Raw genomic sequence first — 262,234 nt, 5'->3', positions numbered from 1 at the left:
CTCTCTTAATAATAAATTCACAGTTGCAGTTAAATCACAGACTGAACGGGGTGCATAAAACCTAGTTATGCAATCACCTTTAAAGCGCGTCAGACTTCGACTTATTGTATAAATTTAAATCCGAGCAGAGACCGCATTCGTGGGAAGTGGAGTTAACGTAAGCTTTTGATACGGTCGAAGATGGTCGTTTCCAGAAACAGAGATCAAGATTCGTCGCGGCGCGTTTCTTCTATCCGTCTGCAGAAAATAACGAACGATTCGCGGAACGTCGCCCGTTGATCGCAAGTCGCGGATAAAAAGTCCCAATCTCGTGGGGTAAAACACTAAACTCACAAAACTCAAGTGGGTGGACAGGAGAGAGAGAGAGAGAGGGAGAGAGGAGTGTATAACATTTCCCTGATTTCTTCAAACAATCGATGTCATTTTCGACTTTGGGAGGGGAAAGAAGCCGACCGTCACGTCCACCGTAACCACAGATTTGATTATAAACCGCTGGTGGGATTTAAAAGAAAAAACTAGACTTCCTCGCCAAGAGTAAGCAGCAGTTCTACCTCAACCGTTTTTCCTTCCCAAATGTTTACACAATTTTTATTAACATTTAAACCGCGACAAACTGGTCATCGGCCCTGTCCTGGCGTCCTTGGATGCGAACAAGAAGCTGGAAACGTCGGCAAGAAAAAATGAAAGAAAAACATATCACGGGTTAAGCGATCTTGTTAAATCACCGATTAACCCGTTCCCGAACAAACGAGGCGTGGAACATGAAAGTAGCGTTGCACATGGTCACCCGTTGCAGATCTTGCACTTTTGTGCAGGCATGATAGTTTCTTGCGCCGAAGAAAAAATGCCGGATCGTGGGCACGTTATCTGCATACGAGAGGTAAGTAGGCTTGAAGTGTCTCGTTATCGAGGTGCGTATTTTTTTTCCCAGCTCCGAGGTCCAGGAGGGACCATCCTCGACACGTAGCTCTACTTTGCAAGGAAACTGCATCGACTGCAGGCCACGCCGAGTCGGTTGAGCAGAATCCTGTCGCGCGCCTTTTTGAACGTCCACAACCCCTTCCGTGGGTTTGACCAACTGGCCAGCAGGACTATAAGAGGTCTGATGACCGAGCAAGTGGTATCAGTTCTTAGCTGCCTCCCAGAGCCAAGGCAGCTCTAATTCCCACCTCAGTCAACACTGCGGTAACCCGTAAGTATGCGACCCGCCGACGTCGACGACGTCTTCGACGGTTTCGACGGTGCTGCGAGTGGTCGCGTCTCTTCCTAAATCTCTTCCCACCTGAAATCCCTCGACTTTCGAGATGGGAAGCGCGGAACTCCTGTCAAGCATCGTTAATCGGCCGGAATCTGGAATTGCGGAACGCCACTGGAGCAATGCTCCCAGGAATTGCCAGTTTTTTACGGTTTTTCGGCGCCCCTTCGATTTCCATCGGATTGATCTGTCGCTTTTTCGATAATCATCCGTCCTGATTTTTTTTTTTAAGACTTCGAAGAATTTTTCTCGAGTTTCTACGTCTTCTCCGGTTTTTCTTTTCTTTTTCATCATTTTCCTCCGCTGCTTCAAAATCGGGACTTCGAGCTTGGGAAATAAATTTCAGGCACTTTCTTGGATTTCTTGGATGTCTATTTCCATTGGGATGGATTTCTTTAAAAATATAAAGCAACAATATAATAAATTCGTCATGAAATTAATTCGTCTCCGACATCTCCATATCTCTACAATTTATTCTACCGCGCTTTTATAGCGGATGTTTTAATAAATAAACCTCTGGAGTAATTTTTCAAAGATCGTATTTCAAAGTCGACCGATTGTTGGCGGATCGCTTTTGTTACCTCTACATTCGTTTGGATTCCGCCTCGTAAATCCTTCCCAACGCCAGCGGAAATTGGCACGCACGCGTTTCCGGATTCTGGCCGCGAGTTCCGGTAGAATGGGATTGCAAATCTGGATTTGAGCGATCAAAGGAGGTGAATTTTTTATTTTACCGCGAACCGCCTTCTCGAGCGAGCTGCACCCAGTGGGTTCCCTTCACTCGAGGAGACCGTAGGATCGTTTTGTAAAACTAATTCGAAAGGGTGGTGGATTAAGGAGTACTTGTATATGCGCTCGGTGCACGTGCACATGCCCGACGGCCACGAGTGCTGCTCTCATTATACCGAATGTATGCTAATATTGTTACCAAGCGATCGAACCACTCGAGCGACGCGAATTTTTCAAAGAACGAATTCCGACTTCGATAGTTTACCGACCGCGTCGGAATAATCGATTAAAATGATTAATTCCCGGAATTACCAAGGGTCATTATCGATCATTAGAAAATCTTGAGACGTTAAATCTCGACGTAACGAAAGACACGATACTTCCTCCTTCTTTGTCAAGTTATAATATTTAATTCAACCACTTTCGGTAATTGCAGAGTGGCATTACGCTTTTCCATAGATGCAAGAGTTTCCTCTTTTCCGAAGCTTCCGGCAGGAAGTATCGTTCCGCCGTTCCTTCTTTTCCGCCGAAACTACTTCCTCCCTGGGAATAATGGCAACTTGAATTTGATCATTGAGGTTTGTTACGTAACCAATTGTTAAACTCGGCGTTACGACGAAAAACCGATACTCGGGTTCCAGGTGCAAGCTTCGAGGGGACAGGAAAGATAATTAGTATCGAGCTTTTTTTTTTCTCCTCGATGCAAGGATGTATCGACCCGCGACTTCGATACGTGCAACACGCTCCGTTAAATGAAAAAAAAAATAATAATATAAATAAAATCCGTTCTTCCAGTTCCTCGAAGTAATGGTCGAAAATTACGACTGGTTAACTATGGGCGGTAATAACCGATCGAAATCGTAATGTGTAGTCTCGAGCGATTTTCCGCGAGAGAACGGAACTTGCATAGACCCCCCGCGAAAGGGAATAACAGAAATGACCAGAAATCGCAGTAATTCTAAAACACATTAAGTCTTTATGCGAGCAACTCCCGTGCTCTTTGGCGATCTCTCCAACGAAACGGTTCAATTTCCAGGGGGCGTGATAAAAAAGCCGCGATAAGGCAAAAGACATACTCTCGTGGAGTACTTACGGCTCCTGTAATCGTTACGTTCCCCGGTAATTCCCGCAATTTTCCGCCGTCATGCAAATCGTTTTTACACGTAATTAAATTCGGTTTCCAGTGCGGAAACTGCACGGGGCATTTTTGCGGCTCGTAAAAAATTCTGGAATCCCGAGGGATCCGCTTCCGTTCCCCCGTTTTTCCTACGACTCGGTGACTTCCGGCGATCTTCCCGCGGGATCGAAAAATTTGGAAAAGACGTTAAGGCGTTACATCTCGCCGAGACGTCATCGATAATCGATGCCGATCGGTGTCGAGGGCCGTTTCTTTCGGCGGCGAATCGATTCGGAACACGTTCAGCGCGGCCGAGCGTCCAACCGTGCGCGGAGCGAGACGGACTCAGAGAAATTGTCGAGAGAGTCGAGAAGAAAAGTTGAAATAAAAAGGAATTGTGTAATCCTGTAGCGTAAGTGCTGGGCTGAAACGCGCCGCTGCCCCGCCGTCGCCTCCGTCGGTCTTTCGTCGATGTTTTCTAGGCAGACCCCCGGTGCACTTCCACCGGCCGCCTTTTAGCTCAGTCATCGACTTCTTTCGGAGGTGCTGCAAGTTCCCCGACAAGAACCCGACATTTTATCGCTCTTCTTCACGAATTCCGATTTTACTTCCGTCACCCCGCAGAGATGGGTCCGAAATGACGGACGTTACGACGCACGTCGTATGCACTTCTACAACGGAAGTGGCGTCGAAGGGCGACGTGCGTCGGTCCTTCTTTCGCGTAACATCCGAGCACGAAAAATCCCTCCTGCGCTTTCTACGATCAGTTTTCAATTTTTTTTCTCTATTTTTTTTTTAGGTACTCTAGGAACTCGCAAGGTCGATTTTCACGAATTTCACTATTTTCACGATTTTCACGATTTTCAGACTTCCCACTTCTGACACCTCGAAAGATGGACGATTGTCGCGGCCGTTTAATTTTTCCAGGGCGATGGGCAAAGTATTCCTTGAAATCCGCTCGAGTTCTTAATTTCACGTCGGGCAGAGAAGAAAAAAAAAAGAATCTCATCGCGGTGGACTTTCGCGTCCCCTCAAAGTCACTCCACTTTCGAGACCACTTAACATCGAGAGAAAGGTCGGTCGTTTGATCTTGCGGAGTTTAAAAGTCAAGTTGAGCAAGAACCTCGGGCAAAGTTGACTCGGAAATGTCGGCATTTCCGTTGACTCGACCCGGTCGAGCTTCACCGAGCGCGATTCCGAGGTCGAGGCTTTTTTCGCGTTTCCGAGTGATCTCGATATTTTTTTCCTTTACCTCGGATTCCCACCAGAGGCCAGATAAAAAATATGGTAAAAGTGCTCGAGCGGATTTTTCGAAGGGATTTGAAAAACGGGACCAAATTGTCATCCGCTTTTCTCCAGAAACGAGTAGCCTAATCGGGTGCCGGCAACGGTCGTCGTTCCTCGGTCCATATTTCCCGGCTTGACAATCGTAATCGTCGGTCTGCCCTGGCCGATAAATCGTCTTTACGAGCGTCTTTTTTCGGCCGATCGTTAGATTTTCTCTGTCGCTGTACCATGACCGATCCATGCCGGGCCACCGGGTGCCACCGCGCGAAAGTCCGCGTGCCGATCTTGCCGGTTTCCGGCATCGTCGACATCCGAACGCCTTCGCTCGTACGCGTAGGAAAAAGTACAAACGACCGATTACAAAATCCAATATCGATCGCGACAAAAATCGCACGACTTCCGAGGGCGAGATTTAAGGTCTTCCCGGACATCCGCAAGTGGTAGGAAATACAACTAATAAAATTTCCGAAACGAGACGTTCCATATTAAATTCTCTGCAATCGAATCTTCGGATACCTCGCGGGTCACTCATCGTAAGGGTAACGATAAGACCCCCCCAGTTGCAGAGAATTGAATACGGGATAGAAATTAATATTCATTTGCGAGAAGCATTTGCAGAGAATGGAACGTGGGATAAAAATGAACATTTCTGCGTCCCGTGGACGTAGGACCGCGTAGATCGGTACAGCCGAAAAATTTCGATCGCTTCCTCAGCCCAGCCTCCGAGAACCGTGGACCGGCGTTCGCCGCGATGAAGGTCCTCGTCGCCCTGGTCGCGTGTCTGGGTCTATCCTTGGGCGCGCCGAGCAGCAACAAGCAGCACGTGCCGGAGGAGGAGCTGGAGGCCTTCGACTACGAGTACGTCAACCAGCCGTTGACGGCCCAGTACGTGGACTCGTCGCCCTCGGCGACCCAGAGTCACGGAGGCCACGGCAACGGGCACACCCCCGGGAAGGTCGGCTACAGCGCGGGCGGAGGGCTGGTGAGTGAAGAGTTCCAACCGCAACATACCGCATAAAACTCGGCAAATCCTAAAAATTCTCTTTAGAGAGATTTTTACACAGTCTACCTAGAATGTACAATTCCACCTTGAGAAAGAAATCCCATTGAACCGAAGAGATATTTTTTTACGCATTGGATTAAGAAAATATCTCCTCGGTTCGACGCATTTATTTTTTATTCTCAGGGTTACCTCCCTTCCCGAGCATCGGAGAGGGTTATCCTTAACACGTTCCCTGCCAGACCGTTTTTTGAAGACTTTCCGTTCAGGCCGCGTGGAGCGTATACGCCCCACGATCAAATGAGCGCATCAGCAATAGTATTAAGATGCCCATAATTGACTGCATAATGAATTTTTAAAAAATTCTTCATTTTACAATGATAATACCAAATGGCTTGAACGGAAAGTTCAGCGCGGGGCGCATACGCCCCACGCGGCAGGGAACGTGTTAATTCGAGTCTTGGGTTCCTAGGTGAGCATCGCTCAGGGCGCGGCCGAGCAGGCGCACACGGCCATCTTGAACCAGCACACGGCGGCCGGTCAGGCGGCGTACCAGGCGAAGAACACGCTTGCGCAGTCGGCGGCGCAGTCGGCGGCGACCGCGGCGGCCGCGCTGGCCGGGAAGCAGATCATCGTGATGGGCCTGGAGCAGCAGTCGCGGGACGCGCACCTGGCGGTGGACGGGGAGAAGATGCAGCTGCAGCAGGCGCAGAGGGCCGCGACGGCGTCGCAGAACACGGCGCAGCAGGCCATGCACCAGGTGCAGGTGATCACGGCCGCGCTCAACGCGGCGCAGGCGACGGCCGACCACGCGGCCCAGGCTGCGGCCGAGGCGGCCGCCGAGCTGGCCGCTCAGACGACCATGGTCGGCCAGGCGAAGGCGCGCGCGGAGACCATCGACGACCAGCTGGCAGTGTCGAGGATCGACTTCGAGGCGACCCAGGCGGCGGCCAACAAGGCGGCCGCGGCCGCGCAGACGGCGCAGAACAACGCGGCCGCGGCCGCCGCGCACGCGGCCAGCGCAGCGGCCGCGGTGGCGTCCGGCCACCACCCCGCCAGCCTCCACCACTCTCCGCCTCCCGCGCCGCACTCGGCCGAGACCTACGAGTACAAGTCCGGCTACCTTCGCTACTAGGCTCCTTCGGCCATCTTCGCGCGAGCTCGGCAAATTTCGGCGCGAGGCCGCTTCCCGCGGAACGGCTGGCGACGCGACGGCGCGATCCACTGGGGTCGCACCACCCGCGTCGGAATTTCATTGGAACCCCCATAGAAGGTTTATGAATTACTAGAATCGAACGAAAAGAGGGCTTACACCGAGAACGAAATTTAATTGAACCTAAGAAATATTTCATTTGGAAAATTCAAGGAACGATCATTTAACGCGGATGCAACGTTCCTTCGGAATTGTGACGATTTACTTCGGTTCTAGTCAAATGATGATTCCTCGAATGAAAAAAATATTTCTTTGACTCGGTGAATTTTTTTTTTTCCTCTATGTAGGGGTTACGTGGGTTTAAAATGGGGATGGAATTTCGACTCGGGGGAAAGGAATTTTTTTGCGACGCATGGAAGGGCTTGTCCCGTTAGGGTGACCCCGACGCACTCGGGGCGGCGCTATTTGGCGTGGAACCGCGAGGCCAGTCGTTTAATCGGAAGCCGCCAAGCGATTTGGGATTTGTGCGATCGGCACCCATCTCCGGCAGATTTGGACACGCGTCCATTCGGAATCCATTCGCGGAAGTAATTGGCCAACCGCTTCCAGAAAAATTCTCGTCGCTCGATCATCTGGTTACCTTCAACCGGGTGATCGAACGCGATTTCGGGCGTGCTCATCTCTGCCCAGGTCGCCGTTAACCTATGTCTAGTTTGTTATGCCGTTTTATACTAGCGTAAGGCCTCTTCCCCCACGTATCGATCCCCGTCCCAGTCATCGTTCGTTGATTCGAGCCAGGATCGTCGGATTTTTTACAGCTTAGCGTCCTCCCTTCGCTCATCCCTTCTTTGAATTTTTTTTATCGAAGTGCGTCCAGTCGGCAATCAAATTCGGGGCTGGACATTGTTGTCGGGAAATGGCGTTGCGCAATCGTATCGCCGTCTCGCCCGGAAACGTGTACAAATCGGCGAAACGGCGGATCTGGGAAGGCGGGAATAAAGAAAATGGCAGGACGATTATCCGACTTCCTTCCTCGTCAAGAAATGCCGGAACGATTATCCGACTTCCCGTTTCCTCGATGAAACTGTCCAGCCTTGGGGATTTTAATCCTACGTTTCGCTGTCGCGTTCGATGCGTTGTACCTTGCTCGACATTTTGTTATCTAAAAAATCTAATCCATTTTTCCTCCTCGTTCTGGCGTTCTAAACGTGGCCGTCTTCGGCGCTTCTTTGTTCCTCGTCTTTCCACTTCTGTTCATCGCCTCATTCGCTCCTTAGTTATTCTTTTTTTTCCCCTAAACTCACGCGCCGTGACGCGGCGTACAATAAAGCGTTGTTGTCATTTGACCACGTGTCTGCCATTTTCCTCCTTTTTTTATGTAAATTTAACAACGAACCTCTCAGTAAAGTTTCACCTTACATGACGCGGGTAGGATATTCCGGAACGGTGAGCTGTAATAAATAATGACATTTTCATAAAAGTGGAAATTTATAAGTTACAGAATTTTTCGCGTGCCAACGATGTGCAGGTATCTCCACCTTATCGCTAAGGTTTCGGAAAGAAGTGCTTATCTGTTACTCCCGTTTCAACGTTGAACAGAAATCCTGAAAACCCGATACCACGTCGAGGTAACGAGTGTCGATAAATATTTATCACAAAATCGTTTAACTATTCGTTACTGTAACGACGTAGAAGGTATTCAACGGAGAGGTACGTACAGGGTAGTAAACGCAGCGTCAACGCAGTTTGTATGAAAAATTAACAATTCAACAAGACGTATCAACTATTTACAAAGTGACCTCGACAAAGGTAGTTCAAAGCGACAGCTTATCGTCCCGTGTCCCGAAAGATTACATACTTCTTTTCGTATAAAACTTAAATCCCCTTTTAATCACGCCACGAACGTCGCATATTTCCCGTCTGGATTTAAAAAATTATTAATACACGACGTGCCATGCATATTCGTTATTTCTATTTCTGATTCTACCGCACCAATCATGCCGAACGTCGCAAACCTTTGCAATACCTTTGTCAATATTTTTAATCAACCTCTAGAAGGTATTCGACGTAACTTAAAATCTATTTAAATAAATATATGTACACTCTTACGTTTAAGGCAAGGCCCTGAGCGGGGTCTTATGATAAACTAGATCTTTTTAAGCATCGCCGTAACTCGTGAGACTGTCACTAATTATTCTTTAGCGATAGTACCACAGGTGCGAAAACCTCGTTTTGATTAGATACCGGGTTAATTGGAGATCGAATCGCCGTTTCTACGAGCGATTCGCACCTTCGAACCCGGTGAGCAAAACTTGCTCAAGTACTTTTCTCTTACATCGTCGGAAACCAAAGGGCGTCCTACCGCCATTCGAGGTTTCTTAACAGAAAACATAATCCGACATGAAACCTTCCCTGGGACTAAAATCTCGTCAAGGAACCTTCTACATCTTTCCGACTTTCAAGATTTGTCGCTTTTGGTCGCCTCGGCGGTTCCATTGTCGTGATTTTTGTACGCCGAGAAGAACGCCAACGCCTTCATGAGCTGATAACTCTTGCTGATAGGAATGTTGCTGTCGTACAGTGACTTTGAAGTCTTGCAATCGACGTAGAACCACCAATTGCACTTCAAGATAGTTTGATCAAAGAGAGTAGACTCTGGGCATAGAAAACTCTTCATGATCAGTCCATCGTCCGTCAGAGCGCACACGTGGAAAACCTGTGAAAAAAGAAAAAATGAGTACACGGTATAAATATCTAGATAAAAAAGAAAAACGCCATTACCATGCATCCCAGATCCTCGTCGGCATAAAGACCAGGGAAGTGTTTCTGATCGCCGCAATAAAAGCTCGTTTCAGGAAGGTCGACCCGACTGGCAAAGTTGTCGTCGAAATTCTTGTCATACCCCACAGGATAATACTCCCGAGGCGCGTTCATGACTTTGGTCGCCCCCGCGTAATTGTTCTTGCTGGGAAATGATCAGAGTCCAAAACTAGGTTGCTTAAGATTAGGAATATCTCGGAGAAAAAATCATATCAACACTGAATACCTCTTAATAGGAGCATGGGTGGTCGTGGTGGTTGTGGTGGTGGTCGTCGTGGGTCCCTGTTGCTTCTGCATCAGCTGTTGCTGCCTCAACAAAATGGCAGTTTCAAGGGCCTCCAAAGTGATGTTGCTGGCGTCTGCTAGAGCTTTCAAGGACGTCTCCATGCCATGAATAGGTTCAAGAGAGGGAAGGGATGGGATCGCGGGCTGCAGCTTTTGAAATTGTTGCTGGGAGACTTGTTGCTGAATCGACTGGATGGACTGAAGGGAATTGGCCATTGGTTGAACGGAACGAAGCGTCAGCTGATTGACGGTGGACACTGCCTCGTCCGATGGCATGAGTGACTGAAAAAAAGTGCCAAACATGTTCAGCAATTAATGCACCCGAATTTATATCCTCTAGATATTTCTCGACGATGTTCCTAATTACCGAATAAAAATTCAACGACATCTTACCTGAGACGAGTCGTCCTTTGGTACTTCGTTCACCGAGTCTTCCAACAAAGTCGGACTGTTGCTGATTCTGTCGGTAAGTTGAGCGGAGGACTTCGGCATCGCTACGAAAGGAGGTAAGCCATTTTCCCCGGCGACGACTCCGGACCCCGGTTTTGGGACTTGAGCAACGACATTTTGAGCAACCGCGTTGTTTCCAGGTCCAACAGCCATGATGATGTTCGGAAGCCTTCCGGAAGTCGCCGGCGCCAAGCCCTGGGATAAAATCAAGAGAGATATTTAATAATCTGCACAAGAAATGTGCCCGTAAAACTAGGATGGAAAGTAGTTATATGTAAAGTACGACAAAAAGCCGACTTCCTCGCTTGAGAATTTTCCAACCGCATTCCTGGTATCAGATGCGGTTACTCTCTCGTCACCGCCCTCGAAAGAAAACGGGCAATACCCTTTCAACAATTCGTCGCGGTAATACCTCCAAATTAGGTATAGAAAATATTTATCCACCTCCGACGATCGGGCATAAAGTATAAAATAAAAAGAAACCCAGCGCCGCCAAAGTCCCATTCAATGCGGAGAAAGTTGAACAAACGTGTCATTGTGCTCGACGTAGTGCCCATTGACGGTGTACATATCAATGGCACTCGATTCAAAGAGGAAATTATGCGCGACGAAACTCGGATGCATTCAACGATTTCCAATTTTATACGCCACAAAGGCTAACTTATTAACTCGGCAACGGAACGCTCTTTCTGAAGAGGATTCTCTCCTCATCTAAAACCGGAACACGTCTCGGTCGTTCTGCCAATACCGACAGAGGCGTCTTTACGTTTTCAAGGAAGGCACCTCACCCGAGTAATGCACCGCTAGGCGTTCCACCTTTATTTGCAAAACGCGAAGGATAATAGCGAAAAGCTCTTCCAGTAAAGTAGGTTTTCCGGATGCAGGAACATGCCTCGCAGTAATTTGCAAACCGTTAGGTTGCACTCCCGTAGGTATGCACCGCGTTACCGAGTCCACCTGTGCACTTATTCCCGTTGCCAGGTGAATTTTAGTAACAACCTAAATAAATCCAGCAATCACCTGCACCCTCATAGCAGCCTGCTGTTGCTGGGCGAGTTTCTGCATTTGCTGTTGCCGCATGGCCTCTTGCTGCTGCATTTGCTGTTGCTTCAGCACCTGCATGGCCAGCGCCTCCTGCTGCAGCCTCTGCTGTTGCTGCTGCTGTAACTGCTGCTGCTGGATCTGTTGGTGTTGCAACAGCTGATGTTGCTGCTGCAACTGCTGATGCTGCTGGAGCCGCATCTTCTCCTCCTGCTGCAGTCGCTGATGCTGCCTGAAAGCCTCCTCTTGCATCGCTACCAAGGAAGGTGCAGGCATCGTCTTCAGGGCAGTCAGATTTTGTTGCACCACCAATCGCTGACGTTCCGGTTGCTGGGCCATGGGACGAGCTGCACCCGGTGGCAAAGGCTTGAAAGGTGGAACCACTCGGGTGCTCTGTGGAATCTGTCGGGGATCATTCCGGTTTGCGACCTGGAAATTCATTTTAACGTTAACACCTAATTTAAGAGACCTCCAACTCAACAAGTCTCGATATGACGTTCCTATTTCTGGATTGCGGAATCAACCCAAAGGCCGATTTTAATCGCGATTCTTAGCTCCTCGGGATTTAGGACGGCAGGAACGTTAAGGTAATCGACGGCTTTCTAAATTTTGACGCCGTGTCCCGAAGCCATCGGGGAATCCATATTACATCTGACCTTCTTACGTAAAATCCTCCAACGTGGGATGGTACCGCCTCGAATTTACGAAATGACCTTTTTTTTTCTCTCGTTCTTTTTTTCCACCTTTTTTTTTTTTTTTCTTCGAAACGATACTTCTTCTCTCCGTCGAAAGTACAGAAACTTTAAAGGCTGACCTTAAGAACCTGATTTCAAGGAACCGAGAGTTAGCGAACCTCCGCGAATTGTCTCATGTGCGACGCCATGACGTGTCCTTTGCGGCCAGTGCCATTTTGCGAATAAGTCAAGAGGTGTTATATCGATGACATCTACTTAAGTAACCGGCTCTCGAGAAAGAATCGAGGCGTTCGGCAATGACAAAGAGCCCGACTATTCGAGCTGTTCTCTATATTATGCAAGCGGAATTAAATAATTCCAGAAAGTAAGAAACGAGTCACCTAGTCAGGTTTGCCGTGTCAACGCGATAGTTCCTCTCACCGTAAACGGCCGCGTGCGAACGGCGTCCTTGTGAATTTTTACGAGGCCAAAAAATCGTCCCCCGTGCACTTTAATCGACACCGTTGCGTAATTACGACCCCAGATCGGCGTAAAAACCGGCGATTAATTATCCGAATGTCCTCGGAAATTCGGCAAAAATCCGCGAGAAGGACCTCTCGGCGGCGTCGCGTTTAACGCGTCTAAATCCAAGGTGACAACCCGGAGGGTAATGGCGCTCGGTAATGACAGAAAGTAAGCCACGTGCAGGTGCAAATTGCCCCCCGCGGATACACTTTCAAGCTAGTATTTAATTCGGGGAATTGTCCGGGGTATTTTGCAAACCGCTGCTCCCATTCGCGAGATTTGAGTTCGCGTAGAGAGACGTCGACCTCGCCGGGGCTCAGTGGACAATTATATTCGTGATAACTATCACTTGTCGGTAATGCGACACCGAGGAAGAATCCCGGACTCTTCCTTTGGGCTGGGATTTTCCATTTTCGCCCGGAGTAAGGCCGTGGATGCGTTTCTGCCCGAGCTGCTGCAGAAATGCATCGTCCACGCCGCCTTGCACGGCGTGACTGCCGGATGAGTTCTTTCATTCCTTTTCTCGTGGCAGACACATTATGAAACGAAAGTAGTCCAGCCTTGCGATATTCGATTAGCGGCGGCAACGACCGGCTCCTTGTAAAGCAGCGTCCACAATGAAACGGCCACTCTGGAGCAAAGTCCGGAGGCTCGGGCTAAAAAGCGATCTCTCGGTGTCGTGAATAATCGCGAATATCCTCAAGAGAGAGAAATCGTCTTTCCCCGGACGTAAATAAATACACAAAGAACCTCGTTTTCCCCCGACAGCGAACCCTGGGGAATTATTAAGGGGGATTTTTACATTTTTATGGTCTACATTCAAGGGAATATCTCCTATTTCGAAGTCGGCTTCGCGGAGATGGGAAAACGCACACCGCTCGCTGTGCCGATCGCGGGAAAATCCAAGGAATTGCAAGTATCACAAGGACGAGCTGAAAGTGGATCGAACTATTTGAATGTTCGTGCTCCTTGTGTATCGACGAAGACGGAATGGTGCATCCTCCTGGACAAAGGAGCAAAAAATCCCGGCCTCCCTGGGGAGGGACGGGACTCCGAAAAGGAAAAGCGAGGCGATTAATTGCAAGCCACGGTCGGTGAAATCCATCCACGAAATCGCTACCGAGGTCAGGGAGTCGCTTCGAGGCGGAAAAAGAGCGAAAAGAAAACGGAGGGTCGTAATATTCCGGGCCGGCTTCGCAGTGAAACGATCTCTACGCGTTCGATCTTTCCGACTGCGAACTCGAGACTTTCCTTGAACCGATCGGATCCGAGCTCCGAGGAAACGTCGTATCCTTACGAAAATACGCAAAAGATTGCCCTCGACACGCTCCATTAACTCTCGGCTAGTGCCCGGTATCTGCATGAAATTTCTGCATGAAATTTCTGCATGAAATTTCTGCATGAAATTTCTCCATAAAATTTCTGCATGAAATTTCTCCATGAAATTTCTGCATGAAATTTCTGCATGAAATTTCTGCATGAAATTTCTCCATAAAATTTCTGCATGAAATTTCTGCATGAAATTTCTCCATGAAATTTCTCCATGAAATTTCTCCATGAAATTTCTCCATGAAATTTCTCCGTGAAATTTCTCCATGAAATTTCTCCATGAAATGGAAATTCCGTCACTCACTATGGGAGATCCTACGGGAACCGCGTTCCCTCTTCCCACTTGGACGCTCCTCCTCTTGCTGCTCTCTAGGTTGGACAAGGAGTCTCGGAATCCCAGCTCATCCCCGATGGAGAATCCTGAAACGTGAGAGAAAATCAGCGGCTACGTTATCACCTTAATGGATAAATAAATAATTACGATAGGGAGTTAAATCTAGCCACGTGGACTCCCGTGCGGACCTTCCACATAAACCGACAGGCTGGATTTCTTTTTACAGGGGAGGGTGCGTACTCCAATTATTTTCTATTTATCGCCGTCACAAATTGCCGCCCTCGGGGCCTCTTAAAAAAAATCGCGAAACATGTTCGCCGAACCAGTGCCGAGTAATTACCCTTCGCGAGAGAACCGTGTAAACGCAATCCCATGATTAATATCATATAACGCCGACTTAGGGTGATATCCAAGTTATATACGTATGTACATTTTTTTTTTTAACCTAGTACCATTCCCACCGAATATTAAATTTCTCCTTATTTACGCAAGTTAATTATCTGGATAGATAATGATGCCGCGATTAAATGCGAAATATATCCCTTGAGCGGGTCTTTTTCTTTGCGTACTTTCCATGCTCGGGTTGCGTACTTTCCGGTACGTAGGAACGGGAAGTACGATTTTCGTCCGGGACTTTTAAACGCGATCCACTTTGTCCTGGTCCACGATGCATGGCACGACCAACTGGCATGTAACTACCCGATGCACCCGATTCGACCAATGCAATTGCGACGTAATCCCGGAATAATCGTACAATTATTCTGAAAAATGTCGAAATTCCAGAAGAGGGCTTCCCTCGACATAATTCGTTCACCATGAGAAGGACAGGAGAAAAATGGAAGAAAGCGATAAAAATCAGAATTCCCCTCGAAAGGGGAAAATTAAATCTACGAGAAGGTAGGTAAGCGAAGTAACGAGATTCCGCGATTGCTCATTGAAAATAAAAAAAATCGAGCACAGGTGGAGGAACGCCTTCAGCTTGGAGACGATCGAGGGCATCGCACGTATCTCGATCGAGACACTTTTTCCAGCGATCTAAGCTAGGTCGAGACGATGAATAAATCATGATGGACGTTTAAAATAATCCTTTTTTAGGTCGACGTGAATACTTGGGTTAGAACAAGGGGCAAGGCGTGTCGCAAGTCGACTCTCCCAGACTTTGATCCTGTACATGCCCTGAGGATAAAATTGCGCGACGATTGCTTCGATACGACAGGAAGGTGCGAATGATTAATGAAATCATCGACGATCGCTTGGAAACGACCCGAGGAAATTCTCTGATAAGACGAAGGAACAATTGAATTCATCGATACCGAGTCTCGCCTCGAGTAGACGCGACCAGATCGGTAGCCAGCTTAAGGAGTAGCCATTCGACGTAATCGTGCCATTTTTTTTCCCGAACCCACGATACGATAAATGCCGGCATTACGGTAATTATATTCCTTCAAGGTAAACGTGCGAGCGTGGCGGGGAAATTTTCCCTAAGAGATGCTGAAAGAGCTATTGCACTCCCGTGTTCCTCCGACTGGCTCTCAAGGGTCAGCCATTATGAACAAATTTCTCCCTTCCTCGATTAACTACGAAGAGGGACTCCTAACGAATCCCGTCGTTATTAAAGAGGGCAGGGTGCATCGTTTACAACTTTTGCGCAATTAGGCGCGCACGTTAACTGCAACCGACTGTCCATACGTCGCAACGGTGACACTTTGCACCTGTCACTTTTTACACCTGACATATCTTTCTAACCCCGACTTTCTACGCGGATCGTCGTCGCGCTCCGATAGGCTCGATAATTTATGACGTATTAACCATCCCACTCGGATGTCATTTTTTGAGGCCCCCTGCACGTACGCGCTTATTATCTTTCCCCTTAAAAATCGAAAAATCGAGAGAGACCTAATTACCCGTACACCGTACGGGATAAAACAAACCTAAGTGGCCGTTAATCGGGAATACTCTTTTGCGTTGATTGCATTTCCCTTGTTTTACGGCGTCTACCTTTACGGGGCAATTAATGCTAACGCGTTACGAGGTCGGTTTTTCGCCTTTTATCGACGGATCAAGGCGAGGAGATAGAAATCTGATTGCAACTAAGCCTAGCTCGTTTGCCGTAGATCCGAACGAGAAAACCTCTATATGTGTAATTAAAAATAACCGTGCGCGATGAACAATATTTATAACGGTTCATGCAGAATCGATACAACAAACCACTCGCCCTATCGCGTAGGGAATTACTCGGAGGCCACATTTGCATCACAGGTCGGATATTTAACGAAGACCTGGAGCATTTCGAAACCGATCGGTATTGCTCACAGTTGAACACACTATAATTTTTAAGACGTTGCCCTTGGACATTGCACAACGTGCGGCCTTTTACTCGCGGATGAATTCGTAATGATCGGAGAGCTCTCCATCGATTCGACGTGCTTTACGGAGTCGATCCGCGACATTTGTAGACCGACGAGGATGAAGAGCATTTTTTTTTCCCCCAAGACGTGATCTATTATTTTTTATGCATTTTTTTTCTCGAATTTCCCTTCAATCGTATTAACCCGTCGGTTTTTGGTAATAAACAAAATCGGTCTCGGTCCGGGTCTTACAAAAAATACAAAACTAAGGCCTAGATGTGGACCGACGAAAATGAAGAACCTCTCAACCCATCGTATTTTTCGAATCCCTTTGATATTATTAATTGTTGTATTAATTAATAGCTGAAGAAACCTTAACGTAACGATTAGACTATGGTCGCGCTACTTTCGCATCGGTTTCAAGGTCACGCGTTCGACAAGAGCTTCCCCCTAAGTATTTCAAGGCCACGCGAAGAAGTCGTGCTTTTGCCCTGAGAATTTCAAGGTCACGCGTTCTAGCCGTGATTTTTATTTTTTAAGGTCGCTCGAATTAATCGCACCATCGGGGGAAAATGACCATTGTGTTACGAATAGGTTCGATTGGGAGGGTGATATTTCTTTTTTTTTTTTTTCAATTTGAAGCTTTTTTGAGCTCATCTTCAAGTCGGCGGACACTCACCGAGGCCGACGTAGCCTTTGACGCCCCCGAGGTTTCGAACTCGGAAGAGGCCGGATTTTTTGAAGGCGCAGTTAAGCATGAAACCAAAATCCGATTCCAGGACACAAGTGCCTACAGTCTCCCGCCATGTGCACCCTAGAAGCAAACCGGAAACACCATCTTTTAGGGGCTGTTCAGCGCCATTTTGCCGGGTACACCTATACTCCCCTCGTGAAAAAACCTCGGCCGTGGAAATGGACGCCCTCGGGCTCGAAAAGCGAATTTCATATCTTTCCTCGATTTCGAGTCGATTTTCGAATTCGAGCTCGTCCCATAACCTTCGATCATGGCCGAGGCTTTGACGAGGGCTGTGCTATGGATCCTCGCGTCCGTAACGTCTCGCGTCTCGTGTGGTCTTTGTATAAATACTCGATTTAAATGTTTCCAGGTCTCACAGGAGGTGGAATTACATGGGTGAAGTGAGACTTTCAATGGCTTTCGAGGGGGGCGTAATGTGACATTATTAGGGGTACTTCGCCGATCGGGCGGAGGAGGAGAAAACTCGACGGTGGGTCAGCTGACCCGGATTTTTCCTCACCATCTCGTTTACGGTAAATCAATCATAATGTTGAACGAGTGATCCCCCCGTAAATAAATATCCCGTCCCTGGGTAATTGCGGCAAGAAAGCCTGATTTCGCTGTTACGCTTTCCCCCGCGTTGGATGGATTTTAGGCATCGATCCTGGTATCGGAAGATCCTTTCTAAAATCGACCCCTAGGTAATTTCCCGCGGGAATTGCCCCGATCTCCACGATACGCTTTTTCCCAAGTTACAGCCGATATCGATCTCGATCCCGATTTTCGAACGTTGGATCGCCTTCTCCATACCGTGACGATCGCGGCCGCGGATGAACGATCCCTAGGAATATTCCTGGCCATTTGCGGAGAAGTAAGAACGGCCTCTCCGTACCATCGCGAAACTTCTCGCTCTCCCTGTCAGCCTCTAAAATCGCGATCTCGACTCCCATCTCTGTACGAGCGATAAATATTGCAAGCGAAGGCAAAAGTAGTTTCACGATCGGCGTCCAGCACATGGCTGCTCCACATTTCCACATCCTGCAGCCTATGAGCACTTCGCGATTCGGGCCTTCCTACTTTCCGCGGAGTGAAAAAATATTTATAACCCGTCCAGACATCTCGATCTCCGATTCCGATATCTACCGAGACGCCTCCTGGAAATTCAGGTGTCTCGATCCGGTACAGTCGTTCGCGAGAAATCCGTGAAATCCGTGAAATTGGTAATATCCGTAAAGTTAACGAAAAAAAAAAAAAAATGCCAAAAATCCCGGTAACGAAATCCAGCACACCGATCGGTTCAAGATCCTCGTCTCTACGTTATCTCGATTAAAACGATTAATAATTGTTCGCCGATTGCGACGGAGCCTTCGAAATTTTAGCCGCTCTCCTGCCCTCCGAGCATAACGGCACTTCCCCCAGAAACCAGATTAATTTTTTTATTCCATCCTGGAGAAAGTGCTCGCGATGAACGCGAGGGAACGCACGTTCGATATTCTCTTTCGGGTCGGCGGATCCGAGAAAGAAACCCTCGATAGTCGATTCGAGGAAGCGCAAAGTTGTTCGAAAAAGAGAGGTCGTCGAATCGGTAAAGTCGGAGACGAGTCAGCGGGCCATAGCCCAGTAACCCACTTCAAACCTGAATCCTATAATATCCAGGAAAAATGACTTTCTCGAATCCGCATCGCTAAACACCTTAATACCCCTCGCGACGTGGCTTTTTAAAAATCTTCAATTTTTTAAATTTTATCCGAACATCTCGATGCCACTGTCAAAGTTCCTACCCAGTAGTGTTAATTCCTCTGGGCATAAATTCTATAACCCAGGAGAAATGACTATCATAATTTGACATGATTCTAAAAAATTGCACATTTTTATCTCGCTATTCGGAAGTATTGATTGTCGCTCATTTTTTAACGACTCCGGGCGATTTGCAAACATTCACAATCAGAGTGGCGTTTACGCCTCTGGGAATTACCGCGGTTACCCCGCCCCGTTGTGTAATCATCATAGTTTTCCACGAGCGCAATTGTACTTGTCGAGGGTACTAAAAGTGCACCGTGACTTTTTCCACTAACTAGGAGGGTAATGTCGTAGCCCGTGGGAGAAAATCACGCGCCTCTCGTTTCATTGTCCCATGGTCGATGTGTCTTTCGTTATTTCCCGAAATAAAGAAAAATTTAACGAGGTAATTAAACACATCCTAATTCGACGACTCGGCCCGATTCATTGTTCATTCTTCGAGGCTCGTACTTAGGATGGAACCGTGTCACTGCTTTCAAATGTCCGCCTAACTCGATTGCTCCAAGAATTGTCGGGTGCGAAGAGCTAAGCAAACCGAAGGATAAGGTCGAAATCGTTACCGTGAACGTCCGCGTTAAGCAACGAACGTAAGAATTCGGGTCATTGGAAACGAAAACGACTATTTCGAGTCATTACGGTTGCCTCGTAGGGGAAAAATCTCCGCTAAAGCCTCGCTTTGGCGCTCTTTTGAAATAAACGAAAGGATGGGCTCCGTGACCGGAGCAATCGAGGCTAGAAAGTGTCCACCTTCGAAAAATCTCAACACACTTCGACCGGCCCGATTCCCTGAATACCTGATCGACGAAGATACAAGAAAACAGTGTGTGGGACCTTTTGCTCGTGAATAAAACATTTATTCCAACCTGCGGTCTGATCGACCGACATTTTCCGAATTTCCGAGTTATTAAAAGAGAAAAAAAAAAATCAAGGTCCCTAGAAATCCATTCGAGATATTTTACGGACATCAATTTAACGTCGACACGACTCGCTGGATATTTGGTCCACCGAAAAAAAGGGAGTTTCGTGTAATCCCCTCGGCAAAACGTTAATCCGCTGAACGAGAACTACTGGGGGGCCCTCTTCTTGTCCGCGACTATTTAGTCGTTCAACTACCATGACATAAGAGAGTGATATCTTATGAAATATTCCGGTAACTCGGAGACTATCGACCACGCCAAGTCACGAGAAGAAATCCTCCTCGTCATAGTCTCGTCCTCGAAATGAGATATTAATATGTATGCCCCACTAACTCAACCCCTGGAATATTGCTTGGAAATAGGAAACGACATAAACCCCGTTGCAAGAATTTTATGAAGAATAGTTAAGTACGTTAGTATTGCGGTGGAAAGTCACTTGCAGGATTCCGTAATTATTTCGACTTTTTATTTTTTTTTTCCTTCTTACCGACGCGTAAGTACCGTGACGTAAGAAAGAGCCGACTGACGTGCACTTGCTACTATGTTCAATTTACACCGCGGATGTCCAGGCGGTAAAGAAATCTTCTTGAGAAAAAATTCAGCATATAAATCAAATTCCACCGCGAAGCGAAAGTATGACTTTTACTGGCAATGTGTTAGCTGTATACTAATGAAAGATCTCCCTATAAGAATCTGAATCGCCAAGAAACTTTTCCCAGGATTTGCGATAATTATTTTTGCATTTTCACCCCGTTAAGATATTTTTAAGATCCACAGATTTTTGATACGCTTTTTTTTTTTAACAATGCAGGATTAACGGGGACACTTTCCGAAAGTTCAACGATGTCCCGCGATCGATTTCATTAGCTGGAATATATGGAATGTCCATTTTCCTCCCCAACTAAACGCCCCCTTATCATTTCTGCTTTTCTCTCTTTTCACCGTCTTTCTAATATCCGTACAATTACAGACTCTCGATACCAGCTCGGCCCAATTTTCTAACGACCCCATTATTCTTGCTCGATGTACCGGAAACCATAATTTCTACACATTTCACTAGTCTCGACGTACGTCTTCATTTTTTTCCCCTCGCGATTACAAAATTAGAATCACGTTCCTCGTGACCGCTAGAATTAATTACACTCTGTACGTTGACATTACACGGGGGTGCGAAAAAGCAGGAAGTACCGGTACACCGGAAATTTCGGGGATGTAATATCGGAATGCTATGTACAATACTTGGGGGAAAAAAAAAAAAAAAAACTGTCTACCGAAATTAGTTAGTGGAATGAGAACTGAAGTCATAGATTAATGAGAGATGACAGAGTGGTAATAGTCAGTCGAGAAGTCAGGAGTCAATAGCACAGAGAGAATTAAGTGTTTATAATACAAGATATAATACAGGTTATAATACAGCGGATAATATAAAATATATCGATAACGTGCTCAAAATCGATGTCCATTTTTCCACTCTCATTACAGACTTGTCTAACATTCACGGACAGTTAATTAAATTTAATTGCTCGGCGCGAGTAAAACGCTCCGTAATTATCATTGATCGCGATCAAATGTAATTGTAAAGAACGACAGTGGAAAATAGAAATTGATCTTAAGCGATTAAAACAAGTCCGTGGTTCAAGTCCACTTGGCCGTAAAAGCCACATCCTTGTTCCGTCCGACCCAATACCGTTTTTGCAGCAAAGTGGACTTGCACTAATTGCGGACAAAGTCCGCAGACGTTACTTTTAAACCGACCCATTGTCCGTCACTGACCAGCCCAACGATTAAACCGAAGATAAAGTAAAATCAAAGCGACCCCTCATTGTGTGATAATTCCCGCTCGGTCGCGACCTCGCATTAATTTTTCCCACGAATTAAATCCCTCGTCCAGAAAATCTGAAGAGTCCATTTTCCAAAAATTCCCACGTCCCATCATATTGTTATCAGGGAATAAAACGACTGATACGGCGAAATCGAGATCAGCAGACCGGCAGCTTTTCATTTCCACGGTAAATCACGAAAAGAACCGGTAACTAATTAGAATCACGTTTCGCGGTCATTCCTGGAGATTAAAACCACATCCGTTATCATTTATTAGCATTTACAAACTGCCGAGAAATTCAGAGGTAGGTAATAAGCGAATCCGGTTCCTCTCTCGAGACGACCCGGAGCAAACCAGGCCGCGCACCAAAAACGCACACGGTAAGCACGTAAAAATAATTTCAATCCTTTAACGCCCCCATACGCATGTCCATCTCGCGCGAATACATTAATCCTACATACACCCGCATGCGTATGTCCATCTCGCGCAAATACACATTTGCCTTAAATCCTCGAATAATTAGCACCGTGCATACCGTATGCATCCATGGTGTGGACAAGTAAGGGGGGAAAAAGATTTAGGCCAACGTACCGACCACCACGAGGAGAAACAAGGTCGTAGGGATCTTCATGGGTGCTGGTCCGGGCGTCGGTCGTCAGGGGGAAATCTTGCCGCCTGGCTCCGACTTTCGGAGCCGAATTTAAAACCCGAGAGAACTCTCGAGTCCGCGCGACAGGTGCCTCGTGCTCGCGGTCACTGATATCGAGCTTATGCCCGAGGAAGGAAACCACTTGGCCTTAGTCGGAGTACTTTCAGAGCGTCGAGCCTCCCCCCTCTCGAAGCGACCCCACCGCGCGCGCGGGCCCGACTGGTCCCGCGTGTACGGCACCGACGCGTTTCCATGTACACATAACTTACCGAGAGGTGCCGTCGATGCCGCTGACCCACTCGGACGAAACGATAACGGTACTCGCCCTGGTGCGCCGGCGCGAGAAAACCGAGCCGAGTGCCTAATCTCGGCGGCCGACTGGACCGCCGAAAGGCGGGGAAAGTCCTCGAGGTCAAGGAAATTCTAATCTGGATTGGAACGGATCTTCCATGAGATAACTTCCGCGAGGACGTCACACCTTGACTGTGCGCTTTACCCGAACAGGTCCGCGCAGCATCCCCTCCTTAACCCTTGATATTAAATTCAATAAATATAAATATAGAAAAGAAATGTCTCGTTAAAACGTATATTTCCGTATCGCGTTCTCGGTTGTTATTTAACCCCTTGGATAAATTAACTTGCGCGAAATCCAGGCAAAAGTCTGACTCGGGATGTTCATGTTCGAGGATTGTTATCAATTGTAATCACCTGAGTTAGAGGGTGGTACGGTACTAGATTATGTATAGTATGTGCAGATTTATTATGCGACGAGATCGGGATGGGATTTATTATTTTCGATTGTCGGACCTTATGCCGGTATCTGGATTAAGCCCGAAAGGAAAGCGGTTGTTTCGATTCCGGAAGACCGTACGTGCACTTGGCTACTCGGAAGGCTGCAGTAGGTCAAGGCTCGGTAGGTATGAACACCAGGACGCGTTCAAATGTACAGTTGGGATTTAACTGCGTGCAGTTAACGCACTGCACGTCGAGGAATATTTCGCGATGCTTGGGAAGGAACGCGGTCGGCGACTGCGTTGACTCTTCGTTCTAGCGTAATGGCGGAAGGAAGGAATAAACGTCCTGCGTACTCGGGTACGTGACCGAGGACTTTCGTTTACTCGCAACGTCAAGGTTGTTCGTCAAAAGCCTATAAACCTAGATTTAAGGAGGTTTAAAATCTTGTCGCTTCCAAGTTCATAAAATGCCCCTAATTGGGATACTTGCCGGCTAATAATCGTTTATGGAAAGCGAGAGAGCTCGCGATTAAAATGTGCTCGACGGGAGACGAAGGGGTTGTGGAAGAAACAAACCCCGCAATAATGCCGGACCTTTCCAAGCGTCAGCTGTTTTATTTCTCCTCGTTTTCCTAACATTACTCTTTTTTGTACAGATCACAGTTAAGATAAAATTATTCATATTATCGGAATTGCTGACCGTATACAATATCCCTTTCGAATGAAACACATGTCGTGCTGTATGACAATTCGCACGGTTGTTCAAGGAAATAACTTATACTGGAAAATGACGAGCGAGGACCCAGCTTCTAAAAAGGGACGTTTCAATATCCCCAGCTATGGTTAACAGATTTAACGTTAATTGTATTAGTTTCATCGGACAGAAACTGAGAGAAACGAAAACTGGGGTCAGCGAGGATTAAAGTCCGGGGAGGGCTAACTCTGCCTTTTATCGATCATTTTTATAAACCGCAATGTTATGACTATGTAAGGTGAACAATAAATATATTATCTGACGTAATTTACGTGGATTGATTTTATGGATGAATTCTTCGTAACGAGTCATGGATGCAAAAATGTAAAAATCGTTCGTGTGGAAATACGTTGATATGGTATCTCAATGGATTCTATCATATTTCTGAAAATGTACCCTAAGCTCTTTTACCAAGAACAATCTGTTACGTTACAATGATCCTCTCTTCTACCTCGTTTATTTTATACGCGGCACGTAAAGAAATATTTTCTTAATACTTTCAGAAGATGCACGATAAATACAATTTGGCAACTAATTCTTTTTCAATTCACTTGGTATTCAGAATTCCCTTCAATCATGTCGTAAAAATTGATGTTTGTTTATTCACCTAGCAAATCTTTTCTTTGTAGACATTTGAACACTTAATACATTGTAAGATTTACAACAGTTATTATTCAGCGATTAAAAGTAATGAAATATTATTAATATGCAATCCTCTGTGAACAAATAATAAAAATAATAGTAATATTCACAACACACATTCCTAGGAAATTCATTACTCAATGGCTACATCAGAAAACGGATTGTTAATGATATGAATTCTTTATAAACCTTCCTTTGTAAAATCACTCGGACGAATGAAGACCATCGAAACCCAACTCTAAAGCTTTGAACGATGCTGCAACCTGAATTGATTATGTCTGATCATCGTCAAAAATGCAATGGCAAATCACAGGCCAGAATTATGTATACACTAACAAAACTCTTGTTAATGAAATAAATATTGTTCCGATAGAGAACAGTCTTACGCTCTGACACAACCAGAAATACTCTTTGATCGAATACATTTTTTTTCATTGTAACGTATGAACCAATCCCACTGTCTTATATAAAAAAAGATATTGCTTTCAATGGAAGTAAAATTTTCTTCGGTGTGCACAATTCTTGCTAATAATTCAAATATAGAGAATAATTAATAAAAAGCAGAACGCTAACTATAGTAGGCAGTATCAGTGTCGGCATGAACTTACAAGTACATTGTCAACTAGTACAACCGTAAAGGTAACCGTTTAAACTAATGTGTGCTTCATCATAATGATATAGAACGTAACAAATCCAAACTGTAAAATTAATTGTGTTGCATATTATATTCATGAAAATTGTTTATTGTAGGCGTTGTAACTCTATAGATACCCCGAAGATCATTAAAAGTACTATTCCCGGCTGTAGGTACCACACAAAGGAAAAATTACTGAGGATAAGTTCTCCACGAACGTATTATATTTACTTAAATCAATCAAAATAAAGAGCCAAGAAATATACCTGACTGTTATGTCATGACGTGTTAACCAATCGAATGCTAATTAAGTTATCCATAATAAAAAGACGTACAAGATTTTCCAACATTAACTTACCGACTAGTGATTAATTAAAAGATGAAACTCATTGGAAACCACAAAGTGCAATTATGATGGATTCGTCTGACATTCGTGCGAGTGCGAGGCACATAAAATCATCATCTATAATGTATTTGTATCTATAACAGTAAGAATGATAGCCCAATGTGTTGTAAAATAAATACATTTTCCTTGGTTTTTAAGTGTGTAAGTAATAATTGATGGACTTTTGATTTGTGTGGCTATGAAGATCCCGTTACAATAATTTTACGTTCCTCCATAACATTTTTAAATCCAAGGGCTTTATTTCATTTCTTCTTTTTCTTTCCATCCTGGAAAAAAAGATATAGCTAATAATGATCAATAATCATAAGACGTATATATGGAAAATTAATTTTGCAAGATTTTACCTTTCCTTTCTTAGCTGGTCCTGGACTGCTGGGTTTACTGTTAGTGCAGTTCTCAGTTTTACCTGCAACTCCTGCTGGTTCTTGTTCTTCTCTTACAGCAGATCCTGATGCCGCCATGAGTTTTTCAACTAGATTTTTTGAATCCTGATCAATAACTTTTTTCATTTCTTCAGAAAGGCAACCCTGTATATGTTCTATCTCTTCTGTTAACTGTTGACAGTCTTTTGTGAGATCATCAACTTGCTGAATATCTTCTTCCGTTGTAGCCTGTTCTATGCCATCTTTCATTTGTTCAAAGTCTTTCGAGAGATCATGGGTTGGTTTAATCGTAATTACATTTTCCTCCGTTGAAGCCTCCTTGGGTAATTCAGATCCAGTATTTGTCATTTTTTCACCTAACTGTATTAAAAGGGACGTTCTCTCCCGTTGGAGTGCTCTACATAATTCTTGTAAGAAGACTAACTTTTTACTAAGAGACGCTAACTCTGTATCTTTCATTCGTTTATCCGCTACCATTTCAAGGAGAGCTGCGTGACTATTTTCCCATCGCTGCTTCCACAATGTAGTTTCTTCTTCTAATTTTAGTATCTTCTTTGACATCTAAGAAGCAGGAAAAAGTAACATGTTAAAATTTCTTCCAAAAAAACTGTTCCCTTTTCAGATTTTTAATAAATTTCTCACCTTCTCCATCTCTTCATTAAAACCACCATAAACTTCATTACTCCTGGTTAACGCATTTTGAAATTCATCATATTTATCTGTATAAATACTAATTTGACTTCTTAGGTCTACTTCCGTTGCTTGAAGTTCTCGTATTCGAACTTGATATTCCGTTAGGTTCTGAAACAATAGACAAGTCTAATTAAGGAATGCTATTAGATTTTATATAAAGAAGATAACCACAGAAATATTTTATTTCTAATATAAGCTCCATACTGCCCTTACCAATAAAAGGCGTTGTTTCTCTTTTAAAAGGGCCTCCTTTTCTTCTGCCATTTCCATTTTAATTTTTGCGTATCCTGCTTCTGCGAGCTGCGTCTGAAACTGCATTTGTTGCAACATTTTTGTGACTTGCTGTTCTCTAAGTGCAAACTGTTCTCCAATGGATTTGAATTTTTTACTGAGCTCCAAATTATCTTCATACATTTTAATATTCTTTTCATTGCTCTCCCGAAGGAGGGCAGTAATTTCTCCAACGGTACTTTGAAATTTTGCAGAAACCTCTTTCCGTTTCTCTTCCTCTTCCCTGACCTTCAATAAACCTTCTTCCTTTACAGCTTTATTTTGTTTTTGTAATTCACGGCACAAATTTTCTAACCGACTTCTTGTCAAAATAGCTTTACTACGTTCTGTTTGTAACTGTTCCTTCTCCCTTTGGATCATAATAATTTTCTTTTCGGATTGTTTTAATGACACCTGCAACTTTCGGTATTCATCGACAACCTCGGCATACTTTTTACACATTGCCGCCAGTTTCTCCTCAGGCTTCTCGATATTGCTTAAACTCTTTAAAACATATTCCACACTTTTGTCATCTTTCTTCCTCGCTCTCTCCTCCTTTGAATATTTTTTGTCCTTTACATGCTCGATAGGTTTAATCTGAAACATAAGGAATGTATGCATGTAAACGACAATGAAAATACTAAAATATTACTTTTTCAATTCACAAGATTGCCTTCGTCCTTTGTATCTCTTTGGATCGTTGGACAGATAGTAGTGACTCGATTCGATCGATCGGAAGGCTCAAGAGCTGAGTAGACAGTGTCTCTCCAGTAAAGCTGTAAATCTTCAAACTCCGTCAAAGGATGATACAAATACAATGTACGTGTGCATTTTCAATATGATAGTTATTCTCTCATGCAAAGTGATCAGATAAAAACAATATACATGTGAACTCCAGATGCATTTCTTAGGACACCAGAATGCCCCTTAAATAAACAATTTTTCAGTATCTAATCGTATGTCGATTCAAACAGGAAGATGCGATTCATCGCTAACAGCCCGCGGTTATTACAAAATCAGAGGTCGGAAATGTGCCCGCGCGCAGTTGAGGTTATGAATGCCTGCGATTTGTACACACACGACACTAACCTCGTTTTTCTTCTTCTCGGTAGCCTCCGTCTCGATATTTTCGGAGGTCTCGGTATCCATTATCTACAAGTCTGTAAAATACAGGTGATGTTAAACAATTTCGTAATCTATATTAGAATTTAACGATCAAACTCCAGTGAAATTAACACAGTTCCGCCATTGAAAACAAATGGCCGCGGAAGTGCGCCCGAGGTGAACTAGAGCGCCGGATATATCCTTTAGAAAATCCTATACAAATTCCAAGTAGTTACAAAGGTTACAAATAAACCTAATCGCATTTACCATCGTGCGCAGAATATCAATTAAAACAAACACTTCGCTCTAGATCCGATTGTAAAAAGTAGTATTTCCGAAAAGCAAGCCGCTTATATTCGGATACTTCTGAAGTTTCTATTGCACGAGTTTCTATTTCTGCCTCGGATCATTTTTGGAGTTACGGAACATCGCGGTATTGTTGAGAATGCCCAAAGTATTTCCACTGGAATTACACGACATAATTCTTCGAAGGATCTTTTATTTTATATTTCTGAGCATCCGATCCCGGCCAAAAATATGCATTTCGTGTTTCCTGAATCTTACGTCTCAAAGACATGCACTCTTTGGTGCTTTATAAATATCTAGGACATATTTGAAACATTTCGGGTATTTTTGGGCTTTCAGTCATTGCGCAAACATATACGTACACTCGATACTCTTTCAACCACGCGGTACTTGAGCAGTAACACCGAATTCAGCGTCTATTTCCTTAGCCACGCGTTACACGAATTCTTCCTTTACATCACCATCTAACTCACGACTCAAAACTGAGAATGATAGAACAATATCGTCGACCTTCATCGAGTGCTATTAATTCTTGCCTAATGACGGTTTGGTAGTGCCAAGTATTCGAAACCGTAACGGATTCGGCACAACGTTCGCTTCGAGCTACACACTTTCAGCCGGTGTTCTCATTACAGTTTAGCGACTACTACACGTAATAATTAAACCTATAGCGAGTTACGATGGAAGATATTTACCAGATTAATTAGCGCTAAGTTCCAAGGGTAAGCAAGTGGCAGTGAAAACGAAGAAATTGGAAAAAGTCGGCAAACGGTGGCCGCGAGTTGTACGGCGCGAGGAAAGGCGGTCGAACACCGGGTTTATTTTCAGATTATTTCTATAATTAGACCCGTGGGAGCTGAAACGAAGTAGTTGACGGGGGACATGTTCAGCAATCAGCGGTCAGTGTTACTGACAGAACGCGAATGATGGTTTACTTTGAGTAGACGAGCAAGCGAAATCGAGAACGCGCTGACGTTTGATCTGTTTGCCCCTTAATGAAAATTACATCCTGGGAGTTTGATAACGGAGACAGGGTCGCGATAGTACATAATCTGATTCCTGGCGACTTATGTTCGATCCTCTGTATTTTATACATTTTTTTCTACACTAGAACGAAGGAATGATATATAAGTTTCCGTAAAGGTGTGTTTAAGCGTAAAGAATATTCTACTTATGTAAATAGATTTACGAGTTAAAGGTAATAACGTGGGAGCGGCTCGTTATTTATCCGCTTCTTGTCAAACCTTTATGTTGGATGGAAAATGCCAACCGGAAATAATATGAGCGCGTTTTTTATTGTGTGTAAGTGCGGCATCCACTCGATCCCCGAAAATGGTTTGATGTATTATAAATGGAACGATTCTTATGCAAGTACTTCCCTCGACTCGATTAAATTATTTAAATGGAATTCCTCGTCATTTTCGACGCTGCCCATTGTATGCTTATAATGAGCCATTCAGAGATCAGATGGGAATACTTAAGTACAAAACGACAATCCGTTCTCTCTCTTTTTCTCCCCCTCTCTTGGTGCGTTTCGGTGTTCATCGACATATTAAAACCCTAAAATATTATATTAGCAATGAATATTAAGAATAAACTATTCGTCAATATAATGTCCTTCCGTCAATTTATCCCATATTCCGAGCAGCGTGCGTTATGTCAAGGCGAGAGCAGCAAGAGAATTATCATAAGTGACCTAATTTGTTCCGCAACGATAGGTCAGTAATTGAAAAGCTCGTTCCCCATTCGATGACACAGTTTACAATCATCCCCAGATGCAGAAGCGCATAAGGACCTCCTTGCGTTGACGTTTCACGATGCACCACAATCGCTATTTGTATTTTGTGCCATGATCAAAGTAAACAAGCCAATAATCCAATCGACAGCCCGCCGTGCAAATTATGTTATTTGCATTGGCAGGCGCCGTGTTGCATTTTCATAAGACATGCAAGGCTGTAGATGCTCGTACGTTAGCTGCATAACTTGCATGTGTCGCCCCGACGAATGGGGCGCCAAAGAACTTTGCAAAGTGCATCCTCGCCTCGTGCCGAGATACGTCCACCTAAAAGCTAAATATTAATTCTCACTCCTCGTTGGTAAACTGGATGAATTCCCTTTTCTTTAATCCGAGTACCTTACTCAGCCGATTGCGCCACCCTTCCCTTGGTGTATGAATATCCATAATCAATTTATTGGGAAGGGTCTTTTTTTCGAAATTGCCTCCATGAAGGATGATGAAAATTGCACACTCTCCAAGTTGATGAGCATTTGTCGTCGCGGACCATTACGCACGCTCGCCTCGCAAAGTCGCTGTCTACAAAGTGGAGCAGACACGTACTTCCCAAGTAGCCCTTTGACCTGTAAATCGGGAATTTCTTTAGAAGACTGGTGATTTCATATTTTGAAAGGTGTCGATACTCTGGGAATGCGATGACAAAAAAAAATACAGGGAGCATATAAAGTGTCGAAGACACGTGCTTCGAGGCGCCGCGGCATTTCATTCAGTGGGGCAAAACGTGCATGCGCGGGGGCGGATGCGCAGTGTCCGCCGGCGCGCGGGACGCTGTAAACAAAACTCGTAGTAACCGCATGGTTTTGGTCAGTGAGGCGGCGACTCCGTGTGGGGCACGTTGGTTCTTTATCGCCAGCTGTCGCAGTCACATATTCCCGGAAGAATCGAGTCCCTAGATCTACGAAATCAAAGAAACCCCTGTGTAAAAAAAATTAAGAAAAAGAACGGAGACGTTAAAAAACAGAGCTTCGATTTTCGATACTTATCTCGACGGCAATAATGAGGTCGATTCGGCAAAACGTCACGCGAGTTGAGTTTTCTTTTTTCGGTTAAATTGGTTATGAGAATACTTTATGCGCCATGGAGTAATTCCAGGGGAGAGTTTTAAGACGCGAGGGGGGGTACTTATCGGTTCTCGAAGTTTCTTGGAGAAGTCGTTAGGGGGGCTTCGGGAGTTTCTGGGTTTTCAAATATTCCGAAAAAAAATTCTTGGAGGTCCAAGCCCCAGCTCTCGAGGTTTCCGAAATTCGAGCCAGTGCATACCACGAGGACTTTCTCGTCGATACATCACGTCTCGACGTAGGGCCCGCAGGTAGAGACTGGAAAAGGGACTTTTCCGGCGTTGTCAAGTGTCCGAGAGAAGGCCGAACGGCAACGGCGCACAAAAATCCAGACCAAAACATCTCTAGTCCCCTTTGCGACACCGCGCTGCGAGTTGCGCTCGAAAGTGCGCAGGGAGTTGAAAAGAAAGAAAAAGTTATCTTCCAGAAAATGTTAAGTATATAGTAACTTCGTGTCAATTTACCAGAGATTGTAGAGCACCGAGTGAATGGGACAGAGTACAGATTAAAAGTACACGGATAAGAAGGGGCAGCGATAAGGTCGAAGGAGTCGAAGAAGTCGGGGGAAGAACTAGTCGCCGAAAAGGCGCGAGGTTGGCCACTTCGTTTCATTGTTTGTACATTTTTATCGTTTAATAAAGGGGCATTATTTTATTACGAAGTAGGAAACGGGAGGTACGGGAATAGCGTTTCACCTCTAAGGAATATTTCCTTATGTACCGCGAGGCAGAATTTTGAAACCGCTCCGATAAATCGTACTTCGAGGAAGGAGATAAGGCAGAGAAGATAACTCGGAAAGGGGTAAGAAGAAAGGTTGGAAATTATTTTTCGAGTCCCGGCCAAGTGGATGTCGAGCGCTGGTGAAGAGGACGCGATCGTTGCCGAATAATTCGACGAGTCGAAGAAATCGAAGGGCGGAAGTCGGCTGGGAAGAATCGATATCTCGAGGTCGTCTTTGAAAATCCGACCATGGGATCGGCTTTAGGAGAGGGATGGAACGACACCTTTACTACATGGGAAATGAGCTCCACGATGACGACTCCTGGTATAATACACGCAATACAGTCAGGAATAGTCCCGAAAAGGCACGTGACCTTTGCCTCGCAAATGGTCCTCACCCTGGTCTATATAACCGGGGTCATCGGTAACATATCGGCGCTGGTCATCCTCTTCCACCGAGATAAGGTCAGTTCGAGGAACGAAGAGTACCTTTGTGCTCGAATTCTAATTCTTCTACCAGAAGTCTATTATCATAAATAGCAAGAAATATTTTCCTTAATTTCTGCTTTCAGAGAAGAAACAGGAAACACTTGTTGATGCTGCGTTGCTTGGCAGTCAACGATTTGGTGGCATTGCTGGGCATGTTGGTACAGATGTACGTGACCATTTACGTTGGACAAGTCAGCTCCACCAGGGCGTTTTGTTCTCTTCGGGTCGTGTGGCGCCTCTTCGGCCTCTTCAGCGGCTGCGTCGCCATCGTCATGGCTGGTGAAAGATGGTTGGCTCTGACCAGACCCTTCGTTTATCAGAAGGTAGGTCTAAATCATGGCTAACTACTATCCTCTAACAGGGGCCTCCACCATCCGAGTCCAACTTCACCCTTCGTCTTTTATCCTTTCGGCCAGGATCTCCTGCAAACCGCATGGGGGTCGTGGCGCAAAAAAAAAATGAATTCCGAAAGGATTCTGTAAGGAATTCCCAACCTGGGCGCGTGACTTTGCTGTAGAATCGAGGGAAACATTTGTGACCAGAATTCAGAACTGCAGGCTCGCAAGGCGTCAAGATGCGTCGATTTGCGCAAGAACGTGGAATCGAATTGACGGTGGAGGAATTATTGAGCGATATGAGACGATGCATCACATTGCACCTGGTGTCCTTTACGTCGGCTCTGATGCTGGGGGTATCAAGAAGGTCCTGTTAATTCGATCTTATCAGAAGTCGCCCGAGCTTAATTCGGTCGCGGGACAAAGCGACGTGTGACACGGCTGCAAATCTCTCGAATCCGTGATGCGAATCGTCAAGTGGCGTCCGGAATGGAAATGAACCAAGAAGCGCGCGTTTGCTTGGGATTATGTTGGGCATAAAAAACAGCCGGTGAGAGAATTGTCGAGCAATAGTCATGCCGATAGCGTAGGGCCAGCAGCCATTGCCCGAAGTACTTGTTTACGGAACGGCGAGATGGATGGTCCGAAACCGACTTTGTTATCCGGAGTAATATACCGGTCTTGCGAGGAAACCGGAACGGTTTTGCGGGAAAGGAGAAAGTTTAGAATTCCTTTTAGACACAGCGCGCAATTGCAATACGACACACGAGTAAATGTCGCGGAATGGGCACTGACAAAGAGGTATTAGAAATATTATGCGCGGTGATAATCGCCTTATCGGGAGTCCAGGGCCTGAGCAATGTTTACTTGGCAAATTTCCAAATTACTCCGACTTTCGCGAGGCTAACCCCTTAGACGACGATTAGTCACTGACGGGGGAATATACGTGAAATAATGAAGTTTCCCTTTTGCAAGACGGCTTGAATGTCGAGCAACTAATGGAGGAGGTGGGAACGCTGCGTCACATTTGTTAAACTTGATCCGAAGGAGGCGATTAATACTTGTCGGATAATCGGAAGGACGGGGTGATGTATATACTCGCGCTCGGCCGGAAAAATATGCGCGAACGGGGTTGCTCTTATTTTGAATCGCGTCGCCCTTGAATATAATATTAAAGATAGCTTGAAATTTTCCAATAGTTTTTCGGCGTCCCTGTAGAAGGCGTCCCGACATCGGAGGTAACATCAAATCGTTGCGCGGTACAGCCGAGGCTGTAAAATGTGCATGCCAAATGTGCATCGAGCATTGAACCGGCCGCCCGATGCATTGTCACATTTTTTCAAAGAAGTGCAACCACGTGCTCGCACTTTCCCGGAGTGTGCGTTGTCGGAGATGAATATGAAGACACGCCTGACGTACGCATTAAGGTCAATTCACCCTATCCATGATCCGACCGTTCCATTTCAATTTCGACATTACTTCCATCTCAACGAGACCGTTCACACTTGTCGGGACGAATCCGCACGTTTTGCCGGTTGCAGAATTTTGTCTGAACCGACACGTGTCGGATATGGTGAATCGACCTCTTTATGTACGTATCCACATGGATGTCGTCTCCCCGAGTGCACGGTTTTCGACGTTTATTTATCACTCCTCGTGACCTACTATCGTATCGGTAAAGTTGTTCCTCGGTGATGTCAAGGAAATGTCGCGATTATTTCTCCATGTATATCGATTCCGAGCCGAATGGGCTTTCGTGGGTTTTCAACCCCTGAAATTCCAACCCCTGACCATCCGAGGTAAGAAGCTGCAACGTGCGAGCTCGGCATTCACAAATGACCGCGGAAATGTACCGTGATATCTTTTCGGCCTTGGACCTCCCTTTAGGACATCTCACCCTTAGGACGAAAAACAGCTTCTACGTGACCACTGAAAGGACGTACTTTGACACCCCGACCTATATACCATCAACGATGGCGTTTCGGAGCCAATTTCGATTCAAGGCTCCTAACGTTGATGTCAAAAAAATGACTAGGGGTCTCCCCTTAAAAAAAAAAATTTTTTCTTCTACCGGTTTCTTCGAGCTGCATCTTGGAGATGCATCCAGCGCCGTATCTAAAGCGGATCTGGAGCATTTCGATTTGTTGCGGAGTTCTCATTCAAATCCCATGCTCGAAGTCGTGTATTATTGCATGAATTACCCTAATCTCCGATACAGCTGGTCGGATTTATCGAAGAGGGCAGGAGTAGATTCTAATCTTCGTGAAAGCCACATGTAGGTTCCAGACAACCTTCTTCCGTTATATTTTTCTTCGATATAGGCGCTCGAGTAAAGGTTAGCATCATTCGAGGGGAAATTATTCGAGGGAGAGTTTCGAATTGAAATTCAGATTGGATCTAGCGAATCATTTCCAGCGGATCTGGGAAAAAGAAAAGAGATGAGGAATGAGATATAGAATAGCCTTAAGCAGTATCGCTATCAAAATGTATCTTAGACCGGAATAGTAAATATCGATAAGTTGATTAAATTCTAAGCTATCGTCGATAGCGATCGCCCGGCGAGGACAGCTTCTGGATCATCTTGAAATTCCAAATATTCGAAATAGTACATCTCTTCTCGGTCGATTAACTAATCAGTGCCAGATGAACAATTTGTATGTACCTATGCGAGTACTGAGCCTGCCCTATACTCGAGCAGAATTATTTGACGTTGAACAAATAACCGCATGACTATTTTGCTCCTGTAGGTCCCTACATCTGTGAAAACTTGGAGAACCATTTCCAGCTGTCAGGATTCGATTTCGAGTTATCGATTTTTGGTCGAATCGCGGATCTACTATAGAACTGCCGGTAGGGTTCTTATAGTTTGTCGAATGATCGCAACACGTTGGAAGTAGTTATTTCGAGGAAACGCATATTGAATCCTCTTGGAAGAGGTTCTCTGACAGGCTTAGATGACAGGTAATGACGGTCGATCACTAAAAGACGCTTTGGAAAGGCTCCAAGTGTTCAAGGCCCCTTCATGGGAGAGGCAGAAGGTCCGAAAAGTTGCACAAATTCTGGTTATCTCAAGGCGCTGGGAATTCAATTAAAAAGGTCCTTGTCGGTCCCTTTTTCTTCTAGAAACTCGGGTCAAATATCTAGCCAGGGCTTCCAGATTTTGGCATGTTACCAAATCGGACCGATGACGGCACGAGTATCGGTCGGCTGTTAAGACGTCACGAATTTGAACATCGTCAGCTCGTAGCTGCCATTTTTCAGGCCTGCTAATAATAATTTCTGCTCGCGCGAAGCACTTCGGCCATAAACGCCCTCCGAATAATTCTTGCTCGTGGCAAAGACGTTACGAGTCCCATTTACAGGCTAGAACAATAAATCCCGATGCTCTGCCAAAGTCAGCTCATAATCGGAAGTACATTACCGGAGTCGATATTCCCGGATGTCGAGAGCTTCTCTAAATACCGAGAGGTCGATTGAAAGGGAGCCTCTCGATCGGAGAAATCTCATGGGGCGTGGGTGCCCCTTGGAAAATAAAAAACACTTCCCGGAATTAGTAAATAAGTCGACTGATTTACTTAGTTAATTCTTGAAGTGAAGCCAATTCGGCGGTCCGGTGGTTTTAAGAATACCTCTCAGGTCTTCCCATTCGATTGATCGGTCCTCGATCGAACTCCTAGCAGCTGTTTCCTCTTAAAGAAAATTCATTAATTATCGCTTAATTACTCTCCACGCCTTCTCTCAAAGCGATTGATCGGACGAATCGAAGATCGAATGACGTCCCTTAGGGAGTCTTCTCGGAAGCGTAATAATCGTTCGTCGTTGATGTATCTACCGAAATAGTAACGCAATAGACCCTGCACCGTGGGCGTTTATTTCCGCTTTTTATCTCGAGACTACACCTCTTATGCCACGGTAGTATGAAAAAAAGAAAAAAAAAACATCTCCAATGAAAGCACGTATTTTATTTTATATTTTCACGGTTCGTTATTTATTTACCACTTTTGTCCACCCAGCGCGCGTAGAGGTCGACACCCTTATTATTAATTTTTTTTATTTCTTTCTTTACAAGTATCCCCTTTTAGAAGACGAATGGACACGCGACCGGCAACACGTGGTGAAGGTTTAGCTCCACTTATTTGTAATACTTCCAGTTTATTGGGTGCGTTGACCCCTTTAATTGAGCCTCGGGGTGCAATAAGAGCGTCCATCCATCCATTGTCCCGCTTATTGGCTCAATATATATTAATAATATTGCCTTAAAAAATCGACCGACTGCCCACAGAAATCGCCGGGTAAAAACGCGCCCGGCTCGTTGCTAAAAAGAACGTCCTATCATCGATCCGTTAACAACGCCTGGTTCCTGTATTAGCCCGGCAATAATGCCAGTAATAGGGCTGTTAAAGTACATCAAGCAGTACGACCCGACATGGCGCTGTGACGTTAATGGACACATTAGGTGAACCCGAACACGTGCTCCGATGGTCGATCGACGACTTTAACAAATTCGAATTTCTATTTTCTACATCTCGTCCGTAAAAACCGCGGTGGATCCATTCGATTTGCGGCAGGTCGTAATAGCGATCCGTAACAATGGCGACAGTTTTTCGGGAACCGTGCCAATAAACGTCATCGAAAAAAAAAAAAAGATAGTCCGGCGATTTTCACAAAGTAGACGGATAAACAATACGTGCCTCTCGTATCTTCTATACCCTGGCAGGTGTGTATCTACGTAATTGCGGGTAAACGTATTAAGGAGATATCGAAAACCTCGCACGGATATATCCAATAACGAAGACGAGCAATCGGTGGAGATAAACGTGACGTGGTCTCCGGCAAGATTTTCGGCTATTTATTTTTTATCTTATTTTTTTTTCTGACGTCCTTATCACGAGGAGATGACTTTACGGAGTGTAGATACACAATCGCCCGGTTGTCGAGGAAGGGGGGGCTTTCGGGAAAGGTCACTGGAGCAGATACAGCCAGTGGTTTGAATTCGTAGAAAAATATGCATGCGTGACCCTTGACACGTTCTTTTAGCAGTAACGTGATTTTTCACCAGCGAACATGGGCGGCGTTTTTAATAGCGAAGGAAGCTCGTTAATCAGGGAGAATAATTACGTCGCGTGTTACCGATTACCATTGCCCACAATTATTCCCTAAACGAGCAGAGTAGGCGGTATTTAGTGACCTTCGCCCCTCGCCTTTGTAAATGTTTCACCGTCCCCTCGATTGTCGGCCGATCTGGTTCCGTACACGAGGTAAATAGACTCTTATCGATGTCGAGGGCCCTGAGAAAATTTCCACTCGATACTTGTACCCGGCCGTATACGGAAACTCGAATTTCTATGACGTCATTGCCCATTTTGGAGTAACCCTTTCGCCTTTAACGTCGACTATAGTCGACTATAGTCGACGTTAAGGGCGAAACGATCTCCAATGACGAATGCCGGCTGCAACCGGCATCTATAATACAAGACAATGCCTTAGCGAAGCGAACCACCGTAACGAAAGGGTTAAATATGATCGTCTTGTCGCTGACATGTTTGCAAGAGCGAGGACAATCTTGCTCGTCGCTATACGAAGCGCCAACCTGATAGTGGCAGATGGGGACTGGGATCGGATAGGACATTTTTTTTTTCCTTTTTTCTTTTTCTTCAGATGTGGTAACCGATGCAGAATTTAATCGGGCTCTTCGGATTAAGGATGTCGGGGTGGTATCAATTTTAGATACGGTCCTCGTTAGTATTCCCCGTTCGTCCCGCTTCAATGGCACCGAGCTAAGTTCGCTCTCCTCGGCGTCGAGTCGATGACCATTATTTCCTCTGGTCGAATGCCGATCGATGATCGGAATTCCAGGCGTTCATTTTTGCCGGCCCGAGCGAAGCCCCTCTCTCGCATAAATCTCGAAGGAGCGGCTCGAGTGTCTTCCGGAAGTGGGTGTTCCACTCCCCTTACAGTATCCTGTACGGCGATTCGCGTCTCTCCTCAAATGAGCCTTTTGTTATTGGCGTCCGACTACGCTCCAAAAGGCGGATTTTTCTTAGCCGATTCTTTGTCAAGTTGTCGCAACGTCGACCGAGATGACTCGAGCACGTAAAACGAGATGCGGCCTTCGGACCTACCCCTGATAGAGGATCCGTCGAGAGTCACTCGTAAAGGAAGTCACACCCCCTCGAGGGTAGTTTTTCATGGGATAGAAATAGGAATTACTCGGGAAAGGGAAAGTCGACCCCAGGCCAGAAAATGACTAGACTAACGAGAAACTAGATACAAGTAAATTCAGCGGAATGGAAAGAAAAAAAAAATAATAATAAAATCACCTCAGGATATTTTACATTTATTTTGAAATTTATTACAATCGTTCGCTTCACCCTTGCGGCGTCGAATTTATTATCTTGCAATAATCTTATATCAAAGTGCGGGAATTTCATGAATACTTTGACGGGTGTCGGGGGGAATTTTTTGCGATATTCCGGAGCTTAGATCAGAAAACATGGAGACGTCTCATCGGGGCCGAACTCGAAGTCCCTCCCCGAGGCCGAAACCTTAACCCGTGACACGCGCATCCTTTTTCCAGCAGGTGACGTATCCTGTAATCGTGCGATGTATGCTGGCATTGTGGTTGGCAGCCTTGGCTTTGAGCAGCTTACCCCTCCTGGGCTTCGGGCTGTACTTCAAGGGCGACAAGTGCGTCCGTTACAGGGAGGCCATGGAACCAGGGGATGTGGCCTACGCCTACGTCTCCTTCTTCTTCGGTGAGGGCTTCCAAGTTTTACCTAACGTCTGGAAATCCTACCTAGACGTCGGTAATGATACCTTTTACCGAGAAGTTAATTAAACTCGATATCTTTCCGATAATCAGGGACCGTTCTCTGCCTCTGCATCGTCTGGTGTAATCTGGCGGTCTCGAGAGCCCTGGGCAGACTGGGTCGCCGGGGTGGAGGAGAGATCAGAAGGATCTCAAGGGCCTCTTCGAGGGCGAAACCTCTTCTTACCCTGGCTGGACCGCCACCGGAAGTCGTGGCCACTGCCGAGGAACGCGCCTTTGCCAGACTGATGGCGGTCTTGTCGATCTCCTTCGTGGTCTGCTGGATGCCGCAAATGGTGGGTAAAGCATTCGTCTATAAATCGATCCTTACGATAATTTACCTCTGGAATATTTTCTTTTCTAGTTACGTATTCACAGGGAATGCCGAAAATGCCGGATAAAGTATCGATCTATAAATTGATTTCCACCGATGTCTAGCTCTGAAACCTTTTTCTCTGGGTAATACTGTTTCACGAATGCCGCATACGGTGGGTAAGGCGTTCAATCGATGATCGATCTAGACTCAAATCCAGCTGCGGAGTGTTTCCTTCTCCTGGTTACATCTATATCGGGGGAGCGCGGGGGACCGAAGCTATTAGGGCGATCTTTTGCCGATTTGGTCGTAATCAAGACAGTAGATTCAGGACATTCTGGTCCAAGGTTGGGAGAATGGCACTTCTCGCCAGTGGATCAGAGAAACGTCACGTTCCTCGGGAGGGTGGAAAGCAGTTTTTTTCCTCGAGGGAGAGATTCCTCCCGACTCCGCGCAGCCAATCCTTGGCCTTGAAAGTATTTCCACGTTGCTGCAAGCTGGTGCCTTCTTTGGAACTCGTTTCACTCCTTCGGCTTATTCTTTTATATATGAAAAAAAAAAATGCAGAAAAAAAATCCCCGGGGACGTTCACGCGAAAAAAAAAGATCTCAGAGGGGTGAGAAAATAAACCCGTGTATTCGCTTCGAGAAACGAACACTCGGTTTGCGATCGGAAATCAAGTATGTACGGACTGATGAACATTTCTGGGGGTGACAAATATATCGAAAACGTTTGTCCATGCATTGGGAACGGAATAAATTGCGCAGGAGAAGGCGCGGAAATTGTTCCGTTCGGAATGCGAAATGCGGATGTTATTCTCCCCCGCGGGAATAATTTCTTCGAACAATGCGCACGCGCGACGGCGATGGAATACTTGCGATAATAGACATTGTAAATAGATGCAGAATTCAGGGGTACCTTACATGTGCACGCGCATCATTGTTCGGCGACGATGCGAGCATTCGAAAATTCGTGACATCCTTAAGTCTCGTCATTTCCCTGTTGCGCGATTCAATGCCTAGCGTCGTATTTCTTTTTTCATAATTTTTTTTAATATTTACCCCGCTTCCTATCTCGATATTTTTAGCAGGCATTCGCGAGAGGGGCTACTTTTGGACGTGAAAAGACCGACGGAAGACGAATGCTACTGGTTATTGAAAGGAAAGGTATAAATAGGACAGCCTTGAACTCCTTCGAAGTGTCGAATTCACGTGTTACTCCTCAACATCGCAACTAGACCGTCATGGGACTTCCTATTCGGAGTTCTTCAGGAACCTTGACAGGTCGCACGATTCGGTAGACGTCGTTTCCCCTTTTTCGGTAACTTTCCAGTGAACGGGGATGCTTTGAATGATTTATGTCCCTCGGGTGGAGGTATCGGATCTCGCGGAAATGCAGCCTCAGGATTTTATATCGGTTCCTCTCGACTCGTCCTTAGTTCTCGGCCGAACGAATAACGTGCACATTTATGAAAAATTATGAAAAAAAAAAACATTTGAGAAATAATCGATAATTAATTAGCGACTCTACATTATTTTCACTCTTTGCAGATCTCGATCCCATTGGCCCAGTACTCGATTAGGTTGCCGGAAACGGCGACCTTAGCTCGGCGATGCATCCGGGTGTTTCACGTGGCTGCCGATATCCTGCTGTGCATACACTTTACTCTTGATCCTTACATTTACGTACTTCTTCGCATGCCTCGGCCCAGATTTCCTCTGTTGAAGTACCTCTGTCGGATCTGCTGGCCCGTCCGAAGCCGCGCCAGCTCCTTCACCGGCGAAACAGGTGAGAAGCCTCATTTTAATGAGACATGTAGACATTAAATGGAATTTATTTTCTAAAGGTACGACGGACCATCCCTGCAGCAGTGCAGATCCCCCTACACCGATTACGGAGGCGCCCTCCACCCCTGTCAGTGAGGAAAACGAGCCACCCTTGATCTCCGTGTCCGTCTGACAATGCACCCTAAAAATGGGCAAGATTGTTCAGAGAACAAGGAAGGAACGACAAAGACGCGACACTGGCAGGACCATAGGATAGGTGTGACAAATCGTCAAGATGTCATTGCGTACACGACTATCGATGACACTTATCGACACCTGTCCCTCTAAGTGGTTGGAAACCCGCGACAATACGAAGATCATGCTTATGCTGGCCATGCTTTAACACATAATTGGCCCTTTCACAAATTCGAGCCTCAGATCAAAACGTTATACGGCGTAATAAGTTTCGTTTCGTCCTGAAGAAGCTTCAGATTTTATACGATATTTTTATAGTACTATCGAAAGAGATCGCGAGCACGATTGGAAGCATAATTGAGGATAACTATCGCTAAGTGACTCGTGTTCGAGATCGAGATCAGTAATCGTTAAAAAAATCACTTATCCCCATTTTTCCCTAAATTTGAGATGCTTCTCATGGGATGTTGATGTTGAAATTTTCTGGATTATGCATTCCATTTTGATGGCAATTGACCACTTTGACGAAACGGATCTTTTGATTTAGTACAAGAGAGTTATTTTGCAGGATAATATGATTTGCCTTATACTCCGGTTAAAATCCTTGGACGAGAAGACTCCAGTCGTTTGTCGTATGCAAATGATGGTGACGTTAGGAATTGGGTCGGAGGATTTTTTAAACAATTTTCTTTATCCGTTAGTTTAAAAGATGTATAGGTATGTTGGCACTAGAACGTTTGCGCGTGTAAAAATGATGCAGCAACTGCATAGGTTAAAGTATAGTAACAGTCTATGTGTAAGATGAAATTATGTACGTATACTTCTAGTCAGTAAATTTTATGTGCGATGTGTGTATAAGAGAACAAGTAATTAGCGACATACAATGCCAAAGCATAGGAAACACCATCATGCACGCTATGTAACAATATGTACGATTATTAGAAACATATCCCACAGAGTATATATATATATATATCTGGAGTAAACAAGTAGAAATTTGGTCGTTTTATCATCCAAGTAAATAATATTTCCGGATGTTTAAAAAAAAAATCTGAATTATATTCAGAGATGACCCTGCAGGAGTGATTGTGATAACGATTGTGTATACCGCGCTTTTATACAGATCTATATTTGTATATATTTTTTAATTCGGGTACACTTAAAAGTCGTACTGCACGAGAGGCGTTGAGACTTTATTTTCAGTCCATAAGAGTAATCACAGGCATTCCAGTTTCACAGTGAAAAATGTATTACTACTCCCTATGCCACTTTCTTTGAAACTTTTTCTACGGCGGTACGAAGTGAGACTACGGTACACAACATCAAGGGAGTCTCGAATTTCGTAATACTTTCCTTCCCCGTGACTAAATCTTGTACGCGATCACGATTAACACATTGTTAACTTTACTCGTCCGATATACTTTTAAACGCGCGTGGAGTGTAATATTAAAATAAAAACGGTGTCATGCACTAATCCGTAAGATGCTCCCGGTAAGAAAATTCGACGGAATATTTTCTTATAGTAACCATCTAAGGATAGAAAAAAAAGTAATTAAACTACACGCGTATATGTATCCATGCATAAGCATAAACGAATGTTAATACCCGTTGTACCAGAAATGTATGTACGTGTACTGTAACCCACGTGACGCATCCGGCACCTCTCGCGGTAACAATAAATGTTCAAAGAATTCCAAAACTTCGGCTGGCGTCCTTTTCGTTAATTTCCTCGTTTTAATCACTCCCGTCGACGTCCACTCGTTAATAAGAGGCGGAATGAAATGAGAGCCGAGTTAATTAAAATGTATGTATATACAATACAAATATATTTAGTCGAGACTAACACTTCATCTCTAGACACTTACATCGCTCCGAGTAACTTAAGATACAATCGTTACCGAAGACACGTTATCCATTACATAACGATACCAACGTCGCACCTACGTGCAAACTTTTTACGTTATTACGACGACACGCAACATACCATAATAAATACTTCTCAAATAATTCACCCGCCCTCGATATGATCGCTCGTACTCGAATCGTACACGTACATCGGCTGAGGGTCGCGTATTCTTTACGCAGATACGAATATTTCTCCTGACGAGTGATTCCTTATCGCAAGGTCCTTTATCTCGTTCCCTTATACTTATGAAAGACGAGTAACAAACTTGCGTCGCTTCTCCTCGCGTTGCTTTTACCACGCTACGCTCTACGGAAATAAGTTATTTATATTAATCTACGGTCTCCGATGCGAAAGGTATTTATCTCCTACCGATAGACAAAATATATGTAGATATATATCTCCTCTTGTATTTTATTTATATACATATATCTGTATATATATGTTTGCGGTAATATATAAGTAGAAGGTAGGCAGCGCACAATGGAAAGTGAATACTGCACTTGCACACATCCGTATACGTTCCTCGTTCGGAGCTTTTAATCATTCCTGCCAACCACCGTCGACACCACGAACGAGATTACTATGATAAATCCGATGATTGAACTGAGCCCGTCGGATGCTACGTAGACGACAAAAACGTCAACTGTTCGTTTCCCGGGTCGTTTCAACGTAAAAGGAGCTTAGAGCGCTGAAAGACCGAAGGCTCCTCAATCGTATGGCCTTCGGTAGAAAGTACGTTTGGCCAATTCACCTGGTTCGCTCGATAGTATCTTATCACCTAATACGACACGGCGAATTCTAAACTCGTACCACACTCGATTACAGACACCGCTGTTGACATTTAGATACAAAGGATTTTAATTTTGTACTCGACGTTTCCCGCAAGTGCGGTCCCCGAGCCCTCGCGTTGTTCCTCGAGAGCTTCCCCAAAGACGGTATGCAAAGTATTCCAGCAATTGTCACAACAACGTTACATTTTCTCTAAAGTATCCGAGGACATTGACGCTCCGCTGTGCGATCGTCGAGTAATATTCTAGTCTCGCATTTTCTTAAAAAAAAAAAAAATAAATAAAAAATGCTGCACTAACGGTAGTACACGAATGAAATTCCCAAATACAAATAATTGGATCTTACACGTAGCGACACCTCTTCTGGAAAAATGTATCATACGGTCCGTATGATAGTCTCAGAATGTCTTGTGCGCTATATCTAGAAGATTTGAAATGTCACTCCCCTCGCCGATTAAAAGTAGGAGAAAGAAATTCTCGTTACCTCGACGACTACTATACCCATGATTTTCACACGTACTCCTTGGTAATTGAAAAAAAAAATCGTATCGAAAGGTCGGATGAATTTTTTAAAAATCGGACTACTCTCCTAGATACTCTCGTCGCCTATCCCTCTCCAGAGAAGTTTCCGAAATTGTCTTGAGCTAGGTTCGAACCGCGTGATTAATTAAAGGGTGTTAATTTCTCCTACTATCCCCGCTTACGTCTGGTGGGATCGATATGTTCCTAGACAACCCAACGAACTGAACGTACTCGGTTTTGGCACTTCGACGTACTAATATAAATTAGACTGACTCCGACTCTACTATTTAGGCCTATTTATCGAATACACGAAGACTTATCCGGTTTTCTCAACCTACTATATAAGCTCGACATGATCGACTCCTTCCAGGTACTGTGATTCATATTCAATTGCAATTCCTTGAGTTCCTGCATAAGATACATAATCTACATACACGCGTGTACCTCTGCATCCCGTTCGGCATATAAACCGACGAATTTCGTGGAGGCGCCCCGAATGCGCGGTCGACCCGAAATAGGAAAGAAATCATCCCCTCCGATGATAAAACGAGCTGATCGAACAATCGGTCTTGCTTTGCAAGGTACATTCGAACGAATGGGAAAAAGACTGCAGATTACTGCCTCGTGACCTAGCCCTCGCGACCAACTCTCTGGCAACAATTCAGCTAATACTCATTGTCAGTCGGGCGTCGAAGATCGAGTCAATCACCCCGATGGTTCGCAGTTGGCACCCGAATCAGGAAAACGATCGACGCGGTACCGATCCACTCCCTCACCGAGAGTAATTACGAGTAACAATGGAATTTCTCAGAGAGCGATCACTGCCGCGATGCCGACGCTTCCCTTGATCCTAAGATTTACGCTAGTTATTGTCTGGAATGCGCACTTTCACGTAGCGCTCGATGCAGCCGCGTTCTACGATGATCATCCATTGAGGGTCTCGTCGATAGACTAGATGACAAGGTTAAAATTTGCCCGTACGTATCGCGTCGTCGCCGGATGAACTACTTAAAAGTCAGCCTTGCCTAAATCCTGTCGACTCGTCCCAAAGGTTCCTCTAAACATCCATCGGGGATTTTCTCCTGGTCTAAAGCATCTCGCGCGATCGAAACGCAGCCCCTCTAAGAAAGCTCCGCCCTATCTCCTTAAAAAACATCCACGCCGCATTCCCGAACCTCCTTAACTCGTTCAGAACCTGCCCCGAACAGCGTGCGGATAAAACGCCACCAAGACCAGGGACCGCGTCGACGCTCCCAGCTCGTGACCAAACATGGTCGCGCTAATGGCAAGCGTTCTGGCTTTTTCCTCCTCGAGGACAATCCCGGCTCATTCCGCGGCTCTCCCTAATAGTCCTACGCGAGACCGTCCTTTCTAGTTCCAGCCTGGTTCGAACATGCTCTACGATCGGAACAGCGCCCCGTGTCGAAGGAACCGGTTCCCAGCCAAACATGGGTGCGCTAATGGCGAGCGTTCTAGCCCTTCGTCCTCTTGCCCTGGCCGGCGACCGACCACAATGCCTTCCCCTTGTCTCGAGCATCCTGGCTTTGAGCAACCGTGGCCCGACGACACTTATTGGCGTCATTGTACAACGATTCCCTCGGCGTACCGCGCCAGCTTGCGTTCACCGTGGCCCATCCCTGAGGCCATTTCAAGGGACATCAAACCTTCCACAGTAGCAAGTGGTTCGTCGAGTCTTCCCTCCCAGCCTGCAGCTCGGCGGATGCCTGGGGCCCCCTGAAGTCCTCGTATCCATCTCCCCCCGATATTACCAGGAGCTTGCTGCGACTGATGTTGTTCTGCTGCGCCTTGTTCGGCTTGAAGGAGTATCGGTTGATCTTCGGACAGGGATCCGGCTTGGCCGGCGCCGTGGTCTCCACGCAAGTCAGGAACCGCACGTGTCCCGTGTGGCCGTGTGGAATTCCTGAATGATTCGAACGTTCAAGATCGATGGATGCCTCGCTTAGGGAGATTAATATCGGACTGAGGCAACGAGTAAGCGAGAGTGGTTACCGGTTACTGCGGGAGCCTGGGACATCCTCTGGGTGGACGGCTTTATGTGCGGTATCGGTACCGTCAGGAGGACCCCTGCACTGGTGCCGATCCAGAGCAGGTCGTTGCAGGCCAAAAGCGCGGTTACCCTCAGGCAGGCAGCTTTGTGCTGGCGAATGATGTCATCGCAACCTGCAACAGGTTTAATGTTTCCGTTAAAATAAAGCTCAGGTTGCGATAGGCTCTCGTCGAGGTACAAGGCCTGGGTGGCTACGCGATCTGAATCGGAATTTAATACCCCGAGGCCTCTCTAAAAGACTTGATACTTACTGGCAAGCATCTTCGTGACCGCGGGGGCGATATTTATATCCGTTAAGCCCTCGTAGGTGGTCGCGTGGTACAGCTTCAGAACTGCACTGTTGTGCAGCGAGACCCAGACTCCTAAACCTCCCGAGCTCGCCATGCAGGAAACCGATCTACCGGTGTCGTTGCTAACGGTGAACGTATGTTCGATGCTAAGCGGAAAAGTGTTTAACACCCTAATCATATTGTGGCAGCCGCACCAAAGTTTCCCGCCGATGAAAATCATTTTCACGACCGGGGATGCCACGGTCCCCACGGTGATGACCGCAGGGTCGCTGGTGTTCCATCCACCGTCTGTAAGAGGGTAATTAACGGTTTTACGGACGTCCCCGGGATTTTTAAATGATGTACTTTACACGATTCTAAGCCTTACTTACAGGGATCTCGGGAGTAGACCGTGATGTCTCCATTGGCGAGGGATACGAAAACCTTATTGTCCAAGTATCTGAAAATGAAAGAAGAACTTACAGTTCCCGGGAGCGTTTCCAGGCTGTGGCTAAACATCAGGTGGAAAATACTCACATGATACAGTGCACGCTACTCCCGTGCTGGATCTTAACCTTGTTCTTTTTAATCCTAATATTGTCGCTGCAGTTGTACACGTGGATGCAACCGTCCTCGGTGCCCAGCCACATCGTGGGCTGGTTGAGGTCCTCTTCGACCACGGCTCCGTCCCTGCTGGACACATCTCCACCGAGAGAAGTGCTGGCCGTGTCCGCGCATGGAATGTCGTCTGAATCCGAATCGTCCGAGCTGGAGCTGCTGCGCAAAAAAGAAAAGAAAAAAATTAATAAACCATCCCCGTGCTCAAAAGTCCAGATTTTCCGTGGCCACGTGGAAACTAGCCGTCGATGGCGTACCTATCCAGCTGAATATTTCCGCCAGTCGCGTCTGTATCCTGAACGGATATACTGATGCCGCTCTTGCTGCTGGCGAAGGGACTATTGCTGGAGATGCAGGAGTTTGACCTGAAACGACGATGACGATTAATCGAAAGGACTTTCCCTGACCCGGGGTAATTAGGAATCGCTAGGGCAATCGTCATGCTTTCGGTTCACAAGAAGCGAGCGCAAAGATCGAAAGATGCCCAACCCTGGGGTGCATGCCGGGATTCCAGCGACGCAGAGAATCCTGGCATTGCAAACGCCATTGCAGGAGGTGACTTGCGGTGGTTCCGGGGTCAAGCTCAGGACGCAAACCTGACCGACGTATCCGTCGCTGTTACAAACCCAGACGTCGCGGGTCCCCTCGCCGTTGGCCAGAGTCGGGGCGGCGCAGGTGAACTGAAGCCCAGCCCTAGTTTTCCGGATCGGCAAGGGCCCTACGAATTCCGGGCAGGGCCTCCTGTCGGCGGACAAGGCTGAAATTTCCAATCGACTGAATAGTCGGGTCGTCGTTCGCGATCGATGCCGGGGCCATTGCGACATTCTTCGTAAACGCGCTCTCTCGAGGAGAGACGCACACTCACCCAGCTTCTGCTTGGCTTCGTTGAAGCTCTCCTCCCAGCTCGCTCTCTTGTCCGGCTTGGTAAACATCACGGAGATGTTTTCCATCCCGGCTCTGAAAGGAGATCCAAGCGTACGGGGGCGTTAGGAATATTATTGCCTTCAGGAAAAATTCATTTCCAGGGAATCGCTGACCCAGCTAAAGAGACATGGGGTGGTTGTCGATTCGTTTTTCTACCGCACCGGTTGTTTACGTTCGGGATTTTAAACGTGAAAAAAATTGAGATGCTGGGTGATATGGATTCCCATTGACGGGTCGACTTACTGAGTATTGAGAGTGAGTTCCAGGCACGCCAGCTGAGAATGGGCGGCATTTCTCTCGGCGAGCTGCCGCTGTGCCTGGCCCAGGAGTTCCTTGATCAGGTCCTCGAGCTGCTGCTTAGCACCGTGCAGAGTCGCCGCGAGCTCCTGGAGTTGATTCAAGGTGGCGCAGTCTTCCCTGAGGTGGTCGACCTCGCGCGCCATTCGCCGTAGATTTTCGTCTTTGGCTGTAATCCAAATTCCTTAGCGGTTTCCGATCCGTGGCCGGTCAGCCGAGCGACTTCGATCGGAGATCGCTTTGAGCGCGTCGTGCCTCGTCTTAGACCCGAATCAAGCTAGCCAGTACCTTTCATCACCTCTAGGTCGTCCAGCGGTATCCGCATCAGCATCTTGTACTTGTTCGCCTCCAGCAAGCCGACCAAACTGTTCGGACACGAGCTCCTGAAACGAATTGCAGGGTTCGTAATCAGTGCTCGCCTTGCGTTATGCAACCTGGCAAGCGGGGACACCGTGTCTGCAATTTCTCTCGCAGATAACGAACCGCACCCTCGAGGCGAGTTAACGGCGTAAGGAGGCTCGATATAAAAAAATGTTCCGTACGAAATTTACTCCACATACTACCCCGAATAAATTTTATAGGAACGAGATTTTCGTCCCAAGCTCGGGGGAGGCGGGATATCGGATTGAAGTCGTTATCTCGAGGTGAGATTACTTCGCGGCGTGATATACGTCGCAGGACTTACGTCGACGGTTTTCTTATCGTGCCGCTTCTTCTCTTAATGCTGGTTATTACCAAGAGGTCCGAGAACAGGAAAAGAGCCCGCTCTTTTCGAGTTCCCTGGTTCGATGCGATGGTAACCAGATCGTGGCGGATGAACGACCTGAAACCGACAGACTTGGGTCTGAAGATGCGAGCGAGATGAAGCGCCGCCGAAAATACCGATCGAAAATGCATATCCAGAACAATGATTCACCTGTCGTTCGTAACGATTCCGGCGAGTCCTTCCACTAGCGATTGTACCTCCCTAAGGGTCGTCTGTTGTTGCTCCCACTCGAGCGATTCTCGTTCCGTGCAATTGATCTTAACCACCAGCTCGTGGACTTCTTTCAGCGCCGCCGAGAGAAGCTCATAATCCGGGTGCGAGGTCTCGGTGTGTTTGAGCAGCCTTTGTATCAGCAACTCGTACCGAGGGATCTTTTGTACGGGTTTGATGAGCAGCTGGTCCAGTCCCAGTTTCCCCTTGTGCTCTCGCTCCATTGCCTGTCGATAAGGATTAATATCAATAAAATATCACCAAACTTTCGGCGCTCCACCTCGAGGCGCGCGGGTTGAGATCGGCCCTCGGATCGCGGTTGAATCGAGGCGGATAAAAATGTCGAAAGATAAAAACAGGCAAGGGGGGAAAAAAAAGCAACGAGGTGGAAAGAAGGGAAGGGAATAAAGGCGCCTACCTCGAGGAACCTCGCGAAGGCCGGTTTCGCTTGACATGTCGTCTTGATGGCCTTCTTTGCCGACTTCCAGTTGTCGAGGAAGAGCGTGTACGTCTCCAGGACGACGGGCTTCGTGAACTGGAAGTTAAGGATGTTATTTTTAACTCGGTATGTAGGGATACTTTTCATCGGGTTCGCGTCCTCGTTGAAGCTGGTTCAACCAAACGGGAAACTAACCACGTCGAGAAAGACATCCCCGATCGTCTGTCGTAGTTCCCACATCTCGAGCCTCTTGCGCAGCTCCTCGAGGAAGACTTCATGGTGACTCAGGATGGCCGGGACCTGAAATTCGTGATAACGGCATTGAGCATTAATCGCAAAGAGAAAAAAATTATAGTGGCAAAATTCTGGAAATTTTTACGGAAGGCCTATCCTGACTATTTCTTCCTTTCGCGTTAAATCATTGCGGATGTTATGCAATTACGTAGGTTGCGCAAGACCCCGTACGCTGTGCAGGCGAAGTCGTACTTTAACCATCGTTCCTTCAGTCTTGGAAAATCAATACCATCTCAGGTCTGACCAATGAAACCATGGACGGCAACCGGGAGCTTTTTAATTTCCCTTCCTTTTCTCTGGGGGGGCACGCGCTTCCGATAAATCAAATAATGAAACCTCTCCTCCTTGTTTACCTGTTAATGCTCTTTGGCGCTACGCAGAAGCAGCCGAGGGGTGCGTGGAATCGTTCGGAGGAGAAATGCGAAATCGAGTTAACCCCCCCGAGAAAGTGGGAAGGAAAATAAGAAGGCAAAAGTCGGCGTCGGGACACCATGAAAGAGAAACGCGGGAACAACGATACCTGATAGAATATTTCATCCACCGTCACGGAATCCACTAGCCCGGCATTCTCTGGACTCTTCAGGGGTTGCAGATATTTCTGAAAAATAAGAAACAAACCCTCCGGTTAATCCGCCATCTCCGTTCCCTTTCTTCGAGCGTAGTCTCGCCGACGACAGAGGTCGACAATTAATTATAAATACAACTTGGCTAATTGAGACGATCTAAATTTATCTCAAGGAATCGCCGTTCCCGTACGGCAGGTAATCCGAAGAAATAGGATTAACTCGTAATGAGAATAAATTGAACTTCGAGTACAAGAGTTACTCACGAGCCAGCCCTCCGTAGCAGTTATACATCGGTAAAGCCTATTTCTAAGGCGGGAAATCGTGGAAATAATAACGAACTGCCCTCGCAGATATTGCGGGCCTTCCAAATTTAAACAGCCCGGCAACCGTCAACTCGTATCTCAGGCTTAACGACCCCCCTTCCGGCTAATTACAATATTAACGTAATTTAAGAGTCATAAGTCCGACCGGCCGACGTCTCGCGGTCAATAAATTGCTCGATAAATCCTTCGAGGCGATATTTCTCGAATTCCTCGAGGACCGAGAGGAGGAATCCCGTCATTCGACGACCGCCAGAAAGCCCGGCCATCGATTTTCCATTCTGGATTAGACTCGAGAGGATTAATTAAAATTTTCTCCTCTACAATGTTTCACGATTCCGGGGGCGATCCGACGTAAACGGCTCCTTCGTTCCTTCCCTCGGGGATTAATGGAAACTTTACACGTACGCAATGATGGAGAGCCACCTCAGAATGCGTTTTTGAAAGACGCGTATATATCCCCGGCATTAAACATCTCGGGACAGGTAATCATCGTCGCGCACCTCGTAAGTGAGACGTGCTACGTGCGAACCAACCGAGACGCGGGGTGGAAATAAATTTTCATCCTGGCCAGGAACAAAAGGAGCAAAGCTTGCCGAGAGATGCGCCGAGCGAGTACGTGGGTCGAAACGAGTACAGTTTTATTCCTTCCCCCGAGTAGCCCGCAGTAACCGCGCATTAAACGTTGCGCGTCTTTTGTCGCGCGCTAAGCCGCTGAAAATGGCGACGAGAACGACGAAAACGCGGAAAGCGTCCTTAGCATTTCGTCTCAACATTTTCTCCGTACGATTGTTCCTACCGATCCTCCCCAACGTCGCATTTGGCTAGATCCAACAAAAGGTCGAATTCCTTCCCCCAGAAAAAAAAAAATGGCGGATAAAAAGGAAGGCCCGAGTCGTCGAGTAAATTCCCGATTCTTCAAATGTTTAGCGTATTAAATCTCGCCTGTTTTGAACGGGCCGACGCGTATTGATGATGTTTACGTCCTTGAACGCGATGCACCAATCTCGATGCACCTCTCCCGGGCGAATTCCCTCGCGGAAGCCCCGCGGAAGCTTTTCGAGGTCTACCCGGGTTTTCGCTCGACGACCGAAAGGAGGAAATATTTTGCGGCCGACCTGGCGGGACCGATCGCAGGTGGAGGCGCTCCTCGGCATCGAAAAGCCTGCCAATGGACGCGAGGAGCTGCGCAGAAGTTATTTCTGATTTTCTCTCCGGTTGACGGTCCGTCCGCCTCGAGTTTTATCCTAGCACGAGTCGGCTTCGAGAGGAGATCGCGTGTCGGGCCTAAGGAGTGCTTAAAATAAAAAGTGGCCCGAAATTCGATTAAACGGAAACGACCGACGAGAGGCTCAAAGAGACTTCAGAATGGAAGAGGAAAATCATTTCTTTCAAATATCCAAGAATGGCCGAATTACAAAGGGTTTCCTGATATTATATATTCCCAGGTCGTCATTTATCGTACTCGGAGTAGTCGCGTTAGCCAAGATGGAGATTATCGGAAATTAAAGCCCAAGCTTCCCTTTGGGCCGCGGGTCCTCGAGACGGAGCCCGAAGACGCGAGCGCGTAAACGTCCATAAGGTCCGTAATGTACCCTATGTACATAATATACATAATGTACATAAAACGCGTGCCATAGGAAGAGGAGTCCCCTCGAGCGGAATAGTCGTTCGATCGTCGCAAATAAGCGAGAGAAGCTCGTTTGCCGGGGCAAAGGAGGCGAGGGGACCCGGAGGGAGAAAGATGACGCGCAGCCTTCGCGGTTACCGGAGCTTGCAGCTCGCCACGAGACCCCGGAGAGCTTGCGACCAGCCAAGGGGTCCCGATCGAACAAGAACCGCCGACTCTCTTTCCAGCGATCAAAGCAAAGGGGCAGCGGCGGAAACGCCCGTCGCCGCGGACGTCCGAAAGCTCGCGCGGCCTTCTGCCGCGGAAGGCGCCAAAGCGGAGGCGCGACCTCGCGACTTCCTTTATGCCGGCGCAAGCTCGCCCCTCCGCAAAGACGCTCGAGCCTCCACCGGCTTTTGTTCCCGGCGAGCTGGCCCGTGGGCGGAAGCGGGAGAGCTTTTTGCGGCCCTCCCGGATCCGAGCCGTCGTTGCAAATCAACTTTTACGCGCCGGCGAAGATCCTTCCCGGAAACGAATCGCTTCCGTTTCCGTCGTCGGGGGCGAAAAACGCATCGAAATCCGAAACGGGTGCTTCGACCCCGCGACGCGGAAAAGCGAGCCGAGAACTTGGCTCTCGGGGACGCGGAAAACGCCGCCAACCAAAGCGGCTCTCCCTTCCGGATTATCTTTCGCTGCTTCTCGAAAGCTCTTTGCCGGTCGGCGCGAGGAACGACGCGGAACCAGGAAACGCCACGGCGAGGTATCTCTCCGGGGTTTCAAAGACCGGCGAGCAAACCGTAGCAACGACCTCGCCGAAAGCGCTCGTCCCCGCCTAGGAAGGAAAGCTCAAAGCCGGACGTCGAATCTTCCCTCGACTCGACGACTCCTCGATTTCTCGCACTCACATTGACTAGTATCTGCAACGCCTCCACGTACGACCTCTCCGTGTCGTAAAGTTCCACAACGACGTGGGTCCTCGTATCCTGCAACAGTAAAATATTCACAGTCTGAGTAAAATGGGGACTTTCTCGACGAGATCGGTGCCGGACTTAAAAGGAGAAAAAAAATTAAAAAAAAAACACGCGCGCGAGTCGCTTAAAAAAAAAAATGAAAAATGACATACAATACTACAAACTATATCCCCGCAACGCGGGGCATCGCACGAGGACGCAGCATCGGATCAAGGATATCGTTATCAGGAATTCCGTAGATCGACCGACGTTCGTTAAAGTCGACGTTGACGATGCAATCGCGATTTCACGGGTCTCGTTAAATCAACTTTGGTCGATTTTCGCCGTTTTTGTCTTCTTTCCGCCTCGTGGAAATTTCGGAGATCGAGACCGCCGATGACAATATGCGCCGACCGGCGTCGGAAAATCCGCGCGGAATCCTACGACGTACACCTAAATATATCCGCCGCATGCGGCGACGCGTCCACCTCGGTAGCGAACACCGGCTTTGCATTCGAGTGTTCCCGATAATGTTGATCGAAGGCATCTCGACCGATGTGCATTCCTCGGGTGGACGCATTGTTGGATTCCGTCGGATTCGTCGCAAGAACCGGAGCCGCGTTCAGCGGCCTCCACGTCTCGGGGAAAAATTGCCGATCGTATCCCAAAGGTTCCCTCGTTCTCAAACGTCCTTAAAAAATAAAAAGGAAAAAAAAGAAAAAGAAAAAGTAAAAAAGATAACCGCGAAAAATTCCCGTTCGCGCTGATTAATATCCCGACATGGCTGGCCGAGTTCCCGCGCAAAGGGAAGAGTCGCGAAAAAATCGATTCGTCTCGACGTGGCTACTTTGAAAGGGCAAAGGATGCCTTCCGCGTCCTTTTGTCCTCCCCTTGAGGGCGGCCATCGGACGATTTCCCATAATTTCCCCCAAGTCCTCGAAACAACGGCCTCGTGGCCGTCGTTACACGTGCGCGAGAGCTCCGCCACGTTGCGAGCCTCGCACGCGGCCGTTTTCCGCGCCCCGCAACGTCTTCCGGAACTCCCGCCCCGATCGACGGGTATTGCGCGGCATGGTCCTCGTTAACATTAACCGCACTAAGAACTGAAAAGAAAAAAAAAAAGGAGATAATGCTCCTTTAGCAACCGAATAGCGTGGAAACTCACCACCGATTTGACATCGAACTCCTGATCGCCCTCGTCGCTGTCGACGGAAGGTCGACCTACCAACCGATTTTCCGCGTTCATCGCAGCGTTTACATTTCCTCACCCCGATCCTTTCTACTATCTTATTTCTTTTTTTCCCAAGTGAAACTTCTTATCTCAGGGTCACTCGCCAAGGGTATTCATTTTTTAGACACGTCAATATCGAGACAATCCGCGGATAGGAATTCATTTGCGCGTCGTTCCGAGTTAATCACTGAAATTTAATGAGAAAATCGAAAAAAATGGAGGAGTTTAACTTCCGGGGGAATATCTCTTTTTTTTCCTTCTTATACCATGTGACCCTCCTCGAGAGGAGGCTGCGATCTTTTTTGGAATCCGCGAGCAGAAATACGCTTCGAGGAGAGACGAGGGCTCGTCGCTCGAGAAGGGATCTCAAGGTCGCGGGGGAGTTCCTTGCTCTTCCGGCATCCCGAGGGGAGCGAGCTTGCGAAACTCCCGATTTCGTAAGGCCTCGACCCCGAGTACCCGCCGAGGGAGAGTCGGCTTAGAAGAATGCGGCTGTACAAACAAATATGGCGGGCCGAGTCCGGCGGGATTTCGGACGTTCCGGCACCGCGAAGGATACCAAGGAAACGAGGGAAACCGTCGGAGCGAGCTTTCGGCTCGCACGGCTCGGATGGAACTGCTCGACCTGGGGAAGCTTCCGATCGGGGTGCCGGGAGTTTCCTTGCGCGCGGCCCTCGAGCGTTGATATGGCCGGCGGCTCCTCTTAAGGCGACACGAAACTGTCATACATACACCAAAACGTCAAAATGTTAATAAAACTTTTCTCCAACCAAGGTGCACCGAATATCTTGAAGCTCCACTATGCGATTATAGAGGCCCTAAGGAAGAACACGACACTCGTGAAATTTCATTTTTCAAACAGAAATTTTTTTATATATATCCCGGACCAAGGACATATATTTTTCTTTGGGGAATAAAATTTCATGAGCATCGGATTCTTCCTTGGGGTCTCCATAATCACGTGTTAAGGGGTCAAATGAATCGGTGCACCCTGTTTGGAGAGAGGTTTTATATTTTCACGTTTTGTATATATACGTAGAATGACCCTTTCATATCGCCTTAAAGCTCGGGAACGTTCGACGTTTCGACGGCCTACCGGGCCTTTCATATTTCCCGGCGTGCGCGTCGCCCGTGTATATTTAGCCGAGGTGACTAAGGCGCTCCGCAACCTGCGCTTGCAGCCACGCTCCCGACACTTTCCTCGTTCCAAGGAGCGAAGTGCCGAGAGAAACCGATCGCCTCGATCGGTCCGACCTCGCGAGTTCTACGAGGGATGCGACGAGTCTTTATATCGGACAACTCACCGCGGACGCGTTCTTCCTTGCTTCGAGTCGTCGATTCGAGTGGGAGAAAAATTCTCAAATTCGAATACCGGAAACATTCAAAAGATTTCATTGAACCGAAAAAAAAATATTCCATTCATTCGACGAATTATTATATCACTCAAATAAACGGGAATAAATTGGATGCAAATATGTCCTCGGAAAGATGACAATTTATTCGAGTCGAATAATTATCCCTTAAATTAACGAAATATTTCCTTGCTACGATTCAAAGGAACATTTCTCTGGTCCGATGAATTCTTTTTTTTTTTTTTTTCTCGGATACTCGAGTCCAGAATTCGAATTGGAAGTATCGTCGAGTTCGAGTACGTCGAATCAATGAAATATCCAACAGGACGCGAGGTTATTCGAGTCTGGATAAAGAGGGAGATAGTCAACGAGACCTATTCACGATCCCCCGAAACCCGTGGAACTTTATTTTCGCGAAAAAAAAAATAAAAAAAGAAGAAAAACAACGGCCTCCGTTAGCGTCTCGCCTTTGAGATAGCGGATATTAAAAATGGCCACTTTTAAAAACGTTCAGGTGCCCTCGGTATCTCCAAATTACAGGCCTAGCGTTCATCTCGCATCGTCTCGAGTCGCTTCGAGTAATCGTCCCCGTTAATCCGGTTTCATCTCGAGTCACTTCGAGTAATCCTTTAAGGTGTCCACTCGGTTCGAATTCCCTGTCGCCATTATTGATCCATTCGGTTTCATAGCACGGCTTGGAAAGGTCATCGGTAATCCCTCGTCGAACCAATTATTCCTACAATGAAATTACAGTAGTGCGATTACGGTAACATCGCCGGTACACGGAATGCCCCCGCGCAATCGGAAAAAAAAGAAAAAAAAATACAACAGGGAGATAAGGGTCCCGCTTGAGCACCTATACGTCCAAATTATCAGAAGTCCCAGGTGCGTCTCAAAATTCCCGAAAAATGTCCAACGACCGGAAGGAGAAGCAAAACCGAGGTCACCGTCATTACGCAAGTGCTGCTCTCCTCGTTGCAGAAGTGCATCCTCCCACGCGAGGCGCGAGATAAATCTCCGTCCTTACGTCCGTTGCGGTACACAATGGACCAGAGAACGAAATACCAAGAGAAAAGAAACGACGAATAAATTACTCGTTACATTGAAATTTCCTCTCAGTAATTCAGGTACTCGAAAGTGATTCGACCCGCGGCGCAAATTTCCCATCAAGCAGGAAAATTTCCCGGGCTCGGGGACGGGGTTTAATTGTCCCATAGTGAACTATTCTTCGCGAATTGTTCCTCGTTCTTTGTCATCCCGTTCATTTCCATTGCGCAACGGGTATTACTCGTGTTCGCGCTTACGTGACGACCGCTCGCAACATGGAACCCCCCCCCCGCGTTTTTACCCCATCGAACACGGTTCCGCCTCTACCAAATCATCGACGAAAATCGACGAATCTCCCCAGCCGTACTTTAGAAACGCACGTACTTGGCGCGGGACTCTGCCGAGTTCCTCGACAACCGAGGGCGATACGCCGAACCGTGAATAATATCGAGGGAAAGAACGCTCGACGTTATTTCCTTCCCGCACGTGTTCCTCCCCGTCTCGCACCCCACGCACTCACGCATCCACCCACCCACGCATCATGTAAGGTATACCTACGTTCTTACTCATGTGATCTCGGCGCTCACGTGACAACCCGGCGACGTGTCGGAACCACTCGAGGAAGGGTCCGCCTTTACCGACGGAGTCCGCGAAGACCGTCGCGAGGGAACCGACCGCAGGGTCGACCAAAAGGGCCAAAGATCGACGCCGACCGCAGAATCGAGTAGACCGGCCTCGACTGGATCGCCAAGCGTCAAGAAATTTCCCGGGGGGTCGTCGTTGGTCCCAGCGACCAGCGGGCTTTTGAGGTTAGGGGACAAGGGCTCCGCGGCTCTCGGAGCGGTCAGGCGCGGCGTCCGAACTAGCGTCGGGACGCCTCGGCCGGGCCGGCTGATCGATGCTTCGGCGCAGGAGAGCCCCCGGCCGGGGCGCGCCGGCGTCGCGACGCCGGCTGCCTTGAAATTCGAAATCTGCGCGCGGCCGGCACGTGCGCGCCAACTCCGACGAGGCCGCGCCGTAATTCCAGGGTAATTCAAGGTCGCCCCCCCTGGTGATGCGTCGAGTCGAACGCTTCTTCGACCCTAGTCGCTTAGATTTGGAAGAATTTGCATTTTGGATCCGGATAAGAGTGGACAACTTGAGGAAGGAAGGCGTCCATGGGGGAGGAATGGCGTCCATAGCAACCGCGAAGGAAGGACCTGGACGGCGGATCGGCTCGAGTGACTTGACTCGAATATACGCTCGATTCGAGATAAACGAGTGGAACGTTCGATTGGTCGCGTCTCGAGCAGAGGAAGCTCGAGGAGGACGCCGGAGGACGCTTCCTCCTCGACGAGCCTCAGGGTCGCCTAAGCACCGGTCGCGCTCAAGTGCAATTTATGAGCCTTGATACGCATCCAAGGACACCTCCCGATCGCGGGACGTTCTATTCGGGGAAAAACGGCCCAACAAGTTGGACAAATTCACGGTCGCGAGAGTCAAGGCATCTCGGCGAGTCTTTCGCCAGGGCCGCCACCGAGATCCAACTCTCGGGACGAGGTGGGAAGGGTGGACGAATCCGAGGGGGCTCGAATCGAGGTTAACGATCGTTCGATCCTCGTAATCTAACACTCCTAGGTGCTATAAATCGGAATCCATCGCCGAAGAAAATGTATAAGTATCGAATCGTGGCGTCTCTGGGAGATCCTCGGATTTATCCCCCGAGAGGCGTCCCCTTGGGACGTTTTGGAGGGGTTCCCGAAGGCCACCTATATGCCGCGACGAGTGCCCGTCTCCTCGATTTTTCTCTTTCTTTTTCTTCTCCTATACCACTGGATTAGATTTTATATTTAGAAGACCCGCCACCGGAGTAGCTCGATTCATTTTTGAAACCCCGGTATTGTGCAACCGCCTCCGACGTCCAAGCCTTCCACTTGGATGTAGTGCCTCGACATTTCCCGCGGAGTGGCCGCCATCTTTGTTCGCGTCTTCGGCCCTCCGGTGGCTCGTCGAAAGAAAGCGCGAGTCCGTCTTTTAAATTAAACGTTATTGCCCGGCAGGACGAGGGAGCTAAAGCCCACGATCAAAGGAAACGTGGCGTCGATAAATAACGCGAGTTTCAGAGGGCCGTTTATCGCCCCCCATTGACGACGCGCAACAAGATGTAAGATTTACTCAAACAACCCCCTCGGTCGTAACGAGGACTCCGGGACAAAGGCATGAATTTCCCCAAGGCCGGGCGGATACTCCCGGCAATTAAAAGACTCCGCGAATACGGCGTCGATGTCCGCGAGTGAATTGCTTTATTAAATTAGGAGATCTTAAAGACGCGCCACGAGATGCCGACCATAGACCGGGTCGTTAACGTCCCGCGAGGCACATCTTCGAGACAAACGACGTCCTTAAAGTGTCGCGGCAAAATCAAAACAAAGCGACATTTTTATGCAGCGATATCTTTCGCGGCCCAGGAGAGACGCAAGGAATCCGACGCCACTGACGTCACTTCTGGCAAAAAGAGCGAGACCGAGGGTCTCGACGTAAGCGAGCTCCTCCTCTCGTCGCTCTTTCTTCCCTGTTCCGACTCGCTGCGAATAGAAAATTCGTCAAAAGGCGGTGGACGCCGCGTAAAAAAGAAAAAGACGAAAAAAAAAAGGCAGCAACATCTTGAAATTATCTCGCGTCTCGCGAAGACAGGGCGAGATTTTCAAGAGTCGAGTCGTGGGCAAGATGGCGGCCTCTCGCGATCACCTCTGACAGGCCAGGGTCCATTCATTCGCCTCGGAAGACGTTTTCTCCGCGCGTGGGGGTCCGAGGAAACCGGGGAGGGTAAAGTGCGTGCAAAGTCGGACGTTCTAAAATTAAACGGCCGAGTGTAGGAGGAGATTATGACGCGGCCACCTGGTGGGCGACGCCGGAAGCTCACACCTGCGTCAATCTCGACCAGGAACTCTTGCTCCATTTTTGGCCCGCCGAGGGGCGCCATTTTCCCGAGACCGTTGTCTCCGATTCCGTCAAACTCTCCGTTTCACGTTGAATCCGCTTTCAAGGTCTTTCCCTTGAATATTCCAAGCGAAATATATCCCCGTAGGACGCGACAGACTCGATAAATCGGACGTTGAAAAGTTTTCTCTTCGTCCGCGGCCGCGACTCCGAGCGACGCGTCACCCCCGCGGTCGGTAGCATAATTCAAGATGGCGGCCGCTCGCCCGTGCATTCCAGAAGCGTCTATATAGGGTTCAGTGTCGAGGCCAGACGAGGACGAGTGACCAGCCCCAGCGCGGAAAGAGCCGGTAACTCTTCCGTGGAAATTCAAACGCGCCTCGGACACGGCGAAACGACTTCGGGAGACATTTACCGCGTCGGAGGAGGCGCGCCGCCGCCGCCATCTTCCTTTTTCAGGGACCGCCGCGCGTCGCGGAATGCGTCGCTGAATAATCCGACGAAGGGCCGTTCTTCCGAATAATTGCGCCGGGGCAGTCGCTTGTTTAGTCTGGAGGTACATCGGCGAGACTTATCCCGAGGAATTCCCGAATTAACGTTACAGCACAGTGATGTCTCAAAATCCCAAGACATTAATTGCGGACTTCCCGGTAGAAAATCGGCGTGGTCACCCGACGTCGGTTAGCGAGGTGTCCGACTGCGGGCAGTCCTCGATAACTGCGAAAACGGGCAATCTCATCGATCGAACCCCGGCCCAATAAATTATTGCCACGGTGGGACGAGCGACCGGCAATCGAGCTCTCCCTCCGCGCTCGTGGAAACCACTCGAGAATTAATTCCCTCGGCCGGTTAGCCGCGCGTCTTACGTTGCACTTTTCTCCGTCATGTCGAGTGCGCGGCGCGGCGCAACGAATGTCAGTGCATTCCAGAAATGTCACGTACCGCCTTAAAGTAGGTCGACGCGTTTCGTCCGGATCGCCCGTCCCACGCCGAGAGCATCTCGTGTCGCCGAGTAGCGAAGAAAAGGGAAATATAAAAACATGGCGACCGATCTTCCGGACTCGCGATGACCTAATCCTCCCTAGACTGGTCCCAATTCTCGAGGCTCTAAACCTCGAAACACGGATACCGCGTACACGGGGCATGCATTATGCAGGGATCCATAATCTATCGCCGATCGACTCTTCCCCGATCGCGAATCGCCGGCTCGAGCTCCCTCGCGGCGAGTATAGGTAATCTATGAATAACCTAAGTGCATCGAGAAAATTGCAAGCCGCGCGTCATCGTCTCCGAGTTATTTAAATATTTAATGCACTAGGCGCACGAGCTATTTGGTTTGTAGATGCGGGGAATTTATTCCGAAGTTTCTCTAGACCAGGGAGCCGGCCGTGAGAATGCGCGACCGGCGAATGAATTCGCAACGGTGTCCGGATTTCCGCGATCCGATTTTTCTTTTTTTTTTTTCCTTTTTTTTTCCGCACAAGGGAAAACAGACGTAGCTCCAAGAAACCGGCGCGTCCCTTCTCAGCAGCTCCACCTTTATTTTCATCCGTCGACCTCTCGTCCACGTGGAGCCTAGACACGAGGCGCGGCTCTTCCCTTTAAATTACACGCGACGTGCAATAAAAACTCGCGCCAAATGACGATACAAAGTCGAAAAGGACGACCGGGGGACGTGCGGTATTTAAAGCTCGAAACTCGCGAATCGGGATTCGCCTGACTCGCTGCCAGGACGAGTTTCCTTGCGGCCGAGATCGGCGTTTAATAATTAACCGGGATTCCCGTCGACTGGTAGAAAAATCGGGGCGAGAAAGTATCAAGTGCAAGAAACGAGAATTGTCGACGGATAGAGACCGGATGGAGTCTCGCGCCAAGAGCACACGGTCCAACCCCCGGGACACCGGCGCATCTTTACGCCCAGCCGTGTCAAAGCCGAAGTCGTTTAATTCGGAAGATACGACCGGTATTTGTCGTTCGTTAGCGACATCAGAAACGCGAGTGGACGTTGCGCAAGGTCGCGAGGATGTGTCAAAACCGTGGCACCGGTTCGCATCTTGGAGGCTAGTCGGCCAGGTGCACCCTAAGGCCAGGAATATCCGGCGTCGCCCCCGCCCGCCGTTGGTTCTCGGGGAAGAGAGAGGATGCCTACTAACCCCGAGATCGGCCGGCCAACGGTCATCCAAGAAATATGGCCGAATATTATTAGATTAACTTCGGTCGCTCCGCGCCACATGGCCGATCGTCTCGCCCTGGCCCGGGGATACCTTCTTGCGAAGTCAAGGTGCCGCCACCACGTCCACCGCTTCCCTCGCGAGAGATTCGACAAGCAAAACCGTCAACACGGGGGTCGAAACTCACGTTTCGATGAGCAGGTGCTCGCGCCACTCGCTCGGAGGATCCCCTGAGAAGTTCGGCCAGTAATTCGGGGCTGGGACCAGGTAGACCCTCCAGTTTGCTGGGACTGGAGGTGGTCCTATGATGGCAGGGCGTGGGAGGTTCCGAGCTGCTGTTGGCGTTGGAGTTGTACGAGAGGTTGGCCGACACCTTCCTCCTGGGGCGAAGACCCTCCTCCAGGGCGATATCGGTCGTCCTCGGCTTGGCCATCTCCGCCTCCAGCATCTGTCCATAAGGTCCACGAAGAGGCCTCTTGCTGTACCTACGGAACGAGAACAGGGTCTCCTCTATCTGGATATCTCCTCGTCGACGCGGTTGATAATCCCCCCGCGGAAGCATCGAATGATGTCTTATCGAGTCTTCCTAACGGATCGCAGAGTACCGTTGATGGCTCATTTTTCATCCGTGTATATCATCAACGAAACCTGGCGATTACCCTAACGAATTATGAGAATTCACAGCGTGGGTTAGCGTACCTCCTAGGGGTCTGTCCCTCGCAGTCGGACAAGTCGCTGGGCGTAGCCGGGGGCTCGTCCCTCTCCTCGCTACTCTGGGCCGCGAGTTTGTTCCTGTCGATCTCGGAAGGTTCCGGCCACTGAGTGATGTAGACGCCCTTCCTCCTCTTGCTGGTGTCGCCGCGATACCTCCTCGTCTTCCCCGAGGGAGAGGAAGCTTCCGAGGGCGTCTCGCTGGGAGCCTCGCTCCCCTCGCTGGCTTGACTCAATCTAGGCTCTTCAGGGGGCGGCGTAATGATGACCTCGTGAGGTTCAACCTTCAGCTCTGCAGGAAAAAAAAATGAAAAGAGGTCCAACTCCAAGGTTCGGCCCCAGCCATTCCCCGCAGACTCGTCCCGCTGGCAACTGACCTCTCTGGACGGTATCCTCGGCCTTGGCATCGGACGTCCGGTCGGTCGTCTCGGAGGCTGGCTGCGCGACGGAGACCTCCGGCCGCCCCAGGTCCACCCTGGGTTCCCGAGTGTCCGGAGCCAAAGGTTCCGGGCTGGTCAGGGCACTGGAGGTGGCCAGGCTATCGGACCCGTCGCTCCTGGGTCTGACCTCTTCGGGCCCGGTTTGGGGCCCGCCGAGGCCCTCCGCCGAGCCGACGGCACTGTCGACGCTCGGCGTAGACGCCCTCGGGCTCTGTCGACCGGGACTGTTCCGCGGCGTCGAGACGGCGGGACTGACGTCCCCCCGGCGTCTCGGCAGCGTGCTGGCCCGGACGTCCTTCCCCTCGAGGCATTCCGTGCCGGAGACCGGCAGCGTCTTCTGTCGGTTACCTGGATCCAAAGAGCGGTGAGTAAAATCGGTCTAGGTCACGCCTAACCCCAATTCCCGACCACGTTTCCAAAACGAAGAGGGACCAAGACCAAGACCGACTTTCCTCATCGGCACGATCGATTCCCCTTACCCCAATGTTCCAAACTTCCGGCCCCTTTCCGAAATATCGGGCTTGCCTTCGACCGCGATCCGCGTCGCGGCGGTTTGTTTGTTATTATTGGAACGTCCCGGCCCCGAAAACGTTGCCAAACTCCCGCGAGACGGCCCGGGGTAATTAGGACTTCCTCCTCGATCTCGCCTCGCCGAGGAGAGAACTCTTCCGAGTTATTATTAAGCGGTTCTCACCTTGATCGAAGTCGACCTGGCCGAAGGAGGCGCTGCGGAAGGGGGCGCCCGGTCGATGGTACGCCAGGAGGGGGCCCCTGGACCCCAGCCTCGGGAGGGCGTCCGTCGCCTCGGCCTCGTGGTCCTCGGGCGCCGCGGCGCTCCGAGGTTCGGCCGCACTCTTGGCACCGTCCACCACCGAGTCACTGTACTGCCGGAGGTGGCCAGCCCCGGGCGCGACCTCGACCGGGCCCCGGGTCCCGTCGCCGAGGTCGGCCCTCCCCCCGTCCTTCGTCCCCCTCCCGCCCGCCACCCCCGCCGGCCACTCTTCACCGACACTGTCACTTCTGTGATAAGTCCTCTGATGATGAGGCTGCCCGCCGTTGCCGTTGCCGCTGCCCTCGCTGTAGGTGTAGCTCCGGTAGGAAGGTCGCCCCTCGGCGGCGCAGCGTCCGCAGCCCTGGAGCCCCGCTGCCTGGCCTGCCTTCGGAGACCACGTCCGGGGTTGATAAAAATCATCGTTTCATTCGAAGGATCAAAAATCCCGAACTTTTTTAAATCACTATCAAAGTCTCGATTTTTTTTCCCTTTAATATCTTAATTATTTAAATTGTAATTATAACGATAAAATAATAACAATAACAATGATTTAAAAAAAAACTGAAAATCGATGGATTTTAATGGAATTATTTAAAGCGGACCAACCGCGATCGAGTCGATCGGTTCAAATCGATCCAAGCGATCGGACTGTACGTACCTGCTGGGGCGTCGGCGACGCGGCGCCGCAGCCCGATGGCGGCGGCGGCGACGACGACGAGGTCTGGACGCGCGACGGCCTCCTCGGCGGCGGGGTCGGCGCGGGGCCCTTCAATTTCTCGGTCAGCTCGCGCAGCCGCTCGCCGCGGGGGCCGGAAGAGGACTTCTTGCCGCTTCCTCCTCCGCCCCCGCTCCACCGGAACCTGTGCAGCCGGTCCACCGCTGTCACCGCTGGTTCCTGTCGACGGAATCGAGACTCTCCTGATCCGACCTCTCCGCGTAGACGAAAAAAAAAAATCATCCCCGCGAAACCGGGACCGACCATGGTGCCCGTCAACGGACGCTCCCGCACCTCTCGAGGAGGATGGCGAACGAATCCGGAGGGCGGGCGAATTCCTTTCGACTCCGAAGAATCGGGAGCCTGTCCCTCGACGGTTCGTCCTCCACCCTGAACCCGAAAAGTGCGATCGAGAGGGCGCGAGGGTCCCGCGACCTCCTCGACGAACGAGGGCGCCAAAAGTCGACCGGGGAAAAAGAAGCATCGACCACTGGGACGGGGTCGCGAGGAGCAACAACTGGCCGGAACCGATCCTCGATTGGCCATCGAACGAGTTGCCACCGGGTGGAGAGCAATCGTCCGGGGAGAGGACCGGGCGAACCTTGACTGCCAGGTCGAGGTCACCGAGGCAGGCCGCTCGACCCAATTCCGCGTCGACTCGAACTCCACTCCGGGACCTCTCGTCCCGCCGCCACGTGACGGCGGCGGATCCCTCGCAACCCCGGCGAGGTACCTCGAAATCGAGTCTCGGCCACCAGGGCGAAACTCTCCACTCCGCACTCTGCGTTACCGCGTCCCGGGTCGGACCTCCCGTCGCAGGGGGGGCCCGCGACGCCGTCGGCGTCCCGAGCCCCTGACCCGGCCGCGACCTCGAGGACCGACGCCCGCGTACCTGCAGCTTCAGAGTCTGGTGTTTGGTCCACTGGGCGAGCTGTCGCGGCACCGAGACCGAGTGGGCCACTGAGGCCGCGGATGATGCCGTAGATGATTGCGGCTGCGATCCGTGGCTCCCCATTTGCAGCACCCCGCGGTTATTATTAGCGTTTGAGTTTGGCGGCGGTTGCGCTGCCTCCGCGCTGCCGGCCCTGGCGGGGGCCGGGGTGGAGGGGGCGGAGGGGGTGGGAGGCGATCCCGCGGCGCTCGTGGCGGCGCCCGTCCCGGCGCCCGTCGCGGAGCGCGGCAGAGGCAGCCGCGACCGCGGCCCGATGCAGCAGCAGTCGGCCACGCTCGCCGCCAGGTCGATCGAGACCGGCTTCTCCGAGGGCCGCTCCGTCAGTCGCTCCCGGGAGTCGCCGTCGCGCGAGTTCCTCCGCTTCCGTCGCTCCTGGAAGTCCTCCCGCGAGCCCTGCGGCGGCAGGCTCTCCTGCGAACCCGGGACAAAAGAAGGCCTGGCGTTAGTTCGCTCCCCTGGACACCTCGCCGTCCGCGGTACCGAGGAGGTACACCGTATGCCCCGAGAAAGAAAAAAAAAAAGGAAGAAATTGCATCGAACCAATGAAATGATTTTTTTTTTTAATCCCAGGAACAATTATTTCACTCTAAGAAACTGGAATAAATTGAATGCAGCATTTAGTTAGGATTATGACAATTCCAGGTCGAGTCAAGTAATTATATTCTTTGGAAAATCAAAATGTTTCTATGGTTCGGTGAATTTTTTTTTATTCTCGGAGTTGCGCCGCAAAAAAAACCGTAATACGTCGACGCGCGGACTCGTTTCCGTAACGAGACTATTCGAAGGGACCGGAGGCGTCGTCGCGTCCACGCGGAGGAGGCGTCAAGGAAAAAGGGCGAAACCGTCCTACGCGACGCGGTGGTCGCGGTAAGGCGACCCCGCGTCTTCCCCCGACCTCCTCGGAAAGAAACTACCCTGAAATAGATCCCGTCGAAGGAGAGTTTCCCGAAAGCTCCTATTTTCCGGCGCGTCCCGGCCGGCGGGGTCCGCCGAGTCCGGAAGGGCCGCGAATCGAGGTCGACCGGTACCGTTCCCCTTTCCGCCTCGTTACGGCCGCGGCGGAAGAGCGGCGGCGAACCTGTTGCGCGCCCGGAGGTTCCGCGCGGTCGCGCCGCAGGAAGAAGGAAGCTAGGTGTCCGCGCCGCGGCGGAGGCGCCCGCGTCTCGGGTTCCGCGTGCGCGTCGCGGCCGCTGACGTCAAGCCGGATATTATTCCGAGGGGAAACTAGGTGCGGGAATCGAGTCGGGCCGGTGACTGGCAGTGGACCGTCCATTTGCGAGATCGCTTCCAAGTTTAGGCCTTAAGGTGTTATCAAAGAGTGTCACATATACGCATATATCAAAAAGTAAAAATATTTATCAAAATTATCTGGGTGGACCGAATAATTTGAAACTTCACCCCGTGATTACGGAACTCCTAATCGAGGTCTTGAATCTCGCGAGATTTCATTTTTTATCAATATTTTCACATTTCGATATATATAGAATGACCCTTTCGTATCACCTTAAGACGCGATCCGACCGGGCCGCGTCGAGCGTCGCACCTAGCGCGGCGCGTCGAGGACAAAGAGACGGATAAAAACCGAATTTCTCTCCGCGCGTCACTTCCGTCGCACTTCTCGCCGAAATTTGTCATCCGCGATCCACCGACGCGTCGCGCCTCGCGTGACGCCCGACGCCCGTTTTTATCCCCCCGGAATAAATTTTTCCATCCGTCTCTTATTTCGCTCGCGGATTTTTCTCCTTCGGCGAATCAAGCGCGATAGGAAGATACGTACCTGAGAGAGTCGCAATCCGTATCTGGTGCCACCCAGGACCACGTATCCACCTCCACCGCCTCCTGTCATGGCCCTCGCGGCGCCTCCCAGCCACCCACCGAAACCACCTCCTCCCGACTTCTCGCTCGCACCCCCGCCGCCTCCTTCCCCGCCGACGCGGGGCATTCTTCATCCTTCCCTCACCCTGGAAAAAAGCAAACATCCGTATCAATTCCCCGATCCGATAAAAAAAAAAAAAAGAAACGCCTCTATTGAAAGTCCAGGTGCCCTGCACACCTATACTCATTAAAACGACGAATTACCCGCGGAACCCGATTTACCGGATATCCGGCGCAATCGCACGATACTCCATCTGAAAATCGCTGCGGATTCTTGAAGTGATAATCCAAGGAATTGGCGGCTGCAATCAAAAGGCGGAAACTAACGAGCTAAACCTCGGCAAATCGATCGCCCCGATGGTTCGCGTTATCCGACGACCCTGAAATTACAATTAGCCGCAAAAAAAAAATAATATAAATGACAAACGACGGTGGTAAAAGAAATAATTCTCCGGAACCCGATTTACCGGATATCCGGCGCAATCGGACGATACTCCATCTGAAAATCGCTGCAGATTCTTGAAGTGATAATCCAAGGAATCGGCGGCTGCAATCAAAAGGCGGAAACTAACGAGCTGATGGTTCGCGTTATCCGACGACCCTGAAATTACAATTAGCCGCAAAAAAAAAATTTAAAAAAATGACAAACGACGGTGGTAAAAGAAATAATTCCCCGAGCCTAATGCGCCGAGACAACGGCGCTAATCTCGAAATACTCGAGGTAGCGAAAGATTGCCGCGACCGGCCATAATCGTCGACCACAAGGAAGGATAATTCCGTAATCGGCGCGTTCGCGATCGTTACACTTTTTTTTTTTCCCCCGGCAGTTTTACTCGTTCATTAGGCACGCTTTCCCGGAGAGCTTTTCCCCGTACGCTGCCGTCGTTCCTTCTCTCGCGACCGGCGCCTCCGCTAAATGACGCTAAACGTCGGGTTTACGCGCGCGGCGTTTATAAGTTCCCGGGCCATGCGGCGTAATTAAGGGTTTACGTAACCCCCGCCGTTTCGGAATTTCCGCCGCGGCGGAAATTCATTCACCGGAGCTAGAATCGCGCGTACAAATAAATCCCGCCGACAGTTATCGGGGGGAGGACGCGCCTACGTTCGCGCGTTTCCGCGGATCCTCCGCAGCGCGACCTTGCCCGAGCGGCCGGATTTATCGTTCTCGTAAAAATTTCGGAACGCTTTGACCGCGACTTCTCTCTTTTTCTCCCCCCCGCGGCTCGATTTAGAGCGCGGGATAACCGCAAAAGTTCGCGCCGGAAGTCCCGCCGTCGTTACCCGGACCGTTCGTTTCCGGCCGCGGAATCGGCGCATTCCTCCCGTTCAATTTTTCTTTATTCATTAATTTCCCTTTATCCTCCTCTGGAGATCGACAAAGGAAAAGCGCGACTGCCGGTTCAGTGGCAACGGGTCGGACACACACAATTCCGCGGAGTCCTTTATCGCGCGCTTGGTTAACACGTTCCCTGCCGCGTGGGGCGTATGCGCCCCACGCTGCACTTTCCGTTCAAGCCATTTGGTAATATCATTGTAAAATAAAGAATTTTTTGAAAATTCATTATGCAGTCAATTATGGGCATATTAATACTATTTCTGATGCGCTCATTTGATCGTGGGGTGTATTCGCCCCACGCGGCCTGAACGGAAAGTCTTCAAAAAACGGTCTGGCAGGGAACGTTGAACTTTCCGTTCAAGCCATTTTGTAATATCATTGTAAAATAAAGAATTTTTTAAAAATTCATTATGCAGTCAATTATGGGCATCATAATACTATTGCTGATGCGCTCATTTGATCGTGGGGCGTATTCGCCCCACGCGGCCTGAACGGAAAGTCTTCAAAAAAACGGTCTGGCAGGGAACGTGTTAAACGACGAGAAGGGTTTTCCGGGTGCTCTGTCCCTGACATTTCCGCGGGTAATCGCAATCCCGGGGAATCTGCATACAATAAGCACACCGTGCCTGCGTTTCCGTTAGCGCGGCGCAGCCTGCACCGAGGTCGCCGTATGCGAATCGGGCTCGATCCCGATCGCTTATTAAAAATGATAAATTAGCCGATAAGCCCCGATAGGATCCCCTTTGTGCCCTTGCGCGTAATGGATACATATGCGCCTATCTCCTCCGGCCTCTCTTTCTCTCTGTACATCCGTGTACATACAATTCCAGGTAATCGAGGCTCCGCGCCTTTGATTGCTCTCCTCGGATCCGCCGATCGGATTAAGAGCAATGGCCGTTCGCGATTGTCGTGCGGTTTAATCGATGCCACCGAGGCGGAATAGTGCCAAGTTCAGCCGGGGATGCGACTCGCGGACGCGCCTAATTACCGGGTTAATCATCGCGAGCCCCGAGTGCCGGCTTTTATCAAAAAGTTAACCGAACGGCGAGAGCGATGCGTTACACGTCCTCCAATAAACAATCGAACGTTATCGCTCGGCCCGAAATAAGTGGGAGGAAAGATACGCTCCGGAATTCCGGAGAGACATTCCCGAGGTTCGAGTCGCCCCGTACTTTTCGCGAGGGAGAGAAAAAGGGGCGGAAATGTTTTGGCTTAGCAAATTCCGGGGAATATCGCCGGTCACCGGGACGGCTCGCGCGAGTGTCGTCTTCGGCGTTCCTCGAGCTTGCGAAATTCCCGAGGCGGCCGCGGAATTCCTTCCCGAGTCGATATTTTCGTTTTTCCCCCGCGACCCGCGGACCCGGTAAAAATATTCGGCGCCTCGGAATGCCGAGATCTTGTTTGGAAAGCGATAAAGAGGAGGCCCTCGCATCCGAGACTGCCATTCGCCAGGAGATAAGGAGCTTTCTTCCCGCTCCGCGAAATTAACGCGCCTCGCGTCGGAATATTTTCAGAGGATCTTCCGCGAAATTCCATCCCGGGATTTCGCACACCAGGGTAAAATCTCGCGACCGAAATCGACCTCGTCGCTCGCGACCGGATAACGCGCGTTATCTAACGAGGAAATTGTTTACGGGCCCCGGCTTATGGGTGTAACAGAAAAATTCCCTGATTCCGTGCCAACTGCGATCAATTGTCAATTAACATCGGTTGATGTCAAGTCGGATCATCGGATGGATTCGCGATTATAAACAAACACTGGTTTGACGTAAGCTCCTCGACGCGTCGATATCGAGCGTCGGGGACTCCAGATTTTGTAGGCAAGAAAAAAAAATAAAAATGAAATATTTCAAGATCCGCGTTATCGGTCTCATGAGAATATTATTACGGATCCCGGTCGACGTCGCAAGAGTCAATTATACTCGTTAGCGTATAAAAGGAGGGAAAGCACGACTTGGGCTCGAGCCAAGAAAAATGTCCACATCCGCTCGAATTCCCGGCCGCGGGATAAGACGCGACGAGATTCTCAATTTTGGATTTGGACCGCTCGGACGGCTTTCGGGGGTCATTTCCAAATAATAATGAATCATCCCGAAGCGGCCCTGTCGCAACGGCGATGGACTCACTAGTTATTTTAAACCGGGGATTCTGGGATCGAGGAGGAATCTCGCGGACAGGGAGGACCCTCGTGCCGATCAAAGAAAAATCGCGGATCGATTGACCGGAAAAAAGAAAAAATAAATTCAAACTCAGATCCGAAGATATAACCTCGCGTGAAATTAATGGGACATTATCGCGCAGTAAATCCACCGAGTAAAAGTACCCACCCGAGCAGAAACGAAAAGCCGACATGATGTCGGTGATCTTCCGGCAACCGGGGTAAAAATCAACCGCGTATGAAAATTTAAAAAAAAAACCGCAAACGGTTCGATTCGAGCGAGGAAGAATTTCGACCGAGCTCCCGTTATCTTCGCGACGTATTATCGGCAAATCGGCTCGAGTGCTCGACTCGACAAAGGAGGCACAACACCCCTCTCTTGAATTTATATTTCCATTATCCGGCGAGGCAAGTGATCGTCGAAATACCAAGAGGTGCCTCCAAAGTCGGGAAATTCACCATCGCCGTTATCAATACGTACCTCCCGTTATCAATACGTATATCCCGTCCTCCACGGTCCAGCTAAATAGTTGCACCGCGCATTACCTGACAACCGTTCCACGGGGCATAAATAAAAATAAGCCAAGCAAGACCCGAGGTTGTTGGCAGGGCACCGACAGTGATTGGCACTCGGCGGTAAGAAAGGCATTAGCCGGCGATAGAAAGGGACAGATAGAGACGGATAGAGAGAGAAAGAGATACGCAAAGTCGCCTCCACGGCCGATACATGAGCATTTCGTCTCGTTAAAGTGCCAATCATCTCATCTCCCGGCGTCACGCGCATTTATCTCACTTTGCACCGAACGTCCCGAATCCCTTTCGCCGGAACGGCCAATAAAGCCACCATTTTATCCCAATCATTTATTCCGCCACCGATCGGGCCAGTTTCCCGCGAATCTCGCGTCCCGATCGTCGAGGAAACGCTAAATTTACCCCGAACGGCCATTAAAACGACACCGCATGCCTCGACTCGGGCAAACACCGGTTTACCATTTTTTACAGCGACGTCCTATCTGCCGGGTTAAGTGCCGCCAGGCGCCATAAAGCGGCGTCTTTTTCACCGAGGCAAATTCAACATCACCTCGGATTGACTTTCCCTCCCAAATTACGTGCCGTTCGAGCGAAACGTAAGCATTACGTAGGATACGCCCTGGATAAAGTCGCGACTCCTCGATGCTGGAAATGGAACCGCGACTCTTAAGGTCGTTCCCCTCGATTATCGGGCCACGGTCATGTCCGCCGAACCGCTCAAGAGCGATCCCTCGGAACGTGGCAAAAATCGGTTGGAAAAATTCCACGGTCCCATACATGTGCCCATAATTATGAAAGTGGTCTAAGTCATATATCTTTTGTTTCGAAATTACATTGAATTAATTTCCTTTGAAATAATATGGCGTGAAATAACTGATACTCATTTTTTTTTCAATTTCGACTTAGACCACTTTCATAATTATGGGCACATATAAGATCGTTCCCCAAATGCCTAGACATCGATCGACTCTAAAAGCCTAATTCCTTTCTCCCGAGCTAATGAAGCCACGCATTAGTTCGGATAATATCATTATACTTTCTGACTTTAATATTAAGTCAAGTGTCTCGAGAAAAAGAAAAAGTACCGCGCCAGGTAGGTGGCTCGTCTCATCTCTCTAGCCCGTCCCTTCCTCGAGTCGCCGAATCACCTGGGGATCGCATGGCGTCCAGAGTCGCCGAAGACGGTCCGGGCCCGACCTCTCGACATCGGGGACGCTCCTTGGTCGAAACTCGCGACACTCGGGGAGATACACTCGCGCGCGGTGCGACTTTTCCCGCGGGACGGCCGAACCGCGACTCGCGGCCCGCTCGGAGAGGGAGGGCCTCGTCGCCGAGGAGAAAGCCGAGAAGAAGCTCCTGGGGCCGCTCGGCGAAGGATTTTCTAAATAGCGCAGCCTCCGACCGCGAGAGCACGCCTCGGTTCGCCTTCGTCGCGCGACTCACTCGGCGAACCGAGTAGGACGGCTCGCATGATATTTATACGTCGTCGTCGGGCACCCGGTGTTGCCGGGCGGAGAGGAGGAATCTCGACGGAGAATCTCGCGAGACGGCGACGTCCCTTCCTAACGACCGCGGCCCAATTTTTATGCGAGCCGTGCGAAAAGAACGAGCCGAGAGAAATCGCGAGAACTCTCCTCCGGGTTTAGTTTATCTCCGCTCGGGAGCTATCGGATGCGATAGTCGCTCGAACCGCGGCCACTCCTTCGGGCGGAAGGAACAAAGAAAAAAAAAAAAATAATCCCACGGCTCGGCAAAGCCGCTTAAAACGTAATTAACTCGAAGATTTTCTTCCCAATCTGGTAATAACGGCTTCGGGCTGCAATTCGCCAAGTAACAATTATCAGCCGAGCGTTTCGCGCTACCCGTGCACTTGGCGCGGAACTCTGCCGAGGGTCCCGATACCAAAATGCCCGGTACCTTATTTCGCGTTTACGCCTCGGTCGAGACGTCATGGAGTAAAATATTTTCCAAAGAGTCTCCTACTTTTCCCGGATAACGACCGGGCGTTTCGCCCTGACCAGTGCACTTGGTGCGGGACTCTGCCGAGTTTCTCGATACGGGATCGCCGGGCCCCTTACGTCACGTATTTACGCGGCGGCGTGTCGCCTCGAGGTGCGCGCCTTGAAAAAGGAGAATTACACCGCGGAATTAAATCGACGGTTAAATACTGGGCAAAAGTGTCGCCGGCGTAATTGAAAGTGAATAAAAGGAAAATTCACGGGGCTACGCGCGAGTGGGGAAATATCAACGATCGAGGGGGCGTATTAAATTTTATTCGGGACCCTCCGTTATCGAGATATCGTCTCCCGACTTCGGCGTATGAAACGAAGCCCTCGGTCGAGTGAAAATCACGAGGACGATTCTCCGATCGAGCGCTCCGAGAATCGGATGCGATTGTCCTCTCGGCGAGGCCACTCCTCGGCGCCCCGAGAGGAAAGATCGCGCCGGCTCGGCAAAATCGACACGAGCGGGTATAATTAAACCCGTTAATACCTTTCTCGAGGTAAAAAAAGCCCTGGAACAAAATGTCAGAGCGATCCGTCTGGCGACGACTCGCAATCGAGACGACCGGATGCACTCGACGCCCTCGTCGCGATATTCAGAAAAAATCCCGCCGACTCGACAAAATCCACGGTTCGCAGCTAGCGGATCGAAATTCCTAGCAATGCTTGCGAAATTTCTTAAAGCGTCCTTAAAAGCGTCGAATAACCTCGCAATCGTTTGCACCTAACCAAAGAATTAATTTTTTTTTCCATGCCGAATGCGTTCCCGAATTAAAATCATCGACCTAATTACCCTCTAAATCCTCTGGATTTCAAAACTTCTGCTCATCATTTATCTCGCTCGGCGACATAAATTTTATCTTACAATTTGAACGTTATAATCGAAATCCGAAAGTCATTAGGTTTATACGAGGTGAAGATTTTCTATTCGGGTCCTTAAAAGCGTCGAATAACCTTGCGATCGTTTGCACCTAACCAAAGAATTAATTTTTTTTTCCATGCCGAATGCGTTCCCGAATTAAAATCATCGACCCAATTACCCTCTAAATCCTCTGGATTTCAAAATTTCTGATCTCGCTCGGCGACATAAATCTTATCTTACAATTTAAACGTTACAATCGAAATCCGAAAGTCATTAGGTTTACACGAGGTGAAGATTTTCTATTCGGGTTTTCGCGCCGTCCGGGAGGAATCTTCCGGTCGGGCCGATCGAAAAACTCGGCGTCGCCTTTTCCAGACGATTAAGAGTCAACGGGACAGCCGGACCCTCCGAGAATCTCAATCGGCTCCGTTTCCCTTTGTTCCCCGGAGGCCGATCGGCCCGATTCCGGAGCGGCGCTCCAAGTGTGGAAGTAAAAGTGGAAACGGACGTACCGATCCGGCCGGACCGGTGAACGACCGGATCGGATAAGCTCTCGAATGCCTAACGAGTGTACCGATCGAGGACAAACGTCACGCCGCGAAGAGAAGGATTACGTTGACTCGCCGAGAGGGTTCTTAGAGTATTTTTAACTCCTTTCTCGGCGCGAATCGTTTGTTTACGACGCGTCGAGGAGAACGAGGAGAAACTCCATCGCTCTTTCGGAGACGGCTCGTCGTAAAAATTCGTGGATCTTCGCGAATAACTCGGCCGAATAATTCTGACGGACGACTCGTCGTCGATTTCGGAGAAAATATCGACGACGCGAGGAAAACGCCGGGACGCGTTCCGCTTCGGCCGGGCGTCCTACTTACTCGCGAGAGGACTCTCGAGACGCGCGCTCCTTGCAACGCTAATTCCTTCGCGGCGTAAGTATAGCTTTCCGGAATTATCCGGGGATCGGAGCAAATTTCGACTTTCACCGATCGAGCTCTCGAGGGAGCCCAGGTCGCGGGAGTAATCCGAGTCGCGGACTTCCGCGTGGTCGGGCCTCGCGTTCGCGGAAAAACCGCCGCCTTGTTACGAGAAGGGCGCGACTCGTAAACACGAGTCGGGAGTCGAGGGTCGACGTCTCAAATTCGGAATTTTATACGGCGGGAGCGAAATTAACGATGAATCCCCTCGTCCAAGGTTCCAACCGCGGGTTACTCGTTTACTTAAGGTGGCGCGAAAGTGGCGTCAAAAAGTTCTCCTTTATGAAACTTTTCTCCGAACCGGGTGTACCGAATCCTCTAAAACTTTATAACGTGAACGTGGAGACTCTAAGATAGATCCTAACTCCCATGAAATTTCAATTATTAACAAAATTTATTCCTAGGTATTCTTAACATATTTTATAAACGGAGAAATTCCAGGAGGGTCAGGACCTTCCTTCGAGCCTCGATATTTACGTTGTGAAAATTCAAACGATTCGATACCCTCAATTTGGAGAAAAGTTTCATGAACGATTGACTCTTCGGATGTCGCTTTCACGTCCCCTTAAGTCGTTGTTCGAGTCGAGTTCTTCGCCAACGAAGTCATGGACTCCACTCGCCGCGGCGAACGTCCTCGAACGCGTTCCCTCTTCCCCGAGACGAGTCTCGACTCTCCAGGGCAACGTTTTCTGATGTTCAAACCCGAGGAGAGATTCCTGGATTTGATTAAATATTCGCCGCCAGTAAAGTATCTGGACTTACTTCCTAGGTGACTGGAAAGGGCATCGGGCGCCATTGTCCGCTCAGCCCTCCGGGTTGCAGCGTCTCCTTTTAGCCCGCGGAGTCATCCTCGCGAAATGCAGCCTCGACGACGCGCGTATTACCGGCACGTATGCACATGTCCCCCCGAGAACCTCGGGTGCCTGGCCCGAACCCACCGGAGCACCCCGGGCGACACCGCTCCCGATTTCCCGGGTTCTTTCCACTTTCTCGCACCGAGAGAAACCGCACGGGCCGGGCGACGCTTCTTCCAGCCGAGCGCGACCGAGAGGAGCGACCGCGTGGAGCGAGCGTCGCGAGTAACGCGATGCACGCGGCGCAGCATCCTATTTCGCCGGCAGCCGGCGGCCGCGTCCCCGTCTCCCCTCGGGCCCGGCGCCTCCTCCTCCTCCGACCTTCGCGCGCGAGCTGGATCCGCGAATCGCGACCGCGCGGCCGACTCGCGCAGACTCGCGAGCCACGCGCACTCGGCGAGGTGCGCGCGCGTCCGCGCTTCGGCCGCGCTCGGCGGGGCCTCCGAAGTCGCCCGAGCGCCGATCGCCGGGCGACGGCCGGCGCGCGCACGCGCCGCGCGGCCCCGATCGCCACGCCGCAGTCGGAGCCCGGACGCCGCCGAAGACCGATGGTCACCCCCAACCAGGTCGGCGCTCGCCAATTCTCCGAATTGTCCAAACACAGGAGGAGTCGTTTGCTCGTTAAGAGATTTTCGAAGCTTTCGCGGGCCTTGTGGACAGAGCCATGTTTGTCCGCTTTAGACCGCGCTAATGGTATTGCGTAAATGGAGGTAAGCGGAGGACCCAGGAGGTATAAGTCTGGTTTATGCTTCCGTCCTGACCTTGATTTAATTGTTTACACTCTGCTCGGCTTAGTCCTAATCCTTGGCGTAAACTCTCCCCGTGAACTCCTTACTGTGAACAATTAAGTAGGGTTAAGTTAGGATTTGGGCGGAAGTGGAAACCAGGCCACACCTCGCCGTCTCCCGAGCCCTCGATATTTCTTGACTCCGGATTTTGCGCTCGATTCAAAATGAAAGAGGAAAGAGCTAGGTGGAAACGAGACATCTCGGTTTACGTTTTCGATCGACGTCGGCACGTGGCCAGTCAAAATTCCTTTGTCCGTCGAACGGGTGTAGGAAATGCTCGCAGCGGCATAAACAGATATCCCAGATCGAGATACGATTTCCGCCGTCGAAAGGCGGCATTATTCTCAATTAATGAAAAAAATAACCACGTCGAATTGAAATCGAGAGTCGGGCAACGATCGAGCCGAGCTCGGCTCCGGAAGAAACAATGCATTTTCTTGGTATCATTTTCACCCAGGGTCCTCGGCTGTAAACACGAAGCTGCCCGTGACTCGGTTCAAGGAGACTCCATTGTCCGCATATTATGAAAATTTCGACAATAAACGAGAGAAATCTTATCCGCAAAGGTTCGCTGTCCCCCGAGGTCGCGTTCGTTCGATTCCGAGATATCGAGTCGCGATTGCAGCAAGATTCGTGTGTCGGGCCCGCAATAACGAATGTATCCGTAGATTTATCTCTGCGTTTCTGCCGCACCGATCGGTGCACCGGCGATAGCGCTTTAGATTGTCCGCAAGTCGGTCGCAGTTTCGGTGGAGGTTCCTAACGCGAGGAAATGTTCGAACGCCCTCGGATATCCCCGACTTGTTTTACGTAACGGCCAAGGAATAGCGGTTAAACGACGATGTACCGCGCCGCGTCGATCTGTGTAAAACATAAATCAACATCGCGTCCCACCGAGTCGTACATCGAGGAACATCGCGACGTCGACGAAGGACAGAACCTCCACCGCGTCACGCGATGTAAGAGCGAGTCCCACTGAGCGCGGCGGAAGTAAAAGTGAATAAAAAAAACCAGCGGGAATTTCGCTCGATTTGAATGGTCTTCTAAGTGAAACTTCTTAAGGGTATTAATATTTTAATTCTTTAACTTCGGAGTTCCACTTCCAGGGACCGATTTTTAATCTTTGACGCGCCGCGCTCAGTTGGACCCCGACGCTGTACAGTTTGGGGGGAAATCGGCGTTTCGCGGCACCGAGGAATGGCAGGCAGGTTCGACTCGCGTGCATCGGCGACGCCACCGGCAGTCTGCGTCTGGCGGGAGGGGGGTTACGTCAGCGCGGTCGGGCCGGTCCGGTCGGGTCGGACCCCGCGCCAACTGGTCACCGCTGGGCGAAACGGCGCGTTACCCTTAGGACCCGACCATGACTGGCGCGTAGTTTGAAACGGTTCGAAAGTTCTCGGTAAAAAGGACGTGAGAAAATGGTATACAGGTATCATCGCAGGTTCTCAACGGGAAATTCTTTCCCGAGTATTTATCTCCATTTAATTAGGTATCGACATTTATGCGTTCTCGTGAATTCCAGAGGAAAAGGTGGTAAGAGGAGATACCGGCAATTTCCCGGTGTTTAATCATCAGGACGCGGCGTCGTATTTGGAACTGGGAATTAAGCCCGTGGCGAGCCGCAGGGATTAATTGGCCCACCCGCTCAATTGGCTCCCCTGTTCCTGGAGGAGAGATAACTTTTTAGCGGAGGGTAATTTTGTAGAAGGGGAGATCCTCGCCGGTGGACGTGCACTCAGGAGGTAAGCGCAAAGCAGCCCTTGGCGCTTGAAAGTTTTGAGCCGGGATATTGGGGGCGATCGTTAAGTGGTCATACCCCAGGAAAGGTGAGAAACGCGGAGTACCTTCAAAGGCGTTACCTATTTCAGGCGAGAAACGTGGAACCGCGGTCCGCCACCCGGGGACCGTCATCGCCGAGGACCACCGTCGACCGGATGACTCTTCGCCGACCTCCTGGGAAGCGACTGGACGGGACGAAGCGGAGGGATGCGGAGCATCGCCGGCGCGAAAGGGCGCCGAGGACCTCGAAGAAAGCTCCCCGGTAGGCCGGGGCCACACGAGCGAACTTTCGACGTCCGTCGAAATTTACCCCTGTGTCGATGAACCACTTACCGTACGTCGGGCGACGTACGGTGGCCTCGACGAGCCTTTGTGCGGCGCAATGTTCGTCGCGACGCGCCTCGTTCTCGACGCCCGTGTGGCCCCAGCCTTAGACTTCCGCGCGCGCCGCTCGCGCTAATGTCACCCACTGGCCGGTCCGGTCCGATGTTTCGAGGCCGCGCCTCCGCTCCGAACTGGCCCGACCTCTCGCCGAGGGACCGCATCCGGGGCCCTCGCGCCGAGTCGAGTGCTCTTTCTGTCTCGACTGTACCGAAGCGAGTCGTCTTTTCTTCGTTCTTTATTTTCCATGCGACGCCCCGTGGCCGGCGCACTCGGCGCGCGGCGCACTGCGGCTCGGCGACTCCACCTTAGCGCGGCGACGTTCCGCTGGGTCTTGTTTAGATGCCCTAAAGGACGCAGTCGAGGGTCTAGAATTGCGAGGAGGATCGTTCTATGGACAGAGGCATTCGGTATTTTAGAATCAAGGGAAAGTGTACTTTGATTTATGGCTCTCTCGCGGATTGGCTTAAAGATATATCCAATGAGAGACGGATTTAAGGCGACGGCTAGGGAAGTGGGAAAAAATTGGGAATGGTTGGAAACGGTGGTACTCGGCGAATCGATCGTTTACCGAGCTGTCCTATAATAGGACCAGTGCATATTTTAAGGCGGATCCCAGCTGAGAACCTTTGCGCGCTTCCTCGCGCTCCAAACTCGGAGGGCCCTTTATAGGTGCCCCATGCCGAGAACGCGGCGAAACCAATATGGCGGGAGACGATCTTAGAAAATAGCGGCGAAGAAGCGGACGAACTTATTTATAGATTTTCCACCGGCGAGGATTCGTCGCTCCTCGGCCGGTCCGACGAGACGTCGGAAACGGGAAGAGCGGCCGATAATTGTGAAAGTTGGCTCCCCTTGCCGAAGGATTTATTTTGGCACGGAAGGAATTCGAGTTACGTATCGGAAATGCTGTCGATGCTTTGTGTACCTGCTGGGTGCATCGTCGCCGATGCGGCTAAAAGTTGCACAATCGTTTTAACGGGCGCAACGTGCGTCAAGGAGGGCTGCCTTCGGGAAGCCCTGGGCTCTCGCGTTTGTATTTGTATTTGACGCACATTATCGGCGGTCAAACTTATCCAGTTTCACAAGGCTTATTTTCCTCTGCGGTACCAAAATGGCCGCGCGCTACGGAAACCGCAATCGGGAAACGCGAAACCGTTGAACTACATTTTCCAAGGGTTAATCACCGGCGAAGTACGGAGGTATAACGTATTACCGTGGGACTGTAATTGCGATATAATAAAGGGCGGACCGAGATAACCACAAGGGGCGATTTTATGCGGCAGGGGAACCAGGGCAAGCGGATTTCAAAAAGGCCTCACCTGCCGAATCGATAGAATTTATTAACCGCGGATGCTACTCGTTTCTATGTTTTTCTATTTATTAAAATTATCGATAGGAACGTATAAACTGTAAACGACTCGAGGAGGACCTCTTAGTTCCCGTGGCCTCTGTACGTTTTTTTATTAGACATTTGGCAAAAACAACATTTTCACGTGCATCGACGGCAATGACCAGTGACGTCACCGACGCTTCGGGTGTCTCCAGTTCGGTCGACGAATTTTGAGATTTAGTTGCTTTGCCATCTCAGAAATAGCGCACGCGGCGAACTATTATAAACCTCCGAAAAATGTAAGGTCACAGGCGTCCACTGCTTTTATTAGTAACGTTTCGGGTTTCAATCGTCCCTTAGATCCCGATTTAAACGCAAAGTGGCATCCTGCGGAGTGTTCCTTCGGAGTCTGGTTGTCGGCTCCGATTCGCGACGCTTTGAATTCGAGTCGCCCTTTTAAGAAGGTTAGGGCCGAAACTTTCCTCGATTCTTAATGATCCGATAAGTCGAGTAGACGGAGACCGCGCGTGCAATCGCTTCTATTTACGTTCGGTAAACCGACTTAACCTTGCACTCGAATTATTAATAGACGCTACCGGCATATATTGTCAGACAGGTGGTAAAGTTACATAAAATCCCGCCAACCGATCATTATGAAAAACAGCTGGCGCCCACGTTTCCTACTTTCCTGTCATTTCTGACACTACGGCGCTTAGGGACGATTTTACCCTTCCCGGTACTCGATTAAGGTTGAAATTGCATGACAAATTAGGACCATGAAAATCGCTACGCCGACATCGACTTCGATCGATCCTTTCCTCGGCTGGAAATTAATTCATACGGATTTAATTTCGGAACGAAAAATTATTAACTACCAAAAAAGGTGCCCTGCGATTTTTTTTTTTTTAACTGCAGAGCGCGTCAGTAATTTCTTATTCATGTGCAACTGGGAACATGCAAGGGCAAGGTGGTGCCATCCTACAATTACGCGCCGAACTGATATGTAAATCGTAACGCGATCGCATCGTGTGCTGCCCTCTGGTTTCGTACGTTAGCTTTCACCGTTTTTTGCCCCCAAGGGCGGTGCAACGAATTTCTGGTAGGGGCTCGCGCACTCGCGATGGCTGTGCCATCTACCAGTTGCCGTTGGCGGCTCACGCATTCGTGATGGTAATACTATGCGGCAGGTGACGGTGGTGGCTTACCATTACAGCAATCTTCAAACTCATCTCTGCCAAATCAGAGATGAGTTGAGAGATTGACGGGAAGGCAAAAACGTTACCGCCTTTGCCGACACCAACGACTATGTAGTTCGAAGTCCGTTCGTTAGATGGCAGTGCTCGTTGCTCCTTAGTGATCGTTGATACTTGGAAATGAGAAAATGACAGAGTTAGCAAAAAATAAAGAGAGTTCATCGAATAGAGATCATTAAAAGACAAGGTAAATCACATGACCGAGATACTGGTTAAAACGGGTGTTTTATTGCCATACTAGAGAACCAGTTTTATTTTATCTGTAGTAGCGAACACATCGAGTTACACAAATATATATTATCCTGTACATTGAATATCCTTTGTTAGTGGGTAATAATATTTACTTCGTAGTCGTTAGTTTATTTTTTGTTTTTAACATTAGGTAGCTGTTTTACTCTATTGTTATAGACCCCGTTACTTTTGTACGATAAGTTCATGAGCTAGCGTGTTCCGAGCGCAAACCTCGGCGTTTCAAATGATCGGACGTAAAAAAAAAAAAAGGATCGAGATGGCAGTATTTGGTCTAATTTAAAGTTCACAGGTTACCACGACCGTTCCGCAAAGATCGACACCAAATCAAAATGCTAAATCTACGTACTGGAAGGACAACTCTATTTCACAGGGTTACACATCGTCTCCATTAAATTATTTTTACACTAACTTTTGCCAGTACGTCGACCGCGAAACCTTTCGAAGGTACATATAAATGCAGGTATCGCACCGTGGTGAATAATATGACAGTTAAATCAATGTGCCCGAAGTCTAACGGAAGAAAAAAAAAAAGCTTAACGAAAGAAAAGAAGGAACCTCTAACTGCGTCGCCTCGACAATCTTTTTATTCAAGTTCCATGCGCACCGCTGAGACATTTTAAACGTCAAAAGAGTGTTGACCCCACGAAACGAGAAATAAAAAAAAAAGGAAAAGTAAATAAAAGTAAAGTAAAATAAATTAAAGCAATCGAGTCGCTCGAAAGTTGTCCCCCTCGAGGAGCGAAAATTCCGTCAAGTAACCTAAATCGAAACATACGCCCGACACTGTGCACAATCTTGAACGAAAGGATTGTCAGATGCCAAGAAGTGTAACGTTAAAAGGCATGGATGTCCGCGGTGTTTCCAAGCAAAGAGGTTCACACAGGGGCCATTGTTGCACCAATGGTGGTCCCCTTTTCTCTTCCTTTCTCCCCTTTATTCTCTCTCTCGCGCGCGCGTGCAGGGTCGAAATCGTATAAATAGTATGCCTTAAACAGTTGTCACGTTAATTACAACGGGTTTGCCAAATTGTGTCGCAGGAATGTATTTTAGCTCACAGAAAAATAAGTTCTCTTTTGCCTCTGATATCGCAAGTTCGTCTATCTTTCGTCGCATTCGTACCAAGGGGGGGGCCCAGCCTAGTGGGAGCAGCCGAGCATCTCGGAACGGCGCTCTCTCTCTCACCTCCAGCACCGCGTGCTCCTCCCCCGAGGTACGAATACAGTATATCTAACATTACTCCTATTAGTCCTTAATTTAAAAATATAACAGTAGGTAAACGTGTGCGCGGGTTGCGTGTGTGTAGGTGTACGTGTCTCTGTCGCGCGCACGTCGTCGCGCGGACTTTCGCGGTGACAAGATATTGTTTCTAAGTAGAACGCTAATGAAAACGGCAACCGAATCGGTACGGTCCCCGACTTGCGAGTCGCAGCGAACAAACGCGCTCGCACTCTCGACGCGAAGAGACGCAACGGTTAAACAATATCAGAGTTTTGCCATCGACACTTCGTCCCTTTTGTGACGGCACACAGGTGATTATGTAGTATCATGTCGTTAACGCATAGATCTCGAAACTGTGTCTATCGGTTGGGTCTGTGAACAGCGAGAACGAGATAATATTAGGCCTTAGCTTCCGCGTCACCGTTGCTCTCCGCTTCCACGGGCTTCTCCTCGAGCTTCGCCTTCTTCTCGGGACTTGCCCCGTCCGCGGACGTGTCCGCCGCCACCTCCAGACCGGCCGCCGATTTTCTCTTTATACAGCCGGCGTCTACGGCGGGAGTCTCTGCAAATTATTCGCAATGGTGCCGTTACTCTACGGGCGTCCGAGCACCTCCGAAGGCGTCGCGGCGCCTCGGGAATACCCCCCGTACATGATCCACGACGAGGACAATCAAACGATAAGCGCACCAGGGCTCCTATTCTCGAGTTCATGTGGATCTTTTATAGCATACAGAGATAACGAAGTTTGCACCGTTGCGACGTCGTTGGTCAACGTTTGAAAAACTGGTGAATTTGGCACGCGAAAGTCGATCGGATGAACACTCGAGAATCGGAACCCAGGGTGATCCTCGCCGCGCGGAGGGTCTTCCTCCGAGGATAACCGAACTCGGGAGAGACCATTGAAGCTTGGATCCGACCAGAAATAAGGAATCAATTCCCGGGGTGCGATAAATCCAAGATACAATGGTTACTCCCGCCCCCCCATGGAGACTATTTCCGGAGGTGGGAAAATGACGTCCACCCTGGAGGAGCCACCGATTGTTTCAGGAAGGTTTCTTTCGTTACCGGTCGAGTCGCCGTTCTCGGTGGACTCTGCCTCCTTCTCCTCTACGTCCTTCTCCTCCACGGAGCCGTTTTCCTTCGCCTCCTTGACGTCGCCATTCTCCGACGTCTTCGAGTCCTCGTCGACCTCCTCTACGACCTTCTTCTCCTCCTCCACGACTTTCTTCTCCGGCGTGGAGGCGATCTTGGTTTCCCTGTTGGGAGAAAACGTAGGGATTACTCTTCGTCCTCCTCGTGCGCAGGAAATAATCCGTTTAACGAACTAAATTATCACCTCTCGGGTTCGCGTGCGAGCCGAACGTATCATCGCAAATCCCTTCTAATCCGGATAATTTCCAAGGACGAGCGAGCTCGACGGTCCTTGTACGGAATATAAATATTAATAAGCCAAGTAGGATTCATCCCGGGGACGGATCCTCGGGTAGAGCACGCGTTTGCAATTATAAGGCAATTGCCGGAATTTAAATCGGAGTAAAAAGCCATTTTTAATGCAGAACGCGGGGAGTTCTTCGATAGAGTACGAGGGAAGATACGAGGGGAACCTCGAAAACATGTATGTACATGTATACATGGGAAGAAAGAGAAAGAGAGAGGGATTATGGTGGTAGACCGAGAGATAAGAGAGAATCGATACCGACATTAGGCGCGTTGCCAAGCGCATTTATAATCGATCATTCCGATCGCAATTTAATCTCCGGGAAATTGGTCAGTCCCTTCGATCGATTCCCCAGAGGCGAAACGGGGGAAATTTTGTTTTCTGGAGTCCTCGCTACCGTGAAATATAAAAATTATAACTGCGATGCCGTTCCCGCTAACCGTTGGATATAAGTTAATAAAGGGTCAGCATGAATATTGCGAACTAAGGACGAATGCCGACAAGTGAGCGGTAAAAGAAAATTAAATTCAACGGAGCCGCGTAACTATCAGTCGTTCCGCGATAAAAGGGGCTTAAAAACCGCTGCGGGTACCGTGATTGGCACGGGAGATGTTATCAACCGATATGGAGTATAAACTACGTGAAAGTGCCGTTAAACGGCGCTCCCGCGAAAACCGTATATGCGACGTAAGAGAAAAAAAGATAGACGAAAGAAAAATATTGCAACGCGACAACCCAGTGCCTCGTCTGGTTCAACGATATTCACTTGACCCCACCTATCGGGGTGCACGTGAATGCGCCCTCGATATTTATTAACTTAAAAAATTCTATACCGTGGAGGAAACGGAGGGTCTTTTTCTCTTTTCGTCAGGTTATAAAACCGAAGCGTGAACAGGGAGTCGCAGAGCCGGGGGACGCGTTCCACCGGAAAGAAACCGTCGCGACTTCCGAAGATGGGAGGAGACAGTCGAGATCGGCGTCATGTCATTGGCAGGACTCTGGGAAGTTTCGCAAAGCCTCGCGGAGAAAACGACGCGCTCGCGAAGAGGTAGGGGCCGGGTCGGGAAGGTGGGCATCCGCGTTTTTCGGTACAGTTCCGTACAGCGAAAGCGCGGCAACGCCGAAAGACGGGACGATGCCCTGTTGGTAGGTGCGAGCGAGACAGGAGGGACGCCCGCAGCAGCGACACAGCGCGGAGAAGGAGCGAAACACCGGATCGCGTCCAGCGCGGCAAACCTCGGAGTCGCCGGCGGGCCCGCCTCATGCGCTACCCCCACCCCGCGCGCCGAGAGACCGGTCCCTCTCTCTCGCGCCCGCATGGGCAATAAGTGCGAGGAAGACGCCGCTAGGCTGCGAAACGTGGAGGTCTCTCGGCGACCCGCCCCCTCCCCCTGCCGCCGGTCCGCAAAGAGGCGGGCCGAATCCGGCGAAACACGCGCGTCACCCACACCGCAACAGCGACTCGCATACCCCAGCGAGGTCGAGCGCCGCGTGCGCGCGACGCTATCCCGCCGCCGCGCGGCATCGATTCGCAATCCTCCTCCCTCGGTTCGATTTCGCGCACGAAATGCCCTCCTCGAGAGGACGTATCACGCCCGAACCCGCCGACCGAGAGCGCGGCGCGGAGGACGCGACGCCGCTCCCGGTGCGGCCTAATCGGCAAAAGGAGAACGCCGATCGATAAGCCGGCCGCTCTCTTTCGGAAAGGACGCGCGCGTACAGTCCGGCGCAAAACGGCGCACCGAGATAAACACTGGGCCCGATCTCTCTCCCCGATTCCCCGGCGACGTCCTCGTCCCACCTCGCGGCGGCGCTCTCGCCCCGAAAATACACCCTCGAGGCGCACAGCCATCCCGCGCTCCAAATTCGCGGCGAATTGGCGGCCGACCAAGCGCGATCGCCTCCGCTTAGGTCTCGGGGCCCGACGTCGACGAGTCCTGGAGTGAGACAGGACGCGGCGTCCGGCACACGTGGTGCGCGCGCGCGGAAATCGGGCCCAGGGGCGCCGATCGCTGTCCGGAATGCTCGATCGTTCCCGTGTTTACGGTTAGCCGGAGAAAATGCCGCGCCGCTCGGCGTGCCCCCTCCCCCGCGGCCCGTGCACCGACGCGGACGCATCGCGAGGCCGCGATTCCTTTCGCGCGGTTTTTTTCCTCCCCAGAAACCGTCGCGGCGGGGTCCGCTCGCGTCCAGGAACGACCGCGCGGGAGTCTCCGCAGGCCTGGACGCGGAAACCACGCCGGCAACGCAGGCGGAGGCGGCGCGTCGGACGCCCGCCACCATGAGGCCGCGCGCGGCCGGCGCGCGCGCCTCGGTTTTCCCTCGGAAATCTCGATCGAAAATCGACACACCGGCTCGCCACTTACTTGGGCTCGGTATCGGCCATCGCGTTTCGAGCTCGCTGGACTTCTCGGGGACACTCGGCTGGGAAATACACCGGAGGTGGCTCGCGGGACGCACGGACTGCGGGACGCACTGGGAAACCGGGCAACACTACTGCCGCGTACCGAAGCGCAAATGGCAGAGGGACTCGCTCACTGATTCGCCCGAGTCCCTAGGCTCTGCCCGGCCGGCGGGCCGGCGGCCTTTAAACGGTTTTCTTTCCCGCTCGTTTGCAGATGGCGCCACCGACCGGCGGCCGAGGCCAACGTTACGCGGGCCTGCGCCGACGACTCGGAGGAAACTTTTCTAGATAGATCCCCCGTACCTTCGATTTTTATGCCCGGAACCTCGTTATACCCGAAGGAAGAAGTCTACCGAGAGATTCTGGGTCGCTTTCCGCGGAAATATCGCCTTTTGATCCGCAAACGAAGGCGATGCGAGCCACGCGTTCCGGTATCAGGCCTGTCGTCGCGTCGGCCTCGGCTCGACCACCTTGTCTTTCCCCCTCCACGATGACTTCGACCAATCGGAGGCCGCCTCCCGGCGGGCAACCGTAATCTCCGTTTCCGGCGCTCGCCGCGAATCATTTGAACAACTAACGTTTCTCCGTTTACCGCATTCGGTCGGGATTCGGACGGAAAGGCCGGGGAAAAAATGACTGGAGCCTGTTGCTGGAAATCGCCGAGCCGCGCCGCCGACGGCGCGCGCATCGCCGCCGGAAGCGGGAGGCCGGAAAGTTCTAGAAGTTTCGCGCACGGCCTCGTTTCCGGCGTGTATTAAAAGGTGCGCGGGGCTACGAGGTCGCCGCCGAGTGGCCTCATCCACTTTTACGTCCATGTTACAAGATGCTTCCCGACGCGGGACGATTAACGTCCCGACGTTCGTTCGCTCGCACGTGAACGGTGATTATTCGCGGGAGGGAAAACGGGATACCGCCACGGCGAGTCCACGTAATCCGCACCTAGTCCACCTATTCCATCTATTCCACCTACTGACCGTCTAGGAAGACTCGACCCTCGGCGCCATTAAAACCGCTCCGCTCGACCGAGATCGTTCTTACGTTTCCCTCCTTTGACGACTTAATATTTTGGCACGGCCTGTTTTACGTAACTAGAGCGATTATGCCAATCTTTTTCGAAAATGGAAAGTAGCGGAAGAACGACCCGACCGTTCGCGCGAACTGAGTCGCGCGAAGACGCATGCGCCGCTCGAACGGTTATAGATCGATCCCACCGCACGCGATAAGATTAATTAAACGAAACAAACCGCACGTGCTACGATCGCATGGAACTCCTGATAATAAATACGTATCCCTATCGCTGTAGATGCCTCGGCGGTTAATTAGGAGCGTGTCAAAGGAGATAAAACCGCTATATTTGGGCCGGTCGAGATGCCGATTGCAGTTCCGTGGGCCGCCATCTTGGTTCTTCGCGGCCCTTCTTAAAGGTGCTAATGGGTATCCCTCGTCGTTCGAAGACGTACTCCGGATAAAGAGGCCGACTCAAAGGACTTTCTACGTGTTATTATGGGAAATGGGATGCAGGCAATTGCGCTGAAACACCTATTTGTAATTTCCATTCGTCCCGCCTCGGTCGGCGGCGACGCGTATTTATCTTTTCTCTTTTAATTTCGATCCGACTGACCTGCATCCGATGTCCAATAATATCCACCGGTACGCTGTCTGCGGAGGCGCAAATAAACGAAAGATCGCAGCTACGGTTTGGAACGGTTTCAGAGATCTTTCCGAGAACCAGTTTATGAAAAATAGTCCTATCGGTGTGTGTTCGTTACTCGATGTAACGCGTTACGGTAACACACATCGGGCCGGGGAGACACTTTCTTGGGTTATTAGTGCACATACTGATATCCCAACGACCGAGACTCCGATTTAACGAGTTAAGAGTATCTCCGTCATTTTTTAAGAACGCCTTGCCATCTTAATATAGAACCGTCATCTCTTGGTTCTGCGTGTCGCGCTTGAAATAGAGAATGGCGATTCGAGGAATCTCGCTAGATGAAATTATGATCTCTAATAAAACTCATGCAATGCAACCCCCTCTCCCTTCGACCCTACTGGACCCGTTACAAATGCACGGGTAAACGGACCTTTACAATTTTATTTTCCAACGAGTTAAACCCTCGAGAAGGAAGGAAGTAACGAATAACTCTTTACTCGGCGTGACACGTGCTACGTCTCGAGTGTACCCTTAAAGGGTGAAATTCACCCACGACTGTCGGTGCCATTTTCTTTCGTGGTTAATATCGAGAGCGGCGAAAGGCACCTGAAAGGGATAGCAAAATCGACGAGGAACGCGAGGATGTCGCTTCCGCTTAAGAATCGGCCTCCGACCTGGCTTCTCCGTACAAGAAACATCCTCCAGTCTTTGTTTTCAAATTTTGAACCGACTGACCTGCATCCGACGTGCAGTAAAACCCGGCGGAACGGTCGCGCGCCGCTCGGGCGGACTCGGCCGTCTTCGGGCGCGCTCGGCGGTGACGCGCGCGCCTATTTATGCTGAAGCGGCGCGACAGTGGAAACCGGGACCGGATTTCACATGAGCGATAGAGCAGTGCCGCTCAATAATAAGCAACAGGAATACAATCACGTATCTAACACACGGGAGACACGGTAACGTCGTTTCTTTTCCTTCTCGTCGAGAAAGTGACATCCCGAGTAATAACGACAGGTGCACCGTTCAAAATTTTCCGAAAACCCACACTTGGTACACAAGGTTACAATTGCCGTCCTTTTTTAACGGTATGGCCACACGAGTAACGATAAGTCGCGATTAGTAATCCGTGCGGTTAAATCGAGTTCCTCTGTCGGTTAATTCCGGGCGCATCGGCTCGCACGGATTTATCGCGACGATTTATCGTTACGTGTGCGGCCATCTTAGAGTATGAAAAAACTACCAGCTACCGAAAACCTCGGTTTGAATATCTGACCATTTCCCGGGATATCGCGATCGACGGAAACCTCGCATCGAAGTATTAGCTGGGATTTTAGTCAACTTTGATTGACGGTAAGATTTTCAACCCCCAAAGGGACGCGAACTGGGGCAAAAGTTTCTCGAAGAATCCCCCCCATTTTCTTCCCCGCGTAACTCGTCCCTACCCATTTGGGAAAGTTACTTAATATTGCTCTCACGTTCTCTGGAATATCTCTAAAGCACTTCACTTTGCGTAATACCCCGTGTACGCGGGGCTGGCGTAATGAATTCGATGAAATGTCGCCAGGGTTTTGAAAACAAGTGTGATGCAAGGAACGGTACGCCGGGACACGTGGCATATACGTAACGTGCACCTTGCCGCTCCAGGGATGTTTATTAAATTTATTAGTATCAGGAAAATCCGTTTCCTAGCGAGATCGGGGGAATCGCCCGTGACTCTCTCGAAATTGGGTTTATTTGACGTCTTAAGTTACTCGGTAGTGCCGAAATAAACGCCTGAGTCATGCGAAACTTCGACTCGAGTCTGCGAGATTTCACGAGTCGCCCGAAAATGAGGAAAAGTGGGGCTTCTTATTTTTTTCTTTCTCTCTCTTTTTTTTTTTTTGATCGCCTCGCGTGAATTGGTCGATCAATTCCCGAGGGCGACGAGGATCGAAATCTCCCCTTGCGTTTCATATCTCCAGGTAATCGAAGCAGTGCTTGGTTTTATCCGGGCATCGGTGCGTTCTACATGGTTCCCTCGGTTAGATTTCGGTCCTCCTGACCTCAGCCACGTGCCAGCAGTCGGAGTAAACGCGAGAAAGATAATTCGAGGGGAAACAGCTGCCGGTGGCGGCGCAGGTGAAGGCTCGCAAGGCAGATGTCCTTTTTTCCTTTTTCTTTTTTATCGCCGGCACGAGCCTCGCTGCGAAATCATCGCGAGATCGCTTCCCTCTCGTGCCCGCCCGCTTTTTCTGATGGCTGCCATCGGATCCCCGGCATCTTGTTTTTTTTTTTTATCCCACAGCTTATCGACGTAGGAATGAATTATTTTACAATGGGATTATGTAGCCTTAAGTTACTAGAAAGGAAAGCTAATTATTGGTGTTTCAGGAAATACGGCTAATTTGTCTTCATTCTTATGATCTGTCGGATCGCCGTTTTAACGCTGCGATGGGCCGGCAATGATCCGTCGATTAAAGGCCCTGGGATGGATTTTAGTAAGCGACTTATGGATCCCTCGATGAAATGAAATCGCGAGCGAGGTTTTTTGCGCAACCATTTTAATTCGGTTACGAACTGCAAACGAATCGTACGCGAATTTCTCACGTAACGTCGCGAGACGGCGCTTTCGCAAGTGCACAAATAACGGACCAAATGCTGCGAGTCGCTCTACACCTGGGTGAAACGACAAATAATGAACAAGTAGGGCAAATATTCAAGCGCAAAGCGCTATCTTTAGTTTGATACCTGTCAGCTTCTGAAAATATAGGTTACGCCGCCTTCATAGAAATAGCACCCGGCCAAGTGTATATCTATACGTTCGCGTCGATGCAACACTTGCAGCCTGCTGTGACTAAATCAAATTTTACAGTCCGCGGTACTTACGAGATATTTATTTATAATTATTCGCCGATGTCAACGAGAGGCACCCATCGATTCCTGGAAAATTAAACGCCGAAAGGATAACGCTCTAGTCGATTCCACGTGAAATCGTATGTCAATATCGAGAGGACAGAAATGTTACAAAGCAAACAAATCTCCCGTGGCTCGCCATTAATTATAATCTCGAAATTGCAGGGTAACCGAAGGACCGACAGGGTGACATTTAAATGCCATACATTTTATCGGCGTTTGATATCAACATTTGCTCCCATCTCTTGTTTATTGGCATCCGATCCGGGGAAGCTCGATCGGGAAACGGACTTTGTCGATCCATTTTTAATGCGACGAGTCGAGGACGTCATTTGTAATGGATTATTGATCCGTGACATGGACGTCGATGTAGAGGGTTCTGCGGGGTAACAGGTATTGATTTAATGCGTTTGTAATTGGATATCATGCACTGGGCATTCTAATGCAATACATAGTTTTAACCGGCTCATTAGTCGGCTTGCTGCGATTACATGTATTACACGACCGATGGGACACGATCAACGATCGAGGTCGATTTTGAGATTGAGCATACGGGATCCTTTATTTAAGGCCCATTCTCTCGGTGCACCATGCATTTTACATGCGCCTACGATACTTCCTCCCTCGGTGGCCTCATACATTATTGCCGTGTAATTGCACGGGTATGTACATTTCGAGAGATATTAAGGATTACCCCGTGCGTGCACGCGATCGCATGTGGATAACTGCAACGTAGAGGGCATTTTCTGAGACCTCCCCATGGAGTTTTGAACTCTGGGATCCGAGAGCTTGCGGAAAAAAAAATTGATCCTTGAACGCGTATGACCCCGACCTCTCGCACTTCTAAACGGCTGGAACGAAAATTAATAATATTCGTAGAATAACCGCGAGATCCAATGTCAGTTATACGAAACGGCCTCGCAGAGGCTATAGGATAAAATAGCTCATACCATTATCGTTGGCTTTAATATTCGTGAAATTTTTCCAGAACGGTCCACGAGTACTCCGGAGTACCCACACAAGAGAGGTCCTTTATGAAGTTATGCTCCAACTCGGGTACACGTAAATACGCATTATACCGAGATAACACGTAGGTAAACCCACACGTGCCAGAGTTTACAATGTCTTGCTGGCATGCAGCGAATTAACTCGATTTTCCGAGTTACGCTAAATCCTCCAACAGAATGTGACGTCAACGCGAATACTACCTTTCGACCCCACCGAGGACTTCGGGCTCGTTAATGGCAGACAACGTCGACCTTAACTTCGTTGGATGGCCGAGATGGAACCGAATCCGTTTTAGGTGACGCAGATGACGTCAATTTATTTTCCAGCTATGACCATTAGCACCGATGTGATCTTCGGCGCTTCTCCCATCAGTGTTTTCTGAATATCTCGTTGTCTCTTTATTTACTTACTTGCGGTACATTATTCGCAATCCGAGTCGATTTAAAAAGGGTCGGGACGTAAAACAAGGGCAAAAAAATCCATTCATCGGTACATTCAACTAGTGATCGTCCCGTTATCTCTCTATCTTCATTAACGCTCGTCCTCGTTACCGCTGCACGTGCGATCGAGGTTTACCTGAAAAAGAGATTATTTTTTTACTCCGAGGGATGAAAATTCCAAAAGTACCGGGCGGATGTTCGTCAATTAATTACAGGCATATTCGAACTCATACTCTCGACTATTTTCCATATGCATCGGGTAACCGTGGTGCTGCTTTACTTAGCTTTACGTACCGAGACATCGGAGTAGCCTTCCGCGCCAACCGGAAGTGCGCTCCGCTTCGCTGACGTAGAGTTCTTTGGCCCTTTCCCGGTCTTTCCGAATGACGAAACTCGTCCACGACGTTCCGACTTCGACGGCGAAGTGACTTTGACTATATTACCAGTCTAGATAGATAAGTTTCGTTTTTTACCCTTTCCCGACAGCGGCAATGAGGTGACGTAGACTGTACTACCACTCCGGAGAGATAAGTTATCGTCGAAATATCCCACCGTGCAATTGAACTTCCACATCCCTTCCGGAAGAACTCCCTGGCTCGAAAATCGCGGGAGAGAAGCGCTGCAAGAAATATACATATAAAATGCCGGATAAATATTCCGAGAAAGTATTGCATACATATCGGATCCTCGTTTGAGCCTGGACAGTCTTTTACGAGTGTTCCTCGTACGTATACACGGTCCACTTGGTTGATATGAATAACGCATATGTGAATATATATTCATGGGGCATTTCCTGAAATAAATATTTATCCTACGCGGAAGACTCGGTTATACGTGGATAATATGTGTAATGTATTCGGGAATGCCTTTTTGCGTAGCTTTCCGTTTTGCCCGTTTAGAGACGAGTCGTGGGCACGAGGATGCCGTTCCGCTCGATCTCGACTCGAAATCTTGAATTTCGTTTTCGGTGAAAGCGGTGCAACACTCGCGAAAATCTCTCCTCGAGCAGCTCCACGCCGACGAATAATCTGCGTCTTGGCGGATTGCAAAATCTTTCGAAGGAACGGCGAAACGATAAGATATCGCCTGGTCGTCGAGTTGCAAAACTACCTCCGACGTGGGTTTTCGGCCCAGTTTTATTTTCGGGGATTCTCGAGGGCTACTTTTCGCCGCCTTTGTTTCGAATCCGAAATAACTGTCATTTCTTAGTGCGAGGGGCACGCCGGTATGACGTTCAATTATTCGTGCCAAGTTAAAGGACGATCCGCCGAGAGGTTGCGAGGAAGGTTTCGAAACGCGTACTCGAAGCGAAACCTTGAAACTGGTACGCGACGCCGCCGTCCAGGCGGCGCCACGAGACGTTTCGCGGTCTCTCGTCGAACAACAGGTCTGACAACAACCGCCGATTTTCGGGGTTTGTACCGACTCCACTTTCGAGGCTGCTTTCCGTAGTTCCCTTCCCGACCACGTGGATCGCCGTGATCTAGGTGTACTCGAAATTCCTGATAAAAACCGTGCACCCGTTGTCGATATTTCTTTTTCTCAACTATCGACATTTCTAGCGGACATTTCTTTCTTCCGAGTTTGACATCTAAAAATAGCTTCACTAATGGTGTCATCCTTGTACGATAGCCTGTAGATGAAGAAACACTTATCGATTTTCGATGCTGCGACTGACTCCGTTATCGAGGCCCTTTTTCAACGTTTGCAATATCGTAACCTGCATCACGGCGAAAAATTTCAGAGCTCCGTGATACCGTCCCCGATCTCGTCTCGTTTTTCGAAAAATGCGCGGAAACCTCGATATTCGACGTGAAGCCGAAAGGGGAATTACACCTTTCGCGATGGACGAGTGATCCTCGTCGACTCCGAGGGTTTTTCACGTCAGACTTTTGCAAGACCGATAATTCCCATTAGTTGACCACATAGTAGTTCCGGCTTCGTAAACCGCCGATGTACCGTCGAGGTTTTCCGTTAACTGGTTTCCCTCTCGAAATTCAATTAAACCAATCAGCCTGTCCCGTTTCAATTTGTAACAACTCTCGTCGGGGGTTTTTGCCTCCACAGGGAAGCAATGAAAAAAAAAAATTCCACACGATCGGAACCGCACATTTTTTGTCCAATATCGGTTCCTATAAAATTCCCCATTACCGTCGTCGCCAACCCTGTAATCGTCATTTTCCCCGATACTTATCACTGATAGGATAATTCGATCGGATCACTCCGGTGTCCGGTGTCCGAGCCCTGAGGTACGGGCAAACTAAAAAAAGGAATCATAAAGTGGAGCTCTCAGGCAGTCTAGAGGATGCGTACAGAAATAGCGGCGTAACTTTCCATTAGACCAGAAGAAGAAGGTCGACCGACGAATGCGATGACCGCAAAAAGATCTCCCCGCGATCTAGCCCTACCCCCAGGGTAATCTAATTCTACCCCGCGGGCGAAATTGTCCCTCGAAATGAAATGTGCGTCGGTACTTCCGGCCGGGTTGCGCCGACGCCGGGGTCGAAGAAGACGCCGCACTTGCGCGAGAAACTTCTTTGAACAAATCGGTCCGCGGTGCTCGAGTAGGTGCGAATCGATATACCGCGGAGTCGCGCGCATCGACGTCAGAGATTCTTCTCGGTGGAGGTAGCCCAAAGCGAGTTATCCCCATCTCGCAAGCCCCGGCCGATAAGGTACCGCGAGGCCCTCGGAACATCCGGAAAATAATAAACCTTGCGAGTAGGAAAGACCCAAAGCTAAGGTGGAGATGCTCGGGTGCACCCAATAGCCCTTGGGGGCGAAACGAGGCAGGAATTCGGTCCTGGACAGCAGTGATATCCAGTTTTGCTCCGGAGGCGGTGGCGCGGACCGACACCTATAGTCGTATCTGGCGGTACCGACGTATGTACGTTGCTCCGCAACAATGGTGTCCAATAATTGCTTGCCGACACCGTTGCTTGCAAGCAGGAGGGTTCGGCGAGAGGCCATTTTTAGCTCCATTGTTGCGGTATCCTATTCCGGAGCGAATAAAAAAAACTTACCACCGATACACCCGGCATACATCCCGTCATTACGTAACGTCGTCCACCGCAACGCGAAATGAACTGCATTAAACGGATAGATCCGGGTTTCTTAGCTCGGTTAAGCTCGGAGAAGCCCCTCGAGTACCGAGTCAACGAAAATGCCCATTCAATGGCGCGGATGCCTATCCGCCCCCGGGAGAATGGAAAAAAAATATCCGGTGTTTTAGGGGAGTCGATTGAGCGTGTCAATGGATTTTTGGAGCCCTCTCTGCCTCGGCATTCTCCCTGCGCGGTGATCGGAGGAAATTTAACATGGACTTCGGGTTATCCAAAATAATGGCCGCGTTTTCGTTTTCGTCATTGGATAAAGTCCCGGAGAAAGTGGAAGGGTTTCGCCGATCAGGGAATCTCTCGGTGATCGGATGAAATTCAATACGGAGTTCGGGTTATCTATAATACTGGTCGCGTTATCGAGATGAGGAAATTCCCAGAGAAAGTGGAGGGGCTTTGCCGCTCGAGGACTCTCTCTGCGATCGGAGGTAATTCGATATGGATTTCGGGTTATCCGAAATACCGGACGCGTTATCGGGATGGATAAACTCCCAGAGAAAGTGGCGGGGTTTCCGGTCGTCCGGTCGGCTCGAGTCGGTACTCCGCGACCCTTTCTAACTCGATGATAACCGGTCCGACCCGTCTCGCTCTTTCCCCATAGAGGAGACTCTTTCTTTCCGGCGGTCTCGCTTTTGCCAGCCCAGCCGACAGGTAGGCTAAACTCCGGCCGACCATCGACGGACACTAATCGGCAAAGGATTATCCCGCGCCAGCGAATGTCCGGTCTTCCGTGTGCCCGTGTACTCTCGGTCCGACCGTCCTTCCCGTTCGGTTCTCTCCTCGACTCGTAAGCGCCCTAGAAATAGCCCCGGTCGCGGTCTTTTCAACTAAATAAAGAGTCCACCGGAGAATCAATCGAGGCAGCGAGGGGAGAACCGACTCCCTCGACGGTTTTCGAGTCTCTTAGCGATCGTAGTTTATTTCGTCGTCGTAGCAACGAACGCCGTGAATAATGTAACTCCCGTTACGTAGCAACGTACCAGCGAGTAAAGTAACCGAACGTTGACGCTATCGAGTCGTTGTCATGGCGACGAATACGGGACGCGTTTCCCACTTGTTACTCATAATAAAGGCCGTCCTAACTACTCGCGACTCTTTCCGCTCGAGTCGGCCGTGGACGCTGAATACACCTGATGAATCCGGAACAAAATTTGCTCTAGCTTCGGGACCAGCCGGCGCTTTTATGCGAAATGGCTTTCCGGCACCGAGAAAGGGACCGAGCGTTGCCTTTCGCCCTCTGAAAGGATCCCTCCCTCTCCGTTTTCATCTAAGGAGAATTAAGTGAAGAGTTTTCAGGCGGTTAATTATGCCGCGATCCGAGGTGTCGCCGGGGTCATCCTTTCTGTCTCGAGGTGGAAATACAATCAATTGAAAGCGGTTTCCGCTCCAAAGCCTTGCCGTTTCTTGATTGGTTTCGTTAAGTGTCCTTATAAGCGACCGACGATCGAATTCGTTATCGAGTTATCGCTCGAGTAAGAAGTCCTGTAATTTGAAACGGCTTTGTCTTCAAAGGCTGGTCCGTTCTGTCTGGTTTCCTGCAATTCCGAGCAACCGGCGACCGGTTTTGTTATCGGGTTATCGCTCAAAGAACCGAGGGATAGCTGGCCCTGTCGGCTCGACTCGCGTGGACAGGACGTACCGATATTAGAGCCAGTTTCAAATTTCTGGCTTAAACTTACTCGTAATCGAAGGAATAATACGTTTCGTTGGTTATTTCTTCCTGCGTCTATTCATTCGGGTGCAGCTATCGGGGCTACTGTTGGAGGACACCATCCTATCGCGCCAGACTACCATGAAACCACCATTAGACCGTTTCTGGAATTAATTCACGTTCCAATTTTTAACATGCCCCGGGATGAATACATGAATACCGATTGCGGAGATATTACATCTTTTATGTATTTTTTAAAAAATCCGCGCGGTCGGTATCACCGCCACAGAAGTCATAGAAGTTCGGGCACGCTTCCGTTTGGCGGCAGCACCGAGCGACGAAGCTATTCGGAAGTTCGCCGATAATTTCTATAGACGGTGAAACGACTATCGTAGTTTCACGGCCACTTCGTAAATGCATTGAATTATTTCACTGGAATTCTGGCAAGGGTAACGAGGCGAAAGGTTTTAATTGCAAGAAGTCGGAGCGGTGTTTCCGCGAGCTATCGAAGCGATCCCGCGACCTCGGCTTCTCGCGGCGCGACGGTGGCGCCACCCGGCGGCTACCGCGCGAACCCGGTAGCCAAAGGTATCGACCCGCAGACGGCGCGCGACACGCGAGAGGCGCGAGTCTCGGATCTCGGAGCTCGGCAGGAGTCGTTCTCGCGGTTCCTCGAAATCCGGATCGAACCCGGTCGCCATCTTGGGAGCACCTCCGGCGACGGCATCGGCGGCAGGTTGGGCGACAGGTTAAACGGAGCTCGGGCGGACTTTGGACGGAGTTTGGACGGAGTTGGAACGGAGTTGAAACAGAGTTGGAATAGAGTTGGAACAGAGTTTGGACAGAGTTTGGACAGAGTTTGGACGGTGCAGGAGTCGACGGTCGTCGGCGACTGCGAGTCTCGGGCCGCGGGGGCCCCGGGTGTCCTGGCGACTGGCCGCCGGGGCGGTGCGCGCGGGCTTGCGCGCGCGGGTGGACCGCGCGCCGCCCGACGCTGTCGCCGCCGGGCGAGAACCGCGACGCGGCGACCCGGGGCACAGTCGGGCCGCAGTCGGGCACTGTCGCGGTCGGCGGTCGCGGTCGCAGTCGCAGTCGCAGTGGCAGTGGCGCGCGCGCGGAACGGCTGAGCGTCGCGACGGCCGCGGAGCGTTGACCCGTCCGGACGGAGCCGCAGGAAAGCCAACTCGGCGCAGGGACTCGGACGCGAGAGGGAAGATGGCGCGGCCCGCGGAGGTGGAGCGTTGACCCAGTTCTCGCGTCGCAGCGCGCCCCAGCGCGACCGGCGCGGCCCCAGGTGCCCGGTCCGAGGCGACTCGGCCCCGTTTCCGTCCGGCAGCCGCGCTCGCGCAACCCGCCAGCATTCTGAAGAGATTCGACTTCAGGGGGGCCCTGGCAGGCTCCAGCGGGGCCGGCAAGATGGGCAACAACGCCGCCACCGCCAACAAGAAGGTCGACGCCGCAGAGAGCGTCAAGGAGTTTCTCGAACAGGCCAAGGAAGAGTTCGAGGAGAAATGGAAGAAAAACCCGACCAACACGGCCAGCCTGGAGGACTTCGAGAGGATCAAGACCTTGGGCACGGGCTCCTTTGGTCGGGTCATGATAGTCCAGCACAAGCCGACCAAGGAGTACTACGCCATGAAGATCCTGGACAAGCAGAAAGTGGTCAAGCTCAAGCAAGTCGAGCACACCCTCAATGAGAAGCGGATCCTCCAGGCGATCCAGTTCCCCTTCCTGGTTTCGTTGCGTTTTCACTTTAAGGACTATTCCAATCTCTACATGGTACTGGAATATGTGCCTGGCGGTGAGATGTTCAGTCACCTGAGGAAGGTCGGCCGGTTCTCCGAGCCCCACTCGCGCTTCTACGCGGCGCAGATCGTCCTGGCGTTCGAGTATCTACACTATCTCGACTTGATTTACAGGGACCTCAAGCCGGAGAATCTGCTGATCGATTCACAGGGCTACCTCAAGGTGACGGACTTTGGTTTCGCCAAGAAAGTCAAGGGTAGAACGTGGACCCTGTGCGGCACGCCGGAGTACTTGGCCCCCGAGATTATCCTGAGCAAGGGCTACAACAAAGCGGTCGATTGGTGGGCCCTCGGAGTGCTGGTGTACGAAATGGCAGCCGGTTATCCGCCCTTCTTTGCCGAACAGCCCATTCAGATCTACGAGAAGATCGTCGGAGGGAAGGTCCGCTTCCCCTCGCACTTTGGCTCGGAGCTGAAAGACCTGCTTCGCAACCTGCTCCAGGTGGACTTGACCAAGAGGTACGGCAATCTCAAGGCCGGAGTCAACGACATCAAGGGGCACAAGTGGTTCGCCAGCACCGACTGGATAGCCGTCTTCCAGAAGAGGATCGAGGCACCGTTTATCCCCGTTTGCAAGGGGCCCGGTGACACCAGTAACTTTGACGATTACGAGGAGGAACCGCTAAGAATCTCATCCACCGAGAAGTGCGCCAAAGAGTTCGCCGAGTTTTGAACGCACGGTCGAGTCGCGCACGACGTTCGACTTGACCTCGGTGAGCCGTCGCAGCGTCTCGAGGGGCAACGGCGCGCTTCGGCCGCCCTCACTCCGGGAGTCGCCGCGCCGCGACCCGGCCTGGCGAGCCTTCCAAGGGACGAGACGCGGGTCGACGCCGCGCGACCTAATTTGGTCGTCGTGTACAAAGGCTATTACTTTTTACTAGGAGAAACCTTTTTTTTAGTCGTCGCATCGACGATCGTTTCCTGGATCGACGTTCCCAGAAAGAGAAAGAAAGAGAGAGCGCGTGAAAGGAGGAGAGAATGCGAGTGAGAGTGAGAGAGAGAAAGAAAAAAAAAAGATATTTATCGGACGCACGCCAAGATCGGTTGCATCGACTACGGGTATCGACCTCGCGAACGCTGCTTTCGAAACCAGGGTGTACGCATCGTGCTGCCCCTCCGTTGCAGTGGTTTTCCAAGAGAGATCTGCCTTCGCTCATCGCGTACAAACGTTAAAAGAATTAAACTTAGCCGTTGAATTATCCTTTAGAAGCTCGTCGTCGCTGCTCTCCTAGAGTGATAATCGTTAATGCTCTTCTCGTAGTGTAAAAAATCAAAGAGGACAGTGAATGTCTACCGTGTCGTTACGAACTGCCCTTCGAGAGTAAACAACCGAAGAGGAATCGCAAGATACTTCTACGAGACCATGGTTTTACCAGTGCTTTACCAGTGGAATTCCAGTCCTAACGTACTCTACGGTCTGTTATCCGTTAACTCCGCTACGAATCCAAGTTTCTTCAAAGGTCGGATCTACGATTCGTCTCTAACCTTCGTCAAGTTCCTCTGGAAACGAAGAATGCTCCTGTACGATTTTTTGATGTCTGGAATATCTCGTGGTGTTCACTGGACATTGAACATCGACTCCGAGCAACCTCCCATAGGACGTACCGACTTACCAGGCAACGCCAGTGCTCGACCTAACCCTGAGTTTGTGATCTAAGTACGTGGATAGCTCGAGGTGGAACTCGTTGCTTGTTGTAGGAAGTAGTGTGGTGTTAACTAATTTTAGTACAGCCCCGTCGGCGCCGCACCGCGAGGAGGAGGTGTGCCAGGTCGATCGACATCGGGCAACTAGATGCCCGATGCCTACGACGAATGCCAAAATTTTGATATTGACCTCGCCGTCCTCCGATTCAATGCGGACACCTTAGCTTGGCGGTGCGACGTGAACAGCATGTATCGTGTAGTTGCAGTTTGCTTGATATAACCTAAAAATATGTCGAGAGCGACACAATAGGGCCTCCGAAGGTGACATGCCTGCTGCTTCGGAGGACCCTCTATATGTTCTTTCGTATACTCGGGACTGTTCGTGTCACTTTTTCACCGTTTTGTCAATAGTACCCTTGTAATACAGTAAATGCACCAACTCTAGTTCTCGGTGTAAGGCTCGTAAGGCCCAGTAACATGAGAGAGGCTTACCTCCGAGTCGAAACTCTTGGCACTCCTCTCGACGCGTTAGGACCGCTCCACGAATATCTTCATCCGATGATTATTTCTGGCATTTCCGTGGGCAGAGCGGTCAGGTACGGTGTTTTAAGAATACTGTACGCGGGAGCGTAAAACTCCCTCTTTCCTGTCTAGAATCGAGTCTCGGTCGGGAAGAGCGCTTCTCGGGTAAAATTAGGCCTCGCCTCGAGTTCGCGTTGGGCAATCGTAAGAGAATACCTCTTTCAGGGTAAATTCAGACCTCGGAACCTCTTGCGACCTGGTTGAGCCGCGGTTACTGAGAAGGATAAAAAGAAAAAGAAACGGATATTCATGGATAGCTAGACCTCGCAGATTCTCCTTGAGCCAGGATCTAACCGCCAAGGAAGAATAGCTTTTTCGGAGACTCGCTCACTTTTTCTAGACACCCGACAAGAAATAGGATTTAGGTCAGGCGTGGAAGGTTTTATTAATAGCGAAGGGACTCGATACGTGCGAGACTGGCGGAAAATGGGTATTTATCCGAGATTGCTCCAACGTGGGCCACGGAAAATGCCGCGGGCATGTAAAGGGCTCGACGTCCGATGGGGTCTTCGCCGTAGCTCGTGCTTGGAAAACTTTCAGACACGAGTCCTTTGTCAGCTCTCGCTTATCCTCCAGTAGAGAGTGGAACGGGGGTAGTTAAATGGTATTTGACATTAAAATTGAACTTACTTATCTCCAGTGAGTGCAAACACACGGTCATTAATTTCAATTGCGAGAGAGTCCCAGAGACGCTGCTCATGGGCACGAGGAAAGAGCCAAGTCACGTCGGACGTTGCGCGAGTCCTGGCCGATTCGATTTGAGAAACTTTGCGATAACAATACCGCGGGCAATCGATCAATGTATAAACCGATATACTTCCCGTGGCCCTGGTCCGCCGATTGGCGAGTAATCGGTGCAAAGCCTCCCCTGAAACGGAAAACCCTTCGGCATCCGTTTCCCCCCAAAAAACGAAATAACGAGTCGCGAGTTCCGAGACACTAATACCATTGCCCTTTATATTCCGTCAAAGGATTATTTCCAATGGCCTCACCTCGGCGTCGAATAATTCAATATCCCTGGGAGGGATCAAGCCGGGTGCCAGAATTCTAGAAAGAAAAAATAATGACGCTAACGTTTCATTCTGGATTTTTCTCTCTATAATTATTCCGAAAGTGAGGAGATAATTTTCATCTTTAAGGCGAACGTTTTTGCGCGAATCTCGAGTCGAGGGATGATTTTAGGGAATTTTTGGGTAACGCTCGAAATGTCGTTATTGTTTTAATTTCCATGCATCTCGCGTACGCGAGATAGCGCGCGTTATCGCGGGAGCCTCGATATCGCGAAAACGATGCCGGTCGATAAGGCACGACCGATAACCGCGACCTTGAAATCCCGATTACTCGAGCGGACGATCGAGCCGAAAGCCGACCTCCTTTCGAATTTCTTTCCGCACTTTGCTCCGCGTTTTCATCCCTCTATCACCGGCAGCGTTAAGAATTCCCGGGGAGTCGCGGCATAAACGGCGATAACAGAGGGCACGATAAGCCACGAGTCCGACAAGGACTGTGGGGCAAATTTTTGGAAGTACCCTCCAAACCGGGAATACCTTGATTGGGGCTTCATGAAATTTCTCGTTATCACCTAAACTCACTTTGTCATAGTTGGAGGTTCATAGTATACCGAATGGACGAAGAGGTGACGCGAAACGATTTAAAGAGATTTTTCTTGCCGAACGCGGAAGAGTACGACGGATAACGCAAATTTTTGGAAGTACCCTCCAAACCGGGAATACCTTGATTGGGGCTTCATGAAATTTCTCGTTATCATCTAAACTCACTTTGTCATAGTTGGTGGTTGATAGTATACCAAATGGACGAAGACGTGATGCGAAACGGTTTAAAGAGATTTTCTCTTGCCGAACGCGGAAGAGCACGACGGATAACGCAAATTTTTGGAAGTACCCTCCAAACCGGGAATACCTTGATTGGGGCTTCATGAAATTTCTCGTTATCACCTAAACTCACTTTGTCATAATTAGTGGTTGATAGTGTACCAAATGGACGAAGAGGTGACGCGAAACGGTTTAAAGAGATTTTTCTTGCCGAACGCGGAAGAGCACGACGGATAACGCTGACACGAGGCGTTGGTATCGACCGATCGCCTTCGTCGTTAAGATACGGAAGACGAAGTGCATATTGGAAGTGCATATTCATTACCGCGCGTCCTCGTCGGGAACCTCTTTGAACGTTTCTAAAAGTCCTTGCGGCCGTCTCGAATCCGGAGGCCGAGACTTTTGCTCTCGCCATTCCGCCAGGCACGAATAGTCGAATTAATTGCGAAAAGGAACGGCTCCATAATCGAACCTTGGTTAGGCTCGAACGAATCGATCGTCGCCGGATCACGTCGCGCCGCGTTCGCCGGAATATCTATCGGTTCTTGTCGAAGTATCGAGGTCGTTCGAGCCTAATACGAATGGAAGGTCCTAACAGTGGCGATTTTCGAATCGTTGCCTACCCGACCACCATTGCGATAAAATCGAATATAATATCGAGATTCCATAACCTCGCGGACCAGTATATAAATTATAAAAAATTACTTTCCGCAACGAACCGACTACTTGCCAATCGTCAACGTATTCTCCGTCACCCTTGGTCACCTTTCCTGGTGCAATTGTCTCCGAAGCTAAAATTCGTTGCGAAAAAAAATTCCCAAATGTGTATTTTTGAGAACTACCTCAAAGGGTTCTATGGAGAAGAGACCTAAAAATACCCTCGATACCGCGTACGCGTCCTTTATCTAATCAAAATCTAATAATTCCACTCGAGATATCATCGCTCCGGCCTCAAAATGCGCATTCATTCATGCCTGGATTAGCCTCTGATAAGCCTGTAAACAAATCTTATAGACACTTATAGACACTAGCGGACGCGCTAATTTTACCCACCGACTATAGGAGTCTCGCCTGGTACTTTCCTTGGGAATCCTTCATTCGCGGTGTAAGAATATCCTAAGTATTTTATTTTATTGTTCTTTTTTTTTTCCTTTCCTATTTTCAACGCATAAACCTTCCCTCCGGGCGCGGACTATCGTCCACGTTATCGCTGCGGATTATTCTTCGACACGACAAATGGCTTAACCTGCACTCCGTTACGCAATAATCTCCCTTTAAGCTCGTTTCCCATCGATCGGTCAAACTCGGAGTTACAGGAGCGGCCTTTCGTTCGAGTTTCGCTTTGATCAGCCGACGTGTATCACCTGGGGGGTCACTAGAAAAATTCGAAATCCGAGTCCTCGACGCATCTCCGGTTTTCGTTCGCGCCCTCGAGTCGAGGTCGATCGCTCGTCGACCGGTCGTCAGGGTCGAATTCGGGTTTCGTCCGAGGAGCCTTTCGAAAGCCTACCACGTAGGTTGGCTAATCGCGGAATTTCGTCCCCCGCGACCGTGACCCTAAAATCTGGAAATCAGCCGAGGCCGAGGCCGATTCCTCGAGGCGTACCAAAGAGTTTCACGATCTCGAGGAGCCAGCTGCGCCGGTCTCGGGAGATACCCTGACTCGGTGGGTCCTTCCGACGAATCGCCAGGCGGGCTGCCGAGTAATTGGATCGAGTACTTTCGAAATTGAGAGTGGCGGCCCGGTCGACGTCGCCGGTGGTCGTTGCGCAACGCTCGTCGCGCGATACTCGGACGAGGGTAGACTTGGTGTTTTTAGACGGGCACGTTTACGTATCTTTTGGACGTGCACATTTGCGTATATCGGACGTACACGCGCGCATGTTTTGGATGGGCACATTTGGGTATTTTGAACGTAGAAATGTCCGTTCGGGACGTAAATGCCCCCGCGTCTAGGAAGTACCCCGGAATTGCGGCGGGAGATACCATGCGAGAGGATTTTGATACCATTCGATATGATTTGATACCCCGTAAGTGCCCTCGATTCGATATTTCCATGGGGAATTTCGAGACTCCCCGCGACGGAGGAAACGCGGCTCATCCGGTTAGTCGCGACTCGAGATATTAGAGGGCCGACCTAGAACCGCGTCAGGAGGTGCACCGAAGCCTCGGCAACGCCGAAGGACTGGGTCTCTCCCGTTGCCGATAATGGATTACGTAATCAGCGCTTCCGGGTTTAATTGATCGAGAGAGACGGATGGCGAGGCGGGGTTAAGGGCGCCGGGAAGGGATAAAATCGTTAACGCGAAACGCGCCGTTTGCCGACCGACTCGACTCGGGATTGTCCCTCGAGGACCGTTGCGGTCCGAAACCGCGACTCGCGTGCGTTGTCCCGCTTTTATTAGAGAAATTGAAACGCCGAGCGGCCATTCTGAAATTCGATTAACGACAGTCCCTGCCTGGACGCGGCCTAGACGCGGAAGTTGCCTGCAATCTAGGGGGTGGCGAGGAAAGCCCTTTTTAACAATGGCCAGGGTCTTTCTTTTAATATTTTTTAAATCACCATTTGGAACCTTTGCGGGAGTCAAAGATTAATGATTAAGAATATTAATCACCGCGAACCGAAGTGGCGCGTCCACCAGGGGGTCCGGACGTCGACGTCAGTTCATGAGCTGGCGAGGAGAACATTTTCTAAGAATGGCCAGGGCCTTCCCTGAAATGTTTTTAAATAATCATTTGGGACCTGTTAATGTTTTATATCCTCAATTTCCACCGATGAATGTAGCGGCGCTTTTTCGCCGCGGTTTCCGATACGGAGCTATCCGACCACCCGATATGGTTGCATATAAACGTGCACCTCTCCCCCGTGCTTAATACCTTTATATGGAATTGATCTCCGAAAAGGCGTCGACCATTTTAATCTAATCCTCGCCGATGACCCCTCCCTGCTGGAGGGAGAACGCCACTCGTTGCTTTTCCCATTTTATCCTCGATACCATCGATTGCTTTTCACGGAGTCGATTATGGATTCCTTCTCGAGCGAGAAATTTGCCTTCCTATTGAGGACTCGATTAACGTTATTTGCAGGAGGCACCGATTCACCGAGTAGTCCTCACTCTACATTTATCCTCGAAAACCGAGATCTGAGCCCCTTAATGTAATATCGTTATTGTATATTTTTTTTTTTTTTAGGAATTTTTATCGACTTTTGCCATAGGGTCTTTCACTTTCCTAGTCAAGGGTAGGCGATGTTCCTCCTCGGATCGAGTAGGCAAAAATTCCAGATGGATTTGAGAAATGGAAGTGGAGGTTCGATTAATCCATCCAAGCGTGGAAAATCGAGGAGGAGAATTTAATTGAATTCCGGAAATGATCCGCGAGCGTTGCGCGCGATAATCTACGTACACGTACCGCCGGTACCGACGTTGACGTAACGTCGATATCGCGCAAGGCGAGGGGCGCGGATCGATTATCGAATTTCCGTCGATCTCTTGGGCTTCCTTGGCAAGGAACGCCGGAACTGCGAAACCTCGTACGTGTGCGGGCACCCCTGCGAGACGCCGGATTTAGAACTCTCGACGTAAGGGCGAAATTCCCGAGCCCGGGCAGGCGATATTGGACCGAACCGCGGACAGGGACGGTCCCTCCTCACCGCGATTGGACCATCGCACGGATTACGGATCGCTACGATTTATCGAGTCCATCTTTGGTCACGCTCGTCGCGACTATTCGAACGATCGTTGTATTTTTTAAAAAATTTTTTTTTATCTCCCGAGATCAAGGATCGTTCCGAGGGAACTTTTTAATCCGAGCGCGTACGCTCGTCGGAAACGGCGAATCTCTCGGAGCGGGGCTTCGGGTGTCTCCTCGCGTCCGAGAATAGTCCCGATGCACGCACGCGTGCACGTAATCGCATCTCGAGGACCATCTGTCCGACACTCGGCCGTAAGTGGAGGACGTCAAACGTCACGGCGCGTGACGCGCACTCGGAGACGACGGCTTCCACTCGGTACCGACCGGGTCGGAAAATTCCGCCGAAAAGTCCACTGCTTGGGGTGATAGTAAAAAATGTGATTTTTAATTAAAACATTACTATGTTCTATCGGGGTCTCGAGAGACATCCGTAAATCAGCTAGAAAAAAAGAAATATATATATAAGCGTCTCTCGACAGGATAATCAGTCGCTGCAGAACCGTGAAAAGGAGAGGTACAATGTCCATGGGAGTGCCTCTATCCGTGGAACTGGGGTTTTTTAAAAATATCGAAAGGACCCAGTTTTCTGCCCCAGAGGGCGAGGAGTCCCGGTGGAAATTCCTTCCGGTGGTACGGACGCGAAACGTGGCCCCGTCGAGAGTTCCCCCGTTTCGTTCGGATCGATCGTAGCAGTGCGGCTCTCGTTTCGAATCCACTTGTTCCCTCGTCGCGTTGGCCGTTTCCTAAGGCGCTCGGTTCGGGTACTTTCCGCCTTGGCGGACTAATTGGCTCCCGGCCTATCGTAAATCGAGAACTCGTAATGCCGGCCGCGGCAGGATTTCAAATTAAGTATTTCGGGGAGGGGAAAAAGAAATTCCTGAAATTAAAATTACTGCCGTGAAAATTTGGACCGCCGGTGGATGGAGAGGAGAAGGCATTCGCGCCCGTCGTTGGAGTCGGGCGTTAATTCTAGCACCGTGGGCGACGATCGGAAAGACGCGATTCGCCTAACCGGGTTTCTCGAAGTCCATTAAACCTTGGTTATTAACGGGTCCGAATGCGCCATTGTTCCCTCGGTATTAATATTAATGCTCTCGTGGAGCTCCGAGATTCGCGGATCGATCCCGCGAAACGGAGGTGCCATTAGGCAGCGCCCCGACGTACTATTTCTAGAGCGAAGTTCGCACGATCGATCCTTCCTTCCGCCGCTTCCTCGGGCCCGAAGTGCGCGTTCGACATCTGCCGGTTCGCACGCTTCGAAATTGAAGAGCCTACGCCGGAACAGCCGCGAGTCCCTCCGCGCGGTAAGGGCCATATTCCCGCGACCGGTCGCGGGAACTTCACCCTTATCGACGGTCGGGGAGCGATCGCTGCTCGATTTACGACAGCCTCGCCCCGACTTTCCCCTAATTATCCGAACCTCCGGAATTAATTCGCGCGCCTAACGAGATCGCGAGTGGAACGGTAAAACTTGGTTAATGGAAAGTCACTTTTACGGTCGAAAGTTTCATTCTCTCGAAGAGTCGGCAAATAGAGGTCCCGGGTAAGAGGGAAGCTTTTAATTCTCTAACTGGAGTTTAATCCGACGATATTATGCCCCTGGACGAGTTATACGCAAAGTGGGGACCAAGTTCCGCGATCTCGCGATTACGGTGCAATTATTTGTCGCGATTTATAATTCCGTCTGGCCTCTCGTTAACGGTACACCGGGGAAGGTAGGAAAAAAAAAAAGAGCGAGGCAGAAAAGAATCTCGAACGACGCACGCGAGGGATTCCAGAAAATTGGGAATCGATTTGCTTAATTCCTGCGACAAGTCCCTCGTAACCAGGCTAAAAGGGGGACAAGTACGCTCGCGCATGTATACGATCCCGTGAAAGTACTAAAAGTCCGAATTATTTTTACGGCCCGTTTCTCACCGTGCACTCACGCCGAGGTTTAAGGTACACCGTAAAAAAAAAAAAAGAGAAAGAAAAAAAAACTCGGCGCAGTAAACTCGACGTTGCGGGCATATTTACATGCACCGGGTGGTGTTAATTACGACGACTTAATAACACTCGGGGCAAACACGGATTTGCGGGCTCTCTTGCCGTAATCTCGAACTATCTCGCTGATGTGTCGTTTTATCGGGTGATACGCGAATCTCTTTAAAAAAAATTATTTTACTATTACCGCATTTAAGGAGAAAGTACCTGTACGGTTGCGATGGATACGCCATATCGCCTAGGAGAGATTTATCTCTTCTTCGTCCCGCGTTGAGGGCAATCTCGACGTTTTCGACGCGACTTTTATAAAATAGAGGAAATTTCAAAATGGCGTCGATTTCATGATTTCGCAGCTACAGCTCGGCGCACCGGGCTTCGGCAAAGCCGTCTTCACTCGGCTCGAAACTCGCGGTTGAATGGAAACGGATCCGGGTGGAGTGTCGTTATTTCGAGCCGTGTTTGGTCAATGTGACGGGGCTATAAAGGAGTGAAAGCAGAGAAATTTCCGCGGCGTTGCTCGCGATTCGCATCGCCGAGCCGCCATTGTCGCGGCCTCTAATCGATGCACGATGCCGCCTCTTGTTACGATTCGCTTACAATTGCGGAAAAAAAAAAAAGAAAAGAAAAGGAAACCGACCGAATGGCATAAACACCCTCCGGCTGGCTCTTTTTTCGTCTTCACCCCCGAGAGTCGGTACCTTCCTCGCATTTTCCCCGATTTTCCTAATTCCACCAATTGTCATCCTGGAATCGCCCATACAATTCATAAATATCGGAGGAGTTAATTTTCCGGAATTTTCCCGAGGCTGAGGAGGACTCGGAGAATCTGCGGGGATATCACCGGATATCGATTAATTATGGTCTCGCGTGATTAATCGATATGAAGGAATAAATTCGGTCCTTCCGGGCGGTGGAAACGACGTTTTATATGGTAGACCCCGTTTCTTCTTTTTTTTTTTGTTTTTTCCCCTTGGTAGTTAAAATCGTGATATATATGTTTATGAAAATTTGGACGCGTTTTTAACTCGCGGCCATTGGAAAGCGAGCGGATTCATTCGACTCGATTTGAGAGTCTCGTATGAAGAGCGCGCGATATGTGATCGGGTCGTGTTCCGGTTTACACCGACATAGACGCGACGCACGTCGTAGGTGTTTATACGGATCCTCTGTACACGATGGGTCTATGTATTTATACGGAATACCCGCAATCGAACGTATGTACGTAGTGCCCGATGCGAGTCGGTACAAAGTGCCGGGGCATCGAGGGCACGGTGTAAACTAGTCTTGTAGATTGTACCTCGTTACTCGCCCTATAAGCTATTGTATCTCCCGGAGATACAAATATAAATAGACATATATCCGGTGCATGTACGTGTACATACGTCTATTAGTCGTTTGTATCCCTCCCGAAGGGTATCTGACTTAGAACGAATTATGATTTGTCGACTCACCAATCTCGTTACTCTTTTCCTTTCTTTTTTTTTGTAAATATTAATTTAAATAAATCCTGTTATCGACATTGTATTATTTACTCTACCGTCTCCCCTTATTTCGTTCTCGCCCTACCCTGACCACCATCCTTGTTATTTTTCAGTTTGCAGCAGAGTTTCTGGATTTTCTCCTCGGGCTCCGGAATTAAGCGCAAAGTGGACACGTTACGAAGATGACGGATCGCGTTGAGGGTACTGCAATAATTATTAGGATGCACACCTTTCACGGCTTGGAATTGAAATCTCATGGTTACGCCGGGTGGAGGGTCGAATTATGGGAATATAAAGCCTTTGAGGGAAAACATTGCGAAATACTTTACACCGCTCTCGCCGTACCGGTTATGAATTATTAATGCCACTAAATCTGGGGTATTAAAGGATGCAATTTGGCCGGGCTGCGGGATCGGTTTTTTACTTTAGACTGCATCGCTCATTCCCTTTGATGCTTTACGCTCAAGTTCCATAATCCGCTACAACGTTTCTCCTGTACTCGACGTGAAAATCCCGAGGTGGGCACTTTCAGCTCCCGGTTTATATCGCGAGTACGCGTGCATGGAAGGTACAACTCGGTGCACCTCCGTACAATTTCGTGCGTATCAAGGATCAATGGAATTCAATTACCGGAAAGGTCGGGTTGCTCGATCGAACGGTCGAGCGTGCGGTAACCACCGGTGCTATTTTTTTTTTCTATTTTTTTTTTCAGCGCTCCGCACCTACTAAAATCGGAATTAAACATAGAAAAAGGACTCAACCCTTTCGCTACGATATATTTTAATACATGCCACGCGTGATAGGAAGTAGACCTACAATCGCGATCTTCACCGTGGATTCGATTAGAGGGAGTTTGTGTTTTTTTTTTTTTGCAGAATTTTTTAGAGGCCTTCAACGACCAGAATAACGCGAGGACGGATCGAAGTTGACTCCATTCGTGCATCTAATGCTTCGATTCATTTACGGCCGAATGTCGCGTGGAGGAAATAAAGCCAACCTGATTTTTGCGGCTTATTTCGATCCCCCTGCAGCGCGCTCTCGTTATCGCGAGTTTATCGACTGAAGTATTATAAGCACCCTCTCCGATGTACCGTATGCAGAGTACATAGGTGCCGGGAAAATTGCACGGTAATTACTGCGAAACGAATCCGAGAATAGTCGTCGCCAAGGGAAAGACTTTCGTGGCATTCGTCATGGTATATCGATCCTGAGTAATTCTTTTTCCCAAGTAGGGCCTAATTAAGTAACTACACTTCTTGCGAATTCCTATTACATGACCGGAATTTGTGGACCGTTTGTATGACCACTCACGACATGGTGCGTGCGAGTATGAAACTTCGACCGATAATTAAGCAGTAACCTCAACGGTCGATATTGCAAAAAAAAAAAATTAACTCCACTTCCTTCAATTAAATATCGAATTTCGGGTTTATAAGTAACCTCAACGGTCGATACTGCAAAAAAAATTAACTCCACTTCCTTCAATGAAATATCGAATTTCGGGTTTATAAGTAACCTCAACGGTCGATACTGCAAAAAAAAATTAACTCCACTTCCTTCAATGAAATATCGAATTTCGGATTTATAATTGCAATCGACGGTTTTCCTGGACGCAGGATACGAGTCTCACGACTCGATGCGTAGATGAAACCTTGATCTCGCAGACACGGGAGATCCTCTACGACTCAAAAGGGATCGGAGCAAGCGTCGACAAAGGTATCGCAAGTCCCGGACTCGAGATGAAATCTCGCAAGTAAAAGGAATCTTTGATAGAGTAATCTTCTCTGCAGAGAGGGGTTCGTATGCATCGGAAGAATCTATTTCCGGGACCGGCGTCTCGGAGTCTCTCGCTGCGACGATTTCTACGATTTCCAGGATTTCACCTCGAGGACTCGGTCGTTAGATTTTCATCGGACAATGCTGCGGGAAAATCGATGCGAGGGAAAGTTCGATGTATCCACGTGTAAGCGCATCCAAGAATAGGGGCAAAATTATACCCGGACGTCGCCTCGTTTCCTCCTTGATTTGCATACATCCCTCGTGGGCTCCGCGATTACGGTTCCCTATTAGATCGTTATTACAACCACCTCCTCGTCGCCCGAGGCTCCGTCACCGTTATTTCCGTTCAATAGTCCTTTGCGACAGAAGCTCCGTGAGAACCGTAGACGAAATTCGCTACGTCGAGTACCTCTAATCCTGACTTCTGACGATCCCGAAAACCCAATACCGAGGAAAATAATGACCTAACTTAATTCCTTAATTAAAAAGGAACGTCGATTTAATAACCATTTTATAATGATTTTATAACGAGGGCCTATCGCTCTCGATATTGAATCGTGTGATTTCGATCTCCGGTTAGATCTTTATCGAGATAAGGGGTTTTATCGGGCTTATGGGGACGAGATTATACGAATCGATCTCGAGAAAATGAGAATCTGGCCAGGGAGATCGAAGTTCAGATTCTCGACGTGTTTCCCCGGGATATTTCCGGCATTGAGAGGGGATCGAGAAGATCAAGGACCACGATCGAGATGGCCGTGGCCTTTCGTGAATTATAGGCTATCGTCGAGGAGCGAGCGACGAGGAAAAATATTCTTCTCCATTTTTTATTCCAACGGCTTCGACTTCGGTGGCCATTCCCCGGGAAGAAAAAGTTGTCCGGCCGCTTGGTACCCGTCGTTTCGTCTCCAACGAGAGTATTTACATCTCTCATCGTTACTTGCAATTCCATTCCTTCGACCGGGCCCCACGATCGGTGCAGGTTCCTCTCTCGGTCGAGATTCGGAGCCGACGACGGCGCCGGGGCCGACAAAGTGGAAATTGGTTTTTGCACTCTCGAGCGAAATCCTCGGGCTGGCACCGGGCCGATAATTTCATTCGGGACGTTTCCGCGCAGGAGCTACGGCGATCGTCCCCGTAATAGATTTTCTACCCCACAAAGAAGCCGGGGATGCGGCTCAAAGTGGGGAAGGGATCGGCGAAAGGCGGCGGGGATGGAAGTCGGAAGGTGTCCGCGAGTCTCGGTACTCGGTACTCGGCATTCCGCCCTCGGTACTAAATATACCCACCTATATACCCGTTCCTCCAATAAAGGTGGTCTTATTAAATTCTTAGCCGGCCGTTCGCGCGACAATTTCCTCGCCGACTTTGTCTAAGCTTCGACGACTCCCTCCGGCCTTTGGTACTTATTTCTTTTTTTTTTTCTCGGCTTTTTCTCTTCCTCTTTTTACGACCGACTATTTAGCGAGCCGATGTAAATAGGCGGCAGGAGGAACGAGGACGTTATTAATGCAACAGGTCGAGTGGTTATCCTTTGGCTCAGTTTAGTATCGATTTTTCATTTAGATGCGAATCCTTGGCGCTCGGATTAACCGTTCTAGTGGTCTTCCCCGTGCATTTCTGATTAAGCTGAAATAATTGACCCGCGCGAATTGATTTCCCCGATTAGCGAGGAAGTTGGAGCAATTAATCCGGGGAATTAAGGGGCCGCGGGTTTTTGAGATGCTTCCCACGAGTCTCCGGGAAAATCTCTTCGAGGGCGGTGTTCTTATTAAATTCCTCGCGAGCGACTTCTCGCTTTGGGTGATCGCGATTTTATCGTTTACTTTTTCTTATTCTCTTTGACCGGTCATTTTTCACCCCACGGGTAATCGACGACGTTCGAATCCGATTCCACGGTGACGGATGCTTCTTTGACGTGGCCGCGTCCTCGTATAATCGAGTCGCGTGTCTCGATTAAAAGTTTAAATTGAAATCGTTGACCGGCATGTTAAGGGTTTCGAGATACGCGGAAAGTGCTTCCCGTGGAGAAGACTTTTCCTCCGGCTCGAAACACGCTCCGAAAGTCGGGGCTTTATCAACGGCAAAGGGAGCTCTTGAAAGTGCCCGTAGTCAAGTCAGAGACGCCTCTAAAAGGGTTAAAAGGACTCCCTTTTGCCCGGTTATTTCTGATGCCCCGACAGCACTTTGTCGTCAAACGCTCACGTAAGGCTCGAACTTTGGCGGAATTACTGAATCGCGGAAACTAAACGAACCACGCCTTCGCTTTGTCCTCGCGACGGTGCACTTCGGGTCCCAGAAGTGCAGCCTTTTTCTACTTGGGATTTTAAACTTTCCTTACTTTCGAGCGCTCCTCGTGACTTGTACATCGATTATCCGACTCGTGGGGAACTCGAATTTAATAAAGAGCCCGCTCGGGTCATTACTTATCGAGCCATCGAAGACGACCGAGCTCTTTGCGGAATGGGTAATCGGTAATCGGCGGGTCCGATAGCACACGCTCGACTTTGCCTTTCTCTAAAATTACTCCCTTTGGATCGAACGATCGCGACCCCGAAGGCCGACTATTTCTGCACGTGAAATATATCAGGTCTTAAGAATATATCGGTTCTCGAATCTGCAAGATAAAATAATATCGACGATATATACGATTTATATACTCCCGTTGATATATTTAGGGACAGTGCCTCTCGATTGCACGAGGAGCCTAAGGTAGGTCCTGAAACTCGTGAAATTTCATTTTTCATATGAAATTTGGAAAAGGTCTATAGAGAAATATTTAAAGAATTCAAATGTTATGGGTGTCGGGATTTTCTTTATAGCTTCCACATTCACATTGTCAATTTTGAAACGATCCTGAGCTCGGGGAAAAGTTTCATAATCGAGACCTCTTCTCGTCACTTTCACATCACCGCTGGACCGCGAATATTCTTTATTAATTCGTTCCTGGCGAAATTCAGGAAATTTCATCGAGTCTCAAAATAATTGGGGGCGTACTTTACGTCGGTACATCGTCTGAGAAAATCTCCGAGAGTTCTGCGCAGACCCAAAGTGCGGCAATATTTTTTGGCACGAAGCGCGCACGTGCGCACCATCGACGGATCGATTCGAGGGCGGAACGGGCTTTGGCTTACTTCGCTTTCCCGATTTCCATTCTGCCTTCCCCCTTTACCGTGTGCTTCCGTCTTCGGTTCCTTCTTTTCGCGTTCCCCAGGAAGCAGATTCAAGAAGGACCGTTCGTTAATTCGCCCGGCTTCGCCCTTTGACCGAGCGAATTCCAATTTCCAGGGAATTCCCCGGGATAAATCCCAGGTTTAATAAAAGTCCCCCCGGTTTTTCGAAACGCGTAGAAGGAAAACAATTTACGTTCAACTGGGTAACAAAGTGCGCGCAGATTAAATAAACCCCGAGCCGTAATCGGTGCCTCACCTCGTACCGCGGCGTTAAAGTGGAAAAACGTCGGAGATTACCATTGCTTCCAATAAAACAGATATCTATACGGCCGTTCCATAAAAAGATACTGCCCTTTCTATTGCGGGCTTTATTCGAAAATATACTCGGCATTGAGCGAGCCGGAACGGCCATCGATTCCTGCGATTGGATTCGCAAGGACACCGAGTCGCCTCTCCTTTTTCTTGAAGGAAACGCTCGCCAGGACGAGTCTAGCCATATTTCGCTAATTCCTCCGATCTGGCGAATTTAGAAAATTTTTGAAAATTTGGAAAATTTGGAAAATTTGGAAAATTTGGAAAATTTGGAAAATTTCTAAATGGTCCTTAATATCGACTAAAGGCCGCTTTTTGCTTTCTGTTTCAGGGATCCTCGGCGGCGGACTCTCCGCGATGATCGCTCATCATTTCCCGGTCCTCTGTCTGACACGTCGAGGAAGAAGTATTCGATTTCGGGCTTTCGGAAACTTTTTTTCCCTCCGATATCCCTAGGGATCCGAGACATCCGACGTGTCGTCGCACTTGTCACCGTTTAATCCAGTATAGCACGTGGCATTAAGTGCTTCCGGAGATTTCACATTTGAAGGATCTTCTTCTCGCCTCTCCTCCTCGCTTCCTAGCGACGACAAAATAAAACAACGATTCGAGTACTCCTTCGAAATAGGCACTTTCGACGACGATCATTTTCGGGATGACTTTCTTATTCGTCCTATTTCCTGCGCGGAATGCTATTCTTGCTCGGCACTAAAAAATGGAAACCCGTGGCACGCGGAACGGGAGGAGGAAAAAGATGAATATTTTCCGACTATTTTTGGGAGAAAATCGATGCATGGAGAGAGAGAGAGAAAGGTAGAGAAGGAGGTCATTCTCATTTGACCGATGCAAATTCTCGCTCGAGGTCGATCAGATTTCCCGGCCGAATTTACCCGGCAATTGCGAGCGCATTATTGATCTGTAGCGGGCTACGTAAGTGCTAATGTATACATTACCGATTTACAGCAGGACCAATGGACACGGCTCAAAAGTGCCCGCAATTGTAGTCGACTTGTACGGAGCGGATAGAGCGGTTACTCCTAAGATTTATCTACCGGGGTATCTCCTCTCGGTCGGAAAAGAAAGGAAGGAATAACGAAACGGGAAACAAGGAATCTCTTCGAGCAGAGTTATGAGAGAATTCTCTCCGGAAGCGGAATGAAAATCTCGGATGGAAGTAATTCTTTTTTCCTCCCCTCTTTTAATAATAAACGACCGGGAGGTGAACCGAGGCGTAAGGCATTTTTAAGAATAACGAAGGAATTTCTCCCGCGAGATCGCTGGTCCAATTTCTCCTGCAGAAATATCTCCTACCCGTGCAGGTTGGACGCGTTAACGCAATTAACGTTTATTTCGTCCTAGGTTGACGTCGACGATCCTGCGGTTCTCTTTTCTCGTGGAAATTGGCCCTCCGATGTCTTTTGGCCGGCTCGAGAGTCATGGACTAAGATTTCTTTTCTTTCCTCGTCGAACGATGGGAGAGCGACTGCGGATGGATGGTATTTTTCGATTAAAATGGAGATGAGTATTTTAATTCCCGACCCCCGTGTCGTCCCCTTCGAGATCGAGAGGACAACCCTTTACCCTTTGTCAACTGTAATCTCGTAACCTCGTTACATCGTTCCGAAACGAATCATCGAAGTCCTTGTTAGCATCCGAACGACTTTCGCTTCGCATTGGGTGAAAGCATTGTCAAATTTCGCACGCGGTGACTAATTACTAATTACCGATATGTACTCCTTATCGGCGCTCGTTGCGTCGCGTCATGAGCGAAGTCAGGTCGTACTCGAGGTTTAGTAAGTACGGCCGGATTACGGTCTACTTCGAGTACACGTAAGGACTTTCTCGGCCCCGTGTACTCGGGAGGGAAGAAGTCATACCCGCCCCAAGTGAGGTTTCGATTCTCGTGAAATATGTCCCCGATGAGTTCTCGATAGTGGTTATCAATTTCCGTTGCACCGGGTCGAAGCCTCCCTCGGGGCCGAAATTTCCTCCTGGGCATTTCGTAATGTCAAGTAACGTTGGACGAATCTCTCGATACGAGCGGGAAGGGAGGCGAACGGTACGCCCGAAAGCAGCGTCCGGGAAATTACGTGTATAAATGAAATGCGTATGTATACATGTACACACTTAGCTGTTAATTTTGCGCTAGGAAGCCAAGGACGAGACCACGCGAAACCGGAACTAAAAGGATCAAGCTTTTCCGTAACATCGCGGTGTAACGTCGTAGGATGTCCACGTACACTGTAAGAAGAATATTAAGAAACAAACCCAAAAAAAAAATAATATGAGAAAGAGAAAATCCAAGAAACAATTAACAGATGTCGTGTAAAATTACTAAAGGTATCGATGGTAATCAACAGAACCTAGAATAACTTGGGTAATTTTACCTAGGATCGTGCAAAGTGTAATTAACCCTCTCGTTGTTGAAATCAAGATGGCGGGGCAACGCCGTAGGACGTAGCCCGAAGTAGTTTCCAATATCGCTGTAAGGATATTTTCCGGTGGCTCGATTTTTGCCCTCCTATTTTCCTCGGGAGAAAAAGGAGCCCTTGAATTTCCGAAAAGGCGGTCCGCGGTGAAGTTTCGAATCCGCCTCGAATTTTCGGCAAACTCGGGGAAAATGAAACCATCGGTGCGGGGAGTATATAGAATCGGAACGATTTAACGTAACCCTCGGTGAAAGGTGACGTCGCCTTTCTTTTAGCGAGAAATAAATTCAGTAAAATAGGAAATCCATCGCGATGCGAGTCATGTCGTAGTTTCCAATAGGGAATTTCCGTTGGCCGTCTTTTCTCTCGCGAGAAAAATGAAAACGTCGAGTTTCTCGGATCGCATCCTGCGGTGGAGTTTGGAAACTGACTTTGGCCGAGATTCGCTCTCGAATCGTCGGATCCTCGGCGCGACTCTTGGAAGCGAGAGAGAAACTCGTATGCTCGGCATGTGTGACAGAAAGAGAGGGACGGAGGGCTCCAAGTAGGACTGGAGAACGAGAGCGAGTACTCCTCTTGCCGAGTAGTACTCAAAGGGAAATCAAATCGTCGGTTCGAGTATTACGTAAGTGGTTGTAAAATCTCGCATATAATACACACGAATCTAATGTATGCATGTGACAGGGAGAAAGAGAAAGGGGAAAAAAGGATGAGACGAATCGTGCACGGAGAAGAATCAATCGGAAGGCTCGCACGCCCCGACGATTTCGATGATAACGGCGATAACGATGTCGCGACGATTTCGCAATTACTTTCTAGGAGAATTGAAAGTACCGAGACGCGGATAGCCGTTTCCACCTTGAACGATGCAGTTTCGAGGGGAACCTTCCGAGTGATCGTTCCACGGGCAATTGATAACGCCTTTTACGGGTGATATACTTTTTCCCGTATATGTAATACTGGTACATCGCCGACAGGAGGTACGCCAATGAGATCGGCTTCGGAAAGTAACGATACTTGGTATTACATATATACTTTTTCCGCGCATATCCTTCTGCCTCCTCCATCGTGCCGTTATATTAACGAATTGTAAACGAATCCCCCCAATTAAATAAAGGTACGGACCACTGATGCAGCAATACGTACGTAATATGTAACTCTTGTGCGCAATCGCTCACGCTTTAACGACGCATATGTATGTATATGTACATGTATAATCGTGTAAGCCGAGGACGCGAGGACCTTTGGTACGCCAGTTTTTCATGTTTCGATCTTTTTCTACGGCGGTACGGAAGAGCGTGTCGCTTCAAGGAAAGCAATCGTTTCGTCGTTACGTCAGGATCTAAATTACCTTTATTATCCGAATTTCGAGCGTCTCGAGTACAAGTACCGAGAACGCGAAACGATTCGGCTGGTCTCCCGATTTTCGCCAATTTATTTCCTTCGGCGAGGTAAATTTCATCCTGTCGGGACGATGACAGATTTTTTTTTTACTGGGCCGGAAACGACAGCTCACCGAAAGGTGTACCGTACCTGTACGGAGGGTGTACAGAGGGTGAACAAACGCAACGCGAGATGTGTACGAGCTTCATTGAAACGCTAGGCAGCGTATGATTTCATTCCGCGTTAATTTTCTGTAAAATCCGGATTTTGGTCACCCACGGAGTCAGTGTCGATTTAATTATTAATTTCGCGCGCAGTAATTAACGGGTGCCGATCAAACCGGACGTTGCGATTTCATTTCCGTTCCCGTCAGGCTCCAGCCTCGCCGAAAAGCGGAAACGGTGCCGATTTCAATTCTCCACCGGAAGGGAGGTCTCGAAACTCGGAGAGGAAAGTCCTAAAATTCGTTTCCTCCTCGCTGGGGGTCTCCGATTCTCGAAGTGCCTCTTCGGGTTCCTTTTAGAGGGAGAGGCACTTTTCTCATCCCGGAGGTCGCCGGGATGGGAGAAAGTCCGTACATCTTTTACGTCCGAACAAACGGTCCCCGATACACCTAGAACGGTAAATCGGGTCTCTAAGTGCAGCCTGGAAACCGCGGCAATTACGCGGCTTGCGGGTAAAACGCGTCCTCGTAAAGTGGGAAAGTGGAATTCCGATAGGCAACATTAATTGCGTCACAAACCGGAGCGGTCACATTTCCGAGGCACTCGTTCGATCCCGACGGGAAAAGAAATAAAATCCACCTTACGTCTCTGTACGCGAATCGTTATTAAATATCCAACACGCATCGCACAGCGGAAAAGAGTTCTCAACCCCTCGTAGAGCCAATAATTTCCTGCTAATAATTACCTCGTATCTAAACGTCGGGAAATTAAACATCGCCGCGCGAAGGATTTAATTAATCCTAGTTTCTTTGGACCTGGGGATTATTCCCTCGCCGAGAGAGAGAGAGACATCCAGGGCGGTAATCGTCGAAGGGGTTTTTCGCGAGTACTCTCATCTCGTCGAAGCCAGGACAAAAGTGCAAAACCGAGGAGGACGAAGTGGCTCTCTATCTCTAGGAGAATCATCGGGAAATTCATGGAAAATTCATCGGGGTCGCTGAAAGATTTATCGGGATCTCTCCGAGCTTCCCAGAGGACCTTTCCGACTTAATGTCGACTTCCTTTGAGGCTGCCCTTTTATTTCTTATATCTCGCTTGTTCGGATCGGGTAACTAAATCCGTTGGACCGGTCGGAGATCTCGGTGCAGTCGGGAGACATTTGAAAATTGGTATCGCAGGTGGAATTCACTCTAGACCCGATTTCCCGGGTTTCTCGTCTAGGAGGAATCGCTTCTTACGGGAATTGCGAGCGCAGCTTCCGTAGGGAGCATTTTTCTGTGGCTCGAACCGTGGGAAAATTCGCGGGGTAATGGGGTATTCGAAAAAATGGGATTACCGGAAAAGCAGGTTTCCCGTCCCGTTTTCCGGGCACGGGTCAGCTCGTGACACTCGATGCGACATCGTGCGTGCGACCGCGGAAAAGCGATCGACTTTGGGGGAGAATCGCGAGCCGGGGCGTCGTTCACATCGGCGCTGTAAATACGTTCGGATGTAGGTACACCTGTAAAACGACAAGATTCGGTGTCGAGCGTGCGATCCGAGGCTACCTGAATCGGTCGTACCTATAGAGATGTTTAGTCGCGTGACTAAGTTCGTCTGTGAATATAATCTTAATCGTACGAAGATGTGTCTTAGGCTATTTGTATTTAAACGTTTTATTATTTACGTATTACGTAGTACTTACAAGTGATTATACGATGCATATTCTAAATAAATTATTAAATAGTTATTACATGGCCTCCTCCGTCTTGTGGTTCTGGAATTGCCCCCCTTTCCGGCATCGCGCGAAAAAATTCTCGAATTCTCGAATGAAAGTCTGGATTTTCGGGGATAATCAGGGAAGGTGATAAAAAGAAAGGTCCTGGGAACTATCGGGAGAATTCGAGGTAGGCTTGCCTCGGGATAATTTTCCCATCTTTGCCGGACCGTCGGGGGCGTCTCTCCAGGAGTGATATTTTCCCCCGATTTCACCTTTTCTAGATGGAAACACGTTCTCGGGAGGTATCTCGGAGGATTAGCCGTGCCGCAGGATCTGCAGGACGCGCAGCATCCAGTAGCAGCCTCAAAAGCGAGACTCGAAGTCCTTTGAGCCACTTTCCACCCCGAGGCGACGTCTTTCGAAACTCGAGTCCTGGATCTCTTCCACGCAAACCGGGTCGCGGACCCGTAATTACGCCATTACCTTCGGCCAGGTATTTACTTGCACACGGTCTTCCCGCCCTCGATAACATACGTGGATGCATTTTTATGTAATCCGAGAACCTCTTGGAATTGCGTAAAAGTCGTTCGAGGACTCCTTAAAATGCGCCCGGGAGCATCAAAAGCGAACCCCCGTCCGTAAACTAATTCTCCAATTAAGCCACTTTCCTCATCGAGGCTACGAAAGGGAATAACTGCCGACTGCCATTTCGACTGAACTCGGACGAGATGAGGATCGCGTCATCGGGTCGTTGATTTTTTTAAAGACAGAGGCGTCGAATTTGGTCTCGCCGAGGCCACCTCTTGGGTGACGCGTCTCTCGGGTCCAGGACGATCCTAAATGGCCAGCAGCCTTCCCGAGGACGAAATCTCACGAAATTATTTACCTTCCCACCCAGGGACACCCCGGAAGAGGACACCTCGCAATTTTTGAAATGGTTTTACCGCCCGCGGAGCCGGGCACAAAAACGCCCCTTGATAAATGACGAATTACCTCGAGATTTGATTTTTCCTCAACGGCCGTGGTTTATACGGTTAGCCCGACCCTGCTCACCGAGACGGATTCGCATTAGGAGCTAATTTCTGGTGAGGGCAGATTTCTTAGCCATTTCGCGGGAACGGGAATTTCCAGCGCGCCTTCGGTGACTCCGGGTCTCGCTCTAGTCGCTTATCGGTGCGCAGACGTACACCCCTGATAATAAAGCCTACACAATTCCCGGGCGGATGCCTCGGGAAGCCGTTTACAGCCGGATGATTCATGATCGCTAAGCCTGCCGGCATTACGAGGGGATGCACGTTTAATCGAATTCACGCAAGCCGAATCCCAGCCCATCCCGCCCGGGGGTTTGGCCTTTGAGAACGTCGCTGTCGGAAATTCAATTTAAGTCGAAATTTTAGTCGAAATCGGGTTAACCGGTGAACACGCTGGATCATAGGAGTACGGGCTGACACTTCGGACAGTGGCAGCTATTTCGAAGCGGTCGACTCCGGTTAACTGCAGTTGCATACGGATTTAGCTGCCACCGGGCAGGACCGTCATGATTGAATGATGCCAACGCTGGTAATCGCATTCGTAATCGCGACATATCTAGCCAAGTTCCTGGCAGGCATTGGCTCGACTCGAGAATCGGTCCCCTCTCGTGGATCGCGATATAGAGATCACCTTATGGCATCATTGTTTTGCCAGTTTTTCAAGTACAAGTACCCAGGGTTTTGGGGTAACTCCCCAGCTGACCCCTCGTTGCCTTAATTCCCGGTGCAGCAAAAAATCACTTACCATCGAGGGGGACATGATCGAACGATGCCAAGACCCTCGATCGCGACATATCTAGCCAAGTTTCTGGCAGGAATTGGCCCGACCCGAGAATCGATCCCCTCCCACCGATCGAGATATATCGCTCGATGGCATCACGAGTCGCGTTACACCTGTTTTTCAAGTACACCGAGTACCCAGGATTTTGGGATCGTGGCTTTTAATTCCTTGTGGAATAAAAAGTCACTTATCATCGGGGGCGTCATCGCGGGGGGCATTTCCAGCACCTCGGGCACGTCGGTGTTCCACTTAGTTGCGGAACTCCCAGATAGTCGTAACTCCCTCGAATCGAACGGTCGGTGGTTAAGTTGCAGCGGAATCGCGACCTGCAACATGGAAGACCCGAGGAAGCGAGTAGCCGAGGGTGGGTGGGTGGGCGGTGGGAGGAGACGGAGGGTGGGAAAGGATGGCAAAGGGAAGTAGAGGGTGGAACCAGGTGGCAGAGTATCGACCAGGGGGGAAGTGGGGCACGGAAGGTGCCAGAGGGCTGCGGAGTGCGAAAGGGGGGCCGAGGGTGGTCGAGGTGGAAAAGGGGCAGAGGGCGAGCGAGAAAGGGGGTGCGGTGGAGCTACCTCGAGAATTTCTCGAATTTCGAGAGTTTGCAGAATTTGCAGAATTTCCCGAATTTCGAGATATTCTCGAATTTGCCCGCTCGACCCTTCGTCGCGTCCTGCGCCCGATCTCGAGTTAAATTAATTTAACGCCCCCTCGAATTCGTTGCACCGGCTCGTCTTGAGTAACGACGTAACGCTACGCGACGAGCTAAGTCGTTTCGTGTTATCTAAGCGCACCGTAGATGGAGTGCCGAGGGATCGATCGTCGACTCCTGGAACGCGAGATGCCGGTAAGGACGTACCGGAAGGAGTAAAACGATACGCAGCCGTCTTGGCGACGAGGCTGACCCGGATTTATGAAATTTATAGGCCGGTCGAAGAAAGACGGCGCTATCTTTCGGAGGAATCGAGTCGTATCGGCCTGTCTACCGATGAAGGGAAAATCGACGGATCTCGCCGTCCTAACTTTAACTCCGGGTGTTCGACTATCGAGGACCCGGACGATCGGCGTGGGTTAAGTCGATTGATCCACCGATATCCAGTCCGCGCAGCCTTTTATGTAACGTTACATGTGTACGTAATTAGTCGTCCCTGCACAAGGTGGAGGTATAAATAAATCATGACTCGATTCCTTCCCCCGGTATTTGGCGACGTCGCGCGCGGAGGGGCTTCCGCGGTTTACTTCTGCTAACCCACAAGTGCGAGGATTCCAATCGCCCTAGCGGCCATCCTACAACCTTACGAGGTGGGGTTTCTTCGTTTACCTTGTCACCTGTGCTCCCTTTATTCGGCGAAATTCCGAACTCGCGTGATTTAGAGTCCTGGGCGCGACAGTAATATATTAAGGGCATAACGGCAAGACTGGTGGGTGAAATGCAGAAATTCAAAATGGCGTCTCGCGTTCGGACATTCGACCGGCCAGTTATTATCCTCGAGGGCCTTCGTCTTCGAGTCGGATACGTAAAAACGTGTCCGCGATTCGAATCGTCCCTCCATGAGACGGCGAGTGGCGACGAGTGCACCGCGGAAGACTCGGCTCGCGCTTATTTTAGTCGAGCTCGAGATCTTCCCTCCTTTCCTTTCCCACTTTGCGCCATTACGTCCCTCCACCTAATAACCGCTAATAATACCCAGGCGGTCGGCGCGCGTGCCCGAGAAGTCGCGCGGATGCTCCTTTCGAATCGTATTTTCTTCTTTCCCTTCCTCCCGTCGAGACTTTCGATAGAAAAGGCTCCGGAAATGTCCTCCTTCCTCTCGAGTCGCCTCTTCCTCGAGTAGACGCCATCTTGGAATATCTCGCGTATTCGCGAGCGCAAATCCGCCACTAAGAACCACCGCTATAAATTAAATCATTTCATACGCCTTTCGATAATACTTCGATTTATTCAAAGTGTGCAAATCGTCATTGAACCAAGGAAATATTACGGTAGTTCAAAGGATAATTACTTGACACGAATAAACTGGAATAAATTGGATGGGACTTTTATTCGGGATTGACAATTAATTTCGGTTGAAAGATATTTCTTCGGTACCGTTCGATGGAAATATCTCCTTGGTTCGATTCTCAGGGTGGCCAGGAGTTCCGTTACACCCTGTATAGTTGTTTGCGCCAATGCGGGAAGGAAAATTGGCGGCGGAACGGTTGTCGCGTCGCGACGTCGCGCGCCAACCGAGCGAGTGCCAATTTTTTCGCGGCGGCGGCCGTTTTGTTTTATCGCCACGTGACGCCAGAGGAGCGCCGGTGACGTCACTGGATCCACTCAGCCCGCGGACGGGAGGCGGCGGAGCGATAAATGTATTTATTAAGGGCGCTAAGAGGGCCTTTGCCGCGGCGCGAAACGTTATCGCGCTATTTATTCGCCGGCGCCTCCACTCTCGCTCGAGTCGAGCCGAATCGGCGCGATCCTCGCGAATCGCCCGAAAGAAATAGGATTTTAATTAAAGGGACCCTCGCTAAGACGAGGTGTCAAGGAACTCGGCCGAGGTCCTCGCCAAGCGCCCTCCGATCGAGGATCTTAACCTAACCTAGCTGTCGGATCGCTAATGCATACTTTCATTACGAGGTAAATAATTGTACCCGAATCGCCAGGGAAAAAATACAATTTTAATTAATGAACCAAGATCGTTAACTCGGTCGAGGCTCGCGCCAAGCGCATTCGCGTCGCAACGTCGACCGAGTATCTTAACTTGAGATTAAGTGAACCCCCCCTCAAATCAGTCGATTCGAACAAGACACTTTTTTTTTTTAAGGGTATTGGACAGAACTGTCCGAAACTTTGACACATGACTCGTGAGCACCTAGGAATTATCACCACTTCGCTTTAATATTCAATTTAACATTTAACCTAACCGGCGCGTTGGATCGCGATAATTAGTAATTTCACGAGTTAACTCGTCCTCGGTTGGCGGGTTAATTTGTTAAGTATGCGTCGGATCGCGAATGCATATACTTTCGCGTCGAGTTAATGGGTTAACGAATATCGTTAAGCCTTAATCGAACTCCACCCCGGGCGCGGTGTTTTCGGAGCTACCGGGAAATTTCGGAAGTTTTTATCAATTCTAAACTCCTAACTGAAACGCCGGTTTCACCTCGCATCTCCTAAATACCCGAGGCCCATCCAGCGATCCATGGGAATCTAATTTCACCCTCGGCTACCCTGGCACCGGCTAAACCGGGGGGCAGAGGATAACCGGGAGGTGAACCCGGAGATAAACAGGAGGAAACCAGGAGATAACCGAAGGAGGACCGATGGGAAGAAGGAACGGACGACGCCTACGGCAAAGACTAATTGCTAAATAGAATTTCGACGAGACGGAAACGCGTTTCCTTGGGGGGCGTTCTTGCCTTCGATTAATCGGCCTCGGCGCCGATCGATACGTCAGGGACACCCATCGGCCACCTCGATCGGTTATGCGTGATGCCGGTTAACCGGAGAATCTCGACCTGACCCAAACCCTGAGAAAAAATATTAGTCGTCCGATACAAATATATATATACCACTGCCTAAATAACAATCGTTTCGTTACATCGTCGATTTAAAAAAATTTTATTTACTCTTCCTGACATTTCTTTTGGTCAAGCGATTTTTTTTTCTCGGTACGTGTTTTGCCAAAAATTCAATCGTTCACCTCGATCGGTTATGCGCGATGCCGGTTAACCGGAGAATCTCGACCTGACCCAAACCCTGAGAAAAAATATTAATCGTCCGATACAAATATATATATACCACTGCCTAAATAACATACAATTGTAAGGAGCAATCGTTTCGTTACATCGTCGATTTAAACCAATTTTATTTACACTTCCTGACATTTCTTTTAGTCAAGCAATTTTTTTTTCTCGGTACGTGTTTTGCCAAAAATTCAAACCCGAGGCCGATTTGTCCCATCGCTGGAATATCGACGCATTGATGTTTCGTCGTAAAGAACCAGTACTATAAAAAATTATCTCGTGCATACAGAGGGAAATGGGTTACAATATTTATTCGCGAGAGTTCGAACACTCCCCTGCACTAATCTTGGATGAAATTGCGAAAGTGCAACGTCGGTGGTGCAGCATCGCGGAAAGTAGGGTTTTATCCTTTCCCGCGTTCGGGCGGTATCTGGTAAAAAATTCCCTTGGATCCTGGAGGATTATAGATCTCGACACACTCGCACGGGGATATATAACGAACGTACGTGGCATTGGTTATTTATAGGCTCGGCTGTAACAGGCGATGCTTCCTCCATCGGGCTTCGCCTCTGCATTACCTGCCGGCAGCCCCGACGCGTTCGACGACGCTCGATCGAACGGCCATTGATTATATGCTCGGTATGTCGATTGGAACGAACGAGGTTACCCTGCGTTTATGGATAGGAAAATACAGGTCAATGCTGTACACCTAGCCGGTTTTCTTCTACCGTGACGCTCGGAAACTCCGCTATTTCCCGCCGCGGTACACTATGCGGTGTGCTCTTAATCACGGAATAAAAGCCATCGATTAAAAATCATTTCTATTCACCGCATGCTGGATTAAAATCCGGCACGTCGCGAGGTCGATTTAAATTTAGGATGCAGAAATTCACGGTGGACGTCGCGAAAGAAACCTCATGAGACACGTTTTGGAGAGTAACCTCGACGAGAGATTATTCGCTCAGGAAATGATGGAATTTAATCCTCGAAATCCCGATCAGAAATCCTTGTTTATTATATGAATATCAAAAGCAATCCGTTCTCAAAGTAGGAAATCGTTTTCGCTGATTTCCGAGGGAATAGCCTCTTGCATGCCGTTTAGCGAAATAATCGGCGATCTAAAAAGGTGGATCTACGCTTGTCGGAAGAGGGCACGTTGCGTAAAGGTACGTCGAGTCCCGAAAGCAAAAACAAACCCGAAAGGGATTTAATATTCGCCCCCTTGGATATTCCAGGAGCCCCTCGTCGACGCGTGGCAAATCACCCGGTCGCCGAGACTCTTTTCCCCGCCTTTCCTCGGGATTTCCTCAACGATCGGGTAAAAGTAGACCGGTTTTTCGGGGAAAGGATCAGCGAGCCATAAAGGACATCTCAGGCGAGCGTTTGTGTTGCAGATGGTGCGAGAGGTCCCGGGCTTGGGAAATCAATACCGTCAAAACGTCCCCTGGTCCTCCGTTTCTCGCCGCCCTAGCCAGGGTCGCTCGTGCCCGTTTATGGACTGTTTTATCCATCGTTACGTGTGTACAAAGGGGCACGGCCGATTGCACCTTTATGCGGCTACGAAGAGCCGACGAGGAGGCAAAACCTCCGAGAAGACCGAAGGATGCGCAAGGAGGAGACAAGCGCGATGTACTTGGCGCGAGACTCGGTCGGTCTCTGGAGCTCGACCCCGAGGATATTTACGCGCACGATATACTATCACCTAGATCTCTCTAAAAAAGATCCTCTTCATCTGACGCAATTAAGAATTGCAAAATAATACGTCAAATAAAACAATACTCCGTTTACTGGAATTTCCCCTCGTGATCCCTAAAATGCAAGACCTCGTATCAGGGGTTCTTTCCGTTGAAGGCGTCCGAGGGAAAAAAGTATCAGTACCCGAAAAATGTTTTGTTTTCCGGCCTTTCGTCCAAACCCACCCATGACGAAGAACCGCAGACTTTCTCCAGAATATATGGAAACTCGAGGGAAATCGAATTCGTTATTCCAAGGATGATTCGATTCTCGGAGCGGCCTCTCAGCCGGAAGTGGCTGTCCATCCCGGGATATCGAGAGCGAAACGCGAGACTGGAGTCTCGCGTCTCAAAAAGGCAAACGCGTTACCCTCGAGGGCTCGAATTTCTCTCTCGCCGCAGGATCGATCCAGCCAGGATATCCTCGGATGTCCCCCCTCGTCCTGCCCGACCTTCGCGGTTCCCGATCTCCGGAGCGGCGTCGAGCGTCGAAATTCAGAAGAAAAAAAAAAAAATGTGTAAATCCTTTAAATTCGTCATCTCCCGGAGTTTCGACTATCCACGGCCGTGACAAATCGAGAACGAGGAAAAAGGCGGGGCTCGTGGAGACGGTTCGATCCGACCGTCCCTGACCATCCCGGAATATCGAGAGCGAACCACGAACTCGGCGTCCTCCTACGTCCTCCTCGCTGCACGTGTCTCGAAAAGGCGGACGCGCTACTCTCGATGCGAGCTCGAATTTCCCCGCCGCGAAATCGATCCAGGAGACATCCGGATATCCCCTCCTCTGCCCGGAGACGAATCTCCCTGACCTTGACAGTGCCGCGTTTCGGACCACGATACGACCCGGTCGAACGAGGGATATCATCCCCGATAACCAAGTATAACTTTCGACGCTTTCCTGTTGCACGTCCCTTTTCCTCGGAGATGATTTCCCGAGTCACTCGATCTCGAGGGAAACGTCTCGTTCGGCCAAGAGCCAACGGAGGTCGATTCGAGGTATATTTATCGGGGGTTTCGCGGGTACGTGAACGTCGATGTGCGATAAAACTTCAGCCTTGGAGCACACCGAGAAACCCAGGGAAAGGGGTGGACGTAACGAGTGCTTGGATTTTATGGCGCGACTAAATGTCCTCGGAGAAGAAAAGGCTCCAGGTGCCCTCCGCGGGGAAGAGAAGCGCTTTTCTCGCGGGTGGCGAGCCTCTCCAGGCGATTCGATTTTCATATAAAATTTCCTACAAACCCGAGGGTTCGACCTAGTCGAACTCTCGCCTCCCTGAACGACGACGAAAAATTCGCCCGCGGAAAATTCCCGGCACAGAGACATTCGATTCCTGGAAAATTTTCAGAAAAATTCCCGCCAAGCCGTGCGAGGTGTCGCTCACCTCGTAGTAATTTTTATAGTTGCGTTCGTACATGTTTGGCACGTGCCCTGGAATCATAGCCTATAAATCTTCAGTTGATCGTTCGACTTTGGACCGTCTGGGAATTTTTTTTTCCTGGTTTTGCGTCGCCGAAACTCGACGGGAGATTCGGTCTTCCTCGTTGTCGCGTATCGTGACGTTACTCTTTTTTATTACAACTTATCCTCGACCGGGAGATTAATAATTCCGTGGAAACCCATTCCAGGAGGCGCGACCGACGGACGCGACCTTTCCCAAATACCTTCGCACCTTTCTCGCCATTAATCGACCAAAGATCTTTTCAACTCCTCTCGTTATAGACTTGACCCAAGCTTTCGAGGTTCCGGAGCGATCGGACAGAGTTTGCTCGTAAAAGATTCAATCCCCTGGAGGATTTCGCTTTGCATTACTTGAGCGACGGACTCCGTTCCTCGATGACGACCACGGATCCTCCAGGGTCTTTCTCTAACCCGTTTCCCCGTGAAATGGGTTAAAGCACTGGAGTAATCGAGCGTTTGATATTTCTCCTCCGTTTAGCGAGAAAAAGGTCAGCCCGTGGGGGAAAACGGACCGAAAACCGCCATTTAAGGTTCCAGAGCAATGGAAGGTTCCCGTAAGGATAATTCACCGAGTGCAGGCCCTTTTAACGGCAACCCGAAATCCTTCGTCCTCTTATCCTCTCTTCGCCTCTTACGAAATATCCTCCACCTCGAAAAATTTCCATTCGCCGGAATTTTTTTTAACCATTTCGGTACGGTACCCAAGAAATTTCTTTCCCTTTTCCGGACGGTATTGTAGGTAATTGCACGTTTACGCCCTCGAGCATGACTCCGCTCGATACGCGAGCATTCTTCTTCCTCAAAAAAAAAAAAAAAGAAAAATCCCACGTCAAATCCACGCCTGATAATTCCAAGAGAATGGACATGGAAATCGGGTTTGAATGCACGCGAGATGAATTGTGGCCGTTATTTAACTGTACCGTGTTTGCAGAAAAGGGCAGCATTAATTCGCCACGTAACGAAGCTATTATGGTTGCGCCACACAATGCGTAGGATGGTGCAGTACACCGCGATTGTTACCTGACCCTGTAACTAAACGCGTAACATTTCCGCCGATTGTCCGATGCCTCTACTTTCATATTCCTTCCGAATAACGAGAGGTCTGCGTGGCAGGCGTCGCGAGACACGGTGGAGTTTCGCGCCAAGCACAGAGACGCATCCAGTCGACTACCTCATCCACGACTCGAGTCTCTCGAACCTGAAAATATTTCCAATTCGATTCCGACTCAAGCCCGACGTAGAAGAAAAAAAGAATAGTGTCCACGTACATCCGGTAGAGTCAAGTCCATGTCGAATTGTCGAGTAAAACGCGTCTATATCTCGATCCAAGAAGATACCTCGATTTCCCTCCCGTACTCGTACCTCGCATTCGTCCCGATACTCGATTTACATTAAAAGTGACTCGAGATTAAATATTCGCCCAGTAGAATTTTCTGCCTAGTCGGGATCTTACATCTCGTTGATCCGCCGTCGCCTTAAATCGAGTCGATACCTAGGTAATATCGAATTAATATCGAGTTAACCCTCTATGGGCCCGTGTAACTTTCAGGTCACATTTTAAATGAAACATTTTTTTTCATTTGCATACATAGGTTCCTAATTGCTGATTTTTCGTTCCCCAATTTTTTTTTATTTAAAACAAAAATTCGGCCCATAGAGGGTTAATGTGGAGTCGCATCTGCCCGGAGAGGCTCCCGGTGGTTAACTCGAGCATCGCGGGCAAACCATTCGCCCCGATACTCGATTTACATTAAAAGTGACTGGAGATTAAATATTCGCCCAGTAGAATTTTCTACCTAGTCGGGATCTTACATCTCGTTGATCCGCCGTCGCCTTAAATCGAGTCGATATCTAGGTAATATCGAATTAATATCGAGTCGCATCTGCCCGGAGAGGCTCGCAGTGGTTAACTCGAGCATCGCGGGCAAACCATTCGCCCCGATACTCGATTTACATTAAAAGTCACTCGAGATTAAATATTCGCCCAGTAGAATTTTCTGCCTAGTCGGGATCTTACATCTCGTTGATCCCCCGTCGCCTTAAATCGAGTCGATATCTAGGTAATATCGAATTAATATCGAGTCGCATCTACCCGGGGAGGCTCGCGGTGGTTAACTCGAGCATCGCGGGCAAACCCCCTGCAAAGTGTCCAGGCTCGCACCCCTGCAAAGGTTATCGTGACCGTGGACTGGCGTCGGTATCCCTTCGTACACCCGAGCACCGCACCCTTTGTGCTAAAATTAGAAGTGACGGTAGCGATATCCGCCGGCGTATGTATGCGCGTACCGATATGCACAACGGCCCGACGTCCGTACACGCGGCACGTCGGCTTCGAGCTTTTATTCGGCGCCGCGCGTCGTCCCGAGAGCCGTCGACGGGCCGTGGGAGAATCGGCGCGTCATGCGAGTTTTCTCGCTAAATAATACCTCGCCCGTTCTTTTGCGTACCTCTCTGCATTGACGCAACTGGCGACAGGCCGAGTTCGCATTGGAACGAGCAAGTTCCGCCCGGCGAGCGATTCGACGCGCTAGAAAAAAAAAAAAAAAAGAAAACTATTCTTAACCCTTCGACGCCTGGCGTCGCTCCCGAGTCCTAGCGGCGAAAAAGCGAGGGCGATCGAACGCGACGTCGATCTTCTATCTTCTCTAAACCTACTCGTAAGAGAAAATACCATCCGTCGCGTGTGTCGATTTTTATGGACAAAACAGAGAGAACATCCGACATATTCGTTCCGAGAGATGTCAAAATTATAAACGCGGATAGGCATCCGAATTATTTGTAACGATACGTAGACTCGAGGCAAGGTCGCCATTGACCAGCCGAGGCGTAATTAGGACTCTTTACTAAATGCCCATTTCCGTAATATATATCCCCGCACTCGGTGTACCTGACTCGTACCTGCAACGGGGGAAGCAAATTGCCGTTGTCACTTTCCGTTTTATCTCTCCGGTATAGGAAGTGTTTCCCAGCTAATAGTCATTGCGTAAACGTGGGTGTTTCATAAATCATTCGGCCATCGTTTCGGTTATCAAGGCCTCTACGCATATCATTGACGGACAATGGTCATTAACTTTCTGAAACTCTTAACGCGACCGTATATCGTTGTCGACATCTTCCTGGATACGACTACCTCCTCCGACGGAGAAACTTTGTAACGTCGTCCCTTCCTTTTAACCTGCCTAATGGTCTGTCCGCAATTATTAAACGTTATTAATACAGTTTCGCCGAACGTGCCGATATATCACCGATATTATCCCCAGTTCGCGCGCATCTATCTTTTATCGCTATTGATCACCGGGACAACGTATGTGTCTGCTTAAGCAATCGATATACCTACAGCGCTATTGTACCAACACCTGAAGGATGAATTATGACCGCAGCAATTAGCGTAACCCCCGCCGTCCTGACATTTTGTAGTCGCGTGCGAGCTCTTTCCTCTCACGAGTTTACAATAATTACCAGTACCCAAAGAACACGTTTTCTCATACACCGTGCATAATGCGTCTCGTTATTCGGCGCGCCGTTCGAATAATCGCGTTACATGAAAACACGGTACTCGCGACCCCGAAATTCGCTTTACACGGGGGTCTACTGTATTTTATCCGCGAGCATCGGAAACGCGACCTCCGAATGGACCCTCTTAATTATTCGTTGTTCCCCGCCGATGTCGAATTTTCCTGTAAATCTCGGTCACGCGGATTGGACCCGACGTCGCGGCGCCGCGTTGCAGCCGCACTGCGGCCGCGTCGTGGCCGCGCGCTATCGCGACACCGAGTGGACATTGCCAGGTGCGGAAGATATCCGCGCGCGATACCGACTATCGACGAGCGGCAGCTACGTGTCGCTCGCCTTTAATTCGCATTCACCGGCGACATAATTGACGGGATGCCATTATGCTCTCAGGATTCTGATGTACATTGCGTCGCCAACGCGCCGCCGCTTATACCATAAATATCTAGACTTCGCATATCAGCGGAAGGGGTAAACTGGAATACCACGTGGACCACGTGTACCGACGGTACTCGGACCCAATCAGATTTTAGACCGTACATTTATGTAGACCGCCTTGCAATGGAAAGGGTAAACGAATGTACCACGTGTCCCGACGACTCACCCACACGGTTATAGCCATTCCGCTTACTGAAAATCTCGGAGTGGGAGGTTCAATGCGAGGTCTAGATATATATATATATGGTCTAAGGCTGCCATTGGGGGAATCCGTCTACGCCGAATGAAAAGAGACTCGCCGTGATTTCAACCGATCGCTCCGGGCCCGCCGCCAGCAACAGTTTGCCGAGCACCGTATAACGAATCGTCCCTCGGGTTAAAAAAGTCCCCACGTGGCCACGCGGAAGTGAGACTTATTTTTCCCACATTCACCAAAGCGCCGTTTTCGTGCTGGTGTGAGTCGCGAGACAAGGGTAACGCTTTTTCTACGGGTTCCGGGTCGTTTTAAAAATCCGATCGCATGATCGAGCTTCGGCAATCGGTTGATTGAAATGGTCGAAACTTCTCTTCGACCCGTAAGAAGTTTCACTTGAAAAACTGAAAGGTCGCGGCAAACGGTTGGAATTCTCTCGAGTTCGAGCTTCGTCTCGGTTTCCGTCGACTGACGGAATCTCCGAGGAAGCGAAGAAGCTTCCTCGGGTGTCACCGTTGAAAGGCGATCCGAAAGTTTGGCTTTTCAGGGCCCGCTTAAGAGAGATCTCTTTGATAAGTGTATCGCTCGAAAAACGTGATTCAATCATCTTAAGACGTTAACGACGGTGTCCGAAGCTCCCAAGTTTTACGACAGGTATCAAAGTTAACGTCCACTGTCGCTTAAATCGCGATATCGTATGAAGATTACGATAGATTTACAGATCCCGTTCCCGGGTGCTTTCGATGCGTTTAACGGCGGGATTACGGCGGGCCGTCGCTCGGTTTATTAGCCGCGAAGCCATTTTCTTGAAATCGCCCGAGCGACGTCGGAGCTCAAAGGAAAAAATCCCTTTATCACATCTGATATCGAGAACGGCGAAACACGAGCGGACATTTCTCGGTCCTCTCCGAGAGAGAATACGGCTCGCCGATGATATCAGCTGTCCAAAAGGAGGAATAAACCGACGGCGAATATATGCACCCGCGAGATGTAAATTTAGCCGCGTTCTACTTCTGCTACCCTCTGCAAGATACCAGCCATAGATATCCCTCCTTCGAGGAATTGTCAACGGTTCGTTAAACGCGCGGTCGAAAATTATTTATCCCCCTTGAATATCGAAAGAACCTTCCGCGATATGCCCTGCACACACTGCGGATAACCGATGCGAGGTGGAGAAGCGAAAACAGGAGAAGTGTGTCTTTTTAAAGTGCCAAGAGACCGCGATACCATCTTTACGGCTGCAACGGAAAACCCGGTAACCGTTGACAACGCACTCTAGGAAGCTGATAATTACTGCTCGGAAACGCAGCACTTTAACTAGACCTCTTTGAACGCGCTTGTTCATGCAACCTAATTGCACGTTATCGCGACCTTCGCCTCGCCGCACCGTTAAAAAGGATCGTACATCGAGTGTCTGCGGTTTGTTCGTTCGCCTTACGCATAGCTGCGTAGATATGCACACGTCGCAGGACGTCATCGCGTATCGACAAACGACGTCTCGACCCGGACAAACGCCGCGACGATCGAACTCCGTTGTCGCTCGGTTATTACGAGGCCCGGCGTAGCGTAAACCTCGTCGCAACAAATATAATTGCCCGAATCCCAGAAACGAACGGACGCTCGTCGTTAAAATCTAGCGAGAGCTCGGCCGGCTCTCGATTTCTTAATTAGAATCAATTAGTCCGGGAGTAGCGTAGAAATCCAACTCTGGAGTTACGCGGAGAGTAATTAGCGAGGTGTCTCGCGAGCGATACACCTCGAAGGTAATGGCAGAAGCGAGAACTGCGAGAAGACGGATGCCGGCCCCGCCGAGGGGACGTCTTCGAGTTCTCCAATTAGGATCGGCAATTGCGGGCTTACGGATCTCCGTTCTTAGGCAACGAGCTTAAGTGCGACTAGGGGCGAGCTTAATGAAGTCGGCCAGCTACCGAAGGACGTCTCTTGGTCGACCAAGATGGCGCCGATCGTTGCGAGGTTACCGATGTCTCCGCATTCGCACCGATTTGCTGAACCCTTACACCTGGAAACGGAAATTCATTCGATAATTTTCCTCTACGTAATACCTTGCATCGTCTTATCCCGGTTAAACTTTGGAATCACCTTTTCTCGAGAGTTGTCGGCCCACGTCCAAAAACTTCGGTCCTCTCGACGACGGGAGGTGGGTCCGAGCTTTCCATCGTTTTCATTGGTCGTGATAATTTCTCTCTAAAAAGTTATACGGTACGTTTAAGCGTGTACGAACATCGGGGGCGATTGCTCGTGTGCGTGGCCATTGACGCGACAATTAGCACAAATGCTGAGTAACAACTCCTCTAACGACCGGGTAAACGCTTTGGCCCGGTGGCCTTTGTACACGGTTCTTCTCCCAACTTAAACGTGTACTCGCGTCCCCGGATAATTAACAAACGTAAACAACTGGAAATTCAACTTGAGCGAGCGAACGATTAATCACCTTTTAGGACGGCACAACTATCCAGACTCTAATGCCCAGTCGAATAATTTAACGTCTGACGACCAGTTTTCGGAGTTGCCCACGAGAACTCCGAAAGACTCTCGGTTTCAAATATTGATCGACATGACTCGGCCAACGTTATATTTAACGACAGAAACGATCGCTGGTTGGATCGCCTCCTCTTTCGTTCTGCTGCGATTCGGCACGGATTTAACCAGAGTTAACCATTTTTATGCCGCTTGCAGTATTTTTGTGTTCCATGCACATTCAGAAATCCCATGCCGTTAGACATCCGAAAGCTATCTGAAAATCAATACAAAAACGTGCATCGTGAGTTCGTCAGAAATGACTTGCGTGACTTACAGGTAGAATACTAGAAATATCGTGCCGCATCAGGGCTCAAAACGGGAAATGAAGTCGATACCTTTCGGTCGAGGTGGGAAGTCTCCAATTCCCGTGATTTTCAGAAATTCTCTTCTCACGCCTGCTCTATTTTCCCGCGGAGGCATTCATGAATGGCATTTTGTCGGATTTTCTCCGGGGAACGATGACGAAGTGTCCTCTCCCGTGCAAAAGTTTTCCAGCAATTTTTATCGGTTAGAGTAACGGCTCCCAAGGGAACTGTCGAATGCGCTCCGAAGCGGCCGAATGACGACATTTCCGAGGGTCGTCCGTAAATCAAATCTTGACGTTAAATCACTGTAAAATAAAATGAGGCATGTAAATCGTTAACAAATTTGCACTCATCCTGCGAGTATGTAAATGCAAGATAACGCACAAACTTTTAATGCCTATGGTCAAATGAACGTTATGAATCTATAGGCATAGAATGTACTTTCACTGTACATCTTCTTGGATTTCCTCAAGGGAACAATGAGGAAGCTTTCCTTTGCGTAGAGATACTTTTTCATGACTTTTATCGGTTGAACGAACGTTTCCTCGGGGAGCTTTCAATGTCGATACAGGCTTAACGATTGAAAGACGTTATCCGTGACGGGTTCTTTTAAGAGAAATAAGGAAGCGATATTAAATATTGGCAATGCCAGGAGATATGTTTTAGATACATCGTCGTCCGTTCTACGTACCGAGATATCGAGTGAACTGGCAATAATTTTCTCGTTATTTTAATATTTCCGTCAGAGGTAGATTGCAGTAACGATCCTCAAGGGAATCTTTGAATACGCTGTTGCGGATGCAGCAGTTTGAACGCGACATCTGTTAGAATTTGGTGTAAATCAAAAACTGATGTTAAATATCGATAAGAATTTTACATACTCCGTTATCGCGGATACTTACTAAGATATCCGTGATAACCAGTGAATTGCAGTCACCAGTAAGTAAATCGGTGAAGCAAATCCCCATCGATAACCTTGAAAAAGTACTGGGTGTAATAAATAATCAATGCAAATTATGAGACATGTTAGAGGTATAAATATATATACCACACTGACAGATAAAGCTATCACCTTATTCCGTTTGGTCGTGAAAGGGCCAGTTGCCGTTTTTGGATTTCTGGATTTAGCTAGTTCGAAGAGTGCCATCTCCCAACTCCATCGGTAAAGACATTTTTCCTTATAGTTCAGCAACCTTCCGTTACCAAGAGGAGGCGCTCTATTCTAAAGTTTTAATATCAATGCATTCTTATTTTTCTCTGAGAACTCTTTGTTAACGGCGATGGCAATTACAATATTACATAGAAGTTTCTTCCTGAAGTCAATGATATGCCAGGAAATACAATCATTCAAATATTCACCAAATAACCGATTGCTATATTTTACAGATGTATACACAAACTTCACTTATTGTACTAAGCGCCTAAGTACGTAGAATTTTATCGAAAAGAAATATGATCTATAAAAATGTTTCTCTTTACAGAGGTTGTCTTTTATTGTGTATACTATCACATTCGTGGAATTAAAATGTTTATTATATGAAAAAATAAAACTTTTCATATACTACCGGTTACTTTACATAATATTGCACCATGCTCGTGTTCTCAATAGTACGGAAACGTAATTTTATTTGAATACATATTAATCTCATTACACAATTACTAAACAGCAACATAACGTATCAATAATCAATAGAAACTTTTCTTTTCAATGGTACATTTTTACGCAGGTTGTAAACATGAACCAATAAGGAACGTGTATTGCTTTAACTTCTCATCATCGATTAAGAATGAAAATATCGATAAGGAAATTGTTATTAAGAAAAAATATCACATATGGCTATTTTTCATATTTTTAACAACATAAAGGACGTATAATATTTTCATTGATGCAATAGGAATCAGCCATTTAAAGGCTGTAGTTTCAATCGATGTTCAGACCTCTCTTCTACTCAAAGAATAATGTACAGTTTCATTTTGTTTCAAATATGTACAAAGCTTGGTAAATGGCAAAGTCCCCTTCCTATCGTTAAGTTGAAATATACACCTTTTCACATAAACGTGTCGTTATATAAATTATTGTAACTGTGGCATAATGTCACCTCAAAAAATCAAATGAAATGTGCATCCTGTACTCTTAATTTACAAGTTCAATACTCAACATTACAGTAACGTTACTTACAGTATACACATACACTAAAGTAATCTTTTAGAATGGTAAAATTATCGACAGCGTAATATCTTATTTATCTGAAATTAAGTAGCGTACGCATATTCCTTAAACGTACTTTGCGGTTTCACACTGTCAGTGCTAAGTATTTACAAAACATTATGGTCGTGGCTTCATTACCTTAAAGCTAGTGTTTTTACTAGCTAATGCTTCTGTTCGTGCAAATACATTATCCGAACTACGTTTCATTGAATTTAAATATTCCGACGAAGCCTGTAGATCTCTAAACTTTTCCTTCTCTTCGTTGACTACATGGTACGGTAATTGATTCAACAGCGATCCATGATTTAGCTGCAATAAATATTGAACTATTAATGACTAGTACGGAGTTATTAAATTATATTCTATGGTATAATCAAAAAAAAATAAATGAATATATATCATATACTCTCCATACTATTTCATCATATTTAAAAAACAGGGACGACTCTTCAAAGCTCTTAGCATGATCACCGTATAACCAGTCCTGTTGAGAGAGTTGCGATTCTCCTCGATCACGCCTACAATCATCAGGCCGTCAGTACTGGCACATGAAACTGGACAAAAAAATGACTACTTATCGGAACCAAATGTATTTTCATTTACTGTCTAAAACAAAGCACATGTTGCACATAAACTCACTTTTTCTTAGAAAAAAAAAAAAAAGGGTTTATAAAGAAATGACAAGATATTTTTCTCAACATATGACATTAGTCCTCATTTATCTCCTCATAAGTACCTTAACTCTGGGTCATATATTTTTCGTCCAGGAACTTTCTTTGACGTGAAGCAATCTTCAGAATTACTTGAACTCGACATTTTCTCTTGACTGACTCTGTCGTAAGAATGTTCTTTACTAGAACTCACCAACGGATTTGAGTTCGTTGCCACTTCACTATTGTCACAGAAATTTTCACTACAATTCCCTAGACTTAAATCACTATTCGTTGGGTGTTGATTCCTTTGAAGAGCATCACTGGAAATTGCATAACTCGATTTTGAATCGTTAGTCACAGCCCCTTCGTGATCTCGAGGGCTCTCTAATCTCTCATCAGCCGAAAACACTGACTCGTTGCTGTCATTAGTTTTGACTGGATTATCGTTCAAACTATCTTCTCCATCGATTTGACTACTTGATAGTGCCATTTCGCAACTGCTTATGGAATTAGAACTTCGTTGCCTTGTATTAACGGTATTTTCCACATTCTCTGACGTATTCTTTGGCTTTGATACCGAAATTGGTATCGTAATTTCAATGAAATTGTTAATTAAGGTAGCATCAATTTCTGCATAGCAGCTTGCATTAGCAACTTTTGTATTATTAAAAATAGTTCCATTTAAAGTTTCATCGCTACTATTACTAGATCGACCTTCAGGTAAGGTTAAAGTTTTGTCATCGATGGCACTTTCCTCAGATTTACAAATACGTTTTGATTGATTACTCAAAACGAGCGATAGCGCTGTTTTGTCTAGACCTTGATCCAAAGAGGAGCCAAGAGAAGATCTTACACATTTCAACTGACTTATCGACCGAGAGGACCGGTGACACTTTTCAAACATTACTTTCTGAATTGGTGGTGTAAGGGGCATATTATGTTTGCTACTTCCCGTTTCGGTATCGAGTGAAGAACCAGAAAATGTCCTCTTTGAACTATCAAATCTGTAAATAATGTCTTCATTAATAAATATCAATGATAGGATTAGTCTGCTGAATATCGTATACCATCTAGTCTTTATCTGACATGGCACATTCTTTCAATTTAGATATAAATTTAAAGGACTTACGGTTGACTTTGTTTTATATTAATCAAAGAGGAAAGATTTAGCAACGTTGCTCGTAAATCCATTGTAGGAAGACCACAGTACCATCGTAATTGAGCTATATTTTTATTTAACAGATACACTGCATAATGAAATTGCAGTTTATCTTTACCTCGAGAAAATAGAGGAAACCTTTAAAAAAAATACCAGGTTAAATCGCTCCTATAATTTATAAATTCAAGATGTATTAATAATACTACATTGAGTTTAAAGTGCATTCATTTAATGCTAAATAAGTATATGTACTCACTGCCTCTCAGGAAGGTTATTAGTAATATGATCAATAATTTTACTACGAGAGCCATAATGAATTATAGGATATCTTGTAGGTACATTCAGAAAACTCGCTATCATTTGTGTTGTGTGAGCGACTGATCCAAGTGCGACAGCAACTTGGGTATCATTTGATGACTCCAATTCCTCACTGTCTGGCAAATGAACATTATTTATCATAAATTTTCCATCCCGTTCCTGTAACCATAGAATAACTGTACTTTTAATTGTACGTAACTGTGTTATTAAAAAAATTAATTTCGTTGGATAGAACCCAATACTTCCATATTGCACAGTACCTGTTGAATTGGGTAGATTAAACATAATTCTGAAATTAATTGCCTTCTCCTATGAGCGAGTTGAGAAGTGGTTTGAATGAAGGTGTCTCGTTTTTCCACGTGATTCTGCCGCCATTCATGTAATTTTTCTACATCCCTGTTTAGCTCTCGATATCTTTCCATTAAGTCAGACCCTAATAATTAAAGATGGTTTGATATCTCACTGTTATTACAAATAAATATTTTATTCTCACCGTGGTCTTGATTCTCCTCTTTAATACTACTGTGAAGTTGGTTGAGAGCTCGCAACTCTCCCATTTTTCTCACTCTTTCTTGCTCCAATAATTTTGCTCGAAATCTAGCAACCTCAAGCTCTTTACGTATTCTCATTATCTCTGCCCTTTTTTCTCGAGTAACCTTTCTGGGCTGCAATAATCTGTTCAATGAAGATTGTGGAAACTTTGGAGTTTGCATGTCATCTCCTGATGCAATGCGCTCTCGCAGTATTCGTACTGACTCAGATTGTTGCCTCAGTGCTTGCATTTTACTGCGTAGACTACTCAGTTTGTTGACGGTATAACTGTCCTTTATTTCTGAAGAGTTTACACTCATGTGCAAATATCTCATTAGATTTGGTGGATTTGTTAGGCAAAACGAAGGTGTAAAGTATCCTCCATGAAGGTGAAAGACAAGTGAGTTATTGCAGAGAATAATATCCAAGTTGCTTGGTAACTTGGGTCCGATATATGTTAAACCAGTAAATGATATGCCCCAAGTAAATATGGTAACGTCCGATGTTGGATCTCCAATTATTACCCTTCTCCACAATCTTAGAACAATTTCTGAATCAAATAAAAATAATACGTTAATCAATATTTAGACAAATATCATTTATGACGTTGGGTAATGACTTATACACGATGTCATGATAGGCCTTCTGATAACACAATGCATTAATTCCATTGGAATAAGCAATTAAACAAAAAATACATAAAATGTAACATTTCTGTAGAAATTGAAATCATATGAAAGGAAGTTTGTACAACTTCTACATATACAGGTACGATAAGGTACAACTTAATTGAAATAGGATTGCGGTTAGAGTACTAACTGATGATAGAGCTCACCACTGGCAGCAGAGTGGCCGGTGGCATGCAAAGTAGGCACTTCGAGATTAGCCCAACGAGGGCTCGCATTATCTAAAGTTTCACTTGTATATAACGGAGACGACATAACCGTCCTATGAATGGTATAATAAAAACAGCATGTGTCGGTTTTTGCATCAGTTTTCAAATTATGGCCAATTACTTGAATCAAACTTCTAAATCGAAGCTGAAATCAATATTAAAATGCAATTACTTTATTTAACGCATACCTTATCTTGCTTATATTAACACAAAACCTACCGACAATTTGTACCCCCATTACAAATACCATTTAAACCAGTCAATTTGACCCGCCAGTGGTAGGTTTAGTGTTAACAGTAATTCACTACTATTTATCTAAAAACAGCAAATGATTCTTAAATAAAGGTCTAAGGTCTATCTAAATAAATGCACATTTGGATAACATACTTGTTGCGTAGCAAGGGGAAGCCAAGCTTTATACCGTGGAGCAACCCGAGGCTGGAGAGTTAGATCCAGATCTCTAACGAGGCTCCGCATCTCTGGTTTTGCCATTACCTATGCACAACACTATAATTTTACCATTATACTCACAAAATTGTTGAAACAATCAAACAGTGGGTTGAATAAAGTCAACATTAACTTACTTAAAGCATGGTATAGGTTACATGAATTCCCACCTATGCTAGACCAAATTTTACAATGATCCTTCGAGATCTTACTCCTGGTGTTGTGTAAAACTAAAAGCCTTATAAGTACTTATCGCCAGTCGTAGTGTTAATTATTCTATTCCATCCAATTAGCAAGAAATGACACTTGCAACAACTGACAGATCTCCAGCCTACAAGAAGTCCGAACATGCACAACATGCTCAATAGCCGGGTTTTCACCGTTTCCACCGTGTTTCCACCATCCAAAAAAATAAAACTTAATTTAAATCACAAACTATATTCCCACTAAAAAATAATAGAAAGTGCTCACATCCCGTATTTTGCAGCTATATGGATACTGCTGTCATCTGACGGTCGAAATCGTAAACATGAGATATAGGCAACAAAATAGACACATTACTACACCCTAGTAGATAGTTAAACAGTTCGAGTTTCCGGTAATGTCCTTCCTGAATGACTAGCTTGCTAGGGAATAATTTAGGCGGTAATTTAAAATTCATACGCTTCGCGAAAGCTGTAAAACGGCGACAAGGAAACAATTGATAAATAAAGATAACGTTTCTAACACTGCCAGTCAATCAGATTATTTCTAAAACATTCGGTATAAATAACGTTAATAGAATTACGTTTCTATCATATAAAAATGAACACAATATCAAAATTGAAATTTTCTAGAATTACTTTGTAAGATTTAAAAAAAGTAAAAGGGTTTATTTACTATTTGATAGGAAAGTTTATATCACTTAAAATCGATAAGAGCTATAATTAGAAGCGAAACATTAGTCCAAACCAAGGTTTCAATTAATTCCGCGGAAGTTGCGACGTTGCCATATGTGAAGTACGAGGATAATCCGCATGGAGACTGATGGAGACTACCAGAGACAACCAGCAACAACCAGAGACTACTCCGTATCTCACTAAAGGAGTATCTATCTTGTCTGCGAGGACCTTGTACCGAGTTATTCAATAAGCGTAAAGAAACAGTTTCTTTAAAAGCATTTTTGTAAAATCAGTTAACATCAAGTGCAATTGACAACGGGGAGTGACAATCGGTGACAGGTCTAATAAGCACGTAACCCACCGCCCATGCCAAGCCTCCATATCAATCCTTTTGTTTCAACTTAGTTAAATTACATTTTCTTATACGTTTATTTTTACTGTCCTCGAACTGTATATATTATTTTCTGCTTATTAAAGTACATTCATGAATCAATTATCTTGCGTTGTTATTTTTCCTAAACTTATTGATTTTGTATGATTTTGTTGACAACTCGGGCCTTTTGTAATTGTGCAATTTAACAAGGACAATAATATCATTATAGAAGAATATCGATGAGCGCTGTGATATTTAATTGGTGATTCTAAATCCATAAATGGGATTCGTTGATCCTTTCAGTCAACGAATGGAAAAGCAGTATTTGATGATAATTTAAAAAAAAACATTGTCATTTGATTACTCCTTTTATCGATGTAATAAAAATAAGCTGAGATTATGCATTTTTATAATAATATTCAAGATGTGATTAAAATATTATCGGACTTTATGCGCTAACAATAATATTTATAACTAAAGATTGTGAAAAAAAATACAGATTGTTTAAACAGTATTTGCTGAAAGACCAAGTATTAATAATTAATTATAAAGAAATTCGCTTCCTAAGTGAGTATAGGCAAAAGGAGCGTAAATATTCATTATGTTTGGAAGCATGGTAACGGCAGTTTCTCTGAGGAGATGCTTCTATTTGTCAGCTATTGTTTTGGTACTGTCAACATTAATGGCAGCTGTAATAATCGTTAAGTTGTCGCCGTTGGAATCAGTTAAATGTCAACCACATGCAGTAACTCCTGCGGTGGAGTGGAGTACCGTAGCTAACCAATTAATGGACTCGGTGACTGCTCAGCAAATTAATGAAAATCAAAAGGAGATCAATGACAAGAAGTACAGAGAAATGAGAGAGAAAATTATACAGAATAAGGTTGCCCGGATGTCTAGGAAGATGCGAAATAAAGTTCTTCCGTTGATTAAGAACGACACCATTGTTGAACCTAATTATAACATCCACATATTTTATTATGCATGGTATCGGTCTCAAGCATACGACGGTGTCTGGAAACAGTGGAATCATGATTATTTACCAAATTGGAAAAAGAACGATAAACGAGTATTTCCAGATGGAAGTCACGAACCACCAGCTGATATAGGAGCCAACTATTATCCCAGTTTGGGCTGCTACAGTTCAACAGATCCACAGGTTCCTATAAAAGCTCTATCGATTCTTTGTATTTAAGTTTGACAAGCATTACAAATAAAGGTGTTCTAATATAAGTTACTTTACAGGTTATAGATATACATATGAAACAATTAAAAGAAGCTGGCGTGGGAGTTATAGTCTTCTCTTGGACTCCTCCTAAAACAATGGATAGTACCGATCCTGTATTACCAGACGTACTCGATGCTGCGCACAGATATCACTTGAAAGTTGCTCCACATATTGAACCATACGCAGGAAGAAATCCAATTAATTTGATAGAGCATATACGGTATCTTTTTAATCAATACTCCTCGCATCCAGCATTATACAGAATGAGAAGGGAAGAAGAGTAAGTTTTCAGCAAATTTTATACACGGCAATACGATCTTGGACGTTTTTTGAAATATTTATCAAATTTAATTGTATCACGTGGTTACCGTAAATACTAATCCTTTGTTCGCCTCATTTAAGTAATAACATTACAAAAGTATCTTTTTGTTGTCTCTTTTAGTGGAACAGTTTTACCAGTTGTGTACATCTACGATTCATACGTATTTCCGTCAAGCGCTTGGTGGGAATTATTGTCTTTACGAGGAAACTTAACTCTCCGAGGCACGGAAATCGATGCAATCTATATCGGACTGTTGGTAGACTCACAACACCGAAATCATATTAAGAAGTCTCATTTTGATGGATTTTATACGTACTTCGCCGCAAACGGTTTTAGTTACGGTAGTACATGGAAAAATTGGAAAGACTTGAATAAATTTGCAAGACAGAATGGGCTCTTGTTCATTCCTGGTGTAGGTCCTGGTTACATCGACACACAAGTAAGCTGAACATCCAATAATAATTTAGTGCCCAAAGAATTAGTGAAACACATTAATTAAATTAATTACATTCTTCTTGAAAGGATTAAAAATGGTTTCTCTAAATTTAGGTACGACCATGGAATGCTGAAAATACAAGACACAGACGACATGGGCAGTATTACGAAGTGGCTTGGAAAAGTGCATTGAATAGTGGAGCAACCATGATTTCCATAACATCGTTCAATGAGTGGCACGAAGGTACTCAAATCGAACCAGCAAAACCAGCTAGTAACAAAGACTTCACCTACCTCGATTATGAGCCCGAAGGTTCTCACTTTTATCTGAATTTAACAAAATGGTGGATACAACAGTTTATAGAGAAATATACTAACACAGACCAGAAAGACTGAGAGCTTCGTTTCACTGAAAGTCACCAGTTGACTTTGAAATATCATACATTCGATGTATCTTAAGTCCCAATATTTTTATTATGATTCGATAATAATTAAGCAAGACATTCGTATTGCCCCTAGTCTAGTTAGTATAGTCCTAAAAACAATCTCGTATGTAAATCATTTAACGCCACTTTACATCAGAATTATTCGATTTCTATTATGGATAATAATCTTCATAACAAAAGATATCGAAAACCTTTAATAAAAAATATAGGCACTTAAAATACTGCATTAGACCATAGATTTTTCACACGAGTTTAAGTTTGAAGATGCAACTCTACCAGGATGATAGTGACTTCAATAAATCCAATTGACAATTTTACACATCTAATACATATATATATATAATGAAAAATGGCTCTAATAGCACTTAATTATAGTAATAATTTCAATTCTATCTATTCCATTCAACACCATGGGTGCACACCAAGATTGTCACATTCAATTTTATTCTAAGAACTTATCAAGAAAAATATGTAATGTATGAGTTGAAATAATTATAGATGCATGATGAAGAACTGCAAGCATTAGGTCCAACAAAATATTCTTGGAATGCCATAATCAGTAGAACAACAAACCACAATTAATTCAGCACTTTCTGACCAAGCTTGATACAATAATAATGATTAATAACATAATGACATGACATCGGGTATTGAGGTCAGCAGATAGTCTTGTTGAAATTGACAGGTAGCGACTGGCAAGAGTAAGATATAAATGCTGTGTGATAATTACCATAAGTAGATGTTTTATATACATATATATTAAACCCACATGTATGTATTATATGGACAATAACCATTCCCTGTCCGTTCTCTCACAGGACATACTTCCGTTTAACTATTCCCCTATTACTCTTAAATACTGAGAAGGAGTTAAGATAAATTAACAAGTCCACGGTGTTATTATCCAAATAGCATTCCTGTGCGATACAAAATGTGTGGTTAACATTCTACAACGTGGAAGTGAGGTCCTTTCATCATTAAATGGTTCAGCAATAAGGATCATTGGCCGTGTAAATTATTAAGCCACTGGGTCATAAAAATGATGCCAAATTTTTGTGAGATTATTGCCGATGCATATCACTGGAATTCACTCGACATGGAATGACATTCAATGATTCGATTTTTAAATATTGTGCAATGAAGTTCTTAAATTCGTTCAATAAAGGTATATTACTTAGTTTAACATACATGTACATATCTGTAATGAATTGTACACCTCAAAAATGTGTATACTACAGCGATCGATTGGAAGAAATCAATAAAGACTGCAAACTTGTTAATATATACAATTTTTATTAGTACACAATGTTTAGAAAAGACGGGTAAGTAATGATGTTGCTTTGTGTCCCAATTTTTAATAAGTTATTCCTTGAGTACAAAATAACCATGACTGCATCTCAATATATCCACACACTGTGGTACTAATAATTACTAATATGAATTTTATTCAAATGATTTGATTAATCACCAATGATTGTACTTGTCAATAATGTTAGAAATCATACTCTATTCTTGAGGTGTGCAAAGGAATCCCGCGTGTTCCTTTATCCCAATGTTACATATATGATTTAAGTTTAGAGACACCCATATATTATGTTTCATAGTAAAGATACACAGCAAGTATTTCCGAACAATATCATTCCAGGAAGCATAGTGTAGTTTCGTTTGTTCCTGATGTACTTTTCACTTATTACGTATACGCGACAACTAAGTATATATCATATCTTTATATTCTTCTCTAATCGCTATTGTTACATGGAAATATACAAAGGAGCTTTCGAGAAAAGGCACGTAACTTGTTAATATGTGACGACCTTCGACTGTTGTTTTAAGTCTGTTTTTAAGATAACCAGATAAAACCCGAAAAAGATGCAAAATATCGATTTTAAGATTTCCACTTGAAATAAATAATATGACAAACATTTACTTGAAAATAATATTAGAAAAATAGATACAATATTTTCATTCCGCTTCTTAAAATTATTCAAATAAGTAGCTTCTCAAGATACAAGCTCAATCCAATGCCATTTATGACTGAAATGTTATGTCTAGTAACATTTATTATGGTTTTCATTGCAGGCTATAAACTTTTGTATATACCACTGTTTCAATCAAACTGTATTAATGTAACTAATAACATTTTTGGTGCTTCTTCAACTTAATAAATATCTTCTAATGAGTTACAATTAATCATTGACCACATTCATCACATTTGGATTAGCCTTATTATCAAGTATACATACAAATAATGAACTAGATTTGAAATCCCAATAAATATACATTACTTATGACTTATATGCATGAAAAATAGTTTTAAAACAATGCTTCCAGCATAGGCGTCAATATAACAATACAGATTGTCTCGTAGATACGTTACAATCTTCCATTATACGATTAATATTTCTCAGATACATATGTATCTGAAATCGCAACGTCGAGAAAAATGAATCTTTTCAAAATTAAGGTTTGTACAAATAACTACAACGAAAAATACGTGAGAGTGGTGAATACAATCTCGTTAAATAAATCACTTATGTTAAGATATGCGGTACCTTAGTTAGGAATCCGCAATTTTCCGCAAAAGGCAGATGTTTCATATCACTTCAATCTCAAGCATTCGTTTATCTAAGTCTAATAGTTGTAAGAGTATTTAAACAAAATTACCGAAACAAAAGACTGCAACAGTACAAAATATATTACAGTTGTTTGATTCTTTTAAGTACCTTAATTTACTTGACAATCGAAAAACCTTGTATATCGATTACGAAATTGTCGAAATTATCACTAAATCTCAATCTCTGAAGACGATCATCATTTAGGCGGATATTTGTAGATAATTTCGTAAAAGCTGTCGCAAATCTCTGAGCCACTTGTGGATCAGACTGATTAGCCAAGAAGTTCTGTACAAATTGTTGATACTGTTCCTTGTAACAACATAGTAAATAGTACAGCGGTAAACTAGTACTCGATAGGAGGTCCGTGTTAATTTGGTGTGACAGAATTAAATTCATCAGTAACTGTAAATTTGGGAAATAAATCGTGGAGATTAAATACCTGTACCATGTGAATTCATACGAAATAGTAATAACTCCGTTACTTACATTCATAAATGGTATCATTAACGGATTCTTTGGCCGTCCTTTCTCGACTTCGGAATAAATATGTTTGGCCACTACTCGTATGATGTCACAACACAAACTTGTAATTTCTTGCCCAAACGAGTAGAGGCCCAATTCTACGGACATTAATAATTGTTGCAACAAATCATTTGGCAAACTTAAAACCTTCTCTGGATGCATCTCGCAAATATTTGTTATCATCTTGAAGTATCTACAAGCACCAATGATTTAAATAAACTTCAAACAACACCTTAAATAAATTTTGATAAAAGGACATACTGTAAACACAAAGTTGGGAATTTTAGTAATTCTACCGTCATCATAGGCATAACTATATTTAAGCCTCGTAGGAACGCATCAGCAGCTATCTCCTGTTGGTCCTGAATTATCACACCAGGTATATCTTTGATGAGTAAATTAGTTAAAAGTTGCATAAGCAAAAGAATATCTTGAAACGAATCTTCCTCCGCAGTAGAATCAACAGTCAATCGATTGGAATTACAACGAGCATATGCTTGTACTGTGTGTACACACGCTTCATACATGCGTATACTTTCAGGCTGTGAACATATTACATGTAAAATGATACGATAATTGTTGAATACCTTAAAATAGTGCTGGGTACAATAGCCTAAAATACTTTCAACTTTTTTTTCTTTTAAGAGACATTATGCAATGACATACATTTTTTTTTGTCAACCAGAAATTAAAAATAGAAGAGAACATTATGGACTCTTTCGTTATTTGTGTTACCGGTATCTTCATGCGATTGACACTTACCCCGGATAAATAATTAAGCATTCCTTTTGTACATTCGTAAAACAGTTCTAGAATTAATTGTACTATCTGCTGATAATTGTGGTACAAAGATATTAAGTTTGGAAGTTCCTCCAATACAGGGTACACGTGAAGAAACACAGACTCTACTTTTGAATCGTGTACTCCTTGAGCAATACCTACAATTAATAAATATTTTAAGTCGATCTCATGAATAACTAAAGAGTAATATACATGCATTGAGTTTCAGTTACCGATTAGAGATTCTAAAATATCAAATATTTGCGCCCTTATATTGTCTTGATGATACGATCTAGGAAATGTATCGCTGGTAACGATCTGTTTAAAACTAGTTCTCAAGGGTTCCAAAGTTTGCACCCAATAATGGGGTTCATCGGTGTAGAGCTGAACAGCGTCACCAATTTGAACTATTACACGCATTAAGCCTCTTTTAGCCGTTGAGGGCAAATCAAACCGTTTTTTTGTGGCTAACTCAATTAAGGCCCCTATTTGATTAGAGTTTAACAGGCACTTGACTCTGAAATTATGTAGAAGATAATGTTCGTTAAAACTGATAAAATATGTAGTATACATTTTTACATTATAAAAAAATTTAAATAAACTTTTCAATATAAATTAATACACTTACTTTACTCCTGAATCAACAAGAGCACTTAACAATTTCATGGTCTCCTTCATTAACGTTGGCTCATTTTTAAAGACACTGATGTTACATCGGACTTTCTCCATTAAAAAGTTCATCGTCCACAATGCACCTTGACTATCTTGACCAAACGCTTGCAACAGATTTATGCTAATTTCATCATAGCAGTTTTCTATCGGCATTAGGTAGCTCAATGACCACCTATGCAAAAACCATACAATTGTGCTGCTTAACTCTGGGCTTAGCATATTCGAGATATTAGCTGATATCGCAGCCTTTTCGATTTCGCATAAACGAAAGACAGCTGAGATTAAACGAACAATATGATCAGCTGATTGTTCGGCTCCATTTATATCTGCAAGACTACTTTGCGGTGACGCAAAGAGTTGTAGGGTGACATTGATGTCAACTTCCCCCCGATGTGCCTAATTTCAACAGATCAATAATTGAAATTATTTGTTCACTAATGCAAGTAAATCTTGTTAACGTAATCATTAGTGAATTACAGAAATCCATCATTGCTGATTCAGTGATCGTAAAACAGATATTACCTGTTCTATACTGTATTGCATGAGTTCAGAAGGCACTAAAGCTGCTTCACCTTCAGATTCTAAACAAAGAGTATGTCCTGCAATTAGAACAAGCCAGTGTAAATCCTCGTACAGTCCATCTGCCTTTGAAGATTCAGATGTGTTTGTTCCTCTTTGCCTAACTACTGTACTCAAATGATTACGTAGCATTGAGGTACGGTCTTCGAGTAAACGTGCAAGTAATAATAATGAGTGACGTGGAACTCTTCTAGCGAAAATGCCTGTAATAATAGAATTTAGCTGTAACCCTACTGACAAGATTACGCAATCTCACAAAATTTGTGAAAATAAAAGATCATGTAAACATGTACCAATAGTTTGTAACTGCTTCTTAAATTTAGTTCTATCATCCTCTTGTGTACCATCAATTTCATCATCACGAGTGTCTTTCTCAATGGCACCTCTGGTACCATCCGGTGGAGATAAATGACAACGAAGATACACATTAAATATTTGCATGTAATTTTGTTTACAAAATTCAGATGAAAAGAACTGTGCCTCAAACATGATACAAATCCATGTTTCGAGCATATCTTCAAAAGCTTCCATATATAGACAATCATCTGCATACATCTATGAAAGATGCATTTAATAGTGTAAATTTCTAAATTTTAAAAGATTTCGTAGACCATAGTTTATTCTAGCTTAATTTATGCAAAATACGTACGGATTCTTCTTGTGCTGCACCAGCACTAAATAAACATGTTAACCTAGTCATTTCTTGAATTAATGATTGCAACATATCTTTCTGCAGGGTAAGTAATGTTGGACGAAAAAATGTTCCAATTTTTCTGAACATATTGGCAATACCGACAGCTTCTTGATCGATTACATCGATACTAGAGAGAAGTTTTAAAAATTCTTGCACATACAATTCCAAATATTGTAATTTTACATCATCTGATGTCAACACTGTACCACTTAAACTTCCTAGTTGAACCAAACAATTCCTGGCATGGTGGCCCAGTTGTGGGTATGTACGAACTTTAGCGTATAGCGTAAAAAATGTTCTAAGGACAACTGGATCCAATATAACTTGCTGCCACACTACATCCAATCGTAACGGTGCATTATGATCAGCTTTATAGATTCCTCCAAAGGCACCTATTATTCTTTTTGGTAGTACAACGGAGTTAAGGAATACACTGAAACGTCTTTACTATTTTCAAGTGCCTGACTTTGTAACTACTCTTAACTACAAAAATTCAATAAAAAAACAAAATATTATAATCCAATTAATAATTTAATAGTTGATACAATTATCAACTAATATGTAAGTTACATTTACAGAAATCAGATATAATGTAGGGATGTAAGTAAAAGCAGTGTTTAAAAAGGATATAGCATGTATGACAAGATTCCCAAACCAATACATCTTCTGATATTGAAAGTAGATGTTTAATGAGGGGCAATATATTTTCTGTAATCTCTCTTTCAATCAGTTCTCCGAGTACAGATACAGAAAATTTAAAAATCTTCTTTAAATCAATAACTTCAAAATCTTTCTTAGCTAAAAAATGCAGTTCCCAAGTGAGGCCCACATCAGATGATTTAACGGTAGTAGCATACTCTTGCAATAATGCAGACATTATGCTGCATCCTAAAAGTTGCTGCACAGATGAAACGGTAAAGTTAATATTAAAAGGCATACTCACAGGTACTTATGATCTCAAAGATAACGTAACAAAGGGATCATAAGTTCACATACCCTTGATAAATCACCACTCAAAATAAATCCTTCTACTTCATTTAATATTTCTTTCCTTTCTTCGGCAGAATGTACACTTCCCCGTTTAACCATGATTGCAATTACTTGTATAATCCGTTCCCTAACAAACGGTGCTAAGGTTGGTTTGCCTGTGACGTAATGTAACAGATATTGCCTTAATGAGTGAATATCATCTTTTGGCAGCATAGCCCATTCTGTGATCACTGCTGTTTTGATTAAACCAGCTGTTTCGAACAAAACATAATCCATAGTACTGGTTTCCAAGATTTGTCTGCATAATTGATAAGGTGACTTAGTTTTGCGAAAATTTAAATAAATTGTTTCCGCTGACCGCCGCTGTTCAGCTGAGACAAGATTTGGTGGTGCCTGAAAAATAACAATAAATGACAAAGTACTTTATATTTCACTGATTTTTTTAAATAACAATTACAATGGTTCAGAATTTTCATAAGTGATATTAAGTTTCATTCATATATAAAAAGATGATCTGATTCAAATTTAGCTCAATAAGCACCATTAATTACTGCAATGTAGAAGCCTATTGAATATTACAAGAACAATGTTTTGACACACATGTATTTCTACATATATCAAATAATCAATTAACATATCCTTCATTTTACATAATTCATTCAATTTTCTAATCTGTAAACTTATCACAATATTTATTTTAAACGTTAAAAACAAAAATTGAAGCATACAATAACATAATTTATAAGAACTAGAAATTGAATGCTTATGCATGTTTATTTTTCATTCAAATTTTAGAAAACAAACACTGTACGATTTCTGCTACCAAATAAATTCCAATAAGCATGAAGATTCTATAGATGTTTTTATTTACCAAAATAATTTGTGCAGCTACTTCTAACTCTCTCAATACTTGATCCGCCATTTTGATAAATCACGTTAGGCTTAGTTTACACGGATTGATTGGTACGAGTTTTAGAATGGTATAAACAAGCTCTATTAATACAGCATGTAAACGTATATACATACTGAATAACACAGCGAGTTCCACAACTCATCTCTGCTTTCATTCCATCCGTCCTCATGCTCCATTTAAAAACGGACATAAAACGAAAAACACTTTGTACAAAAAATATACCTTTATTGATATACTTTATTATAGATAAATATGATAAAATTGGTACGTTGCGCAATTTCTTAACAACTAAAACAAGATTCGGTTGGGCCCAGAGACGATGTAGAACATCACAGGATTAAACGTTTGTTTCCTCTTCACAAGCAGGTAGAAGAACGTTGGTAAAGGCGATTGGTTTGGTCCTGTCCTTCTTACAGAGCAAGATTTTAACATTTCCCGAAAGCTGATCTCTCGGTCGAGCCTTTATCGTAATTGGAATGGCGATACCGCTGGGCAACAGAGGTAGATCCACGACTCTTGGACATATATCCGCGTTCTCATCTCTGCACACTAGGAACAATCCAGTGTCCGAAAGCCCGGTCGACACGTTCGTCACCAAAAGACGAATTAAATAATCTGGTCCCAGTCCTAATATGCTAGCTTCCAAGGTAACAGGGTATGGACCCACTTCTTCGCCGGTGGCTAACACTCGTACCGCCGATTTGGCTACGTTTAATTTCAACCGAAGAATGCCCTGTTGAAAAATATTGTACATCTTTTTAGCCTCGGCCCTTTCGCGAATGGACTGCTCGACGAACAATCTCGTCTTCTTGGGAATGGCGAATCTCCCTGTACTCTCGCTGGGAGAAGACGCGGCTGGATGGATGGTGAAATCGGCGGTTCTCTTCAGGATCTTCACGCACAATCCACCGCCCATGGTGACCATTGCCATCGCGCGTTCCTCCTGGCCTAATTTACCGAACTGTAAGGATTAACCAAAACGACGACTGAATTCGATCCTTGCTTAATTCAGAGGTGGTCGGAGAAAAATGAGGGACGTCTTCTACCTTCATAGCTGACACCGGCTCCATCATTTTGATGGTATCCACGTGGAGCTTGCCGTCGTATAAATGAACTTCCGAACTAGCCAGGCTGACTGCCAGGAGAGATAATCCAGTCTGAGGCATGGGAAGGGTTACGAGATCCAAAGGAGCACTTGGCAGCCACAACCGCCATAGTTTCTCCCCCTGGGTAATATCGGTAAATATACGTATAATCTGTTTAAGTGAAATCTGCGGTATTACGTGTAAGAATTTTCCAGAGAGACGTTATCTACCTTGCTGGAGAAACCCCACAGCGTGCTGTCCATCCCAGCAATGGCTATTCCATCCCCTAACGATGCTATAGCCACAGCCGGTGCTGGTAATTTATCCCAGGGTTGATAAGGGCATCCTTTTTTCAAGACACCCAAGTCTCCTTCCCTTCCGATAACAAACGCTTGACCATCGCCGGCCCATAATCCCGCACTGACTGCAGCTACCGGGGGCCAACCCAGCAGAAACTTGTCCATGACCGAGAAAGCTCTGGTTCAGGTAGTGTTTTAGGTGACAAAGTATGAAGCAATCTATGTAAATTAGCGATCCATCCACGAATAATCTATTCACCTAGGATCCAGAACCAGCATTTCTCCGGATTCCGTTCCGACCATCAGGCAACTGCTGGCCGGGTCGTTCCAAGAGTCTTTCCGAGCTACTCCGACCATGGTGACGACGTTGGCCTTCGTCAACGGTATCCTGCGATACTCTTCGGCGAAACTTAGCCGAAGGTTTGGATCCATTGCCAGAAGTTTCAGCGTACGTGGCGACAGATAACTTGCACCGAGTTCATTCATCAGCAGCTCCAGGTCGTCGCATAACGTCGACACGTTGAACTCGTCTTCCAAGCCTGCTTTGTGCCAGATCTATTATAAAAGAATCACTTCGTCAAGGTTTCGTCTATTTTACACAATGATTGGCCAACGTTAACTGCGAGTATGCGGCTAAAACGATGCAGGATGATGTCTCTGGAATTCACGAGGTACCTCTCTTTCCTTTGGATGCGCATCCAGATGAGGCAGACAATACTTGAAGTGGGCTCGCATGTTTTTATAGATGTAAACGCTGGAGCCTGCTCCTACTGCAACAATCGCGGATCGAGTATCTCCGGTTTCCGAGTAGAGTCCAACGACACCGCATGGTGGATCTACGATGTTGTGCTCGCTAACTTGCTCGCCTCCTTTGTAAACGCGTATCTGGAAGGTTCGAAATCATCGGTGCTTTTATTTAGCATAGAGGTTTCATCGATTTGAAAAAAAAACTCACTTTTGGATTCTTTGCAGTCGCCGTTCCCAGATCTGTTACGATTAATCTGCCGTCTCCGTCTCCGGAAGTGTCCAACGTGTCCATACCTCCTGGGAGAACGTACATCCCAGCATCGGGCTCCCATACTGCATCCAACCATCTGCTGGGATTGAAGTTTCCAATTTTGCGCTCCAACCTGTAATATTTCTCAGAACCTTAATGTAACTACCTTATCAATACGTAATTACTTTCAATGACTACTTACCCTAATCCTGCCATGTTGCGATTTACCCTCGGACAGAACTACATTCTCTGTATCTAACGTTTCAGAAAAGATGTTCGAGAGAATGTGTATCATATTTAATTTATCGTCGACACTCTCGGATCATAGCTTCTTGCGGATTTTTGTATTCTTTTGTCACTATTGCCGGCATTTGCGGGAACGTTTTCGAAGAAGGTTGAATATTATTAATATAATTAATATTCTAGAATTTTTAGTTGAAGCGAATTGCGGAGTAAGAATGCTTCTTGTATACTCATCGTCGCTCTTTACTATCGAGGAGTATTCATAACTCGATTTGTTTGGAACGAATCTCCATGGAGACGGTCACGTGCAGTGGGAATATTCCTTATCTACATCCTGACGTAACGTGATTGATAATACCGACACAGATGCATTTTATTAAAATAAAGTTTTTTGTTTACTCGTCAGGGTAATGTTATTTTAAAGACTTTGGACGTCTATACATAGTTTATTAAGTCAAATTATTATTACACAAACATTCTCTAGTATTTAACAAGAATCTATCACTTGAACGTCACATGGAATACAATTAACATCACAATCGAGGCGCTCGTAACAAGAGTAACATTTGCAAAACACTGGATAACTTGGAGCACATTGTATACGTTTAGACGTAACAATAAATAACGGATGCCCCAATCATATACTTTTGCTTATTCTATGTTCAGACCGGGTATCGCAAAAGGATACGATTTTCCGTCTTAATTCAGCCTTTGACGATCTTTGCACTGCAAAAGATATATAATAAAATGTACAAATACGCTGGGATTTAAACAGTTAACTAATAGGATCCATAAATCCAATACAGCGTATGCAAATAAATGGACATGAATGTCATCGTAACTCAGTCCCTAGATGTGATCAATATTTGTTACGCTTCTTAAATTTACAATTGTAATTCGTCTAAATATTTCTTAAAATGGTACACAATAAAAATTGCAAGATCATAGGTCGTAGTCCAAAATGAAATGATGAACCTGACACTTTTTATTGTCACCTGATTTCTGCTTCGATTCCACGAATGTAGAATTTCAGAAATGTGAGATATATTTAGAAAACAATGAATTGCTTAATACCGTTTCCACAACTGACTGAAAAATGTAATACTTATTTGTACAATATATGCATTGACAAACATATGGCTTTAGGATCTTGCGCTTATTCGTTACCAACATATGCAATTATTAACGCTATCAGAAGTGTGTTATCTTAAACAGTTAAGTTGTAAAGTATGCCCTGAAGTAGTTCAGTCGATAGACTGCAAATAATAAGTTTATCAACATTTTACTCAAATGCGAAATCATCTTCGGAAAACGAAAAAGTCATTTAATATTCCAGCTTTTGCCAAAAAAACCTGTGGGATACAAGATCACATATAAACACGTTTTCAGAACACCCGTGTACTCATTCCTTAATATCTGTACATACATACACTTAACACCATCGAAAGTGCGCATATTGTGGCAATGGGAAGACATGGAATTTATAATACTGATAAATTGAATATTAACGAAAAACAAGAAACCTATAAAATGGAATATCCCCGGGATTTCAATATATCCACATAACGTGCATATCAAACAACCGGTTGATCCCAGTGACGATCATTCACAACATTTACGAGAGGTCCAACACCCCTGAAAATCTTATAAACTCGTAATAATCGTGTACAGAAACTTGAATTAAATACATCGATTGCACTACACCTGTCGATCATACATCTAGACGTACTATATAAATAAAGGAGTCGATTGATTCAGACCTAAAACAATTCATAACAATTGGCAAAGTACTTTCCTTGGCTACTGTCGAAAAATGCGGATAAAAATCGCTGATCGTGTAAACGATTTCGGTATGAAACTTACGGCAGCACGGTCGCATACTCCTTACCCTAAATGAGATCACGCGTTCACGTGCGATCGCAATTGCGTGAAGTCTCGATGATCCTTGGCAAAGTATCAAATCGTGTAAACCGTTAGTCGATCTCGTTGGATCTCCTTTTACTGTTCCTTGGGTCCATCTGAGCCGAGTCGATGTAAAGTAACGTCGAGGTCGGCGAAGGCGGTAAAGAAGGCGATGGGGGAGGTCGTGCTGCGAGTGCCTCCAATTCGCCACAATGGAACTGACACACGGTACTGGAGGTGCTCAAAGTCGACTCGGATAGCATCCCTTTTCCCTTGCATCTTTTCCGACTCCTCCCATTTCTCTTATCAACCTCCGTAGTTCCTTCAACGATATCCTTCTTCATACGGAAAAATGACTTTCCCAATCTGTGGCCGAATAAAGAAATGCTATTAATTATTCAGAGTACCAGGATACATTGATTTTGCAGAAACGATTTAAGTAATCAAACGTGAGAAACGATGCATAACGTCCCTGCAGTTTTTTCGTTCCCCACTGATTTCCATTACCTAGGATATTGGAACTGTGCAAAGTGCCTCGACGGTCCCATAACGGCGAGTAGAGGACATAAAAACAATGTCGCGTACAGCCAGCTGATTCCCATGACTAACAGTAGAAATATTCCAATTTGTATGTAGGCCAACACACGCGATGGAAGCATCAGAGCACCGGCAGCACCGCTGGTCACGGCTGCCATCAAAGTTGGTCCTCCCATTTGTTCCAACGCTGCCTTCACCCTATCTATTCTACCCTCGGAAACGCAAGCTCTGTAGCTCACTCCGTAATGCAGACTAAAGTCAACGGCCAGACCTGCGATATGAAAAATATGCAAAAAAGACGAATTTATGACTTGTCAGCTAGACAGCGACATGGAATACAGAGTAATTTATTTAAACGTTTACCTATTGCAGTAGATACGGCGACACTTTCCAATACATTCAGTTTCCATCCAAGAAGGACTAGGGCCGCTATCGTCACTACTATAGCGGCTCCGATAGTAATAATCGCGTAGAGACTAACCAAAGGGTTTAAGGTGACAAACGCAAGCACCGTGAGGGCGAGGATCATGGATACAACCATTGCCCACATGGTACCTTCGTACAAAGTACGTTGCAATTCGTAGAACTCGAATCGACTGACGAACCAGCCACCACGCATACCTGGGGGTGCACTGGCAAGTTGTTCTTGCATCCACGTCTCAACCTGTACAACGTACTTGTATTCATTAATCTATATTTTTTAAATAATTCTCTTAAAGCACCAACACACTAACCTGATTGTAGAAATTATCCATTTCGGAGAAAGAGAGCGTGTAAGCATATGTACTATCGTACTCAACAACAAGGCCTTTGATAGTGGGTATCGGTGGTGGTAACGTCTCGAGTGTTGTGTGGTTGGTCGAAGATACGGACATGGTCTCGGGTGGTAGTTTTAAAAATTTCAGCCCTGCCGTCACTGTACCACCTTGGGTCCAATACTGAGGTGGAGTTCGGTGCAACTCGGCACTTGCTTCAGCAGCGCACTGCCTTAATACGTTGGGAGCGTAAGGAAATGGATTTTTCTCGCAACATGGAGCTCGATCAATGTGGGCATCTATGGGATCCTCGCAGCGTCGTTCCATCCAAGAACGCATAGACTCGACGAAACAATTGGGGAGAAGAGGTCCCGTCGTGCTGCGATAAAAGACTTGTCCTCGCAAATTCCGACAAAACTGTTGCAACCACAACTGAGAGTTTGGATCAGAAACGTCAAAAGTATCGTCCCATTCCAGTGTACCCCTTGTATCTGGATTTAAGTAGTCTCCGTTGTCCACTGGTTTCACTCCCCATACAAATCTTAGCGGTAACACTTCCCCACCTTCTCCCTAAAAATATAAACATGTGCATTTAGGTAACTGAACATTTTTCTATACATTTTTTGCTGTTTTCAGATAATGTTATTACCGTTTCAAGTTTCTCAAACCAGAATCGCCGAGCATAGACCAAATCGTATTGTTCAAAAGGGTGGGAGCTATCGAACAGCTGAAAATCTGGAGAATCCGGTAATTGCAACCCTGGGTATCGGAAAACTACGGTACAGGCAGCTATAGCGATCGTTCCTAATCCCAGGAGCCACAGCCATCTTAAATTGATTGCAAGTCGAACGAGAAACTTTCCGAAACCAACTGTAATTTTATCCGTAAATATCCTGAAGGGTCTTATAATTTTTCTTGCGATAAAATTGGCTGGTGACAGGGCCGTAAGGCGACAGTGCTCCGATACTACTACACTTGCCGGTAACCAAGTGATCATCAAAAAGAAGTTGGCGATAACTGTCATACCTGAAAATAAACTGAAGGAAACAATGGTTTAGATTCATTTTCTTTAAATATAAGAATAAAATCCTTCTCGTAGCCATTTGTACTTACCTAAAACAATTTATGGCAGTAACGTTGCTTACTATCGAGGCAAAGAATGCAACTGCTGTTGTTAACGACGTAACGAACATGGAAGGAACTGCGTGTTTCATTGTTTCTTGCACCAAATGAACCAAACCGCCGCTGTTCAATTTTTGTTGTTTACCACATTCCCATACTTTACAAAATATAAATGCGTCATCTGCTCCGATACCTAAACATGTGATGCATATTTAGACAAAATTCTCAAGCTGCAATAATTACTTCTGCATCACATGAACTTTAAAAATTAGGAATGAAATCAATATTTACTCACCAACGGCAACGACAATCGCTAATAAATTCATGAATGGAAAAAATGCAATCCGTAAGATAAGAGTGTAAAGCGCATATGAGATTCCAAGGCTGAAAAGAACAGCCAAAATAGTGGATGTAGTTAAGAGAAACGATCCAGTGTATGCCCAAATGCAAACAGTTACAAATGCAAAACCAGCCAACACCAAACGGGAGTCTGACATCAATAGGCGATCAAAAAGAGTACTTTTTAGGCCTAATTGCATTCCCAACACACGGAATTTCCCGTAAGTTAAGGCTTCTACATTTAGTTCCCTGTAGAAGTTCAAACTGGCAGAGCTTGCAGCAATTGGAAGAAATAACATTGCAGTACGCAACGTCACATTGGATTTATATGCCGATCCTTGTTTCTGAAACAATAATTCACATTTTAATATTACATTCTTTTTATTTGAGAAATCTAAATAAATAAATACGATTGTCATAATGTATTTACAAATTCAACTTACATTGGCTGGTATAAAATCGACGTCAAGAAGGAAATGAAGCAGATGATAAGGAGCGTTATGAACATAACATTCTACTGGAACGCGTCTTTGACAACGCTCATCTTCTGCACAGTCAGGAGTTAATTCTAGATTATGGTAAAAATATGCACATCTTTCTAGAATTGTTTCAACTCGGCTAAGATCATTTTCAGTAACACTCAAACAAGTAGTCTTGTTAGACAACAAGGCAACATAATTAGCGGGTGACCAACTTCGACAACATTTTCGCCCATTACCACTTCGTTCCGTCTCCATTTCGCAAAGAGAAGAAAATTCTGAATTCGCTCGAAGAAGTGCATCGATACGACATTGAGCTAAGACTCCATCAACTGTCCATAAATTTGTTTCTTCTGAATTAGAACCAACGACGACACGAGCATAAGACGAACTTGGTAAATTACAAAAAAAACCATCTTCGCCTAAGAAACTATGATCATTGTGGACATCCAAATTGTGGGAAAGATCTTTATTTCTTAGTTCTCGTAGTTCTTCCCATCTGTCTTTGGCTTCAGCCCCATCTGTTTCTTTCGTAGTATTATTTTTAGGCTTTTCATATTTTTTGCCTTTCTTCCTATTTTTTGGCTTCTTCCTTAAAATACCTGAACTTGTGTGATTACCATTTCGAAAACTGGTAAGGTTCTACAACAAATAACCGCAATAAGGTTTAATTTTTATATTTTTTACCACTACTGATTAAATCTGGCTATCATACCTGTTGAAGAAAATGATAATACTCCAATGGATTATCAACTAAATTGCCTCGTGGTCTTGTCGCATCCATTAAGTTTTGCCAAGCAGTTAGTCTTTGGGCCAACATAGTTCCTCTAGCTTCAAAACCCTGTACATATTGTAAATTAATATTTGAAACTTATTTCACTTAAAAATATTTCACCTACATACATATAAATACATGAATGTTTGATGTACTTACTAATTGTGGGTCAGAGAAGTCTGGGAATTTTTTAGTCGTTAAGGGCACGATCAAACATGTTGTTGAAAACACAAAAACAGCTACCAAAATAGCATATGGATGATGCGCCACAACCCGAGAAAACCACCACACTTCCATTTTTATATATTTTATAATATTAACGGTTACATCGGGTTTAATTTCCAATGTGAATTAAATTCTAAGATGAATTAGGCCATCTTATTTGATATCCGTTGGATGCTTTACATTATCGATACTGTCCTAGGCCTCCACCATTATCTTCTAAGATTAGCCATTCAGTTTTATTAAAATTTTGCTGCTCCTGATTGACATGTACAAAATGCATTGATTTTTTGCACACACTTGTTGGTTTCCAGCTGTTCAAAGTCATTGGCAAAACCGGCATTTTCCACATAATTCTCATTTTACTGTATAATTTAATACATATTTTATTAGGCAACCTTCTGCATTCCCGGAAGCTGGAAAGAAAATTTAAATGTAATTATGTTTATACTAGAATCAGATCAGAAATTGCAAACTGACAGTATAAAGTCAAAAATTACGCACGCCCATTCAAATAAAATACATAACTGATTATTTTCAAGACATTTACATATGCATGGTTTTTACTTTTCTCTTATAAATATCATTAATAACAAACGTAACAAACCTTTCAATCGTAACAATCCAACTTCAATCGGGAAGATCCTGCTTATTTTCTACATGCATGCATACAACAATTATGAGAATGTGTATTTCTGAGCGTGCTTACCATAGACCATGTAGCGAGAAATAGAGAGTAACTCTCTGGTTGATATAAATTCACTAACTTCGAGATGAAATAGGATTGGATATTTCCAATGGAGCGATATTTTAGAATTGCCATAAAAAAATATAACCAATCTTGTGCATTTGAAGTATTTCTTAGAGAACAATGAAAACAGTATAATTACTAATGTATGACTAAAGTGGGGATTCCCAACATTCGATGCTGATGACGCATATATCACACTTGGGCCGAAATGCAATGCCGAATTGGAAGTAAACAAGTGAAAATGTGTATACAGACGGCTCACATTTTACCATACTAATTCATACGAGCGTGATAAAAATTATCTAACATCCTTTTTTGATCGACATCCTTTATTCACACTGCGAACGCACGGAAAGAATCAGCCGAAAAGTTCCATGAAAAAAATGGAGCTCTTGAGAGTATTCTACTTAAGTCTAATATATTTTCAAGCAAGTCTCGCTTTAGAGTAAGTACATGCGGTTTGTGAATTTCATTGTTCTGTATGTTTCCACAAATATTTGATATTGTCACGAATTAACAGATTTGCTTTTCATGTGTGGTGTCATTCAGCATTATTTCTTATTTTAAGGAAAGATTTGTAAATAATTACACGATTAGGAATATAATTTTTTAGTTCTAATTAATAAGGTCTCTAGACTTACTGGTAAGTAGAAATTACAATAATGAAAACTACCATTTAATACATAGGATTGACCTTTATCGACAAAGTTTTGACGAACAAGAGAACCGATTCTTTTTTAAACCGCACCCAAATCCATGGGATAATAATGACTCCGTTGCATTAAACAAATTCATGAACGTAAGTATCTCAATAATTAACTTGAAACTGCAAACCGGTATACTGATGAATTTATGCAAATGCAAACCAATTGGTAAAATCGATTGATAAAAAATATTGACTGGTATTTAAAAAGAGATGGTGCTATATGATTGAGTACAAATATTAATAATACATTATGTTTTTCTTTATTTAGTCGGAATATTATGGAATTATAAAAGTTGGGAATCCAGCAAAAGATTTCAAATTCATTTTTGATACTAGTTGGGCAGATGTATGGATCCCATCTCAACATTGCGGTCTGACGGAAATAGCATGCAGTAAGAAATTACTACTCAAATGACAGCAATGAAAGCCTTACAAAAAAATACGTCAATAAGATATACATAATCTCCAAAAACTTAATTACACTTTTGTTTTATTAGGGTTGCATGCACGATATGATGGTCTAAAATCATCTACGTACAAAGAAAATGGTACATTAATTAAAATTAATGGATCAAATTATTCCTTAGAAGGAATTGTATCCATTGATGAGTTTCATGTGAGTGCAAATTCCTTTGAAATTTTAAAACTCTAAAACATTATTTACAGCATTGCAGATGTGTAAATGTAGTATTTTTTAACAAAACTTTGCATAATTGACATTTCATATTATTTACTTTCATTCTAGCTACCTCATCTACCCATAAAAAATCAATCATTCATTGAAATGACACACATGTCATGGATTCCATTCGCACTTCAAGCAGCTGATGGGTATATTGGCCTTGGGTTTCAAAGTTTAAGCAACACTGGTACAACACCATTATTTTATAATTTTCGAAAACAATATACTAAATCATTACCAATTGTAACATTTTATATGAATAGGTGAGTAAAAGAAGTACTCCCATTTTTTAATAAATATTTAGCTGTAAAAAGTGGTTTAAGGAAGACAATACTTAAAATTGAGAAATTGGTGTAATAATTTTTTATACTCTTTTAATTTAAAATGTGTTGTTTTCCATTAGGGATGCTACAACAGATAAGGCGGGGAAAGTGATCTTTGGAGGAGTGGACCGAAAACATCTTAATAGTAGTTTAACTGAAATTCCTGTAAAGAAAAAAGAATATTGGGAAATACAGATGGACAGGTATAATTTATCTAACTCTGAGGGAACTGTTTGCTGTTGAAAAAAAACACATTCAATACTTAGTCACCAACTGTCTATATTTCAGAATGGTTGTCGACTTTTTTAATAAATCCTACCCTGTATGTCAAACTGGATGCACTGCTATAATCGACACTAGTACACAGGCTATAACAGGACCACCAAAGGATATTACAAGAATAAATAACTTGCTGGAGGCCATTGAAATTTTTCCATTTTGGCCTTATAGATACATGGTAAAATAAAATATACACGAAATATATTTTATCACAGGTTTCAAATTTACTATAACTCGGAACATAAATTGAGATATTTTTAACGCAGTAATTTCTTCCAGGTTAATTGTCGAGAGTATGCTAAACTACCCGATGTGGAATTAGTTTTTCTTGGCAAATCATTTATAATTAATTCAAGATATTACATTGACCATGTAAGTTAAAACTCATACTTTGATGTCAATGGGATATATTTATTTATTTTTTATTTATTGTGTTTCAGTTGACTTATCAAGGTGTAGAAATATGCTTGTCGCCATTTGTGCCTGATCCAACTCTGGTCAATATTTGGGAAATAGGAGGAGCATTTTTAATGCAATTTTATACAGAATATAATTATGATAAAGGGACAATCAGCATTGGTAAAACTGTCTTCTGAATAATGATTATACTTTTGAGGGGTTTTCTTCATAATTTTCCCTAGAATGTATCATTTCCATTGTTTGTCCATTTTCCAAAAATTAAAAATCGAGCTGTAGCCTTTCTGATGATGTCTTTATATCGTTATCATTAAGAAATGTTATTTATTACGTCTCAATAACATCCTGGCCTTTCCTCGATTCATCTCGCTTATCTCCATGCATGATATACGGATTTATAATAAATTCGTGAATCATGTATCTTGCATACCTCATGCCGCTCGGTTCTTGCTTCTGATTGGTTCGCTAAGATCACGTGACTCAAGCGATGATTCTACAAAACGACTGCAGGAACTTTTCTGTCGCAGTGTTACTGGCTGCATTTCACTTTATTATATGCGTTGCGCGTCGGCATCGGTTGTATGATTAGTGCGAATTGAGAATAAAATTGTAATTACGTGCCCCGAGTATTCGCAGTACATCACACCCAGGATTTGGAAAAAATGTGGCATTCGATTGTCTGGGGGCTCTTCGCCTTAGCTCTGGCTAATGGGGATTTAATAAGGTAAGCAATTGCTGCAACGCGATATATACACATTTGGAATGTTGCTAATTTTCGCAGATCCATATTTTTGGATTAATTATATTGATGCTTTATGTTAATTGGGGAAACCTAATAAGTTTTCTTGGTTGTTATATCTTTGAATCACTAAATCATTGTGTCAAAGAAATTGTTTATTCTGCTTATATTTTATAATTATTCTCGTAAAGGTGACTGTTACTTAATATTTTGATTAAAGTTAATATCACCAATCTATACAAAATAGTTGCAAATATTTTCACGATATTGAGTTGAAATAATAACTTCTTGTCCAAAGATTTCCTGTTCATAAGATGAAGACTGCTAGAATGGCATTAAAAGAAGTAGACACTGATGTTCAGCATGTTCTACTTCACCAGGGAGATCCTACTCCAGAACCTTTGTCGAATTACTTAGATGCTCAATACTACGGTGTCATTGCCATTGGCACGCCTCCACAAGAGTTCAAAGTAGTTTTTGATACCGGATCGTCAAATCTTTGGGTACCATCCAAAAAATGTCACGTGACTAATATTGCGTGTTGTAAGTATCTCAAGATAACGGCAGCATAATGAGAATGTGTTCTAATTTTTTGTTTCATTTGCAGTACTTCATAACAAATATAATAGCAAGACATCGACTACTTATGTTGTCAATGGCACCAAATTTGCTATTCACTATGGTTCTGGAAGTCTATCTGGTTTCTTATCCACTGATACGGTGACTGTAAGTTGGAACTCTTCTTTTTGATGCCTGAAACAATGCAAGATTATAAAACTGCAACTTTTTATAGCTGGCTGGTGTTAATGCTGCAAATCAAACATTTGCCGAGGCGATGAGTGAACCTGGACTTGCCTTTGTTGCTGCTAAATTCGATGGTATTTTGGGAATGGCTTATCCTAGAATTGCAGTAGATGGTGTAACGCCAGTTTTTAATACTATGGTTCAACAAGGCTTAGTGCCTCAAGCAATTTTCAGTTTCTACTTAAACAGGTAAAGATGCATAATGTTGGTATACTTATAAGCAAAACTTAACAAACCGGTAAATTGTAATAATTTATTTATTGTCCAGGAATCCATCTGCAAAGATTGGTGGTGAAATGATACTTGGTGGTTCCGATCCTGATCATTATACCGGCGAATTTACATACGTTCCAGTATCTCGAAAAGCTTACTGGCAATTTAGAATGGATACGTACGTAGAATTAAAATCCTTTTGCACATATCCTTTTTGATGTATGTCAAACACTTCTGTTTTTTCTTATAGAATGAAAATAGGCGATCAGGCATTTTGTAAGAATGGATGTGAAGCCATTGCTGATACTGGTACTTCCCTAATTGCTGGTCCTGTCGAAGAAATTCAAGCTATCAACAAAGCGATTGGAGCAACGCCAATTATGGCTGGAGAAGCAATGGTATAATTCAAATTACATTCACTATCATATGAAAATAATTACTAACTCTGTATTTTTCTATAGGTAAATTGCAATGAAATCCCTAACTTGCCAACCATAGATTTTATAGTTAATGGCAACAGTTTTTCTCTGACAGGTGAAGATTACATTTTAAAGGTAAGTTAGAATGATTTTTAATCATGAATTTTAATCATTACTGTGTTCTTAAACCCGTTAGTTTATAGCTTAACTCCTTTCTATCTGCATTTGAAACAAAATGAAAGACCTCGTAATACGATTCGTTGAAATATTCCGTTTTTGTTTATATTATGATAATGGGGTCGTAAGCTGTGATAAGTGGAAAGATGATTCACATGTCCCTCTTATTACCTACAAGTTTATACTTGAAAATAAGTCGATTAGAAATCCATGCAAAGTTTGTTTAGTTATTCATATAACATGTTTGCCATTAGTACGCTAAAAATACGTGCATGCTTTAGCGACAAGAAATTTTATTATAAAAATTACTAAAATTTACGTGTCTGAATATTTTTATCTGTTATTTTAGATGTCTCAATTTGGCAAAACTATTTGCTTAAGTGGTTTTATGGGTATGGATATTCCTCCTCCCAATGGACCATTGTGGATTTTGGGAGATGTTTTCATCGGGCGTTTCTATACCGAGTTCGATATGGAAAACGATCGCATAGGATTCGCTATCGCAAAATGAATCTAGCCTGCAACAATCGCTGTTGTCATTAAAAGTATAATCGACCATTTTTATAATTATAACAAAGGGCTGTAATTAAAAAATTATAAGTTTCATTTTCATAGAATAAAATGTATACATGAATAGTTAAGACTCAATGCCGTGAACAAATTGTAGATCGGATTCCTCATCAATTGGGAAATTATTGTTCTTTTGTTATAAATACTCTTTATAAAATATGACACCTATATATTAAAAAAATGGACACTGCTCAATAGGCATGAGATTAAAATTAACTTATATAAAGAGTTGGCTAAGATATCAATGTAACTCTCGATTAATTCGTTACATCTGACCTGTAAGTTATGAGATTGACTTTGTGTAATTATTTAGCAGGGTAAATAAATATTTCATTTTTCAAATGTTGCCCTTAAATTGTGCGTATTCCATCCATTACTCGGATTGTACTTATTTCATATTAACAGTGCGCAACTAGATATGCGTTCAGAAAGTAAAAAAAAAGAAACTTTTTACCACGTTGCACTGTGGTTGAGTTTTCTCACAGTAATAAGCGTGTAACTACTTCTGATTGCATTTATTTTCACCTTGTTATAAATTATGATTTACACTTCTTAAACTTACGCTAGGGGCCGAAGTATACGAATCGATTTTCTTCACTTTTTGTAGGAAAACAACTATCAAACAAATGATACCCGATCGTGAAGAAAATCCCCACGAGTGTACGTACAAGTTAGAGGCTCCTGAAATTTATCAAATCATCCCACGGTCTCGAAAGAAAACAAAAATATGCGAGATCTCTAAGTCTTCTTGCTCGTGCAGATATTATGTCATCGATCTCATGAATGGAAAGGGTTTCTGTACAATATTTAGAGGGCGATTGAAACACGGAACAGGTGTAACTAGAATTTATCAACGAGCCATACATTCTCGGAATAAATAAGTAGAAATTATAGTTACTGAGTCAAGTAATTCCTCGTTAATGTTAGACAAACGATAACGCAAAGTTTTCATTACCATAGCCGTATAACAGCCTTTATCCATAATTTGTACAATTAAATCCTGCCCCTGTTATAAGTTATTCCACGTCAAATGGTTTCAGAACGGCACGGTGAAATAAAAAAAAAAAAAGAAAACAGTTTTACGCTTGCATTGAAAAATTTGCCATGTCGCGTTATGCATTCGATTTTTATTTCAATTTCTGTATATCCTTTTTACGATTAACTGCAGTAACGTTCTACAATACTTCAACAGTAGTGGTGAAAAATTTAAACAACTGTTCCTTTTTTTGTTTTAATCGTACACCCATGAACGCTATTCGGTTCACCGGTTACTTCCGATAAGAGACAATCGTTGTACAAGTCTAGAAATAACCTATTCGAAACTGTCGTCGTTGAATCGAGCAATCACTCATGAATGTTAGACAAACAACACCGCAAAATGCATCGTAACCATTGTTGCATAACACATCCGTTACCCATATTTTGTACAACTACATTTTGCCCTCGATACAGGACAAGCTACGTCAAAGTTTCACAGTTATACTGTAAAATCGGCCGGGTCATTATTTCATTATGCTTTCTTCCCGTTTAAACGATTTGCAGATTTATACCAATTTCAACTTCCTTCTTCCGATTAACAGCAGGAGAGATATACGAAATCTCGACAGTAGTGGGTGAGAAAAGTTTTAATCGTACAGTTATTTCCCCTTTAATCATATGCCGCGTACACCCGTGTACCATTTTGGTTCATCGGTTACTCCGGATATCCGAGAATCCCTTGACGTCTCATTCCCTACTTAGTATACTTAAACCGAATGGGTTCTCTTATATTCGGTCTCGACTTAGCGCTTAATCGAATGCCTACGGAATAAAATTAACAATAGTAAATTCTTATACGCGCGGTTCCGCCTTAACGCTCGCGCGTCCAAGCATACTCGCCTCGATAAATAAAAATATTGCGCTTAAATTCAATTTATTATGTATATACACACAATACACATTGTTCGACCGGTGATGGAGATGCCGATCACTTACCATCCACCCAAAAGGAATTGATTCAGTGGCGTTTCGCCTTCGTTTCTATCGTCAACGCAATACCCCTTGATCTAACATTTTCGATACCCGATCAACTCCAGAGAGTTTTCCTATAAAAAAAAAACCCCCATTATGTCACTTGTTGCATTATAGAGTAAATGATATTTTCATACCAATTACATACATTTAAATACCCTTACGCGAATAAATGGCATACTCACACAGGCTTGGAGACCTTGGACGTGGAATTCGTGCCGGCTACGGTATTTCCGAGTGCTTTCTTTTTACTATTTCGGCATTTCCTAACGTAAGCTTCTATAAGCTGAGCGATCTTCTTCGGATTAATTTCCCCCGTCTTATTGTGGCATATCTACGAAAGGGCGAAGAAATTGTCAAATTAATTTTCACCGGTTAAGGCCTAAAAAAATTGACAACGTCGACGACGGGATTTACCTTAGGGACAGCTTTGCGCATGATGTCTTTGTATTCCTCCTTCGTGACGTGCTTCTTCGTATAGTGCGGTTTCAGAACCAACTTAACTTCCTCCACTACTCTTTCCTGTCGATTTAGCTTTTTCAAGAACTGGAAAAATACACCGTTGAATTATTCACACATTACCGACACCTTGAAGAATGATAAGGAAGGCGATCGCGGACTACCTTATCCTTGACTTGCATCTCGACGGCGGAGCTCGGAAGGTCGTCCAAGATCTGCAGCTGATTCTCGTCCATGCGAACCCCGACTTTGGGGTTGGTCGCTGCGAGAGTAAAGAGTTGAAATAAAATACGGAACCCCGCGTCGCCGAGTCTCGTTAAAGTGAAACCTTGATACGTACATTTCTTTCTCTTATCTTTCTCGGCGCCCTTCTTGACCCTGGTCTTGCCGAAGGGCTTCAGAACGGGCGAGGACCCGAAGAGCACGTCGAACGCGTCCTTCTTGTCCTTGGGTTTGGCCGCGGCGTTGTTGCTCTTAGCATTCGCGTTTCCAGGCGGAGTATTGTACGGGGCCGGGCTGGGCGGATCAAAGATCCCGTCGCTCAGACTCGAGCCAGGGGAGTACGGGGACGACATGTCGATGGCGTCGCCCACCATCTCGATGGTGACGTCGCTACCGTTCTGTCCAGCGGAGGAGTTGTTCTTGTTCTGGGCGGCCTTGCTGCCGCGCAAGGGCGAAGGCTTCACCGCGTTCGCGAAGACGGTCGGCAAGGGCGGCCTCTCGTTGGGTCGCGTCTTCGCCTGGCTGCTCGGCGAGATCCGGTTCGACTGAAAACATGGATTTATGGATAATCTAGCCTCCACCTGCCAAAAAGGCTACACATCGTTACCAAGAAAAATCGGAAACGGTTCTCCTCGGGTACCCAAGGAACCCTCGAGAAATCCCCAGGTCCACCTCCCGGGTCGAACGTTGCGACTCTTGTGCACCGTTCGACTCGGGTCGCAGAGAAAAGGAGAGGAACTCCGAACCCACCTGCATCAAGTTCCTGGGTCCGCCAAGGGGGGCGCCCGCGTTGAAGATGTTGCTCCTCTGGACAGCGGCGGCCACCGTGGCGAGCACCGGGTTCATGGTCGCGGTGAACTGGCTAGGAGCGGTCTGTCCTCCCTGCTGCGCCTGCTGGACCTTGGGCGGACTCTCGCTCTCGGCCGCGCTCTCGACCTCGACCTGGCCCTGCGGCGACCCGTCCCGCTTTGGCGAGGGCCTTTTGATAGTGATAACGGATATGACCTTCGGCTTGTCGAGCTGCTTGTCCGCCCCCGGCGCGGCTTCCTGAGTCTGGACCTGCTCGCCGAGGGCCTGGTCGGCGTCGGCGGGCTCTCGCCGCAGCCCGCCCGGCGAGTCCCTCTGCCGGTTCCTCTCGTCGCAGGGCGTCGCCTCCTGGCTGGCCGGCGGGGTCGGCGACCTCGACTTGGTTGGGTCGAAGGGGTCGTAGGCGTCGGGCGAGGTCGGCGGCGAGGTCGGGGGCTCCGGGGGAGTGTTGGGTCCGATCTTGAGGCGGAGCTCGAGCTCCTCCTGGGCCCGCATCTCGAGCTCTTCCTCGACCCTCTCGTCCATGCGCTGAGTCTGCTGCTCCCGGTCCTGCTCCTCCTCCTCGTCCTCTTCGTCCTCCTCTCGCTCCTCCCCCTCGCCCTCGCCCTCCTCGTCGGCGTCCTCCTCCTCTTCCTCCTCCTCGTCCTCGTCCTCGTCCTCCTCCATGAGGAGAGGGTTGACGCCGGAGGTCCTGGGGTTGACCGAGGGCACGCTCATCGAGAACTTCGGCTGCTGCTGGGGCTCGGGCGGGGTCTTCGGGCCCTGAGCCAGGAATGGCTCGCGCTGCGGCGAGGCCTGGGAGAGCTGTCGCGCCTCCGGGGTGGTCGCCGCGGCGGGCCGCTTGTCCTCGTCATCGCTCAGGACGATCACGTCCCGCGGTGAGGGCGTCTGCTCCCTGAAGGGCGACTGGTCGAGGTCGATCACCGCGACGGGCTTCTTGGTGGCGGCGATCTCCGCCGCCCGAGACTTCTTCCGCTTTTCCCTCTTGCCGGGCCTCGGCGACCTCGGCTTTTTCTCCTTGGCGCGGTCTCGCTTGGACCGCTTCGGCACGAGCGGCTCGACCTGGAGGACAGGCGGCGGCTCCCTTCGTCGGCGTTTGGTCGGCGCCAGCAGGGGGATGGTCTCCGGAAGCTCGGGTAGCGCCCCGGGGGTCGGCAGGGTCTCGTTTTCTTTGTTGAAGCACACGCTCACCAGGATGTTGTCGCCGCTCGCAAAGACTTCCTTCGAGGGTGGGGGTGTGCGCGCCCGCTTCGCCTTCCGCTTCCTCTCGAGGTCCTTCGCCCTCTTGGCCTCCTTTCGCTTCTCCTTTTTCTTTTTCTTGATTGCTTCCTTGTTCGTCAGGATGACCGTCAAGTTCTTGGGCGGGACGTTCTCCAGGACCGGCGGCGAGGGCGACCAGGCTCGCGGGCCCAGGTCGGCCGGGGGCTCCGGGGATCTCGACCTCGACCTAGACCACGAAGGCGTCCACTGGGCGCTCCAGGACCTCTCCCTCTCTCGAGAGAATCGCCTCTCGCACTCCATGATCTTCTCCGCCAGATGCTCCCAGTTTCGGTCCCGCGGCTCTCTGGACGGCGATCTCTCCTTCGACCTCGACCTGCTCGGCACCTTCCTCTTGCGTTTCTTTTCTCGCGGCTTCGATGTCCTCTTCGGGCTCTTCGTGCGCGACCGCTTCCTCGTCTTCGAACGGCTCCTGGACTTGCGCTTCTTTGGCTTCTCCTTACGCTTCTCGCGCGACCTCGTCCTCGACCTCGACTTTCGCTTCCGCGAGAGCGACCCTCGGCGCGCGCCCCTTCGTCGGGGGGAGAGGGACCTGCGGCCCCCTCTGGACGGGGATCTCGACCTCGTTCGCGACTTCGACCGCGATCTTCTTCTCTTCGAGACGGAGGTCCTCTTCCGCCTGATCCTGACCGGCGATCGCCTCCTCGACAGCGACCTGCATGCCCTGGAGTAGGACTGCCTCTCCCTGGACCAGGACCTCGGCGGTCTCGAGCGCGACCTGGACCTCATCCTGGAATACGATCTGCTCCTTGGATCCCTGGAGAACGACCTCCAGCTCCTCGACCTGCTCCTGCTAGCCTCCCTCACGTCCCTCCCGTACTCGTCCTTCCTCGGCCTGTAAGGCTTCTCGGCAACGATCTTCCTGACGTCGTACCTGGGTAGTTCCTTCCTTTTCTCCTTCTTCTTCGCCGCCTCCTTCGCCTTCTTTTTGTGCTTCTCCTTGTCCTTGTCCTTGTCCTTGTCCTTGTCCTTGTCCTTCTCTTTCTCCTTCTCCCGCTCCCTCTCTCGTTCCTTTTCCTTCTCCCTCGACCTCGAGCGCTTGTCCTTTTCCCGATAGGGTCGTTCCTTGGTGCTCTTCGAGATCTTCTTCCAGGCCACCTGGTTCTCCGAGGCGATGTTCTCCTTGTTCTTCTCCGCGTCCTTGCTGCGGTCCTTCTTCCTCTCTTTCCGCTTCTTCTTGTTCTCGTCCTCCTTCTCCTTGGACTTCTCCGCCAGCTTCTTCGAGCTCTTGGTCTCCTCCATGATCTCGCCCTCCTCGATCTCCTTCTCCTTTCTCAGGCTCAACAGGGTCAGCTCGTCCTCGAAGTTCATGGCCTCATCGGTCTCGGAAATGGCCTCGGTGCCCAGGCCCGCGTATCCCGGAGGAGTCCTGCAGATCTCGAGACCGTCGTTCAGCTTGTCCTTGGTTGGAGTTATCGGCTCAAGGCCGCTCTCGAAAGGAGACAAGGACTTTCCGCCCCTTGCCAGTTCCTCCTCATCCTTCCTCGGGGTATACGCGCTCTCCGACTCCCAGACGTCGTGTTCCTCGGTTATCCTCTCGTCCCCGTCCGTTTCCTTTTCGAGGGCGAAATTCGCGGTCTCGTCCTCGACCTCGAAGTCGAAGCTGGACTTCTCCCTCTCCTGGCTGAGCTCCTTGTCCGCCATCGAGGACGCGTCCGTGTTGTCCTTGTCGGGCCCCGAGAATCTCTCCTTGTCGTCCACCAGATTGTGTTCCTCGGCATCCTCTTCGTCCTCCTCGTCCTTCCTCGTCCTCTCGATCGCTCCCTTCTCGAGTAGCTCCCACTCGCTGGGGATGTCCTTGGACTCCAGCAACTCGGAATTAGCGGGGCTCTTCGAGGTTTCGTCGACCCCTTCGAGGCTCATCCGAGCCTGGTCTCTCTCCTTCTTTTTCCTCTCCGACTCTCCCTTAACGGGAGACACGGAGGACCTGACGGTGTCGGCGATGGAGATAACGGTGTCCGAACTCTTCTCCGTCAGGTCGATCGTGGAGAGAATCGAGGTCCTTTCTTTGGGCGACTTGGAGGTGGTGGCCCTCTTCCTGGACTTTCTGCCTCTCCTGCGAGACTCGTCCTCGGAGGACGAGGACGAACCGGATGCGCTTTCGTCCTCGCTCTTGGCGGATTCCTCCTTTTCCTCGTCGTCCTTGTCCGATGCTCTCTCGTTCCACCTCTCGCGTACCGGCGACCCTTGGTCGTCGTCGTCCGCCCTCGACGCCGCGATTCTCATTTCTTCGCCCTTCTCCTTCTCCTTTGCTTCGTCCTGAATTTCCACCTCGTCCAGTCTCTTCTTCTCCTCCAGTCCCTCTTCGAGGTCGTACAGCTTCTCGTCCACGCTCTCCTCGGACTTGGTCGAGACCTTGTCCTCGTCATGCACCGTCCTCACCTCTTCGACCTCGGCTTCCCGATCCTTGTCCTTCTTCTCGCAGCTCCCCGACTCGCGTCCTTTGCTCCTCTTCTTCGATTTCTCTTCGGGCTCCTGGACGACCTCCTCGGTCTCCACCTTCGAGTCGGCCTCTTTCCTCCTCTCCTTGTCCTTCCCCTTCTCGGGCTCCTTGTTCACGTCCGCCTTGCCCACATCCTTGAAGATATCCCCGGTTCCGTCGTCGTCGTCACTATGGAAGGCCTTATCGCTCGTGCCCAGACCCTTCCTGTTCTGGGCGCCCTTCTTGGTCTTGTCCTCGAGCTCCTTCTCCTGAGCGATCGAAATCTCGAAATTCTCGTCCAGCTCGTCGTAGAGATTGCTCAGCCTGTTGTTGATCTTCAGCTTGTTGCCTATCTTGAACGTGATCTTGCCCCGGGTGTCCTGCAAAACGGTCTTCGGGGGTATCTTGCTGAGGGTCTGCCTCTCTTTCCGAAGGGACTCAACGTAGGGGTCGGAGGGCTCGGGGATGTCAGCGAGGTCGCAAGCCTGCACATCGCCCACGATGACGTCGTCGTCGTCGGGGATGTCCGGGATGTCGGGGGGCAGAGGAGGGGGCTGCAGGGGCCCGATCTGCTGGGAAAGCTCCTGCTCGGTGTGCCGAGCGACGTCCATAGTCTCGGAGGAGTAGACGGAGAAATTGGGACAGTCCGCCTGAGAGTCCTCGTCTTCGTCGTCGTCATAGGCCGTGAGGCGGATCGCGGGCCCTGGAGGTTGGGCCCGACTCTCGAGGGCCGCCGCGAGACCCGGAAACCGAGGAGGCAGCGGCGGAGGGTCCAGCGGCACCGGGATCGCGTATTCGGGGATTCGCGCCCCGTTGGTCTCGTGCGGCTTCCTGTGGGCGCTGTCGTTGCTGTCGCTGTCCGCCGTGAACGGGTCGTACTTGTCCTCGGTCTTCTGATCCTTTGGAGCCTCCTCCTTCGGCGTGTCGTCGATGACGAGCTCCTGGTCGCTATCGGCGTCCTTCTCGCTCCTCGAGTTCTCTTCGAAGTCCAAGAGACCCGAGGGCGGCTCGGGTGGCGGCAGGAGGGCGAGGGGGTTCTCGGCCTCCTCGCCGAGGGCCTCGCCCGGGGCCTTGTTCGGGGTCTCGATGTCGCAGTAGATGTCGCACTCCTCCTCCGGCAGGGGTGGGGTTCCCGGGGGGAGATCGGGCAGCCGCGGGGGGCTGGGGCAGGCGTCGGGGCCCTCGCGAAAGAAACCGCGTCGAGGTGGAGGCGCGCGGGGGCTCGGAGGGAGCCCCGGCGGAGGACCGGGCGGCGGGCCCGAAGGCGGGCCCGGCATCCCCGCGGGGCCCCTGGGCCGAGGGAATCGGTCGAAGTACTGGAAGGGGGGCCTCTCCATCATCGGAAAGCGCGGCCGCTCACCCCGGAAGGGGGGCATCTGGGGGTTGCGGCCGCGGAACCCCGGGCCCCCGCAGAATCCCGGCGGACCACGGTGCTCGAACCCCGGAGGTCCGAAGCCATTGCCGAAGCCTTCCCGAGGCCCGGGCCCGTAGGCGCCGGGTCTGCCCCCCGCCCCCCCGTACGAGTCCCGGCCCCCGTAGGTCTGACCACCCCCGTGGCCGTTCCGACTCCCCTCTCGGTATCCACCCCGGAAGCCGCCCCGGTTGCCGCCACCCCGGGGCCCGTTGAACATCGGGGCCTGCGTCACGCCCTGGGGGTCGACGCGCGTCGAATCCAAGGGTCCGTCCGGCTCGGGAAGGGTCCCGGCCTCCGGACCCGGCTCTTCCGCCCTCTTCGCGGGACTCCCGTCGACCTTCGCGGTTCCCTTCCGCTCCTCCTTTTTCCAGTCCTTCTCGTCGTCGTCGATCGCCAGGCTCCCGTCCGACTTCAGGCTCAGCTTGCTTTTCCGCGAGTGCCAGACCTCCTGACTCCTCAGGATACTTCCCACCAGGTCGACGACGTCCGAGGGCTCCGTCCGCTGCATCGGCTCGACCGCCTCGACAACCCCCTTCAGGGCCAGCCGGCGTCTCAGCGAGGGCGCCGCCAGACGCGGCCGCGTCCCTACTAACACGTCGCTTCCTGTGGTTTCCTCGTATTCCGTGTCGGACCTGATTCGGAAACAGAGAACTTTTTCATCCCACTGGCGTGCATCGGGTCGCGTCGCGTTCCGCCGATTTCGAAAATTCCATCAAGACCGGATAATTCGAAATTTCCTCCATTCGAGAACCCTCTTCGAAGATGCTTCGACTTTGAGATTTAGGAATGGCGCGAGGTTCGAATCGCGACCTCCGGGGCAACGGGGTCTTGAAAGCAATTTTCCAACTCGGTTGGTACAAGGGAAAGCCTGAAACGAGACGCGAATGCCCGGAATCGAATAGAAAGAGAGGGTAAAACGGGAAACTCCGACAATCGTATCGTATACGTATACACGTAATATATGTATCGATAGAAACGAAATTAATATTCGAACAATGTGTATTGTGCGCAATCATCGGAACCAGATATTAAGAGGCTTCTGGTATAAATAATTTTCCTCGCTCTTCAATGCCGAAATACGTCTGTCCATTAATATCCTCCATATCTTCGTATAGGAAATTTCCTACAGAGAATCCTACGCTCGTGGTTTAATTGAATTATAAGCAAACAATTTTGTAAACCCGACTCATCCGAAGAATAATACGCAACGCAACGTTATTCCTTTCTACCTGCACTTACCTTGGCATCGTGTTCCTTGCATTACAGTTTACTCGTAATACATACACACGACTCATTTTTTGTTGGACGCATTCGGATAATTTCGTTTTTAAGAGAACAAACATGGATTTTCACCGAATCAGGGAGTCGTAATTAAGAGGCCGCTATTTGTGCACTCGTCTGGCAAGCTTTACGGCAACGTCGCATTAATAAAATTCAAAGCATGCGCAAGCATGCAATTTATTACTGTCAATTTATTACTGTCTGATTTTCTCGTGAAAAATATTTTTCTATCAGAGTCCGCTAGCACATCTTTGACGTGGAACGAGTTTGCCAAAAATATGGGACTTTTTACGGATAAGCCAACGAAGACGATCACAAAGGCGGTTAGAGCGAAAAAGATACAGAAAAAGTGTTGAGAAAAACTTTAAAGGACTCACCCAGGTGGGCTGTAGTCTAAGCCTAGGCCATTGCCAAAAAGGCTGACTTGCGCGATCCCGGATCTGTATCTGGCATTTATGAGTTCGGAGCGATCGGAAACGGGAATACGGTCCTTCACCACAGGAACCAGCAAAGGAAGACTCGCGCTGAACTTGTCCATTCCCAGGGTCCCAGCTAGACGTCTCTTTATTGTCTTGATGCTTTTCGCCACGGAAGACACGGTCCTTGCGCGTCGAGTTCCCTTTCGCTTCCGCTTCTGTAATGGATAATGAGTAATTGATAATGAATCGTAGTATTACATTGTAGAATCGCCGTGTAATGGAATGGGGGAATTAATTAATGGTTTCAATTACCTAATAAAAACTCAGTTAGATAATTCAAAAAAAAATCGGAACGATGCGATCGATTGCATTGATTATGACTAATTAAGAGATTAGCAGATACCTGACAGAAATTAGGTATAAACTGGTACCGGATGCTGAATATCCTAATACAAAATACAACAATAACTTTAATGTTGACTTTTTTTTCTAGAAAGTCTAAGAAAATGGATTTCAGATATTCCGCAAGCAAAACTCATCATCCGTGTAATAGTAGAACCGATGTACTTGTTCAAGAAGTGAATTTATATTGTCTTTGAAATATCTCATAATTGATTGAAACATTTTTCAAACCAAACTCCCACACAGTGTACCGTACAAGGAAGCAGAGAAACCATTACATCGTACCGATGCACTGAAACGTGATGTACAAAAGAAAAGCCAAATGCATCTATTCAGAAAATCTTTTATTCACACAAACTAGGAACAGGGAAGATACATATTAAAAAAACATAGATTAAAAAAAAAAGATATTACGGAATACGAGCACCTTGACGGTTGGTTCTTTCAGAAACGCGTTTCAGAACTTCAACGACATTGGATTAGTACTCGGTAATTAACCTTAACGCGTGAGTTTAGACAAAGGCTTCCGGATGCACATAAGTTTCGATCCACTGTATGGATTAGTGAGCATTTGGCCCTTACTATTAGGATGATGTTAGTGACCGTTTGACGCTTAAGTCAGTATTAATGTACCTTGGTTCTCTTTGTTCTCTTCGTGTACTTCCTCCTTGTAGAGGACTGAGCCACTTTGACGTAAGTGACGATCTCTTGCTCCACCCCGTCATCGTTCACCTCGGTGATGCGCACTTCGCGAACTAGAGTCTCTGACGTTCTGCTTTTGACTTTGCGTTTCTTCGTTTTCCGTTTTTTCTCGGCCCGTTTCGCAGACTTCTTGACGACGCCCGAAGACGAGCCGATTACTTTGACTCGGAGACGACCGTTCACCGGGGAGCGACTTCTACTGTTCTCCCAAACCGAGTCCATACCAGAAGAGGTCGACGGTTGATCGGGATCGAACACGACTTCGCGTTCGCGCACTTGTCGAGCTCTACTGCGATCGCGATCGGCGCGGATGTTAGCGCGGACGCGTTCCGTTTGGCGAGTTCGAGGAACCATGCGAGGTGACGATGAACTGTTCTCTTGCGGCAAATGACGGGTACGACCGTAGGAAAGACCAAGACGCCGAGCTTCCTCCATGAGATCTGGCACTTCGTCTTGATCGATATCAACCTAAAAGAAGAAATGTTATAATTGTTAAAACCAGACATTAGGGTCCCATTATGTAAGATGTGGCTTCCAAAGTGTGAAGAGACGTGACAATTCTAGTACATTAAAAGTGAAAACCTATCAGAGTTTTCACCTTTGCCTACTAAAAATGATAGATGGATACACATCGTGATTCCTTACCGCTTCTGCATCATTGTGACTGTTTTGAGAACATTCGGGGCAGTACCACTCATCCATAGGAACCTCGTTCATAGGAGGAGTTAAGCATTCGAGATGATAACCTAAGTCGCAACCATCGCATAATAGCATACGATCCTCCCGATCGCATTGTTGACAAATCTCGCAGAAGGTTGGATCTTCTTGTATTTGTTCCTCTATCTGTGTTTTAACTTCAATTGGCATGTGCTTTATAATCTGGAATGAAACAAAGATGCATGAATAATTAAAACACCTGTTTGAAAATTAACCAATGGGAGCTTTGAACTTTAATTCTAAGTGATATTAAAAATTGTTTTTTAGTACCTTGCCACCTAATCTGCTTCTGATGTGAATAACAGTAAATGATTGACGATCTACAGGGCAAGTATTGATGTTTTTGCTCCATTCTATCAAACATTCCAGGCAGAAGCAGTGATCACAGGATGATGGAGATGCTACTTGTTGCTTCCTAAATGACAACAAGCAAATTGGACATTTTTCTGTGTGTCCATTGCTGCTATCGGAATCGCAGTCAGCAGTGGTCGAAGTCGCAGGTACAACGATGTCAGGTGCTGCTTTACTTTTTGATTTTGGCTTTGCTTTAGAAGCAGTGTTTGCCTCGGAATCATCGCTCTCCCAATCTGACTGCCATTCTGAACTACCATCACTGTCGGCTACAACAAAATTTTTTTTTTAATTGTACAATATTTACAATACATCATTTTATTATACTTGTTAGGATTGTAGCAAGTTATCGTATAAGTAAAAACTTTCTTATTCACAGAGGAACCGCCAGACAATCTAATACTCTGATAAACTAACCGAGACTAGATAATCCCTCTGCTTCTGATGCATTGCTGTCAAAACTGGTATCATCCTCACTAACAACTTTCTGTAAATTATTACAAAATTTCAGGAAATAGTTTCACAGTCTAATCCATCAATGTAATATATTATTACTGCTTACATAATTCCGTCTTCTGGTAGCAGGCTTTGGAATATCACTATCGTCATCACTTGATTCTCCTTCACTTATCACCCTCTGTAAGTATTAATTTATCAAATTAGAAATAGATTATGGAAATGTTTAGAAATAAATTCATATCAGAAGGGAAAGGCATTAATGATTGTGTATCTATTATACTCACATAAACTTTCTTTTTACAATGTGTACGGATAATAATGGATTCATCACTGCTATCGCTGTCTGATATAACATATCTTATACGTTTTGATGGCTTTGGCACTCGCTCGCCGTCACTTGACATCTTCACGCCTTACGAATACCTTACACCTGCTGCATTTACTCGAACTGATCTGCACACAGGTTCCTTAACATTGTTTTACAATGGTATTTACTTTCATACTTAAATGTATATTAAATATGAGAAGCAAAAATGCAATAGATTTAATAATGATTTTGTAAATGGACATTATCTATACTGAATTATAAACTCTTAACTTTAACTGTATTATAATGTTTTCAACTACATTTACCGTAACATAGTCTATCATTTTATTTTTGTTGTTCATTTATTAAGAGTATTGGCATTGTGTAATGAAAATTTTTCTAAACATAATCAAAGCAATTTCACATACATTCACAGTCATCTCTAGTTTAAATCTTCTTTCACGGTTTTAAAATATCCATTATATGTACCATCTGTTTCTTAATAAATACACGGAAACAGTAGACATGTATTTAAATCATAATATAGCGCATTTCGACCAATGCAACCAACTTGTTAACCAAGAACATACAAACCTGATATGAATTAAAAAGAATACCAATATTATTAATCCAAATAATGCCTCTCACAAAAATAATGTCAAGTGTCTAGATTTTTCTCATTGAACAGTATTTGTGTTACGTAAATGAACTTGGACAGTACTTTTGATCGTAAACCTCAGATTAATAATAGCTAAATGATGATACTTCCGAAATACAAGTTACGATCAGGGATAAATTACTTTGGGTAGCTAAATTGTTCTCAGTTAGTAGATACCAATGAGCATACACTGTAGTTTTAAGCAGACTAACAAAAGATATTACTTAAATTACATCCAACAAAGTATTTTTACAGCACGTAAGTTCACCGTTTTCGCATACAGGAAAAACGACCGAGATACCTGAGGTGAGCATTCTATGGTGGGTTAAGTACCTAGAGGAGACCCAGAATCTCGAAATAACGCCAAAACGAGTGAACACATTTCGTTTAAAAAAAAAACAGTGAGCCCTACCTACGTATCATAGCGCCTCAGACGGTAATTCGCTAATTTCCTTGAACTCGGTTTCCTACTCGAGCTCCGGACAGGATCACCAAACACGAAACGCACAGTCACAAGTCTATCGTGAGCTACGAGTAAGATGTTCACCTACTGCCGGCATTATTGTATACCGGCCTTAATTCGAAGTCCACCGATTACTTGATCGAGTTCCCAGTCGATTTTGCACATATCAAACGATGTCAAACTTTCGAAATATTGACAGCCGAGGGTACGCTTCCTACTCCAAATCGGCGGACATCTTGGCTCACGACGCCGTTGCGACGTTGCGCTATTTCCTCTCCCGTCGCTTTCAAGATGGCGGCCGACACGCGCAACCATGTGCGACTTCCTCATCAATTTTGAACTTGCAACTCTTATGTACGGAACCAGGGAAATTCTTTGAAATCGCTCCTTACTTACAAAATTCGATTGAACGTCACAAAATTAATCACAGCTGAAACCGGATCACCTTACATGCATTTTCGGGCAATCCCCAAAATTCCGGATGTCAAACAGAAGTACAGCTGACGGATGGAACATTTTCAAACGCTTGCCGTGTGTCGGATCCGACCGATCACGATATTCAGTATTTACACTCACGAGGTGTTCATATTCTCCCAATTGTCCTATGAAAATATACTCAATGAATATTGCTTTTAATTAAACTGAAGATTTGCGATTTAAAATGACATTTTGGCGTTTAAAAATAAATCTTTCAATGTTCTAGCCTGGATGTTTTTCCCGCGATTATAAAAGATGGCGCCACTTTCGTGAATCGGTTGATGCTGATCACTTCCTCGTTCTTCTGCGAAAGCGTGAGTGTCTTTTAGTGAAGAAAAACCTGGCATCATGGGTCGTATGCACGCGCCTGGGTAAATTAAATAGAGTATTTAATAAGTTTTAGGCTTACTTTTCAAGAAATTCTTGCTTACTGGTTGTACTTACGACCTCTTAATTTTATTTGGAAAGAGATGCGTGAAGCGGGGGCTAGTTAGCGAAAAACACGATGAAACAAAACGTGGCTTCTCAGGCCATGTGTCTCTATTTCTCGAATAATTCTTAGCGCGGCGCGTAGGATTGTGCACATTTTTGCACGATCAATGTAATGTACTTTTATTGATACTACATGAAATCAAGTGAATTTTATATAATTTGACAGATTCAGCTATATGACACTTCTACTTTTAACCTCGTCAAAACACTTAGTAGTTTTTATAATAGGTTAGATCAGATCTCTAATATTTTTCCTATATAGCTCAAATTATTATTAGTTAGAGAGAATGGAATTAATATTTTACTTTCCCTGGAAAAGCCTAATTAATTACAAAATAAATGTATTGAAAGCATCGCACTTAAACTTATGATTATGGATTTCAGAAAGGGTATATCCCAATCAGCGCTTCCATATAGGCGGAGTGTACCGACATGGCTGAAATTAACACCTGAAGATTGCAAAGATTTAATCTTCAAACTTGCAAAGAGGGGTCATACTCCATCTCAGATTGGTAAGAATACTTAAGAATTTTGATTCGTTCTTCCAACGAACCTAACAAATAAGTGATTCACAGTTAATACTATCATGTCAAAATTGTTGGACATTTTCATAATACATTGTTTTAAAAAGTACTTGCAAACAACCAGCTGAGGTTAGACTGAATCTAGTCTTATCCCTTCCTAGAAGTTTGCTAGAGCAATTTAGTGGGTTTTGAGGTATTGTCAGATATATCTGTTAATATTATAGGTACCCACAAACATTAATAATAAATCATTTAATTTTATGAACCAATCTTTTATATTTCCTGTTATCACTTCTGTATGATTCAACAATTATATCTTTACAGGTGTGATCCTTCGAGATTCTCACGGAGTGGCACAGGTACGTTTCCGAACAGGAAACAAAATTCTGCGTATTGTAAAGAGCATGGGACTTGCTCCGGATTTACCAGAAGATTTGTATTATTTAATTAAGAAAGCGGTTGCCATTAGAAAGCATTTGGAGCGTAACCGAAAAGACAAGGACAGCAAATTCCGTTTAATTTTGGTTGAATCCAGAATTCACAGGCTGGCCCGTTATTATAAATCCAAAGGATCCCTTGCACCTAACTGGAAATATGAAAGCTCCACAGCTAGCGCTCTTGTTGCGTAAATTGCAATAATAAAGAAAAATGTATGAATCAATTTTTTCTATTCATTTCTTAAATTACTATACTTAGAATCCTTTGTAATATTTCGGGAAAAAGGTGAATAAAGTTTATTCTTTATTGATCCTTGGCATGAGTTAACCCTAAAATTGTGTAAAACTGAAAACTAATAATAATTATATCTACAATGATCTTAATCGAAACATGTCCTTAATTAAATGAACTTAGCCCATTCAATAAAGAGATATTGAAGTCATATATGTATGTATATATATGCACAGTTATATTTACAAATGTTCATAGGTACTCATTAAAAAACATGACATATCGCTTTCAGGATACCAGATTAAATTTTTTTTATGAATAAAAAATTTAACGGTATGCCTATGAAACAAATTCAGTCAAAAGATACAGATAGGTTAGCTATACAATTTATATATACAGTACGGTGAAATTCTATTTTGAAACGGGAATAAATGGATTTCTTAACTATTATCCTCAAAATTCTGCTGAACTTTCTGCCACTTTGCTACCATACTGGACATTTCTTTGTGCTTCTTGCTACTGCCAATTTTTGCCTGAAACAATATTACAATATTTCTTTAAGATGAATCAAATGTGGTGGAAGTACATTGCTGTTAATTTTTAAATACAGCTCTTACCTTTTTTCTCTTTTTTTCTTTTATTACAGTTTCTGTAGGAAGATTGGATTGTTCCGTTATCTCCGTCTGCACCTGTTGAACAGGCGACGGAACAGCTTCAGAAGCTAATGTTTCCTGTTCTTTGTCTTGTTCATTTTTTGTTTTCTCAATAGAAGCAATATCACTATAAAATGAATTTAGAGCCGATCCCAAAGATTCCCTCTGCATCTTTATTGGTGGCTTAGCTATTACTTGGCTACTGGCATACATTTGTGTATAATCTGCTACCATGAATCTAACAGCTTCTTGTCCTGTTAATCGATTCGCTGCTGCGGCCAAAATAGCTTGCTATTTTTTACAAAATGAAATCATTTAAATTAAAGGTGACACTAATATCGACAAAGTTGTGGTGTAATTAATTCTTCGCAACATCAAATCATTGATATGTGAACACTTACGTTGTGCAAATGCTGATGGTAAGCAGGATAATGCATCAATTGTCCTTGCATCAGTGCAGTGTGGTGATTTAAAAGTGGTAGTCCAGGATTCCCAATAGTGGCCGCGTAAATTGGGTTGGTTTGCTGGGACGTTGCTGTGTACAGTAGGTTTGATTCCAATGCAGATGCTGCCAGAGTGTACGGCATATCCGGTGGGTCTACACCTGGCGGTAATGGTTCGCTGTTTGTAGGATTAGGGACTAATGGAGGATGTGGAGGCAACGGGGGCTGTAATGATTTTGGTGATGAAAGGGGTAAGGGTGGGTTGACAGACTGATTCGTACTTGTCGTGGGATTCACTTCTGTGAAAGAAGCCAGTATTTCAGATCACTACTTCGCCATAGAGCGAGCAAAATATATTCATAGTCCTTGGACCAACAATACGAATGTCCAATTTACAAACACATTTTCTATAATTATATAATTTAGCTAATTGTAATTTTCTCATCATGGGGAACTGTGAGATAGGACTTAGCTTACCTTTTGCTAATTTCTCCCTCCTTCTGTTTCCATGATTCTTCTCGCTGCCTCGTCTCTTTCTTCCTCTCCTCAAATCCTCTGCGAATATCCTTGGTGGCGGAGGTGGACTCGGGCTGGATATTTTTGGAGGCGGAGGGATCCTTACTTCTATGCAGCTAGTTTCATTTTTTTCTTCCTGTTCTTCGGAGGCCACTGAAGGCTTTTCTTCACTGGCCGACTCTCGAGAAGTTGAATCTTGCTTCGGTTCAGGTGTCTCAATTCCCTCATTCTCTGAAGTGTTACAGAAAGAAATGGGATCAAAACAGAATATTTTATAACCTTGATTCTCACAATATTAATTATTTTTAAATACCGCCTTTGTAAAAAATCGTTGAATATAAATAAACACTATGTAATGATGAATACATACCTATAATGGAGGCCTCCTCTTGATCGGGAGGTGGCGGTGTTGTACACAAGTCCATTTCCTCGGTTCCACCGATAACGTCAAGCTCCGGGTAAGTCCATTGGGCTTCTCCGCTCGTTGCATTGCGATAATAGTACCGTTTATGCGATCTAGAATCATCCCCCCCAAAATCGAAAACATCAGTCCAATACGAAGGATGCAACTTTTCTAGTATCTGTCGTCTCACATTGACGTGGCCAATTTTTTTCTTTTTCTCATTTCTCGTTAAAAAATAATGAATGTAATCCATTGATACCCCTACCTGCTTTACGGTTTCTCAGAAAATCTGTGAAGATGCATCTATTAAAACCTACTTTATAAGTACAAATAGTAATTATGTTAGTGAGAGGAGACAATGTGTCACAATAGGAATGCCAACACAGTTCTTCGGCAGGTTTCATAGACAGAATATTTTGCCTTGGTCATGTTGAGTGTATAAACAAAAATTGTTCTTAGAAAATCCTGAATTTTTTAGTATTTACTGCAGGCCAGCAAGATTAATAAAAATGTTAAACAGGATTGACGACTATATACTGGAGAGGCAGTGTGCAGTAGTCTTTTTTCAGTGATATTAGATTTCGTAGAATTTCTTTTATCCCCTGATCTATTCTTGATTATGAAATGAAGCAAAATATCCTGTCACTCTTGGACGCTCCAGGGTCTTCTGCTGAAATCATGTTCACTTTTCGACGACCTATAACAGCAAGACAAAGCATAAATCACGAAAATTACAGAACCAAATTAGTTTTTTTTTTTTTGAGGAAAATGCCACTGCATTCGTAGATTTAATTTATAAGTCAATACGATGGAGTGACGACCCAAGGACACTTTTCACAGGACCGTATAAACATCAACGGACCTTGCATTAAAAAAGAACAACGATGAGTATTACATCAAGGAACAATAAACGCCAATTGATGAAACGTCAAGCTAACTCAGTCAGCGAATATGGAAAATGGTAACATGAAGTCATAAAGCTACATCCTTCTTCAAGATATTTATCGAGATAATTCATAACTTTAAACCGATACGATGATGTTCTTGTATTGAAGAGACTTAAAATGTTTGCATTAACGTGGATCTCATATTGAAAAACAATTATAACAATATGTTCTTTTGCAGATACAAAGCCTACGAATTGTTGTATCTATTTCTATATCCCCTTAAAACAGGTCTTGTTAACCTCAGGAAATATAACACATTTTGTTTTGATAAAATTTTACTATTCTACTGTTGAGAGTAATGCGGGACGCGTATCTCAGAGGTTAAAACAAAAATAGCGTTCGGATAGAAAGGACATATTGACAGTTCGAAATTAATCTACGTTTGTTGTGGGGGATACTGTACCTATCCCACTGGCAGTCCCATCCCGGAGGTGCAGCTGCTTGCTCTAGCCGGGCCAGCTCTCCACTTGTTCCTGTCAGCCAATTAGAGAGGTAGCTCTCCTTTAGGTCACCCGCTTCCCATGCAGTCAGCAAAGTCTACAATAAGAAGAGACATTATTAAAATACATGTACCTTGATAGCGAAATTTGTAGACTAACATTACTCACTTGTAGTTGGATTCCCATTACTTGCACGGCAGATGCCATTTGACTTCCTTCGCATAGAAACCTTAATTTCTCTGTAATAGTCTCGACTAAAGGTTTGAGATCCTCTTTACTCGATTCAACCTTTTCTTTAGCTTTCGAAGTATTTTCTTCAGGCATATTTAAGGTTTCTCCTTTCACAAAGTTAATACCATTTTTTGTTGCATTAACAGGTTTTTCGGATGCTTCAGCATTTTGATCCAAAGGTTCAGAATATTCCACGCTGGATTCTTTTTGAAATCCTGTATTTTGATGATCAGGATCGTTGATCGGAACCAAAGGTTGGGCATTCTCAGAGTCTGGTTTCGGCGCCGAGGTTGCAGGAGCTTCGGTCGTTTTGTTTTTACCAACAACAACTAAAAGTGGTGGACAACGAAAAATTTTAATAAGAATCTTATGTAATATATAATATTCTTAAAATTAGTCTACAATTATTGAAAAAATAAAATTGGTACTTATGATAAATATATAACTCATAATTTAAATAACATACCATCAAAAGCTATTCGTTTCTTTCTTTGAAAAGCTTTCGCTGGAGCTTCCAAATTTTCCAAGAATATATTCGGTTTCGGTGGTTCCAGTTCTACTCTGACAATCCGAATCTCCTCTTTATCTTTATTTTCTACTTCCACATTTTCATTACGTTGAGTTAATTTCTTAGATAAATCATTCTCCTTGTCCTTCAACACATTATCATTATGGTACTCAAAAATTTTAACACTTCCACCTTGTAATTGCTTTGTTTCCACTTTTCTGACATTATCAGTGGAAGTACCCAAACTGTCTTTTGTTGTGTTTTGAGGCAAAACTAAACTTTGGTTTGCTTGATACTCAGATATTGGAAATAAAGGTTTAACTGTTGACTTCTTCACCGAAATCTCATCGTCTCCATCTGAATCATCGCCATAACCAGGAACTAAAGAGATCTTTGTGTCTTTGTCAAATGTAAGAGACTTACGATGCATCTCCATTGTAGTAATATTTCTACCACTTTCCTGCTGCATATTATGAGATTCTTCTGATCGATTTAATTGAGTATCTTTTTCCATTTGACTAGATTTTTCATCCAATACTGAGGATTCAGTACATTCTGATTGTCTACCACTAACAGAGTGTACCGTTCTTCCTTGACTTTTTAATTTCATAAGAACGTCCTTCTCATCGATATAAGATTTGTTTTGAACTCTTGCATATTCCTTACCAGTAATTAACATTGTTGTACCACTTCGAACATCAGGATTTTTGGATGAATTTATGTCCTCATCGGCTCTACATTTATTTTCAACATCTTCATTTCTTTCATCAACATTAATACTAGCAGAAAGGAAAACTGGACCAATTCGAGAGTTCCGGCAACCATCTTCTGACTTTCCACTCGAACTTAAATTTGTTACCGAGTGCTTTTGTAAGTGCGATTTTGATGAAACACCTTGTTTCGATGTTTCTTTAACTAAAGACTCATTATCACTAGTATCCGATTCACTTTCATCGTTCCCAAAGGATGTTATCATTTCTATTTTTCTGTAAAGTCATATATAGAAATATGAAAAATTATTTGAATACTCAGTGTATTTCGATTTACTGATAACTAAAATCATACCCATCATCAGAATCCTCTCCTTTTGGATCAGATGTTTCCAAAACTTCTTCGTTAGTTTTCACTTTTTGAAAACTACTTTGAGGTACACCAGATAATCTGTTTCGGTTTCTAGCAACTACCTCTTTAGGGATCATACCCTCAGGAATGTCAGTTTGTGCTTCTGAATCTGAATGAAAATTCAAATACATTGTTACATTCAAAGTAAAATGTAATAAAATATTAATGTAAACAAAATATTTAATACATGAACTGGTTGAAATATGAGGCCATTGAGTAACGTGGGAAGAGCGTAATGCAGGATCCTGTTGAACACCATCACGAAGTAACCTCATCTCCGATGGCATTTCCCAGGTCACTTCATTTGTCTCTGTATGCCAATAGTATGGATAACCAGTTGTCTCATCATAGCATTCTTGCCACACTACAAAAATGTATTATATTTTTAAAGATGATACCACTGGATACAAATTGATTCATACTTTTAAAATGAAAATTTACAAATTTGTTGTTGCGTTGCATGATTTCCTGATTGAACTGCTATTGCATGTGATTTCGTGGACGAAGCAGATTTTAGTGGTTCAGGGGCAATGAGTTGTATTTCCTGAAAAAAAAAAGAAACAAAAAGATTCAACTATTACTTAGATTAATAATCTCTTTATTAAACAATTTTTCTATGAAAAATACCTTCAGAAAATCATTGACTTTATCATTTAATTTGTTTGGATTATCTTTTGCATCATCTGCTTCACTGTCTGAATCATAATGACCTAACAAATTTGCTAGTGGATTGGCAGAAGCTCCATTATGTTCAGGATGGTCAACAGCAATTTGTTGATATTTATCTGAAAAAAGTATTAAATTATATCAAAGAAATTTGTGAATATTCAAATAACATCGACAAAGAGTGTAATAATATTAGATACATTCTGTAAGTCCTTAGAATGTACTAATATCAATATACACATATTGCATAGGATGCATATTTGCGATCAGTCATTAGATTTTCATACTTACTTTGCCATCGTCTCCGACATGACTCTGATTCTTCTCCGTTGATATCTAAAACTGGTTTCCGTTGTCTTCGCTTCATGATGATCAAACCAACACAGTCCTTGAGGTTAAGATGAACAATAATGCATTCTTGTACTAACAAAATCGTTCATAAAGGATTTATCGCAACAACGATTAAAATATTATCATCAGGGGAAAAGTAATCACTAATGGCACCATTATTTTTACAATATCTCTTCAGTTTCTTGGCATAATCTCTCAGTAACTCTATATTACATGAACAGTGTTTCCAAATTACTTTACAGATATAATAATATCAAAGTACTCGAAGATAAGTCAACAAGTATAATGAATTATTTGTTTACAACAAATTTTTCCGCAAATAATCAATGATTTTTATACAAGATTATTCCTTAAGATGTCATAACGATAACTGTTCAGGCATAACCTAAAACGTAAATTATTTGCCCATGTCCGTGACTATATTTGGGTCGCCATTTCATTCCGACGACAGCGTCATAGGTCGGAGCGAATGAAAGGTTCTGATTGGCTCCAAAGAAAAAGTGGAATGGGGAATTTCCGCTGTACATTTTCAGCAGCCAATCAAAACTTCTTATTCGCGTTCGTCCCTCTGATGCTTGTTGCTGTAATGCTAATGAAAAAACACCTTTAAGCACGTATTGTAAATTTGGAGTACCGTCACTTTACCCTATGAACGAAAGAATCACGTCCATGAGTCAAAGTGCTAACAATTTTCTACGTATCTTTGTATTCATTGGAAGAACATAACCAAAAATAACCCGGTGAAAAAAAGAATTTATTTCCATGACATACGAGTAGAATCGTGATTATATTTAACCTCAGATGTCACACAATTAAATATAATAATGTAATACTTAAATCTTGAATGTTTACCCAACTAGGTTTTTTTTTACAAACAAATCAGCTACGTTACCAATGAGAACGTACGTTTTTTGACAAGTAAAAGTGACATGGTGTTCCTTAAGCAGATTAGTCTTTTTATTGTTTCTGCTTTAAAAAAAAACCAAGTATAAATAGGAGACGTCAGATAAAATCAAACTATTTTTTAGGATGATGGAGTAGACAATGTGGTACATATTTAAATTATCAAGCCTGTCACAGAAAGCTAATTAATTACATTGTATCATAATGGATCTGAAAGCTGTTGTAATTTCTGGTGAAGCTCCTGAGTCCGATGATGAGTCAGTAAATATTGCTACTGTATGTATGTTATTCTTTATGATAATTAAAAATTCGATTATTAGAATTTTATTAGAATGTTGATTTTATTTAGGGCATAGGTTTTCCAGCTTTACGAGGTCCAAATTCCTGTGGTACTATTATTACAGGAGAAGCTCCTGAATCTGATGACGGTAAAAATGATGTATTTCTGCTTAAATATATGAAGTTACCATTAAGAATGATTGTGCATCCAACTGTTAGCAGTGTACTATATGAAATGTACTTTGTGATAATATTAATACTAGCGATATATCTAGATGGGACTAGTCTAAGCAGCGTCAGTGGTGCAGTAGAGGCTACAGCATGTCCACCGTATACCGAAATTAAACCACGTAAATCTAAAAAAAATTATATCAAGTATAACAGTTTACTTCATAAAAAATTGCGTGAGTATATTTTTCCAAATTGAAATTGTACATTTTTTAATAGTTTTCAGTAAGTATTTAATATCAACAAGTACAGATTACATGTTAAGATATCACTTTTTATTGACACTGCAGTAGTACAATTTCAATTACATTAACTATAGTAAATAAGGTTATAGTATATTTTAAATGTAGAATACTGTTAATCATCTTAGTATACATAGTAATTAAGCCTCTATTCTCGCTGGAGCGCTTTTGTAAGTTTAAATTTTTTCTTTTAGGATCACGAGCATTTTTAATTTTTGATTACATTAACCTCACCCTAAAACTTAGTTTTTCTGACAATTTTCTCAGAATCATTCAGAATGTAAAAATGAGAAAAATGTTTGTTAGACTATTGAAAAGAAATTTATTGGAAGTACTTAGAAATTCATAAGAATTTTTTTTATCAAACCCAAATTATTATTATAGCTTTTCAGATATTTGAGACACTAAGAAGCTAGGAATAATTTGGAAGATTATATAATCTGTAAAAATTTTGAGAAAATGTTCATGAAGAAATTTACAAAAATTTTCTTCTATATGCAAAAATATAATTTCTATAGTGAAATAACTAAACAGATCTTGCAAATAGACTTTTTATTCAATCCTGCTTGTCTTAATACTGACTTCAATTTCATCAGTTTATACTACAATACTATTTTTATAATTCACCAGAAATTAAATCAATGTATACAATCTTGTGTAAAGAAATATTTGAAAATGACAATTTTCTGATTATTTCTAGACGAGTGCAACGAAGCATTAGACAGAAATGTCTTAGAGCTGAGCGAGGGAACGTTCGCTGCTGGTATTCAACAATTAGCAGCTGTCAATCGACAATTATTGAGAAGTGAGCTCACTCTGCAAGAAGCAGCTTGCCAGCTGCGCAATGCATCAAACCGATCTCGCGATGTATCCAATGCATTAATTCAACTTGCAGATACCGATTTCTTACATTCCATAAAAATTTAATTTTTTTCCAACATTTATTTATTTATGTATGATGTGCTTTACGATAGTTACACAGTTGAAAACCTGAATGCAAGAACATTTCTTTCAATGCATATTATTTGTCCGTCACTTGTCCTAAAGAATTGATGGATTTAGTTTTATTAAAAATAAACAGAATAGATATAAATCGTTAAAACTGTATTTTGAATTAATGTTTATCCTTTCAGCAAGATTCCTTGTTTGTTCAAATAATGCCTTCTGTTGTACTACATTAAACAAGTTCCTCTTTGTTGCATATTTGATTGACAAAGTGACTCATTCTTGCAGCCAAATTTTCACCGCCAAAACAATTTGACTTTTCAATTACGATTAACTACGTTTACTCCAAAGAAAGGCTTAAAAATTGTCCAATTGCTGAAGCGAGCAACTATTCATTTTATTACTTCCATTTTTACAATTTCTTTGTCTTTAAGACTCCTTAAAGCACTCCAGATTTATTAAAAACGTGAGATCCTTGGGATTTTTTTTTGAGCATTGATTGATTCATTTTTTTGAATTGGCAGTTCTATTTGGTAGTTTGGTTACTCACTAAACAGCATATAGTTCAATGTTAGTTGTACCTAAAATATAAACGTGTACGTGTGTGACTTAACATTTAACTTATTACCAACTAAAGTTACCCTAAAGTGTGTAACGTAATAATGTTATTTTGGGTGTTACTGGGTAACAAATAGTCTATAATGGTCGTTGCATTTTTCCTCATTTAAAATGTTATGAGTGCAAATGACTGTACAAACAACAGTCAATATGCTACATGATGTCAAATACATGTCATACAGTATCAAACAACATTATAGCATAAATTTGAGGGGCTTCTGTAGAGAATCGTCAGGTTGTCATTTAGAATGCAGCTACACTAGTCTGTTAAATTATTAAATTCTACTTGTACATACATCGAGTCACAAATCTGTACAAACGAAACAGTACTTCAACCATTTTGATCACCACACTTTACTTCAACCGGTATGGGTCTTCGTGTACCGACGTGTGCGTCCTTTTCAGAAGCCCCTTTATCATTGATTTTTAGACAATTTCTTCTTTTTTTTTTATCAAACGCGCAACTTCAATCGGTATCAAAGGGCTGATATTTTTTATTGCACCACGAAAGTTAGTGCACAATGAATTTGTGATCTAAATGGAGATGAAACTTGTGTTTCTATGATTCTCAGTCTTAAATATTTCTTTAAACTTCGTTGAACTAAAACTTCACATGGTTTACCTACATATAAAATACAAAGTAAAGGGAGTATTTTCTTGTTCTATCACTGATATGACAACCTTATGACGGTATACTCATTTTCCTCCCGTATTACTCCTATATTACACTTCTCCTCAAAGGATACATTCACGTTTCTTGCCATGTTATTATATTATGGGAATATAGTGGATTTTTGCTGTGTGTGAAAGCAATTCCATAGAGTACGCCGTGCTTTAAGAGGGGCATAAGTTCTGCTCCGTCCAACTACTCCAAGCAAAATATAGCTATAAAGTAATTAATCCATTAGATGTAGTTTTTGAAAATTTTTGAAGCAAAATTATGCGTCGATACCGAGATAAAACATGTCATGATTAAACACGTATTTAATAAGATCAATTTTCATTTGACAAATTTAGACTCGATACATCTAACAGACCTGACAAATATTTTGTGACATTTTGTCATAAACAACGCGAAGACATAAATAGATCTTCGCTTTCTGATTTTCTTTGGTATATTTACCTTGAGCAGTTTTAGAGCAGTAAAGTAATAACGATTCCTTTAATATTATTGACGTGTCATTGCTTTCGCTGTTCATCATACAAAGGACGTTCTTCCTCGTGTGTCCAAGTACACAAATAAAAAAAATTCAATGGGCTCAATTCCACAAGAGGATTAAGGTTTGTCGTATTTGACGACCTTTGTAGAAAATGCGTCGTCGTACGCGATACATGTTGGCCAATGTGAGGGCGCCCACCCCCCACATGGCCTACGCTCGCTCCATCTCACTACGGCTTTCGTACATCTGAAGAAGAGCCATTGACTCCTGAGCTTGACGTTTCTCAACCAGAAACCGACCCGATGCTTCCTTCAATTGTTCGAGGAACATCCTAATACAGACGTGATTTGCCATTAGTACATCATGCATTTTTTTTCTATTCGTATTCTATGAGAGTAAAGGCTCCATGAATTCATTGTCGTTCCTTCATACCTGTCAGGCATAATGTCTACAAGGCTATCCGGATCCATGTCACTGAGCAATTCCAAGTCATTGCCACCGAGCAACGAAATATGAGATGGATCTCCATGAAGTGTCGAAACTAATGGTTCGACCGGAGTTCGAATCCTCCTGACTCCGTCACTCTTTGAGCTACTTTCGACGTTGTCTACGTCATCTACGACAATGTATCGAGAGGTTGTCTTCCCACTACCAGCTGCCGTCCATTTCTGATCTCCATGTAACACCATAAGACTCGTATTCCTTTCTAACGTTGCAAAGTATTCTTCGTCGTCTACCTCTGTTCCTAAATTGTGAGTACATTTATACATATGTTTTAGTAAAAAATATCTTATTGCTCATTTAGTACTTGACTTAATGGGATCAAGTTATTGAAGTCTATAAAAACAAAAACAACGGTCTGAATTCGTTTAAAATGTTACAAACCATCTTGTTCAAGAACAACGGTGATATCCACATCTGGAGGTAACGACAACCGGCTTCGAGCGGTATTCATTAATTCCTTGAGAGAGGTTGCCGTAATTCCCTTGCGGCGTTCCCTCGCATGATCGACTATTTTGTAAGGATTGCCCATTCCATGAGACACTCCCGAAGAGTCGGACATTTTCTTAAATTCCCAAACAAGAAGCAGGATCTTTGAAAAGCAATTCCAGTCAAATCCTTAGTTTGCGCAGCACCTATGCGTAAGTAACTTGTATTCTTTTGGCAGTTATTACATATGTTTGCCCAGACAAGTTTATGTTACAGTCCTGCTTATGATGTACATCAATGCAGATCAATATTTTCACCTTCAGCATTAAAGTAAAACCGATGAACGCGATTACCACTGAGGCCACACAAAAGTGACCAATAATTCATAAACCTTGTCGAGTTTACAGGTCAATAGGTCTAATCGAGAAAAGCATTATATGATTTGGGCGGAGAGTACTCGATGGTTAAATACAAGGGCAGTGTATTTACAGGATTGTACTGGGTATACTTGTTTTCTGCAAAAGTATACAAAAGGATTGGTCGAGTGACATGTACATATAAAAGGGTTGCAAAGTAGTCGAGCTGCCACTGTCGTACCAGAAGGACCGAACCGATGGTGTATCAACCCGACACTGGGTCAATGGTGCAACCACCCCTCCTATTTATACCTCCGTAGACTACAGTATATATGTACGTGCTCACACATATATATATACAGTCCAGAGCACCCCAATAGCATTCCTCCCAACATGGCAGCTAGACGGAAATCAATAACCTTGCTCACGCTCCTTTCGTTTTTCCTTTCGCCCCTCGCTAAATCTTGGCCTCAACCAAGGATATCGGTCTCCACTTTGCACCCACTTGCATCCTTTGTCTTAAGCACGTACTAATTACAAAGGGTTATGAATTTCACTCTCCGTGCATTTATTGGAATTTCTTAAAAAATCATGAGTCATCAAATTCATGCACTCGTGTTGCCCAGGTCAACGAGAAATTTGCCGTACGCATCATTTTGCCATTAATGATGTCCCTATTGATTTCGAGGTTTTTTTTATCAATTTCCAGAAACAGGTGAAATTTCGGGACAGCACGTGGATTTAAGGCACCTCAACCTGGCTATATTTAGATCTACGAGACTAGGCACTGTTTCGAGGTTTAAAGTTAGCTCGCACTTAGCCCAGTTGATGCTCTTAGGTGAGCCGAGGTCGATCTCGAATGGTACCGTTTAGAATAACGCTATTAAACGTTAAATTTCCGGGATAAGCGAAATGTTACCGACTACTTCCAACAAGGACCCTGACGACAGTCAAACATGGGAATTAGCCGAGAGGTGTCTTTTGCCTGTTGCATTTTCTCATGCGGTTGCGGTCATACTCGCTACCGTGCTCAATATCCTTGGCATATCGCAGACTTCCAGTTTTGTGCTATTTCTTCTGTTGTTGATTATTTCCCTGAGCGCCACTCTATTTTATCACAATCTCAAGGTGAGCGAAAATCAGATTTTAATTTCCTAATATATGTAATCGTGCATTTATTACCATAAAAGATTATTATTGGTCTTTTACCCTGGAACCACGGAGGATCTTCAATAGAGGAAGAATGCAAAACCCTTGACGTTCACTTCACAGCGTTGCTCCAATGGTTATATTAGATCGGTATTGAATTAATGGTTCGTTCGCAGTGAGAGAAGCGATTCGTTCCCCCTGAATGCTGTATGATTTTACTGTTTTTGGAAATATGATTGCAAAAGACATTGTGTAACACAGGTGACAGCAGCTGGCAAGGCAGTACTAATCACTGGTTGCGACTCTAGAGTTGGATATGCTTTGGCAAAGCAATTGGATGAGTTGGTATGGACCTTGGTTGCGCTAATAAAATTACTAGCTTAATTCTGACGAGAAAATTGGAACATTAAAATTTTCTTGCATTCAATAAGGGATACACGGTATTTGCTGGATTCACAAATAAATCAGAGAATGAAGAGTTGGCACAGATTTTAAAGAAAGAGGCATCGGGCAGATTACACGCATTGCAACTGGACATTACGAGTGAACGTGACATACATTCAACGTTTTTGTATGTTAATGAAAACTTGCCAGATGGAGCACCAGGTGTAAATTATTCTTTTCTCTTTATGTGCACCTGTATTAAAATAGGCAGAATAACCAAATAAGTTATAAGTTGTGTATTAACTTAATGCTAATTATGTCAGAGAAATATGGTTTTGAAATGTACTGCCGCTCGATTGTTACACAAAGCTGACCTAGCATTTCTTTTATTTAGGATTGTGGGCACTGATCCACACTGCAGCATGGGTAGCTTTAGGTGAATGCGAATGGGTTCCCACGTCTGTGCTGAAACGAAGTTTAGAAATCAATTTTTTTGGTGTCGCTCGAGTTTCTCAGGTAAAGTACATGAAAACAAATTAAATGAGCAGTAAGATATCTTTTTTTACTATAATATGGATACCAGGTATTTCTACCTTTGGTGAGAAGATCCAGAGGTCGAGTGGTTCTTGTTGGAAGTCTATTAGCTCGCATACCAAGTCCTGTACGTGGTATACATTGTGCAGTAAAGGCAAGTGAATAATTAAATAATTATAAAAAGTTCATTTTCTACTAATAGAAAATATGTTGAAATATATGTGATTTTGATTGCACTTAATACTTCTTTTAAATATATGTACAGGCTGCTGTAGAAGCCTGGGGCACATGCTTACGACTCGAGATGAGAAGATGGGGCGTTGACGTTGTTATCGTTGAGACCGGAGAATACGTATCAGGAAATGCATGGCTTAAGGACAATGCTGCATTATTGGAACAAGCGAGGGATATGTGGACTCAATTAGAACCTCAAACCCGTAAAGAATATGGTCAAGAACTTTTTCAAAAAGAGATGTTGGCATTGGAAAAATACACGAAAGGTCCTGAAGCAGATTTAACTTCCGTCACTAGAGCATTAACAGATGGAGTGATAAAAACCTTTCCAATGAAAAGGTATAGCCCAGTATCTCGTTCCGAAAGAATACAAGCTTTACTTAGTGATCATCTTCCAAGACCAGTTTATGATATATTATATGCAAACTAACGTGCACAAGTGCAATGATTAATACAACTGTAAAATATTCCTGGAATCTGTATTTACGCTAACCGTACTCCATAACATGTTTCCTATAGGCTAGTATAAATTCTATGAAATCTAAAAGGATTAAACAAATTTCTGATAATTTATGTAGATTATCACAATTAAGTACTAATCAGGAAAATTTGAAGGTATCTAAAAATGAATATTATAAATAAAAGTTAACGAAATAGTTTAATAATTACATCCTATTGACCGCAATATGAGTTGGCATTATGTATTTTATTTTTAAACCCAGGTTAACAGAAATAAAATACAAAGATATTGTAAAACAAAATTATTATTTTGCAACAGACTTTACATAATTAACATCCCAATAATTCTCATGCAATGATTAAATAATATAATTAACAAGAAAGGGTCCTTACTTGGAAATGTTATACAATTTTATGTTCACCTGAGGCAGATCACTTTAAGTTCATAAATTACAATTCATTATTTAACCTGTGAACAATGTAAAAAGTTTTAAGCAATATGAAATATTTTCACCACGTAGCATAACTACTAACTAAATCTGTAAAACTTCAAAAACTTGCTTTGTTTATGCTATCGTAAATTTGTAGTTTTAGAGTATTTTTAGGTTATGTCCAATAATGTCGATTCAAATAAAATCATTAAGACTTGGTTACATGAGCGTTACATTCTTATGTATATATATTCTTGTGGAGCAATTTAACGGAAAGTTGAATTTAAATTAGAAACGCACAATGAGGTTTATAGTTAACGATTATAAATTTTTTCGCGATTTCAGTGCCCAATTATTTGTAACTGATCCAGTATTCAGATATGCTACGACTCGTTTATAACATTAAGAAATAATGTACTGGGTTTCTGATGAAAGGCGCTTGTATCGTATTTATACGTGAGTTGCAAAACTACGCGTCGACTCCTCTCTCTGTTCAATCCAGCCACGGTCCACACTATATTTTGATAATTCGATTCCAATTTTAATTCTTGATCTACGCACCGGCAAAGTGTTTTTGCCGTCATAAATTGTTAAAAAATACCCGAGCTAAGAAAATGCTAGAGAAACAGCTGGAGCAAGAAATCGCTGAGTTACGAGCTGTTCTGAAACGGAAAGAAGCCGATCTAGCGAATTTACGAGAAGGAAATCAAATATTACAACAGTATGGTTTAAATAACGAAGAGATTGCGAGATACAGTAGACAGATCTTATTACCAGAAATTGGCGTGGAAGGTTAAGAATTTTTTACCAGTAAAAAATATTTATTTTGATTCATACTATGAAATAAACTATTCTTACATTTGCAGGATATTCATATTTCACAGCCTTTTTCTAGCAATTGTAATAATCGTACAATGATTTTAAAGTATGTAAACGCCTTGAAAAATGTAGTCACATTAAATGTTGCCAGTTGTGTAAATTTTCACTGTATGTATAGGAGAGGAGTCATAATTTAAATTCTACATTGTTCTAGGTCAGCTAAAAATAAAGAATTCGTCAGTACTTATTGTAGGAGTCGGTGGCCTTGGTTGTCCAGCGGCACTATATTTGACAGGTGCTGGTGTTGGCCACATCGGTCTCATTGACTATGACGATGTTGAAGTAAATAATTTGCATAGACAATTATTGTATATTAATGAAAATATTGGTATGTCCAAAGTCATATCAGCAGCTGAAAATTTAAGAAAGTATGTATGCCGAAAAGAATATCTAGGTATTTAATGATGTCAGATTAAGTTATTATTATTATTTGCAGTAGCTACAAATTACAAATATTTTAGAAAATGTTTTTATTTTACAGACTAAATAACAATGTAAAAATTACTCCTCATAAGATCCTATTAGATAGCACGAATGCTATAAAAATAGTCGAAACATATGATATTGTATTGGATGCCACTGATAACGTACCTACACGATATCTTCTAAATGATGTTTGTGTATTGACTGGAAAACCATTAATATCAGGTTCTGCATTAAAATTTGAGGGGCAATTATCAGTTTATAATTATAACGGCCCCTGTTACAGATGCATCTTTTCAAAACCTCCACCACCTGAAACTGTAACCAACTGTGGAGATGGTGGGGTTTTAGGAGCAGGTAATTTTTAATAGACTAATAAATTATACATTTATAATGTTTTGCACCAATATTAACATGTTAGAAACATAAAGTAATGTATAAAAAATGTATTCCAGCTGTTGGTACAATAGGTGTTCTCCAAGCACTGGAAGCTTTAAAAATTATTTTGAACGTGCCCAGAGTTTATTCCGGTTATCTTCTATTATTTGATGGTTTAGAGACAACATTTAGAAGTGTCAAGCTACGTCCAAAAAATCCTAGTTGTGAAATATGTGGTAATAAACCAACATTATGTACGTTAATAGATTATGAACAATTTTGTGGTGCAAAGGCAAATGACAAGAATCCTAATTTGAGCATATTAGAAAGAAATGAAAGAATTACTGTTAATGATTACAATGAAATTATGAAGACGGACACAGAATCACATGTGCTTATTGATGTTCGTTCTGCAGAAGAATTTCAAATTTGTCAACTTAAGAATGCTCTTAATATCCCATTTAATGATTTAAATAAGAAGACCAATTTGGAAATAATTAAACATGAAATAAATAAGATACAAGAGAACATTCAGCAAGTTAATGGTGAGAGACTGCTTCTGGTAATCAGTGTTCATGAATTTTTTATTTAATGTGAAAACTTGTATATCTATTTAAAGTATTTTACAGTGTATGTCTTATGTCGCCGTGGAAATGATTCTCAAAAAGCTGTCAAGGTTTTAAAAAATTATTTCAAAAGTGATACATTGCGAATAAGAGATATTATTGGAGGAATACACGCGTGGAGTGCAATGGTCGATTCTACTTTTCCTATTTATTAATAATATTATTTAAAGGATGTATGGAATGTAGAAAACTCTAAAAAGGTAAGTACAAAAAAGTGAACTATAAAAAGTGAAATAATGCATTTATTATTCGATAATAAATTAACTTAGGCCTTTTTTGTTAACATTGGATTTTTATTAGATTTTATTCTGGCCTCTGAATCGATAACTCCCTTGAATAGTTTCTCTGAATGTATAATATATTATATCATCTTTGGTAATTATCTACTCAAGTTTATATTATACATGAGATGGATTACAGTCACAGTACTTCATTATTTCGTCGGGCAATAAACTTGTTTCAGGATGTTTATAGTGAGTGTTTGGTAAATCTCTTAATTTCTTAGCTGCTTGCTCGGGTGTTAAATCTCTCTGAACTTGAGCTAAGAGTTCATACCCAACCATATGCTTTTTCACTGTTGCTGATCGTAATAGAGGAGGTAAATAAATTCCGTGAAATGTCCAGTATCTAAAGTCATTGTTTAAGTTTGGACCAGTTGGAGCACCTAGAATTGTACAAACTATTTAAAAACAAATATGCCCTTTTAGATCTGGAATTTAAGTATTAGTAGTATATAAAATTATGAGAACTTTTGATATATAAAATATATTAAATAAATAACATCTATTTTAATCTTACCATGCCAACCCATAGAGTAAGGGAATGAGCAATTAAATAAATTATCATATTTTGTGCACAGCCTTTTCATTATAACAGCTAATGATTCTTGTTGCCTTGGAGTCAAATCTTGCATTCTCGTTACTTGTTGTTTAGGAAGCACCATTGTTTCATAAGGCCATACAGCCCAAAATGGAACAACAACTATCCAATCACAGTTATCAATCACAATACGCTCCTATCATGTGAACAAAAATATATGCCACTTAAAAATGTTATTATTAATGAATTCCATGTTTATTCATCAATATACAGAATTAATACCTTTTTAATTATTTCTTTTTGCATGTAGTCAATGAGAAGTGGCTTCTTGTTACGACTATAATAGTCACAAAGTAACTTATCTTTTCTTTTAGCTTCAAAAGGTAAAAAAGAACTGGCCCATATTTGACAATGAGGGTGAGCATTGCTGCATCCCATAATTGCCCCACGATTCTCAAATATTTGTACCCAAATCCATTTCTGACCCAATTCAAGCATTTCACAAATCCACCTGATTGTAAACTAATAATAATTACCAGATCTTGTATGTATGTTGTCACCTTTCTATCATACTCACTGTTCAATTACTTTTTTAATTTCATTAACTTTCATCAAAGCAATTGTAACATTAGATTTAGGATGAAAGCACATAACTTTGCAGGTGCCCCGTGCAGCTTCCATTTTGAATAATTCATCGGTTGAGCTTGGTGGATCAGGAACCGATTCCAAAAGGGCAGGAAAATCATTAACAAAAGAAAATGTATGTTCATAAGATGGTGTGAGCTGAAAGCGATAACAGAATTATTATATTATAATCACGTTATAGCATTAACAGTTTTGAAAAATATTATATAACTGCATATTTTGTAAAGAATGTTTTATACGAGTTTCTGTACCTGTCCATTAGCTCTGATATTTCCAGGACATAAAGGATTGTGGGGATCATAATCAGGGGGATCGTCATCCGTATTACTTTCTACTTGACCACCCCATGGCCGTTTCATACGATGTGGGGATACAAGAACCCATTCACCCTTTAAAGGATTGTATCGAATATGTTGATGTTCTGAAATTCTCAAATGTAATATATTTTATAGTAATGATAAATTAACATAAAATTAAAGCTTCTTACCAGTGGGATCAAATTTTGAATCATCAACGGGATTTTTGTCTTTATCTGCTTCACATTGACTTTTTTCACAGCAAGTATCATGACTGCAATTCATACTGTTTTTGGATACTTTTTCATTATGAGCCATTGTTCTACGTTACAATAGGGCGTCGTTCTAACATATCACAAGGTCAAAAGCAATGACATCACTGCACTTATATCATTCATCAAGTGCGACGCTTTTTCTTAAGTGCAATGTCATATTTAAGTGTTATCTCTCTAGAATCTGACATTGACCTAGGTCATTCATTATTTGAAATTCTGATGACTACTTTGATTTTTTAAAAAAGAAGTCTTGTAACATCTCATTCTGTTATTTTTCAGATACCATCAGTGTTCCGGCGATAAGTAATTAATATCTGATAATATTTGATAATATCTGTCAATATCTGTCAAGAAGACTATATGGCAGTTGATGCAGGCATGAGTAGGGAGATTGCTCTCAAGTTGAATCGTACAATTTCGTTCTGTACTGTTCTGTACTGTCCTCGGCGGAGAATGCGGGTGGCTCGCGCACTTGCCACCTAATACTCTCCAGTGGCCGCCAAACTCAGGGATTCTCTCATCGCGGTCCGGGCCGACAGACCGACAGTTGCCCCGAAGAACCCGCCGTGATAAGACACCATGAGCAATTAAGAAAACGGCGAAAAACGTGAGGGACGTATTAAGATTAAAATATATGTAGTACGATTCCATTTTCAAAGATTATTCTCATGTTGTCGCACAGTGATATTTAAAATTGTCTCTGGTGCTGCGCTCTCACGGAACTTGTAACATTGAAAATATGTATAATAGCGCCATGTTTGAACTAAACACTTGTTATTGGAGATTTAAATTTATTTCATTTAAAAACGTTATCGCTTTATTTCGCGATATTAAAGGAGAACATGACGAGCCTTAAGACTCGGTTAATTCGTTAGCGAGAATCATTTTTGAACGGGAGGTATTCTTTTTTATTGCCGAAAAATTGAATCGAATGCCCTAACAACGCTCATTATACGTCCGAAGAGTATAGTGTGTCCCCGTACCTGTATACTACTTTCAGATTTCAATATGCGCACATACATAATTAGGCGATTAGTTTCAGGTAGAGATTTATGATTGATAGATGTAAGTATGACGTACGTCATACATACGTAGCATACATACATATGAAATCGACTTGAAAAGTTGGGGCATGAGCTGTTGATACACGGGTAGATATACTGCGTAATCGTTTCGAAGTACGTTTGACAAAGACACATCGAGAGAGAGGAGACGACCAAGAAACTCGCCGTTTGAATAACATGGTTTCCTAAAACTGCGCGTACATGGGAAGAAGAAAGCCACTGGCATTGATTGCTCTTGAATTCTCGTTTGTGGCGAAGCGATGCATACGCGCGCATTTTGCGACCATCATCGATGGTCACCGGCCGCAGCCGAGGGCGCCGAGTCGGACCGAAGCCAATAGAAGTCGACGCCACCGAACGGAGCCGAAAGAAGCCGAACGATGGCTCGCGAGATCGAGTGCCGCCGGAGACGCTCGAGGGCATCCGAGTTCGGTCGAAGATCGACGAGCGGCCTCGAGTTCCGTGTGTCGAGTGTTCGTTGCTGTTCGGTTGGTGCGCCTCGACAGAGCGAAATCGCATAAAATGGAAACAGAGTTTTGCTGCGAGGTGGAGGTTGGTCGTTGAAGAAACGTGAACATGGGAAGGTCCAAGTTCCCCGGAAAGCCGCCCAAGACGGTCACCAGGAAGCGAATCAAAGTACTCGGGCGGCCCGAAGCGACCCAAAGCGATTCCGTAACCGTCGCCGAGAACATCTACTACGGACTTTCCCTGTTCAACGAAACATTCGGTGACAACGAAAAGGTAATGTTATCCTTGATTCGCGCCTGGCGAACACGCCGCGGAGTCCTCGCAGATATCAAGCGACGCAAGTTGCGCCAATGCGACTCGGCATCCTGGCGAACGCATCGCGAGCGTCGCGAGCGTCCCAGGGACGCATACGGCGCCGATTCGATCGCTACAGCGACTTTGAAGGCTCACTGTCCGTTGAAGGTTAATCTTTCGAGAGACTGGCAGTCTCGTCCAGTGCCAGATACGTAGTATAAATTTTCTTATACTTTAGAGCACCGTTCGATGTTATTTTGACAAGACTTTGTCTCGTTGTGGATTTACTTTCCTCTTCGTTTGCACGTTCACTTTCTATTGTATTTCAGGAACATCCACCGTTTCATGGCTTCAGCAGCAAAGAGGCTAAACTTTCTGTGTCTTACGTACAGACTCAACGGCGCGACACGGAGAACACTGTTGCCGGTGCTAGTCCTGCTACGAATAAAAAACCCTGTGACAAAAATGATGCAGTGGAAGATAAGAATTGCTCGGATATCGAGAACCATAAAGAAGCCCCGTGTAAGGAAAGTGTTTTGGAACAGCAGAAGGATGCCAGCAAAAACGAGTTAAAGACACTATCGTTCGATGATACCAGTGCGGTTAGTGGAAGACAAGAAAAGAAGAATGAAAACAGAGGATTCTCCAATTTGATAAAAACTCCTGTGTTAAAGTCTGTGAATAATATTTTGGATCGGCACCAACGTACCAGGCATTTGAGAAACAGCACCGCCAAGCGTTTGTTACAACGAGCTAAATCTAGTAGCAACAATACCACTCGCAATATTACGGTCCAGACTGGTGATAAAACTGGCACTGTAAGGAAATTTGTTCTACCTGTGCGTAGTGCGCATTCTTCGAGGGTCATCAAGCCAAACAAAAGATTTATTGAAGAATTAGAGGAAATTTCTAATGCAGAGCATAGCGAAAATGAGCATGGAAAGTACGGGAAAAAGGCAAGAATCGCATCAGGGAAACTTTCCCATCAGGAATTAAAAGACGAAGAAGAAAATGTTGGCTTAATGAATGCAAAATTTTCTGGGAAGGATGGTAAAAGATGTAAGAAGGCTATTCGACTCGATTCTCAAATTTTGAATGAAACCCTGAAAAATGATGAAAAACCATCAAATTCTGTACAAGACGCACAAGTATCAAAAGATTTTCAAAATGAGCCTAAAAAATCACAAAATGTACCAAGCAAATTTAAAACACCAAACAGGACCGCTCAAAATATTAATAATGTCCGAGATGTGTTAATAAAAACAATGGCTTCAGATGATACAGCTCAAAATGTAAAGATAAATGTCTCAACGAATCATAAACAGATTTCTATTCCTATAAAAGTTCTTCCTGATTCTAATGTTCCCAGTATGGAGTCTTCCAGAGTTCAGACAAGATCCGGAACTCTCAGCGAAGCACCTAATTTCCCAAATTCTGAGATAAATATTAAGGCACCATTAGAAATTGATCAATCGGTACACCTTGAGAGTTTAAAATCAAACGAGGGTGAAAGTAACAGGAATGCATTAAATGGCATTGAAAAGAACGATAACGAAGGATCCAGTATCACGGATTGTCCGGATAACATTGATGCGGAAAGTACATTGTCTGAAAATGGCAGTGATCACGGTGATCCTAACGAGGATGAGCAATCCGATTGGGCAGGTATTAAATTAAATGGAGGGAAAGTAATTTTGAGGAAAGCAAGATTAAAATTAGATAATAAAAACTCGAGAGGAACCGAAGGTCCATTTTCAACTACAAATACTTACGGTAGTCCAAATGCTACTTCTATCTCTGGTAAGTACTATATTTCCTTATTTGTTATTTATGTTTGGTACCCATAATCACCTAAATTGTCTCATATTTTTCTACGTGGCCTAAAAAGTGTCGTTATTTCAGGATTGGCAGGAACCGTGAAGTGTGGAGTTTGTGGTGCCGTACGATTTTACAGGTTTATGAAACAAGCGAGGAAATTTGGTATACACAGCTGCGACTCGTGTCGAAAATTCATTAGTAAGATGATTAAACGCCAAGCTTGCGCCAAATCAACAACCAGTACTCTTCCGATACTTCAGTGTCACAAAGGCGATGGATTATGTCTAGTACCACCTGTTGTTAAGACTCAGCAGTGGAACCTTATGAGATGCGTTTATAAAGCTAGATGTCCAGCATGTTGGCTCAAAATGTGTATAAAGTGTTACAACATTCCTGCTGCTTTGAAGGCGGGATTGAATGCCTTATTGCCGCCCTTAATGAGGGAGACCGTACCCACTTCGTTACTATTGAGACAAGATGACGGTGATGGGCAAGCACAAAAGTTAGGCTGTAAAATGGGTTGGCCTGCCGAGGAAAGCGTGGAAAGAAATTTATTCAAGTCCGCAATGAGCTGGAATGGTATGGAAATTGGTTCGAAAGTAAATTATCAAAATACTACCCGGGAATTTCTAGGCAAGAAGTTAGAAAAGTGTAAGTACAACTTTACTTTATCCGATGATATATTGACGATGCGCGTCAAAGTTGTATTTTTATATTTAATTTATTTCATTGCAGTCAATTACCCGATCCCAGTAACACCTAGTAAAAAACGGAAAAAGGATAACGGAATAAAGGTCCGGAAGAAAGTGAAAAGCCCTCTTGTTTTTGTTCCTGTAAATCAGTGTACGCAACCTCCCAGACAGCGAGTCGAGTTAAGAGGACCCCGAGTCAAACATGTCTGCAGAAGTGCTAGTGTTGCTCTCGGTCAGCCAATCGCGACGTTTCCTTGCGCGGATGGCAAGGAAGAGAACGATCCTACTAAGAACATTCCGAAGGTGCAACGAGACGACGAAAAGCCAGGAAAAAAGGATGAGGCTTCGAAGGATTCAAAAGAACCGCAAAAAAATAATCACGAAAACGACACAAACTTTATCATGAATACGGTACAACAATCTTATCCCAAACGGAGTAAATCGCAATCTCAGTCGATTTTAGCGCCAAACCTTCCCACGGTGAGCTTTTCAATTTCTGTCGCTTCGCCTACAAATAGATTTCAAAACGACTAATTTCACCTTCAATTGCAGACACGTTCTTTATCAAAGCCTTCGATGGATACTATACACACCCTGTCAATAGATTTTTGGGAGCAATACGACCCGGCAGAAGTCGGAACCAAAGGTTTCGCTCTAATTGGCTCGGAACTCTTTCACATTCCTGCTGTTTGCTATCTCTGCGGTAGCGCTGGGAAGGAACCCGTAAGCTAATTTTTCCAAGAGGAATAATGTCGGTTGACTCTATCGTAGGATTTAGTAAATAATCGTAATTATCTTTGCAGCTTATACACTGTCAATGTTGTTGCGAGCCGTACCACGTCTTCTGTTTAGAGCCAAGCGAGTGGAGCGCTTGCGCTCAGTCTAATTGGTCCTGTCCTCGCTGTACGGTATGTCAAACGTGTCATCTTAGAGCGGGTCCAAAATTGTCGTGCATCCGCTGTCGACAGTCTTTCCATCACTCTTGCCTATCCAAATCCGGCGTAAGTGCGAGACTCTATAGTCCCGACAGACCATATGTATGCCAGAGCTGCATAAAATGCAAAAGTTGCGGCAGCGAGGGAGTGAGCGTTCACGTTGGTAATTTGCCCCTGTGCTCGATGTGCTTCAAACTGAGGCAACGCGGTAACTACTGTCCCCTCTGTCAGAGATGCTACAACGAAAATGACTTCGATACGAAGGTGAGTAGCGACGGTGACAGTGACAGATATTTTATCGTTTTCCTAATATATTAATTTCGACTCTACTTTGGTTTCTCAGATGATGGAGTGCAACGAATGTTCCTGTTGGGTGCATGCACGCTGCGAGGGGCTATCGGACGAACGCTACCAAGTTCTGAGTTACCTCCCAGATTCCATCGAGTTCACCTGTCGTCAGTGCTCCCCGGATCCTGCGTCAATTTGGAGGAACGCCATAGAAGCCGAACTGAAGTCTGGCTTTATAGCGGTGATAAAGGCCTTAAGTAAAAATCGCAAGACTTGCGCGGCGCTCAAATGGAGCCCCAGGAAGGAATGCCTCTGCAGACCGGTCTCGAGCGTCAGAAAGCTCGACTTTTCTGACGAGAAAGTCGATGCCGATGTTCCAAAAGAACTCCCGATGTTGGAAGAGACGGAGGACTGTAACGGCGACAAGCTTACCGATATCGATGCCGGAGTAACCGCTAGCATAAAACTGGAGATTTTGACTAAATCTGAAATCGACATGGATGAACAAAATATGGATATTCCAAGGAGAGGTCTGAGACGTCCTAGGCAAAAATTTCATTTGAAGGACGCAAGGATGAAGAATTGCATTTCGCGGGAATGTTTATCCGGCGAAGGAAAGGACGTCTTCAATCAGGAGTCCGTAAGTGCAAGCGATGGGAAGGAGTGCACCTGTTCGGATCAGCAGATCATAGCGAGACCATCGCCGACGTTGATGTCCGTAAAGCGAAAGGTCAGCGGAAACGAATACGGATCTCTGTCGCAATTTCACTGTGACATGGAGCACGTCATAAATCGCGCCGGCGCACAGGACCTTATGGAGGCTTATCGCAAGACCTTGAAGGAAGTGTTTCCGTGGTTCGACCCGACGCACTCTAAAATCACCCCCGGGACCGATGGCATGACAACTCCGACTAAGGAGGTGCACTCCAAAACGAACTCCGTTACGATGAAGCTGGACGATTCCATTCTGGAAACGTGGAAAGAAGAGGTGCTGAAGGTGCCCAAGGCCATCGCCATTAAGGCCTGTAACCTGTATTCCAACATCCACGTCGAGGATAGCAGAACGTGTTGTCTGTGCAAGGGTTTAGGGGACGGATACGAGATGAAGGAAGGTCGCCTCCTGTATTGTGGTCAAAACGAGTGGGTGCACGCAAATTGTGCCCTGTGGTCGAACGAAGTATTCGAGGAAATCGATGGATCCTTGCAGAACGTCCACAGCGCCATTTCGAGAGGTCGACTGATCAGGTGCACCGAATGCGGCAAGAAGGGCGCCAGTGTCGGCTGCTGTTCGAGGAATTGCAACAGTACTTTCCATTATCCCTGCGCGAGAGCCATCGGCCTGGCCTTCAACGACGACAAAACAGTATTTTGTTCTTTGCATTTAGCTAATTGCGCCGAAAGGACCCCGCAGAGCGAGACGGATTTCGGGTTGAAGAGACCCGTGTACGTCGAGCTGGATCGTAAGAAGAAAAAGTACGTGGAGCCTAATAAGGTCAAAGCGATGATCGGTTCGCTGACCATTGACTGTTTGGGAACGGTCGTGCCGCAGTTCTCCGATACGCCGGAGAAGATCATACCCAGCGACTACAAGTGCTCCAGGCTATACTGGTCCACGGTGAATCCTCTGAAGATCGTCAAGTATTACATTCGAACCTACGTTCAAGTTTACGTCCCGGACGTCTCCCCTGGATTAGAGAATAACTGCACTATCGACCATTCCAAGGAACGGGAGAGAGAAGAAATACTGGACCGACAGAAGCTGGAACATTTGGCCGCGAAGCAAACGTTGGACGCTCTAGTGGACGCGGTCTGCAGCAGAGAGGTCGACGAGACTCTGGCCGAGCAGAATAACACGGATCTACTTCCCCCCGAGCTGGAGGAGGCGATCTTCGAAGACCTACCCCACGACCTGCTGGACGGCATCTTTATGCAAGATATATTCCCGAAGATGTCGTACGAAGACTTCTTGGCCATGGATTTGAAGAGTGACAACGTGTTCGGGACCGACTTGCTCAAGGATGATATTCTACCCTCGGAAGTGGAGGAGATCATCGCACCCCCCGAGAGCAAGGTCCCAAAGACCGACCCGTCCATGCCGGAGTTGGGCACTCAAAGCGACTTCTGGTCTCACCTAGAGGCCAAAAGCACCGTCCAAGACTTCGTGGACGACCTCTTCAGTTCCAAGCACCAGAAGCTCGGAGGCAGGGAACTGAAAAGGTCCAAGTCCGAGGTCATGCCGAACAACTCCCTCGTGTCCAGTCAGAGGCACCACCAACGTTCCTGCAGTTTGACGTGGAGTTGCAAGTTGGACGGGCCGAACATGAAGAGAAGGAAGTTGCCGAGAAGTTCCGGAACGAGGCCAGGGGACGGGAACGTCACGTTGATGGACACGCAGACGGAACGTCCACCCGTGTTTCACGAGCTGAGGATTCCGGAGAGCATCATGGTGACGGTGGGTCGAGCGAACACTCCGGGTCTGATTTCGGAGTCCATGCGAGAGTTGAAGTACTGTATCGACGACTCGAACGGGATCAATCGCCGCGCCCTGCAGCCGAGAGACGACGGCAAGGAACACAAGAGGCTCTTCTGGCACCCGAGGCAACAACCACGGATCCTTCAGGTGGACGGAACGGTCGATCCTGGCAGCGCCAGCGAGTGCAGCTCGCCCGAGTACAACGTCGAGGACAGGCTGTCCGACCTGGACAGGGCGAGGTCTCACGGGCTTCCACGTTTGGATGGCATTGACGACGAGCCCCCACGTGGTGTCATGAACGGCGGCATCCGAACGCAGGCGGTTTCTTCGCGACCCTCACCTTTGAAGGAAGGGCCAGGGTTAGGAGACGTCGGCAAACCTCACGACTCGAGGGCTCGAGAAGGAGTCAACGACGCCGACGGAGAATCCAGCATCGCGCCCGTAAAGTACGATCCCATGAAAATGAACTCAGCAATGGGCCGAAACCAGAGATGCACCCTGACGATACCTCAGCTAGACGGCGCGGATGACATATCTAGCGACGACGAGTGCACGTCGCCCCAGCCGTTCGCCGAATGCAAAGTGACGTCAATTCCGAAGCACGTTCCGGAGATGGACCCTGCCGATGGGCCGGTGACCTGTAAACGATGTCAATGCACGTACAGGACCCAGGACAGCTACGACCGGCACTTGGCAACCTGCGACATCATGACGACGAGCGACAGCGACTCCGAGACCATGGACAACAAGCTGGCGTCTCCGGATTCCAGGTTCTCCCCCAGCGTGGGCTCGGTGTCTCCACAATTCGTGACCATGTCGCCGTCCGAGGGCCACGCTCTCTCCTCCGAGTACCCAGATCTGCAGGCCACGTCGCCGCTGGAGGCGTCGGTGCCCTCCCCTCATCCCGGCATCCAGATCGAGCCGATCGCCCAGGCGTTGATCGCCCCGCAGATCCACACCCACGCGACCGTGGAAACCGTCCATCAAACGGTGTTGACGTCCAACGACGTGATCGTGCAAACACAGTACACGAGAACGACGACGACCTTGCCGAACACCACGGTGCTACCGCAGGAGAGCTCGGTGCAGATCACCGAGATAACGGACGCGCCGTCCCTCTGCAGCGACTCCGGCCTCCAGCGGTCGAATCCCGCTGCGAGCGTTCCGCTGACCATCCCGGAGGGGATCAACGCCCCGTCCACCCCGAGCCCCCAAGTCTCGCCCACGTTTTCGTCGACCGGGGTGCAAACCGCAACGAACGAGTCTCCGCAGTCGATGCAATCTCCGAAGGCGGCGAAGCCCAGATCCCCCAGGGCTCCCAGGCCCAGGGCGAAGGGCATCAAGCCGCACCTCCTGAAGAGCCCGGCGCAGGCTCACCCGGGTCACGTGAGGTTCCAGCCGATGCAGAGCGCCACTCCGGTGATACAGCTGCAGCAGGCTCAACGACCGGCCGGGCCGACGGTGATCCTGCAGCAGGTGGCCTCGCCGAACATCCTCTCGGCCTACGTGGAGACCCTGCAACAGCAGTCGGGCCAACAGAACCTGCAGTACATAGCCGCGATAGGGGGACAGCACGAGGCAGGATTCAAGCCGCAGTTTATTGCGGCGAACCAGATAGTACCTGGGGCCTACATCCAGGCGTCCTCGGACAACCTGCTGGCCCTGCAGAACGGGGGTATCTCGGTGCTGCCCGGCGTCCAGATAGCCCAGCCGCAGCCCACGGTCCTTGGGACCATCATTCAGCAGCAGCCCGGCGCGATCCAGTGCGGCGTCATCTCGTCGGAGCAGCTGGTCCTGAGCTCGACGCCCACCCTGGAGATGTTCACGGATTCGACGGGCAGCATGTTCGTCTCGAGTCAGCCGATGTACTACGGGCTGGAGACGATCGTCAGCAACACGGTCATGTCCTCCAGCCAGTTCATGGCCGGGGCTGTGCCGCAGGTGCTGGCCAGCAGTTACCAGACGACCACCCAGGTCTTCCAGGCCTCGAAGCTGATGGAGCCCATCGTCGACGTGCAAGCCGTGTCCGCCGTGCCCGGGGTGCCGGCGGTACCCACGGTACCGACCGTACAGGCTGTGCAGAACGTCCCCGGGGTGCAGCCCGTGCAGAACGTGCCCGCGGTACCGTCGATACAGACCGTGCCCGGAGTGCAGCCGGTGCAGAGCCTGCCCGGGGTGCAATCTGGCGTGCAGGTTCAGAGCGTGGCCGGCATGCAGGCGGTGCAAGGCGTCCCCGGGGTGCAATCCGTGCAGAGCGTCACCGGCGCGCAGGGGATCCGCAACCTGTCAGGGGTGCAAGCCGTGCCGGCCGTGCCCCCGGGGCAGAACGTGCCCACGGTGCAGCCGGTGCAGGGTCTACCCGGCGTGCAGGCGGTCCAGAGCGTTCGCGGCGTGACGAACCAACACGCGGGGTACATCCTGATGAACCAGCAGCCCGCTCCGGCGCCGGAGCCGAAGCGAGTGGCGGCGCCCAGGGTGACCATGCAGCCGCCGCCCGAGCAGCAGACTTACGCGTCCATCGGCTGCGACGCCGTCCCTCCTCCCGCACCCTGCCGACCCTCGGTGGAGGCCGTTCGGCCCGTTCGCGTGCCTCCGGAAGCCTCCCTCGTCAGCTCGGGACCCACGACGACGTCCCCGAAGCCGCTGCAGCACGCCACTCCGACGATCCCCCGGGTGGCCGTCAGGCCCAGCCCCGCCTCCCACGCAACGCCTCACGTGACCGCCCACGTGACATCCCATGTAACGCCTCACGCGACCTCCCACGTGACCGCCACCCCGCACCAGCTGCATCCCCCGTGGAAGGTGAGCGAGGCTCTCTTCGGCGCCGAACAGCCGGTCGACGGCGGCGCGAGGCCTTACTTCGACTCGAAGCACGTCTCCGAGAACACCAGCATGATCAAGCCTAGCATATCATCGAAGATACCCCCCTTGCCCGACCATTGCATCACGCAGAGGAACGTAGATGTAAATAAGTTAAGCCACGATGTAAATATTGTGCATAATAGTTATAGTAATATAATGCCGAGCGGGAACGCGGGGAGCGTCAACGGCAACGGCGCCAACGCGAACGTCAGCGTGGCGAACAAGATCTCGATGCCGATGAGCAACGCCCCGACGAGTCGGCCGATGAACCGGGTCCTGCCGATGCAGGCGGTCGCGCCTAAGCAAGACTCGCTCGAGCCCGTCGAGAAGCCCGACATCGTCGAGGAGCCGCTCAAACCCGAGGCCGAGTCACCCAAGGAGGAGCTGGAGGACTCCAAGAAGCGGATCGTCGAGATCGCGGACCCGGTCAAGAGAGTCGAGGTCGAGGCCGACGAGGTCCCGGCCGAGGCGGTCAAGTTCAGCGCGGAGGACATCGAGCGCGTCAAGGAGAACCTGAAGCTCGAGCTGGAGAAGGAGAAGATCACCTCGCCGAACGCCTCGCTGAAGATCGTCCTCCAGAAACAGCTGCAGGATGGCTCGTACAAGATCACGCATAACATGAAGGCGGCTGCCCAGAACAAGAAGATGCCGCAGGTCACGTCGGTGGAGGTTCTCCCGCCGAAGCAGACCTCGCAGGCGACCACCTTGCAGCTGCTGCCGCTCAAGACCTTCACCCTGAAGGCGAACAAGGTGGAGGAGAGGCCCAAACCGACCAGTCCAGAGAGCAAGGAGACGAGGGAGGTCAAGGAGAACAAGGTGAGCCAAGTGAACCTCGTCAAGACGAAGACGCCGCCCGTGGCCGTGAAGAAACCCAGGTTCGCCGCGAAGGCCCATAAGCCCGAGAAGAACGACCCTCCGATCCCGAGGGCGCCGAAGAAGTGCGCCACGGGACCCAGCTTGATGTACGAGATTAAGTCCCAGGACGGATTCACGCACACCGCTTCTTCCATGTCCGAGATTTGGGACACGGTCTTCAAGGCCGTTCAGGCTGCCAGGAGGGCCCACAACCTGCCCCCGCTGCCGCACAACCCTCTGACGGAGAACCTCGGACTGGACAACAACGCCACCGTGTATCTCGTCGAGCAGCTGCCCGGCGTCAACCGGTGCACCAAGTACAAGCCACGGTTCCACGACCTGGCACCTCCGAAACCTGGGGAACTGGAGAACGACCTCCTGGCCGAGTGCGACAACGGAGCCGCTCGCGCGGAGCCGTTCAAGGGACGCAAGGTTCACGACATGTTCAGCTGGCTGGCGTCGAGGCATCGACAGCAGCCCAAAATGGTGCCGATGACGGAGACGGAGTCGAGGTATCCTTGAGTGTTTTTCTATTTCATACTTTTTTCATCCCCAATCCGACACGGTGGCTCGCGATTCGCGGTAGAAAATGGCTCACGTAACGTTTTACCGTAGAAGGACGGCCAGCACGAACCTACCGATGGCAATGAGATTCAGAATCCTGAAAGAAACGTCGAAGGAGTCGGTAGGCGTCTACCACTCGCACATTCACGGAAGAGGTCTGTTTTGCCTGAGGGACATCGAGGCCGGGGAGATGGTGATCGAATATGCAGGAGAGGTAGGACGCGACCGAAGCAGCGATGAATATGAAGTTTCGACGAGGCGACTGCGCGCGATTTGCGCCTCCTAGGACCGCCTACATCCCCGTGCTTTTCTTTCAGGTTATTCGAGCTTCCTTGACGGACAAGCGGGAAAAGTATTACGACAGCAAAAACATCGGCTGCTACATGTTCAAAATTGACGATCACCTGGTCGTCGACGCCACCATGAAGGGGAACGCGGCGAGGTTCATCAACCACTCGTGCGAGGTAATTTTATCGACGATTCTTAGGAACCGCATCCAGGGCGAAGTTTCTTTGGCTTAACCATCGATTTCGAACGTTCCAGCCTAACTGCTACTCCCGGGTGGTGGACATCCTGGGCAAGAAGCACATCCTGATCTTCGCCCTGCGTCGCATCGTCCAGGGGGAAGAACTGACCTACGACTACAAGTTCCCCTTCGAGGACATCAAGATCCCGTGTACCTGCGGCTCGCGCAGGTGTCGCAAATACCTCAACTGAGACTGCTTCTGTACGCATAACGGAGGAAGGAAGAAGGAGAGCCGCATTGGGCGGAGAAGGAAATACGTGTGTGCTATTATTACGTGCGCTTACGGCGTAGGATTCGTTTTATCGAACGTCACTTTGATTTTTAATCGTCAAACTATTTTCCGAGACACCGCTGCTTTTTACCGCTACTAACGGATGGCATAGCCGTACTTTACGAGGCCCCGAGGTGCACGGGCCCCGGGGCGCGCTTTTAAAAAATTCGTTTAAGGAATACTTAACCCAGAGCAATAACGATTCAATGTGTCCCGCTTTCGTGCTTCGAGAGGAAGAAAGAGGGAGGGAGGAAGGAAGAGAGTGTCCTTTCCGTGCGACGCGCGACCGCGTCCCTTCGAGAATGCAATCCGCACGCCTGCGCTTTCGCGCACGGCTTCTAGACTAACCTAGTATTGTCCACTGTCGAGGCTTACTCCGCGAGTACTTTCGCGCTTTACGCTAAACTTGGACGATTCGCCGTAGACGCGTTTTATTATATATATATTATATATATTTTTTTTTTATTAACCTTACCGAGTTGCATTCTGTAGATCGGCTCGATGGACCCCGAGTGACCGTACACCGTATAAAGTGCATAATACGCGAACGACGTCTCACACGTTGGATTCGATCTAAGTCACGGGTTAACGAAAACTATTCAAAGGGGGGGAATAACGATAGGATGCGCCTTTACGGCGAGGTCTCCGTTTAATCGGGTAAACGGCGATTCTGGTCCAGGGTTTAGTGTACGGCGTACGATTCACTTTGCAACCGTTCGTGTCCGTTGTAGGGCCAGGTTTCGAACTCTCCTGTAAAATATTGTAATTGTTAGGCTACATAGACATTGTCTCGGTGTAAGTAAATAGCCAGTTTTAACCCCTTAAGGTATAGGAGCATAGACCCTAAGGAGAGAGATAGAGAATGGCAAGAAGAGGCGGCCGCCCGGGGACTCCGGGAGGCCGCTCGAGGGCGCACCTTCCTCGACAGAGACCGCCTCGACGACTCTCGCGACGGCGACCCTTCGGTTCCGTCTCTTTTTATACGCCTAAGTCCTTTCTTTTCTCTCCTTTTACGCGACGTCCCTTTACGACGTCCCCGTAACGTGCTTCCTTTCCGGGCGCGACACGGCTACGCGGTTTGTCCTCTGCCCGCGAATCATTGTTTATCCTTTAAAAGGGTTACGGAGAACTTTCCCACGGTGAAGGTTTCCGGGGGCAAACGTAGCGAGTGTCGCGATCGCGGATCGTGTAGGTCGCGCGACTCCTCGAGAGGAATCTTTGCCTTAAGTATCTTGAGTGCATTGGCGTTTTAGCCCGGTGATAGATATAGAAGTGTACCTTTTAGGCCCTTTAGGCCCACCCGAGACACGCCCTCGGACCGTTTTAACCGTATTTACCTAGATTTCTTGGCGAACGAACGGTCGGTCTCTGTCGAGGCAGGTCCGCCTCACATCTGGTGCTCTATGGACACCGTCAAGTGCACTTTTCACGAAAAAATGGCCTAGAGTAAGAGATAGTAGGTTGCGGCTGAAGTGTTTGATAATAATAAGGCGAGAGGCGTTATACGAAGATTATCGATTGCGAATTATTTAACGAAGTAATATAAGCGAGAGAGAAAGAGAGAAAGAGAGAGAGAGAGAGAAAGAGAGCGCGCGCAAGAGAGAGATAGTTGTGGATAAATGATGGCGGGAACATTATTTGGGCACGCAATAACGTCGGGCGTGCTGCGTCTTAATCGGCCTGGTTTGGTACAAAATATGTATGATGAGTTGTAAAAAGTCGTATAAACAAAAAAGAAGGGGGGTCGGGGAATGCGAAGAAGAAAAAAAAGAGAGAAAAAAAATGGAAACTTGTTCTGGTCACGAGAAATTGCCATTTTTTAGCTATTTCGAGTCTTATATATTTTTTTTGTCAATCTTCTCTTTTTATTATTATTTTTTTTAATTATTTTTTTTTTTCTTTTGTTCTTTTCGTAATGCTGTAATTACCGGTAAATTAAGAATTATTATTCGAGGACGAATGTTGTTAATATAATGATAATTAATTTTAATCTTGTAAAGACGAAACGAAGATACGACGTAAGGAAGGTAACGATTTTACTTTGAAAATATAATAGCGATGTTAGATATTTTATTGATATTTATTGATATGCGAACGGCGGTCTCGAGATCGACGCGCGGAGATATTTAATGAATTTAACGGAGACACCGGGACGGACGGGCGAGACGGCGCTGTTAGCGCTTAACTTTTCGAGATCGGCGACGGTTCGAGGACGCGCGTCGTCTCTCGTTTTAGCGGATCACGACGCGGCGCGGATATCAACGAATTCTTATCAAGCGGGTTCCGGCTCGGCGAGCGACGATTAGCCCTTCGGGCTCGTTCGCCTTGCGCGGAGTTTAGGAGGGAGTTTACGAGGGACGGGTACGTCGCACGCGAGACGCTAACGGGTACCCGGTGAACCGAGCGTTTCCGAAAGGTTGTCCAACGCGTAACGCATGGCTGTGTAGAATAGTTTCTCGCGTTTCCCGGAGGCTGGTGCAAGAACGCGTCCTCGGCTGTCCCGAGTGAACCGTCGACCGGCGCTTCCTTGCACCGGCCGCGAGAAGCGAGCGATTGATCTCGTCGGCGAGCTCTCCTACCTGGGGAGAGGCTGGGACTCTCGCGCGAGAGATGCGACTGTAAGCGCCTGTAAGAACCGATCCAGTAATTGTACGTAAACGGTGCGCCAGGCCGTTGAACCACGCAATACGCGTACCGCACGTCGAGCGGAAACGCCGAGTACCTCCTCTCGAGGAGTCCGGTCGAGCGTCTCGCGTTCACCGGGTGGACCGGTGCGGACCACTCGCAGGGAATTATCCGGGGCAACCGTATCTTGGACTTGTTTTAACGTACCTACTTCTAGAGCCCTAGACGACGAATCGCGAGAAACGGGACAAAGTGGGGTATTAATATACGCGCACGGCCGCGTACTTAGGGTACGTACCATGCGTGCGCCCGACGCGATTAGCTCCAGCTCGTTCCTCGGGAATACGGGAGGCGCTTTCTTCCGTTTCTCGCCGTCACCTTTGCGTAGCGTGTAACAGGAGAGAGAGAGAGCATTTTAGTATTACCGCATCAGCCTTCTCACGTTTATTATTAATTATGTTAACGCACCAAGCATCACCCAGTCGCTCGCTTTTCCGTGTTTCGACTACGTTTAAGCACCGTTCGTTCCCCGAGGCCGCTCGGAAGGTACTGCGTGCGCGGATAATCGAGAAGCGTATCTCCTCGGAGAAGAGGAGACCTCGAGTAGAAGGAGGAGCGCGGGTCTCGCCCTGGCCGAGGACGAGGTCGCGCTCGCTCGAGGAATGGATTACTAAAAGGGATAAGGGATTATTAATATTATTAACAAACTCGAGGGCGAGAGGAGAGAAAGAGAGAGAGAGAGAGAGAGCGAGAGAGAGGATGGGAAATTTGAGAGAAAATCGTCTGTGATTGCCAGTCATAATAATCTTTAGGTCGACATATTTTTTAGAGGATATTTTTTAGAAAATCACAAAATTTACGATATACCCCATATTATTGATACGATATTCGATCGAACGCGCGCTGCGCACGACGTCGCAGCCGGAATTCGAGGTGTGCGAGGGAAAGAAAGAAGGAAGGAAGGAAATTAATAAGAGAGACGGAAAGAACGAGGGCCGAGAAAACGAGGGAGAGAAAGTTGCAAACTGTTTATTAGCGTTACGACTAGTTGAGATCGATGGCTGTTGTAAAATATTCAGTGTTCGGACAGATAATTATTGAAAACTATTTATAACAACTAATGTCGAGATATAATATTACGATATATCGCATATTAGCTGCGCTCTTAACCCCTTGCGTTTGATATTCGTGGACGCGCTCGTCGCGGGATCGCAGGCGGGGAGGGGAGGGGAGGGGACCTCCGATCGATCGGCGCTCTATCGAGATCTTCCCATCCGGGACACGTCCGGAACGCGTCCGGAACCGACCGACGCGGGAAACGGCGAACGCTTTGCCCAGAGTATTTGCCTGCAAAATCCATTGTTATCGGTCCGTCTACTTACCGTACGGAAGGAAAGGTGGAATGGGAGACGGAGAAAGGGAGGGAGGAAGAGAGAGAGAGAGAGAGACGAAGTAATCGTAACATTAACCCGAAGATATTACGCGTACCGCATAGAGAGGACACTTAGCCGCTTTCATCATTTACGAACACGACACACACGTACACTCTCACACTTGCGCCCATGTTTTGTAATTAAATGTTTTGTTAGTATTATATGAGAAATTAACAAAATAAATCACAAGTGGAAAGATCAACGGAGTCTGCGTATGTTATTTCGAGAGCCGTTGCGTCTTCTCGTTTATCCTTTCCTGGCGAAATAGGCATCGCGGGGACCAGGACCAGGATACGAGGTCTCGAGGACATTTTCGAATCTCGTAACGTACCTCGCGATTATCTCGGCCCACGTTGCGCGGAAAGATATGCGTTCGATGCACGCGCGGGTCGCCAAGGAAGCGGGCCGAAATTCGCGAAATTTTCGGCGCTATCCGACGCGCCTATCGAAACGGTTAATCGATGAATAATATCCACGCCTGAGACGTGCGGCTGAGACCCCGGATCTACGCTCGTCCGCGCTGGTCGAATGCCCAGGAAATTCTTGACAAGAGGTTTTACGGCAATATACATATACGCGTCCGCAAATGACTTCCCGGCGGACTCCTGTTGCACGGACAAGCCGATCGAGACAGCTCTCGTTCTTTCGGCGTTCCGTTAGCCCCAGGCGGAGCCACGGGCAAGCATAAGAGCGTTTTATGTATCATACGTCCACGATATTGGACCGCGCGAGGTGGGCCGTGTTTAAAAAAAAGGAGGGAATTTTCCTCGGAATCGGCTTCGTTTTCCGTTGATTCCCGTGGATCGGGCGCCGTCGGGGGAGCCTGGAAGCGTGGTCCCCCCTCCCCGGGCTCGCCCCCCTCCCTCGACGCGGTCTCCCACCCCGGAGCCGGCCGGTGGACGGTGTTAGTCACCTCAAGGACGTTCGCTGTAATTGGGATAGGTCGGATAGACGTGGAGCCCGCGTGCGCCGGTGCGTGCGTTCTGTGTAAATGGCGCTCGTCGCGAGGGTCTCGGCTGCGCGGAGCGCAGCGACGACGGGCCGCGAGTCGACGTGAGGCGCGTCGTTGCTCGGCGTCGCGGTGGTTCCGGAGTGCTCGGAGTGGCCGGGGTCGACGGGGGACGAGCGTCGGGGGTTCGGGGTTTCTCGCCTCGCCTCGAGCTGCCTCGAGCGGAGCGCCGCCGGAACGAGCCGAGGAGCGGCGGAGAGGGCCGAGCGCTGCCGACGCCAGCGCCGCCGCGGGACGGGACGGAGACCAGTCCTCGCCTTTGTTCGGACTCGCGTCGGTCCTCGGCTACAGGTAAACGCAGTACCGTATTTACGCTCCGAGCGCCCGCGGTCGAGCGGACGCCGGCCGGAGCGAGGTTATGTCGCCGCGGCCGGGTTGACCGGATCGACCGTCCGAGTTCGTGGACTCCGGATTCGGCGTCGGGTCTCGTCGCGACGAGCATGAAGTCGCGCACGGGCCCGACCGAGTTTCGCGTCGAACCGAGTGTCGCCCCAGCGGATGGATACGACGTCGAGAAGCGGATTTTCGCACGGAAAGGTGAGACCCGCGACCCGACGCTCTCGGTCGTTCCTAACCTCGCGGACATCCCGCTCTCTTTCTCCGCGAGAGAACCACCTACTCCGCGCTCCGCCCTTTCTCCTTCCGAGTCGTCTCCTCGCCCGAGGAGAGATCCTCCGAAAGAATGCGGTCCCTGCTCGAAGAAACGCGCTCTTCTCCGAATCCACCGACGCGTCCCGACGGACGACCCGAGGCGAGAAATCCGACCCCGAACTTCTTCGGGGGCGAATAAATTATTTCATTCGCCTCGTCTCCTCCGTCGGACCTCGATCGAGGCTAAGCTACGGCTCCTGCGGGAGGTGCTCGCGTGCAGGTTCCATTAAATTCCCCGCATGCGGGCTTCGCTCGAGATCGGTCACCTCGATTCGAGTCTCGACGGTGATTTTTTATTTCGCATGTCGTTCCTGGAAACAAACCGAAAAAGTTGGAGAAGGTTCGGACGAATGAGAGCAAAGCGGGAAGCGGCACGAGCCGGAGGTTCACGGTCGGCGGGAAATCCTGCGGGAGTCGTTGACACCGACGTAGCACGGCCGGCTCGGCTCGGCCCCGACCGGCCCTCGCGTGGATCTCGAGCGGAAACCTGTTCGGCCCGAGCGCGATCCCTAGACTAAATTCCACCCGGAATCGCGACCCGCCCGCCCTGCCACCTGTCGGTCGTCGCGGGAAATTCCTAAACCCGCTCCGCTCGCGGAGAAACGCTTTCGCGATTTAACGAGCAAAGAGTTCGACCTGGGATGACGCGCCTGTCGCGTTCCACGTCGCAACGGTCACCGGTAATCGACGATTCCGACATCCGGAGATCGAACGCGATGGATCCGGCGAAAGTTGAATCGAAAGCGATCCTCGGGGTAAAGAGACTCCGCGCTCGGTCGGGGACCGTGAACTTGTCCGAGACGCTACCTCGTCTCTCGATTCGAGGTAACTCGCCGTGACGACGCGAGCCGATCGTCCCGGAACTCGAAAGCGCTTCTTCGAAGTACTCGCGTCGCACGTGACTTCCGCGAAATATCCTTAATACGCGGAGCTTTTACATCCTTAATCTTATCGATTTTTTTTTTTTCTTCGAGTACGCACATTCGATGTTTCGGCTTTCGAGAGAGATTACCCGGACGACGCGGTACGCTTCTACGTTCGTCCTTATCGTTTTCCTTCGCCTCTTTTCGAGCGCCCGCGATTCGGCGCGGACGACGTGCGCGCGCATTCGACGCGGGTTATGTCTCGTTTCCATGCGCGCGAAAAAGCGCGCGGATCGACGAGGAGTGTCTTGGAGACAACTTATTCCGCGTTCATTCCCGGTGATTGGAAATGAGGCATTATCCGCGGTACTTCGCGCCGGGGGTAAAGAGTTTCGTGGAGGGGTGAGTTATTTGAGAAGGGGGGGCACGATCGGTCGGCGACGATTATCCCGGTCGGTCTTGACGCGCGGAAGCGCTTAAAAGTGAAAGAAGCCCGAGCAAGGAGAGAATCGCCCGAAAGTGAAACGCTATGCATCCGCCCTGTTTCGTTTCGAGCCAGCCGGGGAAAGACGTATACTTTTCCCCCGATTCCACCTTTCACCGAGAGCGCTCTTTTCGAGCCGCGTTTTTGGCTTTTATATTATCATTATTCTATATTATTTCGTCATCGGTCGTATCGGAAACGTTCTAACCCTAGGCGCTCTCGCCGCGGACGAGATGGATGGTTTATGTCGGGACCGAAATTTTGAGTAATCGTTAAGGCCAAATATCGGCAGGGAGGAAAAATCGGTCCGTCCGTAGTTTCGGATAGCGTAGCGCTATCAAATGCCCGGTGGCCGTTTCGAACCGCCCGGCAGTTCCCGCTTGCGGATCCAAGATGGCGGGCGCGCATCCGCCCCGACCCGGGCCGCGGGGCGGCAGCACCGGCCGGTCGCTCCCCCGTTTCCCAATTTCCGCGCCGACGAAACGTTCCTCGGGGCGCTTCCGCGACCGCCCGGCCGCCTCGGTAGCTCGGAATTATCGCGAGGCGAAAGTCCGAGCGCGGGCAGCGGAGGGGGCGAAAAGGGCGCCATTCTATAATTAGCGGCCGAGCCCGCGTGCGCGCCCGATGGGCGAGCTCGATAATGGCGCGGCGCGCGCACCCGCGCCGAGCCGCTCTTCCGGCGGAAGCCGAGTCGCGGCAGTCGCGAGGGAGCCGCGGGGCCCCGGAGCGAGCCGCCCCTGCCGCCGCCGCCGCCGCGCGCGCGCGCGGACGCGAGAGTCACGGTTGCTAACCAGGCGAGAACCACCTGCGACGAATTCGAGAGGCGGCATATCGCGCCGAGACCGCGACCGCTCGAGAGCCGCCGAGGGTCGGGGTGGACCGGAGAGGCGACCGGGCCCTCCAGATGGCGGCCCGCTCCGATCTGTTGCTAACCGGGCTCGGGACGCGCTCCGAGAGTCGCGCCCCCTCGGAGCGCGCACCTGCGCGCACGTGCGCCGCCGCCCGCAACCGGAATGCGACCTCGCCGCGCCGGAAAAAAAAACCGGTCCCGGGGAAAATTACCTTTCCCGCGCGGCGCGAAATTTCAACGGGAACGGCCCCCGCGACGCGCCCGGACGACGGACGGAGTCGCGCGTACCTCGGTCTACTCGGGGAAAGGGTCGTCGACGGAAGTGCCCTTCGAGCGGGAGGCGGAGGGGTGCACCCGGGGAAAGCGGTCCTCGGTTATAACGGGGCACTCCGCGGTCCGGGCGCGGCCGTCCCGATCCGTTGCTAACCGGGCCGCGGGCGGCCGCTTCTTCTCCGCCGGCGCGACGCGTCCTCTTTTAATAGACCCGCGAATAGGCTTATAGACCGACGCTAGACGCGAGTCCACGGTCAATGCTTGGCAGGGGAGCGTGAATATGCGACGCGACGGTGAATGAAATATTTTCAGAATCGATACGCCGCCCCGGGGGGGAGGGGCCGCGCCGCTGAATAAACGATCGCCCCCGAGCCGAAAACGAAAACCAGGGCTCGAGACCGACGGGACGGAAGAGGCGGATTCGCCGATCGGAGACGTGAAATTTTCTGTCGCGCGAGTAGTTATTCTTCCTGGAGACGAGATCGGCCTTTTTCTTCCCCCGACGCCCGTGACGCGAGGTGACCCGATCGCGTCGCCGATACGCGGCCAATATGAAATTTGACCTTCGCGCGGATTGGAATCGCCGGGATCGTCGATGTAACCGATTCACCTCGGTTACGTAACCCCGTCCCCCCCGATATGTAAACGTCAAACTCGGGATGCGCGGGGATCGGCCTTTGGCGCGAGGCTCTACCGAGCTTTCCGGAAGTGGAGTCGCGCGCCAAAGACGGATATGGGTCGATTCTAAGCGTTCGGCACGATATCGTAACGCGCGCCTCGGGGGGACCGTTCCCTCTGGGTCCAGATCGGACAGGGTAATATCGGGTTGTCGGAAAAGTCGTGACGGATTTTCGTAACGGATGGCACAGAAGAATGCGTCTTGACCTTTCCGACAACGAAATTTTTGTCGGATCCGCTCCGGCACGGGTCCGATGCCGCGAGTCCGCGTTATCCCCGGAACTACCGAACCCGGTCGAAACGACTGATTTTAAGTGGCCCACCACGGCGAAGAGAAATCCCTCGGCAGTCCCAGCGTTAACGCGACCTCTCGTTCAAGGGGAAGGACTTCCTCCGAAACTCCTCGCTTATCGCCTCGCGTTACGTAAAACGCTGAAAAGCGGCTCGGCGCGAGTATCGCGAATTGGCGCGAGATCGTCACGCGAGTCGCGGCGGCTCTTTTCATTCATCCGGCACCCCGCGTTCGACGTTGTAACGGCAATTTATGGCCGCGTGCGCGGGGCCGGCCTTGGGAACTCGGTCGATTTCCTCGCGGCGCTCCTTCCGACGCCGAGGACGTCGTTCCGCCTTCCCGTCCCGGAGGTGGACTTGGCCGAGGCGGCGGCACGCGAGCAGAAAAAAGAATTCCGATCGGCCCCGGACTCGACTCGCGTGGCCCGCGATTAATCGGAACGATCCGGCAACGGGCCGCCGGTCGCTTAACGACAGCCAGGCGTATCAACGACGAGTCCCGATAACGCGGGATAGGGTTCGGCCGCGACGTCCGTCGGAGGCTGGAGGGACGGTCGTCTCCTCCTCGTCCTTGGAATCGGGAATTCGCGCCTCGGCCCCGGAGATATCGGTCGATCGATCGTCTGCGACCTTATTTCGGGACCCCAGGATATTCTCGTTGGACCAGGGGCTTCCGTCGAGGTGCGGCGTCGCGACGCGGACGCCCGACGGGAGGAAATCCGAGACGATTTCCGCCCGCGGCGGCCGATTCAAAGATGGCAGCCGTGACACAATGGCGGCGATAAACGGGTTGCGGAACGTCTCTCGATTATTTTCACTTTACGCCGTAAGGAGGCCCGGGCGAGGGGGGCCTCGGGGACTCCGCCGTCAAAGAGGCATCGTGCCGCGAGTTTATCGGCCGATTAGGCCGCTTAACGTTACGCCAAACGTCACTCCTCGCGGCGATAAGCCCGCGAGCGAGCTCATCGATGCTCCATCGCGGACGCGGACCTCTCCCCGACGGAGACTTCGCGGGGAAGGAGGGTCGCGGGAATTCTCTCGACCTTCCTCCGGAGGGTTTTGAACGATCGATCCTCCGTCGCGATGACGGAAATCGCTCGGTCGATCGTCTCACCCGGGCGGACGCGTCGTCCGCGTCGCGGAGGAACGATCGCGGTCGGCTCGACTCGGGCGAACTCGGCTCCACTCGGCTCGACTCGGTCTCGGTTCGCGGGCGGTAGCGGAACACTCGGTGCGTGGCTCTCGTTAAGCCCGTAGCGGAGCCTAGTTTTCTCGAGCGCGAGCCAGCTGCGATTACTCATTCAAACAAAGGACTCGAATTATTATGTACCCGAGCGATAGGCCTCTCGCTAAGGAGAGCAGATTACGATTAACTCGAAGGCGGGACGCGAATCGGGGAGCGCTCTAGCCGCGTCGGCCGAGATGCCGCGAGGTCTTCCGGATCGACGCGCCGAGGAAATCGAGGAAGTCGACCCGCGGGCCGAAGACGCGGCAAATAATTCGGGAAGCTTTCGATACACCTAAAAATTTGTGCCGGGGCTTGCGCCAATATGTAGCAGTATTTTATTCCTTTTAAAAAAATTCCCCGCGACCGATGGGCGACATGGCCGAAGGTGGCTCCACGCGTAACGATAAATCCCGCCGAGAATCGTCCCATTAAATCCCAATTTTTTTTTTTCGCAACATTCGCGCGTTAATTAAATTCGTACAAATCGACTAGCAGGAAAACGCAGGTGGGTAATTGGCTTTCGAAAGAGTAATCGATCGCAGTTCTCGATCTCTCGTCCCGGTCGGGGGGAATTTTCTCGGTGGACAGGTGGAATCCGTCAGGTAGTTTCCCAGGAGTTTCCGATGCCCGCGGCAGGCTTACGGGGCCTCCTAGAGTTTTAAGCAGTGATTCGCGCAATTTTATTTACCCGGTGGAGAGTCGGGCAGTAATTGACTTTCGCAACCCCGCGTCCCGTCCGGAAAATCGGGGCGGGATTGACGAAACGGCGCTTTTACTTTTCGCGCGGGTTTTCGGATCGCTCGAGTAGTTTCGGAGCAGCGTTTGCGTCCGCACACGCAAGAGACGTACGTCGAGTTTACGCTCGGTATCCGCGCGTTTTCCGCCGGTTATGACACCGAGAATTGCAATTGCGCGTAAGAGCAATCGCAACCGAATTGCGGCAGCCAGTCCGCCGCGAACATGGTCGGACGGCTAATCGCGAGTCGTCGGCGGTTAATTTCGTAGACAACGGTAATTCGGTCCTCCTGGGTCCCTCTGCTCTTGGAGATGTCCGGTGCCTCCTCGCGGTTCGCACGCCTCGCTCGTTATTTCCGCTCGAGCCTCTCACGCCTCGTAACCACCGTGCTCTCCTCGGAAGACTTTGCTTATACGTACGTATATAATTGAACCGTCTATTCTTACGCCTCGGGTGGTCGGATCGATCCGATGAATTTCCAACGTTGCATTGTAATTTTAGACGACCGCTCCTCGAGGGCGAGTACCGTCGAGATGTCGGCCGAGATCGCGACCGAGCGATTCCGCGTTTCTTTCGAGCCGGCAAGAAATTCCGGGTTCGCCGAATCGCGAGGGGCGCGCACCTCGCTTTTTCCGCAACGGTAATTCGCCGTTTCATCGACGACGAGTCGCGCGGTCTCGTCCGCGTAGTACTCGAAAACCGCCGCCGTTGCGTCAGTCGTTCCGTCCCGCCGATGTTACGCCAATCCGCGGCAATTACTCAGACTTTCGTAAACGAAAGTACTCTTCTCCGCGATTGCCGCACCTCCGCGACTCCGGCCTCGCACGCAGGATATCCGACGTCCTTTCCGCGCCGCGGGAGCGCCACGCTTCGGTTGGACCGCGTTTGAAATTGGCGCCTCCGGCGGCGCGCCCCGCGCACGCGCGGCTCCGGAAAGGGTGAATCAACGAGGAGCTTCGAGGTGCGCGTACTCGGCGGGGGGCATCGTCGCGCCAAAACCATCGTAACCTCGTCCGCGCCATCTGCGTCGCGGTCGAGATATACCGACGAAATTAATATTCTCGCTCGATGGGATTTTTTACCCTACATCGGAGGCGAATCGACGAGGTCCGCGCAGGCGCCGACCGAAGGTCAAATCGGGATCTCTCTTCCCGCTGCCGGTCGAGACGCGGGAATTAGGAAAAAGCGAGGTTAGGAGCGCGTTCGGCCCGGGCGGGCGCTCGGAAGAACGCAGCCGTCGGTGGCGCGGCGCCTCGTTGATACGCGAGTCGTCCCTCTCCCTCTCGGTCGCTCCCACGCGGCCGGGGATCTCCCAGCCTCGTCGCGGGTCCCGAGCCAGTCCCGATCGGTGCCGAGACGAGGTCGAGTCCGCTCGGCGGCGGTCGGGAGCGCTCGGGCGCCCTCGGCTCGGTTCTGGCTAGCGGCCGCTGTCAGTGGGCGCGCGCGCGCGCGCGCACCTTGGCACTCCGCATCCGTCCGCGGTCGCGTGGCGTGTGTGCGGTCGGCGTGCGCGCGCGCGCGCGCGCGAACGAGAGAGGCCGCCGCTACGTTATTTATCCGGAGTGCGCGCCGAGTCAGTCGAGCGAGCGAGCGAGCACCGTCTGCGCGCGCGGAGCCCCGGAGCGGGAAGAACGGCCGCGCGGAGGATGTCGATAATCCGGAGGAACGGTTTGCGCGTACGCACGGTAAAAATACACGAGGAGAGAGACGGAGAGAAGAGTGCCTTCGGCTCGAACGACGCGTCGCGCGGGGTGGTCGGAGGGGGAGGAGGGGGCCGAGCGAACTGCCCTAGCTCGAATTCCGGAAGCGGCCGAGAGGAGCGAGAGCGCGAGGGAAGGGGTGACGGGATCGGCGAACGGGCCAAAATTCCAAGGAGGAATCCGCGCCGGGCGAACGGTGTTTATTTACCATGGCCGAGGCGAGGTTAAGGCGGCCCGAGCCGTAGTACGACGAGCCGAACGAGAGTGCACGAGTGCACGCGCCGTCTTCTCCCTCCCCCCTCCCCGGGCGAGAGAAGGAGAGAGAGAGAGACCGACTCCGCGTACGGCGCTCGCCCACCCGCGCGCGGTCACGGTCCGTGCGTAACGCGTCGTGGACCCCGCGGACGGACGCCTCGGTGATTCGCGCGGTGCAGGCCGGAGAGAATCCTCCTCTACCTGGACTGGCTCTCTCTCGCTCTCGTCTATTTATACGCGCCGACCATCCGCGACTCTCTCGTATTTTCCCCTCCCTCCCTTGCGCGCAACGTGCCCGGGCCCCTCCCCCCTCACCTCGTATCTTTCGACGTTTCCACCCCTCCTGCCCCACCGCGCCACGCTCGAGCGGCGATCTTCCCCACCCGGGCTCGACCCTCTCTCTCTCTCTCGCGCCGCCGGTTTCATTCGGCGCTCCTTCTCCCCCTCGACGCGGCCCCTGCACGCCCCCTCCTCCCCGGCGCGCGTGACGACATCCGCGAGTCGAGTCGCGAGCGTACACCCTCGCGCCCCTCCCTCCCTCCCTCCCTCTCTCTCTCGTCCCGCCAGGAATTTTCTCACAATGGGCTCGCTGTGTGGGTGAGAGAGCGCGCGCCGAGTCGACACGACTCGCCTCGAGCGGAGAGGCCGCGCGCGCTCGCGCGCTCCAAGATGGAGGCGACGCGCCGGTAACCGAGCCGGCGAATCGGCGGTCCCTCCGCGGACTCGCACCTTCCGCTCGGCGGATCCCCGGCCACCGAGGGAGACGCGCGTCCTTCCGCCTCGCTTCCGCGCTCCCTCTCGCTCCCTCTCGCTCCGCGTCGCCCCCCGCTCCGCCCTTCCCCTCCCCTCCTGCCCCTCCTTCCCCGCTCGGCCGTGCACCGTGAGCGCCGCGAGCGCCGCCGCAGTCAGTGGAAGACCGCGACCGAGCGCGGTCGCCGTTCGCGTCGCGTCGTCCAGTGCTTCTCGGGATCCCTTGAATGGGACCAGGGTGACGCCGCGCCGCGCCTCCGAGAGGCGGCGGATCGTTGTCCCGGACGGCGTCGAGGCGCGCGTCGGCCGCTCGATCGCCGATTGACGTAGGAAAGAGAGAGAGAGCGCGCGGCGTGCATCTCGTTCGATACGTCGCGCCTCCGACCAATCAGCTGACGCGGCGCGCCCGCGCCCGGAGAGGAGCGCTCGATCGGGAAACGGCGGCCTCTGCCGCAGTGCCGTCCGCCCGTCAGTCGACTCGCCTGGGCGCCGGGTGGCGCGGACGCCGACGCGGGGGTCGGTGAATGGGCGGACCGCCTCGAGCGGGGAGCCGCGCGCTTACGCGACGGCCAGGGATAACGACCGTTTTCGAACCAGTGCTCCCAGAGAGGCCCCCGCCTTCGCCCCCGCTCCCGGACCCTGTGACCCGAACCACTCGCCGCTGGAGCGACCGGCCGACGTCGACGAGCGAGGTTTGACTTTTGTAGAAATAAGAGACGTCGAGTCATTTATTTTGGAAGCGAGGATCCGTCAACGGCCTCGCTCGGGACCCCGTTTCGGGCCCGAGCGAGGCCGAGGGGGGACTATCGCTGCATCTCGGGAGGAGAGGGCGCACGTGCTACGTCGACGGCTCCGAGGCTCGACCCCTCGTTCCCCGTACGGTGCACTTTGGCCCGCCCGCGCTCGCGAATTTCAACCCTACGTCGCAGGAGACTCGCGCTCGAGCGATCGGCGTAACGTTTTCCCCCGGTCGAGGAAAGCGGTCCGGATGGTTACGCAACGCCTCCTGTATTTTATTATTTATACATTTTTTTTTTTCTTCATTGCATTCTGCGTCAAACTCGTTCGGAGCGCGTATCCGTATCGCGGCGAAGTCGTTAAAAGGAACGCACGAGTCGAAATGAAAATAACTCGCGCGGTTTACGAGATCGACCGCGGATAGAGTCGCGGCGAGTTTTTGCGGGGTGGCGAAGAGTCGCGCTTCGTCTTCCCCGCGTCCCGGATGGATTCCGGGGAGTTCGCGGACCTCCCCTCCGTGCCCCTCGAGCCTTTACATAATTTATGCTCGGCCCCCGAGCGTCTAGACCCGCGGCCACGCCGATATCGTTAGGTGTCCGGACCCTCGTCGGATTCGCTGCTCGAGTTCGCGCCTTTTCGCGGGTCTCCCTTTCCGTCGAGCATCGGAGAACTCCCGGACCCCCCGCGGCCTCTCGTCTCGCCGTGACGCAAATTCGTCCGGACTCTCGCCCGTAGCGATCGGTAATCGTTCGATCCATCGGACGTCGCGACGATACGATCGGCGCCTCGTCGCTGCATCTCGGCTCTTCCGTAAGGCCAGCCTCGAGTGTCGGCCCGACTCCCGAATATTGGTTAGGGGGTCATCGGCCTGGGAATATTTTTCACGATAGCGCCGGCCGATTCGCCTCGAAAGCGGAGAGTCGAGCCACCGAGCCCGAGCCAAGTCGACCGTACGTCTATTTCTAAAGCGCGATGCGACTCCCATGGAGCCGCTGCAGGGTCGCGTCCTCTATTTGCGCCCCGTCCCCCGAACCTGCGGAATCTCCGCCGGGTCGGTCGCCCCGGAGGTGGCGAGCCTCGAATCGTTTACGCGCTCTCGAAGTTTATCCATCCAATTCGTGCATTCTCCACCCCCAAATTAAGTAGAGAGACTGGAACTCCGAGGGTGAATTGATTTTTCTTTACTACGAATTTTTTAAGCGAATTTATAACGTTACGTCGGATCATGGGACCAAAGTCTACGACTACCCCGGGAAAAACGCGTCATCGAACCAAAGAAATGTTTTGTTAATTCAAGGGATAATTATTTGACCAGGAAATAAATTGGAATAAATAGGCTGCAACATTTTTGTTTTTTTTGGAATCACGAGGATTAATTCCAGTTTATTTCGATGAAATTCTTTTAATGAATATAATATTTCTATGGTCCGATGAAATTTTTTTCTCGGTGTCTGGCAATGTGCCGTGGAATATTTTTTTTTATCTTTAACGGGGTAGATTTGCGGATACGAGGCTCTCTCGAGATTTCTAGGCGCGGTTCTCCTCCTCGAGGTGGCATCGATCGTTTCGCGATCTCCGAGGGACGTATCGCGGAATTATGATATTCTCGGGCCAATTAGTCGGATTAGGCGGTTCCCTCGAGCTCGGCGGGAGGCGAGAGCGCGCTTAAAGGGCGAACGAGAGCCCGAGAAGGACTGCCGCTCGCTTACGCGGGCCTCGAGTCCTCGGCCCGGAGGAAACGCGCGAATTCGAGCCCTCCGGCTCGCGAGGCGGATTCCGTCAACGTAGACGCGGGGGCGCGCGACCGAAAGTAGGGCGCGAGTAAAATGGTCGCCTCTTTTTTTTTTTTCTTTTTTTTTCGAGACGCCGGATCGGCGGCGAGGCGTCGCCGGTTAATCGATCGAATCGGAGAGGTAAAGGGTGGCCTCGCGGCGATTACAACCAATCGAGTCCTCCCAAGGATTGGATCGGCTCGCGAGGATTCGTCGTCGTCGTCGAGTGGCAAGCCTTAAGGGTGCTCCTTCGGTCGCGTTAACGGAAACGGGCCTCGCATTGTCGCGATGGCAACGGAGACGGCTCGACCGGGCGGGCAGAAGAGGGAGGAGGAAAGAGAAGGAAGGGGCTCGTTTATCTGGCATTCGGCGCAGGGGTCACGATAACGCGAACGGACTTAATGATTTTTGAAGGCCACGCCGCTCGTAGAGTCACCGGCTCGTTATCGCGCCCCGACGGGCGCATCCGCGTCGCGCCGCCCTTCCCGGGCGGCCGATATCGAGGCCTCGCGTCGACGAGGCTCGATTCCCCGATTTCGTGACCGACGTTCGCATCGACACCCGGAACGTCCCCTCGAGCAGAGGAACCTAGGATTTCTCGATTTGCCTCTGAAAATATTCGTGAGGTCGCGATAAAAAAAGAACGGGATCGCTTACGCCGGGGAGGTACCTAACGATGAGAGCGACGACGATCAAATCTCGGTCTTCCGTCGAGGTAGAGGCTCCGTAGGTTAAAAAGGACCTCGCGAGCCGTCGACGGGCCCGGGACTCGGCGGGGCGACTATCGATTCGGCGCCGGCGGATATATCGGTCGCGGGGAGAGCGCCGCCGAGGCCGTTCATTCATTCGCTCGGTCAGAAGGGAAGGCGCCGTACGCCAGCGGCCCGTACGGGCCGCGATCGACCGCGAGCTGGATTCCCGTCGTCCCCGCCCGGGCCCCGAGGAACGCCCGAAAAACCCCCGAAAAGTGGACCTCCGCGGTATTTCGAGAGACCGGGAACCGCTCCGTTTTTTCATCGACGCGGATCGCGAACCGGACCAAACCGATCCGTAGCAAATGTATCGACTCCCAGCGACGTGGCCACGCTTCGCTCGTATCCGATCTGACCCGATTTTTCACGTTTGATTCGACTCGATCGTGGCGCGGCCCGGACGATCTTGTTTTCCCGAGGGTGATCAAAGTGCCAGTCGGCAAATTGTCGCCGATGATAAACCGCGCGAAAAAAGGGAATATGCGACCGAGTCGGCGAATCCAGTCAGGGTCGGACTCTCTCGCCGGGTGCGCGATGCGTGCGCGGTGTGTCGATGACGCGCGACAATGGCCTACGCTTCCGTACGTCGATCCGTTTATGGCTCGATAATCTTATTGCGGACCGCCACGAGTGCACGCACGCACGTACGCGAGGCACGCAACCAGGCGAGGACGCGTCAGATTTTCTCGCGCCCGACCACGGCGGGAAAGGAAGGGAAAAGGCTCTCTCTCTCTCCGAGCAGTCCTCGCGTTCCTCTTTCGGGGCAAGGAACGACCCTCGTGACGACGCACGAACCTCTCTCTTCTTAGAAAATAAATAACTCCGATAACTCGCTTAATGGTAACCGCAAACGCAACGGGATGAACCGTCCGAGGGAATTTCCGAAAATTTAACGGCGTTATCCGCAATTATCACTTAAACTGAAATAAATTCTCTCGATTCTATATAAACGTTGCATCCAATCTATTCGAGTTCGTTCGAGTGAATTATTCTTTGAATTGACTAAATACTTCTTTGGTTCAATGAATTGTTTTTTTTTTTCTCAATTTTTTTTCAACTACCCTCGCGCGAAGACCTTAAGGGAAGAGCCCTCCGGGCTCGGTCGAGCGTCGATCCGCCTTAAAGCAAATCTGCGTCGTTTCGTAATGGTCGGAGGCATAGGAGGCCGTATCTACCGTGCGGACCTTACGTCAGAGGACATTAAGTTCGTTCTTATTGCTCGCGGATGTTTTTTTTTATTTTTTTTTTTAACGGTTTTCCGTAAAACATGCACCGATATACGCGGTCACGTTACCGGAACCACCGTCGAGTTCGCGACCGTGCGCAAGTGCAGCTGCGCGTGGCGCGCCTTTTTCCCTCGGCTTCGTCGGAGTTCTCGGTAAGCCGCGGCGAAGGGGACCGGTTGCGAGACACGCACGAGGAAATCGAGTTCGCCGATTTTTAGGCGACTTCCGAGCCGCGGCGCGTTTCGGTCGGCCTTGGCTCGATCTTTCGACTCTTCGGGCGAGGAGGCGTCCGTTGTCTCGCGCGGTGCATCGCTATTGTCTCTTACGACCGGACGCGATTTTGCGCAAGAGCCAGCGCGCGTACGCGCGGCTTGCACTCTCGGTCGCACGCGTACGACCGACCTCTCCCCCCTCGCGATCGCCGATAAGAGAAGAGCGCCCGGTCGCCGGCGAAGGGCGAGGCGCGAGGCGAGACGCGAAAGTTGCGCGATAACGCGAGCGCTCAGTCGCTGTCGAGAAGTCGACGCGCTCGGAGCGCGCGCCTCTCTCGCGACGTCCGCGTTAATTTTTCACGCCGCGAGGAGAACCTTTATCAGGAAATAACCACCGGTGGGTTCGTTACGAATGACCCTGGATTTTTTTCATCGGTCAAAATGACAAATAATTTTTTTTAACCGGTTGCAACGAGAATCTTTATCGAGAAATGACCACCTTAGAGGGGTGGGTTCGTTACGAATGACCCTGGATTTTTCTCATCGGTCAAAATGACAAATAATTTTTTTTAACCGGTTGCAACGAGAATCTTTATCGAGAAATGACCACCTTAGAGGGGTGGGTTCGTTACGAATGACCCTGGATTTTTCTCATCGGTCAAAATGACAAATAATTTTTTTAACCGGTTGCAACGAGAATCTTTATCAAGAAATGACCACCCTCGAGGGGTGGGTTCGTTACGAACGATCCTGGATTTTTTTTGGCAGTCAAAATGACGAAGAAACTAGTTGGTTCGGATTCTAGTCGAAGAGAGGCGCTAGTTTAAGGGATTTGCACCTGACTGTGGATCACGGGTTTCACAACGATTAGTCGCGTTAGATAATATTTCTCTCGTCGCTAATTTGACGAGGGCGTGGAAGCGTTCGGTATCAAGGGTGCGGGGAAGTTCCTCGGGCGGTTTGACGATCTGGCCAATCGGAGTTTCGGTGTTTTCGCGCTCGATCCCCGGTGCGGCCGAGTAGTTAGGCTCTCGCCAAGTTCGTTAACTCGAATCGCTTCAATTACGGTAGACGCGTCTCCGTCGGGCTTAAACTCGAACCCTCGAGGGACTTGCCTCGGGCCGATCGAGACTTACGGGCGGCCACTTCAAGGCAGAATTTCGGACGATTTGGGCGAGTCTTGCGGTACACCCCGTCTAATTAGATTTGGTCCAACGAGACGTAAAGGACGAGCTAAGTACCGCGCCTGCCGATATTCGGCAGAGATAGAATTCCTCCCAGGGAAGGCCGCGGGTCCGTCCGGAAATTGCGCTCCGCGGTATTGCTCGGGCGAGTAGTTGTGAAAAGTAACGAGCTCGGGGAAGCAAAAAAAAAAAATAAGGAACTGCCGTTTCGAGACCGAGTAAACTGGAATTAAAACGCGAGGGGAAAAAAAAAACGGCGCTCCAAGGAAATTCGTTCCGGGGTCGGAACGTCTTTCGGAAATTGTTATCGACGTTCGTCCGCGCCGATAACGGGGGACGAGGAGCGCTTCTCGCGGAGACAATGCGCGAACGGACGATCCTTCTCCTCGAAATGGCCCTCGATGCGCAATTTCGACGGCGGGTCGCAAACGCGGCCGTTTGGGGCATCCTTGGAGCGTGGTGATAATTCGTAACGAGCGCGCCAATTGATACCGTTTATTCGGTAACCCGACCTAACCCGACCTGGTCGGGGCAATCGTCACCGTAACTCAAGGATTTCGCCCCGGAACGGCGAATAGCCATCTCGAGGGCTCCCTTTCGTAAGAGGAAATCGACTCGCGATACGACGCGAATCCTTTGACTTATGGGCGCCGTTCATTCATTCGAGACGATAAGTGAGTAACGGTCGGTATCGCGGATTCACGGAAACGATTACGCGGGAAAACCTGCACCGGCCGGAACAAAAGTGATGCCGAAACGATAAAATGGGCCATTGACCGAGTTCTAGGTAGAGGAAGAAAGAGCCACGGGCCCAGAAGTGGAGGCGCAACGACAAGGGATAATAACCCGTTTTAACGTCGATTCCGCATACCCCCGCGGGCGGCCGGCGCGAGAAAAAGGGTAACAAAACGTCCCCGCGAGTCGTGGACGATTTCGTCCCCTTCTCGTCGATCTTAATTATTGCAAGAAACGCGATTAATCGGCCCGTCGTCGCGACAAGGCGACGGTCGACTCCGAGGGCGAACAGGTAGTCGGCCGATATCGGCCATGCAAATTGGCCCCCCTCGGTCGATACTCGACCCCCTTTGAGACCGATTTACTTTCCCGGTTTCTCTCGGCGAGAGAGAGAGGGACGATGGTTCCCCTGGTGCCATCCTATGCCGGATTCTCCGGCGTTCCTCCCGACGGGCTGACGTCACTCCGAAACGCGACGCGGGCCTTGCGTAACGCGCCGCTTCCCGGAAAGCGGATCCGTGAGCCGGTCCGAGGCAATCGGGCCTTGTCCGGGGCCAGGGTGAAACAATGGGGGAAAAGCGCGGGAGAGGGTGAAGAAGGAGCAGGTGCGGGTGCGCCGGGAACAATGGGCCTCTCGGCTCGCCTCGGCTGATTTATGCCCGCGGACGGGGACCCCCCAGGGCTCGGGCACAATATTCCTACTTGCCGGCCAGATTCGGCCCTTTCATCGGGCCCACCGAGCCCAGGTATCGGTTACACCGCGCGATCCCCTCGTCGACGGTCCGGCGCGAATGGGCCCCGGCACGCCCTGCACCCCCGAGGTACCCGAAGGGACCCCGAGGGGACCGAGGTACCATCGGACCCCCCTGGAAGGTGTCCCTTGGGGGCGCCGCGTGCGTAAACCAATTGACACCTTCCGCCTCCGCGTACCTCCGGACACCCGGGGCTCTTCCGAGACGTTGACATCGATATTTTTATTACCGACAACTTTCCGTAAGGCGATCCTCGGGACGCGCCTCCCCTCGCCCTTTTCCGTCACGGCGACTCTTGACCTGGGGTAATTTCCCGTGGATAAGTACCTCGGAATGCCTCGGGGGCGTAATTTCGTTCTCGTGTATCGGCGCCGTTTTCCCGCCGAGGGGACCCTTGGTCGCGGCATCGGCACTTCGGTCTTTATGCGGAGGGACCGCCAGATAATTCCCGCGTGCGGTCTACGGTATATCGATCGCGTGGGAAGCGGCGGTGACAAAATATCGATCGTGCTTGAAACGGCGATGAAAAAAAATCGGCATCGGGTTTACGGTCCCGCGGGGAAAAAAAAAATCATACGCGTCATAGCTAATTTTTTTCCTCGGTATTGGCCTTGATCTTCCACATTTGAGAGTCCGTCCCCGACCGAAAGGTACCCTGGGCGATCGATGAGATCCACGGGCGCCATTTTGGGCGGAGACTTTCTTCGGCAGGGGTGCTTTCGACGAGACTTTGCCGAAGGCTGGTGGGAACGGTTCGCGTCCCCGGCCACTCGACGTGGGTCCTTGTAAGGGTTCTTGGAAAGTCGCCGGGTTTTGCGGGCAAATCCGGACGGGGCCGTTGTCCATGGCGATGGCTCCTCCTTAGTTTCCGCCGTATCGGGTGTCGCCGTTCGGTCGCTTTTCACGGACGCGGAGGGACGGGCCCCCTGGAAAAAGCTTAAGTCGCGTCGACCGAAGACACTGCCCGGCTCTTCCCTCGCTCCTTTATTCTTCGCCATACCTGACGTCGACGTTGCGAATCGGATCCTCGAGATATAATGGGCCGCCGAGGGGAGTTTCCCGACGACCTGCCGACCCTCCTCCGGCTCGGGACCTGCGGACCGACCGAATTTTAACGCGCGAGACTCGTGGAAGAATATCAACCAGTTAGCCGTTTTCCAAGAGCATCCTCGTCGGGAAAGCCCGCTTTTCAGGGAGGTCGCAACGGCTAACTGGCTAAGAAAAACGTACGTACGCGCCCTCGCGGCTTTTCCGGGCTCGGCACGAAAAAACGGCGAACGCGAGGAACCGCGGATGGGCGGCTTTTCCATTTTCGAGATTACGACGGCACCAATTGTTACAAGTAAAACCCCCGAGAGGCCGGATAACGAGCTCGCGTTCCGCCAGTTTCGGAACTCTCCTCGACGAGGAAAGACGACGGAGTTCGCCGAGGTTTCCTAAAGGGCCCTCCGCCTCTAATTAGCGCGATCGTTTAATCGCTCTTCGAGGCGAGGCGGCGGTCACCGCTTAAAACCGCTGACCGCAGGGATTCCTTTAAGGTCCTACCATTTTCGAAGGAAATAAAATTCGGTACCGCGATTACTCGGGGATCGAGAAACGTACCCTTCTCTCGCTCTCTTTAACCCTTTCGAGGTTTCCCCTCCCGAAATCTCGACTGGGAATTCCGTCCTCGCGAATTTCGAAACGTTAAGGTGTTACGAAAGTAACATATATGTATATACGCCAAAAGCTCAAAACGTTTATAAAACTTCTCTCCGAACCGAGTGCACCGAATAATTCGAAACCTCAACACGTGCCCGAGCAAAGGTCTTTAACCTCGTGGAATTTCAATTTTCGGAAAAAAAAAAGTATTTATCCCTAATAGGGACAAAAAAAAATGTCTGTTCGAAAAATGAAATTTCGCGAGTTCCAGGACTTTCCTTGGCATCTCCATAATCGCGCGTTAAAGATTCAGACTTGGTCGGTGCGCCCAGTCCGGAGAAAAGTTTGAGAAATATTCTCCCGGAACGAAGCGCAATTAAAACTGTGGGAACTTGGTACATGGATCACCTTATGCGTCGCCAATTAGTCCGCCATGCCCGGACCGACCGGGCTCGGGGCAACCAAGATGGCGGCGGCCGGTCGAAATCCCGACCGCCCGATCGACGATCCTGAAAATCCGCGGCGGGCTCGATTTCGATCGGCGCCACCGGGAGGAGCTCGTTCCTCGTCGGTGACGACACAATGGCCGGGCGGGCGGGGTGGGGGCGTGAGTCAGCCTCGGTCGGGCCGTGGTCCTTCCTCGGCGCGGTGCATTCCCCTCGGCGGGCCTCCTCCTCGGTCCGCCGTTGTTTTCTTCCGAGAGAGAGAGGGACGCGGCACGCCCGCAGCGCCGTAAACTCTTACCGCGTCGCGCGAGTCGGTCGTATCGCCTCTCGACGCGTCGCCGCCGCCGCGACGACATTCCGGGAGAGAGAGAGGGCTCGACCCACGGCCAACCTCTCCGGTGATTTCGGATCGATGCCTCTTCCCCGAAAAGTGCCGGCCTTGAACCCGCGCTCGAGTCGGGAGTCGCCGGGACGCCCGACGGACTTCCAGGTTACGTGGACGGGGAGAGGTGGAGGGAAGTCCCGCACTCGACGGAAACGGATCCCGGGGTCGAGGAGGGATCTCGAATTCGCAAAGTCCGATAAGAGACGGACTCGGAAGCGAGCTTCCCGCTTTGGAGGTTAGGTGCGTACCGATTAGGCCGCCGTGGTGGCGCGATAGGATAAAAGCCTCGAGATAGGACAAAAGGTGCGATCTCGAGTTCTTTGCAGTTTCTTGGAACGTCGGGTCGGACCGATAGCGCGAGGAGGAGCTCGATACGGCGCGGTCGAACCGAGATGCGCGTCGCGACCCGTCGGGACCTGTTGGAACCTGTCGTCGCGTGGGGCGGCGACCCATCCCGCGTCCGACCGCCGCCGCCGTCGATTAACCTCGAGTTTCCGCACCTCGGACGCCCAGCGACGGAGGATCCGTTTCTCCTTGACTTCTCTCCTTCCTTTTCCTCCGGATTTCTTTTTGCTCTCCGAGGAGAGCGTCCCCCCCACCTCGTGGCGGGCCGTCGAGGCCTCGAGGTCGCCATTGACACCGAGGGAGATCTTTGGACGCGGGCCACGTCGAACGCAGTTTACGACCCTCCGAGACGCGTCGACGCGACTCTCGTCGTCGCCCTCGTGTAGCGACCGATACGAAGAAATCGACAAACGTCCCCGGGTCCTCCGACAGACGCGAAAAGTAGCACTCTGCGCTTCCCTTCCTCGCCGAGGGGCGAATTGAAATCGACCCGAGCGATTCCGTAATCCGAATACTCGGGCGGGCACGAGTCGTCCCTGCGCGACAATGACCCCGCGCGTACGTGACCCGCCTACGCGGAAGATACGTCTATCGGACGCACTTTTAACGCGCCGCCAGTGTTGCATCGCGGCCACCGCCTCGCGACAATTGGAGGGAACTCCTCCCGGGAAAAATCGGCGCCGGCGAGGCACTCCGCAATTGGACGGAGAGGAGCAATTAAGATTATCCGCGCCGACTGATTTTTCTCGATCAATTGCGCCCGAGTAACGCGGTTTTTTTGCGGCAATCTCGTTGATCCGATGATTTTATAATTCATTGCCGATCCAATTAACGATCGAGCGTCCGCGATCACTCTCGAACGATGGCCAAGGTTCGCATGTCGCGTGGATGCTCGGGATCCTGCGACGCGACGCGGGTGCGCGCGCATCGCCCGTTTACGCGGCTCGTTCGCAACGGGTGTAACGAATGTGCGAGGTTACGTGGAATATCGGCCGGACGTTTGGCCATTCATGCGATATTCCCCGCGTATATCATGGGAAAATGAGCACGCGGAAGAGAGGAGAGACCGAAAGCGCTTTCGCGCGCGTTTTTCCGGAAGCGCGCCTGCGTCTCGCGGAAAGTGCACACAAAGGTCGTAATGGAGGAAAGTCTAGGCGATGCGTCCCTTCCCCTCCGCGCCGCCATGAATGAAACTCCGAATAAATTCGCCCACGTCCCGGGGAATTGGCGCACGCGCCGATGGAGATCGATTTCCCCCCTCGATTGCGAGCGAGATAAGGCGCGGCCATATTGGGTTGCGTGGCCCGAACTCGCGAACTTGCCCGCCAACGAAAGGGGTGAAATTCCAGAAATTAGTTCTTCGCGTTGAAAAAAGAAAAAAAAAATCGTATAACGAACAGGCCGCAATATAATTCCGGAGACTTTAATTCGACGTCCCAGGGAACTCGATCGGCGGGTTTCCGTGTCGGGTTTTAATTTTAACGCAATTCGTCGTCGATGCGAATCGCCGTTGAGCGGGGTAGTAAAAGAGGTTTCCCGTTTCCAGGAGGAGCAGTGAAGGCCGGGAAGCCAACGGGGAGACGGCAGAGTGTCCAATCTAGGGAAGAACCCTTGGAGGAGGATGCTCGGGAGCTGGGCCTGGGAGGAAGAATTGGAGCTGGGAGAGGGAACTCCGATCCTGCCGGCGCGAGAGAGCCCCGACTCGACGCACCCCGTGCCCGACAGCCGGGTGCTGAGGTATGCACCCAGCCGTTGTCAGCAGCCTCCTGCCTTCGATCCGAATCCGCCGCACTCCGGCCTGCAGCCGATCAGGTCCTCTATCGACTGTGAGTATGCCGTCCGATCCCTGGTCCCCCGGGAAGGCGAGCGGTCCCGACGCCGTCGACGCGGCGGTGCGGTCCAAGGTCGATTCGTGCCATCCCGGTCGATGCCGATCTAGAAGAAATTGTAGAAAAAAAATAATGCTTAGGATTAGGAAAGCTGGATCGATCCGGACCGGTCGGGGATAATGTCAATGGAACGAGATACGCGGTTTTGAATCAGCGACCACCTCGAAGCGCGCGACCGATAGGAGCTCGATGTCCCCGCGAGTTTTCTCGCGGCGTCCATCTGATAGGGTTATCCTCAGGAGCTGCGCTCGCTTGCACGTTATCCGAAGATAATGCGACCTCGGTCCGGATCCCTGACATTTTCCGTCTCAAAGTTTCTCGATACAATAGTTCCCCTTCGGCGATAAAGACGGCGGCATCGCTAGTGTCCGCCGGCCGCTCGGATTCGCTGAAACTAGACGGTGGCGAAACGCGCCTAGCCGAGATATCAAGAAGTGGGGAAAAACTAGCGATTCTTTCGTACGAGCGCGGCGGGTCGGAAAGAGACGGGGAGCTCGAGGAAAAAGGCGAGTCCAGGTAGGCGAGTTTCTGGGACGGGTTAACCAACGGATGGCGTATCGTGGGAATTGGCAGATAGCGCATATTCTATACCAAATGTCGGCGAGATAGGAACATCGTCGTGTCGTCACGATTCTCACGTGATGCGTCGGGCATGCGCAATCCTTGTGCATCCAACGGTTGCGGGGAACGAAAGCGAACCGCCCCGGAAACGAGGACGCGACCTAGCCCAACGACTCTCGGAGGCGTTTGCCCGTCGAGCGCGATCTCCGCCGAGGACGCAGAAAAGGAAATCGAGGGCCGACCGTAAATTTGTCATTTTTCCTCAGAGCAGCTTGAGGCGGCGAACATGCTGACCGCGCATCCCGAGATGCACGAGAAGCGGGATTCCCTAGGAGTCGGTGGGGGCGGCCAGTTCGGCGGGGGTGGCGGGACGACGGCCGTCGAGGAGAAGTCCGTCCCCGAGCAGCCACCCCCGCCGCCGCCGCCCCCGCAGAGAGACCCGTCCGACCCGACCATCGTCGCCAAGAAACTTCCAAAGAAAAGAAAGTTCGACCCGTCCGAGCTCGAGGAGATGGACAGGACCAGCAACGTGACCAGCAACGTCACGAGCAACGTCGCCAACGTGCTCGCCGCGAGGACGCCGCTGGTTCAACACTCGGCCCTGTCGTTGCCGCAGCCTCAACGGTCGCCGCACCGGCAGCAGCAGGTCGACTGTTATCAGGTAAGCCCCCGGTCGGGTCGCGATCGGGTCGCGATCGGGACCCTTCGTTAACGTCTCCGTTCCCGTTGCAGGCATCCACGGCGCAGTCGGTCGTGGTCCTACCTCCGCAGAGCATGGCCGTGGACTATTCCCTGAGGGACGAGCCACCGCGCACTCGTCCTCGGCCAGCCACCATCGCGGTTGATCTCAGTGAGTGGCGCGACCACCGAGTGTTAGCTTTAAGGGATTCTCGCTACTATCCGGGCGTGATACGCAACGCGACCCACGGCGAGATCTTCATCGAGTTCGACGGGGAGGGCAAGCTGGTGCGGTACAGCGACGTCCTCGGCGCAGGGAAGTACGACGTGATAGGCGACGCTAGCCCGTCGGTAGGCCAAGTGACTTTAGATGCGAAGGTTTGCGTCAGGTGTCCTACTACGAACAGTCACATCGACGCGCTGACGAACGTATTTGTCAAAGGGACCGTGTGCAAAATACTGACGAAGCCGAAGCGCTTCGTCGTTAAGATATTAAGAGACGACGATCAGAACGAGAATTACGTGGTGAAGAGGGCGGACCTGAGGCTGGTGCAGCCGCCCTGGTGGGACGAGCTGGAGGAGGGCTTGGAGGACTGCGAATCTTCGAGGGTGGACGCAGTCGGTAAGGGACGCTTTGCCGGATTTTTGTCTTTCGAGGAGACGCGTCGAGGTACCTGGCGATACCGTCGGCTATCGCGTATTTCTGGGATGCGCTCGAGAACGGTTAACCAGCGACTCGGTACGACGAGAAACCCGAGTAAAAATTCTGAAGCCATATCAAATCCGCAATCGATCTGGATGATCTGTATCGAGCCTCGGCAAAAATAGAGTCTCGAAGGAGTCGCGCTAGACGTAGGAACGGTAGATTAGCCTTGCCGGATCGATCTCGATTTGTCGAGATTTCATTGCCGATGCGACGTGGAAATCGAGACAGCTCGGAGATCCGACGAGGCTGGCCGAGACTCGATATCGCTCGATTTTTTGTCGAATTTTCAGCGGGTTTGCGTTCGGTAAAGATCCGCGGCTCGGTTGTCGTTAGAGATTCCCGTGGATTACGCGTAACGAGGATTTTCTACTCCAGAACATGGTTACCGGAACTCCCTGGACGCTCCGGCACCGATGCCGATGTTACAACTACATCACACGCCGAACCACGGGTCGCATGTACCGAATCAGAGTGACACGGGTGGTTACTACAGGACCACCGGTACGAGTCCTCTCATGGCCCTCAACACTCCGGCTCATTCGGCCAGCACCGCCCTCAGCAACGGTAGTAGACCCTACGACGATTTCGAGAGTGAGGACGATTTAGACAGGGAGGACATCACGTTCCCGTCTGACGCAGGTGAGATGCCCTTACGTTCCTATGTTCGCATTTATAGTCGCGTATTCCGATCGGTGTAGGAAGAGGTAGCAGCGTGTACGTATGTAGGACATGCACGATGAATCGAGGTAATATAAGTAACGAGTGTATTTGACTGACAGATGCAAAATTGTCAGGGAGCAGCAAGAGAAGCAGTACGCAGAGTCGGGGAAGCACCAGTAGCCTAGTTGAGCAACGTAGCATAACTCCTCGTTCTCAGGCAGCCACACCCAGGTAATTTCAGATTTATTTCGAGCTTTACGAGCTGAATTCGCAGGTGTACTATGTACCAATGCGGATATTTTTCACGAACCTCGGCAATTGAATAGAAGCGTGCCATAACTGTACAATGAATATCTATATATAGCGGTCTGGTGGTCTCGCGTGACGCACTGGCAAGAAAATCAATCGGATAATTCGTAAATGAATGCGTCAATTTTTTTTTTGCTTTTTATAACGTAGTTTTTAGTATGTAAGAAGGTAAACGGTATTTCTCTGTCTCATGGGATTTTTTCACGTTTGCAGATCTCAGGCGGCAACGCCACATAAATATAAAAAGGGTGACGTTGTGGTCACGCCAAGTGGGATTAGGAAGAAGTTCAATGGGAAACAGTGGCGTAGACTTTGTAGCAAAGAAAAATGTCCTAAAGAGAGTCAAAGGAGAGGCTATTGCTCTCGACATCTTAGTTTAAAAGGATCCGGGCTTCGAGGTCCAACGAATACGTTTCCTGGGTAAGTCAGACGTCGATGGGCATTCCAGCCGTTTAACCGATTCGTTTCGTCTCATTGTGGGACGAGTAATGTTATAATTTTTTTTTCTATTTATTTGCAGTGGTAAAATTGACGGAGAAGAGACGTCGAGGGACTCGGATACGTCACCAAATTATGGCGACCGAAGAATAGCTGGTCGATTCGACCAAGATGAAACGGAAGCTGCCAATATGCTTGGTAAGAATTTTTTCTTTTATTTCTTATCGATTACTTACCGATGTAGCTTCGGTCTGAAGTCCATTCCGTCCGAATGCCGAGTTATTAAATGTACGTTTCGTTGTTACAGTGTCCTTAGGAAGTTCCCGGTCCGCAACACCGGCATTCTCGTCGCCAACGGGACAGTCGTCGATATCTCCGTGTATAAACCAGTCTCCTGTGCCACCATTGAGTCTTAATCAAAACAACGTTTTCATGCCAATCTCCAGTCCTGCGCACCACGCGGCCCCACTGATATCGCCTGGTGCGAAGTGGAAGCACTCACCCACTCAATCGAATTTCCTGGTTCAGTACCAGCAACAAGTGATCAAGCCGGAACCTAATCGGATGGTTAGGCCGAGTCGACCTGCTCCGACCGCACCTGCCAGCATAGGAACCAGCGTAATAAGAATCTCTCCCGTGGGACGTGGAATACCCAGTCAAAATTTGACCCTATCCTGGTCCAGTCAGAGCCCACCGCCGAGACATCCTTCCGTCGTGACCACTACCATGGCGCAACAGCAACAGCAGCAGCAGCAGCAACAGCAGGGGATCATCCTGCAGCACGCCCTGACCTCGAACAACGGGTTTTCCGGCCGTCCCGACGTGCCGGACCAGAATCCTCAATTGCTAAAACCACCTCATTCGCCTCATATTCCTTTGTCCGCTCCGCCTCTCCAAAACCTGAGCCTTCTGCACAAGTCTCAAGAGCAACCCGTTGATTACGCCCAACCTCAGGCTCAACCTCAGCCGGTTTATGTCATGCAACATCAGCACGAAAAGAAGTACGTCGTGATAAAGAACAGCATGGACGTCACCCCGCCCGGTCATATGGGGAATCAGGATGACAAATACCGGCAAGGTATGATGAATCATTTGGGACAGTTACCGCCGTTGCATCAATCGCAGTGTCAACCTCCACAGTCACCCGCGGCTGCATCCGTCCACACGGAGAAAATGCCTGTTTTGCACCAGGTAGGCGTCACCATGCAACATTGTCTTATTAGTACCGTTTATTTGTATATCCATTTTGGTAATACTTTTTGTCATAAATGTATTAGGCCAGTAAACCTGGTCATCTCGTCTCTACTCGTATGGATGTGCAAAGAAGTCAACCTCCGCCGACCAGTGTCGTAATGTCTGCCACCACGGCGATAACTAATACATCAACTCCGACGAGTGTCTTTCAGCACGTGATCGTTCAACCGGGACACTTGGTACAAGTTCCAAAGGCTCAACCCCCAAGGGAAGAAAATACCAAAAATAACGGAGTACTGTGTAAGTCTCGGCCATTTTGCCATATCATTTTGCGCTTTCTATCTCTTCCCCTTGGTTACATAGTTTTCGTAATCACGACACCTCGACACATGTTGCAACTAAATTCATGACTCTGGCGAGTTCACGACTAAATGGTAAGGGTTTCGCAGATGGCAGCCACGATGTTCCTCCTGCATACCAGCCCCACCCCCCAACGTTGCTCAACAATGCTGTGCGCAACTGGAAAAAAGGTTTGAATCCCTGCTGCAAAATTACAAATCTGGCTGTCCTTTCTGTCTCGATTCTGAATATTAAGGGGCAATGGTACATCCATCGGAACTTTGTGGAAAGTGTTTACCCGCAGTTTAATTTACTTTTCTACTTAAAAGGGTTTCAGTGCCATTGCCGTTACCTCGTCACTTAACTAACTCAATAGATTTCTCTCCGTCCATGCTCAATAACACCTCACGCCATTTTCATCGTCGGTCTCATCAATAGAATAACATGTTTCCCTTCTTACTATATAGATGTTTACTAATCATTGCATGGTCAAATTACGATACGTCCAAGTGTTCCCGTAGAAAAATGAACGTATATTTTCTGAATACAAAATAATATACCATATGGCTGTAGTTTCCTCGTATCATAGGTTGAAAAGTTTAGAGTTCACGTAGACAATCGTCCATTAATTCCGGGTGATTTGGGAAATTTTAGGCGTTCGTAATTCGATGTCTCGACCCGCACTAATCAACTAACTCACGGAGGACTTTAGGGGCATAGCAGCAGTTCCAGAATTGCGAAAATGTCGATGGAAGCATTCGTACGATTAGCTGCTATTCCCACGCTGTTACTAACCACATTCGTCGCGACTAACCCAAGGATTTCATTGCAGCTTTTTCCTGGCAGACGACAGTCCTGGAACAGCCGGAAGTGAGTCCTCCACCTTCGGCGTTGAGTCCACCCCTGAGCGCACCCCCGATCCCCATGAGCATAAGCAATCCTAACGAGGACGGTCCCGGTCCAGGACCAGATCCCATTACGCCCGCGGAGGATGAAGACGATGATGTTTTCGAGACCGAATCGGCGATACCCACGGATATCGAGGCCAATGCTAACAAGAGGCGCAGTCAATCCCTCAGTTCTTTGCACACCAAAGAGCCCCCCAGCCCACTAAAGGTGACCATTCTTTCCGGAAGAATACATCTTCATATTTTCCGATCTTTTTGTTATCCGGACAATACGGTGACGCGCGCATGGGAATTTGGCATGTTGCAGACTAAGGACAGGATTCGGCGGCCCATGAACGCGTTCATGATATTCTCCAAGAGACATCGCGCGGTGGTTCATCAAAGACATCCGAATCAGGATAACCGGACCGTGTCTAAAATTCTGGGAGAGTGGTGGTACGCTTTAGGCCCGGAGGAGAAACAGAAGTACCACGATCTGGCTTCGGAGGTCAAGGAAGCACATTTCAAAGCTCATCCGGATTGGAAGTGGTGCAGCAAAGATAGAAGAAAATCATCGACGACCAGTTTCAAAGGAGGCGAGTCCAGAGGAAAGCTAAATAGTACCGGAGAGGAAACCGATATGGGACCTCCGGTGGATGACGTCCCCTTGACGCCGAGAGCATCGGACGATGTACCCGTGTCGATCGCGACCGTCTACAATGATGCTCCCAGTGTAGAGGTAAAAATCTTCTTTTCCGTTCTCTTTGAGAAATGCGTTCTTTACTTATTATCGAGTGTATCCGTTAACGCTTCAGATCGTCAACCAGCCGTACCCCCCATGTCGCGTTCCCGACATGTCTTTACAAGCTGAAAATACGGACTCCGACGTGAAGCAGGAAGAAGACGGCAACGTGTCCGATGACGATCAGATGGTCATCTGCGAGGATCCTCAACCGGAGATAGATCTAAAGTGTAAAGACAAATTAACCGATAGCGATAACGACGGCCAGGAGGAAGACTCGGAGAAGAATAGCTTTTCCCAGGCGCGGTTCTCCCCGGTGAGCGGGCAGAAGAGAGAAGGGCAGAATCTAAAGAAAGAAGTAACCTGTCGACCGAAACCCATAAAAGGTAATGCTCGGGGCGATTGTTCACAACGATTGTTCACCGTTTTTGTAGTAATAATGACGTGCAATAAAATTCTTCGCTTCCACGGTTAAGAAGATTACTCGTTTCTTGTAGCACGCTTGCTATCCTCGGGAATGGAGACAACGACGAAGTACCATCATGCGTCTATGGACAAAGGAGGCACAGTATCGGTCTTGTCGACAACCTATCCGTACCAGAGTCCAGTCAATCCAACTGGTGTATCAGGTTTTCAACCGACAGGTGGGGCGTTCATAACCATGCCAGTGTCTCCGAAAGTTGTGAAACCAGAGCCTGTGAAGAGCGACCAGCAGTACAGTACGCAGTACAGCGTAAGCAATCTGGTGGCAAGTATCCATACCGAGAATGGGAGAAACATGCCCAAATTTACTGCTGCGCCTGTTTTGCATTCGGTAAGTTTTATACGATTTTGAGAGGTATTCCTCTGAATATATATTTATATTCTTAGGGTTGCCTTGAATCCGCTATATTTAGCTGTAATATAAATAAAATTGCAGTATCTGCTTAGATTTACTGGAAACAACTCAAGTTTGATATAAAGACCCGACGCAAAATGAAGGTCGATGCCTGTCCTATTTGATCTTTTTTTTTTTTATAAGAGACAGTCATCAGTTTTTTTTTTCCTAGTTTGATCTAAAAGTAGCTTTTAAGTTAAGTAACGAGTATTAACGATACTAACAGATTGGATCAAAACCAATGATGGCTTTGTTGAAACAACAGCCATTGCAGCCTTTAGGTACTGTCCATCGGTCTCCCACGTCAACTGTCCCCTATCAACCACCGCTCACTCTTACATTGCTCGATAACGATTTGGTGGCTATTTCAAAACCGCAGCAGGGATCCCAGTATCTCGGGCCGACTCCACCGCATCCTAGGATGTACTGTGGCTTTCACGTACCCATCTCCGGTGAGACAATAATTTCGTTTCATACCTAATCGTTCCATATGATTGTTCTTTGAGATCGTTTCAAATAATGTGTCTTGTTTGCATAGATGCCAGTAGCCGAAATATGTCCGTGCAGAATTTAGTTGCGGGTAACAAGGTGGAAACCCACAGTGTTATCGTGAGCAAATCGTACACCGCTGCAACGTCAAATCCGAGTACGCCCAGTTATCGGGGGATCGGTCATTCCATTGCTCGTCTTGCCGAACCTGAGAAGAATAACGATGGCCACATGAATCAGAATCATGCTCAATTTTACGGTTAGTTTAAATACGCTACGTCGGCTCGAAAGATGATTCTCAAGTAATATATAATTTTTGCGTGCATTGGAAGAGAGGCAATTAACCGATCTGAATAAATTTTCATTCCAGTAAATAATATCAAACCGGATCAAGAGAGGAAAGACACGGTTAGCATTCTTCTTCCCGTGGTAAATGAAAAGCATAAACCACCCTCGACGCCTCACACACCGCATACGCCTCATAACAATCAAGGAAACAGTGATCATACGTCAAATAAGTCTTATTCAATGGAAGAATCCTCAAATACGAATAACGACGTAGGAATGAATAAAGGACCGTTTATGCTTGCTCCAACTCCGGCACAACTCGGCCGAGCACCTCTGCAAAGGAGACAATCAATGGGTAATTTATTCTATCTATTAATATATTTTCAATCACGGTGCATCGTATGTAGAGAAGTTCCTTTCTTTCAATAAAAATCGTTCCACCACTTGGTGGAGTTTTCATAAAATGAACCGACCGAACGTTTTAACGCGATACTCTGGTTTAATAGCAATGCCTCCCACGTCGAATGCGGGAGATCATGGGCCGCTGACGTCTCAGCATTCCGACAACCGAGCACCGATGAACGTTTCTCAGAACGCAGAGCAGACGCAACAGCAGAACCTCCCAGAGCCTCTCGCTTCTCCCTCGCCTTCTACCAAGAAAGGCTCGTTTTTCAAAAAGAACGTGGAAGATGGCATGGACAGGTAAAATACCGCATTCTAGAATAATCTCTGCCCTCCATCTCATTACGTATAATTTAATAAGCCATGCCGAGAATTACCAGCAACTGACTATTTGAAACGATTACAGAGTTCTGGAGCAAGTGAACTTCCAAGAGAAGTTTTCGTCGCTGCCAGAATTCAAACCGGAGGACATACAAAGTCCGAGCGCCATCACGATGAGTACACCTACGGGGTCCACGCATGGTTCGGTGGCTTCCGGTCTGCACGGGTCGAATCTGTCGTCGTCCATACAGGGTTACCGTAAAAAACCTTCACAGGGACCTCATAGATCTGCATGTAATTATACGTTTCGTTTTTATCGGCAGTCAAAGCGTAGTCGATTCGACGTGATTGACCATTTATCGCACACAGTGAATGAGGATGACGCCGAGTCGGACGTGTCGGTATCCGCTACGCCGAAGTCAACAACGAGCGTCAAACTGACCGGAAACACGTTCTTCGGGCCGGACTTCAACGTAGAGGCGTATAGAGCGAACTCCGATCTAGTCGGAGACGTTGACTCCAGTTCCCCGCGAACGCCAAAGACCCCCGGAGGAGGAGTGGGAAGTGGGGTAGGAGTCGGCAGGGGGGACAACGAACGAGGCCACAGAAAGGTTTTGGAGCAGCGAAGACAACTCGTCATGCAGTTGTTTCAAGAACACGGTTACTTTCCATCTACACAAGCTACCTCGACATTTCAAGCCAAGCATTCGGACATATTTCCAAATAAGATGAGCTTGCAGCTGAAGATTAGAGAAGTTAGACAGAAGCTGAAAGCCAATTCGACTCCGATGAGTGCGAACAGTCTCGTCAGTCCGCTTCCGGTTTCGGAGCCATCTCCTAGTGTCACTGGTAATGCTCTTTCCATTCTGGGAAATATTCTACATTTTCCTACGTAGCCCTTTTCGTCCTCGCAAGGTCCCACGTGGTAATGGCGTGTCGAACGTTACTTGAGTAGATAAAACAAAGTGCAGGGTCGATGCCTCGTTTATCGTGGCTCCATTGAAACGCGTTTGATGAGATACCTCTGATGACATTTCAGGACCCTTGACTGCTCCCCCTACTTCGATGGGTGCTCCACTCTCACTGCCAGTAAGCAGCAGTGGTAGCTAGCGCTCACGTGCCAACTGTGATACTATGCATCCCCTTACTCCGCAACACGAGTACATCATTATCCTTTGAGGAAGGCAATGCTCACTCGGTAAACATGAACATTGATGTACGGTCTCGTTGCAATGCGTAAAGTGTGCTGTAAGGCTTCGGTGCAATTTGAATTTTCGTATAGATTACGGTAGCTGAATCTAGCGAAGCATCCCGCAGCGTGTTAACGTACGAATCTCGGTTGCGACGTCGTTGAGTACTTTCGGCCGCGAGAAGTCGAGATCGCGGGCCGGTGGCCGATAGAAAACTTGCGCCAGTTTTTCGGATTTTATTTTTGCTAAAAATAAACTTTATATGGAAATATCGCGCATCGCGATGTTATCGGAAGGCGTGCGCGACGTGGCTAAAAACGAGTTCAGGCCCCAGATACGTTTCCAGAAAGTCAACGCGGTGCTCGTTATCGCGGCACGTGATAACGACGTAGCGCTCATTATTCACTTGGTAGAGTGCGAGTTTTTCCTCTCGACGAGGCGAAGACAATACCGTATGCCATGCATTCTAAATTGAACGGTGATTCGGCGCAAGCGGTCAATGGGTACGAGAGCTTTCGATTCGCGCTCGTGACTCATCGTCGAGGTTGCTCAACCGATTTTTGTAACTTAACACGTCTCGAACGGATTAGGAGAGGCCTAAGCCATTGTTAAATATTGTTGAACATATTATGAGATCCAGTGCAGAGAGAGAAATGGAGAGAAAGAGAGTAAGATAGAATGAGATAGCGTGAGAGAGAGAGAGAGAGAGAGAGGGAGAGCGTTGTAATCGGAGAGTATTAGGATTAGTGGAGAAATTATGAAGTGAAATCAGAGTTTATATACCTTAGTTATACTTTATACATACTATAGTTGAACAGAGAGAAACTCTATAGAAGGAAAGCTACGGTGAACATTGCACAAAATTTATGTAACGCAATCAACAGGCACGTTACGTGTAAATACTGTGGTACATATATATATATGTCTCGTGACTAGAGATATGATTCAGTGAGTGAGATAACGAGAAGGGATGGGATGGAAAACGGAAAACATTTTTAAAGTTGCCACACCGAGTGGCGTAACGTCGAAAGACATTTTCTGGTGATTCGTTGATTATCGTATTGAAAACGGAAAAAAAAAAATAATAGAAGTGGATTGCCCGTCACGCGGCGACAAGCAAGGGAATGCATGCTTTATAATTCCCTTGTTAGTAATGAATTATCTGTTAGAAGACACTTGATATAAATAATATGTAATGTTTCCAATGTTCCCGAAAGTACTTATCGACTGTTTTTAGAACTTTGCTAAGGTTCAACGTATTCCCAAATATTTTATGGATGTTTTAAACCTGGTCCTTTTTTTTTCCTTCAATTTTTTTTTTGGCCATCGTAGCGGTAAGCGATTTTATATCGGCCACGAGCTGTATTTTTCTTTTTTTTTTTTTGGCCATGACAACGATGAGTATTTTACTTTCAATTTTCGTCACCAAGGCGGATTCTTTTCCACCGTTCCAAAAAACGGTAGACGTTTCGCGAATAACTCATTATCGTACGCAGTGCGTGGATCTTTTTATTAGAGCTTTGGATATATTTTACCCGTACCAGTAGCCCTCGCGTCTAGCGTGTTATGGTCCTACTTGTTCTCACGTCCGATTCTTTTACGTCTTTTCTTTTTTTAAGGTGGAGAGTAAAACGCTGTAAATCATTGGCCGAGTGCGTTGAATTTTAGCGAAGGTTGTTGAATTTGACTGTAAAATATAATGTGTAACTAATGGAATGTTCACGGAAGCGCACTTTGAGAGAGACGCGAGGTCTCGCACCACGGCACGCATACTGTAGTTAGGATAGGAAGACCGTCTATCTACAGATTTTGTAAATAGGAAGCATTCGACACGCTAACTGAACATATATTATGTACATCGGAGTATAATCGAAGCACTAGAGTACGTAGGGTTATCATTTCTAGGGTAGCAGTATGATTACCGATCGTAAAAGCGCAAGCAGGATTAGGTTATTCCAGTTACGGGACTGCGGGGCTTTAACACGTCGTGGACCTCGTGCTGGGGATGGTCCGGTTCTTTTTTTTTCTCCCTCGACCCACCTCCAAAGTGATCCCTCTCCTGAAGTGTCGAATCACTTTTATTTGTACATAATGCGTAATCGCGCCATTGCCTCGGCACTCGTCGGTTCGCCGGTTCATTTTCTACAAAGTGTCAAACGTGACGGTGGCAAGCAGCGGCTAGTAGAGGGACCCTGGACACCTGTACCGGTCTTTAGAAAATCTTTCTTACTTGGTATTTCGAGAAATTCGGGTTAACCGGCGCATGTTACGGTATATGAAACTCGATCGACGATATTCAACCCATTCTTGTACGCGTCCGTTTACGCGCGGGTATACAGCCTGAGGCACCAACGTTTGTACTTAAATTGCATCTCGAACAATATTGACTTTGTTATGTCGAAGAGTTGGCAGATACGGTAGAATTTGAGATGATTTCAATTCCCCTCGAGGCCGCGACTCGAAAGATCGCTATCGGCTACGATATCAATGAACCAAATGTCAAGAGAAAATATGCGCTCGTTGCTGAACGATGTACTGAAAAAAATTTTCCAAGATCGGCCATCTTGAACGAAGTTAAAATCTCAGCTACGGATGTTGAACGCCTCATCCTGTATAAATAAATATTTTTAGAACGACGCCTCGTGCGTTGATTGTCTGTACTTATGAAAATTTAGATCGACCTTACGATGCAACGATTCCGATGGAGCACTAGGCTTCCATTGCAAAGTACTTATCTCGTATCATCCGATTAGCGTGCAACAACGCGGTCGAAGACGCGTTGCCAATCGAAACGATGGAAGCGCAGGAGTCGCGATTTCGTTGCTATCTTTATATCATCTAGATTTTAATAGGGAACGGATCCGCGGGGAGGCCCGATGCTATTTTTTATGTTAAAAGTGATCGAATGGTCACTTGAGAGGAATGAAAACGCATAAAAGAGTGGCGAAAGCGGTACATGTGATTTTTAGGACGTTGCATGATTTTAACGTAAACATTAAGTAACTTTCCGATAAGTTAACGCCAGTCTGGGGAGAAATATCCGTTCGCGTTCGTCGAGTTCTCGGATGATCGCGCACAGGTTCCGAGAGAGGGAGAGAGAAAAAAGAAAAAGAATCTAGATAAAGAAGAAAAGTACTCGTAGCACGCGCCGTCGTTTCGGAAAGGTGTGCGACCAACGAAGTGTCAGGCTCAAAATTCGTACCTTGAATTTCATTAAGCACCTTGACAACGCGAGAAGGTCCCGTTATCTGTGCAGGGATAAAGCGCCCTTCGTACTTGCCCCGCTCAAAGAAACGAAATAAAACACTATATTTTGTACTTGTGTAAACTTGTAAGCTATTTTCCAGTATTGATAAGATTCTCGAGGTTGCTTAGAGCTACTTTCGCCCTTCCTTCTCCGTTTTTCACGATATTTTCTCTTCTCCGCGATTTAGGTCTACATAATATCTATATGTATATCGCTGTTTACTTTTCTTCTTCGCTCCCGAATTTCCTATCGAAGTTGAGAAATGGCGAGGAAACTCGCGCCGCGACGAAACAGCCGTCCAAGTGACTGTGATCTAGAAATGCAGAAGTAAAGTAAAAGACGGCGGCTGACTCTAGCGGCCGTTTCCTCCCCAGGCGACTCTGCCCTCTTCCTGTCCGAACCGCACTTCGACTGCGCCCTCCTCTCTTGTCGGACATTTTATACGTTTATCATTTTGCGTTAACTGTACTTTTACGCTATCAATTGCTATTATATATTATTATTAATTATTATTAATATTATATCGTCCTTTGTTTAATTATGAAATATTTTTAAAATTGTTACATATATATAGATATATATATATAGAGATATATATATATATCGAGCAAGTATAATGTTATAGAAATATATCACGTAAAGAAAAATAATACCAGACGCGTAGAGGCGAGACGAGGTAACCCTGAATGTCAGTGCATTATATTCTTCTGTATATATAAGATACACTCGAGGAAGACCGGGGACTCGATACGAGAGAGAGCCGATACCATCGATATATATTATAGATATATATATATATATTTGACACTTTATAGAAAAGTTTCTGGCAACGGCATTAAAATCGTCCCACGCAGCAGGCCTTTGTATCTTGCACGGTATGTTATCACGGCCACCGAATTTCTTGAGAAACGCCCTTCGAGCCGCATTATTTGCGCGACGAGATAATCGGTCGCTAGAGGTTTCTCCTCCCCCTCCACCCCCTTTATACTCATATGTAAATAAACGAGAAATATTTATTGTATCCCTTTGTTTGAATCCGATCGGGAAATAGTGCCAGCGAGGAAAAAAATGGCGAAATTCTAGAGCTCGCGTTCGCTTCTCTCGCCGAAGCCTCGAGACGCTCGGCCGTAAGTGCGCTTCGTCTTTTGTCCCGTATCGTTAAGTATCGGAAACTCGGCTTGCGAATCGCTGGTACGGCTCGCGAACGTAATTCGTCTTCTAGGACGAGTTCCTTCGAATTATTGGTGACGGGCCTCGAGTCGAACCATTTGGTCGCGGGGATGTAAGTTGCCATCGCGAAGGATTTTATTCTAATCGGTTATCATTGAGATTTGTCGTTAAATTTGCATCGGCGTCACGTATCCTTGCGACTAAATTTGTGCGTTTAAATGTTGAACGGTTCTTTGTAAAAATGTACGCGTTGGTTATTTTAATGACCCTTATGTGCTTACATCCCTTGAATTGCCCCGCCGAAAAGTGGTCTTATCAGCGATTGCGTCCTGGTCGATTTTAAAGTCGATGCCCGAACACGAGAACCAGCTCGTCGGACCAAAATGCCTATGCGGCCACTCTGACACGCGATCGTAGTTGCCCCGGCTAGGATCTGGCAAAATTGTCAAGAGGACACTAGAAAAAGAAAGGAGTCGATATCGAAAGGATTCAGTTTGGCAACGAGTGATGTAGCAATTGCTTACGCAGCGTATCGTGGCGGGTTCCGGATAATCTGCCAGCGTCAAAAATTTAATGAAACTGGTTTTCAAATTAATTAGGCTTCGGAATCCTTTTTAAATATTTTTAAACGTTTTAAGTACTCCGATAAATCGAATTCGATTCATCTTAGTAAATGCAGTTAAATTGTCGGGGACAAACAAAATGAAGTGTTTGCGAATGGGGAAAGCGGGCATAAACGTGGTGCAGCGGGAAAGGAATAAATCGGAAAGGGCATCCATAAACCGAAGAGTAAATATCATTTCTAAGTCAACCGCGAAGCGATTTAGAACGGAATTCATTCATTAAAGGGCAACTCTCTATGTGCCTGAAATTAATTGTACTTGCGCGGAACACATTTCAACGGTCCTCTGGAGGAAAGAACAATTTATGGAAAAAGTTATCTCATAACTTGGATAGCTACTCACGCTTTCAGATATTTTTGGTTAAACAATGCAATATAAAAACGTTCTTGTACCCGATCCGAGGTCCTCTTGACTTTTTTCAATGCACATGTAACCGAGATCGTTTGCGCGAACGCTTGGATCGATCGTAATGTCGGCGGCTATTCAATTGGGTAAAAAGAGAAAACAATCACTCGGTTTCTCAACTACGGTGAAGTCTCGGTGGAGTCGGGGCGATTTTCGTGAAATGCGTCGAAAACGTAGCAGTTAAGGAATACTGTATTTTTTAGGGATGTATCCGATTAGCACGAGTAATCGTAAGATCATGAAAAAATTACGATAGGTACGTAAGACGTTTCTTCTTTTTTTTTTCCTTTTTTTTGGTTGAGTTTAATCTGGAACGAGCGAATCGTCATCGAGGGCCTCTGTACCGTTAACGTTATCCTACCACTTGCCGTAAGAGAAGTAGCGTATCGATGCGACTAGAAAGAAAACGGACGAAACCTTGAATATTATACAGGAAAATATAATCAGATGTATATTACAGAAGCATATATATTGTATACACCGATGTCCGGATATGAAGTATTGAACGAGTGTTATCGAATAAAATGATGTAATCTGTGTTGACAATCGCCGATGTTCTGAGGTTGGAAAAATACCAACGATAGACGTAATATGCCTTCAGAGTGTTCCGATTGAATCTTCAGCTTTTTAATCGTAATCTACCGACAAGTATATACGTACGTGCGCGCGAAGGCGCGTGCAGGTGATAATTATTCGACTCAAAATTATACAGGTCAGATAGTTGCCTTTCGGTGCAGTCCAACGCTGCATCGCTTACTCTTCGGAAATATGTGATCGGGGGTCGCAA

General features: G+C 47.4%; 24 protein-coding genes and 3 long non-coding RNA genes across 72 annotated transcripts; 14 read left to right on the top strand and 13 right to left on the bottom strand.

Annotated features, from left to right (window-relative positions):
* Window positions 1-5,139: 5,139 nt before the first annotated feature.
* On the top strand, window positions 5,140-6,523 carry LOC105699605 (antifreeze protein Maxi-like). Its single transcript, XM_012424740.1, has 2 exons — window positions 5,140-5,370; window positions 5,861-6,523. Exons 1-2 carry the CDS (start codon window positions 5,140-5,142, stop codon window positions 6,521-6,523), a joined length of 894 nt encoding a protein of 297 aa, XP_012280163.1.
* Window positions 6,524-8,010: 1,487 nt separating this feature from the next.
* LOC105699927 (bromodomain-containing protein DDB_G0280777) lies at window positions 8,011-22,453 on the bottom strand. Of its 2 annotated transcripts, XM_012425375.2 has the most exons (8): window positions 22,214-22,453; window positions 17,027-17,161; window positions 13,970-14,085; window positions 11,117-11,566; window positions 10,040-10,291; window positions 9,588-9,928; window positions 9,323-9,506; window positions 8,011-9,257 (listed from the first exon to the last, which is right to left on the bottom strand). In XM_012425375.2, the coding sequence occupies exons 1-8, from the start codon at window positions 22,251-22,253 to the stop codon at window positions 9,000-9,002; spliced, it is 1,776 nt and encodes a 591-aa protein (XP_012280798.1). In that variant the 5' UTR covers window positions 22,254-22,453; the 3' UTR covers window positions 8,011-8,999. The 2 variants fall into 2 exon arrangements, with proteins under 2 accessions (XP_012280798.1, XP_012280799.1); XM_012425376.2 differs by lacking the exon at window positions 17,027-17,161.
* A 1,143-nt stretch (window positions 22,454-23,596) lies between these two features.
* On the bottom strand, window positions 23,597-29,023 carry LOC105699889 (alpha-taxilin). Of its 5 annotated transcripts, XM_012425292.2 has the most exons (7): window positions 28,560-28,720; window positions 27,877-27,947; window positions 27,440-27,563; window positions 26,731-27,384; window positions 26,467-26,625; window positions 25,786-26,385; window positions 23,597-25,707 (listed from the first exon to the last, which is right to left on the bottom strand). In XM_012425292.2, exons 4-7 carry the CDS (start codon window positions 27,247-27,249, stop codon window positions 25,684-25,686), a joined length of 1,302 nt encoding a protein of 433 aa, XP_012280715.1. In that variant the 5' UTR covers window positions 27,250-27,384; window positions 27,440-27,563; window positions 27,877-27,947; window positions 28,560-28,720; the 3' UTR covers window positions 23,597-25,683. The 5 variants fall into 5 exon arrangements, with proteins under 5 accessions (XP_012280715.1, XP_012280713.1, XP_012280712.1 ...); XM_012425290.2 differs by lacking the exons at window positions 27,440-27,563; window positions 28,560-28,720 and adding an exon at window positions 28,893-29,023; XM_012425289.2 differs by lacking the exon at window positions 27,440-27,563 and having other exon boundaries at window positions 28,560-28,721.
* Window positions 29,024-30,817: 1,794 nt separating this feature from the next.
* Window positions 30,818-43,337, top strand: LOC105699816 (prostaglandin E2 receptor EP2 subtype). The gene is made up of 7 exons (XM_012425151.1): window positions 30,818-31,643; window positions 31,716-32,235; window positions 32,343-32,582; window positions 39,172-39,349; window positions 39,457-39,698; window positions 41,266-41,503; window positions 41,562-43,337. Exons 2-7 carry the CDS (start codon window positions 32,020-32,022, stop codon window positions 41,672-41,674), a joined length of 1,227 nt encoding a protein of 408 aa, XP_012280574.1. The 5' UTR covers window positions 30,818-31,643; window positions 31,716-32,019; the 3' UTR covers window positions 41,675-43,337.
* A 132-nt stretch (window positions 43,338-43,469) lies between these two features.
* Window positions 43,470-77,378, bottom strand: LOC105699815 (rho guanine nucleotide exchange factor 17). Of its 5 annotated transcripts, none has more exons than XM_012425147.2 (24): window positions 77,031-77,378; window positions 68,310-68,493; window positions 66,473-66,943; window positions 65,524-65,760; window positions 64,788-65,250; window positions 64,031-64,441; window positions 63,642-63,945; window positions 63,130-63,427; window positions 54,178-54,255; window positions 51,298-51,375; window positions 50,679-50,783; window positions 50,463-50,579; window positions 49,985-50,271; window positions 49,754-49,891; window positions 49,357-49,451; window positions 49,015-49,237; window positions 48,713-48,804; window positions 48,337-48,604; window positions 48,105-48,212; window positions 47,767-48,006; window positions 47,622-47,689; window positions 47,212-47,538; window positions 46,903-47,079; window positions 43,470-46,813 (listed from the first exon to the last, which is right to left on the bottom strand). In XM_012425147.2, the coding sequence occupies exons 2-24, from the start codon at window positions 68,472-68,474 to the stop codon at window positions 46,551-46,553; spliced, it is 5,013 nt and encodes a 1,670-aa protein (XP_012280570.1). In that variant the 5' UTR covers window positions 68,475-68,493; window positions 77,031-77,378; the 3' UTR covers window positions 43,470-46,550. The 5 variants fall into 5 exon arrangements, with proteins under 5 accessions (XP_012280570.1, XP_012280572.1, XP_012280571.1 ...); XM_012425149.2 differs by having other exon boundaries at window positions 47,767-48,003; XM_012425148.2 differs by having other exon boundaries at window positions 46,903-47,076; window positions 77,031-77,377.
* Window positions 77,379-77,655: 277 nt separating this feature from the next.
* Window positions 77,656-82,052, top strand: LOC105699932. Its single transcript, XR_001104082.1, has 3 exons — window positions 77,656-77,832; window positions 79,433-79,652; window positions 79,779-82,052. It is a non-coding gene; the product is annotated as an uncharacterized LOC105699932 (long non-coding RNA).
* Window positions 82,053-82,862: 810 nt separating this feature from the next.
* Window positions 82,863-88,128, bottom strand: LOC105699910 (zinc finger E-box-binding homeobox 1). The gene is made up of 3 exons (XM_012425331.1): window positions 87,931-88,128; window positions 85,192-85,382; window positions 82,863-84,688 (listed from the first exon to the last, which is right to left on the bottom strand). The coding sequence occupies exons 1-3, from the start codon at window positions 87,948-87,950 to the stop codon at window positions 84,525-84,527; spliced, it is 375 nt and encodes a 124-aa protein (XP_012280754.1). The 5' UTR covers window positions 87,951-88,128; the 3' UTR covers window positions 82,863-84,524.
* A 2,363-nt stretch (window positions 88,129-90,491) lies between these two features.
* Window positions 90,492-93,635, top strand: LOC105699915. 3 transcript variants are annotated; one of them, XR_001104079.2, is made up of 4 exons: window positions 90,492-90,969; window positions 91,990-92,096; window positions 92,677-92,904; window positions 93,500-93,635. It is a non-coding gene; the product is annotated as an uncharacterized LOC105699915 (long non-coding RNA). The 3 variants fall into 3 exon arrangements; XR_001104077.1 differs by having other exon boundaries at window positions 92,677-93,173; window positions 93,500-93,615; XR_001104078.1 differs by lacking the exons at window positions 90,492-90,969; window positions 91,990-92,096 and adding an exon at window positions 92,335-92,591 and having other exon boundaries at window positions 92,677-93,173; window positions 93,500-93,615.
* On the bottom strand, window positions 93,167-95,309 carry LOC105699916. 2 transcript variants are annotated; one of them, XR_001104081.2, is made up of 4 exons: window positions 94,636-95,309; window positions 94,254-94,578; window positions 93,462-94,095; window positions 93,167-93,362 (listed from the first exon to the last, which is right to left on the bottom strand). It is a non-coding gene; the product is annotated as an uncharacterized LOC105699916 (long non-coding RNA). The 2 variants fall into 2 exon arrangements; XR_001104080.2 differs by having other exon boundaries at window positions 94,254-95,298.
* Window positions 95,310-99,800: 4,491 nt separating this feature from the next.
* LOC105699740 (cAMP-dependent protein kinase catalytic subunit) lies at window positions 99,801-122,724 on the top strand. Of its 2 annotated transcripts, XM_012424983.2 has the most exons (3): window positions 99,801-102,188; window positions 111,860-111,947; window positions 117,342-122,724. In XM_012424983.2, exon 1 carries the CDS (start codon window positions 100,143-100,145, stop codon window positions 101,202-101,204), a length of 1,062 nt encoding a protein of 353 aa, XP_012280406.1. In that variant the 5' UTR covers window positions 99,801-100,142; the 3' UTR covers window positions 101,205-102,188; window positions 111,860-111,947; window positions 117,342-122,724. The 2 variants fall into 2 exon arrangements, with proteins under 2 accessions (XP_012280406.1, XP_012280405.1); XM_012424982.2 differs by lacking the exon at window positions 111,860-111,947.
* Window positions 122,725-140,004: 17,280 nt separating this feature from the next.
* LOC105699920 (UV radiation resistance-associated gene protein) lies at window positions 140,005-145,010 on the bottom strand. Of its 8 annotated transcripts, none has more exons than XM_012425357.1 (11): window positions 144,867-145,010; window positions 144,755-144,792; window positions 144,558-144,665; window positions 144,111-144,315; window positions 143,238-143,825; window positions 143,005-143,177; window positions 142,683-142,903; window positions 142,397-142,564; window positions 141,351-142,271; window positions 141,030-141,132; window positions 140,005-140,923 (listed from the first exon to the last, which is right to left on the bottom strand). In XM_012425357.1, exons 3-11 carry the CDS (start codon window positions 144,660-144,662, stop codon window positions 140,732-140,734), a joined length of 2,676 nt encoding a protein of 891 aa, XP_012280780.1. In that variant the 5' UTR covers window positions 144,663-144,665; window positions 144,755-144,792; window positions 144,867-145,010; the 3' UTR covers window positions 140,005-140,731. The 8 variants fall into 8 exon arrangements, with proteins under 8 accessions (XP_012280780.1, XP_012280781.1, XP_012280779.1 ...); XM_012425358.1 differs by having other exon boundaries at window positions 144,755-144,787; XM_012425356.1 differs by having other exon boundaries at window positions 144,558-144,677; window positions 144,755-145,010.
* A 1,307-nt stretch (window positions 145,011-146,317) lies between these two features.
* LOC105699791 (glycoprotein endo-alpha-1,2-mannosidase) lies at window positions 146,318-148,270 on the top strand. Its single transcript, XM_012425091.2, has 4 exons — window positions 146,318-147,030; window positions 147,117-147,379; window positions 147,542-147,860; window positions 147,971-148,270. Exons 1-4 carry the CDS (start codon window positions 146,473-146,475, stop codon window positions 148,250-148,252), a joined length of 1,422 nt encoding a protein of 473 aa, XP_012280514.1. The 5' UTR covers window positions 146,318-146,472; the 3' UTR covers window positions 148,253-148,270.
* A 41-nt stretch (window positions 148,271-148,311) lies between these two features.
* On the bottom strand, window positions 148,312-156,148 carry LOC105699790 (exportin-4). 2 transcript variants are annotated; one of them, XM_012425089.2, is made up of 12 exons: window positions 156,026-156,076; window positions 155,161-155,547; window positions 154,795-155,062; window positions 154,120-154,574; window positions 153,764-154,025; window positions 153,414-153,673; window positions 152,848-153,287; window positions 152,453-152,736; window positions 152,202-152,377; window positions 151,701-151,981; window positions 151,404-151,632; window positions 148,312-151,319 (listed from the first exon to the last, which is right to left on the bottom strand). In XM_012425089.2, exons 1-12 carry the CDS (start codon window positions 156,074-156,076, stop codon window positions 151,032-151,034), a joined length of 3,381 nt encoding a protein of 1,126 aa, XP_012280512.1. In that variant the 3' UTR covers window positions 148,312-151,031. The 2 variants fall into 2 exon arrangements, with proteins under 2 accessions (XP_012280512.1, XP_012280513.1); XM_012425090.2 differs by lacking the exon at window positions 148,312-151,319 and having other exon boundaries at window positions 151,425-151,632; window positions 151,736-151,981; window positions 156,026-156,148.
* Window positions 156,149-156,367: 219 nt separating this feature from the next.
* Window positions 156,368-158,743, bottom strand: LOC105699604 (Bardet-Biedl syndrome 1 protein homolog). Its single transcript, XM_023434382.1, has 7 exons — window positions 158,677-158,743; window positions 158,407-158,600; window positions 158,127-158,336; window positions 157,711-158,006; window positions 157,383-157,629; window positions 157,114-157,293; window positions 156,368-157,028 (listed from the first exon to the last, which is right to left on the bottom strand). Exons 1-7 carry the CDS (start codon window positions 158,741-158,743, stop codon window positions 156,405-156,407), a joined length of 1,818 nt encoding a protein of 605 aa, XP_023290150.1. The 3' UTR covers window positions 156,368-156,404.
* Window positions 158,744-159,121: 378 nt separating this feature from the next.
* On the bottom strand, window positions 159,122-165,512 carry LOC105699789 (protein dispatched). The gene is made up of 11 exons (XM_012425088.1): window positions 165,430-165,512; window positions 164,760-165,238; window positions 164,541-164,666; window positions 163,790-164,467; window positions 163,303-163,690; window positions 162,999-163,200; window positions 162,535-162,922; window positions 161,865-162,455; window positions 161,494-161,794; window positions 161,101-161,401; window positions 159,122-160,959 (listed from the first exon to the last, which is right to left on the bottom strand). The coding sequence occupies exons 2-11, from the start codon at window positions 164,895-164,897 to the stop codon at window positions 160,665-160,667; spliced, it is 3,408 nt and encodes a 1,135-aa protein (XP_012280511.1). The 5' UTR covers window positions 164,898-165,238; window positions 165,430-165,512; the 3' UTR covers window positions 159,122-160,664.
* A 253-nt stretch (window positions 165,513-165,765) lies between these two features.
* On the top strand, window positions 165,766-168,263 carry LOC105699697 (lysosomal aspartic protease). The gene is made up of 9 exons (XM_012424888.2): window positions 165,766-166,018; window positions 166,261-166,372; window positions 166,548-166,671; window positions 166,777-166,895; window positions 167,025-167,224; window positions 167,365-167,487; window positions 167,573-167,741; window positions 167,843-167,935; window positions 168,004-168,263. Exons 1-9 carry the CDS (start codon window positions 165,948-165,950, stop codon window positions 168,157-168,159), a joined length of 1,167 nt encoding a protein of 388 aa, XP_012280311.1. The 5' UTR covers window positions 165,766-165,947; the 3' UTR covers window positions 168,160-168,263.
* Window positions 168,264-168,479: 216 nt separating this feature from the next.
* Window positions 168,480-171,257, top strand: LOC105699698 (lysosomal aspartic protease). The gene is made up of 8 exons (XM_012424889.2): window positions 168,480-168,704; window positions 169,018-169,262; window positions 169,327-169,445; window positions 169,513-169,712; window positions 169,792-169,914; window positions 169,987-170,134; window positions 170,198-170,290; window positions 170,682-171,257. Exons 1-8 carry the CDS (start codon window positions 168,643-168,645, stop codon window positions 170,841-170,843), a joined length of 1,152 nt encoding a protein of 383 aa, XP_012280312.1. The 5' UTR covers window positions 168,480-168,642; the 3' UTR covers window positions 170,844-171,257.
* Window positions 171,258-171,402: 145 nt separating this feature from the next.
* On the bottom strand, window positions 171,403-185,505 carry LOC105699695 (nucleoprotein TPR). Of its 6 annotated transcripts, none has more exons than XM_012424880.2 (14): window positions 185,223-185,505; window positions 184,130-184,312; window positions 183,949-184,023; window positions 183,804-183,873; window positions 183,306-183,655; window positions 182,964-183,197; window positions 182,250-182,786; window positions 181,173-181,429; window positions 174,344-180,146; window positions 173,712-174,138; window positions 173,536-173,633; window positions 173,330-173,458; window positions 173,098-173,246; window positions 171,403-172,986 (listed from the first exon to the last, which is right to left on the bottom strand). In XM_012424880.2, exons 2-14 carry the CDS (start codon window positions 184,247-184,249, stop codon window positions 172,968-172,970), a joined length of 8,268 nt encoding a protein of 2,755 aa, XP_012280303.1. In that variant the 5' UTR covers window positions 184,250-184,312; window positions 185,223-185,505; the 3' UTR covers window positions 171,403-172,967. The 6 variants fall into 6 exon arrangements, with proteins under 6 accessions (XP_012280303.1, XP_012280302.1, XP_012280304.1 ...); XM_012424879.2 differs by having other exon boundaries at window positions 184,130-184,298; XM_012424881.2 differs by having other exon boundaries at window positions 184,130-184,298; window positions 185,227-185,505.
* Window positions 185,506-185,976: 471 nt separating this feature from the next.
* On the top strand, window positions 185,977-187,515 carry LOC105699699 (40S ribosomal protein S13). Its single transcript, XM_012424890.1, has 3 exons — window positions 185,977-186,121; window positions 186,627-186,754; window positions 187,091-187,515. Exons 1-3 carry the CDS (start codon window positions 186,099-186,101, stop codon window positions 187,393-187,395), a joined length of 456 nt encoding a protein of 151 aa, XP_012280313.1. The 5' UTR covers window positions 185,977-186,098; the 3' UTR covers window positions 187,396-187,515.
* On the bottom strand, window positions 187,495-194,105 carry LOC105699696 (formin-binding protein 4). 2 transcript variants are annotated; one of them, XM_012424885.1, is made up of 13 exons: window positions 193,656-194,105; window positions 193,326-193,483; window positions 193,140-193,242; window positions 192,886-193,062; window positions 192,642-192,807; window positions 191,535-192,562; window positions 191,006-191,397; window positions 190,801-190,934; window positions 189,418-189,563; window positions 189,009-189,278; window positions 188,490-188,830; window positions 188,053-188,379; window positions 187,495-187,968 (listed from the first exon to the last, which is right to left on the bottom strand). In XM_012424885.1, exons 1-13 carry the CDS (start codon window positions 193,729-193,731, stop codon window positions 187,876-187,878), a joined length of 3,411 nt encoding a protein of 1,136 aa, XP_012280308.1. In that variant the 5' UTR covers window positions 193,732-194,105; the 3' UTR covers window positions 187,495-187,875. The 2 variants fall into 2 exon arrangements, with proteins under 2 accessions (XP_012280308.1, XP_012280309.1); XM_012424886.1 differs by having other exon boundaries at window positions 188,490-188,692.
* Window positions 194,106-194,344: 239 nt separating this feature from the next.
* On the top strand, window positions 194,345-196,469 carry LOC105699869. 2 transcript variants are annotated; one of them, XM_012425261.2, is made up of 5 exons: window positions 194,345-194,617; window positions 194,744-194,894; window positions 194,968-195,046; window positions 195,173-195,247; window positions 196,068-196,469. In XM_012425261.2, the coding sequence occupies exons 2-5, from the start codon at window positions 194,823-194,825 to the stop codon at window positions 196,292-196,294; spliced, it is 453 nt and encodes a 150-aa protein (XP_012280684.1). In that variant the 5' UTR covers window positions 194,345-194,617; window positions 194,744-194,822; the 3' UTR covers window positions 196,295-196,469. The 2 variants fall into 2 exon arrangements, with proteins under 2 accessions (XP_012280684.1, XP_012280683.1); XM_012425260.2 differs by having other exon boundaries at window positions 195,173-195,301.
* A 202-nt stretch (window positions 196,470-196,671) lies between these two features.
* Window positions 196,672-199,178, bottom strand: LOC105699868 (DNA fragmentation factor subunit alpha). Of its 2 annotated transcripts, XR_001104070.1 has the most exons (4): window positions 198,976-199,178; window positions 198,523-198,835; window positions 198,054-198,421; window positions 196,672-197,815 (listed from the first exon to the last, which is right to left on the bottom strand). XR_001104070.1 is itself a non-coding variant. In XM_012425258.1 (3 exons), the coding sequence occupies exons 1-3, from the start codon at window positions 199,151-199,153 to the stop codon at window positions 198,301-198,303; spliced, it is 612 nt and encodes a 203-aa protein (XP_012280681.1). In that variant the 5' UTR covers window positions 199,154-199,178; the 3' UTR covers window positions 197,897-198,300. The 2 variants fall into 2 exon arrangements, 1 of the variants encoding a protein (XP_012280681.1); XM_012425258.1 differs by lacking the exon at window positions 196,672-197,815 and having other exon boundaries at window positions 197,897-198,421.
* A 925-nt stretch (window positions 199,179-200,103) lies between these two features.
* Window positions 200,104-202,393, top strand: LOC105699867 (D-beta-hydroxybutyrate dehydrogenase, mitochondrial). Of its 2 annotated transcripts, none has more exons than XM_012425256.2 (7): window positions 200,104-200,214; window positions 200,285-200,504; window positions 200,787-200,870; window positions 200,957-201,131; window positions 201,304-201,425; window positions 201,493-201,597; window positions 201,709-202,392. In XM_012425256.2, exons 2-7 carry the CDS (start codon window positions 200,289-200,291, stop codon window positions 202,105-202,107), a joined length of 1,101 nt encoding a protein of 366 aa, XP_012280679.1. In that variant the 5' UTR covers window positions 200,104-200,214; window positions 200,285-200,288; the 3' UTR covers window positions 202,108-202,392. The 2 variants fall into 2 exon arrangements, with proteins under 2 accessions (XP_012280679.1, XP_012280680.1); XM_012425257.2 differs by lacking the exon at window positions 200,104-200,214 and adding an exon at window positions 200,601-200,689 and having other exon boundaries at window positions 200,426-200,504; window positions 201,709-202,393.
* A 686-nt stretch (window positions 202,394-203,079) lies between these two features.
* LOC105699882 (adenylyltransferase and sulfurtransferase MOCS3) lies at window positions 203,080-208,083 on the top strand. 3 transcript variants are annotated; one of them, XM_012425278.2, is made up of 6 exons: window positions 203,080-203,359; window positions 203,601-203,814; window positions 203,928-204,226; window positions 204,325-204,792; window positions 204,877-205,073; window positions 207,188-208,083. In XM_012425278.2, exons 1-5 carry the CDS (start codon window positions 203,182-203,184, stop codon window positions 205,026-205,028), a joined length of 1,311 nt encoding a protein of 436 aa, XP_012280701.1. In that variant the 5' UTR covers window positions 203,080-203,181; the 3' UTR covers window positions 205,029-205,073; window positions 207,188-208,083. The 3 variants fall into 3 exon arrangements, with proteins under 3 accessions (XP_012280701.1, XP_012280699.1, XP_012280700.1); XM_012425276.1 differs by lacking the exon at window positions 207,188-208,083 and adding an exon at window positions 206,354-206,480; XM_012425277.1 differs by lacking the exon at window positions 207,188-208,083 and adding an exon at window positions 205,174-205,344.
* Window positions 205,098-207,066, bottom strand: LOC105699884 (probable galactose-1-phosphate uridylyltransferase). Its single transcript, XM_012425279.2, has 6 exons — window positions 206,825-207,066; window positions 206,589-206,758; window positions 206,270-206,475; window positions 205,975-206,203; window positions 205,672-205,888; window positions 205,098-205,537 (listed from the first exon to the last, which is right to left on the bottom strand). The coding sequence occupies exons 1-6, from the start codon at window positions 206,949-206,951 to the stop codon at window positions 205,272-205,274; spliced, it is 1,215 nt and encodes a 404-aa protein (XP_012280702.1). The 5' UTR covers window positions 206,952-207,066; the 3' UTR covers window positions 205,098-205,271.
* Window positions 208,084-208,424: 341 nt separating the features above from the next.
* LOC105699761 (histone-lysine N-methyltransferase trithorax) lies at window positions 208,425-224,278 on the top strand. Of its 3 annotated transcripts, none has more exons than XM_023434413.1 (10): window positions 208,425-208,713; window positions 209,127-210,534; window positions 210,637-211,203; window positions 211,288-211,724; window positions 211,797-211,967; window positions 212,048-212,443; window positions 212,523-219,169; window positions 219,273-219,435; window positions 219,539-219,685; window positions 219,765-224,278. In XM_023434413.1, the coding sequence occupies exons 1-10, from the start codon at window positions 208,549-208,551 to the stop codon at window positions 219,936-219,938; spliced, it is 10,275 nt and encodes a 3,424-aa protein (XP_023290181.1). In that variant the 5' UTR covers window positions 208,425-208,548; the 3' UTR covers window positions 219,939-224,278. The 3 variants fall into 3 exon arrangements, with proteins under 3 accessions (XP_023290181.1, XP_012280456.1, XP_012280455.1); XM_012425033.2 differs by having other exon boundaries at window positions 209,064-210,534; window positions 219,276-219,435; XM_012425032.2 differs by having other exon boundaries at window positions 209,064-210,534.
* A 999-nt stretch (window positions 224,279-225,277) lies between these two features.
* LOC105699760 (putative transcription factor capicua) lies at window positions 225,278-261,995 on the top strand. Of its 12 annotated transcripts, none has more exons than XM_012425020.2 (23): window positions 232,736-232,824; window positions 234,442-234,536; window positions 245,579-245,858; window positions 246,754-247,143; window positions 247,215-247,782; window positions 248,242-248,505; window positions 248,646-248,757; window positions 249,049-249,255; window positions 249,356-249,471; window positions 249,581-250,464; window positions 250,551-250,767; window positions 250,917-250,997; window positions 251,639-251,922; window positions 252,022-252,432; window positions 252,509-252,821; window positions 252,933-253,249; window positions 253,539-253,764; window positions 253,851-254,060; window positions 254,172-254,444; window positions 254,596-254,791; window positions 254,898-255,106; window positions 255,182-255,661; window positions 255,852-261,995. In XM_012425020.2, the coding sequence occupies exons 3-23, from the start codon at window positions 245,772-245,774 to the stop codon at window positions 255,920-255,922; spliced, it is 5,916 nt and encodes a 1,971-aa protein (XP_012280443.1). In that variant the 5' UTR covers window positions 232,736-232,824; window positions 234,442-234,536; window positions 245,579-245,771; the 3' UTR covers window positions 255,923-261,995. The 12 variants fall into 12 exon arrangements, with proteins under 12 accessions (XP_012280447.1, XP_012280445.1, XP_012280443.1 ...); XM_012425021.2 differs by having other exon boundaries at window positions 232,756-232,815; XM_012425024.2 differs by lacking the exons at window positions 232,736-232,824; window positions 234,442-234,536 and adding an exon at window positions 225,278-225,376.
* Window positions 261,996-262,234: the final 239 nt, after the last annotated feature.

Source organism: Orussus abietinus, unplaced genomic scaffold (genome assembly GCF_000612105.2).
Source record: "Orussus abietinus isolate OABI.00-Male unplaced genomic scaffold, Oabi_2.0 scaffold10, whole genome shotgun sequence".
In the NCBI taxonomy this organism is placed as follows: Eukaryota; Metazoa; Arthropoda; class Insecta; order Hymenoptera; family Orussidae; genus Orussus; species Orussus abietinus.
The sequence above is the reverse complement of the archived record's forward strand: the minus strand, read 5'-3'. Positions and strand labels throughout refer to the sequence as shown.

Excerpts from the sequence above, each read along its gene's own strand:
- LOC105699605 (XM_012424740.1), top strand. The coding sequence starts at position 5,140 with ATGAAGGTCCTCGTCGCCCTGGTCGCGTGTCTGGGTCTATCCTTGGGC. Across the intron at positions 5,371-5,860 it reads ACAGCGCGGGCGGAGGGCTG|GTGAGCATCGCTCAGGGCGC; the intron begins GTGAGTGAAGAG and ends TTGGGTTCCTAG.
- LOC105699927 (XM_012425375.2), bottom strand. The coding sequence starts at position 22,253 with ATGAAGATCCCTACGACCTTGTTTCTCCTCGTGGTGGTCG. Across the intron at positions 11,567-13,969 it reads TTCCCGTAGGATCTCCCATA|GTCGCAAACCGGAATGATCC; the intron begins GTGAGTGACGGA and ends ATGAATTTCCAG. Across the intron at positions 10,292-11,116 it reads AGGCTGCTATGAGGGTGCAG|GGCTTGGCGCCGGCGACTTC; the intron begins GTGATTGCTGGA and ends ATTTTATCCCAG.
- LOC105699889 (XM_012425290.2), bottom strand. The coding sequence starts at position 27,936 with ATGGATACCGAGACCTCCGAAAATATCGAGACGGAGGCTACCGAGAAG. Across the intron at positions 27,385-27,876 it reads CCGAGAAGAAGAAAAACGAG|ATTAAACCTATCGAGCATGT; the intron begins GTTAGTGTCGTG and ends CTTATGTTTCAG. Across the intron at positions 26,626-26,730 it reads AGAAACAACGCCTTTTATTG|AACCTAACGGAATATCAAGT; the intron begins GTAAGGGCAGTA and ends CTATTGTTTCAG.
- LOC105699816 (XM_012425151.1), top strand. The coding sequence starts at position 32,020 with ATGGGATCGGCTTTAGGAGAGGGATGGAACGACACCTTTACTACATGG. Across the intron at positions 32,583-39,171 it reads GACCCTTCGTTTATCAGAAG|CAGGTGACGTATCCTGTAAT; the intron begins GTAGGTCTAAAT and ends TCCTTTTTCCAG. Across the intron at positions 39,350-39,456 it reads CTACGTCTCCTTCTTCTTCG|GGACCGTTCTCTGCCTCTGC; the intron begins GTGAGGGCTTCC and ends TCCGATAATCAG.
- LOC105699815 (XM_012425147.2), bottom strand. The coding sequence starts at position 68,474 with ATGCCCCGCGTCGGCGGGGAAGGAGGCGGCGGGGGTGCGAGCGAGAAG. Across the intron at positions 63,428-63,641 it reads GAGGGACAGACCCCTAGGAG|GTACAGCAAGAGGCCTCTTC; the intron begins GTACGCTAACCC and ends CTCGTTCCGTAG. Across the intron at positions 51,376-54,177 it reads CGTTGCAGATACTAGTCAAT|AAATATCTGCAACCCCTGAA; the intron begins GTGAGTGCGAGA and ends CTTATTTTTCAG.
- LOC105699910 (XM_012425331.1), bottom strand. The coding sequence starts at position 87,950 with ATGGCCGATACCGAGCCCAA. Across the intron at positions 85,383-87,930 it reads ATGGCCGATACCGAGCCCAA|GGAAACCAAGATCGCCTCCA; the intron begins GTAAGTGGCGAG and ends TTCTCCCAACAG. Across the intron at positions 84,689-85,191 it reads CGAGAACGGCGACTCGACCG|AGACTCCCGCCGTAGACGCC; the intron begins GTAACGAAAGAA and ends AATAATTTGCAG.
- LOC105699740 (XM_012424982.2), top strand. The coding sequence starts at position 100,143 with ATGGGCAACAACGCCGCCACCGCCAACAAGAAGGTCGACGCCGCAGAG.
- LOC105699920 (XM_012425356.1), bottom strand. The coding sequence starts at position 144,662 with ATGGCAAAACCAGAGATGCGGAGCCTCGTTAGAGATCTGGATCTAACT. Across the intron at positions 143,178-143,237 it reads AGAGGAGAATCAAGACCACG|GGTCTGACTTAATGGAAAGA; the intron begins GTGAGAATAAAA and ends TTTAATTATTAG. Across the intron at positions 142,904-143,004 it reads TAATCTACCCAATTCAACAG|GAACGGGATGGAAAATTTAT; the intron begins GTACTGTGCAAT and ends CTATGGTTACAG.
- LOC105699791 (XM_012425091.2), top strand. The coding sequence starts at position 146,473 with ATGTTTGGAAGCATGGTAACGGCAGTTTCTCTGAGGAGATGCTTCTAT. Across the intron at positions 147,031-147,116 it reads ACAGTTCAACAGATCCACAG|GTTATAGATATACATATGAA; the intron begins GTTCCTATAAAA and ends GTTACTTTACAG. Across the intron at positions 147,861-147,970 it reads CTGGTTACATCGACACACAA|GTACGACCATGGAATGCTGA; the intron begins GTAAGCTGAACA and ends CTCTAAATTTAG.
- LOC105699790 (XM_012425089.2), bottom strand. The coding sequence starts at position 156,076 with ATGGCGGATCAAGTATTGAGAGAGTTAGAAGTAGCTGCACAAATTATT. Across the intron at positions 152,737-152,847 it reads CTTGTTGATTCAGGAGTAAA|AGTCAAGTGCCTGTTAAACT; the intron begins GTAAGTGTATTA and ends ACATAATTTCAG. Across the intron at positions 151,982-152,201 it reads TGCTTAATTATTTATCCGGG|CCTGAAAGTATACGCATGTA; the intron begins GTAAGTGTCAAT and ends ATATGTTCACAG.
- LOC105699604 (XM_023434382.1), bottom strand. The coding sequence starts at position 158,743 with ATGATACACATTCTCTCGAACATCTTTTCTGAAACGTTAGATACAGAG. Across the intron at positions 158,337-158,406 it reads CGACTGCAAAGAATCCAAAA|ATACGCGTTTACAAAGGAGG; the intron begins GTGAGTTTTTTT and ends CGAACCTTCCAG. Across the intron at positions 157,029-157,113 it reads AGCCGGTGTCAGCTATGAAG|TTCGGTAAATTAGGCCAGGA; the intron begins GTAGAAGACGTC and ends TAATCCTTACAG.
- LOC105699789 (XM_012425088.1), bottom strand. The coding sequence starts at position 164,897 with ATGGAAGTGTGGTGGTTTTCTCGGGTTGTGGCGCATCATCCATATGCT. Across the intron at positions 164,667-164,759 it reads ACTTCTCTGACCCACAATTA|GGTTTTGAAGCTAGAGGAAC; the intron begins GTAAGTACATCA and ends CAATATGTACAG. Across the intron at positions 163,201-163,302 it reads AGCGATTGTCGTTGCCGTTG|GTATCGGAGCAGATGACGCA; the intron begins GTGAGTAAATAT and ends TCACATGTTTAG.
- LOC105699697 (XM_012424888.2), top strand. The coding sequence starts at position 165,948 with ATGAAAAAAATGGAGCTCTTGAGAGTATTCTACTTAAGTCTAATATAT. Across the intron at positions 167,488-167,572 it reads TGGGAAATACAGATGGACAG|AATGGTTGTCGACTTTTTTA; the intron begins GTATAATTTATC and ends TCTATATTTCAG. Across the intron at positions 167,936-168,003 it reads CAAGATATTACATTGACCAT|TTGACTTATCAAGGTGTAGA; the intron begins GTAAGTTAAAAC and ends ATTGTGTTTCAG.
- LOC105699698 (XM_012424889.2), top strand. The coding sequence starts at position 168,643 with ATGTGGCATTCGATTGTCTGGGGGCTCTTCGCCTTAGCTCTGGCTAAT. Across the intron at positions 168,705-169,017 it reads GCTAATGGGGATTTAATAAG|ATTTCCTGTTCATAAGATGA; the intron begins GTAAGCAATTGC and ends TCTTGTCCAAAG. Across the intron at positions 169,713-169,791 it reads TTCAGTTTCTACTTAAACAG|GAATCCATCTGCAAAGATTG; the intron begins GTAAAGATGCAT and ends TTTATTGTCCAG.
- LOC105699695 (XM_012424880.2), bottom strand. The coding sequence starts at position 184,249 with ATGTCAAGTGACGGCGAGCGAGTGCCAAAGCCATCAAAACGTATAAGA. Across the intron at positions 184,024-184,129 it reads ATTGTAAAAAGAAAGTTTAT|AGGGTGATAAGTGAAGGAGA; the intron begins GTGAGTATAATA and ends TAATACTTACAG. Across the intron at positions 173,459-173,535 it reads AGATGCAAGTCAAGGATAAG|TTCTTGAAAAAGCTAAATCG; the intron begins GTAGTCCGCGAT and ends GTATTTTTCCAG.
- LOC105699699 (XM_012424890.1), top strand. The coding sequence starts at position 186,099 with ATGGGTCGTATGCACGCGCCTGG. Across the intron at positions 186,122-186,626 it reads GGTCGTATGCACGCGCCTGG|AAAGGGTATATCCCAATCAG; the intron begins GTAAATTAAATA and ends TATGGATTTCAG. Across the intron at positions 186,755-187,090 it reads TCATACTCCATCTCAGATTG|GTGTGATCCTTCGAGATTCT; the intron begins GTAAGAATACTT and ends ATATCTTTACAG.
- LOC105699696 (XM_012424885.1), bottom strand. The coding sequence starts at position 193,731 with ATGAAGCGAAGACAACGGAAACCAGTTTTAGATATCAACGGAGAAGAA. Across the intron at positions 188,380-188,489 it reads ACCATCAGCATTTGCACAAC|CAAGCTATTTTGGCCGCAGC; the intron begins GTAAGTGTTCAC and ends TGTAAAAAATAG. Across the intron at positions 187,969-188,052 it reads AAGAAAAAAAGAGAAAAAAG|GCAAAAATTGGCAGTAGCAA; the intron begins GTAAGAGCTGTA and ends ATATTGTTTCAG.
- LOC105699869 (XM_012425260.2), top strand. The coding sequence starts at position 194,823 with ATGGATCTGAAAGCTGTTGTAATTTCTGGTGAAGCTCCTGAGTCCGAT. Across the intron at positions 194,895-194,967 it reads AGTCAGTAAATATTGCTACT|GGCATAGGTTTTCCAGCTTT; the intron begins GTATGTATGTTA and ends GATTTTATTTAG. Across the intron at positions 195,302-196,067 it reads TTTACTTCATAAAAAATTGC|ACGAGTGCAACGAAGCATTA; the intron begins GTGAGTATATTT and ends GATTATTTCTAG.
- LOC105699868 (XM_012425258.1), bottom strand. The coding sequence starts at position 199,153 with ATGTCCGACTCTTCGGGAGTGTCTCATGGAATGGGCAATCCTTACAAA. Across the intron at positions 198,836-198,975 it reads CGTTGTTCTTGAACAAGATG|GAACAGAGGTAGACGACGAA; the intron begins GTTTGTAACATT and ends CTCACAATTTAG. Across the intron at positions 198,422-198,522 it reads GTAGACATTATGCCTGACAG|GATGTTCCTCGAACAATTGA; the intron begins GTATGAAGGAAC and ends CGTCTGTATTAG.
- LOC105699867 (XM_012425256.2), top strand. The coding sequence starts at position 200,289 with ATGTTACCGACTACTTCCAACAAGGACCCTGACGACAGTCAAACATGG. Across the intron at positions 200,871-200,956 it reads CAAAGCAATTGGATGAGTTG|GGATACACGGTATTTGCTGG; the intron begins GTATGGACCTTG and ends GCATTCAATAAG. Across the intron at positions 201,598-201,708 it reads GTATACATTGTGCAGTAAAG|GCTGCTGTAGAAGCCTGGGG; the intron begins GCAAGTGAATAA and ends ATATATGTACAG.
- LOC105699882 (XM_012425278.2), top strand. The coding sequence starts at position 203,182 with ATGCTAGAGAAACAGCTGGAGCAAGAAATCGCTGAGTTACGAGCTGTT. Across the intron at positions 203,360-203,600 it reads ACCAGAAATTGGCGTGGAAG|GTCAGCTAAAAATAAAGAAT; the intron begins GTTAAGAATTTT and ends ACATTGTTCTAG. Across the intron at positions 204,793-204,876 it reads GAACATTCAGCAAGTTAATG|TGTATGTCTTATGTCGCCGT; the intron begins GTGAGAGACTGC and ends AGTATTTTACAG.
- LOC105699884 (XM_012425279.2), bottom strand. The coding sequence starts at position 206,951 with ATGGCTCATAATGAAAAAGTATCCAAAAACAGTATGAATTGCAGTCAT. Across the intron at positions 206,759-206,824 it reads TTCAAAATTTGATCCCACTG|AACATCAACATATTCGATAC; the intron begins GTAAGAAGCTTT and ends TGAGAATTTCAG. Across the intron at positions 206,476-206,588 it reads ATATCAGAGCTAATGGACAG|CTCACACCATCTTATGAACA; the intron begins GTACAGAAACTC and ends TATCGCTTTCAG.
- LOC105699761 (XM_012425032.2), top strand. The coding sequence starts at position 208,549 with ATGGGAAGGTCCAAGTTCCCCGGAAAGCCGCCCAAGACGGTCACCAGG. Across the intron at positions 210,535-210,636 it reads AAATGCTACTTCTATCTCTG|GATTGGCAGGAACCGTGAAG; the intron begins GTAAGTACTATA and ends TCGTTATTTCAG. Across the intron at positions 219,436-219,538 it reads TGATCGAATATGCAGGAGAG|GTTATTCGAGCTTCCTTGAC; the intron begins GTAGGACGCGAC and ends CTTTTCTTTCAG.
- LOC105699760 (XM_012425024.2), top strand. The coding sequence starts at position 245,772 with ATGCACCCAGCCGTTGTCAGCAGCCTCCTGCCTTCGATCCGAATCCGC. Across the intron at positions 249,256-249,355 it reads CCAACGAATACGTTTCCTGG|TGGTAAAATTGACGGAGAAG; the intron begins GTAAGTCAGACG and ends ATTTATTTGCAG. Across the intron at positions 253,765-253,850 it reads CTTTCACGTACCCATCTCCG|ATGCCAGTAGCCGAAATATG; the intron begins GTGAGACAATAA and ends TTGTTTGCATAG.